The 288,358-nt window shown below is 39.6% G+C and overlaps 1 long non-coding RNA gene across 1 annotated transcript; it reads left to right on the top strand.

The window, feature by feature from the left end:
- Nucleotides 1-109,514: 109,514 nt before the first annotated feature.
- LOC148225598 (uncharacterized) lies at nt 109,515-217,730 on the top strand. Its single transcript, XR_015804964.1, has 3 exons — nt 109,515-109,760; nt 112,587-112,674; nt 217,662-217,730. It is a non-coding gene; the product is annotated as an uncharacterized LOC148225598 (long non-coding RNA).
- Nucleotides 217,731-288,358: the final 70,628 nt, after the last annotated feature.

The following is a 288,358-nucleotide window of genomic DNA, read 5'->3' as shown; positions in this document are numbered from 1 at the left end:
ACACAGATATTTTCCACTTTGGGCTTGGTTTGGGTGTTTTTCTGCAACTCTTAGGTTTTCTTTGGGCTGCAGACATAATTCTGCCACGTATCCAAATAGCTGAGCTAATCATGAGTCTTCATTAAAGGCAGGGAGCCTGAAGATTACAGCTCTAGAGAATTTAGGCAGGAAAAACTGGAAATACCTGTGTCTGGCCAGGGGACCAAATTCACTGATGCTATGTTTGCAAAGAGTGCAGAAAATCTTTCTTTGTGTGAGGAAAGAAAAGAATTTCTTTTAAAAAAATCCCATTGTCTTGTTTCTGTCTCAGCAGAACAACCTTAGGGGTGCAATGCCATGCTGGTCTCAGTGAGACACCTGGCTCCAGTGGACAGACTCTCTGGCCATGGCAGGGGGGTTGGAATGAGATGAACTTTAAGGTCCTTTCCAACCCAAACCATTCCATGATTCTATAATGAAATATCATTTGTAAAACTGCCATTTAGTTTGAATCTGCCTAAGAGGTTCCTCATCCAAACACAGCCCCTTGGGTCTGCCAAGGTCACAACACACAAAAAACACCTCCTGAATCCTAAGAAACACTTTATCTTGTTCCAATTCGTTCAGTCAGCTTGACTGCATTAAAAGTTCCCCTGCTCTCTGCTGCCTGCACAATGAGCCAGGGGGTTGGGAAGCAAAGCAGAATGAATATGTAGCTGTTTCACGGGGTTATAATGAAAATTTCAGAGTAATCTGATCAGATCTGTTCCAATATACCCTCAAACTACTCCTGCCATAAGTGTGATGGGTGAACACATTGAAATTTGAGCCCAAATCGTGGGACTAATTCTGAGTTTATTGAAATGAACAAGGACAAATGAGGTGCTACTTTCTCTCCCAGACACACAATCAATTTTAGAAGGGCTGCAGCACGTTTATCATGAGTTTGAAGCTGTAAATCACATCAGAGATTCGACTTTTCACTTGGCTATAGCTACAGTGACTTGACTCCTTGACTCCTAGTGTAGATAATAAAAAAGAAGAGATAATTTGCATTTAAACTTGGTCTGCTACTATTAAAAAAAAACAAAAACCAAAAACCAAAAACAAACAAAAAAAACCAAACCAAACCAGAACCAAACAAACAGAAAACAAACAAAAAACAAACAAACAACCCCCCACCAAAGCAGACTCCATCTGAAATCAGTCTGAAGTTCTGGCAGCAGGACACTCTTCAGCATTTTTCTAGGTATGTTTCCTTTTCCTTTTACTTTTTTAGTATTAATCATTATTTGCCTATTTCTGACCCCATACAACCAGCTCAGCCAAATAAACTGCTTGGAAGTGCTTTAAATGGCAAGAACATTCTTTAGCCTGGAGGGCAAACCATCCTCTTAGGATGTTAGTGAGAGTTTTAAATACCTGAAGCCAAGGACAAGCTGCAATTCCTGCCTCCCACTTCTTGAATGAGCATTCAGCACACGGTGAGTTTGCATTGCATTTCCCTCTCGAGAGATTCAGTCTTGAACAAGATAATTCTGATTTAATGAGGAGTTCAAGTTGGGCTCAACAGATTCAGATTTTATATCAGGGGGAAGAAAAGTGAAGACATTTCACTAGGAAGTTAGTGCAGTACTGGAACAGATCTTCCAGAAATTTTTGGGATCCTGGCCGTGTAGGATTTTAGGATTTGATGAGGCAAAATGATAACTGACCTGATCTACTGCTGGGTATATTGTTGTGATGTGCAGGAGGCTGAACTGCAAATCTCTAAAGGTCCAAACAATATTTCCATTGTCATAGGATTCATTTGGCTTGGGATTTGTGCAAGTGAATCAGAGAGCATCCAGTCATAAATGAATGGGACAGGAAACAGGCACATGGATTATAATAACATACTGAGAAGGACCTCATAATTATTGATGGGAATAGAAATGTCTTTTGATCAAAGATTGGATTTGTTTGATTTCCAGAATAATTAATTTAGAAGAGTGGTTCCCAGATCTCCCAACATGTTTGGGAGTTACCTTTTCCATTTTATTGCAATATTTTGTCTGCTGAACTGAAGGCCCTTTTAGACATATTTAGTTTAAGTGACTGCAGGAGACAACTAAGAAGTTTTCCTCTAAATGTTGTTAAATGTTCTAAAATATCTTAGACTATTGCCAGTAAAGAATTCTACAGCAAATATGTGAATGACTAAAATAACTACAGCAAATAGAGTTTTCATCTCCTTACATTAATGTCTTATTGCTCTTAGCATTACTGGACCATTAAGAAAATGCAGTTAGGGATAATTCCTGAATTTTGTTTTCTTCCTGAATGGTCGTCATGGCAGATTAAACAAAAATAAGATTTAAACGTAAATAAAGAAACTGCTTTAGACAGGCTCTTATGAATCCCTCCCTAAGATGTAGAACTCTGCCAAGCAGTCGAGTTATCTTCTGCCAGACTGCTAAGAGAGATTGAAACTGCATTCCAGGAGACAAAAAAAAAAAAAAAAAAAAAAAAAAGTTGGGAATAGTCCTTGAGAGCTTTTGAAAGCAGCAGATAAGATTCTACTGCCTTTAATTCTCACAGAATACAGAGGAAAGGGAGCCAGAATGGGATTGACAAATGACCATCACAGTGACAGATTGGGATAATTGCAGTAACAAGAAAGAGGCAAGATTTTATTTTTCAAGTTCTCCAACAGAAAACTTGTAAGGAAAAATTAAAAAGAATAGTTAAATTGGGGGGGAATAGGTCTGATCTTTTTTAATATGTCTTGCTATGGAGTAGGAGAACCTGCAAAAGCAAGGGATGAATTTAAAAATGGCCCAAAAGAAGTGCAAGGACTGGGTACAAAATACCTGCAGAGCTCAAAAATGTCATGTTACAACCCCAGACATCACCATATGGGTAGCATACAGACCTCAGATGCTGCTGCTTGCTCTGTATTGGGTTTCAGATAGAAAAATTCAATTTCCACACTTGTCAATCCAGTGCTGTTCACCAGCTTCTAACCACATACACATGAATGCTGTGTAATTGTTTTTGTTGAAAGATGTTACATGTAAACCTGTCAGAAGGAGCTTTGGCATCTCTGATTTTTAAGCACAGTTTGCATTTTTAAGGCCATAAATAAATAAATACAACAGAACCGACTGCAAAAAAAACCTGTAATCAAGAGAAAAGTTTCAACAAGACTTGATAAAAACCATGAATGTATAAGATACCTGGAAATGCCTGTCATGTCTACACAGTAGCTAAATTCTTCCAGAACTAAAGAGAAGATAACAGCTTCATTCTCAATGCCAGCACATACACAACATTTTTGATATGAGATGTCCTTCTTAGCTGGAATGTCTGAGTGCATAAGAGATTTTCAAAATGGGTGGGAATTTCCTTCAGTTATCTAAGCCTGTTCTCTGTGTATGAAAGAAGGTGATGATAAAAGTATACTCTAAAATCGACTCTCACCTTTAACTTGCAGCTAAAGAGACATCATCACATTTTAGAGAGTTACAATTCCAATGAAAATGGAATTTAGGAGGTTAATTCAAATCTGAATTACTGTTAAAAAGAACTGAATAGTCTTTGCTCTCAATAAATCCATATGCATGCCCAAAATCCCACTATGATATCCTCATTTAATTGTAAAAATATCAAACTTTATACAAAGAGCTGGTCTGAGCTCTTTTCATCTGGCCAAAATGGAAGACTTTTTGATGGATGTGCTCCCAACCTGTGACAGGGACAGTTTAGGAACATTTATTTTCTTCCCAACTAAGATCTACATAGACAGCCTGATAGGAATAACATCAATCTACATATAACCTGCACTGAAAGATGCTGATCACATTCACATGGATGTGGCACAGTCAGGTGTGGCTCAAAGTGACATCAAGTGCAATCAGGCAAGTCCTTATGTTCTTCTAGACCATAAAGACTGGAGGCTATTTCAGTTCAAATTACCTGCTTGCTCATTTCCTCCATGATATTTCAGGATACATGGAGAAATCCCTTATATAGTTTGGAAATTGGAGATAGGTTTTCCACAGTTCATGGTCTTCCTGAAAGTTGATACTGGGTTATATATAAAAGTTGTGCAGCACCTGCCTGGTGTCCCTGATGTGTTTACCTTGAAGGTAATAAGAGGTATTCATTTGAAGCAGTTTGTGGGAAGGTAATGAGAGTCCAGGGAGCAAAAAAATTCAATTATGGGAAGTGTGTAATGTATGTGTGTTTTCATGATTTGTATTGATCCATGTGCATGACAGATTGGTTATAAATTGGGTAATATATTACCTGGTAAATGAAATACACTGAACTGCAGGAGCATATTAGGTAGTGTATTGAATTCTCATGGCCACTGTGACATTTTATTTGTGGGTATAAGAACCTCTGTTATTGTGTGTGTGTGTGTATTTGTCTGGTGTAATTGTAATTTACAGGAGATACTTGGGTCATTTATGGAAATATTTTGGCACCACAATACATCAGGTTACTGGGTGCCCTTGCTGTGAGTGAGGGGAAAGGATGAGTCTGTCCCTTGGGGAGTCAAGAGTGTCCTGCCAGACCCATGGTCACACCTTCCACAGCCTTGCCAGCCTCAAAATGAAAATATCTGCTGGTGAATACCTGACACATCGAGTTTCCTTCAGGTCTGAATCTAGATCATGTTCTTTTTCAAGAGCATTACAGCCACCACCACAAAAAAAACCCAAGCAAACAAACCAAAGAACCCCCCCCCCCAAAAAAATCAGCCAAAAAACCCTAAAATCTTCCTTGCATAGTGAGAGTACTCTGTGGACATTCCCCTCAAAAGAAAATGCAAAAGAACAAATTCTATTAAGGAACAAACAGGAAATGGAGTCTTTTGAAAGCACAAAAAACCCTGTTGTTACATTCCTTTTGCAAAGGAATGAAATAAAGAGAACAAGACAACATTTTTTCTCTTTGCGCTGATGATTTTGCCCGGAAAAAATGCAGACTCAAACACCAAAAAGTTTGTTTCTTCTAGAGTAGGAAGTGAAAAGAAGATTTATTACTCCTTATTATTTATATGACTTCTTATAGTTGCAAATGTATTTCAATAATCTTTATGGAGCTCAATTATACCACAGCCAATTGATATGAGTGATTTCAGTACTTCTTAATATGCTGTTTAAAACCTCCAGTGAAAAATTTTCTTAATGCATGGTATAAAATATATGGCAAACTCTTTTAATGTAACTAAGTCCTGGTTTTATTTTGTAGCTAAAATGCAGAAAGTACAGAGATTGGGTTTGTATTAGTCTATAGAGATGTTTATCTCATTCCAGTTCTGCCAGTGTTTCCACTTCTAATTTGCCAAAGAGGTCTTGCACTGATCTTGTTTATTTGTTTATTCCAGGGAATAATTATGTTTGCTGTTCTTGATTTATGCCTTATGTTCTTGGCTATCTGAAATTCTGTGCTCTGTGCTAAGCTGGAGGTTTATGTTCATCAAAGTGCATCCTCTTAAATTCAGCTCCACTGCTACAGCGCTGTGTGTGGTAATCATAAATGTATTAATTATGAGATGCACTTGAGCTGGAGATTTACCACCTCCAAAGTACTCGACGGGACTCAAATCCTGGCATCAGTATTTACCTGCTTGATCCCTCCTTGGACATCTCATCTTTTAGACAAACTGTGTGCAAGAACATGAGAAAGGGAAACACTTGTGCAAATGTTTCTCGTAAAAAACACATATATTTGTGATTTTCAAATATATGATAAGGAACATTTTACATTGTTGTTTTCCTTTAACAGGGTAAAGTGATGAAATATAATTTCTTTTCTCTGTGAAGGAAAGACTCAATCTAGATCTTAAGAGGTGAAACTTCCCAAATTAAGGGCAAGTCTCAAAAAAACCGTCAAGGTAGTTGTGAGGTAAGTTGTAAAGGTGTTTAAGTAAAATAGTATGTCCATGTTGAACTGGATAGTGTTTTGTAGAGGTTCTAGTTTCTATAATTAGCCCAAGATTTATGATTAGCCATGGTGACGTGCATATCTCCCTTCTGGAGCTCTTGGACTCTCACTACCCAGGTTCCCTGCATACCACAGCCCAGAATGCTTATATTGCATTTTATTAATGTTTTTATTTCTGTTGTCTCCACCAGACCCTGTGGACACCAATTCTCTAAAGAAGAAGAAACTTCTGTGATAATTTACACCACCTGCCTTCAGTACTGTCCCTCCTCTTAACTTTGCTCCTCTTGTATTATGAACCTGCAGTTCATACACAAACCCTGAGAAACAAAACCTGTAAGCACAAGATTCTGATAGCAGGTTGTGTTTGTCTCTCCTCAATCATCTCTACAAAGGAAAGGAATATTCAGAATTAAATAGCAACCTGTAGCAGTGCTGTGTAACTTGACGAGCAGACATAAGTATGTTTAGCAGCCTAATGCTCTCTGAAATTCGATTTCTTCAGATTAACAGTGTTTTCCCAGACAAGCATGATGGGCAGCCTGATTCTTTGCAGCAAATTAAAAACCAAGTAGTCTTTAAGGCGGGAATATTCGTCTACATAAACATGGTGAAATGAAATTATCTTAGGTCAATTATTTTTACAGAATCACAGAGACAGTCAGGTTGGAAAAGACCTCTAAGATCACCGAGTCCAACCTTTGACCAAACACCATCTTTGTTAACTAGACCAGAGCACTGAGTGCCACATCCAGTTGTTTCCTGAACACCTCCAGGGATGGGGACTCCACCATCCCCCTGGGCACCCCCTTCCAATACCTGACCACCCTTTCTAGGAATAAATTCTTCCTGATCTCCTACTTGAACCTCCCCAGCACAGTTTGAGGCATTTCCTCCTGTCCTGTCACTAATTTCCTGGGAGAAAAGTGGCTCCCACCTGGCCCAAACACCTTTCAGAGATATGTAGAGAGTGATAAGGTTTTCCCTGAGACTCCTTTTCTCCAGGCTAAACACTCCCAGCTGCCTCACTCACTCCTCAAATGATTTATTCTCATGACCCTTCACCAGCTCCATTGTCCTTCCCTGGAATGAGACAACTACACATTTCATATGAGTAACAAGGTATTCACAATGATTTTCCTGCCAGGCCACCAGGTATAAAAATAACAGGAAAGCCACAAGGCAAGAGGATGAAGATAGCATTGATCAGAGAAATAATCTTTCCTCAATGGATGTGCAACTTCTGCACAACATCCCTGTTTAATTTTTGACCAGTGTATTTTTCTGAACCAGGAAAGAGTGTCACCATCTCTTCCCTTTGCACCTGCCTTGCCTCCCTTATCTGCCTGCTCTGCTTCTGGCCAAGATGCACGGTAGCATGGGATGTTCCAGCTGACAACTCTTCTTTTTACTCATATTTTTCCACTAAAGAGCTCTTTGATTTTTTTTTCTGCTACAAAAGTAGAGGTTCCCACAGTTACATGACTTTGCTGCCATCAGGACATCTCAGAGAAACTCAGAGGAACTCTGCTTTGTGGGAGGAATAAAAACACACCAATTTTCACTCAGTTGATTCACATGGGGTCAGGGTTTTGGATCTCTTTCCACAGCACTCCTTCCAGGTAACAAGCAACAGGACTAGAAGAAACGTTTCAAGTTTCCCCAGGGGATGTTTAGATTGTATATTAGGAAAAATTTAATCACTGCAAGGATTGTCAAACATGGGAACAGGCTGCCCAGAGAACTGTTGGAAGTGTTCAATAAATGTGTAAATGCAGCACTTGGGGCATGGTTTAGTGATGGACCTGACAGTGTTAAATTAATGACTGGACTTAGAGGTCTTGTCCAGCCTCAGTGATTCTGTAATTCCATGATTCCATGTCTGTGGCCCTCTGATTCTTTCTCTGCTCATGGTGAGATGCAGAGTTGGAAGTTCATATCAACTTGCATTGCATGCTGCTTCATGGAAAGCATATTCTTCCCAATTACTTTGGACTCTAATTGAGCTGAACTAAATAGTGATGTGTTAACTTGGTTTGCTTCCTATGACTCAAGGATTTACAAAAGATAACTCATTTAGGGCTCAAGGTGCCTGTGGTAATTGTTTTCCTGAACAATGCATCTTTCAATCACCTTTTCCATTATCCACGTAGATTAACTTCATTGTCTTTAGAAGTAATTGACACTGCTTTTTTATTCTTCTATCATCTCATAATAATGTCAGTGTAAACATAGCCAGAGGTAATTAAACCAGCAAAGGGGATAAATTCTGCATGCTGTGCAAACAAAAATGAAAAATCCAGGGAGATTTAGTCAATAGCACTGTGAGCTTAATCATCTCGTAAGAATTAAGGATAACATCCAGCTTTGTTTCTCATTTATTTTCCTCCAGTTTGCAAGTGTAACAATGGTTGCCCGTAAGTATCAAACTATGGTAACTGATAACCCAAGGCAATTGTTCATACCTAAATCCTGGCCTGGTATTGCAGTCAATGGCTCATAAATGTTAATATTGTGAGAATGAGTGATCCACCTGACCACATTCTCAAATAAAGAAGCCAAGCTATTTCTGTTCAAATCAATTTTTTTTTCCTGTATCATGAGCTATCAAAGTGCTGTTTGAATAAAAGAGCAGAAAAACCTTTCAAGGTTTTCTTCAGTAAGCTTTGTCTAAAATGGGTTTGTAGACAGTAATTAATGCTTAAACTACTTTGTGCATTATCTGCTTATCTACTTGCTTGGAAAGCACACAGAAAGAATATACTGTTTAATCAATCTGTCTCCTTTTTCAGTCATAATTTCTCTTTAGACTCTGAGTTATGAGTGCAGGAATTTTGTGTTACGTTGCACAGTGTTGGGTACAAAAGTCTCAAGCTGCAGATCAAGCTCTGACATGTATTACAATACAATAGCTGATTGTTAAGAACATTGATTAAGAATTACAGCTAAAATCATCTGCACCACGTTCAGCTGAGAGCAATTCTAAGTAGATGGGAATACTCCCAGGTTTTACTTGCTATAATCTGCTAATTACGTGCAAAGCTGTGTTTTCCCAGCCAGTTTCTAAATGTTCTGTCAACTTTTGGGGGGGAGATAAAGTCACTCAGAATTTCTGAGACACAGAATGCTTTAAATTAAAACTTAAAGGGCTGACTCTGGAACTCAAGTTCCAAAAAAATTTCAGGCTTTACATTTTTTGGCCTAAGTATCTTTTCCAGTGTAAGAACACAAGTCAAATTCAGCCAGATTTCTGGGACAAAGAATAGAGACACATATTTCCTAGTTCATAACACAGGTTCCCAAGGGAATCGGGTTTAATAATGTCCTTCCAAATATTTTCCAGAATAAAAATATATTAAATTAAACAATTAGGTTAATAATTAAATATATATAATTCAATAGAACTGAAATAAAATAGCTATATACAAATATTTTGAATTTCAAATCTCATTTACATGAGGCCATAGAGTAAGTTCATGTGTCACAGAGGAAGAAGCTCTTGGTTTTTAATTGGTGGAAAAGTAAAACATTAAGCAGTTATAGGCTATTAGACCACACATTAATTACTAAAACTCAACAATAGAACCAAAACGCCTATTTTTTTCTCAGCAGCCTCACATTTAATCTTATGGATTCTCTTTTTGAAAGTGAAGAGAAATTCCACAAGGATAAATATTCTTATTAAAATCAGCACACGTTTGTCTGCTAGATTCTCTTTTAACAGTTTATGGGTAGACAAAACTAGAGTTCAAGGGACTAAAACTACACAGAGCTGCATATTGCTCTTTTATTTCTACAAAGACAGCAGATAATTCCAGGTCTTTAAACACATCCAGCTCTCCCAAAATGTCCCAATCCAAGAATGTTTTCTTGATCCAACAGACACAGCAAAGTGCAGAGGACGAGCTGTTCTGGTACTGAATGCTCCTCTTTTTCTGCAGTGATTAATAGTTTTTGTATTGTCACATGTGTCCTGAGATCAAAACTAACCTTTAACAATGCTCGTTTCTTGCTCTTCTGTCTTTTCTGGCGTAAGAAGATTATTATTATTATTATGGGAAAACAGGTTCATCTAAACCATGTAAAATATTTTTTTTGCATTAATTTGGCTTTAAGCAGTACTCTTCTTATGCTTCATTCTCATTCTAGGTAATTTCAAACAATGACAATAATTACAAGTTGTTTTGCATGATATTTTGCTTTCAGTTAGTTTAGCAAAAATGAACATAGCTGAAAATGAACCTATTGATTTTTTCCATTTTCATTGAAACACCTTAATACAGATTTTTTTCTAGGAAAAAAGTCCTGCCAACAATATACAGTGCAACGTGTTCTGAATTTATTATAGCCCACAACATTGTAGATCAACAGTTTCTTGTATGGTTCTTTGACTGATGACAATTTAAACACCTTCCAAACCTGATCACATGTTACTATATCTATTTTATTGACTGTTTGTGCAGCCAGGTTGCACAGTGTATCAAAAACTAATCCAGAATAAAATAATTCACCAACATTATACTTACAGTATATATGAATATATATTTATTGAAAGGGGGATAAAAGAGAGTTGGAGAGGGACTTTTCACAAGGGCATGAAGTGATAGGAAAAGGAGAAATGTCATTAAGATGAAGGAGGGTAGAGTTAGATTAGATATTAGAAAAAAACTCTTTACTGTGAGGGGGGGGAGCCCTGGCACAGGTTGTCCAGAGAATTTTTGGTCCCTGGAAATGTTCAAGGTCGGGCTGGATGGGGCTTGGAGCAACCTGGTCTGGTGGAAGGTGGTGAACTTCAAGGTACTTTCCAATCCAAACCTGATTATGTGACTGAATGATTATTTGGCAGCTTAAATATTTCCTTAATCCAGTTCACCAAACTGCTGCTGATCTGAGTTATTCCAGCACAGTGCCTACAGTTGTTGGAACATCCAGCTGGAAATTTGTGGGAAGGGAAGAGGGACTAAATTTGTCTAAGCTAGCTACAGCAGCAGTACCACCGAATGTGCAAGCAAGGAAATAGTTTCATTTTGCTCTGAAAATGAACTTCTTTATATGGAAAATATATGCAAATCGACCAGATGTACTGAGAGGGGAAAACATAGAAGTCCTGATTTAGCAAAGTACTTAAGCACACTCTTAAAGTTAATCATGTGCTTAAGTCTATTCACTGAAGCACTTGACACATGTGTGTGCTTTTGCTGAGTTAATGTAATAAAGCAGAGACCATAATGATAGTCCTAGGATAAACAGACAGGCTGAGTTGTTAAAAGCAAAGCATGTGTGAGCTCCTGCTTCCTATATCCCATCCTAAAATAGGTCTCCAGAGCAGAGATGCATCTCACACTTCAGGCACTTCTCCCCTTCCCTTGAAGGAACTCAACAATTACTTTAGACAAGACAGCAAATGCTCACAAAGCCCAGATTCAGTGGCATGAGTTGGCATCATGGACTGAAAGCTGCCTTGCTTTCAGGCAGCAGCTTATTCTCCTGATCAGGGGGGTTGCAAGTTTTCTAGGAGAAAAATGCAGAATGAAAAATTATGATCTCTTCCCCTAAGAAGATGGCCAAGCCTACAGAGTGCTCTTACCAATACTGAGTCCACATTAAAAATGAATGAGCAATTGCTTCCTGCTTACTACCTGCTAAAAAACTCCAAAAAAAAAATGTGTATAAGTATGGAATCATTAAGACTTGGAAAAACCACTCAGATCTTCAAGTCCAACCATTAACCCAGCACTTCCATTTACACATTTACACATTCTGAAACTTCCAAGGGTGATGATTCCACCACTGCCCTGGCCAGGCTGTTCCAATGCCTGACCACCCTTTCAATGAACAAATTGTTCCTAATACTCAATCTAAATATCATGCAGGGAAGATTTGTTCAGACTAGAACTATTGTTCCTACAATGAGCCTACACCCCTGAAATCAAGCAAGCAGTGGTGATTCAGAGAGGCACAGTCCTCATGAAAATTAAACTTTCTTGATAGAAAAACATGAACCCTACTTCTCATTAATGAGAATATACATAGACAATGCTCATTAATTTCTAAATGTGTGAGTGAGCCCTAGGTGAAGACACCTGTGAGGCTGTGGAGCCCCCAGTCCTGGAGATGGTCAAGACAGGCTGGATGGGGCTTTGGGCAACCTGGTTTGGTCCATGGCAGGAGGAGTGGAATTAGAAAATCTCTAAGGTCCCTTCCAATCCTGTCTATTCTGTGGTTCTATAATTCTAAATTTAAAACTTTGCTTATAGTTGTCTGAAGGTGGAGGAGATGTCATAGCTCCTGTGACACTCAGGGGAGATCAGGTTCATGTATTTACAGGAGCCTAGAAAGTGAAACAGCTCATTCTAAACGAAGACTGGCTGTTCTAGATAAATTCTTTCTAGTTTTTGTGTATCACATAGAGTTCATCTTTCTTGATTTCCATGGAATGCTCACATGTGAGTACTTATATCTAAATTTTTCATTGAATCCTATTCTGAGTTAAATTGCTCAAGACACTCCTGTAGAGTGGTACACACAAAGTTCATTTAGTAAATATCTTGTTTCATCCTCTTTCTCTGGGAAGCTGCTTTTGTTGAAGACAGGACACTCATGGTCAACCTGGCAGGCAACTAAACTCCACAGAGTTCTTCACTCACATCCCCACAGTGGGATGGAGGAGAGAATCAGAAAAAAAGCTGAAACGTGTAGGTTGAGTTAAAGCAGTTTAATAAGACAGAAAAAGAAGGGGAAATTATAATAAGAATAAAAGAATGGACAAAGAAGTGATGCACAATTTCTCTCCACCTTCTGAGTGAGGCCCAGCCAGTTCCTGAGCAGAAGCTGCCACTCACTGGTCAACTCTGAGTTTTGTTGTTCAGCTTGATGACATAAGGTATGGAATTTCACTTTGGGTCAAATGTCCCAGCTGTGTCCCCTCCCAGGCTTTTCCTCATCCCCAGTCTCCTTGCTGGCAGGGCAGTATGAGTGAGAAGTCCTTGACTTAATGTAAGCACTGAACAACAACTAAATCATCAGTTATCAACATTATGTTCATCCTAAATCCAAAGCACTGCACTGAACCAGCTGCTACAAAGAAAATTGACTCTATTCCAGGTTAGAACAGGGCAATACTGAGCAAGGTGAATCCTGTTCTGACCAGCTCTGTCTTTTCTTACATCCTGCCCTTGTGTTGTGCTGATACAATCATTGTTTACTTTGTGTCCAGTGGTGGCACTTGACTCTTTTGTATTTCATTCTTTCACCTGAATTTCAGTTGTTTTCACAATATCTGCAGCTACCCATCACTTTCCGTCCCTCATTTTTTTGCTTTATGCAGGATTTCACTTATTTGGCATTTTCTCAATTTTTACCTGTTTCTCATAGCTCTTAGCAACCAAAGTCTATTGTGGACTTGAAAATTCATGCCAAGACATTCAGAGGCATTCTAGGATGTGAGCCAACTATAATTGCAAACTTAGATGCAACTTTAAATGTTTTCAATTTTTTTCCCCTTCTTTTCAACACTTTCTTTTCCAGGATTTAATATTCCACCTGCTGTTTAGTCATCACAGATTCATAGAATCATAGAATTGTTTGGGTTGGAAGGGACTTTAAAAATCATCTTGTTCCACCTCGTGCCATGGGCAGGGACACTTCCACTAGACCAGGTTTTTCCAAGTCCTTTCCAATCTGGACTTGAACACTTCCAGAGATGGGGCAGCCACAGCTTCTCTGGGCAACTTGTTCTATTGATTTCACACCTTCACAATAGAGAATTTCTTCATAAATGGGTTCTGCCTAACAAAAGTACTCATTCACACCTCATTGCACAAAGCAATTCATTTACCCATTAAATCCTCACAGCTGTTTTACTGGAGTGAGTAAAGTCATGTGCTTATCATCAATTTCTGTCAGAAAAAAAAGAGAAGATATCTTCTTCATCAAGTCAAAGAAAGGCCAAAAGGAAATTTCTATGTATTCATCAGAAAACCAAAACTATGTATCAAGTATACCTAAAAGCAATTTAATATTTCCTTTTTGTAAAGGAGCTAAGGGAGGCAGGACAGCTTTTGGAGAATGGTTCATGGATTGAACACTTTGCCTTTACTACTCCCATCTAGCATCTCACAATCTTCAGAGGCACATTTCAATAAAGTATATGCAAGATGCACATTCAAGATTGTAGGCATTCAGTTGAAAAAATAATACATTAAATTAATTTCAAATATAGGTGAAGATGACAAAAAAAATATTTTGTGCCTATAAATAATAACTACATCACTATAATGTGTTTACTGGTGTAAATTTGCAGTATGGAACAAATGTGTGTGGGTTTGACTCATCGTTTGTGCTCAAGTTATGCAATACCACCAAAATATTCTATATAAATACAATTTTGTTCATTTTTACCTGGATTTGATAGACTGCAGGGCAACATAAAATCAGATCCCTTTTATTTACTCCATAATCAGTCAGTTTATACACCCTTTTGGCAAGAAAAGAAAAGACTGTGAGTTTAGAAAACATGACAAAAGTTTATTCTTATTACTTCCATCTGCCTATAAATTTTACACTGTCGTGCCCCTATTGACTGAAGGGAAGTTAGTACTGACTTAATGTCTGGTCAGAAAAAGGTCTTTTTTTAACACAGCTGCTTTACAAGGTAATCTTGATATCTGCACTGGCTACAGGATGCATTTGCTGAATAATAATGTTGGACACGGGGTTATTTTACTTGGTGCAGGCATAAATGGATGCAACTGCACTGACTTTTCCAATATGTATTTTACACACCAAATTTCCTCTGTGTATGAAATAATAATTACTCATTCATATCCTGTGCATGGGGGAGCTGCAAGCTCCTAGCTGAAGCCTGGATGGGTTTTGTAACAGCTTAGACTGGAAGAAAGAGCTTTAATGAGAAATCAGTGTGACTTTAAAATATACTAAATTAGGATTTTCAGGAGTTGGTATCTACAGTGCACATCTGAGGAAATCACTCTGGGTTCCTGTCAAAGGTAATAGAGAGCTCATTTGTGTAGTCAATGACTTCAGGATGTGATTCATCTCCCTAAATAGGCACCTGCATTCAGTTCAATATAAATTCTGTTGACCAGCTTTTTACTGACTATTCTAAGAGCCTGAAGAACAGTCTGTGAAGCAGATGCCCTGCTGCAGATATCTGGAGTTAGGTGAGGGGAATTCATCAGTGTTATAAGTCTCTTGTCTGAGGATTCCAGCCTGATGCTACTGCTGTGGGCAGGTTTGGCTAAAATTTGGGGTAATTAAAGAACTCTTAGAAAAATTAATACTTTTTATTACAGAAAATAAAGGCTGTTCAACACTTGAACTGTGGCAGTTCAGCTTTTATTTCTTTTGTATTCAGAGACTTATAGAATCCTTGAGGTTGGAAAAGATGTGTAAGACTATGAAGTCCAACTATCAACACAGCAAACCCACACTCTTCAGCACTAAACCAAGTCCTCAGATGCCATTGCCACATGATTTTTGAATACTTCCAGGAAAGGTGATTGTCCAATCAGGGCTGCCTCTGTTTCAAGACTTCTATGTGTTTCTTCACCTCAAAATCTAGTGTAGCTATATAGAGCTAAAAGGACAAAAAAATTAATGAAGTTATTCTCGGTCAGTTGTGTTTTTCACATGACTTCTTGAGCCACTGTGCCTCCTTTTCTCACACAGCAAAAGACTGCAAGATCTGTTTGGCTGCTTTTGAATGGTCTGCATCCAGTCTATGAAAACCAGACCTTCAGCAAAAATGCATCTCTGAAAATGCATCAAAACTGTTTTATGACTTTATCACTGCTCAGCTTGTGATATAATGGACTAATGCAAAAGTGTTCCTGGTGAAAATCCAGCCCAGCACACAAATACCCCTTTTTAAAATGTCCAAGTCTCATTTGATAAATCAATGGAACAAAAAAATCAGTTTTACATACCTTTCATAGATCGGAGATCTCAGATCATGCTCATTCAATAAACTTTCTACAGTTCATTTTTTAGTTTAGATGAGAAACAGTATATCTTCATCAATGCTGGCTTGATACTGCAGAAGAACAGGGAAGGTGAGATTATAGATGATGAAAAGTTAAATGTAGGTGGTATTAAAGAAGAATATCCTACTGTGTCTGCTTGACATTTAACATCAGATTTTTCTCAAATAAAGAAAGATATTAAAGGGGAAAGGTGGGTTTTGATCAACAGCTGAATATTGTGCTTGAAATATCAAACCAATGGGCAACTGTAGGATCATGGAATAATTAGGGCTTGAAGGGACCTCTAGAGATCATCTGTTCCTACCCCCCTGCCAAGGGAAGTTCACACACTGCAGCTGATAGAAGAAAACATCCAGATCAGTTTTCACTTTCTCCAGGTGGGTTTATTGCCATGGGAAAAGTCACAAGTAAATTATATGGTAATTTAATGCATGGTAGTGTGGGAAAGTGAACTCTTTTACTCTAAGCTGCAGTTTACCTTGTGTTGAATTTCTGAGTAAGACACTAAACACTGATGAAGTCCCAAAACACAGCTTAGTCTGACATTGACAGGAAAAAAGCCATCAGGTAGGACTTAGATGAAATTTACTCTGTCAGATATCCCAGCCTGAAAACAAGCACGGATGGGTTTGGGACACTTCTATTTTCTGGCTTAAAACTTAATACTAATTTTTCCAAGTCCTATTAGTAAAGTAGACATAAATTACCTCTGTGATTCCAGATTATCATCAAACACTTTGACACCTCTGCTAAGTGTATGTTAGAGGAGCACAGTTTGCTTCCATCCCTTTCCTCTTCCAGCTTGTTTGCAGATTATTGCTTGCAGTCATTCATTCATGCAGCTCCAAGCACAGTTTGCTGGCTGGGGACTCTGAATTGTCAATATTGCAGAAGCACCAGTAACCTCAATTTACTTGAATGACCAGTGAATCAAGCTAAGTATTTGCAATTACACCTGCGTGTGTGTGCTTGGGCCATGAAAGGCAACTTTATTTCCTTGTAGATGAAAAGCCTCTCTGTATGTGAAGTATTATTATTATTCCTTCAAACCACAATCCTTAATTTAGAAATCTGAAGTTATTACAACAACTAGACACATTTGTCATCTGCTGTGGGTATTACTTAAAAAATTTATGCTTTGCTGGTTTAAATATGCATTCAAAACACTAAAGGCTTTTTGTTCAAACATTAAGATTGGAGTATTACACTGAAAATCCTTAGTAATAATTAATTTTATGATTTCAGCAGTAAAGCTTCTTGAGCTGAGAACTGAGGGAGGCGTAGGAGATGCAGAGTTTGACTGACAGTTGATTAATATTTTGTGGGTTTCTCTGCTTTTTTAGCCAGTTTCTTCCAGCATGTGTCAGACTTACAGCTTCAGTGCGACCTGATCCACTTCCAAATGATCTGGATTGCCACAGTAAAAGGACAGAGTAGGCCAGTACCAAGTGAATTGGATCTTTCAAGGTTCAGGTTTGATCTCCTCTCACTTTGTGTAATTATTACTCCTTGTGTGGTGTGAATCTTGGCTTGCCTGGTCATGGCTTCTCTGCTTAGTGTGGCAAAGGTGTTGGGCTGACAGACTGGGCAGAGTGGCAACCACTGTGGGGAAGGAGGGGTGACACTGATGCTGCTGCCACCTTGGTATTTCCTGGGAAAGCAACAAAAACTCCTTGATTTCAACATGCATGAATTTTTCATGATCAATGTATTTAATGCAAGGAAGCAGAGAGACCAGAGATGACTTTTGCTGTTCTCACTTAGTGGTGAAATATGATGGTACAACAAGGGAATTAAAAGTTTTGATGACTTGGTGGTCATTTCACTCATCTAATTGAAGCATTCGTACATTACCTGCAAAGTATTTATCTCATCTCTTTAGTTTGTTCAGATTTTTTCATCTGTTGGCATATCTTTCTAATGCACTATCACTGCCCTAAAAATCTCAGATAAGAATGTAAATGAGAAAGAGGATTTTAAAGGAATGTGGTTTTGGCATATGGTCAACCTGCTTTGTAATTAAACTGCTGGTGAAAAGCTGTTTTAACATCTTTTTGAACCGTGAAATCTCAAAAAATTCCTCAATCACTGCAAAGAAACCACCTCATTAGACATCTCTAAGTTGCAACTATTGTACAAACCAAAGGTTTCTTGTTTATTGGGGTAACTGCTGTGTTTACATATAACTGGAGTCAGTTGTAGATCATGTCAGGGGTTGTGAAAGATGAGGCTATAACCAAAGAGAAAAGAGAATTCATGTGCTTGTGTGCAAACCATGCACAGAATGGTTTGGGTTGGAAGACACTTCAAGGATCACCCAGTTGCAGCCCCCTGCCATGGGCAGGGACAGATTCCTCTAGACCAGGTTTTTCCAAGCCCCATCCAGCCCTGCCCTAAAAGCTTCCAGGGGTTGGGAATGCACAACCTCTCTGGGAAAACTGTGCCAGGGCCTCACCACCCTCACAGGGAAGAATTTGTTCCTAATACCCAGTTTAACTCTACCCTCCTTCAGCTTAATGCCGTCCCCCTTTGTCCTGTCATTCCATGCCCTTGTTCAAAGTCCCTCTCCATTCTTCCTGCAGGGCCCCTTTAGGCACTGGAAGGAGTTCCAAATTCTTCCTCGAGGCTTCTCTTCTCCAGGCTGAACTGCCCCAGCTGTCCCAGCCTGTCTCCATGGGAGAGGCTCTCCAGCCCTGTCATCAACCTGATGGCCTCTTCTGGACTCATTTCAGCAGGTCAGACTCTGCACGTGTGTCTTGCTTAGCCCAGGGCATTGAGAATTTGTTTTTGTGAAAGGGAGGGTGTCCTGATGGTGATGATTTTATAAGTTATTTTGATAAATATGAAAAACAAAGGATGATCACTGTAAGAGAAATGAAAAGCAGATTAAGCTAAGTAGAGCAAGAAAATGAGAGGGTTATATGCAGGCATGGAGAGAGACAGAATAGGAGCCACAGAGCTGCAAGCAACAGAAAGATATTCAGGGAAGAGTGCAGATGACAAAGCGCCCGTAACTATTCATTGCCTTTTTGTTAAGAGTTCACACATCCTCAGACAGCCCAAGCAGAGACTCGCACAATGAGACACTACTGAGGGGAAAACAAAAAAGAACAAGCATGAATGGCAGGGCACAGACTTTGCACTCAGTCAGCTTACACTACATTTCAGCTGGTAAGTGAACAATCTGACGTTCTCTAGCTCATTCCCAAAGCAAGAGAGGGAGCAACATAAATCTTTAGTGCTTCCCACAACACTGAGAGCAAGGCTGGAAGGAACCCTGTCAACGAGCCCTTCTTTCAGCCACAAGGCAGCCAAAACTCTCTTAGAAAAAGATCTGACCAAATATTTTCCTGAGCACATCTCTAGGAACACCCAGCCATGAAATCCGTGTGTCAGCTCTGTGAAATCTTCCATGCACCTTCACCTTCCAAAGCAGAATTTCTTTTTTTCCCCTTAGCAATTGTTAAAATTTTACTGTCAGGCTATGTCAACTCAGTTCCTGGAGTAGAGGCATTTAGCACTGTTTGAGAGATCCTGTGGTGTCTAAATATCCACATGGACTGACAGATATGACAGAGAAGCCACAGAAGACTCATACCCCTCTGGAAAGGAGGTAAGGCCGGACAAAACACCATAGGAAGTGTCAGATTGTGTGAGTGGTGATAAATGCGATACAATTCACTGAACTGCAACTCTAATGTCTAATCTAGATCTCCCTTATAGAATTTGATAATCCCCCTCATGCTTTATTGGAGAAATCTCCCCTATCATAGACTCTGAGCTGTGGAATTTGAACTGTGTTGTTCAGCTGTCTTTTGAATAGAATAGAAACAGAAACTAAGGGAATATAAAAACCTCTATGCATGGAGTATAAACAGCTTAATAGCAGAGCAGAAAGTGAGTTTTTCCCTACCAGTTGTGGCCAAAACTGAAATGTTGCTTCATGTGTGTAACAGAGCACTTCATGCTCCTTGAAATATTTCTTCATAGCTCTTGTCTTTTCATGGAATCACAGAATCACAGAGTGGTTTGGGTTGGAAAAGACCTTCAAGATCATCTTGTTCTAACCCTCTGCCATGGGCACTATCCCAGGTTGTTCCAAGCCCTGTCCAACCTGGCCTTGGACACTTCCAGGGCTGGGGCAGCCACAACTTCTCTGGGCAACCTGTGCCAGGGCCTTGCCACCCTCACAGGGAAGAATTTCTTCTTAATATCTAATGTAAATCTATTCTCTTTCAGTGTAAAGCCAATTCCTCTTCCTCTATCACTCCATACACTTGTGGAAAGTCCCTCTCCAGATTTCTTGTCAGCTCCCTTCAGGTACTGGAAGGCTGCAATTAGGTCACCCCAAAGCCTTTTCTCAGATGAAAAACCCCAATTTTCTTGGCCTTGTAGGAGAGATCTCCACCCCTCTAGTCATCCTTGTTCCAAAAAACTGATCTCCTTCCTGTGCTAGGGACAGTAGAAGTGGATGCAGAGCTCTGGATGGGGCCTTGTGGTTTAACTCTGTGACTCTAAACCTCTGTGAACCAGTAATAACCTCGATCCTCTGCTACACAGTGACTGTCTAGCCTACATTTCTCATCTGTAACTACAAAAAAATAGATCATTCAACCCTTTAGATTAAAATATGCTTTTGCCCTTAATGAATTGCAGTGCCATACTTTCTTCAGTCCACTTAGACAAGATAATTTTGTTGAATTTGTGCTAATCTCGTCTTCTGCCCTGTTCTCCTGGTAGCCCTACCCATCACAGAGCCACCTACAAATCAGATAAGAATATCTTTTGCTTTCAGTGCTGACTCGCTGTGCCCTGAAGAGCTGATAAGTTCCTGCCAGTTCAGCAGGGAATTCCTGTCACAGTGATCTCCTGATAATCACACTATGAACGTGGTATTTCTACCAGTTATGCATCTACATCACAGTGGTTCTGTTTAGATAATGTTCACAGTAAAAATACCAAAAACTTTCTAAATCTAATACAGAGGATGTCTATTGCTTATTTACGTCTGTGAGGCTTTTACATTCTCACAGTTGATTTTACAGGGCTTGGCACAATTTTGTATTGACAAATCTATTTTGGTTTTAACTCATCCTTTTGTTATCTTCTAAGTGTTTGCAGATAGTTTGATTATTTGTTACTGTGTTGTGCCAGGAACTGAAGTTAAGATGACTGGTTTAGAGTTTCTTGGGGTTTCTCTTCTCTCTGAGTTTTAAAGATATATATTAAGATCTCACTCTGCCAGTTATCAAGGAATTCATTTGCATTTCATAAGTTCTAGGAAATGTCCATGAAGAAATCTGCAGTTACCTCAGTTTTCAGCATAAGTACCCTATCATGAAATTCATGAGACCCAAAAGACTTGAAAACTATTTGTTCTGACTGTGAAAGATTCTGCCTTTTTTCATTGTTTGCTCTCAAATTTCATTTGCAAAGATACTTATGGCATGGGGCTAAGGTTTTTTCTTTCTTCAAGCAACATGCATGGTCTAGGTTCTTTTCAATTCTGTTCATTTTCAGACCCAATAAAATGCCCTCTTCCAATCTTGACTTGACCTTGTATTTCATAATAACAAGTTATAGCCTATTCATGATTTTCAGGGTATTGTTCTCATTTATTTGCTGATATTTATGTTCTTACCAAGAACTCAGTGAAGTTTCTGCTGAGTTCATTTAAGAAATGGTTGGCTGTGCAGAGTTTAGCAGCTGTGTAGTGCATAGAAGTCTTTAGCACTTTTTTAACACATCCCCATTCTCCAGAAATTACTTACAGAGTAATTCCCTCTTTTGAACCTCCTAATCCCTTACATATTAGATTTTTTTATCTAGGGAAATTATCAGAAGTATCTCAAATGTCTCAATGTTTATAGGCCTATTATTTCTCATTTAATCTCTTTTTTTTTTTTTTTTTTTTTAATTCAATAGAGATTTCTCTGAGCCACAGAACTCAGTTTGAGTTGCAGCCAGTTTCTAGTTGCTCATAGCAAATAGTCTTGAAAAGCAACATTTAATAAGCCATTAAAAAATCAGATTTTTAGTGCTTTTCTTCTCAAGGTAAATCACAGAACTTCTACCACCTTGTGTAGAAGCAACATTTACAGATTTTGGTGTGTTACATATGCACCCTTTCCTGATATCCACCTTACATTTTTAATAGGATTAATTTCATTATATGCCACCATTCTGCATTGCCTTGTTTCTCTCCCCCACATTTGCAGTCTACAGGTATTTGCCAGCAGCTCCTAAGTGCAGCTCAAAAAACACAGATTCAGCCTTGTCCAGTTTTCTAGATAACTGGAAAGGCCGTGTGGGTCTTGATCTTTTCCTGGCCTTGAACACTTCCAGGAATGGGACATCCACAACTTCCCTGGGAAACCTCTTGCAGAGCCTCACCACCTTCACGGGGAAGAATTCCTCCTAATATCTTAAATAAGCCTACCCTCATTCAGTTTAAAACAACAGCCCTTCATCCTACATTAATCTCTCTGATAAAGAATCACTCACAATCTTCCTTGGAGCCCTTTTAGGCACTGGAAGAGGCTCTGAGGTCTCCCTGGAACCTTCTCTAGGCTGGACAGCCCCAGCTCTCTCACTGTTTCCTCACAGTAGAAATTGTACCATCTGAATTATTTTCCATGTTAAAAAAAACCCACAAACATCCAAACAAGTGTTTGTACAAGGGAGACGTGAATCATTTTCTGTAAAGCTGAATCAAGGCACCAAATAGATCAAGGAATTGGCCAAAGTCACATCCAGGCAAAAAGTGGAAGTAGTGGCAAGTGTCCCTGCTCATGGCAGGAGGGTTGGCAGGAGATGATATTTAATGTCCCTTCCAACCCAAACCATTCCGTGATTCTGTCTCCAGGAATGCAGGCATGGATTTCATCTCAAGTATTCCAGAGAGAATGTGCCTGATATATTATTTCCCCAATTCTATCATTTTATAAGTTCATATCCCTGTGGTTAGGATAAAGCAAAAGGAGAAATAACAATATAATTTTTGTTCCTGCTCTATGTTTTGGGAGCTATCTGGATTTCAGGTAGAACTTTTGTGGCTAAAGCACAGACAGCAAACCTGTTCTAAATTGTGCTGATGACCAGGCTGAAATTTGCTTACAACAGATTGAATGATATTGTACAAAATAGATCTGTAATCTTCCACTGCCATGGATAGAGGGTATGTAATTAGCTGCTAAAATTAATTTCAATCTTGCAAATGGAAGCCAGGCATGTAAATTGTATAAATATTCAGCCTTATCTGCATCATTAATAAGATCCATAATCCCTTCATCTGAAAGGTGGAGCACATGTGAGTTGTAGTGTGAACAGTAGGTTATTAAATCAAGAAGGTTTGGCAGAGAGGATAAGTGTAGGAGTATAGATTTACCCGCACAGGGAAAAATTCTTATATTAACAAAACTTTAATTTATAATTGAAATCTTTTGAACCAATTCAATTTCCTTTTTCATTTTCTCTCATTTGATTCCTGTCTTTAGAAAAAAATCAAATTAAAAAATAAGAAAAGTATTTTCCTTTCCAGATTTACAACCTTTTGGAGGAAAGCTAGGAAAAGGATCTGTCAAATCAAAGTGCAAATGAGGAGCTGTTTGCATTTGCTAGGAGCACACACAGAGATTGACTATTCGTGGACTCCAGAAATGACTTTAAACAGAAGAGCTTGGGGTAGAATGAAGAGCAGAAAATAATTATAATGCCAAAGGATAAATCTTCAAAGATGCTTCTGGGAATTTGTTGCCAAATTTCCATTAGAGTTAAATATTGTCCTGGTGCAAACCCTGTCTGAAGATCACTGAGTTTAATAAGGTAAAACCAGTGGGCTAAATAGGAAATGAGAGAAGGGCAAAATCTTCCCATAAAACACAGGGAAAGGAGGCATTTGAAGGTAGAAGTGTGCACAAATTTCAGGGATGTGTGGGAATATCTTCTCAGGTGAGAATAATTGTGTATTACATTTGTGGCAGTTCTGTGCATGAAGTAAAACAGTAAAGGAAGCAATAAAAACATTTTAAGATTTATAAAAACACAGATGCATTACAAGAGTAATATCCCCAGCTGGTATAAATCAGCATACACTCATTTAAGTTAAATTGATAACTATTGGTAAGAATATCTGCTTTGCCTTAACAAAACAGTTAGTTTTCATATTTACTCTGATCATCCTTTCCAGGAGGCAAAGATTCTGCTTACCATGGGGTGCACTGTTCCAAGAAATCCACAGTATTTACAAATTTTGCACATGGTGACATGTTTTATATCCAGTTTGGGGCAAAGAAAAATCTCTATTAAATTTATCATCGATTTCTTGGTAAAATGCAGCAGAAAAACTCTGAGGGCACCCAGAAAAACAAGAGCAGCATAAAATTACAGTGATGGAGGCATATATCCAAGCCGGTACAAAGTGTTTGTTATTGTTTAGGGTGACAAACAAAAGCAGGAATTAGCAAATGTGTTTTGGGCATTTCCCTTAATGATTCTGCAGATACTGGAATAATTGACATTATTGTCGCATTTTCCCTGATTTCTAGACCCAGTGATTTCCCAGCCACATTGAAGCACCGAATGCAATTTTCAAAGGCCCTCTCCACCTTTGTGTAGCTATTGTAAGGCCATTAAATGGATCAGTGCTTTGGATGAAGCCTTAGCCCAGCTGAAAACAGTGGGAAGACTTCCATTGACTTCAGCAGGGTCAAAATTTCATTTTCAGCATTCATCTTCCTTTCTCTTAGAAGAATGTTATTTTTAAAGCCTCCCTGCCATGCTTTGTGCCTATTTATAAAGGGAAGATGTCAAAGTGTACCTCTCCACTCCTTTCAGACCTAGATCCAGGGGTTATTTTGCCTGGCAAAGGTCTTCCCAGTCAGGATACTCAAGGCATGGTTTCATTAGTGAGGGTGAACCAGCAATCAAGAGGTCAGCACCCAGTGGGTTTTGAAAACCCTCGATCCTCCAAAGCAGAACATATCCCAGTAGGATTAAGAGGGAATTCTGCCTTCAAGTCCTCTGTATGTTTTAGAGCTCCTTTGTATGGAACAACTATATTTTAAGAGGCTGGGGAATGAGAGTAGATACCAGCAGGTCTCCAGCTGGTTTATCCAAGGTCTCAGGCCCGTTCTGATGATCCCTGGATATAAAAAAGGATGTGGGTGGGCATGGTTAGAATTGCCCCACACGTATCAATAGCCAATTAGGGAACATAACTCAGTTTGATCTGCTACATGCAGGGAAAGAGTAAATGGCTTGATATGAATAAATCAGTTAAAAAGAATTATTTCTCCCTCTTAAGAAATTATAAATGGTTCTATCAAGTACCATTATCGGCTTTAGCGGAAATAAAATCTGACATTTGTCTCTAGAGCCTATTACATTAAAGCATGATTTTTACAATTACATTCTCCAAACTTTTAGTTCACTAATGGCAGGAAAAGAGGCATAAGGGCAACAGTTGGCAAAGAAAGGAGGCTCATTCTCATGCATGTAAAAATTAAAGAAATACTTGGAAAAATTCAGGAAATAAGAAAGGTCATATTCCAGTCTACAGGACTCTGGATCTAGACACCATTTTTAGAGTAAAATGTATAGTTAATGAGAGTATCTGATTACATTTTTTAACGAAAAGAAGAAAAGTTTTGGAAACAATTGGATTTACATGTCACAGGTACTGAAAATGTTTCATTGTAGGTTATCATAATTAGGGCATTCTTAGGGTTTTTTTACATCTTCAAGAGACCTTATGAAACTGGCCAAGGTTCCCAAAAGGGTCCTGTATCAAATGGGTGATCACTCTGATTCACTCTGATGAGTCTGATGGTTTTTATTAGTGTCTATTTGCCCCAAAATAAAGGTTACTGACTATTGTATTTCTATATATAAAACAAAACTGGTTTTAAAATTCATCCTTCTTATTCCATATGAATTAATCTAACTTGCCTTTGGAATGAGTAGAGGAGCCAATGAAAACAATGCAATCCTACACCTGGTTATAAAGACATCAGTAGCACAAGCATTGTAAAACTTCACCCTTCACTAACTCAGAGAATGAGAGAAATTATTTGGGTTAGAGGGGATATTTGGAAATCTTATGTCAGGAAAAAAAACCAAAACAATCTACCCACGAATGACCTGAAAAGAACTGTGAATTTCATTCTGTATCTTGACCCACAGTCTCTGCTGGCTGGGCTCTCTTGAGGAGTGTATGGGGAAAGAGTGGTCAGGGTCTCCATGGGCATGGACCAGCACCAGACTGGCTGTTGGCATCTGTGCCTCCAATGCCCCTGTCAGCTCCTCTGACAACAAAGACAGTTCAAGGCAGGCTATTTTTAAGTATGTTCAAATTATCTTCCTCCTTCCTGGCTCATGGATGCATTGCCGAAATATATTAAAACTTTGGTCAATGTCTTCTAGTTTTCCTTCTCAGGATTTAAAAAAAAATTATTTTTTTAAGACCTCGTTATCACAGAATCATACAATAGTTGGGATTGGAAAGGACTTCTGGAGATCCTCCAGTCCAGTCTTGCTGTTAAAGCAGAGTCTCCCAGGGCAGTTTAAACAGGAATGTGTCCAAGTGGGTTTGGAATTACTCCAGAGAGGGAGACTCCACACCCTCCCTGGGCAGCTATTCTAGGGCCACCTTCCATGGAAAGAAGTCATTACTCATGCTGAGGTGGAACTTGCTTTAATTTATGGCCATTTTTCCTTATCCTGTTTTTGGACACCACTGGAAAGAGTGTTGGTGCCTGCCTTGGAGATGTTCATATGGATTGATGAGATCTCCTCTTCTCTTCTCTTCTCTTCTCTTCTCTTCTCTTCTCTTCTCTTCTCTTCTCTTCTCTTCTCTTCTCTTCTCTTCTCTTCTCTTCTCTTCTCTTCTCTTCTCTTCTCTTCTCTTCTCTTCTCTTCTCTTCCCCAGACTAATCAGTCCCAGCTCTCAGATTCTGTCCTCACTACAGAGATGTTCCACACCCTCCATCCCCTTTGTGGCCTCCACTGGAGGTTATTTCAGAATTAAGTATTTCCTGTGCTGCAAATGAACCCTTACAGACACTTTTACTGGAACAAGAATCTTCTGTAGATCTCATCCTTGCAGGTCATTGCTGTTATTTAGGACAAAACATCGATGTCTTCAATGCATCTGCTCATGCCAGGGGCACCACCCTTGCACCCCAGGGAAAAGCACAAGGGGCCAGCAGACCTTGTAATGAATGCTCATTTTTGGATAGCACTTCATCTTCACTTCCCTCTAATTAACACTAAAATGAGTACTAAGAACAGACCACTTTTGCATAAAAAGGAATTCCTGATAGAGATTGGCATTTATAATTAATAGCTAGCCAGCTCAAGTGCTGGCTCTTTACTTTTAAGTGCTCCATTATTATAATTTCTCCTGAAATTCATTGCAATAACACTGATCACAAAGAGGCCATTTCTCTTTGGTTTAAAGAGCTGTTGCCAATGGTGGTGAGGCAAAGATTTGACCTACATAAAAACATAAGGTCATGGGCATGCTTTAGCACTTGGACATATGGAGCTACAAGAGACTTGTGCATCATGGTGACAGCACTCAGCTATGCAGCTGACATGAATGAAATTTTCAAATCCTACAGAAACCTCTCCTGACTTAATAGTGTTGCAGTGGAACCATCTGAAGTCCTGCCTATCTCCTTTGTATTTAAACATTTTAGCTAAAAAACACAGAGGCATTTTTTATTATGAAAATGCCAGAAGTGCTGGGTTTGTGTTTGACCTCCAATTGTTTGACAGCAAGGATGGAATTTTCTAGTCCCCTCCAGTGTCACTGTTTACAGGGTGATGAGATAAAGCCAATAAACCCTTCTGGGAGAACGTCTTGCTGATCTGTGTAAGAGCAGAAGGTATTTAGGGGTCTATCCTACAACCCTGACTCACCAGAGTTAGGAAAACATAACACACAAAATGTAAAAACTATTAAATGCACAAGCAGTCAAGCATTGGCTTGGACATTCTTTGATCCTATAATCTTTGATTAAGAGCTATGGACAATAAAGTTAAAGGTTAATTAAGCAGCAAAACAGCTGCACATTTGTAAAATATAAAATTACCTGCTTAAAAATCCTATAATTAAAAAAATAATCCAATAATGTTTCCTGGCCAGAGGCAGAAGCAGATTTCTGATCTAAGCTCAGTTTTACAAGCTAAGGGAAATATCTCACCTAACTCACAAACCTAAGTGATGAAAGGTTTCAAATAATAACATGCTCCCAAGGTGAAAAGGGACTCCAATCTCTTTTAGTGCTAATACAGACCTCTCAGAGATGACTGCTCCAAAAATAAAACCAATCTCGTAAAACTAATGTCCAATTTACTTAGACTTGCTGAGGGATCTCCCTCAGAGTTTCAGTATATGTATATTGCAAATTCCTTCATCACTCCAGTCTAGGTGGCAGAGAAACTATGGGCAGTCAAGGGTTAAAATGATCTCAAATTTTATTTTATTTTTTAAAGCTCTAATTGAAAATAAATACAAATGGAAAGGGAAATAAAATATCAGTCTGGAGTAAGTTTTTTGCTGTTGGTTTCCATAGAGCTTCAGAGAAAAAATCAACCCAAGCAATACCCAAGTAATGCTATCCATATAATCTGCTTATAAACCAAACCACGAACATTTATAGACTCTGATAGACTGTTCCACTACAAAAAATTGTAATTTTGTACCCAGTAAAACTGGACTAGTCTTGCCATGTAGAATGCACAAAACCTAAATTATTCCAACTTTGTCTCTAACTTTGTCTCTCTCAGAAATAATCCAAAATCCGTAATAGAAACTGCATTTTCCATTTTTGTAGCACCTGAAGATCTTGTAGTATATTCCTAAATAAGATTCCAAGTTCATGTGTATGAATAGTTCACCTTTAGTTTTGCAAGGGCAAACAGAGAAATGGAGTAATTTATTTAGCTGACATTGTGAGGGCATTGACTTTGCTGAAAATAGAGTCCAGATCTCCTGGTTCACAGCCCTGTGCTGGGAGACCACAGTTCTCTTCACAAGTAACCTCCCAAGAAGCCCATAAAATTCCTAAGTGGCAGCTCTGTATATAATGCTGATCCAACATTTGCCGTGGGTAATGTTTTACAGTAGATCTGTTGCAAATAATTTCTTTTACAGCGTTCCTCTGTCTCTACCTAGTGATTTATTCAGTCTTTGTTGCCTAGTGTGAATCTTCCTTCGAAAAAACAATATGCAAATCCATAAAAGTGCAACTTCAGGGTTTTCCTTTTCTTTCCTTTTTTTTTCCTTTTTAATTTTATTTCATTTTATTCAAATCATAAATCTTTACATTGTGGGAATGAACGTTAGGAAACCTGAAGCAAACACTTTCTAAGCTAATTTATTTTAGCCTACAAATGCCGCATTTTCTCTCCCCTTCAGAATTTTCTGTAAAAATGGAAATGACGAAAAGAAAAGATGCCAAGAAAGTTTTAAAGTTGTTGGAAATGGGAGGCTGGAGAGGAAAATGGCATCTCCCTGGTTAGAGTGTTTTAAAGACATTTGTTAATTTTTTAATTTGTTAATGTTAGTGCACCTGCCTATAGTCCACGATGAGACACAGGATTCCCAACAAAAAAAAAGTCTTTTTTGAAAGGTCTAAAGGGAAATAAACATTGCCCCAGTAAACAGACAACACAAAATATCCCTGTCCTAAAGCAGAGGGCTTGAGAGCAGTAGGGTTTTTGGGATATGATAGAATATGTGGCAAAGATTGGAACTGAACCCCAACCCACACAGGGGTATAATTGAGTTAATTAAAGCTAGTTATCCAAAAGACAAGAGTCAAGTTTGAAACTAAGCACCATAGCCTGTATGCCAAAGGGGAAATGGTGATTAGCAGTCCTAAATAGATTTCTGATATAAGGAAGGTTTTCAGATTGAAGGAGAGAAGATTAAGTTTAATTATAGGGAGAAATTCTGTACTGTGAGGGTGGTGAGACATTGGAACAGGTTAACAAACAGATTGTGAACTCTCTGTCCCTAGAAGTGCTCAAGACTAAAGGTAGATGGGGCTTGGAGAAACTGGTCTAGTGGAAAATTTCCCTGCCCAGGGTAGGGGGTTGGAACTGGATGATCTTTAAGGTCCCTTCCAACTCAAGCCATTCCATGACTCTGTAGTACATCCTTGAGTAACTTTCAGCAACTTTCAGGTTTGAACTCCTCTTTTAGTGGAAATAGAGGTCTTTCCACGTGTGCAATAGTTCAAGTTTTCCATTTGTAAATCGGTGATTTATCTATGCTTTAGCTCTGGGCAATTGCTCCTTTTCCATAAAATGTGAATTATATCATTCATATGATTTAGAAAGATAATCTTTGATTATGTGGGATCAGACACTTCACTGTGGCATTAAACTAAAAGGAGCTGCAGTAACAGCTATGCAAATAAACTCTATGAAACAGTTCACACTGGATTGTCCAAATGTGTCTGCAGGACAAAACTGGGAAAATCTCTTTCCCCTTTCTCAGTCAACCATGAAAATGCACTTTGTGACAAGGCTGGTACATACAGAAATGTAACTTGCCCTAAGCCTACACCTCTCAAGCAGACAATAACAGTGTTGAAAAAGGAGGGTTTGCTGGATTAACACTCATAATAAAGGTGATGTGCTCCACACTTCTCTTTTCTTTGATCTCACTCTATTTTGATGTCTCTATTTCTGCATGTTCATGCTCTGTTGGTTTCTTGCTCATTGATGGCTGTCCTTTAAAAAGAATTCCTCTCAGTTGCCTGCATCTTTCAGCAATAAAATCAAAAGGAAAGGAGGAAGAAAAGGCTGACTAGCAAGAAGCTGGCTGAGTTTCTCAGAGCACCTCAGGCATTAAATATAACTCAACAAAGGCAATGCACTGATCAACATCAGAACTGGGTTAGTAGTGCTCCTAAGCTCCTGTGTCTGTGTTTTGGATGTAGCCCAATTCTATGGGGTTTAGAAACAATGCCAACCAGTCCCATCTCACCAAAACCTTCCTTTAGGTGATCTAGAAATAAGGGTTGAGCTGACTTGGAGACCATGAGAAAAGGCTCTCCGGACATGCCAAAACACAAACCCACAGAATTTAGACTCAGTCATTGTGATAAACATCACTTTTAGAAAATTATTCTTATCCTGGACTCCAGCTCTCCCTAGACAGTGCTGCTCTTGAAGATGACACCAGTGAAGAAATAGCAATTTAATCACTACTGTAGATTATTATTATCTTAATTTTAAAAGGAAAGATTGCATGCTTCAGGCAATCCTTTATGCTCAGGGGAAAGTCAGAAATCCCTGGGATTTCTCCTGACTTCTCCCATTTTCTTCTCAAGTTACTGTGATTTCCCTTTTTCAGTTTTGATCACAGTTTCTTTAGACTGATATCATCCAGTGCCTGGGACATTGACTTCTCATAATTTCCTTCCAGGAATAAACAGCCAAAAAGCTTTTGTAAATAATTTGTTGAGTGGGCTTCCATCTTATCCCTCACAGGGTCTGAAGTGTTGAATTACAGATTTTTACCTGCAATCATTGATTTTACCTCTTTTTTTGAAGAGATGGTGTTCTAGCTGTTGTTTAATCTTGGCCTTGTTAAGCAGTTCACTCGATGTTGCTATGCCTTGGTTTACACATTTTAAATTTAGGGATGATAATTATAATAATCTATGACCTCTTTCTCTCCTGGGAAAACAAAAAAATTAATTAGTGAAGGTACTTGAAACTGCCTTCTGAGAGGGAAGAAGAAGAGTGCTGGTCATGACTATATAGTTAGAGAGGCCCCAGGAAATGAGAGCTTAATTTTTGAAGTGGTAACCAGTTATTAATATGAGGATTTCATAGAGCTTGGTTTTAAAATATGTATTTTGGACACTTGTCTTTTCAAAAGAGCCTGCCAAAGAATTTTTAGCAGAAAAACAATGAGAAATGGCTGTCAAATGAACCTGTATGTCATTAAAAAGAGAGGAAATTTAATGCTATGAGTCATACATGGAGCTGAAGTAGTCTGTCACAGCAGCCCAGGGCAAGTGTCTCTCATTCCTGGCAGCACAAAGCCCAGCTGACTGAACCCAAGGCCTTCTGAATTCAGCAGAAAGACTCCCAAGCTACCTCAGACTAATTAGTTCTTCTGTTGGTCTGAATTTTGTCAGTCACAAGAGGCTTTGAATAACAGGACTTAGAATTTCTGGCAGGGACAGCAAAATACTGAATTTTCCCAACCCACCTAAAACGTCCTGGGGTCCTACAGCAAAGCTGACTACAGCTACAGCAAGGTGTTGCATAAATTATAAATTTATCAAAGGTGAGAGCAGCACAGGATGTGACTCTTTGTGTTAATGTCACAGCAGGGAGCTGGCAGCATGTATGGGAATTATGCTAATGTATGAGAAAATTTCAGGATTTTCTTTACTCTAAAAGTTACTCAGCGCCTGAAGGGAGCCTGAAAACTGTTTGTGAGAAGCCTGCCAAAAACCCCACTCCCAGAGCATTGTTCTGGATCTCTGATGGCTCCAGTGCAATCTGTGGCTTTCTCTGGCCACAGCCAAAGCTCGGGCACGAGGCTGCAAAATCCCAGAGTGCAGAAAACACTCAACTGCACTTCAGCATCGTGGGCTGCCTGCTGGAAACCAGGGAACACCCTGTGCCTCAGCCCCATCGTGGCCTGGCCTGTCTCTTTAACCCTTTGCCTTCTCTGTCTTGGTCACTGGCATGTTGAGACAGTGACCATTCCTCATTCCTGTTTGGTAGCTGCTACATTTTCTCTTCTTTCCCACAAGATGTTTGCATGAAGCCAATGGATCCACAAACTGATTTTGCTTTATTTTTACTCATGCGAGAAAAAATATTTGAGGGAGTGTTTGAAGCAGGTTTGATGTATCACAGGGTCAAGGATCATCACCAGAGCTTTTGAAGGCAGCTGGGTTTTCTTTTGCAGAAGGTGCTCCCTGTCTTGCATCTCTGCTTTGTTATTGTCAGGTTATAATATTACCTTGCATTTTTACCACTTTTTACACAATCTATGGGCTGAATTCCCAGCAGTGAAAAACAGAGCACCTTAACTAAAAATAATAAGGGCAATGCACTTTAATAAACATCTGCCTTATTAGACATTATTTAGTTTCAATTTTTTGTTATCAGTTTGCAACTTACCATTATTACTATTATTTATTATCAGGCTCGTTTCCTCAGACATTATGAATCTTCCTTAAATAAATGAATTTGGACATACATTACACCCCTAAGGCACCAAGATGGAAATATGAAGAAGCTTAGATGATATTTTCAAGACACCTAATTAGTTCACATCCTAAAAGCTGTGATATAATGGATCTGTTGTGTATCTTTGACTGATAGAAAGGCAGTGCCAGACTGGGGATAATGACCAGGACCCATCTGGTGCACAGGGAGGTGGCAGCAGGCTGGGGACACCTCGTGATGGAGCAACTGTCAGAGGTTATAGTGATGCAAAAGCTCATCTTATATCAGTGCCTGATGTGGGGTTCAGGTGCACAGATCCCTCATGGAAAGCATGAAATTTGACCTGCCAAACCTCACTGGTCAAAAGCTTATTTTCAAGAGCTTTCTCTGGCTGTAACTCAAGGCAGGAGGATGAGTTGTGGCACTTGTTTTTGTGTCTGGCTTGGATATTATGGATTTGGGCAGGGGGATAGGAGGGAGATGCTTGCAAATAAAGACTTTCTGCACATTTCTCAGCAAGCACTAAGAAAGGGCTGGAAGGAGTCTGTGAGCAGGTGCTGCTCTCTCCACTCTATCACTCTGCCCTCTGGAGACAAGGAGATCATCACTCTTAAGCTGCTGGGCTCATTTTGCATGGATTGGAAGGGGGGAACTGTTTCTTTGTGCCTGCAGCCAAGAACCAATGATTGCCCACTGAGGTATGGGCTAATTTTCCACCCTGCTACCTGTCTCAATCACTCAGACATCATGGATACATGAAAATACTGCGTGGTGTTAGAACATGATGGATGTCATGGTTAGTGAGTCTTCATTTTCATGGGTAATGAGCAGAAGAGGCCTCTACATAATTCTGCCTCTCTAGAACAATGGTGAGGAGCTGAGACATGGCTAAATAATGTTCTTTCATAATGTTGTTATTTAGCAGGAATCAATGTTCACACCTGTTTATTCCTCTTTCAGACACAAATGAGCACAGTATGCACAATTAATAAAGTTAAACTGAAAAATAGCCCAGTATTGATTAGCCAGCTTTCCATTACCCTGCACAACATCAGTCAATCTCTCCCAGATACCAGGAGAAACCTAATGGGCTTTTATTCATCACGGCCTCAGAAATCCCCATGGAAAACTTTTTCAATCCACACCAGTAAATCTCAGGAATTTTGTTTCATTCCACTAATGAATATCTTCGCTGCCTGGACTATAAGTGAGAGTCACATCCCAAATGTTATTGGCATTATTCAGGAGTGTTTGGTCCTCAACAGCCCAGCAGCATTGCTGGATTTTTGGCCTCATTTGATGTGTTTTGAGGTGTCTTGTATATAAAACCCAGGTCTGATTCCAGTTTCATTTTCCCAGGTCTAATTCCAGTCTCATTTTCTGTTCAAGCTGTTAGAACCCAAGCTCTCTGCTTTTCATCACTCTGTGATCTAAATCCCCAGATGGAGATGCTCAGGTCAGAGACAGGACTGATTTGACTTCAGATGGAAAGTGAGACAAATTACAGCACAGATCTAAAAAGCTGCTCTCAGTTATCTCTCATCTCTGACCTGCTGCTGGCTTTGCTTTTTTGGACATCAGCATTGGGCATAATTACAGCTGCTATGCTACAGCAGTTTTCTGAGTGAAGAGAAGGCTTAGCGAAGGAATTATTGTGCAGACCTGCTGATTGCTCATTTGCAGGAGACCTCTGTCCAACTGACAAGTGACAGAATGCCAAAGGTTTCAGAAGACATAATAGAATTTTAGTTTCACAACAGAAACAGATGTAGTCACTTAGGGTAAAAATCTCATACCATTTTTTGTAGAATATCCTGAATTGGCAGGAAACTCAGAAGGATCAATGTGTCCAACTCCTGGCACCACACAACTGGAAAGCTCAATGCTGTATCTAAGACTGTTGCCCAAACACTTCTTGAACAGCCTGGAAGTCCTGGTCACATTCCTATGGAACTTGCTCCAGTGCTTGACCATGCTCTCAGTAAAGATCTTTATCCTAATATTCAGTCTGAACTTCCCCTGACTCATCTTTTAGCCATTCCCTCACATGCTGTCACTGAAGAGATCAGCACCTTTCCCTCACCTGCCTCTTATAAGAAAATTCTTCACAGCAATGAATTCACCCCTCAGGTTATTTCTTTTCTTTTTTTTTTTTTATTGCTGCTATAATAACTAACCTTTAGTAAACTTTCAAAAAATAGGGTTTTTTTTAAATCACTTATAAAAACAAGAGTAAAACCATGAATATCAAGTTGGTTTCAATGCAAAATCAGTCAATCAGCTGTGGTTTTCAAGCACTTTTTGCAGATTTTGGCTTATGGATTCTAAGAGTCCATGTCTGAAGATGAATTCTGGGGATAACATTAAAAATGCAGGGTATTTTGAGTTTCTATTTCTATTTTGCCATGTGATTATCTATATTTAAGTCATCTTTACAAGCACACAACCTCTAGTGGAAAATGTTCAGAGATCCTCAAAACAAAATGGTTTGAAAAACAGTGCAAACAGCATAGGAAGTATGCCTTGAAATGATACTGCAATTCCACTGCTACATAGAAGGCCTTTGTGGATTTAACAAATCCCATAAATGTATTTTAACACATTACAAAGGAACTAAAATGCAAAGAATCAGTGCAAACTCCCCATGCTCATGCTGGAATTTACTAGCTAAGTGAGTGGTTTAGTGATGATTTATGATCTCAGTATTGTCTGGAATTCATGTGTTTCCTATAGATTTTGTTACTCTGGGTTCCTCAGATGCTACACTTTCATTTCTAGAATGATGAGAGCCCTTTAATTTTGTTTGCTCAGAAATAGATGTAGGGAGGGAAAGCTGCCTGGATTTGTAAAATTATGCCAGGCAAAATTTGATTACTTTTCCTAAATACATAGATGGAAATGGTGAAGTGAGCACATGCCACAGTGGCTTGTGAAACTTTTCCTGAAGAATCAGCCCAGTTTGCTTGGTCAGTGTCCCACAGGGTATCAAATGTAAACATTGGGGTGGAGATAAAGCTGGAAAGAAGATCCAGGTAAATGTGATCCCTCAGCATCTGTCTCATATTCAGGCATCCAAGTGCCAGAAACCACCACAAATTTCTGAGACTGCCAAAGAGAGAACATAGCACTCATTTCCCATCTTTGATCAGCAGAAGGTATGCATTGTCAGCATGGTGCCATATTCCATCTCCTGCCCCACCAACGTGGGGATAAGGTGACAGTTCCTCAGATGTTTGAATTTCCCCATCCGTGGGATCTCTGCATGGGAGCTGCACGGCACAGAGTGGGAAGGAGCAAGAAACTCTGCTGCTTCTCTGGGGTCACTCTTTCTAACCAGATCTTGATGACCAAGACAGGAAATCTCTTCCATGACACAGAACCATGTGGAACACATATTGAGAAAGTAAGAAAATTACAGCCTGAAAAATATTCCAGGCTGGAGCTTTTCAGCTCTGTTCCCAGCAGATAAGCTGGTCCAGCTCAAGGCTAGGGAGAATTTCTCCTGGGGTGATATCTTGGTCAAAATAAAAAGGAATTAATAACAAAGATAGAACACCTGTTGTGGTGTGTGACCAGGCCCTGGGAATGGGATGTCTTCTCTCTGAACCAATCACCTTTTCTCTACTCTTGGAGTTGCGAGTCATGCTATAAAACCAAATGTGTTTCTGAATAAATTTGTCTCTTTCTTCCTGTCATGAAAGATGACCATGTAGCCGTGCATCTTATTTCTGCCACACTTAAAGGGTTAAAATCCCTTTCCAAGGCTACATTATCACAGAATGGTTTGAGTTGCCAAGGTCTTTAAATATCATCCAGTTTCAACCTTCCTGCCATAGGTGGGGACACCTTCCACTATCCCAGGTTGCTCCAAGCTTCAAGTCCAATCCAGGCTTGAACACTGCAAGGGCCATCCATTACTTCTCTGGAAAATTTGTGCTAGGGCTTTACCACCCTCACAGTAATGAATTTCTTCCTAATATAAAATCTAAACCTACTCCCTTTCAGTTTGAAACCATTTCCCCTTGTCCTGTAACTTCAAGTTCCTTAAATAATCTCTCTCCATTTTTCTTGTAGGCTCCCTTCAGGTATTTAGAGGCCACAATTAGGTCACCACAAAGCTTTCTCTTTTCCAGGCTGAGAAATCCCAATTCTCTCGGCCTTTCCTCATAGGTGAGATGCTCCATCCAACAGGTCCAAGTCCTCCCAGTGCACATCACAACCAAGGAAATTGCAGAGAATGATGAAGGTCAAGCACTTTCAAAAAACCCCAGACAAAGAGATGCAGCTTTACTTTACGAGATTTCACATGACAAAGAAGTCCAAGGCAATGAGGCAACAGTGCCTCAACAATATCTCACCAGCAGACACTGCAAACTCATCAGTCCTGCTTCTGCCACTCACCCAAAAGAATGGGAGCCATTATTCCTAATTACACAGAAGCTGAAACACAGTTAATCAATTTACTTTGAGATACAGGGCTTGTTCCTGGGTGCAGAGAATTAATTTTCCTACAGTAATGCCTGGGAAAGTAGAAGATTGGTTCTGGTTGATTTATGGTGTCAGCATTTTTTTATTATTATTTCACGAACAACATCCATTTAATCACAAGGCATCTAGGAATTGAATACAAAAGGAAACCTTTCATTATTCATAGATAGTATCTTCCCCAATCACAGATTTGTTTGGTTAATAATAACTATCATAAAAAAAAATTGCTCAGGATACCCTCATAGAGTATTTTATTTATTTCTATTCTATTTTAATACCTAAAGGGATGCTGAAGATGAGCTAAAATTCTCCTCTGCTGCTCTTAGTTGGAGGATAGAAATAAAAAATACTTCATTTTTTCCTTTTTTTTTTTCCAGATTATTTTTGTTTCAGCATGCAGCAGTTTGATTTTGTGTTTTAAAGTACAGTATTACAAGAGTGAAAAAGTTTCTGGTCTCTGCAGTGCCACCACTGTTTGCAGTCTTGCTGCTGTTGCTTGTGCACAACCTGTGCCAAGGCTGACCTAGGATCTCCACAAGAATAATAAAGTATTTTATGTCTGAACTTTGACAACAATTTCTCAATAAAATACTGGCACAAGTCAATCTGATTTTTTCTAAGTTTTCAGTGTCTTGCTATCAAAGCCTGAAAATGTGCAAGGGAAAAATTATTTAATTATTCTGCAATTTCTCGTAGGAGTGGCTGATGGCTCTGGATTTTGGTCTAAGCAAAATATTCCAGAAAATAGAAAAATTACAAAGAATTACCCTACATAAAAATTCTACCTCTAAGAAAGTAAAATAAGAGCTAAAAGATGTTTTTGATTCTCAGGACTTAGAGAATTATCTTCAAATACTAATAATGACTAGTTTCTCCATGCACATTGTGCACATAGTAAGCCCCAACTTTCTGCTTGGGATGCTGGAAAAGTTGGTTTGCTAATGCTTGTAAAAGGCTTTAAAATTTTTAGCCATAAGAAGAGTAAAATGTAGCAATTACTTTTAAATGAACTAGAAATAATGAGCTGTAGCTCTCAATGATTTTTTTTCTTTTCCTCCAAGAATGTTTCCTCTTAAATTATGTGTTTAATTCCCTCTATATATCTACCTAGATCTGTTTTTCCACATCCACATCACCATTTTATCTTGGCACTGATGCAGAGATCAGAGTTTGCTTGTTTCTTTCCCTGACAACTTCTTTAGCTCATTAGTATCGATTTAGGAAGTATTGAAGATAAATTAAGGAGTGGAGTCTGCAAGCAATAAGGTGCCTCCCGAGGGTTTCAGGCCATGAGATGAACTGCCTGCAAGGAACAGGTTGGAGCAGGGATGTTTCATGAGCTCCTTCTGCAGGAACTGCTGAATTTCCCCAGGTTATCTTCTGTAAAAGGCAGGATTTATCCACTGCCAGCAGAAGCAGCTCCATGAGCTGGTCTTTTTGGGGCACACCCCATCTGAACTCTGGCTTTACCAACCACCACTGCTCATACAGATTCAGCACAACCAAAGACTTGTGAGCTTTGCCCTTTGAGCATTACGATGGGCTTAAAGCAATACTCAGTGCACAGTTTCCACAACAGCAATAAGTGCAGAGCATTAAATTATTTCCTAGGGCAAATTTATAGAGTGCTATTGATTCCATGTGTATGTTAAAGTCTGTTCTTAATTCCTAAGGACTCCTTAATTCTCTTCCTTCATGGCAACGTTCCTAAGGAGAGAGGCAGTGCCAGGTTTTGCAGCAAAGTGAGGAAAAAACAGAATTTGCCTGACCAACATCTGAGAAGACAACATAGTGCTTTACATCACCAGCTTCCTAGAAAAGGCTTAAATCCAAATTTTTGTGTCTTATGTGTATACCTGTGGTGCTATAACAAGAAATAAAGGTTGTAATAACAGTAATTAAGAATTGCAAATAATTGATATAACTGCAAGGACTCACATTCAATTTTCTGGTAATAACAGTTCCTGTTCACTTCAGAAACTTATCCAAGGCAATTATGTTTATATAAGACCAGGATCTGATGGGCAGGAATGTTATTCTGATTAAAATACTGTTCTTATTCCCAAATATCTTATGTCTGTGCCATCAAGAAAACAAATGACCAGTGTACTGGGTGACATTGAAGAGATATGTACATGTTAGGCAAAAAATATATATTATTCTTGCACTGATGGGTACAAAAATATTGATCTACTGTTCTAAAAAGGTTGCTTTAGATGTTGCAATAATTTAAAAACTTCAGTCCAACTCTGCTGAGAGCTCTGCAGCTGTATTTGCCTCATGTTAGAGAAGTGTTCCACTTCATCTGTTGATACACAACACAAGGACACTTTACTTGACCACAACAAAAGTGGTTGTGCCTGAATTTTTCTGTAATTTAGTCAGTTTTGTGTAGTTTTCTTTGTATCCATTACTTTTAAAGTGCACCTGAAACCTCAGCATGATTTGCTTCCACACTGTGAGTAAAAATGCTTTCTTAAGATAACCTTTGGAGAATCTCAGACACACAGGATGGGTCAGGCTGGAAGGGACCACAGTGGGGTCACCTGGTGCCTCCTCCCTGCTCCAGCAGGGCCATCCCAGAGCACAGGCACAGGATTGTGTCCAGACACTGCTGGAATATCTCCACACCCTATCTGGACAATGAGTTCAATGCACAGTAAAGAAGTTGTTCCTCATGTCCAGGTGGAACTTCCTGGGATCAGTTCCTGCCCGTTCCTCTTGTCCCATTGCTGGCAGCAGGAGCAGAGCCTGGTCCCTGCTCTGAGCCCTCCCTGCACACAGGGACAGACAGGGATGAGCTCCCCTCTCAGTTTCCTCCCTTTAAGGCTGAACAGCCCCAGTCCCCTCAGCCTTTCCTTGTAGGAGAGGTGCTCCAGTCCCTTCATCAGGGTCACATTCCTCCCCTGGACCCACGCCAGGAGCTCCACACCTCCCTTCTCCTGAGGAGCCCAGAACTGGACAGGGCACTCCAGATGTGCCTCACCAGGACTCCAGATGTGCCTCACCAGGACTGAGCAGAGGGACAAGACCATCTCCCTCAAGACGCTGGCCATGCTTTTCCCAAGGCAGCCCAGGATCCCATGGGCCTTCCTGGCCCCCAGGTCACCCTGCTGGCCATGGGCAGCTGGTTGCCCGCCAGGACCACCAGGTCCTTCCCATGGAGGTGATCTCCAGAAGCCTGTGCTGGTGCAGGAGGTTACCAAGTGTAACAACCTTTAGGGAAGAATAAAAGAAAACTGGAGGCTCCTCCAGCCCTTAGGTGTTCAGGGATAGGCTGTGTTCTTTGGGGCACTCTGTCTCTGTAGGTGGCTTGGAGGCCATTCATGAAAGCAGGAAGTCTGTCTGAGGTAAATCAGTCTGTCTTTTAATACAAATAAAGGAAATTTGTGCTTGATTTGATAGAGCAAGGTCATCTGCAAGCACTCTTCAGGTGACAGCAGGTGCAGGGAGTGTGTGCAACCTGGGCCTAGACCTGCTTCCTCATCTGCCTCCTGAACAAGTCTAGACAACACAATCTTACCTAGATTTTGTCAAAGAGACAGAAAATAACATTTTTCTTTCCCTTTGGTTGGGATTTGGAAGAATGGCTACTGAAAGGAGGGAGAGGGAACACACACACTGCCAGAGGGATCTAGTGATAAATGTGTTCATGGGATGGAGTTCCTAAGATAGTATATGTTAGATGCATTTTAGTTTTGTACAGCAAAACCAGCAAAGTTTAAAAAACAATTTTCAGTGTTATTTCCTTTCCACAGCCTTTCTTCTTTGACTTTCTTTTTTCCCTTCCTCTTGCTGCCTTTTTTTTTTTTTTAATGCTTCCTAAACTACCTGATTTGAAACATCATCAAGAAATCCCAAATGCATCAAATGAGATATATTTACATAATGAATACGATCTTTCTCCTGGTCGTAGATGTAAGCATTGTGAGACTTTTCCTCTCTGGATTTAGCAGTGGGTTTTGGGAAAAAAAAATGGAAAGGAAAAACCAGCAAGTGTAGTCACAGCCTTAGATTTAACTGCAGGCAGAGCTCTGCTGCGTCTGGGCATATTAAATAGGATTATCTGTTTTTTCAAAGGACTTGAGAGGAATATTTTTAATGCTCCCTTAAGAAAGCTCCATAGGTGTTGGTACTGTAAGCATGAGGCTCCTACAATGGTGATTTCTGCATTAAATGCAATATACAGGAAAAGAATCTTCCCAGTGCCACAACAGAAGTCACCAAAGACTCAATTATCACACACAGACAATAAGCATCTTAAGCTTTCTCCTAAATGATGAGAACTGATGCAAATAATAATAAAGAGACCTGTTCCACAAGGGTCTTTAACACTCTTAGGGTATGAACCTGGGCTTCCATGGTAAGACAGCTTTTGTAGGAATAGCACAATCATTTGAGCCTCAGGAGAGCAGGAAAGAGGTGAAGCTGAGTGGATGCCGACTTGCTGCAAGGGAGAGTTCAGACTCTCCTTGCAAAGAAGCAATTATTTTATTGAATCCTTCCATGTGCTAATTCAACATCCTTCTGAAGGCTGTAGGATGGCTGGTGCAGTGGTTAAAACGACACATGGGTGCTCCAGGGAATGGGATTTTCCTGCACCCCAAAATTCCATGTCCCCGGGCAAGTCATTCAGGAGAGTTCAAACTTTCAAGTCCAGACATTGGAACAGGTTGCCCAGGGAAGGGGTGGAGTCACTATCCCTGGAAGTGCTCAAAAGCTCTGTGGATGTGGCACCTGGAGATGTGATTTAGTGGTGAACACGGTGGTGCTGGTTAATGGTTAAATCCAATGACCTCAGGAGTCTTTTCCAGCCTTAACAATTCCATGCCTGTCATCAAGTATCCTCACTAGTTTCTGTGTTGCCCTTATATGCATGAAAGTGATAGTTTAAGGATCAAATAGGGATATAAATGTTCTGCTTCTTATGGCTGCTGTGAGATTAAAGGCATTAAAAACGTTGTAGAGAGCAGATGCTGTGATGACAGAAGCCAGAGATGTCTCTTGGTCAAGCCAACCCAAGTTCCAGTAAAAATCCACTGTTCACTTTAAGTACAGTTTTAGCAGGCCTGCACCAGCTGGAAGAAGATGTTTCCCTTCAGGTCTTACTTTAAAAAAAACAAAACAACTTTATTTTAGGTATTGCTTCAGCAAGGATGAAATGGCCTTTGAATGTTGTGAGAAAACTGTTGCACCAAAAATATTCAAGTGGTCTAAAAAACCTGCATTGATTTTTAAGCTTATGGTAGCTCCAGACATCCTGTGGATTAATAGTGCAAATTTACAGGAATTGAGAGTATGGAAAAGAGTTTAGGGAGAAGAGAAAGGAGGGAAGGGAAAGGAAGGGAAGGGAAGGGAAGGGAAGGGAAGGGAAGGGAAGGGAAGGGAAGGGAAGGGAAGGGAAGGGAAGGGAATCAAACATCAGGGACAGCAAGTTCTCTCTGCTGTTCTGTATTTGGAAGGTTTTGCTATCCTCTTGTTTAGAGAGGATTTTTGCCAAGTGAAATGTGTGTGTGCCTAGGTGATAAATACACATTTTCCCAGAAGTGCATTCAATCATGCTTTACATTTCCAACATTACCTCCTGAACCCCGTCATGGACCACAACCTCCATCTCCTCCGGAGCTTTGGCCATTCAGTATTTTCTAACAATCTCCAGCTGTCCCAAGTCCTGCTGAAGAGTTGATGACTCAGTTTTTGTTGTAGCTGATTAACTCTTGCTCCACTATGAGTGCTATTTTTGTAATGCTGTGGAAATCAAGAAATCACAGCCCTCATTGTGCAGTCAAAAATGGAAGTGCATTACCTGTAATTTCCCAAGTATTTCATTTCCTTGGAAGATTTATTTGTAAACAAACAAGAGCTTTATTGTTGCTTGTTGCAGACACACCATAAATTAGTTTTTTTCCACACTGAAATGCAGCAGCATAAAATTCTCACTCGAGGAAAGTACTAACTGGCATTATGGCACTACTTTGTTAATTATGTTGGCACATACACTGCTGCTCTCTAAATTATTCCTGTACACCAGAAACACTTTGTACCTAATGATTTCCTGAACTTCTTGTACATTAGTTCACATTTAATCTAATCTAAATCATTGTCAAAATGACGAATGCAAAGAAGGCACAGACAGTGTTGAAAGCAACATGGCTTCTGAGCCAGTGAGTCGTGGTCACAGAACTACCACGGTAAAGATGAATTTTAATATGTTGAACTTGGCTTTGACATGTTTGGCAAGATTCTGATTCATTCTTATCAGTCAGACTTGCCGTTTTTAAGCAGAATAGATTTCCCACATGCTCCTCTTCTCTAGCCAGTTCTCAGCCATTACATTTTTGGTTGTTGACTGCCAGTGGTATGTAATAACATAGTGAACTTGGAAGACTATGATGACAAACTTTATTTAGGTGCTTGTTTATGACAAGAAAGTCCATCATTAATCCATGACATAAATTATATATTCCCCAATCCTTATCATTGTTTGACTGCAATATTCCTAATGGAAAATTGCTTGATTGACACAGTCATCTTCCCACATTTCTCCTGTGCTGTTTACAGCAACAGCCCTGTTACTGCATGTCAAATATCTTACAAAATCGATTTACGATGTTTTACCATCCCACTCTGAATGGAGCCTTTCAAAGTTGCAAGAAATGTCAAGACATCTATTATGGTCGTCAGCACATAAGTTTTCTCTGAGACCAAAAAGGTCTACGAAAATCTGTTTACAACATGCAGGAGAGATTCAGGCTCTCTTGAAATTTGAATTCAGCACTCGAGTTCCTGCCTTCCAGAGATACTCAGTGATGAGTCTTACACTTATAAGCACTAAGGACTTAGTATTTACTTCTTAAGTCTTCATAAGTACTAAGTGGACAGAAAAAGTTTCTAGATTTGTCTCTTGAGGAGCAGCCTCTTGCCAAAGTACTTTCCATCCAGCTGGAAGGAGCATTCCTCAGCTCTGCAAAGAGCAAATCCAGTGGGAGCCATCCAAGCTCTCCTGGATAAACATACAAACATGGGATGCAAAGAGGAACATCTGCTAGGAGGGAGATAGGCAAGAGGGAAAGCAAAGCACAGATGTGTGTTCTCAGTTCTTCCCCCCTCTGCCACTCACTCCTGTGTTGTTCAGTGCTACCTGGAGAGCTGCCATGGCACAAACAGTGTCACAACAGCATGGCTGGTTTGACTTTTACAGTTTGTCCAGTGGAAGAAATAATGACACTAATGCTGGAGGCAAAGTGCATGATAATTATGCCAGTGACCATTTCCATGCTCATGCACAGCTGGTTGTTTCAGGGCAGCTGCCAGGAATTCCTCATCCCACATGAGCTCTGCATCCACTTGTTTGCTCAGATTTGAACTTTCCTTTTATTTCCACCAAATCAACCATTATTAGCCACTGACAGTTCTGCTGGGCAATGGGATAGACAGTGTGCTCTAGAACACCTTCACAGAGGGTGGAAGGAGAAGTTTTAAATCATTCCTTGCACCTTCATTATCCCACCAACAATTACATGTAGAATGCAGTTTTTGGTCCATGACCTTGACAGAGATGGGGAAGATTCTCTCTGTTATCACTTGTGAAATTGGCCTTATTTCTCTGCAGTGTAAGCATATCATTACTTTTAATACATTAATTTTATGCACGCATTTCCTACATTGTGCTATCACTTCTCATTTTTTTCTAGCATCATTATGTTTTTCTCTCATAACTTTCTAGGAGCTTTAAACTATTTTTAAATTGCTGTCTATTTTATTTTAACTGTGATCTCCCATCCCTTTTATAGTTCCTTCTATATTTCCCTCTGGTTTTGCTTCATCTTCTAATTTCATTTTTCCTGGCTTCATTATTTTTATGCTGGCTCTTTGAATATTGTTTTCCCACATGTAGCTCTTTTGTTCCATGTAGCACTGAATTGTTATTTACTCGTTGAAACAGAGATTTGGATGCCTCCATCTAGCTTATGGTTGCATCTCATATGTAATGTGTTATTATGGAGTGTAAAAGAGTCACCCAGTGGTGATTATTTTTTTAACACTGAATCCCTCTGGGAGGATGCTGAGTGTGCACAAAGAACAGGAGCTGAGTTCCCCTCAAAGCTGATAAGAGTTTGCTGTGACAAAACCTTTGTACTTTAGCTGGAGCAGTGATAGAGATCATTTCCAGCAGAAGGATTTTCTCTGGGATTATGACTACATAGGTACTCAACCCATTCTTGAACTTTAAAAAGTGCTTAACACTCGGTTTCCAGATTGCTTAAACCTTAACCTGAGATCTCACCCGCCAGGAATTTGGGGGCAGCAGTTAAGACCAGACACGAACCACTTGAAGCAGTGCTAAAAACAGCCCAGATAAAATGTGTAAGCAGGAATTTCTCCTTTTCTGTGTGTACTGAGGTGAAAAACAATCAGGCAAGTAACTTTTGCTGTATTGTAAGAGGTTTTCAGGTTTTTTGTGTTTGTTTTTTTCCCTAATGACCAGCGAATGAATTGTGTCATGAAAGCTTAGTATGTGCTCTGCAGCAGGGCTGCAAATTAAAAATTCTGCTGTGTATTTTATTTTGGGGAAATTTAGGGAAACCATAGATTCAATGGGCAACTAAATTCCTGCCTTCTACCTCCCCTTCATGAACCAAAGCCTGGACAGTGAAAGTACAATTGTCTTTCTTCTTCCCTCCTTTTCCTTAACATGGCTGTCATTGTAGTACAGATAGACAAAAATATAATTTAAATAATAATTTCACAGAATTTAATCCATGATTAGCAGGAAACCTGGGAGTTCTCTTTGTTTCTTCCCCCAACCCCTCACTTCTCTTTTACTTCTTAAAACTTTATGGTTTATCAGTGTAAAGTTCAGCAGCAGCACCTTTAAAAGATTGAAATGGAGAATTAGCAGGAGAATTTCTCCTTGAAATGGAGGTGGGATGGGAAGCAAGGAGAACAGAGGAGAAATACACAGGTTCCCAATAGCAGAAGTTCTTGTGCCATAAAAATTGTTTCATTGTTGGAAATCTGGATATAAGGCTTGTGGATCTGATCTTGGATAGGGAGCATGAATTTTACAGAGGTATAGACACAATCATAGATCTGTTTTTGGGACAAAGCCAAATCCAGGAGAGTGAAATAAAGTGAATTCAGACAAAAAAAGAAAACCCTCTGGAATCACACTTTGTAATGTTTTACAAACTCATTCTCTTTCTATTCTTTTTTTTTTTTTTTTTTTTTTTTTTTTTTGTTGAACTCTACCAGCCTTAGTCTATATTTGTCTTGTCAGTTAAAGAACTTTTATCTGCAGTCAAAGTTGTCTTGGCAGCGATAGGATGTTTTGCATTTAAGACAATTTAGTTCCACAGAACTCAGGATATTTTCAGGGTTTTTACTTGACGAAATAAAGACAAGGATCAGCTAAGCTAGCAGACCTAAGTCCTTTTACTTTCTGATCTGAGAAAAAAAAAAAAAAAAAAAAAAAAAAAAAAAAAAAAAAAAAAAAAAAATGAGGAAAGAAACCTCCAAAAGTGGTCATTTTTTCTTTCTGGGCCTGGCTACACCCTCCTGTCAGGGAGTTGTAGAGAGTGATAAGATCCCCCCTGAGCCTCCTTTCCTCCAGGCTGAGCCTCCCCAGCTCCCTCAGCTTCTCCTCACCAGACTCGTGCTCCAGCCCCTTCCCCAGCTCCATTCCCTTCTCTGGACACACTCCAGCACCTCAGTGTCATTCCATGACAGTAACACAATCTCCTGGACGAGAAATCAGAAATACATGAGAAAATTGACCATTGCTACTAAAATACATCAGATTTATAGTGCATTTGTTGCTATCATGAACACAACAGCCTTACAATGTGTGTTCAGCTGGGTGGGGGCAGAGGTCCAATGTATTCTTGCATATCCAGACTAAGGTAATTGATAGCTTTGATAAATTGAAAAAAAAAAAAAAAAAAAGAATTGCCCTACAAGCATTTTTCAATCTCTCTTTTCTGGACTTTACCAGAAATCCCCTTGAGCAGGTGGGAGTCCACCATGGTCTCCCACAACCATTCAGAGAGAAAGGGTGGAATGAAACTATGAATATTTACATATCACTTCTCACAGCTAGTCATTCTGAGGAATATTTAAACATATTTGAGTGATTTAGAAACATATTTACCTTGATATGCGAACTGGGGTTTTCTAAAGTCCTCTGCATCAGAAATCAGAGAAATATTAAATGTTTTGGGTTGGAAGATCATTCTTGAAGATCATTCTGTTCCAATGCCCTGCCAGGAGCAAGGAAGCTTCCCCTATCCCAGGGTGTTCCAAGCCCCATCCAACCTGGCCTTGGACATTTCCAGGGATGGGGCAGCCACAGCTTCTCTGGGCAACCTGTGCCAGGGCCTCACCACTGTCACAGGGAAGAATTTCTTCCTGGTTATTTAAAATCTATTCTCAGTTTAAAGCTGACGTTTTCTCAGGTCACTGACACAGAACCACAGAATGGGTCAGGTTGGCAGGGACCACAGTGGCTCATCTGATCCAACCCCTCTGCTCAAGCAGGGTCACCCTAGAACATGGGATTGCATCCAGATGGCTCTGGAATGTCACACAGAAGAAAACATTCTGTTTAATCCTCCCAACATATTTGCCAGAACCAGTCATTAAAAAGTTGTCAGACAATCAACATGGCAGGTTGCCCTTTGTTACCTCTTTGATTTCTGCTTATGAAACAATCAAGCAAATTTTCTGTGATTTCTTCTTCTTCACCAGAAGGCAAAATAATGAAAGTAACTTCAACAACACTACTTTTTGCCTTCAAACTCAGGTTTAAAAAGTTTTGAAAATGCAGGCAGGAATCCCCCTGTTCCTAGACCAAGGCTTAATTATCTGGATTTTAAACACTTTTTTTTTTTTTTTTTTTAATTTACTAGTTCTGCCTGATAATTAGCTCTCTGCTTTTTTTCCCCTCACTGACTTTGTTTGATAAAGCTTTTATGGAGTCTTGGCGTGCCTAAATCAGCAAGTCCCATTTGCAAAGCAGCACATCCCTCTGCCTCGCTGCTCTGTCCCAGCTTGGAGAAGAACACGAGTCTAATTGGCACTGCTTACAAACCACTGCACTCGGGAAGAGCTCTGCCTCCATTTGATAAATAAAGATGCCAGAGATGAGAAAATTATAACTAATTCATGCCTTGAGCCATCTACGAGGTAAGAAAGAAAGAAGTAAAATGGGAAAAGAGGCTCAAAAAGAGAAAACAGGTGCATTTGGAAGGTAAAAAAAAAAAAAAAAGACTTTGCAGGACTTTGCCCTGTCCCACTTTTTAAGGAAAATTCATGGAATCTACAGCCCTGCTCTAAAAAGATTCTGTTATTGTAAACACAATATTTTTTTTTATTTAACTTAGGAATATGATTTATCAGAGAGTCCTCAAATCAGGTGGCTGGGCCCTGGGAAGGGGACACTGTGGGGACAACTCTTGGCATTACAAGGACAGAGCAGTAATTGAGCCATACCCCTCTAGAACAGAATTTCAGCCTGTGATGATTTGCTAGGAAGAAACTTCCAAATCCAGAGGTGCCTTCTTTGTCTCTAATACCCTTCAGCAACACAACAGAATAATGATTTTAAGTGCTCCTTAATAGTACCTCACTATATAATCAGAAGCATAACTAATCTAATAGTGATGTTGAAAGTCACTCAAACGTTTATCTTTATTTTTTTTAATGATCTGATAGAAATACCCTATATTTTATCTGCTGCTTTATAGCTTGGGGATTAGGCTGATAGTTCAGGCTGAAAGGTAATCATCCATATTCACTGGAATCTAATTGTGTACTTGAGAATTGTATAATATAGAATAATAATATAGAATTGTATAATTGTGTTTGGGAGCAATTTCTTCCTTTCTTAGCTCTAATTGATTGTAAATCAACTTTCATGTAGTACTAAATCCTCTGAACAACCTGCAGTACTAAATCACTTGAACAATAAAGCTTTTTAATTTAGGGAGTCTGTCTGTTCCCTGTGGGAAAACTGGGAAAATCTGCTTTTCTGGGATTAAATACCAGTCCTGGCTGTTTCTCAGCTATCCTGGGACAAGATGTGAGTTGAACTGGGGAAGAACCCCCAGGGGTACAGGGGTAGAAGGGAACTGGCAGCAACTCAAACAATTTTTCACAGAGCAAAAGAATTCTTGATTCCGACGTGCAAGAAAATGGACATGGAAGGAAGGAGACCAGCGTGGCTGAGTAAGGACCTGATCACAGCAAAACAGGGAAAAAATTGTCTGGGCAGGAGCATTGACATTGGGAAAAAATCTTGGGATATTGCAGTGTTCAAGATGAGGTTGAAAGGGCTCTGAGTGCCCTGATCTAATGGCAGATGTCCTGGGTATGGCAGGATGGCAGGGCTAGGTGATTTTTAAAGGTTCCTTCTAACCCAAACCATTCTCTGACTCTCTAAACCATTTGTCTGTGTCATTTCTCTGCTTAATGCATTTGGGAAGAGCTGTCATCCTGCTGTGTGGATGTAGTTTGTTGATTAATAAGAATTTCTAACATAGAGCGTTGTGCCAGTTTCAGAGTTCTTTTTTTATTAATTTATTCCCAGAATGGTCTGACATTTTAATAAAGAGTTATCATCACATGTATCCAGGGAAGATGTAGGCAGATCATGAGGGATGAAAAGAGGATTTTAGTTCAGTGGAACCATCAGCTATGCTGAGACCTGCACATGTTTACTAATCAGTAAATATTACTGTTTCTGCCTTTCTGGTGTGTTTTATTAGATCTTCTCTTTCCTCAAATAAATCAAGCTCTCAGCTTCCTGAAGCAGAACAAGAATTTTGGAAAAATGGAAACCCAATTCTGAGACATGGGAAAACTTTGTCACACAAAAATTTCAAGACAAAAAACATCAGAGTTTGGTATTATACCCAAAAATCTATTCCGTTTTGTTTTCGTGAGCTAAATAATGATTTTTGAAGTACAGATAAAGAATATTGGCATCTTTACCATATGTGGAAAAGGCTTTTTGTCACTGTAGGCGCAGCACAGAGGAAAGATTTGGAAATTACAGAGAGTGAATTTCTGGGAGATAAAAGGGCTGCATGGGGGAACATCTTGTAAACTATGCCTAAAAATCCTTGTAAAGTCACAGAAGAAACACAGCAGCTCACAGCACACTTACATTGGCTCTTCAGAACACTCCATTGCCAGCTGAAAGTTTATAGGGGGTCAACCATTTTGAAAAAATTAGGAAATCACTGGTCTACAGAGAAGACAGCAATCATTTTAAACTATTAGCCCCTGTATGAGAGAAAATGAAAAACGTTTATTGAAAGTAAAAGAGAGGAGAGAGTGTTCTGGAGTTTACTCTACAGGGACAAAAGCCACTTGTTGAATTTTTTTCTTCAACTTCTCTTCACTTCACATATCTTTGTAAGATATCACACAGGTCTGGTCTCTGTGGATTCTTAATTTGATTTCTGAAGACATCTTTAGCTTAAGAAAAAATACAACAAAAACTTGCATAAGGCATCCACCTCCTTCATAGCAGAAAGCTTGAGATTTTCTAATGAAGCTAAATATGAAATGAGCAATTTGAGAGTCCTACAGCCAATAGATCCTGACCCAGAGTACTGCTAGATGGAAAACATCTGGCAAATTCAGAAGTGCAGGACAGATTTAGAAAGGTAACAGCTTGCAAAGGCTGGAGGTGAAGGACAGAGTAAGGCTGGGAAGAGGAATGGGGTAAAGAGGTGGAGGAGATATGTAGAAAAATATGGTTTTAAAATGTGGGCTGATGAAGGGATCCTATAGGGAAGGAGGAACACTTCTCCTGGGTGGGGATGGCAGGACATGGAATATCAAGCTTAAACTGAAGCACGCAATGTTCTTCCAGAGCATTTATGAATAAAGGCAGCACAAATAAAAATCAGGCAAAATCTAATGGATCTGAGAGTGACCTGCTGTGCCAGTATGTGAAGACAAAACCAAACTGATTTCTCAAAGGCTTCCCTGAAAATATCTCTGCAGAGACAGGGCAACTTGAAATAGTTTTTAGCTGAAAGAGGCTACATTTAGACTGGATATTAGGAAGAAATTGTTTGCTGTGAGGGTGGTCAGGCACTGGCACAGATGGCTCAGAGAAACTGTGAATTCCCCATCCCTGGAAGTGTCCAAGGCCAGGCTGGATGGGGCTCTGAGCAACCTGGGATAGTGGAAGGTTCCCTTCACATGGCAGGGAACTGGAACTTAGATGATCCTTATGGCCCCTTCCAACCCAAACCATTCTGTGATGAAAAAGTCCACAATGAATTAAAACAACCAGAGAAAACAATGACAAGGATCTGCTACTTAGAAACTGTCAGGAAGAATTATCCACTGAATACAGACTGTTTTCTCAGAGTTATCCCTGTGAGTGATTGCCAAAGCTGCTGACTGACATCCCAACCATCACAGGTCTCATCACTAAAGTTCATGCTCTCATTTGACACTTGGTTGGAAATTGAAGTGAGCCAAGTTTACCCATGGCCACACAACCCAGCAGTGCCAGCAGCACAGCAGAGCAGATTTCTTGAACTTCCAGCTCTATTATCTGAATTGATTTAAAGAATAGGAGCTTTTTAGGTGAAAGCAACCAGTTAAAATGGAGATTGAAAATTATTATTATCACTAATGACTTAATTAAGGGACATAAGAGGCCAGATAAATAGACAGATGAATAAGTAGTTCAGAGGAAATCTGGTAGAAAGAGGATTCTCCCTGCTACAGCTTAACTTGCCACAATTATCTAATAATCACAGTAAATATGGAGATCAGCAGATTATTTTCTCAACATCGAATGACTTATTTGGCATGTCAGCAAAACACCCAGGAGAATAAAACACACCAGCAACTGCTCTCTAATTACTCTTTTCAGATGGAGTAATGATCTTTAATGTGCAGTGGATCTCATTAATTAACTCTCAGATTTTAATTAACTCTTTGCCTAATTTACCTGACATAATACATTATCGAAAATGTCATCTTAACAGGTTTTTTGCTCATTTGGGGAGGAGAAGGAGGAAACTGTATGTTCATAAGTGGTTTTTGTTTCCCCTTTTCTGGAGACTCTTCTGGTAATGAGTAACTTTCCTAATACAGATATATGGAGTAAGAACTATTGAAACCTCCAATGTGTTTGGTTGCCCAAATTTAATGAATTCAAGAGGAGATAAGGGAGGATAGTCTTCAAATGTGCCTCACACATATTTTAGGATGTTTTTAGGTGACTTATTAAATTGTCAGCTGGAGCAGAACTCCTCTCTTCAAAAGGAAACAGCAAAACTATGGGAGTCAGAATCAGTTTGTGATGTTCTAGGTCTGCTACAGCAGCCACTGAAAGAAATGTACTCTAAATCTTATTTATTGTTATCAACTGCCTCCTTAAACACTGGATATTCTTCCTGTCCCATAAAAACAAATATCTGAATGCTCCCTACACACTTTAAAATTTACTTTTAATCCAGGTCGTTTAAGTAGAAATAAAAACAAAGCACCAGCTTAGCTTATGGCAGGAATCCCATAGAATGATGTGCAAGGTTCCTCCTTGGGTTTGTTTAGTTAGTGCTGCCACTATCGAAGAGCACAAACCTCATGGCAGAAATTAATGCATTTTGTGTTCCACTGCCCTCAGTATGAGTTTGGCTCATGCTGGAGTAGATTTATCCTTGCTATTCCCTCCTAGGGAATAGTGATAGAGTCAAGTATCTTCTTACAGCAAAGGAATGATCTTTCCTTAAGGTCTTTCCTTAGGAGTCCAAAGTGAGAGTTCCCTCAGATTTATTCTCCCCTTACAGCTCTCCTCAAAGAATGGAGACCAAATTTTGTGTCTCTCTGTGGTTTGTAGGTGAACACCTGATTTTCAGTCCTGTCTTCCTCACCACGTTCCTATGAACTCCTTCTTCCTCTCATTCCCTCATCACTCATCTCCCACATTTAACCCCACTTTGTAGCCTTAGCAAATCATAGAAAATCAGGGAATATCCTGAGTTATAAGGGACCCCCTTAAAGGGATCCTTTAAATCCAGCTCCTGATCCCTCAGAAAGCATTTCTCGCTTGCCTTGGACAAAACCATGGAGTTTCTATTTCATGTAGGTACTTAAGTAATAGAGCAAAATAAATGTCTTCCTTACGCTGACATTTTGGCTTATAATTTTGCAGAAGATCTATTGCATTTTCTCCCTCCCTCCCTCCAGTATTTCCCAGCATTTCTAAGGCATGCTGATGGATATTTTTAGGCAAACCTCAGTGGAAAGATGTTCTGTTTATAGTCAGGCACTTATGAAGATGAATATGCTGTAAACAACGGCTACACTTGATAGTGATCTTGCCCTGATCTAACATTTATTGATGTAGGAAATTAGAGACTTGTGCTAAGCTGATCTAATTGCCATAACTACAGCTGCAGACAACTGAGATCCATTAATTACCAAAAAAAATAACAAAAAAGGAGTTCTAATTTGTTTCAGGGATATTAGATTTTGTCAGATTCCCCTTACTTTACAACCCCAATATGCATGGCTCCACACTATTTTTTCCTGATGTTTCCTAAGTAGGAAAACAAGTTTATCATGAAACAAGACAAATTTCTGGAACTCAGACTGTGGAAGAAATTCTGTAAGGATAAAGAGATGGCTGGAGTTGCTCATATTGGGTTTGGCTGTGGTATAAAAGTCAAAGACATAGAACCTTCTCTTGAAGCACTTGAAACCAACATTTTCTGGAATTTTAAAGGAGTTTATTCTTTCTGTTTTCAGGTAAGTTATTCCATTTGGGCAAGAACATTGGTGAGATTTGGAGCACTGTTGAGTTTAGATTAGGCTTCTTCTGGTTCTTCTGAAAATGCTTCATAAAATTATGATTTTGCAATAGCAAAAGCAAAAACCTTAATTAATAACAATAGTAATTTGATCTTCCTCCTCTGTTAAAATTTTATGTGGATGCAAGATTTGATAAGGAAGCAGCAAGAGATGAAGAACTACTGAATGTTTTCAGTCACTGGGATAAAAAAAGCAGAAATATTCAGGTAGCTTTTAAAACAATATTCATTTCTGTGGCTGCAGCCTTTGGAGTGAAATGTAGCTGAAGGGGATTGGCCAGATATAGCAGTAAGTTAATGGTGAATTAAATTCAAAGAGCAAAAAAAAAATTAGAGGTGTTTATCTGTCCATGATGCCCTCAGGTCTTCAAAAATTATACATGGTATTGTGAAGGACTTAATTATGTTAAATAAAATATTTCTCTCTAAGTTGCTGAATCCCTTGCCTGTAACAAGAAAATTAATTGCTCAATTTTGGTAACTAAGACATTCCCAGCCAGATAAATATTTGACCCTAAGTTGTCCAAATAGAAATTTATTCCACTTACAGGAAAATAGCCCCCATCCTAGCTGTGCCTTGTCTTGATCCAAGAATGTGACAGGAGACCTGTGGATGTTCATTATCTAACTCAGTGCTCAAACCTGCACTGTGGGAGACCATTGTGCTGTGATACCCTGCTGAAAGGGATATTTCCACAATAAATATAAATTTTGGGCTTTTTAAAGGATTCCTTTCAGGTTTTTTTGAATGGGCACATGAATTTCTCATTTTTTCAAGCCATTATCAACTAGATTAAAATCCCAAATATATTAATGTAACATGATGTTAAGACATCCTTATCCATGATGAAAGAACATCCAGCATTTGTATCTGACATCCTATAATTTCTTCCCTTACCTATACTTATTGCTTGCTTCCTGCATCTACTGGAAAATGACCATAGGTGGCTTCAGTTTTAAGAAACTTTAATCACATATTCAGGCAGCCATGTCCCATTTTAAGTCATTAGATAAATGGTTCTAGGTTTGTGTTTCTGCTGGTTTTTTTTAATTGGTTGTGATTTGTCCAGCATTCCCAGTATTGTAATCATAGATGGCGAGAGACTGAACAAAGTCCTGATTCAAAGGAAAGACAAATTACCCCTTAATCTTGTAACATCATCCTAAAGGTTAAACAAAGAGAGAAATGTTGTTAAACACTGAACACAGACCTGCAGAGTCTCTGGCAATCTGGAATTTCAACTTAATTCTCTCAGTTGTCAGTGCTCTCCTGGTCCCAATACTCACAGACAGCCCAGCACATTTCTGTTTCAGAAATTTCACTGTTGGGGGTATCCTGCACTGGATCTCACACCAGGTGGGCGAGTTACATGTTCAGCATGGAGAAAACCAAACTGATAAATCCTTGAGTTAGTGACCTGACTGATGAGACATCAGCCCTGAGAATCCCCTCCTCAGAGCAAGAAGTGCCTTTCCTCTCTTCCCAGCAAAGCAGGGTTTCCAACCAGCAATATCCCCTTTCCTATCATTCATCAGCATCTTGTTTTGCAGCACCAGGGATCTGGAATTCTCCTGCTGATCTCCAGTAGTTGATTGATTGATTGATTGATTGATTGATTGATTTACAGCTATCAGGGATGCAAACCCCAGGGGAAAGGCAGCTGCTGCTCTCTTTCTCTGGGTCGTGGCCAGGTATATTTTCTGATTCAACCCAATATGCCCAGTTCACAATGGGAAGATGGGCTTGCACTTTCTTCCAAGTCTAATTGTCCAACTATGGTGCTGATTTGCAGGGGTTTAATTAAAGACAAAAAAAAAAGTTCTTTCAGATCATTGGGAACACTGACTGTTAGTGTGGTTTAATGACACTCATTAGATGTTTCACCATCATCCCTCTATTTATATCCAAATGAAGGAAGCTTCCTCAGTGTGGCCCAATATATCTACTTACAGATTTCTGGCTTCAAACGGGACCGTGTAGGTTTCCCAATCATTCCCTGTAGTTTTCCAGCACAATGTTTTATCTCAAAAGCTCATAATAAGGCTGGAATAACTCCTCTGATGACAATTCCACAACTTTCATTGACAATTACTTCTAATCCCAGAATGATTGTTAAGTTATGATATTTTTTTCCTGTTACTTTCAAGTCCTCGTTAGTGAGGTCCCCCTAGTTTTGCACACCCTGCTTTGTTTATGAGCTGCACCTGACTCTAAGAGATGCTTGAGCCCTTCTGCATCAACTCTTTAAGCCATGGCTGCATCCTTTTCTCTGAACAGAGGCTGCTCAACTTATTTTTAATTACCAAAAGCCTATATCCAAAATTTTCATCTTTATTTCATATCTCCCCTCTCAGCTCTCTTCTAAAGAACCACTGCACTGGGATAACTTCAGCATTTGTAGTCTAACTCGTTAGTGTTGTATAGATTATTATATTTTCTTGTAAGTGCTCCCTTTTGAGCAGCCATGTAATTTTTTTAGATGTTTGAGGAAGATGGAGGAAGAATTTTTTTGTTGTTGTTTTCAGTTATTAGGTTTTTCATGTGCTCAAAGACTTATTTAATCACACATAAAGAACTTGGGCTGTTTGTCTTAAAAAAGGACAACCAAGAGGTGACTCTATTATGATTTAAATATCTCCACAGGGAGAAATACCAGGTAGTAAAGAGATCTTTAATTTAGTAGAGAAAGACATAACAAGAAACAGAGCCCAGAAGCAAGAAACATATAAATTCAAATTAGAAACAAGACATGAATTCCAAAACACGTGAAAAAAAATTAACATAGACTAAAACTCCCAATGGTCTTGGTGAATGCTCCATCTTCCTGGTCTTTACAGGCTATATGCAGGTGGTTTTTCTTCAGGAAGATATTTTTCACAAATATGGATTTTAGATTCATCACAGGAGAAATAAGAAAAAAATTGTATTTTTTCTTCATAAAAATATATAAGATGTTTTTATAATTCTTTTAGGCCTCAAAACTTGTGAAATATTTGATTGACAAGACAATCCTGTTGCTATGGATATTAGGAGAAAAATTGACAACAGCAGGATGAGAACTCAGTTGTGAGACAGATAGCTTGGTGTATAAAGGGTCAGAGCAAATTTAATTTCTGTGTGACACATACACACAGAACTTGTCTTCACTAAGAGAAATATATAGAAACAGTCACACTGAGGAGAAAAAAAAAAAAAACCTCACAGAAGCATATGGGCCATCCCTGCTCCCAGATCTCGCTCTGGATATAAGTGGGCGGGGAAAAAAAAAAGTGTAGGACAGATATTAATTCATATACTCACAGAACAGCCTAGGTTGTAAGGGACATCAAAGGACCACCTGGTCCAAATTTCCACGGGAAAGGGGGCCTGGATGAGGTCATGTAGCACCCTGCCCCATCCCACCCTGAGACCCCCTTGTGAGGTTTTGTTGGTTGATTGTTCTCACTATAAAAATTTTCTTCCTTATATCAAGATGAGACCTCTCCATTGGTGCCCACTTCTCCTCGTCTCCTGCAAGTGGCTCCTCATGAAGAGAGAGATTTTGTTATTTTTGAGCCACTCTCTAAGTACTGGAATATTATGTGAACTTTTTCTCCTCCATGGGGGACATCACTCCTTCACTATTTCTTTACAGGACAGGCTCTCCAGCCCTTTGATCATCCTTCCCTCCTCTTTAGCTGTTTTCTTGAATGACAAACTTCTGTGTTGGATTGCATTTTCTACAGAAGAATTATTTTAATTTTGCTTTATGCTCTATCAATCTGAGCCCCTCATGTTAATTTCTCAAGATAATTTTGAATGTTAATCCTATCCTTTTAAATCCTTTAATAAACTCTTCCTTTTTAATGCCTGAAGTGCTTTTCCTATAACATCTTCTGCATTTCTAGTGAAAATACTGAATATATAAAATCCAGAAGCAGTTGTTACTTGATTTTTCCCCTAAATTCTTCAAAATCATTACAGCCAGCTGCACACCCATTCTACAGTAGTTAAAAGGAAATGCATATTCCCCTTTTTAAAGACTTCACGAGGATTCTGGAAATGAAAGGGTGTGGGCCTGGCTCCCTGCCTTGTGAGTTAGACATATTTTGCTAAAAATAACAAAGACAAAAGGAAGATCAAAGTTTTGTTCTTTAGAAGCTTAAAGATCTCAATTACAGCAAGTTCTTGATTGAATTTGCAGTTTTGTCTGCTCTTCCTGTCAATATTTCGCTTTTATTCAAGTTTAAAGAAGAACCTGGATAAATCAAGAGCTGCCTCAGATTTAGGATGAAGTGCTTTGCCATGACATGCAAAGACGTGGTACAGACACCTACTGCAGCAGAAATGAGCCAATAACAATCTCACTTGGTCTTAATTTCCTTTTCTTTACTTTGGCAAATGTCACATAAAAAGAAATTTGAATTCACCCAGCTGAAGTTGCTTCCTAAAATTGGTCCCACTCAATTTTATACATTTCTGTTTCCCTTTGCTCTTCCTTGGTCACTCTGTAGCTCCTTTCACCCAAAGAAAAATAAAATTGAACCCCTTAATACACAAGCCTCAAACTCACACATGGGGACTAAACATTCCTTTTCCCACTTTTAAAAGTTTGATCCTTCTGGAAGCTGTGGTCACACAAATCATAGAATCATGGAATCCCTGAGGTTGGAAAAAAGCCAACAAAATCATCAAGTCCAAGCTTCAACCAAATACCACCATGCCCATTAATGTGCCACATCTGCTTGGTTTTTTAACCCTGCTGGGGATGCTGACTCCACCACTTCCCTGGGGAGCCTTTCCCAGTCCTTACTGATGCCTGGAACACTGATGATAAATGAAGAAACTCTTCTTAGGGGTTCACTTCCATTTCCCAGGACGTTTTGCTGCTGCTGCTGCTGTCAAGTGTTTGATAGAGCACATGATCCTTAGGGACAAAAGCCTCCAGAGCACAGGGACAAGTGGACTCAGCAGCAGTGCAGTAGTTCATGCTTAGCCTGACAGATGAAAATACAGGAAAATAAGATTTTATTCCGTGTATTGTGAGGACTGATGCAGTTGCTCATGCAATAGAGATGTAACGACACCTCTGGGTTACACACACAATTATTTCAGTGTAAACACAGGAAAACGTTGCTTACAGAAGTAGTTACCCGCAGTTCTAACTTGCTCTGCTCAGGTATTTACCTAATTTGAAACAAGAAAAGCAGTCATTATGCATTAAATTCTCCAAGGACACAGTGAGCAAGTTTTCCCTGAATAATTGTATAGATAGCTCTGAAAAATTGGTCTTGGAGTGCCTGTAGCAATAGATACATTCATCACGAGAGCACTACAAAAATGCTAAATTTAAACTTATCTAAGACTCTGAGAAAGTGGGAGTCTTATTAATGCAATTGTATTTGCAAACACAATCTAGTTAAAGAAGAATGGAAGGAATATAGATTACTCTTTCTCAGAGAGAGAGTAATTTTCTCCAGAGGCTAATAAAGAAATGATCTACACTCAGGAGACCATTTTTCTAAGTTAGTTGCACTCAAAAAAGCATAAATAAATAAAATAATATTTAGTACTGTATTAATTGGTAGGAAAAACATTTTTAACACATCAGACATCTGTAATATGTTTTTCTACACACCCATATTGTAATACAGACAAGGGATTTAATTAATGCCTATCTGTTTGCAGAAGTGTTCCCATCATTTATTTTAATGGCATCCATCATGGAAAACCATCTGCTGTTCACAGAGATGTTATTTATATTTTTATTGAGATTCCATTTAAGTGTAGAATTATCAAATAATTGGCTATCAGATGTCAAAAAACATGTATTTCCTCTCAGTTTATTTGAAATTAAACCTGCTCAAAGTCTGATAATCTCTGCCTGTTTCAGACTCTAGATTTAATCAATTTAAAGAGTAAAACAGAAAAAAGTTATTTATTTCAATTTTTTCTACATAATGTACAGATAATAAGGGCAAAATATACAGAGATAGGGCACACACCTTCCTCCCTAGAGAAAGTCATCATTTCAGACTGGCCACTGAGGCTCCCCCATGCCACAGAGGTGTATTTAGAGTTCTGAAATCCTACAAGAAGAAGGCAGCATGAAAAGCTGGCAGCTACCTAGGCTATACCTTTAAAAATGGATGCCAGAATTTCAGAAGTTTAATAACTCAGTCTCCTGTGGCCCTTGTTCATATTTTCAGGAATATGACTCTTCATTTTCTTATCCCAGGTAAATGTTATACTAATCAGACATTTCTATGGTGATGATAACGGATTATTCAGAGCAAAATGTGTCACAGCAGCGTTTCTAACCACAGGATGGATTGGGACTCAGCTCAGCACTGAAGTAAGAAATACTCATGATGAATATTAAAAACAGGGAGCAGGTGACACAAGAAACGAGTTTGTACCGTGAGGAGGAAAACACAATACCCAGGACCTCATTTCTACTTCTAATGCTGTCATTTTTTATTCATTTCTCACTGGAACAGATTTTTGTGCAATGCAGGGTGAAGAGCTGAGTGCAGATATTGGTGTGAGATGTTCAACAGATCCATCTTCCTATCAAGACATATCTGTGTGTGAACAAACATGAGTTTTTCTTGGAGGTCTGCAGCTGCTCTGCATCTTCCTCACCAGGAAGATCTCTGCTCTCACTGACAGGACCTGAAGGAATGGCTGGAGCTGTGCCAGAGGAGATTTATTGGAAATTAGGAAAAAATTCTTCATCCAGGGGATGGTTGGGCAGGGGAACAGGCTCTCCAGGGAAGTGGTCCCAGCACCAAGACTGCCAGAGCTCAAGAAGTGTCTGGACAACTCTCTCAGGCACAGGGTGGAATTCTTGAGGTGCCCTGTGCAGGTTCAGGAGCTGGATTGGCTCATCCTGGTGAATCCCCTCGATTCAGGATGTTCTAGGACTCTATGAATAAACTGGAGAGTCACAGGAATATGAGATTTTCTAACATGGAGAATTCCCTCGATTGTGGTACAGAAATAGTCTTGGAATCCTTGAATACAAACTTCAAAATTCTGTCATGTGCAATTGTCATGAATAGTAAGCCTAGAATAACTGACAGTTTTGTTTGTTTGTTTTTTAATTTCTTTTTTAAAACATGTAGAAAAAGAACAAGGGAGGAGAAGACCAGGCTGGTTGGGGCTTGGAGCACCCTGGTCCCATGGAAGGTGTCCCTGCCCATGGTTGCAATGAGATGATCTTTAAGGTCTCTTCTAACCCAGGCCATTCTAGGATTCTGTGAAAATATGAAAATATGAACTCCTCAGACAGAGCTCTGCAGGCATCACTGTGAAAACACCAGGCTGTGTGGAAAAATGACAAACAGGAAGTCCTTAGTGGCTCTGGATTTCTTAGAACCTCATTTGTCTGGAAAATCTGTTTGAAGCTTTTTGTCTTTTACAGCTTGGATTGTGCACATTTTGTCCAAAATGAAGACTAACCCAACAGATAAAGATTTTCTTAGAGACAGCAATAAAAATTGAGGCTGTTTGTTCTTCTGTAACTCTTCTAGATAGAGATAAACGTTTATTCCTCCTTGTTGTAATCTAATCATACACTGATAAGCAATAGCATTTTAGATTTCTATTTTGTTCATTGATTCTTTTCCAAGTGAGAGTTATGAAGGGAGGTTAAAAGACAATGAATAAAAAAATTTCTAATGCAACATAATTTTTTTCTGTATAATTTCTACTTAAATAAATGATTTTTTTTTTCTCCTCTGTGTTACTGGATGTTTACAAGTTTTCTTGTAAGAAAAGCCAGAACTTAAATTTTCTTCTGATCACAGGAGCATAGACTTCACTCAGATATTGAGCCTGTATTTGCATTAATGAAACAATGGACTGGAGGTTATAAAATCCTATTGGGAGTCTGGATTTACCAGTTTGAAAACTGCCCTATGATAATAATTTTTAGCAGCTTGGAGTTTGGTCATATCTTAGTGGCCTGAAGGATAGAAAAACTAGCTCAGAATTTATTTTTTTCTAATGATGTATGAATTTTTCTGCTTTTCTATTTGAATTGTCTTTTTTTTGTTTTGTCATTTTAGATAATAACTGGATGTTACCTTCTGCTTTGTTTTTTGCTTCATGTCCAAAATATTTTAAGTCCTTGAAACAAAAGCAGAAAGGACTGTGATATTAATATTTGTATTAATAGTAGATTTTCAATGTTGCCCAGCTCTCAGCCAGCTCCTTAGGGAGTGGGATGTTCCCTCTCAGGCACAGGGTGGAATTCTTGGGGTGCCCTGTGCAGGGCCAGGAGTTGGATGCAATGATCCTTCCAGCTCAGGACATTCTGTGATTCTTTGAACTGTAAGGAATGGGGAGAAATAAAAATAAAATAAATGGAAGCACAAGGAAAGTCAAAGGACAGTTTCTAGCTGACCTAGGAATAAATCATAAATTGATCTCTCTACCTACACTTTAAATAAATATTCTGTATATTACTTCTGTGGTTGTGAGAATGATTAATCAAGACTAAATGCTGTGATGGTGTGGCTGATGTATTTAATCACTAAAGCAGAATAACAAAGTGCAATCAATATTGTAATGGAGGTTTTTTTAGCCCACTACATTCAAGATGCCAGCCAGTTTAGGCAGGAAAGCAGGGGATGTTCTGTTTCATTTGCTGTGTTTCTGAGCAACGTTTTTTGGTGTTTTTTTGTTTTGTTTTGTTTTTCCCCCCTATATAATGAATAATTCAAAATCAAACTCAGAGATTCTCTTGAATTAATGCTGGGAAGAAAAATATTTTTATCAATAATTACTTTCTGGTTTACTGGTTGTTTGTGGGATACTGCTATTTCTTCAATATGTCTTTTCCTGTGCAGATACATTTCTCCATGTTCTCTGCAAGGACTGGGATGAGGAATTCAATGTTTAAAAGAAGATGCAGCAACGTTTCAATCACTGATTTTGTTAGCATAAAAATGAAATGAAATAACTTTTTTACTCTTCACAGAATTATGGTCCCACTATAAATTTCCTATGTATGAAACTACTCCAATAATAGTAGCAGTAGTAGTAGTAATAATAAGAATAAGAATAGTATTGAAGAGTCATAAATATTTTACAAAGAGAGGGTTGTTGTAGGATTAATGCTACTTTCTGTGCAGGAATGTTGAGGAAAGCAGGAAAGTAATTCCATGAGAACCTTAAGTACCCACCATCCCAAACTGGAATGTTAAGTGCAATTCCATTATGTCTGAGAAAAAAAGATCCCATCAGCATGGAGATGACTGAGAAGATGAAGAGACTTATCAGTGCAAATAATGTCCCAATCAATACCAGAATAAAAACTGTTGTTATGTCTGTTTGCTCAGTGAACAACCTCTTCAACACTTCAGGGAATAAAGATCTTTAACAGCACCCAAAAAAATGAAAGGGCAGCCTAAACATAGTCATGCTTAACTAGTCTTTTTTCTTAAAGGGATGCAGTCTAATGAAATTTAAGTGAAATTTTAAATATACTGTATGTGTTGAGAGGAACTATGAGATCTGATTGCTTTCAGCTCTGCCGTGTGGATTCTCCAGTGTCTGTTGAGATGATTGATCTCACAGGATGTTGAGAACCTTAATTCAAGTTTCTCACTGGGTTCAAAATCCATTTTCTTTAAAATTTTTGATATTTTTTACCTTCATGAGCTGCATCTTTCTGATGAATAAGCAGAGTGAAGCACCATCAGCAGGAACAGACAGACAATACATCTGAGCAAATGCACTTCCTTTAGACAAAAGGCAAAAAAAAATTTCTTTGCAGGTACACTTGGCTCAGGCTCCTTGCCCAGGGAGTGGAGCCATTAAATTTAAGGCAGATTTAAGGAAACCAGCTTCTTTTACTTGGAAAATTGCTGGCCATTTGCAGGTTTCTGCTAAGTGGGAACAAATAACAAAGTGAGTCCCCAAAGCAGCAGGGAAAGGAGACAGAAAGATTAAAGTTTTTCAGGAGAAAATGGGAAATTTCCTGGCAGGTAAAATAAAAATCAAGGTTTCACAGTCATTTCTGAGGAGTCTCTCATCTCTCAGAGGCCGAGCTGAGCTCCTGTTGTGCTAAGTCCAGACCTGGAGCAGGTGAGACCAAGTATATTTGCCTGAAATTCTTTATAATATCTGCCTACTTATGGAAAACACAACTGGGTATTTCTTTGAGTGCTGAACAATTTCAGATACAGGGAATGGTCTCAGGAAAGCTCCAGTGAGAGAGATCCAGGAGAGGAGGATGCCACTGGTGCAATGCTGGTGGCTGCTTCAAAAACAGTCAGGGAGCAGACAGCTCTGGGGTTTGGGGATAAATGGTCCAAAGCAAGGTGTACATCTCAAATCTCTGCCTGTAGCTCCCCACCCTTTCTGAGTTTATCCTAAATATTTACAGAGAATCAAGGGATGGTTTACACTGGAAAAGACCTCTGAGACCATCGAGTCCAAACGTTAACCCAGCACTTCCCAGTCCAGCATTAATCCATGTCCCCAGGTGCCACATCTTCTAAATAACTCCAGGAATGGTCACTCCACCACTTGGGCAGCCTGACAATCCTTTTGGTGAGGAAATTTTTCCTAATATCCACTTCCTTCCATGCTAACACTCCTTACCTGGGAGGAGAACCCAACTCCCACCTGGCTGTACTCTCCTTTCAGGGAGTTGTAGAGAGCAAGAAATTCCCTCACTGAGACTCTTTTTTTTTTTTTTTTTTTTCCAGGCTAAACCCAGTCCCCCCAGCTGCTCCTCCCAGGACTTGTATTCCAGACTGATCCCCAGCTTCACTGCCCTTCTCTGCACATGCATTTATTTTGGTCCCTTCAGGAAGCTAGAGGGTAATAATTCAATTTTAGGAGTGAGAGCAATGGCTGCAAACCAGATTTCATCCACACCACAGGCCAAAAAAACCACATCCCAATGAACAAGAAACAACAGCCTGAACAGTTGGGTTTTGTAGCATCCTGGGAGGCAAAGATTGAAATATCCAAGACACTGTGGTCCTGCTGATACAAATTCTGGAAAGCTGTGCTTTTACTCCTGGAAATTTGGAGAGATGTCGACTTCATACAGAATTATTTCTTTATAATTTTAGTGAGATATTACTTATATTCTTAGTGGTAAAGAGCATTTAATTCAGTAACAAAAGGCACAGATATAAACACAGTTTGAGCTGTAAGGAATGACTCTCTCCCTGTGCTCTCAATAGGGAATTTTCTACTTTCTGATGGGCTTTGTGTCCCATGCTCAACAAAATCATAAAGACCTCCCTAGAGTAAAACAAATTCCTGTAACAAAATTTGGGAGCAACAGGACTGAACCTTAAACAAATACCCCAAATTATTATCACTGGTTATCCCCATAAAATTGTAGTAATAGATACACAGAATACGTGATGGTTTTGAGATACATCCAAAGGATCTGAGAAGCTTTCCCTGCACTTCCTTTAATTCACATGTCAGCAGATGGAATTAGCCATCCTTGGGACGGACAATTATTATGACGCTGTGTTAAATGGCAAGTCCAGCAAAATTACTTTCATAGTTTTATTGCATCAATGGCAAAGTGAGCTCACTCACTGTGATGTATCTCCTACCAAAACAGCAAATTTTTTTTTTCTCTTTTTTTTTTTCATATTATTAGCTCAAAACAAGTTAAACCTGACAGATAGAAGATTATGTGTCTCCTGCACTTAGGAGCTCTTGCATCACAGGCACAACGAATGCTGTTGACAAAATTGAGCTGAAAATAAAACTTGAGCCACTGAACACCTGCAATAGCTAATATTAGGATCTATAAAAAGACCCTGCAAAGTCAGTAGGATATTTAGCTCACTATTTACTCTCTTGGTAGGCAGAGCAGAGTCCAATTCTGTGTCCAAGGAACAGCTGCATGTGTAGGTGTGGAGTATTCCAGAAATATCCAACCAAAGACAAAGAGAGGCAGCTGGTTGTCACAGAATTTTTTCAATACATAAAAGGAAAAAATAGAGGTCAGTGTGTCTGCATTTATTCTAGGCCTATGACCTGACAAGTTGGACAGAAGGAGGTGATAGCTGTCTCCTTTGCTTCAATCAGCTTTAGAAATATGAAAAACAAAACATAGATAAAATGAAAAATTAAAAGCTATAAGTGTCTTTTATTAGACACTCAGGAAATTGCAGTTCAAGAAAGGCCACACTGATTATTATCCAGCCTGGGCTGCCAGGAAAATGAAAGTAAGTTATAAAAGGATGACAATTTCTAGGAGGACAGAGAAATATAAACAAATGAAAGGAGGAAAGAATTACAAAAATTAATATAATTAAGAAGTGAGAAAATGGGTAAGTGGTAAGGGAAACAAAATACAGGGAAATATTTGATTAAAAGAATTATAGGTTATGTGTAGCCAATCGTGCATATGCCAAAACCAAAATAAAGGTAAGTGGTGTTACTGGCCCCTTCATGAAGTGGGAGAATTGATGGTAGAAATAAAGAATTATTTGTAATATAATTAAATAATGTCGACAGAGCTAGAGGATGACAAAGGACACCTCATTCTACTCCACCAGTGGATGAAGTGGATGCTCAGTGTGGACCATAAACACTGAGGGGTTCTAAAAATTGATTTAAAAGTTTGAAGAAAGGCATCTGAGAAGTCTGCTGAAAAATTCCTTTGTTTTCAGCAAACCCTGGGGAAATATCCTGGTCAGTGTTGTTGCTGAGAGTGGTCTGTGGGATCTAAGAGAATGCTCAGTCCTCGTGTCACCACATGAGGTGACACTGGCATTGTACAGCAGGATGTTTTCCTGTTGGGTAGAAAGGAAAAGAAGCAGGAGTAAAGCACTGGAAGATGTTTCCCAGAGATGCTGCACAACCTCCATTTTTGTGTGGAAAACCTGACCTGGCACAGAATTCAGCCCTACTTTGTGCAGTATTCCTGCAATCCTGTATGATATTCCTGGCCTGAGACCCATAGAATCATATTTTGGAAAGATATCCAAGATCATTGAGTCCAGTCTGTGACCAGACACCCCCTTATTGCCCAGACCAGAGCCCTGAGTGCCAGTCCCAGTCATTCCTTGAACACTTCCAGGGATGGGGACTCCACCACCTCTCTGCACAGCCCCTTCCAATGCCTGACCAGCTTTTCACCCATTTCCGTGGAGAAATTCTTCGTGATGCCAAAACTGAACCTCTCCTGGCACATCTTGAGGCCATTTCCACTTGTCCTGACACTGGCCATCATTTCCAAACCTAAACACAGATTACCCCAGGGGATGAGTGCTGGCCTGACCAGAGAAGGTCTCTTCAGATATAGAAAATTTGAATTGCCAAATATTGGCGCAAAAGTTGGGGTTTATTTTTTACTGTCAATTAACATGACAATTTTATTAGATCTAGGATGTTTTTGAATGCTTTGTTAGACTTTGGAGAGAAAAGTTTCCTCATTCTTTAAAGGAGTAATTTGATATATGAGAAGAGTTAGATTCAACCCCAGATGTGTTTTTCTTCTTGTCTCACTTCAGTTCCCCTCTAGGAAAAGTGTTCACCAGTTCTTATGTAAAATCTGTTCTCTTATGAGGAAGAATTTATAAAAGTTGTGAGTTAATGGTAAGAGAGTGCTTACACATACATTAAAGAAATTGCAGTAAGAAACTGTCAGACACATTTGGTATCATCCTCTGTCAGTCTTTCTCTTAAAACAGATATAATTACTTGTATCTCCCCCCTACTGTGCTTTGAAATCTCCATGCCTGGAAATACTCATATATTCCAGGGTTGGATCACATTTGTACTTGAAAAGGAGTCAGTTTAGGAATAACTTACAGGACTAGAGCTCGGCTGCTACAGTTTTAATGAAGAAATGCCAGAAAAACAATGAAGACAGCGTTTGATTAATGTAGGAACTTCAGTCCAGAACTGTCAGAACTTCATGTGTTGTTATCATAATAAAAATATCATGGATGTGGTCAGGAATGTCATCCATCTTCCATTTGTTGCACACTGAATTTGAACCAAAGGTTTCTGGGGAATTTTTAATTTTTGCTCTCACTTATTTTTGTGAAGTAATTTCCCTTGTTAGAATTCAAGTGGAAGGGAAGGGGCAGTAAAAGTCTTTGAGACTGGGAATTAGGACTCAGGCCTGAGAAAATTAAGAGCAGATTGAAAATGTTGGTTTTGATTAATCAAGAAAGCTCAGAAAAGAAGCCTAGGAGAGGTGAGGTGACCTTTGAAAGAAAGAAGCTTCTTTTAAAGCCTTGCTTGAACAAACTGATTAGGGGCACAAATTACTCTAAACACAGCAGCTCATGAAGCTCCTTCCCTACGGGTCTGGGCACTGAGCAAGCTGGTCTGGTTGAAGATGTCCCTGATCATTACAGAGGGGTTGGATTAGAAGTCCTTTGGAGGTCCATTCAAACCCAAACCATCCTATGATTATATGAATTATAACAATTTATATTCAAAATAGCAATATTTCCACCTATAGAAATGTTCATATGAGCTTTCTGATCTCTCGGAAGCTGTATGGTCACATTGTGATGTTTCCCTCTGTGAGGCACTTCAGTTCCCTTAGTTCCCTTATCTATCCATTTTTTATATAAATTTAATGACAAAAGTTAAGAAATTCCAGATATCTTCCTATTTAATTGTTTTTTGAAACTGGCTAATAGTTAAAACATTTTTAGGACAAACACACAAGTCATAATGATATCCCAAGTCTGATTTCTGAAAGATAAATGAAAGTAGGAAAAAAAAAGGTAAATACATTTGTAATATTCTATTAATATTAAAGAATATTAAAGAATCACAGAATCACAGAATTACAGAAGATTTAGTATTAAAAGGGACCTGTAGAGACCATCCAGTCCTATCCCTGTGCCAAGGCAGGGTCCCCTGGAGCAGGTGACAAGGAGCACATCCAGGTGGGTTTGGAATGTCTCCACAGAGGGAATTCCACGCCCTCCCTGAGCAGCTGTTCCAGTGCTCTGCCACCCTCAGTGGAAAGATCTTCCACTTGTTGAGGTGGAACTTGTTTTAGTTTATAGCCCTTGCTCCTTGTCCTGTTATTGGGCAGCACTGAAAAGAGTCTGACACCCTCCTCTTGACACCAACCGCTGAATTATAAGATATTTGTGATATTTTTATTGATGAGATCCCCTCTCAGCCATGTCTTCTCCAGACTAACCAGGCCCAGCTCCCACATCTCCCTTCACAACAGAGTTGTTCCTGGCTCCTCATCATCTTTGTGGCCTCTGCTGGACCCTTTCCAGTAGCTCCTTGTCTTTGTGGAGACCAAAATAATCCAGAGCAGAGGGGGATCACTTCTCTCGACCCCCAGACTTTTCTTTATGAACCCCAGGATCCCATTGGCCCTCCTGGTCCCCAGGGGACACTGCTGGCTTCATGGACAGCTTGTCACTGACCAGGACACCCAGGTCACCCTCAACAGAGCTGCTCCCAAATTGGTCAGCCCCCAGCCTTAGCTGGTATTTGGGATTATTCCTCCCCAGATACACGACCCTACACTTACCCTTGTTGAACCTCACTGGGTTTCTCTCTGCCCAACTCTGATTCTCCTGTGTAACTTTATAGTCCTGTGTTCATGGCCAGGGACACTGCCAGCATTTCTCTGTCTTGTTATCACCCATTCAGCCTCTTTAATTGTTGTTATGTGATTACAAGTTCCCACAGAGACTAATGACCATTGCCACTGGATTATTGATATTCAATTATATCTGCTCTCTGTTTATGCTGTAGTCCCTTCCACTTTCTTAATTTGAGAGATGAGTCTGTGCATTAGGTTGTTGTTTTTTCTTTAACCAACAGAACAGCAGATTAATTCAATTTCTTCCTCAGTAAAGGATATATTGCTCAAAATATACACCAGGTTAAACTTCTGGTAAGGAAAATAAAACATCCTGAACATTGCAGTTTGACCAATATGACAGAAAATGCATGAGGAATAAACCTATTTCCATTCCACCTATTATCCCAATTATTGGCTTTGCATCTCAGAGAAAGGAAGCAGAAGGACACCTAAATTTATAAGTCATTTGTGGAACTCATTGACAACCAGATCAAGCTTTATGTTCTTGTAATTATTGTCTCTGTAGGAAGCTAATTCCTTACAATGGAGATGAAAATACTCTTTAAGTGCTGGAATCAGTCAGTCCCTCCTTTGCCAGTTATTGACTCTCAGGTGCTTGTGATGGCTTGCTGCAGGTGAGATGCAAATGTCTCAGTGATGCAATAATTTCAGGTATGTTTCTCTAGTCCTCAAAAGTCTAAAATCAACCACTGGAGTGCTCAACGTTTAAAGGAACTTTTAAAGGGCATCTAGTCCAACAGAAATGATCAGGGACATCTTCAACCAGATCAGTTTGCTCAGAGTTCCTTCACACCTGAATGTTTCCAGGGATGGGGCACCAGCCACCTTTCAGGGCAACAAAATTTATTTGCTCTACTCTTCTTTGCCACGGAGACATCTATGTGAATTCGGTGATTTAACACCTATTTCCTGGACCTTTTCACTGTTTTTCCCAGATCAAGTGTTATCTCTTTAAATTCCTACCAAGTTACGTCCTCTCCCGTGTGTTTATTTTCAGTAATGCTGTTCGTCATTGTTTTTGATGGCATGACATTGATATTGCAAAGCCCAAAGGGAATAAAAGAATAAATACTCGATAAAAGTATAATTTAAGATTAATTGTTGCCTGGTGAAAACTCAGGATAAAATATCAAATAAAGGCATTACATAAAACATCACATAAAGGCATTACTTGCCCAGCAGCGCAGAATTGTTTTAGCAGCCATGACTGAGTGAAATGGAGCATCATTTCAAATCATGCTTATCCCCATTGCAGTCCTACCTCTGCTCCAGATATCCTGTAAAAAGTTGGAAGCTATAATGGGTGAGATGAAGACAGGATTTTTGTGAGTGGTAGCTGGTGTTCTCATGGGCTATGCGTTCAAGGAGAGGAGAAATATTCATGACAATCTCCATCACATCTATTAAATACTCATTTATATATATATATATTTATATATATGTATACTTACTTCCTGAGCTTCTGTTTGTAAACAGAAACACCAAAATATCACAAATATCTTCTGCTCTCAGTTCTGGTTTTCAGTGGCAGCTGCAACAGATATTTCTGCTGGGAAAAAAAAAAATTCAAACCTTAGTACTCTAGGCAAAGGAAAATTTCTTTAGCAATCAAGAAGTGATTGCACTCCGTGATTGTTTCTACTGGCAAATGACAGTGATTAAGCTATGCCAGTGCTTCTCAAAATTTTGGAAGTAGAAGCCTCTTTCGTTCATCTGTGTCTGTGGAGCATTATTCTCAGAAGCAGCTTGGTTTCTTCAAGATTCAGGATGAGGAGAAATTATAACCGACTTCAGCAAGTATTGACATTCATTCCCTCCCACAAGGAACTGAGCTGCTGCCAGAAAGTAAAAGTGGTAAAAATTGGTCAGGCAACAATCACAGCCTACACTTGCTCCTCTCTTACATCTGGTACCTGGAGAAACTGAGAAGGTGTTGGCTGCTGTATGTGATGCTTTAGCCTCCCTTTGAACTCTGTGGTCATGGCTTGGGATGTGGGATGGAGAAGGAAAGGCAGTGCCACTGCCTTATTTCCATCTTGTTTTGAAAAATACAAGTCTTGGAGTGCAGTTGTTTCTGTTTCTAAAAAAGGTTCTGGAAATTTTTAACAGAAGAACCAGAGCACCTTAAAAATTCTGAACCCCCTTGTCTCTTTCCTCTGATGACACTTTGCAAAACCTTTACAGATCAATTATGGACTAAGCAGGAAGTCTCACAAAGGGCTTCACTGCCTTTAAATTGCTCAGTTCTCTCTGAAAAGCAGGAACAGATGTTCTTTGAGCTGGCACACTAAGCTTTTTTCCAACTCATTTCTCTGAACTGAGTCTGTCTGGTCTCCCTGGACTGGGTTCTGGTTGCATTCAGACTCCAATGTTCAGAAGCAAGGAACTGATTTTTAGCCTGCACCAAAGCCACATCGATGCATTTGAGGGTATGGAAGAGTTGCTGTGGTAACAGTTCAGCAAACACTTAGATCCACTGACATCCATGAGGTTAAGGAAGTGCTTAATCAGAGCTTTAAACTGCACTAAGTGTGAGCAAAATACCCTTTTGGTCCTCAAAAAAAAAAAAATCTTCTCATGATTCCAATATACACTGAATGAGAAAATTTTGACCATGTTTTTTTTTTTTCTAATATGTCCTAAGACATCTTGTTTCTGATTTAACTTCAGCTCTGAGAAAGACAGAAACTGGATAAAATCATCATTTCCATAAATGTTAAAATGAAAAAAAAAAAAAAAGATGGTGCTATCACCTTCCCTAATTTGGCCATTATCACTGAGAATTTTGTGCAAATGATGCATTTAGATGCAGTTCATAAATGACTCTGCTAATTCCAGCCACTCAATGTGTCCTACATATGCTCCTTATGGTGTCTGTGGGCGAGGCAGATAAACAGTTGAGTTTCTGGGAGTGGAGCGTCAGGATCAGCATTTTGCTAAAAAATTGCTTTTTCAAGGGGTATGAATTTGCCTGTTTATTCCAGTGCAGCAGCAAAGGGACTGAAGATTTCACTCTACTTGGATGGGGTCATAAAAGCTGGTTTGCATCTCATTTAAATGCTATGCATACTTTTGAAAAAATTATTTTTGCAAGACATAAAAATGCTGCATGGTTAGTTGCTAGTCAGAGAAATTATACCTTTTTAGAAGTATTCTTATAAAGTGATGTTTAAAACACTTTAATGAATATGACTGAGATTTCAATTATGTTCTTAATAGCATTTAAAAATAAAATAATTTTGTTATCCTCAATGTTAAACAACCTTCAACAAAATGACTTTCTGAAGGTGATTTATTTATTTATTTATTTATCTTTAAACCAGTGATGCAATGAATGGGAATTCAAGACATGAATTAGTTCAAGCCCATCTTAAATTTTCAGTGTGATGTATAAATTACTCAGTCTCTCATATTGTCAGTTTTATCACCTGTAAAATGAGAGATAAGTAATTCATTTTTATCCAATCTCTGTTCTTGGCATGTTTTACTTGAAGTGCTGTAGTCATAGCCCAGGAAATGGAACTTTTGTTTGAATAGGAGAAGCCTTTTTATAACCAAAAAAACCCCAACCACCTCATTAGATTTTTGCAAGTGCCAAATAAACTTTGCAATTGCAACAAAATTAAGACAAATTTTACTTTCTTTATCAATTTTGAAAAGTAACAATACATTAATGCTTGTCTCCTTTCCATATTCCAGTTATTGGATGTAGAGTTCACTTTGGTCTCAGAGACCTGGAAGCATTTTCCCAGTTTTACTATAGAACTGGAATAACATATTGCATATGTAATTCAAGAATTCTATGAGTGTCGTACAGTCACTGTGTGTTTCCCTTTTTGACTTCTGTATTGAGAATGCAATCACTTTAGAAAAGTAGAATTTATATTTGCTGAATGTTATTTTTCACTTGGTGACACATGGTATCTCTCAAGTTTTCTGGTTATCTTCTCAAAAGTTGTACCAATTAAAAAATTTCCATAAGAAACTTGCCCAAACTGATTTTATTATTCTCCAGCTGTCTCATCACCATTCTTGTCTGATGGTGGAATTACCAAAACTTGACAAACCACTCACAGATTATGGACTAGAAAGATGGATACCGTTTATATATTTGTAAGAACAATAAATAAACACTAGAATCTTCATAACATATTTTGGAATACTATATCACAAAATCACAGAATGGTTTGGGTTGGAAAGGACCTTAAAGTTCACCTTGTTCCACCCCCCTGCCATGGACAGGGACACCTTCAACTATCCCAGGTTGCTCCAAGCCCCATCCAAGCTGGCCCTGAACAATTCCAGGGATGGGGCAGCCACAGCTTCTCTGGAAAACCTGTGCTAGAACCTCACCATCCTCACAGGAAATATTTTTTTTTCATGTTTCTATGATGCAGAGATTTCTTGCATCTGTTTTAATCCTTTAATATATATAGACCTAAATTTCCACAGACGCACATATTTAAATATTTATAATTGTTATGAACTCAAATATGATGGAATTATGCAGTGAAACTATGACAGCTTGTCTGTAAAAGAAGTGTTTTCACAGTGTTTTCTTTTCCAGACAACCTATAACAAGATTTCTAATTGTCACAATTCTGTAGCTAACAGTCTCTCTGCTGGACTTTCCAATGAGAGAATCATCAAAAACAATACAGCAATTTTGAAAAGAGTAATACTCAGTGCCACAAAGAAGACATCAAGCTGTAGATCTTTTATGTGGTTTCTCATTTGTGCTTTGGAAGTGTTCAGGTATTTTTAAGTCCTGGTTTGTTGAGATTTAAAATGCAAATTGGAGTTCTTCTTTCAGTAGCTTGTGACACAGAAGCTGTTCCCATAGTTTGTGTTCTGCATCTCATAAAACAGAGCGTGATGAGCAAGGTCTGCCAAGAAGAACTTCAGTAGGTAACCCAGCAATCATTTCCTTCCAACAAATAATGACAAATAACAATTTACAGACTAGCTTATAGAGTCGAGTGCTCCTAAGCTGTTCCCTGCTTGAAAATTTTCTGATTAAGGAACATCCACCCTTTTTATCTTGAGATAAGTCCTCCTCAGGCAGTACCAATGCCTTACCCAGGTGTTACTGTAAGGACATCTAGAACAGCTCAGCAGAAGCTCTCAGGACTGGCTTACAGGGACTTTGGCTGTCAGGGTTGGGGTGGGCTTTGAACTGGTTTTAAGATATTGTGGGATTGAGGGAGTCTGCACAGACATGGTCTCTGGTACTAGATGGAACTACTGCTCCAGTGTCCTTGTTGCCTGGAATAAAACACAAAACCTTTCCAAACAGTGTTAAAATGAAAATATAAAAGGAAATGTTTAATGACAGCTTCCAAGGTGCACAATATGGCAATATGCACACGTGATATAATATTTCTGATTTTTTATGAGGTTAATTGTTTAGTACATCCATCAAATATTGTCCAATTATAAGAGTAGTTGGTTGGGTAAATTCCCTCCAGGGTTCTGCCCCACTGGAGCTCTGCCCCACAACTTTTATTCCTACACTTTACTGTGTCTACAATGTATGTGCAAAACAAAATATCCTTGATAGACTAAAAGCAAGACTAAACAGAATTCAAGGTTGTATTAGTAAGGGTTTGATAAACTATGGTAGAGGGCAGGAAAAGTACAAGAAGTTCTAACTATGTATTAACAGTCTACAAAGATACAAATATATGAAAATTATATAAAATGGTAAAAAAATTTTAGGCATCATCCTCTTCCTGGAAATCTCCCTGGCTTCAGGCAAAGCCTCTGGATGGAAGATGCAGTGGCCCAAGTCTCACTGCTGGGAGATTTGGCATGGGAGGTGGTGGTGGTTTCACGTGTAGAGTGATGCACCTCAGTTTAAACACTGAGTTTCCAAGTGAAGGAGCTATAGGAGGAGGTGGGCAGACTGTAATTTAACTTTCAGTATGATTTGAGATCAGAAAATCTCAGATCAGAGGTCTTTTCCACTCTCTGTTATCCTTTATTATCCCACATGTTGTGCTTCTCTGTCTTCCTAGTGAACCTTGCCAGGTATTTGTTGTCTTTCCGTTTGCAGTTGGATTTAATTACAAGCAAAAGGTGGCAAGTCAGAAACAATATGCTGGGCTAATAAATTTCCTGTGCAGGAATCATGTTGCCTATTAGGAAAGCTCTAAGAACACCAAGGAGGGGCATAGGTTAAGAGAGAGGAAACATTTCACACTGTCATCTTCTGCAAAGTTATTACGCTCCTGAGCAGCTACAAATGACAGGCTGAAATATTTGCAAGATTCATGGTTATTGTCTGGATATTCATTTACACATATCCTAAGCTCCCAGTGGGGCACATGCTCTTAAATTGAGGTTAGGCAGATATATTTGAAATTTCTTTTATCTAATTTTTTTCTTATAATTTGTTTATTTGGTTTAGCTGCTTAGCAGCACACAGACAAATACGTACACACAAATTCATATACCACCAAAAGCCTCTTTTAATCTGAATTTTGAAGCTCTTGAGCTGATCCACATAGCTCGGTCCTTAAGGACCAGTTCCTCATCCAAATTCACCAGCTGTAATTCAAAGAAACTTGTAAGGTTAAAGAGGAAATTCTATCTATGCTGTCACAGAGAGAGGAAAATGCCTCTGACTCATTTCCCTGACTGAAAAGCATTTGTTCCCTGATGTCATTATCAAGTCTGTAAAACATATATTTATTAAAGTTTAAACCAATAGAAGGAGAAGAAATCAGCAGGAATCCTGTTTAACCTCATTTATCTTCGCTCTCAACAGAGGTATTAGATATATTGAGCAGTAATGAATTATTTAAGATAGAACTAGATATTAAATGCTTTGAATTGTGGGCAAACAGCCAAATGGATGTCTTTCAGATTTTTTCCTCTTCTAATAGGAGCCCCCCCTGGACATTTTAGCTAATAAATGACTATGTTCTCACATATCATCTGTTTATATAATATGGAATCCATCTCTGAAGCTGACAATGGGCATTCCAGGAAAGAAATGGGCACCCTGTACTGGAGAAACTGGGCTGGAAGATGTGTAGAAGCACAGATTGCTTCAGATGTGCCCAAATGTGCTACACATTTTAATCACTGGTTGAATCTCACTGCTCCTGGAGATGGTAGGGGTGGTGACAGAATGGAGTTTGCACAAGCAGAAAGATTTCAAGTTTTAATTGTCCAACAAGGACAAAAGCCCCACAAATTGCACACAAAATCCACAATTGCAGCCCTCTAATCCACAATTGCACTGGTTTGGAGCACCACCACTTACCTGAAGCTTTTGTTCTGGATTTTGCTTTACTGGAACCAAGCCATAGGACTGAAACTGCCCTCTAGGCACTGTCAAACAGGAAAGCTCTGCAGCTGGTCATAAAGCACTGCTGTCTAATCTCAGAAATAATATGGCTCAAACCCTATCTGGATGAACATATCTAATAAGTAGAGAGAATTAAATTACCTTAATCTCTACAGATTTGCAAAAATAAATTGTCTCTTCACTTCTAATTTCTGCCCTCAAAACCTGCACACAGCACTGGAGAAAACAAGTCAGAAATAGACTCAGGTGCCAGTAAGAAGAAAAGATCAGCTTAGACGAAAAAAAACCAAACAAATAAAACAGGGAAAGAAACCCCAAACCAATCACTCTGGCAGAAGTCAAACCCTCAAAGGGAAATCATGAAACAGTGGAAAACACTTGTGTACAACCACCACTGGCTATTTCAGTCTGTTGTTTAGGGGGAATCCTGATTCTGAAACATCTTTGTAATGAAAAGTGACTTAGCAGTTTGACTTTTTGATTTTTATTCCAGTGTCTGAATGCTTAGTACTGCATGACCTCACAAGGAAAAAGAATCTTCACATCAGAGGCAAATCAAAGGAAGAGTTATTTTGACTTAAAGCATTTGGGTAGCTCTTGGTTTACTGATGACTTCAAGGTCTGGGAATTATGATATGAGTACCTGACAGATGTAAATGCCAGTCTAGAACAGAAGTTAATGGAATAGAAAGTAAACCCATAAGCAATTAATGGTTCTGATTATTAGATGTATTACAAAGAAAGTAATGAGAAAATACGATTATGTCCCAATGCTGATTTCCATTTAGGAAGGGATTACTTTACTGTGGATTGGACAGGAAGGTCTAGAAGTCATTACTAGGTTTGCTAAATCCAAAATGGATTAAACCTCCAAGAATGCTCTGGAAAAGTGTTCTTAGCATAGTTTGGATCCTGGAGTTTGGATCCTGAAGGCATCACAACAAAAACTTCCACTGATTTGAGAAGACCACGACAGATCAGACATTTCCCCCCCATATACACACACACACTTTTGTTTGATGTCACATAGGCATTTCCATTGTTTTTCAGGCAATTAAAGGCAAACTACACGGATGTTTGTGCATGGAGTGCTTGTTCTCCCAGCCGAGCTTGCCCTGCAGCCTCAGAGCAGCAATAGCTGTCAGACAGGCACTTACATTAAGTACCATGTTGACATTAAAGGGACTGGGAAAAGTGCCCTAAAAAATATTCCCCTCTCAACCCTCCTCCCAGCAGAAGGTAACATTTACTCCTCAGCCTGGGATAAATTACCATATTAATTATTCAAAATACTTAATACCATCAAACAGAAATGAATTTACCAGATGGAATTTATCAATGGAGTTTAAAGGCCTTGGCTCTCAATGAATCATTAACTCGTGCTCTCCTGAAGTTCAGGGAGTGGAGAGGAAGAGAGGAGGTCAGGCCAAATTGCAGCTCCAACCAAGAATGAGTTCTCCCTTCTCCCAGACTACGTATCTATGATAATGTCAGCACTTAAGGGAATATTTAACAATGTGATGGAGTCACAAAGAGCTCTGTGAGCAGGATGCAGCTGTGCAAACCAACTGTGCTCTGAACCAGGGGAGTAAATCTACCTTGCTCTGGTAATCTCACTGTGACACCAGTACAGGCAAAGCTTGTTTAGTTTGGAAAATGCTGCCCCACAAAACTCGTTTGGTCAGGGAATGTACCTCCTAACACCTGGACAAACCTGCAAAATGTAAATCCAGACTAATTCTTCAGACTGATTTTACAGCCGTGATGACAGAGCTCAGCCTCTATTCTTCCTCTTTTCCCCCCATACTTGCTGTGGTACAGAATTCAGATCTTTCTTCACATCTTTTTTTTTTAACATTTCCTAGTTGTGACACAGCAGCACGGGGCAGTTTCTATTTGCTGGTTTAGTGGTGAGGTGTTTAGAGTCTGCTTGCATACAAAAGCTGTAGTGGCTGAACTCTCAGTCAAGGCTTATTCCCACAGAAGCAATGTGGTGAAAAACGTTTTAGAAATACAAAGTGAAATTTGCAATACAAATCCATAGAAAGCATATCTACTCTAGAATATCTTCTGCTTTCAGTGTTCTGGGGGTAGATGACTCTCTAGCTGAGTGTTTAACAGATTTTGCTTAATTAAGCCTTCCTTTTGACTTTAGCTTGCCTTGAAAGCTACAGCAGTTAATTCTGGGCAGACACTGGGAATGATTCAGTTGTAGGAGCTGTAGGGGAAATTCAAGTTCTGGCCTTTCCTGCCCCAGTGCTCTCCCAGTGAAATGTCTCTCAGAGGCTACTTTGGCTCCTTGCATTGCAAGACCTGTGAATTCCATATTTTGGTGACTCACACTGGCTGGCTGTGCCCAGGTGTTGACAGTGGGGGCTGCAGGGTACCCAGGGAGAAGAAACTGGATTTCCCCTGTGTCAGATAAAGGTTTCATCCTTTATCTTGACCTTTTCCCACCTGTTGAGTGGGAGTGAGAGAAAAGTGAGGTGCAGGGCTGGCAGCTGTCCATGGCAAAGGTGGATTAAACTAAACCTGCTCCTCCTCTGGCTTTGGTGTTCACAATTTTTCCTCACATTATTGCCTCACTCCCTATACTACCATGCAGTGGTTTTGCCTTCCCAGCCTAACAAATTCAGAATGAAGCAGAAGCACCACATGGGAGAGAGGATATTCCCAAGAAAATGAATGGTGCTAAGCTGGTGGGATGGTGGAAGTACACACACACAATCTTCTAGCTCTTCTCACACTGATTTTAGGGCTTAAAAGCATTTTGTGTAGTGGGTGTCTTCAACCTTTTCTGTGAAGGAGGAATGACAACCCCTTGTCTAAGGAGACAAGGTGCAAACTCCAAAATGAGTTCTCCCTCTTGGATGACTCCTGTCTGATGCTCGTTTACTGCCTGTCACCAAGCCTTATTTAATTGCTTCCCTTTCTGATCTTCCTCAGCTTTCTGCTCTCAGTCCTCTTTTACTCTTGCTTGTCTGCTCGTTGTTGGAAATAATAACTCATTTTAATATGAGCTAAGGAAAAGGGGAAAAATTAGGCAGAAGAAACAAAAATCTGTGAGACTTTTAAAGCCATGCTCTCACTGACTTACTGTGAAGTGCATCAGCTGTTCAAAAATGCATCAAGAATACATTCCTTTGGGACCAGCCACTGGAGTGCAGTGTCTATGAAACAGTTTAAAAGTAGAGAACATCCAGAGATCAGAACTGGAGCAAAACATCAGATTAAAACCCCAGTCCTTCTGTCCTTTAAAATATTGAGTATGAAATTTAAAAATTTAAAAGTAAATGTGACAGGATGAGCTGGAATTGTGTGGCAATACTGGAGATAAAGCAGCCATGGAATCTGCAAAGAACCATAAAATTATAGAAAGGTTTGTATTGGAAGGGACCTCAGAAATGATCTTGTTCCAACCCCCTGCCATGGTCAGGAACATCTCCCACTGATCCAGGTTGTTCAGAGCCCCATCCAGTCTGGCCTGGAACACTTCCAGGGATTTTCTACATTCATAATTGCCAGTGGGGCTCTGGAGAGCTTTCCTTGGGCTCTCAGAACTTGTTGATGGTAGGTAGTTCTGTTAAAACCGAATTAATCCTTTTGCTGTGTCCCTTGCACACACTATTTACACTGAACCTGTGTATTGTGTCTTGGGGGACAATTCTTCCCTTCCAGCCTTTCAAGGTGTCCTGGGGAAGGACATTAAGGTTTAGGTTCTTCAGACCCTGTGCAATAGCAAAAATTAAATGAAAAAAATGAAAAACCTTTTCATTCCCAGATAAGCTGAGGCATTTATGGAACTGCTGAAAATGGTCAACTCTTTTTGCACAAACAATGATTGAGTTTTCATTTTTTTTTAGGAAGAGAATCAATTTTATGTGAAAATGCATCAGATTCTGCTCAGACAAAATAGAGTTTCTAAGGACAATTTTGAATCAATATGAAATGTTCTCTTTTGTCAAATGATTACAGGGAGAGGAAAAAATAAAGATGGTTTTTGGATCTACTTTTGTGATTGGTCTCTGCAAGAGTCTCTGATGGAGGGATGTGGGCCATGATTTATTAGCACAAGAGTATCACAAAATCTGTATTGGATGTTACTTCTCTGACTGCTACAGGAAAAAGCCTAAAAGACTTATTGGAAATATATCCCCCTCTCTCCCTGAATGGCATTCTCTATGGAATAGGGACTTTGTCCAAATCCTGCTAGGAAACAAAATGTGTTGGAAATTATTACATGGACATTATTTTTCACAGTATATAGGCCTTTGTATAGTTTTACAGAATCTCTGTGATGAGTCAAGAAGAACAAACATTTATTATTAATAAATAATACTGCTGCTCTGCAGCAATGCAGAGCAATAATAATATCTCAAATTATTCATAGAATCATAACTTACCAAGGACTAATAAACACAGAAAAATGACCTCTGGCTCAGGGAGTTCACAAGCTGCAAATTGCTGGAGTCTGGGAGTGGCATTTGAGGAAATATTGTGGTATACTTGCCATCCTCTAAGCATCCACATTGGATCATTATTTACCATCAATCAATCTGGTTTCATGTTCTTCACACTTTTAAGTCCAATTGTGATTTGTATATTTTCAAGCCTAACATTTATAATAAGTTGAAATCCCTATTTTTGTTGTCTTGTTATAACACTTCGAATTTCTGGCCATGACCTAGGATTTTGCAGTTCTTTTTGTTGTAGAAATAATTATAAATACTACAAGGAAAAGCATCCCAAGTATTGTGCTTTCCTGGGAGATTCTTTCCAAGCTTCAAGCCCCCAAGCAGCAGATTTCCTTCCCTGTAACTGGAGTCAAAGACAGGCACCATTTAGAGGGTCGGATCATGTTGCAAGAGTGGAGTTTTAACCATCAAGTTTCTCAAATTATAAAATATCTCTATTCTGGTGATGATACTTGATAATGAATTCACTCCTCTGTGAACTTCATTCTTCAAGGACGTGATTGGTTGAATCATATCCCATCTTCCTGTCAGCTCAGCCCCAAAGAAACTTTCCTTTCTCTCAAGCCACTCCATAAATTTAATTAATTCCAGCACAAATACAGGAAAAAGAGATCTTTGCATGCTCGTCTCTGACCATGGAGCTCAGAGCTCTCACATGGTCCACGAGGACAACAGCACTGAGGAGCAAATTTATTACTCTGGTAATAAATTTGTCTCACCTTCAAAGAGCTCTCATGATTTTTCAGGCAAAGTATCTTCATATTCAATTTCTAGTATAGGAATAGAAAGTGCCAGTAAAAGGTTGCCACCAATAATTCTGCTGCTCCATTCCTGGATGAATAACTCAATAATTATAAGGGATGTGATGCCACTGAGGGAGACCCAAATGAGCTTATGGATACATTACTAAGCACAGCAGAAAGAACAGTAAAGACACAATGTAATTTTGTGAGAAAATTAATGAAACAAAACTATTACAGAAAAAGTATTGACACCACTCTGGAAATCTGACTCCTTGTGATGTGAGTATATAGAGAGTAAAATGTGAGAAGCCAGTGATAAACTGAGCTAATTTTCCAAAGAACCTTCTGGAGGAAAAAAGACACCCCATGCGAGTGCATCATTAGTAAGAAGGGAAGTACTCAGTGGGCTCAAATCACTCTGTGGCATGGAAAAATTGTTAGAAAAGTTAGAGTGATAATTCTCATGCATTATCAGGGTTCATAAAAAATTTCAATGAGAAATAACTGGTCCAATAAATACTAATATGACAAACCAAATTCACAGATTATAATAAGAAAAGAACATCAAATACTCATCAACTAAAATATACCTTCTACCAATTAACTTCTTCCTGGGTAATTTATTTAACTGGCTAATGCTATCTCAGATTTTCAAGACCTTATGGAAGAAAAGAAAACTAAGAGAAAAAACATCCACAAAAGCTGTCCTTATAATGGAAAAGAAAAAAAGAATAGCATAAGGATTCAGTCCCTAGAAAAAGTGAACAGCATTGAGCAGACAACATCTAAACAAACAGGGTGACAAGGGGTTGGATTTGTCAAGAATAACACGACGTGGTTTCCTTGTATGGCAAGATAATAAACATTGTGGAGCACAGTGAAGGGGGAAAAGCCTTCAATCCTTGTCTGTCACTGTAGGACATGACAATCCCATCAGTGAGATAAACATTAACTAAAAAAAAATTACTCTGAGGGAAGGCAAACCTGACAATAACTTCTGCCCAGAACACATAAGAAAGTTGTGCTGATGAGTGAGGGTGGTATCAAATAAGGTTTTTGAGACACCTGTGCTGGGTATAGCTCAGTTTATATCCTCAGTGGTGAAACTGGGATTAGGTTTACTCACGTCAAGTTTTTGAGGACTATTCTTATTTTGCAGGACATAGTGATAAGTCTTGGCAAATGTGAGAGATAGGCTGAAAATTGTAGTTACATATTTTTCTAGATTGGCACATACCCTCAATCTTCATAAATCTACTTTCCAAAATGCAAGAATGGAAAATGCACTGAATAATTTGAGCTCATTAGTGTGTCTATGTAATCTTTCACAGGGAAATTTGGGAGCCCCCTAATTACTTTTTAGGAGGTTGGCAAATCCACTAGCCCCAAAAATGCCCAATCAGTGGTGAAACTGAGCAGATATTCCCAGCAGGCACACACAGAGCTCATAAATCCATATATCCATGGTGGCCACACTGGTCCAGACAGACACATCCTCACTCATAGCCTTGTCCTGCTGCCCTTGTTTGGGAGCTCAGGATTAAGGTCTGTTAATAGGAGGGATATTTGTTTATTGGTTTAATTAGATAAATGTGTATGCAGCTATACACATATATGTGTGTATGTGTGTGTATATATGCATATAAATGTATATACAGTGTGGATCCCACTCCTCTGGGTCATGGCATTCCCAGTTTCTGGCACCTGGAGAGATGAGTCCTTGAGGCCACATTGTTCCTGTGATAAGCCTGGGAGCAGCAATGGTAGGGGTTTTCTTTGGGGGTCACTTACCCCAGTTGCTTCTCTGTAGATCTTTTGTTGGTGTGAAGATGAATTTTGCAAGGAGTTACCAATGGAATATTCATATGCACTTATGGGCTGTCCTGAATAGAGCCCAAAATTAACGTTTTTACAGGAAAAAAAAAAAAAAAACCAAAAAAAAAAAAGGGAAAACTAATTCTACCATTAAGTTTTGGAAATACTAATTTTAAAAAGAGGCTTTGAATTGCCAGCTGTTTAAGAATGTGCAGATGTTGGAAACAGCTGGCAAGCCACTGCCCTCATGGCTACAGAAATCTCAACCAGCTCAACCAGTTTTCATCCTGCACAACTTCTACTTTTGATATCTACTGATAGGATGCAGATGTAAAATAACTCTCTGTGACTGTCATGTCCCCCTCAATATCCCCTGTGCAGCCTATCCTGCCTATCCTCCTCTGTCCTGCCTGGTCTGTCTCCATCTGGTGCCACTTCTCTGCCAGCTGCAGCTCCAGTGTCTGTGGACACTTCAGGAGAACTTTTGTGTTTCATGAACCCCAGAAATAAACTTGGAAAATCCTGAAATTGTCTATCCAGCATCACTCTTGAGGAGTATCAAGCCAGAAATGAGGAACAGTGTGGAATAATCACAGAATCACAGAAAGGTTTGGGTTGGAAGGGACCATAAGGATCATCCAGTTCCACCCCCCTGCCATGGGCAGGGACGCCTTCCACTATCTCAGGTTGATCCAAGCCCCATCCAACCCAGCCTTGGACACTTCCAGAGATGGGGCAGCCACAGCTTCTCTGTGCCAGGCCTTCACCACCCTCACAGGAATGATTTTTTTCCTAATATTTAATCTAAACCTACTCTCTTTCAGTTTTAAGTAATTCCCTTTCGTGCTGTCACTCCATACCCTTGTCCCAAGTCCCTCTCCAGCTCTCTTGGAGTCCCTTTAGGCTCCAAGGTCTCCCTGGAGCCTTCCCTTCTCTGGACTGAACAACCCCAACTCTCTCAGCCAGTCTCAAGCAGGCTGTGTCCTGGCAGTCCACATATCAGCCTTGTAGGTTTAAGCAACCCTGGAGCAATGAATGCATCTCCAGGGCGACTCAGGCAGTGAAACACCTTGCCAGCATTACCCTCTGTAGCTCACTTCCACCTAGGATTGAGGGAAAGAGAAATGCTTAGCTCAGGAGTTCTTTTTCCAGAAGGGAGTGCATAGCTGGGTCGAATTGGATATATTTCTGATCACAGGGGAAGAAGCTTTGCAAGGTTAAGGCTTCATTATATTGCCTGGGACAGGGAATGTCAGCAGTTTGTGTCTGAGGCTGGAGTCTCCTCCATCCCTTCTGGGAAGGGCGATGCTGGCTCTGGTCACAGGCGACGTCAGCTCAGCGCGAGCGGCCTCGTGATTTCCTTCTCAAGGGCAGGAGGGCTCCTCTGACACAGCAGCCCTCCCAGAACTCATCCAGCAGATGTTTAATGCCCTTAAATATATATGAATTTAGCAGGAGCTGACAGTGCAGTCACACCAGGCTCAGCCCTCACAAAGGGACTCCGTGTCCTTTAGCAGCAGAGAAGCCAAGTCAGGAGAAATGCCTGGGCAAGATCGTCCCACTGAGCAGCCTCTCAAGCTGCTGTGACTTATCTCCAGCTAATTGCTCAGCATAGAAAAGTGGTTTGTCATTGTCATTGTACCTCTGTTAAAGTAATGTGTGTGAGCATGTGGAGAGAAATATTTTTTTTCTGAATCTTTAAAAAGTAACACCCAAAGCAGAGACAGAAGACAGAAGCCCAAAGCGCCTGGAAACAAACCTCAGTGATAGGAATTGTGCTGGAAAAAGCCATAAAATCCTTCTAAATTACATTTGGCATTTCCTTGGCTTGAGTTATTTGCAGAGAACCCGTTCTCTGACCCTTGGGTCTTCTGATTTTAATTTGCCACTGCTGCTGCTGTTGTCTTTCTAATCTTGTGCCTTTCTTCAATAGGAAAAAGGCTCAGCCTTCAGGAGTTCAAGTGCCATGAATTGGAAAAGAACCACATCAATTATTGTCACTGGAAGTGTCAATGCTTCACTCTTTTCTCCTGCTTTGTCTCTGCAATCTCTTGGCCTTCTTTGTGTGGCCAAGTTTATGACATTCACAAAACTATCTCAAAGTACTCAAACCCTTGCTTGTCACAGATTGCAGTCCCCAAATACCCTTTCTGCTCCAAGCAGATTAGTATTTGGCTGCACTAATTGCACACAATTCTTAAAAATATAATCTGGTTTTCCTGGGAAATCACCATCCTAGGAAGCTCATCTGCTTTTATCATCAATATTTTAAGCAAATAGGCTCCTCTGATGTGTTTATTAGGAAGTAGTTATTGGACAAATATGGGCATTAATTAGTAATGATGATGGAATAGATTGGATTTAGCTGGGATACAGTTAATTTTTTTTTCACAGTAGCTTGTATGGGGCTGCAGTTTGTGTTGGTGCTTTTACAACATCAAAATCTCTTTTGCCTCTCACTGGAGGGGCACAAATAAATCTGATGGGCACCACCAGGACAGCTGACTCCAACTGGCCAAAGGGACATTCCAGACAAACCATGGCATGCTCAGGATATAAAGCTGGGGGAAGAGGAAGGAAGGGAGGGACATTCTCAGTGCTGGATTTGTCTCACAGAGTCACTGTCACACATGATGGAGCTGCCTGCCCTTGGCAAGTGGGGAAGGAATTTCTTGTTTTTACTGGTGGTCACAGCTTTTCTTTTCCTTATTAAACGGTCTTTATCTCAACCCACAAGTTTTCTCACTTTTACTGTCCCATTTTCCTCACTACTCCCTCCCAGGAAGAGTGTGTGTGTGTGTGGCTCAGCTGCCCACAGGAAATAAACCTGACATGGGAGAAAAAAAATGTATAATTAAAAAGCAAATATGATGTACTTTGGTGCAAGGTTCAAGTATGTCTCAATTTCAAATAACATTATGCAGCACTGTCAGTTCCGTGTCCCAGGAAAAATTTCTCCTCCCTCCAAAGTACTGCAAATGGGAGCCTAGGGCAGGATATTTATGTGTGGGAGAAAAGATCACATATCTGAGTATCAGATGTAAATATAGATGTACATGTGGCAGAACAAAAGAAAAGCTATCCATCAATAAGCCTGACTGAAATGTTGAGCTCTTTGGATACGTGGAGGTCGACCTTGAAATTTGAAAGTTATGGAGCTTTTATGTGCACAGAGATTCTGCTGCAGATGAAAACAAAATGAAAGACTTGAGGATATAACTGAGTAGTCAGCTGGGGTTTAAAATTTTCTTCTGATGCCTCCTTGGCTGAGTGAGAGAAAGAAGAATCAGCTGAGAATATCAGGTAAATTGATAAATCAATCAGATATGTTTATGCCTAATTGCTAATGACAGGTTTTCCAACAAAAGTTGTAGCTTCTATCCAATGGTTGCAAAGGACACAGAGTTCAGCATAGGAATGATGCAGAGAATTCACAGAGGGTTTTTGAGCATCTCCTCTCCAAACTGTGGCATTTGAACTTCACTGAGAGTGGCTACATTGCTGGCAAAGGGCAGTGGTCTCACTTCCAATGTAATCTTGTCCTGTTTCTTTTCACTTAAAAAAAAGTGAAAAAGTGAAAAAAAGCTGCACCTGGTGGGGTGGGGGGGGGGGGGGGGGGAAATCCTGCTTAGTGCAATAAGTTCAAGTGCCCAGTCGTTTTCTTGGAGTAGAATCACTTCATCTTACAAAGTCAAGGGAGACCTTGAATTTGAGGGTTTGTAGTTCCTCTAGACCTCCAGTAACCTGACCTGAGACAGCCCTAACAAGACAGGATGCCCAAACATGTCATTCTGTCAAAGTTACATTTCACTTGGAATCAAGATCTTTGGAAAAAATGTACTTTCAGTCACAGACTAGAATGGCAAGACTCAGAAACAAATCTGATAAATTTGTCAGTCCATAAATAACCTGTGGGATGAAACCTTTGGCTGCTACAAAGCCCTTCCAGCACCATTTGCTCCAGTATCCAGTACATTCTGATTCCTAAGTTCATATTTTAACTGGCACTAAAATTGGAAAATCATTCTGTAATGCTAAATGGAGACTCAGTTTCAAGCAGCAAGAGGAAACCTTCAGCCTTCAGACAGCTCTGATTGACAAGAATAATGTGACAGCACAGGGCAAGATGATTTCTTGATTTGCTAAAGAGGAGAAGAAATTACTGAACTGTAAAAGCCATGAACTGCCAAGCAGACATTAAACCAGAGCAAATGTGTAAGAACAGGCACCAAGATCTAACACTGCAGCCTCATCAGATTCTCCCATCACAGATGGTGCTTCACGACCTTCCTACACAGACAAACCTCACCAGGAGAGATACCTGAGCCAAGAATTCCTGCTGATAAATCCCATATACTCCCTCTCCCCTTTTACTTTTGAGGTAACTGATAGGCTGAGCAGGGGGAAACACAATTCACCCTGCTGCCTGTAGGAATGCCTTAAAAGGCAGATAAAATGCCAAATAATGGAGGTTATCTGTTGGGAAATGCCATGAATAAAACATGTTTTTCTGTCTGTGTGCATTTGTCCTCCCTGCCCTACAGTGAAAGATCCCTGCTACACACCGTGATTTGGAGAGCAGAAAAAAGGACCTGGGTGACTTTGCTGTGCCAGGGCAGGAGCAGACAATTCTTCCCTAAAATAAGACAAGACTATTCCTGACCCATGGGCCAAAGTTCAAAGGAGGAGACATTCAAGCACATTTAAGCTGACAAATCCTATCTGAATGAATAAGCCATTAAAATTAATGGGACTTAATAGAAATCAGATTTCTAAATATATATCACCTACTGAACATTTGTGTGGTTCTGGGCTTTATTTTGAAGATCTTTCTGTGTTGCCCACCCCTGAAAATCTCTTCATTTAATTTCTGGTCACATTATTTTAATGGAAAAGCAAAAAGTAAATGAAAAATAAAAAGGTGTTGAATATTTGGAGATTTTTTTTTAAGCTGAAGGAGGGTAGGTTTAGACTGAACACTAGGAGGAAATTTTTCTGCCAAGAACAATGCAGTAACTTCTTTCTTCTTCCCTTTATTTTCTTTTTTTTTTCCCAGAAAAATCTGCAGATCTTTCAGAGGCGGTTTCATTTTTGTTTCTTTGATTTTTATTGTTTTTTTTTTGTTTGCTTGTGGTTTTGTTTGCTTGTTTTTTTTTGTTTTTTCTGAGGGGGAAGATAGGGGATAGTTTCAGTTTTGTTCATTTCCTTGTTTCTTTTTTCATGGAAAATTGAAATAAGCCCCCCCCCCCCATCATTTTATCAATAAGAATAACGATATCTTTATCTTTTAGTACACTAGTTTGAGGTTTCAGCCTCTCGTGTGTATAAATTATACACAAAAAGACATAAAACTGGTTCATTTATTCAGTAATTTATTGTATCTTTTGACTGCATGGACAAAATAGGTCATGTAATCTACAGCATGAGAAAAACAGGGAGGGAAAAAATATGTACCCTATATATGGCTTCAAACTGAAAGAGGGTAGATTTAGATTACATATCAGGAAGAAATTCTTCCCTGTGAGGGTTCTGAGGCCCTGGCACAAGGTGCCCAGAGAAACTGTGGATGCTCCATCCCTGGAAATGTCCAAGGCCAGGTTGGAGGGGGCTTGGAGCAACCTGGGATAGGGGAAGGTGTCCCTGCCCATGAGAAGGGGGTGGAACTGGATGATTTTTGATTTCAACCCAAGCCATTCTATAGATACTGAGCTATACACCAAAAGACAGAAAGAAAATCCATTTTAGCAGGCCTCTATATTCTGCCCATGCTGATAAATCACCTTAAAACCAGCCACACTGTAAGCACCCCTGAGAAAGCTTTCAATATGTAATATAACCCCGGAGTATCTGTTGATTTTGGGACAACAGACCAGTTCATTTGATAACTCAGAGTGTCTCCAAATGTGGAACAGTACCTTACAATATTTCTAATGCATTTAGAGACTGTAAGTCCGAGCAGTTCAACCCTCCTTTATCTATTTGTACATTTATGATCACATAAAGCTCAAACACAACACAGGATTTTGCTCTCCTGAGACACCAGCATTTTTTTCTTCATTTGCTGTTTTTGTTGTGAAAGTTTTGCAAAGGCAAGGCTCTGTTTGGGACTTCAGGTATGAAATTAATAAATCAAATCTTAAAAGTGTTTTCTATGACCATTTTCAACAGAGGTCATCAGAGTTCCGAAGATGTCATAGGGCATTAAAATTCTATTTGGAAGGGTATGAGACGTGTGGTTTGTAAAATGTGAAAATTATGGGGGGTCACACAGGGAAAAGTATTTGAAAAAAACACTGAAAACAAAAACGTAGTGTTTTGTTTGGTGCTTCTATTTTTTAAAATTTTTGTTTTCAGAAAAATGTTCAACACATTTCATTATGAAATGTTTCTTCTTCTTTGAGGTGAGCACAAACTACATTTTTTAGAAAAAAATAAATAATTAGCCTAACCAATACAATGGACTGCTTTGTTTTTTACAAACTTTTTTTTTCATTGTATTAGTTTGTTTCATCAAGAAATATGAGTTGAATATGAACAATTAGACCCAAAATTATTAATTTTGATTTGTGTGTCCTGGGAGAATGTGGTGGGTTGGTGGGTTTGGGTGAGTATTTCTCCATTTTCTCCACCAAACCAGATATCCAATGTGTTACACAATTCTTGGAATCATGCAGAGGTTTGGGAGATATCACTTTGCCTTCTCTGTTTCTGATTCTTAACCCCCTTAGATTGTAAATTCTTGGGATCAAAGCTGATTGTTCAAGAATTTGTACCAAGCCCTGAAGAAATGGGTCTCTGATCTCGAGTAGAATCTTTAACTACTTCTATAACAGAAATAGTAAAATAGTGAGAGGAACAATAATAACCACAGTGCCTGGGAACCAAACCTGATTAGGAGACATCATTCAGTGTCACCTGGCAGTTGACCTTTATCTCAAACAGACACAGATTTTTTAATATATTTTTTCTCCCACTCTCTGTTATTGCTGTGAGGCACAACTGATGTGAAAGCTGCTGCTAGAAAGCTACTCATTAAATTGTAATTTCAGTGTGCTGACATTTCAATGGGAGCTTTGCTCTCTGTGTGGCTCAACAATTCAGATTTGCAAAATATCATGCAGGGCTCTATCAGCTTGGCTGTGTCAACTACTGGTGGATTACAGCAGCAGAAAATATGGTGTAAAATGAATGGCTGAAGGTTCTGTAGGGCTCTGTATTTTATCAGTGTTCAAGTGAATAAAATTAAATTATCGTATATGCCTCTGATCAGAAAAAAAAAAAAAAAAAAGGGTTGTCCTTTCTTCCAAGACTGAAAATCTTTGTGGTGTTTCCTTCAAGCACCCTGTGGATTTTGTGAGGATGAGGATGAGGGTTCAGATCTACTTCCACTGAGAGAAAGGACTTCTCAAGTAACTGGTAAAGACACCCTAACTAATGGAATGCTTTTCATCAAACTTCTGCGTTTGAAAATTTTCATCTCAGTCCCTGTCCTGAAGATGAACAAGTAATAAGGACAAGGACAGAATCAAGATTTGGGCAGCCTTGGGTCAACTCCTGTGTGACTCTACAGAGGGAGGAATGTGTAGGATAGTTTGTAAGGGTGAAACGGAGGGGTTGCATTTCCAGAGACTGATCAAGCCTTCATCCTTGCCCGTGTGGGAGATATTAAACCAAGCTGTGCCCCCTCTGATTACAAACCAAGGGTCTTCCAGTAAAATTAAAATTCACAGTGATCCAATATGACAAATGCCCTAACATTCCTGAACATGGGAAAGGAACTTCTTGACATTTGCCCATATCTTGTTAGGTGTTTTATTGATCTTTTTCTGAGCAGCAGATTCCAGAGTATCTTGCATTTTTCTGCACAGCACTGAGAAGCAGATTGTTAAACAGAGACTATCTCTAACCTTGATGGCAGCAGCTCCAGGGCACAGAAGAAAAAATCTTTTGAATTAAAGTTGCAAGCAGCCATATTAACAAGCATATGATTACAGTACAAATTGCCCTGAATAATTCAGGAAGAGTCCTATCCAAAGTTTGATGGTAATCACAGCCTGGGAGAATATTATTAAAAATGAAACCTGCTGTCAGGGGAAAGAATTGGTTTTCTTCTATTTTTCTCTTCTCTTCTCTTCTCTTCTCTTCTCTTCTCTTCTCTTCTCTTCTCTTCTCTTCTCTTCTCTTCTCTTCTCTTCTTCTCTTCTCTTCTTCTCCCAGGAGAGAATTAGAAAATCGAGCAGTCTTCACTCACTTCACTGTGTCATTCTTGATGCTGCTGCTTGCTAATCCCAAAATAAATGAAACAAATTTTGTCAGTCACCAAATCTATTGTTTGCCTTAGAAGAGAAATGTTCATTTGAGCCTGTGGATATGGACCAAGGGCTCTTTTAGCAAACCTTGTCTGAATATCAGAGCTCATGCTGGAAATACAGCAAATCTCTCAAGTGTCCTACTTTACTCTTTTATTTTTCCTTTTTTCTTTAATTAAAAAAACAAAAACAAAAACAACAAAAAAAAACCAAACAAAAACTAAACATAACAAAACCAAAAAAAAAAAAAAAAAAAAAAAAAAAAAAAGAAAAAAAACAAACCAAACCAACCAAACAACAAAAAAAACCAACCAAACAAAAAAAACAACAACCAAAAAAACACCACTAAAACTGAAGAAACTCCATAGGGAGGAGCCTTTATTTAGCCATGGCACAAACATAACACATTGCACATCTGCCCCTTGATGCCATGGGACATCTGCTGACATGAGGCTGGGATACCCCCACAGGGTCAAAATGCCAATCAGTGCTCCCCAGTGCAGAGCTGGAGTGTCAGAGTTGGGCTGAGGTATCAGGGGATGGCTGGAGGTGAGGGAGGTGCCCAGCGTGGGACAGTGAAGTGGGGCTGTGAGCACAGGTCTGATTTCAGCTTTGCTGCTTCTCAGTTTCCTGAGCGGGGCTGAGTCGTGGTGTCAGCCTTGTCTCATCCACCATCTGTGCCTGTCTGTGTGCACTGAACAAGCTTTGGGGACAATCTCCTTTTTTCCCCTATTTTTTTTTTCTCCTTTGTGCTGCACTTATCAGCAAAAAGCCCAGAAGCTCACAAAGGACTCTGGGGGAACGTCTGTGCTGTAAGTATAAGAATATTCATTGTAAAAGGCAAGCAAGCCACAGAAATGCTATCTGACAACCTGCTCAGACCTGCCACAGCATCTTGTCAGACCTCTTGGGCAGCAAGTGTTATCTTAGGAGTCTTTTCTCAGTCAGAGAAACTTACAGGCATTTCCCAGGTCTCCAAATGCCTCCCTGACATGGAGACAGGGCTCAGCACAGCTTGGACACTCTCACAGAGCTCAGGCAGTTCCCAAAGAGTTTCTGGTGAAATGCTCTTGCTGCAGCGTGTGACAACTTTTTGTACTTTCTACCCAGCAACTCACTACAAGTATAGGCACAAGCTGGGGGTTTTTTTTTGTTTGTTTTTTTTTTCAGGATAATGACTGACAACTCCAGCAACAGATTTTTGAGTTCTTGACATAAATGTGGAAGGGGGTAAAGGAAGGGAAGCACAAAGCAGTGGAATGTGTGTGCTTGCACAGAAAGTGCCAAGCACCACAGCCTGAAACTGAGTTTTGACAACCTGAGCTGATGGAAGGAAGATGGAGACAAACGTGTCTGTATTGGTGAAGGGTGAGAGCTGCTGTAAGCAGAGAAGCAAAACTCAGCAGGCTTCACTCAATGGTTAGAACAGGTTTTTTCTCTCTGCTCTGCATCCACATACACAGCTGTGTGTTTTTGTGACCAACAAGGCAGTGCACTAAAATACTGAAGCTGTTAGAAAATAAATACTCTGAGAATTCTAATTATTTTTCATCTAATCAATTTCTCATTTCCATACTGAAGTTTCAAACAAGACACAATCTTGTTAGTTTTGGGCTTGTTTTGTATCCAGCTTCATTTTCTGGTACTCAGATCTCGACACTGCAGTATTGTGTTGTCAAGGCTAAGAGAACCATCTAAATTATCCTTATTCATTGGTCTGCCTTGAATAGAAACACTCATATTGATCTAATTTGCTGAATTTTCCAATTAAAATTTAATTTTACAGAAACCATTTTTCTAGCCATTAGTCTCCACCAGAGTTAATGTCAAAGGCTCAGTTTAGATTAGCTTAGATCCCTGCATTAAGAGCACCTTGTCAGAGCCACTTTGAGACTCATAATATTTATCAGGATTGCAGAATCTCTCCCACTCAGCCCATATTTACCAACTTTTAAGCAGAAAGCACAGCTCATACTTCCAGTCAAAGGGCAAAATCCAGAAGGGGGAGAACAAAAAAATGCATGACCAATTTTAAATGGAGCATATTGAATAAGTGTTTCATTAGAGTAGAGGCATCACTCACTGGGTTCTGAATTACATTAAAAAAAAATTAAAACATGACTATGCGAGACTGCCATCAGATTGTGCCTTGATTAAAAGTCAATAGATTTGTTTCAATAGTCATTACCATTTCTGGAATGTGAAATAACTCTTCTGGATATAAGGACAGAGTGGATCCAATGCTGGATTGAGCCCAACATCAACCTCAGCTGCTGCCCAGTGCCTTACTGGGAGAGACAGGAACTCTTGGACTGGCATTTATATGGGAAATGTCCTGCAGAGATATTTGTAGCCAATATTTCAGGCCAGTTTGACTCCTGACAAACACACAAAGTCCCTGTTCCTGTGATTCATGCACCCTCTATGACAAAGCAGCCCTACTTTTTAATTTTGTTTACAGGCCCGCTGTTTGGTCCACATGTATTTTATTTAACACGATGAGGTTTTTTAAAAAGGTCATCAGAAGTTAAAATACAATTCCAGAACAAGTCTCAGGGGGAAAAATCAACACAAACAGAACCAAAACACGAACAAAATCAAAACAAAGGCCAAAACAAACAAAACCACTCCAACCTGTTCAATTGAACTAAATAATGTAATCTCCTCTTCTAGATAATAATAAAATTGTACTGACCAACATTAATTATGCAGTGTGCTTGTGATTAAAAAAAAAAAAGTTAATTTGCAGTCATAAGTTTTTATTTCTTCTCTTTTGGCCCCTTTCAGATCACTCCAAATGGCAGTAATGCAGCAAACCAGAATCTTCCTCACTGACGAAAAACTGTGGGAAAGGCAAGAATTCATCCTTGGTAAATGAATGGTAGGAGTCCTGGTATCCACACACTGAGATGCACTGCTAAATACAGGAAATTTATGGGTCACTTTAAGGTTTATCAGATTATAGTTGAAATAATAAGGTGTCTTGAACCAGGGGATGATGAGAAAAACTTGTCAGATGTATCATAGGATCACAGAATTCATTCAAAAGCCTTCTAGTCCAAACCTCCCAGCATCTTCAACAGGATCAGGTCCCTCAGGGCCCTGTTCAACCTCACCTTGGATGTTTCCATGGATGGAGCATCCATCACATCTCTGGACAACCTAGTCCAGTGTCTCACAACTTCATTGTAAAAAAATCCTCCATTTATTTAGCCTAAATCTCCCCTGTTTTAGTTTAAAAGTGCTGTTGGCTGTCATACTGCAACAGGCTGTGTAAAAAAATCCATCCTCATCTGTTTTATAATCCCCTTTTAATCATTAGAAGCTTACAATTAGTCCTGGAACCTTCTCTTCTCCAGACTGAACAACCCCAACTCTCTCAGGCTGTGTTCACAAAAGAGATGCTCAACTCCCATCTTTGTGACCTCCTTTGGACCACCTGCAGCAGGTCCATGGCTTTCCTGTGCTGAGAATTCCAGAGCTGGATACAGCAGTGGAGGAGAGAAAAGAGAAGAAGAGAAGAGAAGAGAAGAGAAGAGAAGAGAAGAGAAGAGAAGAGAAGAGAAGAGAAGAGAAGAGAAGAGAAGAGAAGAGAAGAGAGGAGAGGAGAGGAGAGGAGAGGAGAGGAGAGGAGAGGAGAGGAGAGGAGAGGAGAGGAGAGGAGAGGAGAGGAGAGGAGAGGAGAGGAGAGGAGAGGAGAGGAGAGGAGAGGAGAGGAGAGGAGAGGAGAGGAGAGGAGAGGAGAGGAGAGGAGAGGAGAGGAGAGGAGAGGAGAGGAGAGGAGAGGAGAGGAGAGGAGAGGAGAGGAGAGGAGAGGAGAGGAGAGGAGAGGAGAGGAGAGGAGAGGAGAGGAGAGGAGAGGAGAGGAGAGGAGAGGAGAGGAGAGGAGAGGAGAGGAGAGGAGAGGAGAGGAGAAGAAAAAGTTTTGCACAAAGGTTAATATGAGCCTAGAAAGAGGGAGGGCCATGGCCAAGTAGATCACTTTTTAAATAAAAAATTATTTTTATTGACCAGGAAATAACTTCTGTCTTTAAGTCACAGAGGGAGATTGAATTGTGAACCTAGACCTGTTATAAATAGTGGTTCATAATTATTTGCAAAGTCCTTGCTGAAGAAGAATAGGGCAGGGCTTACTTTGAGAAAATGAGACATGATACTCAGACTTTCCAATTCTTTTAATAAACAATTTATGTAAATTTAAATACATTGCATATGCATGCTTAAACTTGTTGCTCATAATGATGACAATTGCAATTAAGCTCTCTGTTCTTTTGTCAGTAGCAATAATATAGAACAAAAATAAATAAATAATAATAATAAGTTCTGTTTCCTGTGACCTTTCTAAAAACTTGCGAGCAAACTGCAAAATCAATCTTTTGTAAAAATCTGATTTTGGGAATAGTTTAATAAACACATGAATTTATTTAGGTATTTATGCGTTGCCTTGGGAACAAAAAAAGAAAAAAAAAGCTAAATATACAAGAAGCCTATTTGCAAAGTGAAAGGTAACTCTGAACACAAAACATCTTACGTTGTTTAAATTATTTATATACTATAGCTATAAGTTGATCATAAAAGACTTAAGATCAATGAAAGAACTGCATTTAGAGCAGTGATGCAGGGAGATAAGACCTTCTCTTACTGTGAGCTAACCAAGTTCATACTTCAAAAGAAATTGCAAACACAAAAGGGAGTAAAACCTATTCAAATTTAGTTGTGCAGCTTTGTTTCCAGGCCTAACTTAATGACTGGAAACTACAGAGCGCTTGGATTAATATACATTAAACTTCTTATGTAAATATTTCTGTCAGGTAAGGAGAGGATTGGAAAGGGATGCAGAAGGAAGAGAGGAAGTGCCAAAACCAGTGACAAATGGTAGGAAATTCTCCTCCAGGCCCCAGCCAGGCTGACCAGGGAAGAGAAGTGCCCCAGTTCATCCTGCTTATGCCACACCCTCAATTTACCCCATCCCTGATTTTTAGGCACTGAATCCCTGTTCATCCCACTCGGAGATCTCCAGCTCCTTTACTGCTGCCTCTCCCTGTCACTGCTGCAGGTCACCAGCTGCCCACATCCTTTTGGGCTCATTGGGTCAATTAAGTCTTCAGATCTGCTGTTGATCATCTCCCACTGCAGCTCAGCCAAAACCTCTGTTTTGCCATCCTGTGGCCATTCCATGGAAGCTTTCCAGAGAAGAGGATTAATGAATATTCATGGTTTTTGAACACTTGGGGGGGGATTTTTCTTCTGGGTATCTAGTTGTGAGTTCATACTGAGTCGTTTGCAGCTCCAATCTGGATTGAGATTCTGCTGAATAAATAAAGACATTCCCCAGTTTATAGTCTGTTTTAAGGCAGCTGGATATGCATGAGATTAGTGAATCTTGGGTCAGACTCCTGGTCTGGGATAATTGGAAAAGTAGGCATTTATACCCAGGAAGCTGTCCTATTTGTTCCAAATATTTTATCCTGTGTGTTTTTGCCTAGGAGACAGACAGGAACATCCCAAACAAACAAACATGCTTTGCATTAAATGTGTTACATCCTCTAATGGAAACAAATTCACTGAAATGAGAGGAACAAGACTGTCTCATTGATTCCTTATCTACCTGCTGACACGGAAAATTAGCCATTTCCAGTGGATCTTTCATCTGCTAATTATCGTCATTGATTTTGGATGAGGAAATGTAGTATCTGAATTCAAGTCCATGTTCTGCCAGCCAGGACCTGTTTGCGTTCTGACATGCAGGACAAAACTGGAAAAAAGAGGCAGGAATTCGATTTTCCTGCCACTTCCTTGCCCAGACATGACGTGGGCTCCCCATCCCTGGAAGTAGTCAAAGCCAGGTTAGATGGAGCTCTGAGTAACCTGGTCCAGTTGAAGGTGTCCCTGTCCATGTCAGGGGTTGAAATGAGATGATCTTTAAGGTCCCTTCACACCCAAACCATTCCGTGATTCTGGGATTCTGTGATCACACCTTTCCCCTAGGATATCCATCAGACCTTTCAAATTGACTCAGCAAGTAGTGTCTCCTTTTAATTGTAATAAGAATTGTTTTTACTGCATTGCATGAATTTCCTATGGCAGCAACATACAGAGCTAGAAAATTCCAGTGGTCAACCTGCAGGAAAATCAGAGAAGAGACAGGTAAAGAGGGGAGAAACCAGCAGGATGAAGTGAGGATGAGGAAGAGATGCTTTAACCAATATTGAGAAGTTTCACCGGGTTGCTCCATTCAATAGAGAAAATAATAGACCATTAAAACTATCATGATGTTATTTAATTTTGTGCATGTTTTTGGCTAAATGTGGCTCAAACTTTCTGAGCTCAGAACAAGAGAGACACACATGGCAGTGCAGAAAGCTGCATTCAGAAAAGTCTAGTTATAAAAAGTTGGAATATTCCTTATTCTTGCTGTACTAAATTTATTGGTAAGGAAATTGCATTTGCATAAAAACAAGCCCTGTCTCTTCAGCAGCACAACAGTGCCAAACAGAGTGAATCCAGTGTATTAAAATACCAACCCAGATTGTCTCCCGAGCTTTATGGCTGCAGCAATTGAGAATTAGTACCATTAATTAGCTGAAGCTATTTGTTTTACAAATTACAATTGCATGTCTAATCCTGTAACTTTCTGTCCCTGAGGAGTTACTTAGCGAGAGCTCCACAGCAGAACCAGGGAATGAATGGACTTAACTTCTAGGAGCATCTGAGATAAGAAGAAAAGAATAAACTGGTTTTTTTGCTCTGCGGATTTTTTTTTCCACACTCTAAGATGAGAACAGAACACCACATCTGCCTTCTCTAAGCCTTTAATTATTTCCTGAATTTTTACTGCATTCAACCTTTTTTTCCTAATTTTTTAATATAGTGATTTTTTTTTTCCTTCACTTCCAGCATGCAAGTGCTTTTGTAGCCCTTTAATCATTCCCACTGGTTCAGTCCAGTTCTCTCTCTTTATAAAAATAGTTTCTGTCTTGATTTTACCAGTTGAAAGCTCTGACACATGAAAGGTCCACTACTAATTTGCATCATTGGATGGGATTGTATTTTTGAGGAATATTTTACATGATCCCAATATCTTTAGTCAGAAAGAAATCACCACCCTGGCTTCAAGTGTCTCCCATGAAACTCATTCCAATAAAAACTCTCACTTTGACAAAGGAGTGTGTAATATTTCTCTTGTAACTCTGAGAAAGGAAGTCAACAAGTTCCCTGGATACATCAAGAAAAGAAATTATTTCACTGAAGGATGGTAATATTTTTAAAGATGATTCATGAACTGGTTTTTTTGCTCGTGAATACCCAGCCTTGAAGTCCACTTGAAAGTGATTTTTTATTTTGATCGTTGTGATTAATGTTTTACCATCACAATAAAGTCCACAGCACATGAGGGAACATCTGAAATCTTGGACATCTATTGAGCAGAGACAAAACTGCACATCCATTTCTGTAATGATACATGGCTTAGCCACAGACTGATGGATGGAAACTGGCTGTTCCTAAGGAACAATTTCAATGTCTTATTGTTGTGGAAAACTGCAGTCAACTATAATCTATTAATTGAGAGTATGTGGTGTTCTCATGTCTGACCACATTACCCAGGTGTAGAAAAGAGAAAGAGAAAGAAAAAAAAAAAAAAAAAAGATGTAGACAATACATTGATTTTTGATTTTAAAGATTTGTCTCTTTTCCTTCACCTTATGTTGACAATGGCAGGTAGGTCACTGAGTAAAGGTGTGTGATAAATGGATGCAAAGACAGAGTTTTCTCTGGGATTTTGCACCTATGTTGAAAGTAGAGGATGTATCTGAAGGGGCTTTCAGAGATCTCAGCTGAATTGTGGAAACAGGAGTTTAAGCTTTGCATCAAGGGCCAGCCACAGAGTTCTCATTCCTGGGAATCTGCAGCAGATGGTCCCACTGCTCTTTGGTGTGGAAAATGACACATTTTATTGGTTTAGTCCATGTAGACCCAGATAAAATTTTGACCTTGATTCTGAAAGATCTATTTTTACAGACATATTCCATTCTCTTGTTTTGCATTTCTTTAAATACCTTTTAAAATTATCTGTATCTCTTAGTATTTCTCCTTATTCTTTTCATTACATGGACGAATTTAGGAGTTTTATTTGGTTTTGGACAGAATTACACATTAACTGGGATGTGAATTAAGAAAAAAACACTTCTTCACGGCTTGAATTTCGAAATTTTTCCTGAGTATTATAATGTCACAGCACAGTTAACACGTTTTCTTTGCAACTTACTGTTTTTGAAAACGCTGCTTTTGTAGAAAATTCCAATAGTTTAAATTGTTCTTTGTTAAAAATATATTGAAAACAGAAAGTATCAGGGTATTTTTTTCTTCCTTAGTTTAAACCCAAGGCTATTTCTGTAAACAAAGCATGTTTATTCTGGAAGGTTTGTGGAAAATACCATCTTATGACAAATGTATTTGACAAAAGGCATCCACGGTCAAATCGCTGAAATGCGCCTGCAGACGGAGTCTCAGCTGAGATTAATCTCGTGTTTGGGCCTGAAATGTATCAGAGAGGAACTCTGTGCTCTTCCACTCAGGAGATCTGCAGCAGAAAGATGCCACTTGGGTTTAAAGATGTTATTCCAGGGGGACGTTCCTTGGTGGCAGGAGCACGGCTGAGGGTTTGGTGCTTGCCTGGAAGGAAGGGATCCCAACTCTGAACAGGATTTCTGTTCCCTGTTACAGGTGACAATAAATGGTCTTGATAGGCAGTGGATATTTATGTTTATGAGTCAGACAGGATCATTTTGATCTAAGTTGTTTTCTTGTATAACACAAGCCAAGGCACTTACACTCTCATTCTGTTCCTGAGAGTGTGCATTACTGATCTCTTCATGTAAAGGTGAGCTGATTGCATCTCTGCATGTGGTAAATTGTTCTCCCTGTTGAATATTTGGGTTTTATTTATAATCTGAATTTATCTTGTTCCAAATAACAGCTCCTACATTTGACTATTTCATTGAGTTGTGCACAGTACCAAGCTGCCACTTTTCAATAATCTGTTCTTTTACCAGTAAAAAAATCTTAACACATACATATAGACCTTAATTAAGTTCTTTGCTAATCTCCTCTTCAACATATTCAATGCATTTCACACTCTGAGGAAGCTGAATTACTGTTTTCTAAGCCCTTTCTAGTAGTCTAATTTTTTCTTCAGTGTGGATTTCAGAAGTGCTTCCACATTATCTTTGTATTGCTAATAGCTGTTTGCTGTTTGACATCTCCAGTGATTATATTTATCACCATATTGCAGGCTGACTTGGTGAACTGTGCTGACTGGAGATCAGGGCAAAGCAGATGTGCTCTGCACTTCAGGTTAATTTCCCCAATCCTAAATTAGCACGAGCTCTGAACACATTTATGATACATTAAATGCGTTTTCATACACTTCAGCTTACTAATCTTCATGACAGTCCTGCAAAGCAAGGCAATACTGTCACCCATTTTTACTGAGACAGAACTGAGACATAAGCAAAGTAAAAAAAAAAAAAAAAAAATCAATCCTAATCCTTGAAAGGCATTTAAGTAGGTAAGGGAATCATATTGGAAAATTTAATAAAGAGACTCAGGCAAGACTATTGTGGGGAACTGGAACATGTGTCTCAGACTCAATTCACAGTGTTGTAGAATCAGGAAAGGGAGAGCATGGCTGATCAGAGTAGGAGCAGATTCTACTGTAGCCACATGAAAATATTCCTAAACTGTGGGATTCAGGATGTCCTCTGCTTTCTGTGGGCACATGTGTCAGCCAAGTTGAGAATTTGTGTTAGAGCTGGGCCTGGGCACACATCATCCCACTTTCCACCACTGAAATTTCCAACAGCCCCTTCACACCACAGAATAAGAGAGAATGATGTTATAACAGGGGCAAATGGGAACAGGCAATTCAGAATGTCTCCATACATCAGTTTACATTTAGCTACAGCAGCTAAAGCTCTGAAACCCCATGAGGATGACAAGCAGAGTCTGAAGGCACCAAAGCATTTCCCACCTCCCAGTTCTTATCAGGGAGCTGCTGCATTGCAAATTCACTTTTCTTGTGGGTTTTTCCAGGTCTCCAAGTCACTCATCAATCAGAATTTTTGTTCACTGAGCCCATAGGTAACACCTCCAGATCCCCTCTGACAGAATGGCCTGGGGACACCTCCCTGATATCAAACCTTTGAGGATCTCATTCCTCTCTTAATTTTGGATCCTTTCTTCCCTGAACTCCATTCCCTTCCCTGAAGTGGTCCTACGCAGCTGTCAGTCTTACAGTACCAGAATCAAATATTTGTGATTAAAACAGCCAAATCCTGCTCATGGGGATGTTTGAACTCACATTTGGTACATAAGTAAGGTTCTCAGATAGCTCAATTGAGTTTTCATCCTTTGAAGTGTTAATTCAATGAGTTATGTGATTCTAGGCAGGAGCAATCTACAGTAACATCACAGGTAATTTGGTCATATTGAATTTTACTGTTTAATTCAGGAATTCTGTAGGAGATTTTAGAAAAATAAAGTGTAATTTTTCCAGCCTGACACTGCGATTCAAGCATGGGAAAGTATTACTTATTTAATTCAGCTTTTTACTCAGCTTCTGTTTATACTTCTGTTGGAATAATCACAAATCACTGATGAGCTTGTCAGAGATTGTTTAGACTGGTTCAAGGTCATAAAACAAAGAGTCAGGTGGAGGAGTCATGGTGAGGGAATGCAGAATGAATATCATGGTGAGTTTCATGTAAGGCAAGTAAAGCTGGAGAATGCAATGATTCTGTAATAAATCTCACTTTTAGAAAGGAATGAGCACAGATCTGCCCAGTGCCCACAGGTGTCTTTATTTTCTAGTCAGTAGAAGCAATTGTGTAAAAATCTACACACATATATATGATCCAAAAATAGCTTTAACCCCTTCAGTAAATTTCCTTTCTCTTATTTCCAAGCCCTTCTCTGTCACAGAGAATATTAGAGCAACCTCTAGAATGTTTGTGTATGAAATGTCCCATGGCTCTGAGAAAACAGTGAGGAAAGAATGATTCAAAAATATTCATATCATTGAATACAAAGGCAATGAGGAGCAGATAAAGAAACCATTATGGGATCACAGAATGGTTTGGGTTGGAACATATTAAATAGCAAGACAATAAAATAGTTTGATTTTTGTAGAAAATATTTTAGATATTACATTACTGAGTGTATGAATCTGTGTATAATGAATTTCATTAGTAATTCAGGAAAAAAAGCAAAACATCTCAAAATATTTAAAATCTTATTCTGACATTTTAAATCGTAGTCAAAGCTTATTTTCATTTATAAAAATTCAAATATAGATACACTTTGTTGCTGTGGCATAATCATAAGATCTTCTGGGAAAGTATTTATAATCTTATGAACATATTTATTTGCAAATAATTAACTCTACTTTCTTAGGAGCTTGAAAGCTGTGGTTGCTTGTTTTTTTTTGTTGCCAAGATCTTGCAGAAATACTGGATTTTATATTGAATTTTTTTTAATTATATTTGATTATAATTGATTTCTATATGTTCTCATCTTTGTCTAATTTTCTTCTTCACCTAAACCTGTAGAGGATCACTGATCAAAAAGACTAAGCTTTTATTCTCATGTAGATAGTTGGGTTTAAAAAAAAAGAGCAAAATCTTTAAATTACCAAACAACTTATTTATTTTCCTTATGTTTCTAAAATTTCCAACCAAAGCATGGAATTTTTGTTACTACTGATGTGTGCATGGAGGTCTCACTCCTCCACTGGAAAATATCTTTACACCGATTTTGTTCTTATATTCTATGCACTTCACTTGGCTTCTGCTTCAGCCACCCCAGAGGCCGTGGGAGGTTTTTGAGCTCCGTACATGATCTGTACTTTAACACTAGAACAGATTGCCCAGGGAGGGTGTGGAGTCTCCCTCCCTGGAGATATTCCAGCAGTGTCTGGACACAATCCTGTGCCTGTGCTCTGGGATGGCCCTGCTGGAGCAGGGAGGTGGCACCAGGTGACCCCACTGTGGTCCCTTCCCAGCCTGACCCATCCTGTGATTCTGTGAACAAAATAAATAAATAGACAAATAAATAAATAAATAAACCCCCAAAAATTATATATCCCAAAGAATAGCACTAACCTTAACTCATTCTGATTCTAAACCTGTCTATATTTGGCTGGTAATAAGGTATTAGAGTGCTCTTGTCAGCAGTGCTGATCTCATCTCATCTTGGGCAGTGAGCAGCCTGTTAAATGATTTTCAAAAAGCAGAAAAGCCACGAGGCCTGGCTGGTAAAAGGAGAAGAAAGGGATGATGAAAGCTTTAGGGTTCAATTCTCCATGGTCTCTGAGATATGATGCTAATTCAATATAGTACAAATTACTATTCAAATTCATTAGCATCACACTAAGCAATATGCAATCACAGCCAAGTTCACAATTAGCATTAATGATATTCTCCAAGTGGGGAGAAAAAAACGAGGATTGAGTTTTACACTCCAGACAAGATAATACAAGGGAAATAATGCCAGGGATTAGTGTCTAAGACAGGAATTTATTTCCAATGTGTTTACAAGTCCCAGAGCTCCAGGAGCCTGAAGTTAACCCACAGATGGGACATTTCTCTCTGCACGTATTCCCACCCAGCTGCTCCCAGTTTCACCTGATGCCAAATGGAGCTGGGGGCAAAGCTGGAGTTCCTCTAAATTACCTTTGCCTTGACTCATAGGCCAATTCCTCACCTCATCTTTGTTAGCAGCTTTTTGGAAAATGAAATATTCAGTGCTGGACGTTCCTTTATATCTGCTGTGACTGCAGGGAGAGTCTGATACAATTTCTCAAAGACCAACCAATGAAATGTAGACAGATGTAGCTGGTGAAAAATTTGTTTTTGAGTTCAGATTCATTTTAAAAATTATTCATAGATTTTTGAAATGAAACAGATTGTTACTTATACTTCCAGCGATTATTATTTTCTTGTTTGCTGCACCACAAAATTCACATGTAAGGCACCTGGATTGGCAGCAGCTGGATTTGCAAGGTGAAATTCTTACAAGATTTTTGCAACTTGTTCAAAATAGAATTATTCTTACAAAATCAGTGGCAGAGGTTGCAATTCAGATTAGTGCTGTGCAACCTGAAACCACAGACTAGCTTATTAGAAAATTGCTTTTGCATGAATTAATGTAAGATTTTAGTCTGGAAGGAGAATCTTCTGAGAATATAATGCTTTTTAAAGCAATGCAAATCTTCCATTGCTGAAGAGAGTAGAAATCATCATAGAAATTTTAATAACTTTTTATATGAGTCCTGCATTTGATAAGGACACTGATGATGCATTTCCTACTCTGGCATATAACCTCTCTCTTATGGTGTTAAAATGTGACTTTCATTTTTGTTGTTAAAGAAAATCTAACCAATAAACACTATGGCACTCAACTCTGTGTGTGTGTGTGTCACCTCTTTTCCTTTTAATCATAATTAAATGAATTAGGTTTTTAAGACGTTTTTAAAAGTTAAAAAAGAAGAACTTCTAGGTGAATAGCTGACTCAAGAGTAAAATTACTGTGGACATCTATAATGAATTACAAGGAAAATTGTTAAAACTTGAGGTATAAAACATTTGTTTCTGACAAATCCAAATATCACATATAATTTTAATATCATAAACCCACTATTTCATTATTTTGAATATGCCAAACACTGATTCATTTTTTCTTTGTGGAGCTCCCACCCTTCCTGCTGCCTGAGCATTCATTGTTTTGGGAAAAGTTTCTTAGTCACAACGCCCCTTTTTTATCTTCAATACATCAAAAGTCTTGTGATGTTAAAAAAAAAAAAAACCAAAAACAACTTATCCCAATGATTCAATCCATCTTCAAGGCTTCCTGCTAAGAAGATGAACTGAGAAATCAATTTTCTGAGGAATCTTTCAGATCTATTCTCTCTCACCCATTTCCTCTAGAAAAATGCTCACCTCTGTTTAGGATGGACTGAATCACCCTCCAGAAATGTCATTTTTTATCTCAAGAAGCCTTGGACCTCGACAACAGCTTAATATTCATAGAAAATCATAGGAATGCAATAGCAAAAACTGAGATTTGTAGATGCTGCTCTCTGGAGGAGAACTCAAAAGATCATCTCTTCCACATTTCTGACCTAAGGTGGGGTCAAACTTTATCTAAATCATTCCTGACATGTGTTTGACTCTCCCATTCTCAGAACTCACCGTGAGGGCAGAAGGAGATTTCATGCTCACAAAAGCAGAGTGCAGGGGTGACTCCTCCAGGTTTTTTCCCTGATGTTCTACCTAAGGAGCATTCCTTGAACCAAATAATTGCCTGCTGAAAGGCAACCAGAATTCCAGGTACAGTGACACTCTCTGTTACGCAGATGGAGAGGAGCTTGACCAAGCACTCTCTGTCCTGGGCTGTGCCCTGGATTTTCAGGATTACACCATGGTTCCACTACAGGACAATTCACTGAGGATTAAGTAAAAGACAAAAAAGGATGGGTACACAGTTTTACCTATACAGAATGTCTAAAGATCTACTTTTCTTATACTTTAAGCAACAGAGTTATCAATCTAGTGTTCCTATAGAAGCATGGAAATGTAAATGATATTTTCTGCATGTCTTCCTGCATTTCCAGTGTTGTCATTAACACCAACATTAGAGAAATAAAAATAATCTTGTATTTGTACTTGGCACTGCTGAGGCTGCATCATTATTTCTGGGTTTAATTTTCAGCCCCATCACTAATTCTGGATTCAGTTTTGGGCCCCTCACTATAAGAAAAATTTTGAGGTGCTGGAAAATGAGAAGGGAACAGAGCTGGGGAAGGGTCTGGAGCACAAGGCTGGTGAGGAGCTGGGGGAGCTGGGGGGATTCAGCCTGGAGAAAAGGAGGCTCAAGGGAAATGGGTCAGACTCTTCTCCCAGGTAACAAGTGATAGTACAAGGGGAAAAGGCCTCCAGTTACACCAGGCGAGGGAAGATTGGATGTCAGGAAAATTTTATTCATTGAAAAGGCTGTCAAGCATCAGAGCAGGCTGCCCAGGGAAGTGGTGGAGTCACCATCCCTGGAAATTTTTAAGAGAAATGCAGATGTGACACTAAGGGACATGGTTTAGTGGTGGACTTGACATTTGGACTTGATGATCTTAAAGGTCTTTTCAAACCTAAAAGGTTCTGTGATTCTGTTTCCTTAGAAAATTCCTTAGAAATTTCTAGCTGTGGACCTGTGGAGATTTCTTGTCCAGCAGCTCACTGGAATTTGGAATACTCTCAGCACTAGGTAGGGACAGAATTATATTTTCTGGCCAACCCTTGAAAACCTTAAAGGATGGATTTTGGTCATTGGAAAGTGTCTGGCTTAGCCACAAGGCTCTTCTGCTGAAATTCCCAAACTTCCTACATAATGGGGCACTTGTTCCTCAGCTTTCTTTGCAAATCTTCTGACTCTTGCCTTTCTCCTATTCAAGTTTCTTAGGGAATTCTGCCAGGAGTCATAATCTGCTCTCCTAAACCCACTCTTGCCTCTTTTGCTTGCCTTCTCAGCCTTCCACTCCATCAGCTCAATCATCTCATCTTCACTGCTGTGGCCACATTTGTCAGCAGCTCTTCCCAGCTCAAGAACATCACCTCTGGCATTTGTATAAATAAACTCTGACCAACACCATCCAGAAACTCCCTTGCACGGTTCTCCCTTTCTGTCAGATGCTGGCTGTGTGAAAAGCCCCTGGTGGAATGCAGGGAGCAGTGTCTGAGACAAGGCTCTTCCAGTCCAGACAGCTGTCTGTGTTTCACAGCTGTTTTCTACAGAAATGAAAGTCTTTGTGCTTCAAGTACTCCAGACTCTGCTTACTGAGAGTCTCTCATCAAATTTGAGATAGCCAAAATAGCTAAAATAACAAGAGAATCATTCTTTCCTTCTGATTTTGCCTCATTTTCCTTCTTGTGCTCTTTTTTTTGAGGGGAAAATGGAGCATTTCAGCATCACTCTTTACCCATAGGTAGGAGACTGTCAATCAAGACACTGAATCAAGGGGTGTGAAGTCTATTCACAAATATACAATTTAGTTTTTCCTCCTGTTCCTTTTTGATTTTGAAGTCTATATATTCACTTTCCTTAAAGTTAATGTTCTTGTTCCACTGTATTTCATTTATCTGTGGAAGAATCCATATTCATCTGGCATTTCAAATGGGAAAGACAACAAAATTAAGATAGTAACTGAAAACTTCACATATATATATATACAAACCTATATATGATATATATGCAAGTCTGCTGTACATGTACCATAATGTAACACTGGTGTGTCTCTGATCTGATTTTATCCTAGAAAAGATGGAAAAGGCTCCAAAACTTTTCCAAATCCACAGGAAATCTTGTCTCACTGCTGGAGCTCTGTTCTTCAACAATTGAAAGAACAGTTGACTGTAAAATTATTTCATTAACATCACAAGGAGAAATGCACCAAGGAGAAGGATCTGCAGTCTTCATACACCTGAGGTCAGAAGTAATGGAATCATTCCTCACTAATTTCCATAATGAAAGATAAGTGGCAACGAAAACACAGTCGTTATCACATAAATGATTTTTTTAAAAAATTAATCACGATATGCTCTAATTACTACCCTTTTATCTGTCCTTACTTGCACTTTTGCTTGAGGCTTTTGGCAGATGAAATCAAGTGAATGGAGAAGTATATTTTAGCTAACAAGCTTCCTTGTCTAAAAATTCCTCTCGAGTGCGTGATTCAAGCAAATTAGGAAACAGAGACAGGGGGGGAAAGAGAGAAGGAGAAAAAGCAAATGGCAGACGATTGCCTTGCTAATTTAATCCTTTTGGTGCACAATTAGCCCACATCAGGCTGGTCGATGGGAGCCTGCCCTGCAGGTCAGGATTTTGCTCTCAACAGCTCCTCCAGCGTGCTGGGCTCTGCTCCTGCTCCGGGGATGCTCCACAGAGCCTGCACCTGACAGCTTGCCAGGGATGAGCTGTCAGCAAAGTGCCACTCAGAATTTCCTCTCTCCGTGATGGCTTCTATTATCTGGTAAACAACAGCCAAAATGTGTTATTTTATAACTCTCTCTCTCATCCTCAGAACGCTGGGACAGGTTGGTGTTCTGGCAGGACGGATGCTGAACAAAGCTCATTCATTCTCTCCATTTTGGGTTGCTATGGAATGAAAAAATAAAAATGACACACCTCCAGCCTGTTGTGCATCCCTGCAGCAGAGTAGAAAAATTGATGAATGACTGCTGGAAGCACATCCTCCCATCTTCCAGGCTGGAGGCAGTGGCTGGACAGTGAAATCCTGTGTGGAATAGAAAACAGCTGGTTGATGGGACTTGCTGCTGTGCTCAAAGTTCAACTGCTTCTCAGATTTGGGGTCAGAGGAGAATGTGAGTGTTCCCTCCAGGCTAAATTGGCAGGCAGGATTGTTTGTTTGCTTTTATGTCTTCCTCTGCAGGCAACTCATTGTCAGCTTTCAGTAATCACCTTTTTTTTTCTCTTGAGTTGTCTAATTGATTAACAGAATTATGTTGTCACAGCAATTTATTCTTTAGCCCTGAGTTTGCTGCTTCTGCTGCAAGCCTAAAAATGGGAACATGCAGAAAGTCTTGTCTTTTCCCAATATGGTGTTCTTATATAAGATTCTCCCTTACCCTACACACCCAACTTCACTGTGATATGATACCACAGACCCCTAATTCGCTGCATCTCAAAATGGATTACACTGCTAAAATTAGTTGAAATAAATTCTGCAGTGCAGGAGCCTGAGCAGTCAGCTCTGTTCCTTTTGTGGAGCCAGTGGATAGGAACAGACGTGGCACATCTGATCTATTTTAGATGTCAGATATATCACATCCCAGAAATGTCTGTTTCTTTCTGTTGATTCCTTTGATTCTGGGAAAAGAATATAAATCTGGGTTTGTAGCTCAGAAATATGTAGTTCTAGTGAAGCAGGAAAAAAACCCATTCTTAATTTGCAAGTCATTTTGCCTTTTAAACAATTTATTCTGTTGATTTATTTTGCATATGTGGCAATAATGGATTGAGACATCCAGCAGATGCTGAGTTGAAATAATCTACAGAGCAGAGAATTCTGGAAAAATATAAAAGATTCATGTTTTCCTTATCAGGCATATGAACCACCTTGAATCCCTTCTTTCTGTCCAAGATATTGGTGTTTCTTCAAATACAGTACCAGGGCACTGTAGGAAAAGTACATGGGAGCTCTTCATATAGTTTATTTCCAACATCATGGAAAAACCAATGGGTTGGAAAAACCCAAACTTTGGGTTTTAATAGCAAGATCATCAGTAGCCAGACACCTTGAAAATTATATTTCTGGTGCCTGAACATGGATTTGGGGGACCAAAGGATTTATTCATGATAATAAAGTGAAAACAATGAGACCTTACATCACAATAGCAGCAACAATAATAATAATAAAAGAAGAAGAAGAAGAAGAAGAAGAAGAAGAAGAAGAAGAAGAAGAAGAAGAAAAAGAAGAAGAAGAAGATTTTTTTTTTTTACTGCAACAGTAAAAATGCAGAGTATAAAAATATCACTTCTCTTTTAGAAGAAAAGGTTGAACACAATATGAAATTAATTGTTTAGGCAATTCTGTTATCAGAAAATATTGATAGATTCATTTTCCTTAAACCACTTGAGTAATCAGAAGGCATCATTGAAGCATTAACCAGGGTGAATCTCATGGTAAAAAAATCACCTAATTAGAGCACAAGTGTAGTGAAGAGCAGAATAACCATGACAGAAATATGCCTGATTTTTACCTTTAGAATTAAAAATAGATAAATTTCTACTCTAGGAGTTGATCACAATGTATTGCATTTCTCACAAATTTAGAGGGGAAAAAACCCACCACTGATTGCAACAACAGCAAAAAAATGTAACATAACTTTATGTAATCCAAAAAATCTCTGTGATTTCTGAGCATGAAAGTCTAGAAGTTACTTGTCTGTGTGATTGATACAGCTGCAGAAAACTCATCTTTGTTTTTTCAGTACATTGTCCTCTATATTAGTTCCTGATCTGAAACTGTAATCCTAAGGACTTTTTCTGGGATAAAAAAATTATCTTCAGTTGGAGATATTATCTGGAATTCTAGGCAAAAGATCTTAATTCAGAACAGAAACACTCCTCAGAATAAGTGAATGCCAATATTCCCTGAGCTGATGGGAAGCATGGGAAACTCTTTCAGTACTTTTTTGATATGCTGGGCCCATCAAAGATCCCAGCAAGATAATAATGCTGGTATCAAAATTGAAGACATGGATGGATTTCACACACTTTCTGAAAATCAGATCTCTCTAAACTGCTTTACATTATATTAAAAAAAAAAAAAAAAAAAAAAAAAGACAAAACGAAACATCAAAACCAAATCATCAGTCCTTTGAATATCCTCAAAATGACCTTCACACATCCGGTGAATAGATTGCTAATAACACCTGGAAAACACCTGAAAAATTAATATACCTTTGGGTGTCATAATTACCCAAAGATATACCAGATGGTGCAACTGAAATAGTTGGTTTAAACTTCCCCATCTCCAAAACCATATTTTAGATACAGACTTAAACAAGGACATTATTGACATGGGGGGGGGGGGAAAGAAGCCCAGAGAACGAAAAAAATAGTCAATAAGGACTGAAGAAATCTATATTTATCATTACATAAAAACCTAGAGGTTTACAGCTGAATTATTCTTTATGTTATATTGGCTATACTGACCAGATCCTACACAGGTGGAGATAACTTCACCTATACACCCACATTTGGAAATATTAAAGTGGGGTTGCTCTCACCACAGTTGAAAATTGCCATTGCCAGTTCTCTCTGTGTATTCCAGGCTGTCCAGGATGTCTCCATTAGGCTGAAAACACGACAGTGGATCCTCGAGGGAGCCTCTCCTTCCTGGAGCAGCTCCTGGAGCTCAGGTGAGACTCCTCTGAATGCCCCAAACAGCACCAGGTTATCGGGGAGCCTTCCACACTCCCTGGCTCTTGGAAATGCTCATAATGTCCTTTTCTGACCTCTGTTCTGTTCTTAGATGATTTGCCTTTGTGAGAAAGGATTTTCTGCTGTTATGACACCTCATTCCTTGGGTGGCTCTGTGTGTCCAAACGTAACCAAAATGTTAAATAACATTGAGTGACAGAGACAATGAGAGGCATGTGAAACAGAAAGTTACAACAGTTCTCAGGAAATGTGCAAGAAGAACGTGTTTTATAATGTTTTATTATTATAATTATTAAATTGGCGTAAAGAATTATTTTAGATGACTATTTGGCATAGAAGAAGGTGAGCTCTCCAAATTCTCATCAGTAGGAACAGACTTAGAAAGAGGGCGAAAAAGGACATTTTCAATATTACTGATTTCTTTATTTTCACCACTGCCTAAGGAAATGTGCATGACTCAAAATGGGGCCCTTCAAGGTATGAGTATTTCCAAGCCTGCAGTGTCTCTGAAATGAGGATGCTTTCAGGACATCTTCTTGCTGTAACAAAAATTTAACCTCAAAGGATCTTTCTGATCCTTATTTTGGGAGGAGAGTCTTCCAACTAATTTATGGTGACATTAGAGGATAGCAACATGCACAGTAATGAATTCTCTTTAGCCTTTGGGCTGTAGCTTTGTTTTACTGTCTCCAGGAAAATAAAAGTGGATCCATGGAAATATTCAGCATTTGTGTTTTAATTGCCCCTGAGAGTCTGACTGTTTTGTAAAGAATGCAACTTGTAATGGTATGAGAAAAGAAGAGGGATGTTTTCAAGCTCAGTTCTTACAAGAACAAGAAGTAAAGTCCAGCAGCAGTGGTGAAGCTCCCAAACACTGAAGATAATTAGAGTCATTAGTGTTTAAGGTGAACATTAAGGAGAAACACATGGAAAGGGTCAGTTAGTAGTGGACAGGACGAGAAGGAATGAAGGATGGGATGCACAGGATGAGACAGACCCTCTTTTCATGTGAAAGGATCTAATGGCTTGCAGAAATTTTACAGGATTTCTTAGCTAAATTAAATAACTCTACACAAATGAAAGGGTTTGAAAGGCAATCTGACATGATAAGACTCTTTCAGATTGCAGAGCTGACCTGCATCCTTCATGTCCCCTATAAAGCAAGTCAAAGGGAATAAGAAAGGAATAGGGTTGTACTGTCGTTAAATCTTTTTCTGTTTTGGTTTAAAAGGTTTGTCTTTGACCTTTCATCAGGCATCACATGCGTTCTGAAGAGTGGAAGATGATAATTTTTTAAGCAGAGCTCTCATGATTTAAAGCACTAGTGGTACCAATATTCTTTCCTGCCATTAAATACATGATGGTATAGGATTTCCCTACAGTTATGGAAGAAAAAAGGAGTGTGAAACATAACAGAATCCACCTTTCAGTGTTCTACCTCAGTCCTAAAAAACAAGCTTGTCTAAGAACTCGATTTCAGACAGAGATAAAAATCCTTCTATTTAACCAGTTTCTATTTCTTTTAAAAGGGATGGAATGTATTAGTGGAAATGGAATGGATTTTCCCTTTACTTTAATAGAGTGGAACAGATTACCCCAGTCTGGAGGCCAGACCAGGCTCCAAATCACAACAAAGTAGAGACTGACATTTTCCTTACCCTTCCTGTTCTTTAGGAAAAGATGGGAGTGCAATTGGGGTCTTGCCCAGTCAAGCTGTCTTGCTGATATGCTGGCAGTTCATAAGGCCAGAGTTTAGGGACCAAGGTAATCTCATTGATCCACACAAACCACCCTGTGGCATTTCACAAACTTCTCTCCAACTTTCCAATTTCACTCAGAGGTGTCCTCAGCTAAATGAGTTACTGTTGTGGGGGATGCTTCCAATAGCCAAAATATATTTCCCTTGGTTCCCAAGCCACAACAAAATATGGCATTATGAGTTAATGGCACCACTTCACGGGCTGAAGAGACAAAACTGGATGTCACAATGATCCATGGCACAGGGGGAAAGTTCTCTCTCTGGACTAACCAGAGTGGAAACTTTCTCCCTGCTGCAGAAACTGCTGACATTTGGTCATTATCTGGCAGACAAGGCAGGGAATGGAGGACAAAACAAAGGGCAAGTGAAAAGAAGAAATAAAGCAAGGGAAGAGGTCTGAAAGAAATGTCATATGCTCTTCAGTGGGTTATGTGATTAAAGGCCATTCTTTCCAAACTCAGAGACCCAGGGATGAGTTTGAGTCCCTGTAACCTAATCAGTGAATCCAGTCCAGGTGGGTGAGTCAGCCAAAAACTGCTTTCTCAAGAATACCTTGAAAATTAGAAGGGTTCCTGCCTGAAAAGGATCAGGGCTTACTATGGGACACAGGAGCAGAAAGAATGTGGGAATATGCAAAGATGGAATGTTTAGCAGGAACAAAGGCAGCATAAGGGAGGGATCAAGATGGACCAGGAAGAAAAAAAGAGTGGGAAAATAGATGGAAAAGGGTTATGGGCAAACTATCTGCTGGGCAGGGTGTTTGTCTGGCTGAGCTCTGCACCTCAATCTACTCTGTCTCACTCCTAAATCCTGATTCTCTCTCCTGTGCTACTGAACTCACCATTGTGAGCCAGCACACAAAGGTGATGGGCTGCAAGCCAGGCTGGCTGTCAGCAGGCTGGGAGGTCTGGTGCCAGACTGAGGCCACCAGGGGTCTGAGAGTCCTGCTAAAAGCCTCAAGCAAGGACTGGGACCTCAAGACCAGCTGTTCCAAAACCCGTCTTAGTCCAGCTGCTGGAGAAATCCCTACTGTGTCTATTCCTGTAGCAACTCCAACCCCAATTATCTGGAAGGCAATGTGGTGACTGTGCTGTTCATGTTTGTGTGAGTGCTGTGTGAGTTTATGTGGTGCTCTCTGTGTTCTTCTTTCTGGCTGTTTGTTTGTGTATTTGTGTGTGCACTTTTTGGGGACACAAGTTCAACTTTGTTGCTGCTGGACCTGGGGTCACAGAGTCACAGCAGCCTCACAGGTGGATGGCAGGAACCTGAACCCCACCTATCTTGGCTGCCTTTATCAGTGCACAAAATGCAGAAGACAAGATGGGTACCCAGAGGATTAACCCAAAATACACCATTGTTGTACTTGCATCATGTCTTTAATTTGAAAAAGAATTGGTATAGATTAGATACTGGGAAGAAATTATTTCTGTGAGGGTGATGATGCCCTTGAATATGTAGATGAGAGAAGTTGTTGGCAGCTCATCCCTGGAATGTTCAAGGCCAGTTTGGATGGGGTTTTGAGCAGCCTGATCCAGTGGAAGGTGTCCCTGCTATGGCAGGGGGTAGAAACTGGATGAATTTTCAGTTCCTTCTAACCCAAAACATTCTGTGATTCAAGATTCAGTCACAACCCTGTGATGGCCTGATTGCTGTGACTTGGACTTGTATGATCACAAGCTGAAGATGCTCATTGCTTTTCTGTTGTAAACTCAAATGCCAAGTTTTCCATGGGGGGACTGTGCTGAAGGAATCACACCCCTCACCCCATGGACTCAGAGTTTTGCCACAATAATTTTGTTCTGCACTCATGGCTGCAATGGAGCAGTACCTGTTTAACCCATTTTCCCATGTAGAAAGGCACCCTGGTTTTTTGTGGGTTACTGGGGGCTTTTTGCAGACCAGCATTTACAGGTCATTTACTTCATCCTTTCTCTACTATCCACCTTTTCCTTGTTTTATTGCTGGATCTTTGATGCTGTATGAAATCAATTTTGCAAGGCTTTAAAAGGCAGTTAAAAGGTGAAATATAATTGATTTTCCCCCTGCCACCACCACTAAAGGCAAGTAACTGGACAAAACCCATCCTTAGCAATGATCATTACAATCTGGGAGTGTTAATGCCATTTCTTTGCCTACTTTTAGTTTGATTATTTAATCGGTTTCCATTTACATTTGGCAATAAAAGCTAGTCCAAATATTTTTAATAAAATTTCCACCCTGCTGGTTGACCTTTCTGTTGACTTCCAAAAGCTTTTGCACACAATAAACCGGGGAAGCTGACAGAAATATAAAAGGTTTGTTTTACCTTTGACACTGGATTTTATCTGCCCATGGAAAAGAGCTCTCACACATTGCTTTGCCCCCTCTCTCTTCCCCCACCAAGGACTGTGTCTTGTACTTATTTCTGCAGTAACCCTTCCAAAATAAGATCTTCTTTGTTTAAGTTGCATGTCTTGAGTTTGACATGCCTAATCTTGGTTGTCAGCAACTTTTCAGGCTCTTAGTGTAGCTGAATTTGTTTTCACCTAACTTAACTATCTAAAAGCTGAATGCTTAATCTGAGCCAGATGCCTCAACTTGCTTTATATTTATTAGACACATCACAGCTCTGCCTCAGAATGGGATGAAGCAACTTCTGGTGCTGAATCTGTCAGTCTGCAGCTACAAAGGGAGCCTAAATCATCAGCTTAGACTGAGCACATTACTTTGGGGCAGATACAGTAAATGAAAAACAATCTGTTTCCTGAAACACAGCCCTAACAGGAGCAGCTGCATCTTACCCAAGTTCATCCAGAGCAATTTCAGTGCCCTGTCAGGGAGTGGGGATGCACATATTTTACATTTGGGAACTCCTAATGTGGTCAGAAGCATCAGCACAGATGATGTGGTGCCTACAGGGATAGAAGGACTGGGATGGGCTTGTGCCTTCCAGTTCTAAAGCCCTTATTGACAGTTCACTTGTGTAAACATTTGTTGGGGCATAAAAGTGGGGTTTGTGACCTCATTTTGGGTCTGAGTGTCTGACCAAAGCCAACACCCTGAGCTGGGAAGCAGCAGAAACAGTGAAAGATAACTTGCTATCTCCTTCCTGCTGAAAATGCATTTTCAGAGGAATAATTATGGAAATCCATCTTTGCTCTTTCTCTTATGCAGATAAAGGGAAGGTTTAATGACTGAGAGTCTAACACGAACCCACATCCCAGTCCCCCATTAAAATGTCTTTACAAGCTCTCTATATTTTAAAGTCATAACTCTGTATTTTAAAGTTCACCTGATTAATATTGTGCTTGGTAGCTCTTCAGTTTCTTTTTAGAGCTGATTTTGACAGCAAGACCTGCACCAGACTATAAAAAAATAGTTTTCCAATACTCCAAATTGCTGTCAATTTATCCAGGACATCAGATTCTGAATGGTTTTAGCAGAAAAGCAGAAATAAGTTAAGTGGTATCTATCTGGCTTTTTCAAGTGCCATCTGGGCATATTCATTAGCTTCACTTGGGCTGTAGCATTAAAAATCTTTTTCTTTTTTTTTTTCTTTTTTTTTTTTCTTTTTCTATTAGAAAGTTACTTTTTCTTTCTTTGAGAGCAGTACTTGAAAGCAACAGGGGTGCAATATGATGACTTTTTACTCCTGGGCAGAGTATCCAAATGTTGCAGTCACTCTCTAATGGAAGGAACATATTTTCTTCAGCAAGTTGAAGAGGCAAAACGTGCAGCTGCATTGCAATGCCCCTCTTTGGAGGGGATATGTAGGTCATTCTGTTGGCTGAAGCTTTTGAAGCCTCATAAACTTCAGCAGTGACAGGGCACTGCACTTAGTAGACTAAATATAACCTTGTGCCTCAACATCCTTTGAACACAATGGAGAAGAATGGGCAAGAGGAGAATATGATTCCTTCAACCCACTTCAACATCTGCATGAATATATCTGTCCTCAATACCTCTAAGTCTTTCCTCCAGCTGTTTCAGAAAACTAAATAAAAGTTAAACTTTGTATCACCAGGTGGATTACAAATAATCATGAGAGAAAATCATCTTCCCACTGAGCCTTCACACCCTCCTGGCATTACAGTGAGTCACAGAATCATCAAGGTTGGAAGAGACCTTCAAAAGTATCCAATACAACCATCAAACCAGCACCACCATAACCACTCCTAACCCATATCCCCAGGTGCCACATCCAGATGCCTCTTGCAAGCTCCCAGGGATGGTGACTCCAGCACCTCCCTGGGTGACTTAATCCAATGCCTAGCCACATTTTCAGTGGATTTTTTTTTATTAATACATAATCTGAACCTTCCTTGGTGCAATTTAAGGTCACTTCCTCTCATCCTTTCACTTGAGATATGGCAGAAAAAATGAACCCCTACCCTCCTGTCAAAGGCAGAGAGCAGTAAGGTCCTCACTGAGCTTCATCTACTCCAGGCTGAGCCCCCCCAGCTCCCTCAGCTGCTCCTCATCAGCCTTGGGCTCCAGCCCCTTCCCCACCTCTGTTCCCTTCTCTGGACACACTCCAGCACCTCAATGTCCTTCTTGCCATGAGGGGCCCAAAACTGACCCCAGAATTTGAGGTGTGGCCTCCCCAGTGCCCTGCACAGAGGGACAATCACTGCCCTGCTCCTGCTGGCCACACTAGTTCTGACACACAAGCCCAGGAGGCCACTGGACTCCTTGCCCACCTGGGCACACACTGGGTCATGTTCAGGCACTGTCAGCCAACACCTTCAGGTCCCTGAATACAGAATTAAAGATGGGCTGATCCACTTGCCTTGCCCATAAAACACAATATATTTAGGATGCACTAGGGCTTAGGATGGTAGATGAATCCCTACTCACTTCCTATTATCCTGGAAGAAAACACTGGAGTTCCAGGCTCTAAACAGCCACAGACATATCAATAGGGCAGGGGATACAGAAGATGAAGGCCTGAATGACTGCTCATTCTCTCAGCTTATTGGTCTTAACTAAATGCCAAGCAGATTTGTTTTAAGCTTTTGAGATCCTGCATCTTTGTCTTGCGTGTGATGCTTTCTAGTAACGCGAGCTCCGGGGCCAGGAGTCACGGCGTTATTGCTGTTTGCTGAAAACATGCATTTTCACTCAGATCCCATAATTGAAATTCAAGCTGCACATGATGCAATTTGACATTAATTTCAGTTATTTGTGTCTGAGGTTTGCCCCATCCAACGAGAGCCGACAGTAAAGAAGAGCACTGGAAATGGAAATACACAGCGCCATTAGATGCAAGGCTTGATTTGTAAATCACTTAGAAAGCAATAAAACTGGGGATGGAAATAAAAGTGGCAAAGCTCAGCTTTCTAAATGTTAAATAATTCAAGAGGGAAAGGGTGAGGGAAAAAAGTACAGAGCAAGAGCTTTGTGTGTGAAAACAATGGCATCCGAGCAAATCAGAAATTTCAAGCTCTGACTAAATGTAATTTCAGTTCAATTAAAGCATAACATCAAGATTGTGGGCTGCTAAAATCAGGGATGAAGCATGTCATTGCTGTGTGCAGTTCTAAAAGATTTACAGCAAAACACGGATCTAGGAGAGATATTCTCTGCAATGGTGCTGCAGGGCTCTTTAATGAGCAGACAGCTCCTGTGCAAAACTGGGCTGTGGGGAGTCAGAGCAAGCAAAATTCGAGATGAAAATCATTCTTCCCCCTTTTTTGTATTATTTATTTATTTATTTATTTATTTAATCTTTGGGAAGGTAACACTGACAGTAAGTTAGCCAGAGGAACAGATGCCTGAAGAGAAGTCTTTTGTCACCTGAACTTTACAAATTTGGAGTTAAGGGGTTTGTTGTTGTTACTTTCTTTCTGTTCTAAAGATAGTCTGTGCTCCAATTACAGGTTTCTGATTTCAGCACAAGGACTGCAGAATGAAATTTTATGGTTTTTGTCTAGCAGGATGTCACTGCAATACACTGTGGGGAGGAGAAGAGAGGGCTGGCAACAAGAAAATGTAGGCCAGATTCAATGAAGCAGATGTTAACATCTGTTCCCCTCTTCTTTCCCTGGGAGAGACTGAAAGTGTTTAAGTATCAGATGCTGCCTTAATAGCAAAGCATTTCCTCCAGTGCTCACAAACTGTCTGATAAAAAGCTGAGAAGTAACATTATCTCAAGATCTTAAGGAAATAAAGGCTTGGGAATGGAGGTAAAAGATGTACAAGTTACCCAGCAGGGATCTTGTTCCTGCTATCCTGGCCCATCCTGGAAGACTCTAAACTTTGGCCTGATTTTTAACAACAGTTGGAATCATAATAGTTTCTTCTGAATTGCAAGTTTAATCATTTGTAGTGCCTGGGAGCCTCTGGATGTTCAGAACTTTGCTGTGGGATTCGAGGGACAAGGGAGGCAATAGTTATGGAGAAACAGCTGTGATGGGAAAGAGGAAAAACTTTTGGAAGGCATCTTGAGAATTCTTTCAGCTATATCATTATCTGTGTTACCAAGAAGGGCTTGGATGATCCACAAATTGGTGAAATTACTTGGGAAACATCTCCAGAGATTTCTTGGCTCACAGATAGAGCTGAGCACATCCTGGCGTGTTTTGTATGGGATCTGCCTTGCACCTGCCATTAGCAAATCTCCTGGTTACTGGAAGGATGGGAGGTTTGGATTAGATATTCAGATAAAATTCTTCCCTGTGACAATGGGGAGGCTCTGGTTCACGTTTCCCAGAAAAATTCTGGCTGTCCCATCCCTGAAAGTGTCCAAGGCCAGGTTGGAGGGGGCTTGGAGCAACCTGGGATAGTGGAAGGTGTCCCCATGGCAGGGGGTTGGAACAAGATGATCTTGAAGGTCCCTTCCAACCCAAACTATTCTATGGCACTATGAGTGGTTTATTTTAAGCAGATAGTGAATAATATTTATCTTTTTTTCTATAGTAACAAATAAAATCTGCAAAATTAAAAAAAAAAGTATTTTCTCCCAACTCCTGAAAGTGAAGCTTGAGCATTATGGCTTCTTGAGTCCTCTAGTGTGATCACTGAACAAATTTAGTACCCCAAAACTGAAGGGAGGGATAAGTAGCCTAGCATGGTAGTCAAAATTGTTTCCATCTCAACACCTATATCTGATATATTCCTCTGAACTCCCTCTAATAAATGGAGAAAAATAAGACCCATCAAGTGTGACTCATCTCACTCCAAAGCAAACATCCAAGTAAGAAGGCTTGCACCCAAAATTCCCATTCTTTCTGCTTTGTCTGGGAGATGACTCAGCTCTGATGGAAACATCAATGCACTAGAAACAGAAAGTGAAAGATATGTTTTCAGATGTCAAGTTAACAGAGAAAACTAAAGGTAGGAGAAACATCCAAGCACTGAAACATCAAGACATTTGCCCTGGGTGTCAAAAGAAAAATAGATCTTCACCCCAAAATTTTTACAATAAAAAAACTGTTGAGTACCATGTCCCCTCTCTAGGTTTGTTGTACAATTACACAGGAAAGCCTTGGAGACACTGAGAAATGAAAGATCAAAGGAAATTCAGAGCAACTGTTTTCAGTTTTTAACTGGATTTTATTTTGAAAGCTGCTGCTTCTATCAGAGATTTGAAGAAAAGAGTTTAAAAGCATCTGTGATGGGTTTTTTGTTGTTTTTTTTTTCCCAAGGATATCATAAGAGATATTTCCCATTTCTCTTGACCTTGCCTCACCTCTGTTCACAGCTACAAAAAGACCTGTATTGCACCTGAGGTAGGAAGTGTCAGAATAGTCATTTTTCCTCGCAAAATCTCCACCATCTTTCCTCTTCAGAAATAATGATCTCCAAAAGTGAGTATTCTGATAAAAATTTAGGGAAGGTGACAATTCTGCTGTGATCAATGCTACCTGTCAAAAAAGGTCAAAATGTTTGCTTCAGACAATTTGTAATGAACTCATTATAATCAAAACAAAATTATGCTTACGCTGGAAGAAAATAATGCTTAAATGCTTGTGTCTATTTGGTCTTTTATTGGCTCATACCTGAACACACCAAACATTTGTCTGTGAAAAATCATGAAGAAACAAAAGGAAATTTTTTATCCATTTCCTTATTGTTTTCATTGTACATTTCATCGTCTGCAAACAGCTTGGGCCGTGATAATTTGCCAACAGCTCTAGGGAAATCAGCCACAAACCCCTTCCTCATTCAGAAATAATAATTCAGCCACATTCCTGTTCTGACCAGAAATGCCTTTCCCAAAGCCATTGCAGATCTGCTGTGTTCAGTACTCGGTAAATCTCTGATCTAACACCTAAGAATACAAAAGATTTTATAGAAAGACATCCAAGATCTACAGATAGCTATCTCATGTTTTTCTCTGCTAGGATATTTCTTGCCAGAGATGATAATCAAATACTGCAGCTATTTTTCATTTATTTACTTAGATAACTACTTATTTTTATATATATATATTCATCTCTGTTTATGTTCAGATTCTCTAAGTCTTAAAGTCTTAAAGTGTTATTATAAATTGATGTCACAAAGTGTTTTCTGGCTGAATCTTACAAGAATTTTCTTGGAGGTGTCTGAACCATTCACCTCTAGCATTCTGTAGTTAGTTATTTTAGGGATGTTTTCCATACAAGCACTTCTTTTCCTGCATTTATTTTTTTAAGCTTTACCCAATCCTTGAAAAATAAAGTATTATAGGTTAAGCATTTAATATTACAAGCCTCTACTGCTAAAATAAATGTCAGTATATTAACTTCAAGAATTAAATTTGTTCACTGAGTCAATGTAGTCTCACCTGGGTAAAAAGCAGGTTTTCCAAAATACCAACAAAACAATGAAATTGTTTTCATTAAATTAAAAAGTTGAAATAACATGCATTTTCGATAGCACACGCAGCATATAACATCTTCAGCTGTTTCAGTATAAAATGTGGTAGCCTTCAGAGCAGAGGAGGATAGATCTCACTGACTGATAGAATCAGAGTGCCTGGAGTCATTTATTGTCTGAAACACACACACACATCTCCCGAGCCAGTTAAAATATGTAAACTTCAGTGAAGGAAACAGCAACACTAAATAAAACTCCTCAGCTCTGCCAAGGTCAATAGCACCACGAAAAGGCTCCTGGAGCAGGGGAAACAGAGCAGACAGAGCTGCTTTATATCATCTTCTCCCACACTGACAACTACCTTACACTGTGAATGATGGACATAAATTGGAGCTATTTGTTGAGCAACTCAGCTTCTCAGTCTGGATAAAGGAAGGGACAAGTTGATTGCTGGACGTAGTAGTTCTTGGTCTGGTTATTTTTGAGGGAATAAATAACACAAAGTGAATTAATTTATTGCATCAGCTGGGAAAACCTTCAGGTGACCTTGGAAAGATGGGGGAAAAAAACAAAGAAATGACTCAAGGGAAGAAGTTGACAACTGGAGAACAGTGCAAGGAGAAAAATGAAAACTCCAACCGTCTCTGAAATAAAAAATATTACCTTGAGACACAATGAATAATGAATTCTGGAGCATCCAGCAGATTGTTTCAGATGTTGTTTTTAAATGTCCTTTTTAAAGGACAGTTTTACACTTTTGTTTTCATCTTCAAAGGCTGGGTTTGGTGATCTCAGAGGTCTTTTCTGTGATTTTGTGATTCTGTGATTCCCAAACCTCATTAAGATACAGGAGCAATGTCTTAGACAGCTGTGAACAGCTAAATTTCCTAAATTGCTTTGAGCATATTGTGCCACACAACTGTAAGCTTCCATCAACACGATTTATATATTGATATAAAGGTAACTTTATATTAATGTATATTACAGCAGTGACTTACCAGTTTGTTCTGTTCAGGTTGGATGGGGCTTGGAGCAACCTGGTCTAGGGGAATGAGTCCCTGCCCAAGGCTGGGGAGGTGGAATAAGATGGACTTTATGGCCCCATCCAACCCAAATCATCCTGTTATTCCATGAATTTGCAGTGGTTTGAATTCTATGTTGAGCACTCTGTCTGGAATAAGTTCTAAAAATCACAGGTGATTCATTCAAGCAGATTTTAGTTGGGTTTTTTTTCAGAGATAGGAGTGTAGTTTGAAGGTTTCAGTGTTCCTGGAAGAGGTGAAAAAACAGAGCAAATTAACTTGTTTATTAACAGAAAGATAATAAATGATTGACAACATAAAATGGAACTGTTAGAATAGGAATTAATGAAATCACTCACACCAGGCCTGATTAGATGCAATTTCTCTCTTTGTCTGTCTAAATATTGCATGGGCATTAACTTTCTCCTTTACAATGTTAATCTGATGTCTTGTCAAGGGAGAAAAATTACTTAAAATGTGTAAAAGCTACCAGCAGGCTGATGGTTATTACTTTGTGCAATACGATTTGAAAACATTAATCTAATGGGAGATAGGCACAGGTCTTTCATGGCTAAATGGGAAACGTGTCCATCAGGCACTGCTGCAGTCTGAGGAGCTGAGGGAGCACCAAATAGCAAACACAAAGTTAAAAGAGAGAAAAGAAGTAAGTGCAGTGTTAATGACAAACAGGAACTCGTAAAACAGCACATGACCTTCTCCCACATTCTCTCCTTTACGAGTAAAAAGTCCTTTTAATTCCTTCTCATTTGCATTATTGCAAAATCAACCAGATGCAATATGAATGCTTTTCTTTTTCACTCTTTTTTCCCTAATTCTGCCCCCAGTTTTCTCTCTTTACTTCCTTACAAAGCACATTCAAAGCAGAAGACACATCTAGGTGGCCTGATTCAATAAAGTATTTCCACTGGGCAACCCCAGTTTGCATAAAATAATTAAGGGACTCGAGATGAGAACTGAACTGGCATGATGATGGAACTGGCAGGCTGGAATAAATTAGTTCAGTGATCAGCAGTGAACAAGCAGAGCTCGTGTGTTCTTTAAAAGAGACTGAGAGCCAGAGGGAAAAGAGCAAAGTCACGTTTTGGATGTCCACAAGGATTTTCCAGGACATCATATAAATGTTTTTGAAGAACAAACTGTTTACTGATGATCTAAAGCATTCAAGGCATGATTCCATTTCTGTAGTGTAGTTATCACCTTCAATTTTGACTGTAATTATCCTCACAGCATCTTTCTGGTCCTGGATACTATTGGATTATTTTTATAATTCTAACAAAGGCTTAAGCTTTGAAAGACCAGGAGTTGGGTACATGAAAGGAGAGACTCTGCTGCCAAACTACGATTTCAACATAACTGAAAGTGGAGTTAAGAGTCTCCTTGGTTATGATTTGCCACTGAGTAACCCTGGAAGCTTTTGAAGCTTTCAATACCACAAAGAATCAGGAGCATCTTCCCTCAGATAAGAGATGCACTAAACAGGAATTCTGCACCTGAGCTGGTTGCCCAAATTGGGTTTGTGATGAACGGAGAAGCACATTTAGACTGTGAATAATTTGAATTACCACAAGCTTCTTATGATGAAGAGCCTTGCCTAGAACTGCTTAATGACAAAGGAACAGACTTCACACAAGTTTCAGGTTCCTCCTCTGGGTCTGTAGTGGACAGAATTGCCTGAATGCTGGGAGCATTTAATTTCCAGTATTTACCTCAACATCAGTCTTTCCTTTCTGTCTGTAGTTTTTAGATCCCAACATCTGAGTTTTCTTTTAAGTAAAATGCTTCAGGACCTCGGAATCATGGAATGGTTTGGGCTGCAAGGACCTTAGAGATCATCTAGTTCCAATCCCCTGCCATGGGCAGGGACATTATGCAAAATAGCACTATATTATAGTTTTATAAATTGTGAGTTTTATAGTATTTTAAGCGAATAAATTAAAAATAGAGTTTTATTTTTATCGTGTTTTTAAGGGTAAATTGTTTAATTGTGAAATGCTATTTAAATTATTTTCACTTTTAATTTAATAATTAATTATTTGTGATTTGTAATGTGGATTTTTTTATTTAATTATATAATATTACTTAGACTTATGGAGAAGAAGGTGAAGAAGAACTAGCTTTTTTTAAAGAACTTTTATTTTGTTTTTTATATATTATTATATTTTAAAACTTTAATTTTTAAATTTTTTACTATGTGATATTACATATTTTTATTTAAACTACACACTTATAATTTTAGTTTTATTATTTAATTTTGGAAGTTTTTTTTCCATGGCTTCAGGTCAAACGCAGTGTTCTCCTGGGAGTCAGTGCCTGTTAGCACAGAAAGTCTAAAATTCTCAGTGATCAAGGTTCTAACAGCAACGTGGGGCCAGGAGTTTGGGATGAAAGGAGGCTGCACCCTCCAAAACCCCGAGAGAGAAAACCCCATGGGTGTGTGCCCCAGTGGAATCTCTCCCTTTATTTGGATGAAGTGCAGGACTCCTTTATAGACACTGGCTTTTCACAGCGTGATTTTCCCTATATTTTCAAATAAAATTTATCATACTTGCAGTATTTATATTTTCTGACCCAGAAACAGTGTAAGAGAAGCAGGTGCCAGTTACAGAAATAATTAGTAAACTGCATAATATATAGGTATAATGTTCCCAAAAAAACACTCAGAAACCCAGACTGCATGGGAACAAATTGGAACAACATAAGCTGCTTAAACTCACAATATAGGTAAGAGAATTACTAGGGAGCACTTATATTCTTATTTAACAACCAAGGAAGGTTGTTTCCTTTGGAAGCTCCTTTTGCTTCTGGTGAATGCTCACTGGAAAGCACAAATGAGCAGCAGGAATTGCAATGGAGATATTACAACACTGTGATATCCCAGATCTCACACCTCAGATCAGGACTTCTGCCCACAACATCCATGAAATAAAGACAGGCTCTGTCACAAGAGAAAACCCTGGTTTGGCACTAAGCTCAGGTCCTTCTTGAATAGAATTCCCAATATGGGAAATACTGATTGCAATATAATTACCTGGGGAATGTGAAGCTCCAGTAAATCACAGTATGTGTGTGTCCTTGGACAATTTATGTACAGCTTGAAGAGATGTAAAGGTCTGAGCTGCTGTAAGACTCATGCTTTGAACCACACTGAGAAATTGGCTGCTGCAGAGGAGTGGGTGGATTTTTTTGTGTTCCCACCCTTCCAAATACATCCAAAGCTATAGAACACCATGGGACTGTAGTCCCAAACCCCTTCTCCTGCATCATCTCTGTGTTGGTCCATGACTTCCCCAACTGCATTTAAATTTCCATACTACCAAAAACACTTCAGCTAAAACTCAGTTGGTGGGTGGTTTGGGAGGAAATGTCACTCTTCTGAAACACATTTCATTTTCTAAGTCTTCATTTCCCTATTTTCAATAGTTCTCCTAATTACCTTGCACTACATTTCAATAAATAAATAAATAGATAAATGAATAAATAAATTTTGTCACACTATGCCAAATATTTACATGAAAATAATGGAACAAATGGTTTGGCACCCTAAGTGAGACAGGTAATATCCCAGATTTAAAGGACATCACCTAGAATATTAAGAACAAAAAATGCCCAATTTCAGAGCACCTTTAGGACCAAAAAACCCCTTTTTTTTAAGACTTGAGAGCTCAATCTATATCTGGTATCCTTAAAGTGTTGTTTCTGTGTTCCCTAGTAGGGTGCATGGGAGCTCCAGATCCTTCTGAAAATGAGTTTTCCTAAACCTGGCAAGATCTGCTCCGTGGTTGAAATGAATCCATTACAAAAACAAACAAACAAACAAGCAAAAACCCAAACAAACAAAAACAAAAACACAAACAAACAAACAAAAACAAAACAAAAAACCAAAAAACCTCCTTTGCTTGTTTTTGAAGGAAGGGGCTTTTGGAGAATAAAATCCCATAACATTCTCTAGTCATGTGGGACTGTTCACAGGAAAACAAATCTTGCTTCTCTCTAAAACATTTAAAAGGTACACCAATACATAAACTGTGTTCAACTGTATCAGCAGACTCTAAAACATGAGTTCAGCCTTGGTTCTGCCTCTGATTCATCTTGGAAAGGAATTCTACTCTCTTTGCCCTGATTGCATCCTTTCTTAGGAAAGGGATAATCATCCAGGTGAGCTTGTTCTCTCACAAGTGCATTTTGTTTCACAGTCAAACTGTCTATTTGCTGCAGAAATTCTGGCTTGTCTTTTTTTAATTGTCAGAGTGTAATTGACTGTAAAGAAAGATTGGAACATGTTGTCACTCCCAACAACAAAATCCAGATGTTATGGTGCTATTTTCTCTTCTGGAGCTTTAGGAGATGGGAAGTCTTTCATTAAGAGGAGAAGGGATGAGGAGAGGCAGTTATGTGCTCCCATTTTATAGGAAAATAATCCTGTGTGCAACAATGACAAGTACACAAATGAGAATAATTAATCCTAGATGGATGGAGACAAGGCTGAGCTGATAGCTTGATGCATACAGCTTTTCCTGAAGAAATTTATTTGATCCTTGCCTTATTATGTGCTTTGCAGCAGCATTTTGTAGTTTTTGGCATTCTGCTGTTCAGGCTGGAGCCAGCAGGGAAAACAGAGATGCAGAGCTTAGTTCATTTCCCTAACGATGCACCCAGTGTGCTTGGAGTTACCCCAAGGTACTTGAGACATTCACAGGGGTTTGGCAGGTCTGACAAAGGTCAGATATGTGCACATATTTTTGGAACTGGGAGCCACTGCCCTAAAGAACTTCAGATTTCTCCAGATACTTTGTCAGGAATTAATATGAAACTATGTTACAAGAGGTCATTAATTTAAAAATTAAATGAAACATAAATTTGCATTAATAATATAAAATAATTTTTATTGTGTTCTGGCCTGGAGAAGAAGGACCTTATCCCCCTCTACAACTCCCTGATATCAGCTTGTAGCAAGGAGGGATTGTGTCTCTTCTCCCAGGTAACAGGTGAGAGGACAAGAGGACGTGGCCAAGGGAGGCTCAGGTTGGACATCAGGATGGATTTCTTCATCCTGAAAAGGTGGAAGGTTGGTTAAGTGTTGGAACAGGAGGGTGGTGGAGTCACCATCCCCAGAAAAGCTCAGGAAATGACTGGACATGGCACTTAGTGCCGTGGTCTAATTGACAAAGTGGTGCTCCAAAGATTGAGCTTGATGATCTTGGAGGTCTTTTTCAACACTAATGACTTTTTCTTCGAATAGTTTTGGTCCCAATTACCCCAGAAACCAGTGGCAGAGCCAGGAGCAATGCCCTTCTGACTGTATTATGGAAAATATTGCATTCCCACCTCACCCTGTGCTGATATTAAGGGACAGGAGCACCAGTGTAAAGTGAGGCTTCCTCTGTTAAAAACAAAGTCAGGCACAGGTGGCTGCTGAATTCACTGTGATATCTCCAAGTGTTACCATGGAAATTTCTAGGGAGTTTATTATCAAGCAAGTGCAGAGGAACTCAGCCTGGGAGCTGCTGGGTGAGGCATATAAAATATAAATTTTTTTTTTCAGTGAACTCAGTATGGCCAAAGTGACAGCTTTGGAAGGCTCCTCTGCTCTCCTGCTGAGCTCAGCAGGACTGGCACAGAATTCCATCCCAGCACAGCCCTGTGTTTCCAAATGCCTCTGTCTAGACTTGTGTCTGGACAAAAGCTAATTGATGCTTTAAGCAGCAAAAAGCTTTAGAGCAACTTCCAGTTAAACTTCTGGGTCTTTAAATTGCAGAGTTGGGGAGGAGGGAGTATGAAGGGAAGCATGAGCTGGTGTCAAGTGTGTGTAGGGGGAAGGAGGGAGAGGAATCCAGGTGTAGAATTGCAGAGCTGTGACCTCTAAGTAAGAGCTGTGTATCCTGAAGTCCTCTTGTCCAGCTGGAAAATCCTGGGAGGGAATTCACAGTTCTTTAATTTTGGTATCACATTCATTAGTGTATGTGGGGGAAAGAAATAAAAAATGAAACCTTCCCCATCTGCAAAGTTCTTATTTTAAGTGTCACTTTACATCAGTTGATCAGTAGCAGAAGCACTTCAACAATTAAATCCAGGAGTACTACTGGCAGAGGGAATAGCAAGCTGAACACTTCTGTTGAGCTGGAAATGTCGTGGATTTATCTAAACCTCAGTATTTATGACCTTCTTGCACGTAGCTAACCTAGCAGGTAGAAGAATATTTTGGAGATTGTCAATGCACATTCCAAATCATTCAACAATCAAAATATGCAGGTGGCTTTAGGGTGTCACATATCCCCTTTTTTATATTTTTTCCAGAATGTAGAAAAATATCCTGTCCCACTAGTGAGAGAAAATTGATGCTTGCTTTTTCCAGCTGAAATAGCAATAGGACTTTTTGAACAGCAATATAATATGGGAGATAAAGCTTGTTGTTTCACAGAACAGAATTGCATATTTATTATTTACGGTTCACAACAGACAGGCAACTCCATGAAAAACCTTAATCTTCTTTTTAGACATTGTGGAGCAGAATCATAAAAAATCTTCCTGTTCTGTGGAGGGAAAAAAGAAAAAAAAGCAAGGAAATGAAGTTTCAGTACTTCCATTTTGAGCTTCAGAGTACAGAGAGCTTTGCCCAAGGTCTATGAATTGTCTGTGGCAGGGTCAGGAGCTGCAGCCACAGCTCAGAATCTCAAATAACTTTTCTCAGATAATTTCAAGTATTGGTTCAATACTTGCTCATAGGCTTTTCTATGCTCCTGCACACAGCATGAAAAACAAGGTGTATCCATCTAAATTCTCTGAAGAAACTTGATTTGAGGTTATTTACCCGCTGCGCTCCAAATGCCAGGCTCTTCCTCACACTGATGTTGGTGTACTGATGTAAGACCACAGCTCCCAGCACAGGCTTCACCTGGGGAATATCAGGCTTTACCTGCTGGCTGTGGCCACTTCTGGGTGTCTGAATCACAGAATCACAGACTAGTTTCAGTTGGAAGAGACATTAAAGATCATTTAATTTCAACCTCCTGCCATGGGCAGGGACACCTCCCACTAGAGCAGGCTGCTCATGCAATCTGGCCTTGAAAAATCCTAGGGATGGGGCATCCACATCTTCTCTGAGCACCTTGGTGAAATAGAGGCTGAGATATTGTCCATGAAACAAAACTACTGTATATCTCCTCACTGGTACTCGATTAATGGCTGAGAATGAGAAAAATCAAACTATTATCTATTTCACTGCTTAATCAAATCATTAAGGGAATACTAAAAAGGTCACACAATAAAGTAAAACCTTCCTCAGGTCACTGCTGTCCAGGAATGGGATCCCAAACATGATATTATCAGCTCAGCAGTGGAGGTAGGACTCAGTTTTAACTAGTTTTCAAAACTTTCTGAAATTTTATTTTAATCCACTTTCTATATGTCTTGCCATTGTATCAACATATTGTGAAGTTTTGTGCAGAAAGATTTGTTCCAGTTCTATCCTCCAGGATAAAAAATGTAGACAAGAAATGAAAGAAAAGCAAGAAATGTCAAGTTCATTTACTGCCTTACTTGAGATGAACCAATACAAATTACTGGGGTCCTTTTCCCCCTTTTTAGGTCACAGCTGAGGAAGAAAATGTTTCTTTGTCTCTTCCTGGCAAAGCAGAGTTTATTTTGGATGACATTATGCTCAGGTCTCTTCTAAGGAAATATGCACATGCATTCACCTTATTGGTCAGCAAAATGGAATGCATAGTGAAATATCACAGAAATTTTACATAACCTATTTACTCAGGGAAGAAAAGGCACAGACCTACTTTGCATAATCCTCTACGCAAGAAATCTTTGAACAAAAAAAACATTTGAATATAAATAATTCTGAGGTCTATCCAGTGCTGTTGTTTAGAGCAGCACTTTCACCTGTTTGTGATGAGAAAGGGCGTTAATACCCACAAATCCATGGCTGATAATTTTTCTCTATCTTTTGGACATTTTCATGTTCCCTTTCAGGCCCTGGTTTCTCAGGAAAGGAGGATAATTATGATAATAGGTGTTTTTATTCTGGCATGAAAATTACAATTTTTTTTCAGCTCGGTTTGTGTCATTTAGAAAAGAGTTTAGAGAGAAGTGAAAATTAAAGAACACTGATTTCAGAATAAGAGTATTTACACAAGTCTGTGGTTTAGAATTACTGCTTTGAATGTTTTCATAATGCCTGTTTAGTTTTGTGTGCCCATTTCAGGTGTTTTGGGTAGGAGTCTTTTGTCCCTAAATATCTAATGATGAAAGTTTAGTTCCCAATATGCCAGTTATTTAATGACATTAATCCTGAATACCTATAGCACTTCCAGAAACAGTAGGGAAGAATTTTTCCAATATCTTCGTTGGAACACAACCCAGGAGATGTCCACCCAAGTGCAATAACTCAACATTTCTTGGAATAATTAAATGAAAATACTGCCTTTTTTCTTGGTGGCATTAAAGACTACCAGGAGTAACACGACTCTTCTTCATGATGATTAATTTTATTACTCCTTACCAGAGATCCAGATTGATGGGCACTCAACAATCATGGCACATTTCTTCAGGGTTACATGTTGGTGACAGAAAACACACACAAAACATCATTTTCTATTTCAAACAAAACATAATCCTACTTGCCCTTTCTCTTACTCATAAAAGAACAAAAATCAGTGCAAAGAAAGCCTTCACAAAAGAAAAAAATTCTCCTTTCACTCCTTGCTGTAGGAAGAGAAGATACAGAAACTGAGCCATGGTAAGGATGTGACTTCATCACCTTTGAAGAGAGGTGCAGATGTCAGATTTGTGAAACTTCAGAGCTGTAACTGCATAATACAAAGATTGGATCAAATATTAATCCAGCCCATAGTTCCTGCCTCTGGCAGTGACCAATAATGTATATTTATGGAAAATGATAGTACTAGGAGAATGAAAACTGTCTGAACATGCACATATTCATTGAATAATAAATACCAGTAAGAGAAAAAAAGATCAAACCTTGAAGGATTGATAAGTCCCAACTTAGGTGCTTGCACAACCATGGAAATTGGCATCCTGCTGCTCAAAGAATGCCAAAAAAACTCCTCCAGGGTGCAAATCACCTACTGGATTCCCACACCATACCCCAGTAAGAAACTTAAAATAGTGCAGAAATTGCAGTCTGGGTGGTTCAGTCACCATCCAGAGGAGAATGAGAATACAAGGCTGCTGAATTACAGTTCCCAGGAGATCATGTATCACTGCTTTGATGCCAAAATGGTAAAACATCAGCCCTGGGGAATTTTTGTGCATTTTCCACACAAAGATCAAAATGTGTTCCATCTGGGGCTGTGCAGCAGATCAGACATTAATCTATTATTTTGCATCTCACCTCAATGGGGAGTTGCTGCCAGAGGGCTTGAACAATGTTGTGTTACCCAAAGTATTTCAGACTGGAACAGGCTCAGGTTGTGGGGAGTCTCAGGAGGATGGAATTCATGTTGAGCTCCTAACTGAGCTCACGTGGAAACGTGGGGTCTAATCTTCCAAAATGTCCATCAGTACATCTGATGTGAGCAGGGGAAGCTGAAAGGCAAATGTCAATTCATTGTTTTTAAGAAATCTCTTTGGTATTCATCATCTTCTTACATGCAGGGCTTTCCTCCAGACATGAGGAGGAAGCTGGACACTTCTAGCCCAAGATCTCTCCAGCAGCTCTTTCTGAGAGCTATGCAGATAATCAGAAGTTTGCAACAGATTTTTCAGAAATAATTACGTGTGGGATTCCATATGGGGTGGGCCAGCTTGTTTGTTCAATGAAAGAAATGTTACCAAAGTCCTTCTGCCAATGCATTAAATATTTAGTGTCTTCTGCTTAGCTCCTCTGTATCAACAATTTAGCTTCCCATTCTCTATTCATATAACAGCTTAGCTGGATTAAGAGAATTTAACTGACATATAAGGCAAACACAACTGTATCAAATAGATTTCTTGGCCACTTTGACACATATGCTCAAAACCTACAGGAATACAAAGCCTGAAAATATTTGTAAGAAACTCTTTTTGTCTATATATGAAAAATACCCCAAGCATTAATATTTCACACTACAAAATGAATATAACAAATATTAAATTTATTACTTAACCATTTCCTCTGAATGGAGGATTATGAAAAGTTTATAACCATTCATTGATGAAGGAAGTTTCAAAGTATTTTGCAAACAAATATTATCCAAAATGACAATATATCCTAATGCTGTTTGGTTTTCAACATACATGAAAATGTTTTGCCCAAATGCATATTCAGGGCAGATATATGTGCACTGCTTTCTGGGGGCAGATCTGTGGGGTCTGATTATTACCACTGAGTTTGATGGAATTTACATAATTATGCCTCTTCATCGTTTCTTTTTTTACCTTTACATGTTGAAAATTAAATTAAGCTTTGTGACATTTTCATTTCTCTTTCTTTCTATTCCAAAGGTTTTTTTTTCCTTTTTTTCAAGCATTTTCTGAAAATGACTGAGTATTACTGGCAAAGCAACAATATTTGCATCCTACTTCCATTGTCTCTTTGGAAATAGTTCCTCTTTTCTTTATCCCCATGGCAAAACAGTAATTTAGATCATGGAAGTCATAGCAGTGATATTTTCCCCTTCCAAAGTACTCCAGCTTAAAAATGCTTTCAGATAAGATTGAGATCAAATAGAGTGTTTGGTAGAATGTTTTCATGAGAAACTTTACGTGGGGAATATTCTCCTCATCTGCAAAGTGCCACAGTGCTGACAATGCTTTGGAAACACTTAAAGCCATCTCAAAACCCGGGTGTTTTGTTTTTCGAGCTTATCTTTCATGACCAGCATGCTGCATTACTTTGAAAGTATCCAGATTTCTGGGAACATGGAGAGGCTTTTAGGACTCCTTGGCATGGCTGAAGGTTTGAAAGATTGTTCACTTCCTCCAGTGTCAGCACAGCCTCCGAGTGTTGGTGAGAGATGCCCCACTGTCACTTTGCAGCTTGACTCCTTGGGAAATCTTCCTTGTCCCAACTCAGACCATTAAATTCTGATTCTCAGCTCACTGGCTTTCCTCAGAAAAGAAATAATTTCTTACTTTAAGAAATAATTCAGACCAGCAGCAGTGGGTCTGCACTAAAGAAGGGCAGTTTTTAAACACTGTGTATCCATACTATAGACAACTTAAGTTTTTGGATTAATACTGGACCTAACCCAGTGGTGTGGTCTTATTGCACACTTACAGCTTGATTGGCCTGGGTGAACCCCAATCTTCTTCTAATTATTTCTAAATGGAACTGTGTTTGGTGTCTGCCAAGCTCTGTGACAGAAAACAAATTTCAACACATGAGAATTACTGTGAGATGCTTCTCAGCACCTCTGATTCAAACTAAGTGATCTTTCTCCTCCTGATCCAAACTAAAACTCTCATGTGAGAGTGATGACATCAAACCTTCCCTCTACTCTCTACACAAATATTTTGCTAAATACCAAGCTGTGCAAGAGATTTATGGCATTGTCTCTGAGGTGCTTTATAGCCCAAATCCAGGCTGGCTACCTATCTATATGTGTCACCTGGAAGTTATGACATGATATTCAAGTCTGAACAACCAGTCATGGTTGTTAAATCCAAAGATTTGTTTATGGGCAGAGAGGAAGCATATCTTACCTAAAGATTAGGTAAAACCAAGAATTTGCTGGTGTAATTCACATCTAACTTACAGTCTAATAATTCACAGTCTAATTCAGAATCATCACAAGTCCAGTTATAAAGAAGATAATAATGCAGGTGAAGTGCTTATGTACAGAGAAAGTAACAAGAATAAAGTGATAGAAAATCTCCAGCTGGAAGGGACCCACAAGAATCACAGAGTTCATTCCCTGCACCTCACAAAACTTCCTAAAACTAAACCCTGTGACTGAGAGCATCATCCAGGAGCTCCTTAGTGCCATAAGCACTTTCCTGGGGAGTCTGTTCCAGTAACTGACCATCCTTTCAGTGAAGAACCTTTCCTTAATGTCCAATTTGAACTTCCCCAATGCTGCTTCTTAACAATTCCATGAGTCCTCTTGGTCACCAGTGAGAGGAGAGCAGCACCTTCCCCTCCACTGCCCCACTTGGGAAAGGTGTAGACTGAGATTCTCCAAGCTGAACAACTTAGTTAAACCATATAATTAAGATTGTTAATCCTTACACTTCATAACATCCACTCTTTTTCCTGGCACTATGCTGACCCTTCCACAGCTCCAGTGGAGCAATGTCAATAACTCTGCAGGCAGTAACTCTCAACCTGGAACAGCAGACATCTCTATTTCAAGAGTTAATCTCAAAACAGAAGAGACAACCCTTGCTAGAGAAATTGGCAAGACAAAGTAATTGCATTTTCAGGGAAGCAGAGTCCAGCACAACTCTCTCCTGTGATGTGGAGGACAGGTTTACAAAAGTAGAGCAATTGTAAAAAAATTAGATCAGTCACCCAGTAGGTCAAAGGAAGTTTTATCTATCAAAAGATAGTTTTATCTATCTCTTTTTGAAACAGAGTACTGCAAACAGGTAAAGCAAAAATAAACTCATAATAAAGTGAAACACTGTCATGGCTGTGGTTTTCTTGAGACCTTCAGGATGAGACCAACCATCACATGACAAATGTGAACTGTAGCAAGTAATGCACGGCTGGGTGACTAAATGTCTCTTTGAGAGAGGTATAAATTATTCAGGCACAGGATTCTCTGGGTGTATGTTCATGCATGAGAGAAGCATGATAAACAGTCCTATTTCATGCTTAATAAAGTGTCTCACTATCACCTTATAGCCAAAAAGTACATTCACACTGGTGAGTACCCCGTGTGTCAGATTATGAGGAGGCATTTATTGAGCAGTGTAAAAAATTCTGTTATTTCTGTTTTATTTATTTTCTACTTCACTTCGTGAGGAAGAGACAGAAGAGCAAACAGGTCAATTTTGTTGAGCAATGGGTATAGAGGAGGCAAAAACAGAGTTTTCATCAGGACAGATACACCACTTTGGATTTCAAAAGGTTAAGAAGGAAAAGCAAAGAGCAGATGCAGGAGTTTACAGTCCCCAGGGCAGCAACAAAAATAAGAGTCATACAGAAGTCAGATGGTGTTTGAAGGTTTTTCTTTCATCATTAGGATGAGCTCAAATTATATTTTTCATGTTATGTTTTAGATTTTAATTTTGGTCTGACACAGGGAAGGAGCACTTTACAAAATTTTGAGCAGATTGCAGAAAAGGAAACAGGCTGAGATCTCTGCCTGAAAAAAAAAAAAATTCAAAATAAAGGGACTTTAGAGAAAAGTAAAAGAAAAGCAATTAGAAAAAAACCAGAGTTTATCTCTGAGAAAAAATGAAATTAGTACTTCTCACCTCAGGATATAGATTTACATGCACTTGTAAGAAACTATTCACATTCCAAGATCTGGCAACTATTCATGTTCTCATATGCTAGCAGTAGCTTAACTGCTTAGCAAGATCAAAACCAGAGCATGTGTAACAGATTAATCATTCAAAATACTCAGTTGAGAGAGGAATATACCAGAGACAGACACAAATTATTTTGGCTATATTAAAAAAAAGTCATGCATTAGAAATAGAAATAGAAAGGGAAACAGAGATAGGAATCTGGAATGGAGAAAATGCCACCTAAATTTTGAGAATTGTTCCTGATAGGGATCTGAAGACTATAAAGCATCTTCACTGGAGAATCAGTGGCAGTGTAACCACCTGGGAACCTGAAACAGGAGGGGACCAGCTCCAAGGAGCACAGGGAGGGGACAGCCTGGCCTAAAGGGTATTTTCTACCTAGTGCAACCAGAACCCTACATAATAGACTTGCCAGCTTCTCAAAAACAAAGCATGAGCTGAATCAACCTCAAAATGTACCAATAATAGGGATGAAAAATGCTGAAACCCCATTTCAAGGTGATATGAGTAGGATTGTCAAAACAGGATGAATGCTGGCAGCAGGGTCCATGGACTGAAATACAGCCCATGAAATGAGAGGCTGGACTGCACAGCAGTGCCATTCTTCTCTCATCTTGATTTGGACATCAGGAATAGACATATTTATCATGTTCAGTACAAAAAGAAATGCACTGTTCAGTGTTTTCCAAAACCTACAATTTAAATTCATTCAGATGTGGGGATGACCTAAAGAGGAGGAAAAAAAGAACAAAACAGTTATACTTCAATTTCTGTCACAAAACTTTTGTTGCCTTTGCTGACAGAGGGAGAAATATGGTTTCTGTTCATCCTGTATTTCCAGGTTTTATCTGAATAGAAACTAAAGACTGAGAGAACAATTCTGGTCATCCTAAATGTACCTGTCTGCTTTATCAATTGAACTTGTCTCTCTAAATATTTTACAAGGCATAACTTTTTTCTTTAATTTCTCTTCATCTTTCTCTTTACTTCATTATTTTTCTACTGGGAAAAAATGCCAGATTTGTTAGAAGTCATTACTTTCCTCGTGGGTCACCTCTAAGCTTTTTTTATCATGTACTTTTCCCTTATTCTGACAGAATATGAGACATTATCAGATATGCCCTCTGCTTATTGAGTTCTGCCTGGAACTGTAATTGTAATATACATGAGCTAGTACTTCATGCTTACATTGTGCCTCATATTCAAAGATCTCATAGTAATTCAGAACGAGGTATAAAGTATTAATGACCTGTATAAAAGGAGGGGAAATATAAAATGAAGAGAAGAGTGGAAAAGGAAGTAAATTTACAACCATATTTTATTTTGGTTTTTCAGAAAGGAGACAGTATTTCAGTTCAGTGGAAATGAAAATAAAAAGTATGGCTTTGTTTTGAATGAAAAAAAAAAGTAATTTTAAACTTGAAGGACTTAAAAACAAAAAATTTGAGATGCTACCCGTTTGAAAACATACAGCCATTTGTATTTGTACATATCATTCAAATCATTCACAAAAGAATATTGTCAGACAGTGTTATTCTTCAATTTACAGAGATTTTGAAAACTGGATGTGTCTGAGAATGCATTAAGGCACACATAAAATTTTAGGAAAAGGTCAAAGAAAGAAAGTAGGAGTCCTGAATACAAAAATCAGTCTTCATCCACACTACATGCAGGCTGAGACAGACATTCTCTGGTGCAGCCCCAAGAGGTAATTCTAGTCTAGAGCAAAACTTGGAAACTGGCTCTTGGAATTTCTTACTTACAGACCATTACCTGGTATCTCCTTTGAAAAAAAAAAGCACTTAAATATCTACTTTGAATGAAAAATAAAGCAAAATTTTTGACTTATTAATGTCAACTCTTAAAATGTCTCTAGAAGTCCTTAAGTAGAAAGAATACTACATTTACAAAGCATTGTAATGGTTTCATTACAGTCTTCACGTAATATTCTGGATATTGATAACAGTCCATCAAAATTTTTGTCACCATGTAGGAGTTTCCCTTGATTTGGACTTGAAATTTAAGGTGAACATTGCAAATATTTTTCAGTGTAAAGGCATGTTGACTTCAAGAGCCATCAATTGTTAAACTGTGGCTTTTTTTACAAACTGTTACCACAGAGATGAAAATGTTTAGCACCACACAGGTATTATTGAAGCGATTTTGACAGCATTTCACACCTCATTTGCTGCCAAAGTTATTAGATTTTAGTCAATGATCAAAGAGTCAGTTGGCTCTAAAGGGCTCCTTTAAAGCACTGAGGCATGAAATGAGAACAATTTAGAAATTATCTTGATCTTTACTTCATCTTGTGTTCAAAGTAGAGATGTCCATCTCTTCTAGCTACCTCCCTACTTATTTAAAAGGAAACACTTAAGGTTAATATAAGCCTTGAGATGGTGCCATTTTTATGTGACTTGTGGCAGTGGAATTATTTGGACAGGTAACTTTCACAAAGCAACTGTTTGGGTGCAGATTGGCTGCTATAATTTCCAGTGACAAAAGCCACAGCCAATCTGGAATGAAGGCTGATGAGCAGAAAGTGCCTTTCCCAAGGATGAAATCATCAAAACTCACAGAACTTGCAAAAACAGTGAAAGCAGAGTTCAAGGAGACACATCCTGTTGATTATCCTGTTAACTCCATGACCTGATGTACACATGACAAATCCTCTCACCTCTTTTACTCCTGTTTGAAGTTACTATTGTGTTTTCATAGCTCATAATGCTACAAGTATTTAAAATTCTGCTTCCAGACAAAACACTTTCAAGAGATTTACATCAGATAGGCAACCACTAAACTCTGTCCTTAAGCATCATATTTACATGTTATTTGAAGGCTTCCAGAGATGGCAATTCCACCAGCTCCCTGGGCAGCCTTTCCCAGTCCTTGACCACCTTTTCAATGAAAACTTTTCCATTTTCATTTCCTCTCATCCTGTAATTTGATACCAGGGAAAAGAGAAGGACACACCTGGCTGCACCCTTTTTTCAGGGAGTTGTGGAGAGTCAGAAGGTTCTCCCTGAGCCTTTTTTTCCTCCAGACTGAGCCCCTCCCAACTCCCTCAGCTGCTCCTCATCAGACATATGCTCCAAACCTTTCCCCAGCTCTGTTGCTATTCTCTGGACACCTCAAAGGCTTTTTGGTGGTGAGGGACCCAAAACTGAGCCCAGGATTTGGGATGTGGCCTCCCCAGTGCCCAGTCAGGGGGACAATCACTGCCCTGGCCCTGCTGACCACTATTGTTGGCACAGGACGGAGGTGAAAGTGTCACAATTCTTTGCTACCTGATCCTTCTCTGGAAGATTCACTGTTTTTATTCGTGGTGAGGACCTACAGCTGCATCAGTCTGGCTCCAACAAATCAAGCAAGACAAGTTTGTTTGAGATATACACAATTAGGCCTCCAGTTTTCTTGCCTGTCTCCCTGTAGGTATTTTATATTTCCTGGAGGAATTCCTACAACTCAGGGCACTTTTTGTCAGCAGTGACAAACTCCCCACTCGAGTCACTTAGCCTATGAGAAGTTGTCTCAACACCCGACTTGGTTCCATGAATTTGTTACCTAAAAAATAGAGATTTAAAGTTGCTAAAAGCAATCAGGGTACCCCATTTATCTTCTTTGTAACACTGATTTGGCATTTAAGGATACTCTTGTTCACATACAATCCCAAGCCACTTTCTAGGAAATGGATTTCCATGCCTGATAGTTTACTGATGGAAAAGCATCTTTGATTTAGTCCATAAAAAATTCCCAGTTGAACTAATAGTTCTCTTCCTTGGAACCAAGAAACCATTGAAAAAGCATGGGTTTCATTGTAAAAAAACCCCAAAATAAATCCCTTTTTTCACTCTTACAGAGTTGCAGGAAGCTCTTTAGTTAAATCAATTGCCGGTAATTAGAGCACTATTTCTAACTGTGCCTAAATCATATTTGATTGGGGCTATTGTGTTAGCTCTTCTCTTACCATGAACTGTATTTCATTGCATCTGAATTATTCTGAGTGATCCTCTAATCCCCTCACTTTCCTTGGATTCAAAGATGAATCTTTGCTTTCCACTACTGTGTTATCAAAACCTCCTCTCCAGACTAATGCGCTAGCAAGAGTAATTTTTCATTGAATGTTAGACCTGACAAAGAATTATTATTCTAATGTATTGGGGAGATTAGCTCATTTTCACTCTCTTTCTGCCTTCCCATTCATCACTCTCCTGCTGTTGGGACTTCCAAAATGATTTATTTAGGCAGAAAACTTAAGTATTGTGGAGGAGAGCTGAAAATACACAAATGGCACAGGAAATGCTGATCCTTTCCATTCCACTCCACTAAACGTGACACATGAATGTGTCTCTTCCTTTTCTAATTTCTGTAAACTAGGAACCTTAGAGAAGTCTCTCTTCTTATTTCTTCTTATCTTTACTGGGAGCATTTACATAATACGTATAAAATAGGTCCTCTGTTCTCTAACAGGTCAATTAAACCCATCTTTTTACTGCCATTTGTTATTTGCATCAGCCTGAATTGTTGATAACTCACTCTCCTCTAATCACATTTCAGTTTCTTTAATGCTGTCACTGGGCTCAAAATATGACCTTGTTTATCTCATGAATCATCTGGACAACAATGCCATGAAGACATGAAAACCATAAATCTAATTAATGGATTTATGATAACTTAGAATGGCTCACAGAGATCCCTGTGTTGTATTTAGTTGTTCTGGTCAGTGATACTATGGAATTCTCAGTTGATGAGGAGCTCATGATCAGAACCTTTCTCTTGATGTCAGATGGAAAAAAAGTCATTCAGGATGATCCAGAAGGATCAGGACACCATCCATGGAGACCCAAACAAGCTGGAGAAATGGGCTCATGGAACTCTCATGAGGTTTAACAAGACCAGGTGCTGGTTCTGTACCTGGGTCAGGGAAACCCCCGGTGTCAATCCAGGATAAGGGGATTGTTGCCTGATATCAAGGGAACAAGTCTTGCTACACTGGTAAAAGAGTAAAATAAAAAGCAGACCTTTATTTTAAAGCTTGTCCAGTGGTCACGAGCACATCCAGTATTGGATTTCTACAATTTTATAAGTTAAAAAAAAAACAAAAAATAGCATATTTAACACCTTGTCTAATTAGAGGAGCAGTTGGTTAGGCAATTTTTCCCTGGGTACTGCCCCACTGGAGTTAGTCCAGGGCTTATTGGCCCCATTTTCTTGTTACGTCTTCTCAGATTCTGATTGGAAAACAAAATGTACTCCTTCTACATTCTCTTCTTGAAAAATAAGACTAAACAGTATTTCAGGAATATATTAGAAGGTTTACTTATTGTTCTAAAATTTAAGAGAAAGATAGGAAAAATATTAGGAGTTACATAACTGTGTAATAGTATTCTACAAGCTATGAATATATGCAAAATATATAAAAAGCAAAACTCTTTAGGCATCAGGATAAGCAGATCAAGAGCAGCCTTGGGGAGAAGGACTTGGTGGTGCTGGAGGAGGAGAGGCTGGACAGGAGCTGTCAGTGTCCAGAAAGGCCCTGTGTCCTGGGCTGCATCCAAAACAGGATGGGCAGCAGGACAAGGAAGGGGATCCTGCCCCTCTGCTCTGCTCAGGTGAGATCTCACCTGCAGAGCTGCCTCCAGCCCCGGGGTCCCAGCACAGAAAGGATGTGGAGCTGTTGGAGTGAATCCAGAGGAGGCATCAGGATGATCAAAGAGATGGAGCAGCTCTCTTATGAGGAAACACTGAGAGAATTGGAATTTTTCAGCCTGGAGAAGATTTGTGGTGTCATAATTGCGTCCTTCCCATGCCCGAAGGAAACCTACAGGAAGGAGGGAGAAAGATTATTTACAAGAGCCTGGAGTGGCAGGACAAGGTAGAATAGCTTCAAACTGGGAGGGAGTAGGTTTAGATTAAATATTAGGAAGAAATTCTTTTCTGTGAGGGTTGTGAGACCCTGGCACAGCTTATCCAGATAAGCTGTGGCTACTGCATCCTGGAGGTGTTCAAGGCCAGTCCAGAAGTTCTGAACAGCCTAGTCTAGTGGAAGGTGTCCTTGACCATGGCAGGAGGCTGGAACTGAAGGATCTTTAAGGTCCCTTCCAACACAAACTATTCTATGGGTCTATGATGGAGGAGTGTAAGGAAAAGAAAGGGGAAAGATTGATGTAAGATGATCTAAATGAACAAAACAGACAATAGGAAGAGAACATGAGACAAACACAAGAAGAATGAGGCAGGCTGAACAGCAAAGATTTTGGGAGGTTGCAAGTAAATCAGTAAAGGAGCCCAGAAATATCTTAAGATTCAGTGCAATTTGATCAATGAACGAGATTGAAATTGCCAGCAATTGTTCCAAAAGGGCTTATTTAAGGAAAGAAGACTGGCAAAAATCTAGCAAATCTTTCATACAATATGTGGATCTTAGAATTTTGTCATGTGCAGAAAGGGAGCACAGTTTATGTACAGATAAAGTAATTTCTTGTTATGTATCCATTGATAGTCTAAATTAAATACTATTCCTCTAATGAATATATTTTATTAGTTTACAACATAAGTGTCTGTCTCGGGATGTCAGCTTGTCCAGTCCTGCTCTCGTGGGCAGGATCTGTGCTACTTAGGATTCAACTGACCCAGTGTGGATGTCTCTGTAAGGTGACCCAAATCATATCCTAAACTGCATTTACTCTGTTAATTAGACTCTTACTGACTGCAAAGGGAGTCCATGATGACCTGTTCAGGTCTGTGCTATCAATGCCTTCACTGAACCAGGCAAATCCCCAACCCTGAAGTAACAGCTGAATCCCACTCAGTCTTGTACTATAGTTTCATCATCATCATCTTGAGAATTTCTGATATTTTTTACCTCACACTGTAGCTGTGCCACCTTTACCTGCACAAACTTTCTCACATCCTCCAGTTTTGGAATAGGCTGTAAGTGTCATCTTTCTGCTACTCAAGTGATTCTTATTTTCTTCCAAAAGTGCTATCTGCCCTGCCTCCTGCTCCAGTGGTTTAGGTGCAGTGTTGTCATCTTTCATTACAGTGTTTGTGTAGGAGAGGAAAAGGTATTCATAAATTAATTGTGAGGAAGGCTCCTCTAGAACAACTCTCTACTGCTATTTTTCAATTTTACTCTCCATGACTAACTCTGGTCATCATAACCTGCACTAGGTGGAAGATCTTGACAAAAGAATCCATAATCAGGATGTTATTAACTCCATATTTCTCTTCTTGAGGTACAGACTGGCTTGGAGGTATCTCTAAAAGACTGACTAGATAAACCCAGATCAGTGTAGTGTAAATCCAAAGTTGCTCATATTTTGAGAAGGATAGCCTAGTTCACCTCCACAGGTTCTTTTCAACCTAACTAGAATAAAGGATGAAATTCCATATCTCCAAGATATGGAGAAGAAGAGGAGAAAACCCTATAGATTAAGGTTAGACCTTACAGAATCTGGTAATTTAAGAGTTACAGAGAAATTTTTCATGAGCAGAAAGGTTCCTTATACCTCAGCAAGAACCATTTTGGGATTCATACATTGGCTTCTGCATTCAGTATTAGTCTGCCATTAGTTTTCTTCCACAGGTCTCTCCATCATCATCAGAGTGCAGAAAACTTTCCCAAATATTTTCCATAGAGCAAGAAGAGAGGATTTCTTTAAGACATTCCAGTATCCAGAAGAATCATTAAGAGGAAAATCTCTTTCATTGAATATTTACAGCTTGTAAGAAGTTAGCATAAAGCTGGGCAGTCAGCACAAAAGGAGGGTGTAGGGGCTGTTGTTTACACACTTTTCTCTTCTGCTGAGACACCAACACAGAATAAAGGTGAGCTCCTGTGTTCACTAGATGGTGCTCCAACATTCAGATCCAGGGTTTCTGGGTCTTCCTAGGACATTGAATTCTCTTCTTCACCAGGCTGTCTCTGTGCCTGTCATTGTTTGTGATCACAAAGTTCCCATGGGCTGGACATGCTCATTCTTTACCAGCAGCACCCATGGCACACCAGAGGAGTCCTCTGCAAAGATGCATTATCAATTTCTCTCAGTTTATCCAGTTTAGTTGAGCTTATTCATGGTAAAATGTGGTCTTTTAATGCAAGGTTTTGGTTTGTCTTCTAAAACAGTTACACATAAACATGCAGACAATGTCTCATCTGAGCATTAATACTCTGGTACTCAAGTAAAGTGATATTTTGTGCGTGTGTGTGTGTGTGTGGTTTTCCTGTTTGAAGTGCCTATGACAGTGTAAAAATATGTCACAACCCACCAGAGAGACATTATTATAGCATGACATAAAAAGTACATGGTGCTTGCCTTAGAGCTGGCATGAAGGGATCTGATGGGTATTTGGGAGGCCTGCAAATTTTTGGACTAATTTTGGAGGATTGCACAGGTGTGTAGGAGTTACAACTGGTGAAATCTTTACTACAGTGCCTAGAAGAAAGGGTCCCCAAAGCTGCCTATTCCCACATCTAGCGTAGGCTCTTCTTTTGGGGGAAAATGATTTGTCTACAGCAAAAATAACTAGGGAGTGAACTCACATACAGGCTGTGTATCTGGTGAGGGGACCAAGACCTGAGTGGGAAGAAAGCATGAATTTATACTCAGACTTTTGAAACATGTCGATCAAAAAATCGGGGTGCAAAAAAAGATGTTAATGATGTGGTACCAAAGGTGCCCCCCCGCAGGTGGAGGCTGAGGTATTAGAGGATGTTAAAGGCCATGAGCTGACAGAATCAATGCTTGCCTGAAGGAAGAGGATTATGGCTGAGCCATCATCTCCTATTTACCCTTGGACCTTATAAAAATAAACTGCTAAATGCTGTAAATAACATGTTCAATCCAGAATAGCTTTATTTTAGTTGTGAATAACCTAGGTCAGGTCAGGAATTCATCAGACAGAGACAGTCTCCTCAGACAGAGAGTGCAACCTCAGTTCTGCTGGATATAGAATCCTGGAAGTGTTTAGGTTGGAAAAGACCTCACAAATCATCAAGTCAAACAGTTCACCCCACACTGATTCATTCAACACATCCACATGTTCTTTAAACACTTTCAAAGATGGTGAGCCCATGACTTTCCTTGTCAGTTTGCTCTGATGCCTGAGTAATTTTTTTCTAGCATCTAATCTAAACCTTCCTTGTTGGAGAGGCTCCATATGGAAAATTTGGTCCAAAATTTCCATGAACTGAGCCATGAAACAATACGAATCTAAGCTGCTTCTAATGGTGAGACACGAATCTCTCTGAGAACTCTGCTTTACAAGGTGAAAACAGGAACAAGATGTGTTTTACCATGACCTGAACAGAAATCTCAATATCTTCTGACTTCCCAAAAGCAAGGTTGCAGTCAAGCACTCAGGGCTCCTTATCTGCATCATATTTCCATTCATTATGCTCCATTCTTTTCTTCCCCCCATAAAACGGGACAAAAGAAAACTAAAACCTGGCAATGACAAAATGCTTCCTGGCATCTGGAAAAGTCCCCATCAGTTCAGAGAGCATCCCTGCTGGCTGAGGGAAAACGGAGGCGTTTGCAGGCTGAGTGTTTGTGGCAGGGATGTTTTCCTTCCCCTTGCCTAGATTCAGCTGATTAGATCAGAGCACAAACAGAAGAAAGGCAGCACATATAAACTGACCTTGTCATCCTAAGTGGTTGTGGCATTTCCAGGAATGCTCACCCCACTCCAGCTCTTCATTTCTAGCTGCTTTCGCTTTGTCTCACAAAAGGTTTCTGCAACAGTAAACAAACAAAGAAACAAATAAATCCCGTGGGAAAACCTCCTTCAATAACCACGCCACTCTCCAACTCTTCTGTTCTCATCACTGCCTTCTTTTAACCAACAAATAAATATTTTACTGCCTGGTGGAACTGTTCCTAGTTGATGTAAAAAAGGCCATGATCATGAAGTTGTTACAGCTTATGACCCTGAACCCAAACCCACAGCAAGTCAGAAGGCAGAGCTGAGGTCACAGATCACACGAAGGTGGATGCCAGGCTCTGCAGGAAGAATCTGCATCAGGTTATCTTTAATGAAATTAAATATTGGATATTTTGTCCCAAGATGGGAAAACTTGTTTATATGGACAAAATAAAGTCAGAGCAGCTAGTTCTGGTCACCTTTGCAGTTGTTGCCTGTTTTCAGGGAATTAAGCCATTCCCTAGCATCCCACTTTGTCTACTTTTCAAATGACAATCTGAAATAACAAAGCTGTAGGATTTATTAAATGTATCTCCTCTGTGACTCCTACAGAGCACACTGACACAGATATAATTCCCAAGTTTTACTGGAAACACTAATTTCATTTCTATTTTTCCTCAAGCAGCCAAAAATTTATATTTTGTGTCTCTGTTCTTCCAGGAAAGCAATCTGAGTGCCACAACTTTAATTTTTGGTGCCATTTGAAATGTATCCTGCCTGACTTCCATTTGCAGACTCAAACTCAACACAGCACTGTTGTTTCCATGCTCTTGTCTACTCAGAGATACCAAGGGCTTTTAAATAAACTGAATTCTGCCCCAGATATGGATGAAGTTTCTTGGAACTCTCAGCTAGCTCTGAGGAATTCTCTTCAGGTTAACATAAAACAAAACCAAACAAATCCAAACAAAACACCCTAAAGCAAAGAAACAAGCAACAGTAAGACATGGATAGACTGGAGAGAGAGAGACTATCTTTGCAGCCATTCAGAAAATGCAATGTTTGGTTAATTAGAATGTGAAGAGTGTGTGAAACAGTCTGCAAGCCCATCCACAACCCCATTCACAAGTTTGGGTTAACCTCTGTGCCCTCATCTGCACTTAAGAAACCAAAATGAAGGTTTGATGCAAACTGCCCAGAGAAAGAGTGCAAATACATTCAGCACCTCAGTTCAGACACAAATTCTTGTTCAAACGATTTTGCTAGAAATTAAACAGAAAAGTTACTTATGGAGATCACAGAATATGCTGAGTTGGAAGGGATCCACAAGAATCATCAAATCCAGCTCTTGGCCCTGAGATGACCTGGAAAGGAAAAGGTCAGACCAAAACAGGACTTGTGCACCTCAGAATTCCTCAGAACACAGCCAAGACACAGCAAGGTCCTCACTGAATTCAGTGATGAACTTACTTTTAAAACATATTCTTATGCAAAATCCGTGCTGCTAGATCAGCTTTGTGCTATAGCTCTCCCCCAGGCTCCTGCCTGTATTCTGGTTAGTTCATGGACTTTAAACTCCAGGACAGCTTACAGCCAAGATGGGAAATGCTTTGCTTTGAATCCCTGCCTCTAGGAGGAGTTCACAGATCACTCAGTAGTTCTTGTACTGTAGACTCAGTGTCCAGATCACTCCCCAAGTGGAGTCTCCACAAAGTAATCTCCTCTCTCATAGTATCATCCATTTGTTCTTGAAGGCCAGTCTTGATTGTATAAATGCTCCCCCACTGAGCAGACAAGACAGAGTCATAATTCAGATCTTAATCAAGCTTAAGGATGTCAGTGGAAATAATTGGACTGACTAAAGTACCCTGTTCCTGTGATTGATGTACTGAGTGAAAGGCTGGGAGACCTGGGCTACACACTTGTAATGAACTCCCTGCTCTCCACTGATGCCAAAACCAGAATTTTCTGTTTCTCAGGGAGTCTCCAGCAAATCTCCCTTCAGGATTGTCACCCAAGCACAGCCCTGGAAGTGTTGCTGCCCTCTCTGATGTACCTGAGCTCTCCCATCTGTGCAACAAGTTGCCTACACAAAAGCAAGCAAGAAATCCCAGTTCAAATGTTTTATTTGAAGCTTGGATTTTCTCTTTTCTTCTCGTCACAAATGGTGATTTAACTGTCTCCGAGGTATTCTACATTTGGAACAATGTTTTTTGGTAAGATTTGAAATGTGTGCACTTGGCTCACTGGGGAGTAATACTGCCAGGGCTTCATGTTTAACATGGAGATGTCTGAATTCCTGATGAGACAAGGGTCACTTGTGCCATTCCTGTGCTCTAATTATGTGTGCAAATTGCAGATGCACACCCAGCCAGAGTAATGCAAGTCCCACTTAAAATTCCTTGTTCTTGTTTTTTTTTTTCACCAGTTATGCTGTAGTAGGAGCTGAAAATGGCATCAGCTCATAGCAAATGGGTCCAACGCTTGGAGATAATACTTCTACAACATTTACCACGTTATTTTCCCTGAGGCACTCTCAAATGATCCATGACTTGATAATGTATGTAAAGTGGCTGGAACACATACACAGAGCAAACTACAATTGCTGCCTTCTTATTAAATTTGGGATATTATTACCCTAAGTGCTTATATTAGTATTATTAGTGGTAGATGATAGGGCTTATTATGAAGAATGGTTACAAGTTTCAGTAATTGGTAGAACTGCTCCCATAAGGTAGTTTGTTCATCTGTCCATTCAACCTAGGTCACATAATATTTCAAATCACCAGCATGTATGAGTTTTGTTTTCTGCCAAGAAAAAAAAAAAATAAGGAAGATACCACTTATTCACACTCTGATGAATGATTAAGACGCTGAGGTGTTATAGAACACTTTGGTTAAACACAGATGTAATTTTTTCTCCTGCACACACCTACCTTTGCATTTTTATGCTCCCATAGAAGTGGAAAATAGCACTCTCAAAAATTTTCAGAGGGAGGGGGATGTCAAATAAGATGAAAGAAGTGGTTTATGTCCCAACACCTCTTGCAGTGAATAAACCTGTACTTAAAGTTTCATTTAAATTGTGTCAGTTCGCATTTCTCACCACCATTTAACTCCTAATGCCGTTCAATTTGCCACCACTGTGCTCCCAATATTTATCATTTTTTTCATCATAGTGTTTTTATACCAAGCATGGAAATATAAGTTTTGTTCAGAGATTGCTTGTCACTTGTCTTATAGAGAACAATCTCTCCATTGCTCTGCTTGATTACTTCTGATGAGACTTGGGCTGGAGCGAAACAATACCACTAACATCCAGTGCAGGAAATTAGATTTACGTTTGTCCAGGATTAAATTAAGAGTGATTTTGCAAGAAGTATCAAACTGCCAAAGCTTGGCCTAGACAGAGTAACCTTGGCCTTTCAAAGAGGTCAGGTGGGAGTTAGGTCAGTTTACACACTAGAGTCATATCTATGCCTTAGTAAGCAGACTTAAAATACAGTATTAATTAAGAACTCCATTTTAAGGAAAATAAAACTATCCTGTTATTTCTTATGGCATTCACTCAATTGCCAATTAAACATTTGTTTGATTTTCTGCCTTTAAATAATGTGCTTAAACACAGACTGGGAAAAGGATGACCTCTTGAGTCATTTATATTGCCACTGTTCAAAGAAATAAGAATTGGTTCTACTTCTCCAGGGCCAAGAATGCAAGGAACAGAAACATGCTCAGACCCACTCATTTCATGGAAGCTGCATATCTGTTGCTAATCCTAGCAAAGCCACAGCACCTGGGAAAAGAGAAACTACCTTCTCCTTTATCCCACTGCATGACATCTGAATTTTCAAACTTGCACTAGGTAAGGTCTCTTTGCAACTCTGCATTTAACAGCACAGGTATTCATGAGCACTTCTTCACAGCAGACCTGTGCTCACTACACTGTCCCAGTGGAAATTCTCTGGGAACCCTGTGGAGAGGCACTCTGGGGATTTCTTTGGCACAAGTAACTCCTGAAGAGTGTTGTAGCAAAGAATTATGTAGAATCATCGACTCATAGAATCTCCTGAGCAGGAAGGGACCCACAAGGATTATCAAAGTCTCACTGCTGCACAGGACAGCCCCCAGCAACCCCATCCTGTGCTTGAGAGTGTTGTCCAAATGCTCTCTGAACTCTGTCAGGCTGGTGCTGTGACCACTGCCCTGGGAGCCTGTTTAGTGTCCAGCCACCCTCTGGGTGAAGAACCTTTTCCTAATATCCAACCAAACCTGCTGGACACAGCTCCAGGCCATTCCCCTGGGTCCTGTCACTGTCACCACAGAGAAGAGATCAGTGCCTGCCCCTCCTCTTCCTCTCATGAGGAAGCTGCAGACCCCAGTGATCCTCCCCTCAGCCTCTTCTCCAGGCTGTGCAAACCAAGAACTCTCAGTCATTCTGCCTATGGCTTCCCCTCCGTGCCCTCACCATCTTCATACAGAAGCACATTCCATCTGTAAATGTCATTTATCTCTTCTTGTACAGTTTTAGGCAGTTTAGCTCTCAAACACACAAATTCAGATTTCCAGAATTAAACCCCACTTCAGTGGTCTCTGTTCAGCTATTGTGTTGTGCAGAAATGGTGAAAAGAGGTGCAGGAAAATACAGACCTGGAACTGAGAAGAACTGAGCCTCTCTCCTTTTCCCTCTGTGAATGTTGCCAGTTTTTTTTATGGACTGTGTGTGAGTTTGTAAATTATTTTCCACATAATATCACAGAGCATCTTGCTGTTGCATATTAGTTTGGTTGTAAAATTCTGTGTTTATCTTACAAATTCTTAGTAATTAAGAGAAAGAGCAAAGGAAAGAGATAAAGTGAAAGAGAAATTAAGAGGAAGAATAAAAGGAAGGGGAGGAGGAGAATGAAGAGAAGGAGACAGGAAGGCAGGAAGGGAAGAACTTTCATAATGAAGTTCTTCAGTAATTTACTTCTCAAATTATTTTTCCTTCCGAAATTAACTTAAAAACTTACCAACTCCAAAACAACACTAAACCCAGATGCTTCTATTGGAGTCAAACAAAAATGTTTTGTGAAACCAGGAAACTCATTTTGTGGGACTATTTAACAGCAAAGCCTTTTCATTTCAAGGGTCTATTTCAATATATTTCCCCATTTTCCAATATTTTCAGCTTGACTGGAGGATAAAAAAACATTTGTACTCACTGAACTATCTGAAATTTTTAAGGTGCCCAGATAAAATAACCAGGGTCTATAAGTCAGCCTCCTTCTTATGTCTTACCTTTCAATATAGAAAAAAATGTCAACAATATCTGATAATATTCATGGCTAGAGCCTGGGAAAATGTTCATTTTTACTCCAGGTACAAAATGGCTCCATTCTGCCTTAATTCAACTGGACTGTGTATTACTGTCCAGGTGCTTCACTTATTTCAGAAAATCTCAACTATCCAGAAGAAACTTTCATGGTGAAAACTCCAGGGCAAATCACCACATGATAAAATGTAGGATGAATTCAAGTTTCCATAGGATTATTTTTGCAGAGAGTGAAACAATTCTCTCTGGCCTGTTTTAATTTCCCATCCCCACTCGTATGTCTGATCTGTGCCCACCATGTCACTTTGGAAAGCTCTGTATTTCCTGCCCCAGTGCCATTTTAACATCCTTAATCCCAGCAAAATCAATGACTGCCCAACCAGCACTGCATCAGGGAGAACTTGAAACCTCTATTTGTTTGCTATAAACCAATAGTCTGGAAATCATGGGAGCTACAAATAAGGATTGATGTGCTGTACAGTCTGGCACTGAAAGAAAAATGGCCTTTTATCAGGAAGGGGAAAACGTGGAATGATGCAGAGCAGTACAGGAGACACTTTTCAGAGGCCTGGGACTGAAAACACAATGCTGTATTCCTCCCAGTTTCTTTTACCAGCCTGGAGCTCAGACCACTCAAAATTTTACCAATAGGGTTTTTAAAAAAAAGAACAAATTATTCTTTATAGTTATCATCAAATATGAAAGAGAAGGAGTGGTAGAGGGAAGGGAATTTTTAAGGAAAATATATTTACTAAAAAAAAATGTGTTTACTTATAAAAAAAAATCTTGAAGGAACAGAGGGGTTCCAAAGTTTTAGCCATTTCTCCTTTTCTTATCTGATTGATCATAAGAAAACAGGTTTTCTTGTGAGAGATTTCATAGAATCATAGGAAATTTGATTTGGAAGAGACCTTAAATGTCATCTTTTCCAACCCCCTGCCATGGGCAGGGACACCTTCCCCTATCCCAGGTTGCTCCAAGCCCCATCCAACCTGGCCTTGGACACTGACAGGGATGGGGCAGCCACAGCTTCTCTGAGCAATCTGGTTGAGTGTTTCCATTTGCAGGAAAGTGAAAATAGTGGTAATAATACTGAACAAAATACTGCCTGCTATCCTGATTCACCTGAGGATGAAGAAAAAATTCTTAATATTGGAAAAACAGGAATTTATCCCAATGACCTCTCTCAGACTGAATCATGGAATCATAGCACGGTTAAGGTTAGAAAAGACCTTTACATTCATTAAGTCCAACCATTCACCCAGATCCACTGTCATGTTCATCATCAAACCAAATCCTCAAGTGTTGCATTCACAAGTTTTTTGAGCAGTCCCAGAGATGGTGATTCCACAACTTCACTGAGCAGTCTGTTCCAATGCTTAGAAATGTTTTCAATTCTTTTTTTCCCTAATATTCAATCTAAACCTCCCCAGTCAGAACCTGAGCAATCAGGGTTCAGGAAGTGTGGTAAATCTCAAGCATGGAGGTGTGAATGGCCCTGGCAGGACTCTGGGGTGCTCAAGCTCTCAGCTGTGAAGGCTGCAGAGGTGAACAGAGGCTGAGCTGCTCATGGGGGTCACATTTCTGTGCTGGAGGAGAAGGGAAGGATATTTAGTCATTCATGGTGTAATATTAAGGGGAAACACACATAAAAAGCCAAGGCTTTGTGGGAGGAGTTCAAATCTCTGCATCTTCTATCATGACAGCTCAGAGAAAGAAAAAATTTACCTCTATTGCATAAAAACCTAACAGTAGAATTATGCATACAACAGTTATTTCCACAGATTTATTCTCCCTTACCAGTAGAGCTCAGTGACTTCAGGACCTCACAGAGAATCGCAGAATCATTTATGTTGGTAAAGATCTCTAAAATCATTGAGAAATCTCTAAAATCAACCCAACATCACCAAGTCAATCCCTAAGCCATATCCAAAAGTGTCACACCCACACACCTGAAAACTTCTAGGGACAGTGATTGTAGCACTTCCCTGGGCAGCCTTGTCCAGTGCTTGGCAATGCTGTCAGTGAACAAAATTTTTTCTAATATTCAATCTAAACCTCCACTGGTGCAACTTGATGCCTTTCCCACTCATTCTGCCATTTGTTTTCTGGGAGGAGGGAGCAATTTCCCCCTCACTACAACCTCCTGTCACGAAGTTGTATAGAGAGAGAAGATGCCCCTGAGCCTCCTTTTCTCCAGCTCCTCCTTATCAGTCTTGTGCTCCATCCTCTTCCCCAGCTCTGTTCCCTTCTCTGGATGCTCTCCAGCACCTCAGTGTCTTTTTTGTAGTGTCGGCCCCAAAACTGACCCCAGTGTTCCAGGTGTGGCCTCACCAGTGCCCAGCACAGGGGGAAAATCACAATCCCTCCATGCAGCAAACACAAAACACAGTGAGGTGTTTCCAACCAAGTGGAAAACGTTCTGCAACAACAATGCTTAACCTCCACAGCCTTGTTTTGTAAGATTATAGCAAGCAAGTGGAAATAAAGCCATGCCAGTTCTGACTTTTAAACACATTCTTACGTTTACAACACAGACTCGTACACACATAGCATCGAGCACGAGGCCATGAATCTTGTTTAGTGGGTGGTTATAGTTGTATGTAAAGAGTGGAGATTAAATTAAGCATTGCAGGAAGGTAGTGCATCTTTTCTGGGCAATTACACATACCTTGTATAATCTAATGAGCTGTTACTGGACCCTAATGGAACATTTAAAGAGAGTTATTGTATTTTTTCACAGTTTGCTGGATTGGAGAAGTTAATTGATTTACCAGGGAAAATGCCTCTCCCTTTCCCTAGACCCCCACCTTCTTTTTGAACACATCCAGAAATAGAAACACGGGAAGAAGAAAGAGAAGTGTAGGTAGTAATTGAGTACAGCATCATTAAAAAGAGATCAGTTCTATGATATCTTCCCTGATAACAATCCACAGTGATAACAGCAATACTCAGCTCTTCGATAGCTCTGTAAATCCATAGATTCCAAAGTGTGCTGCACTGAGGAAAATAGAGAACTTCCTTCTTTCAGCTTGTCATTAAAGAATGTTTGAAAAAAGGGAAAAGGGCCACTGCAATATTCAAATGCAGTGCTCCCATATTTTTTTTTTTTATATCCCACCTCTACTGGAAAACTTATTAAACCCCAGAGTGCTTTCAAGCACTATTTAAAGCAAGGTGTTACAGATGTACATTCTCACAGTTATTTTGTGCATTGTGTACAATATATGGAGCCTCGGGGGCTCTGGGGGAGCAAGATTTGGGTTCAGATTACTAAATACTGGTAATAACTACAGGTTAATCACTTCCTTTTTGTCTAACTATTAGCAATAATATCCCCTGAGTTTAGTGGAGGAAACCAAAGTTGACCCTCACATGAAATCAGGCAAATGTTATTTCCCCAGATTGTGTTCCATCTCTGCTGCAGTCAGAAGTGCTTTTTCTATGAAAATGTTTTCTGTGGTGGCTTCTGAACACGTTATCCAGCTGGGTTTCAGGGTCTCCCAGGGGTCTGCTGAGCCTGAAGGAATTTGGACAGTACAGACAGTGCAAACCTGTGTGGTGTCACTTTGGTTCTGCTCCTGCTTTGTCAGCAAAGAAGGGAATTCACATTCAAAGCTATCACAAAGGACTTCAGCCTTGTCTCTCCTCCCCTTCTCCTGATGTGATTTCCTTAACTCAGTCAGACAAAGGCTGGCAGCAGAGGTGTGACAGCTTTCACAGAGGCTCCTGCAAGGGTGAGCTGTAGTTTCTGGGATGCCAGGAACAGTTGGGATCACTCCAGACTGTGATAGTGGCTCTCCAGAGAAACACCTCCCCAAGGGGCTGCCAGCACCTCAAAACAAGTCCAGCAAATAGAAAGGGGATGCCAAAGATAAATATATTCCGTGGAAAAATTTTGTCCCCGAGAAACCCGTGAATGTCAGGACTGGAAACCAGCAGGTCAAGTGACTCATTTCTTTCCAGTTCCTTTTCACTGTACAAGTTAAAGCAAAGGGGAATTTCCAGTGAGACACTTTAGAGGTTGAAATGTTGAATTTGAAGTAATTTTGCTCCTTACAGGAGTCAGAATGACACCTGGTGTGGGGAAGGGCAGGAGAACATCCTTCTATCTGTCCTTGTGGCATCCCTGGTTTTGCTGCTTCCATTGCATAAAAATTCTTATGAGAAATTTGGAGCATTTTCAAAGTTCAGGAAATTACTATTTCCCATAGAAAATTATAATTCTACCCATAATAAGGCAGCCTGTATTGTTCCATTCAAAGTTACACTTTTTGGTTATTGGTTACTTTGTCTAAGTTTCTCATTTGCCAAACATTTTTCTTACAACTTATCTACCTTTAATACTCCTAGAAAATTTGTAAGAAATTGTTCCTGTATTTCTGAGACACTTTTTCATGTCAAGAAAAAAGGACATATCAACAGATACCAATGCCCATGCTTCTCACGTTCTCCTGACATCCACCCTTGTACATTTCCAAGAAATAGCAGAGAATGGACACAGAAAGGACAAAACTGTGATGTAAGAGTGAAAAAAAACCAAACCAAACAAAAAGCCAAGGATGAGAAATATTAGGAAGAATAAAACTGGGCACACACAAGACTTGGTTAAAACAGAATTTGATGATATACAGAGGACTGAAGAATACTGACTGGGGTTGATGGGGGTGGTTAACTGGGTGGATACATTAAGCCAGGACAGACTGGAAGTGAAACCAGATTTGGGAAGGATAAGTTCTAAATAACAGGCTCAACAGTGTGAGGTGAAATAACATCTGGTAGGATAGAGGGGTGTATGACAGGTAGACAGCAGGATGGGGGATGCTGGTGAAAGAGGAAAGTGAAAAATTGAGAAAATTCAGTGGGAAGCTAAAAACAGGTCATAGAAAAAGGGGGTTGAATTTAGCAGGACAATGTGGCAGAGACAAGGAACTGAGCCAGGAAGCAGGGATCAGGACTAATTAAGAAAAAAAAGACAAAATGACAACTGACAAATTTGACAAAAATAGCAGCATCACCAAGATCAGGGAGATGCATGGCAGATGTTCAATACGTGTTTGTTCTGTATTTCTGGATTGACTCGAAAACAAACAAGGAAATCATATTTTAAAAACACATGAATTGACTATAAATAAGGTACCCTAAAGCCATTCCACAGATATCTTAATGAGATTGATCTTGTCAAGTGATGCTGTTAAGGATGTCCATGAGATCAAAACATGTTCTTTCAATATATTTTCACTTTTGTCCTGTGCAGAACCTTTGCCCTGTGGGAACTTTAAGAATTTGGTTATTTGTTTATTTCCAGATATTTTCAGTGTAGCTGGATAATGAATGGTCACTGCCTGAACACATCCAGAACACCTTGGGTGCAACAAGTTCATTATTATCAGAGAATCATGGTACCACAGAATCATGGAATTATAGAATGGTTTGGGTTGGAAAACACCTTAAAGCCATGGTCAGGGACACCTTCCACTATTCCAGATTTCTCCAAGCCACATCCAACCTGGCCTTGGACATTTCCAAGGATAGGGAGACCACAACTTCTCTGGACAACCTGTGCCAATGCCTTGCTTCTCTTACAGTAATTTATTCCTAATATCAAATTTAAATCTACCCTCCTTCAGTTTGAAGCCATTCCCCCTTGTCCTATTACTACATGCCCTTGTCAAAAGTCTCTCTCCATCCTTTTTTAACTGCCTTTTATGTACTGGCAGGTTCTTCATGTGTAACTCAGTGACCATCCACACACCTCCTTTCTCAGACACAAATGCTCTGCCTCCATCCTCCCCCAATTCACAGGACCATTGAAGCCTGGAATTTCATCAAGGATATTTGTCTTTATCCTATACAGTTGTCTTATCCTCAAATCAACTCTATTCTTTGCATTAACTAAGGCAGCAGTCCTCTGGAAATGGAAAATATGAGCATATGAGTGAAGACAATATCACACTGCATAAAGCCTGCAAGGGTAAGATAAAATATAATGAGCAACATTAATTCAGGCATTTTTGAACTTCAGGGTAATAATCTTACACTTTAAAAATGTTATTTTGCTTTTTTGGCCTTTTTTTTTTCCTTTTCCTGGGGGGGTGTGGGGTTTTTTTTGGGAGGTGTTGTTTTTTTGGGGTTTTTTTTTTGTTAGTTTGTTTGGTTTTGTTTAGATTTCTCCCTGTGTAGAATATACGAAGGAGATGCATCTGCATTTCTGGGGGTGAGAGTCGGTAGTTCATAGAAACAGTGCCATCTACTGACGTCAGAACAAGTAATTTTTCCCCTCAATTATTTAGGATTACTGCTGATGGGTCCCTCAGAGGAATTTTTGACAGTCTGGTTCCCAGGAACAGAGTACATACTGCAGGGAGTGGGAGACAACTTCGACTTGAATCTTCTCACAGCTGTGGAGAGCCCTGACTCAGCTTCCCAAACATGTCCTGTTTCACGATAAACTTTCATTCTCTCTCCCTTCTGGCTCCATGTCCAAGCTTTTGAGACATTTCAAAAAGCTTTGGAGACATAAATCAGTCTCCACTGGCTACTGACTTTAAAAAAGGGGGTTAGATGTGGCACTTTGCAATGGGATTTAGTGGCCATGGAGGTGCTCAGTACAGGATTAGACTTGTTCATCTTATGGGATTTTTCCAACTTTAATGATTCTGTGATTCTGTGAAACTGGTTCTCTGTATAGTTTGTTGTTCGGGTTATGTCCTCTCCAGTGATATTTCTATTTTCAAGAAAGCAGGGGAAGAGAGAAATAAGCTGCAAAATAATAGAGCCAGTTCCTCTAGCTCTGAGGCCAGAATGTACAGTTTCCATGGAGTTTCTGCCTCTGTCCAGCCAATAATTTTCACAGAATCACAGAAAGGTGTGAGATTGAAGGCACCTTAAAGGCCTTCCTCTTGCACCCTCCCTCCAGCACCTTTCCACTATCCCAGGTTGTTCCAAGCCCTCCAACCTGGCCTTGGACAGTCCCAGGGATGGGGAGTCAACATCTGCCAGCAAGAGTGAGGAAAGTTCATTAATACAAGCTGGTAACTCCAGGTGATCCCAGATTTCCTTTAGGGCTTCTGCCTGCAAAGAGAACAATTTTTTGAGTGATAATTAAAAAAATGCTTGGATCACCATCCACCAGTCAGGATCTCTGCAATCCTGACATGAACTCTCCTGCAAGGAGCTGGAGAAGGGGCCAATTCTCCCATATTTAGGAAAAACCTAACAGGAAGAAGCTGCAATGTTGTTGAGTGCAGGCCCTGAATAGAAAAACGTGACAAAACTGTCCTGATTACTGACCTCTGGCTTGCCATACAAATGAGCATGCATTTGCATAAGCAATAAAAATGTAATTAAAAATCAGCAACATATTAAACTCACATTGAAATCCTCAAGAATATTGCTGCCATTGGGCAAAGAAGAAAATACTATTAAAAGACACAGGTAGTTAAAAGCCAATTAAAAATCCCTATCAGTTTTCCATTATCAGCACTGAGTTCTGTAAATAAAAAATATTAATTGCCATAGGCCATGTTGTTAACTGCCAAATGAATCCATACGTATTTTTTTACAACATTCAGTGATAGTTAAGCATGTAGTTCATGTGTTTGCTTTGTTAAAAAATTAAAAGAAATAAAAAGAAAGAGAAAGAGAAGCTGTTGATTACCTAAAGTTTGAAAATCATCACAGAAAAACAACTTCCATTGTGTCATTATTATTCATTTTGGGTCTGATTTCAAATAATTATATTTCCTGGACCTGAATTAGTGTTTGTCTGTTGCTGAAATTTAGTTTCATTTCCCCCACTTCTCCCACCCTGCATCTCTTTTTCTTTTTTTGACTCACTCCCTAGGGAATGATTCATTCTTTGCTAATTAAAGCTCTAGAATTCTGAATGCAATAATTGCCTGTGGGTATCTTCGGTAATTTTTAAATGTGACCTTTCATTTTGCATGTCTAGCTTGGAACACCTTAAAAAGATCTGATTTTCTTAGGGCTGCCATGTGTTACCTTTCACTATTCAATATCCTTGCCCATGTCTGTGTCTGAATACCCCACCTGACAAATCCAGGCACACAAAATCACTCACGTCTTCCAGAAAGCCTGGGTTCATTGGAACTTCAAAGCCAAAGTAATTCCTGACAAACAAGTGATCTCATTTCCCATGGCAGTGTGGATTCAGCATTTAAGTTCATTTAAGCAGCAGTGGTGAATGCCCAGTCCTTTCAGAACCAGGACACGTATTTTAGGTGATTGCTTAGAGATTTCAAAACTATTGAAGGAAATTTGGGCAAAATACTGTCCTCATTGAAAAAAGCAGCCTTCAGGACCATAGCACAGTGCTACTGAACTAGATTTGAAAAAGCTTTAATTATCTCTACCGAATTTAGGGCTTAAAAAACCTAAACCATTTTAAAAAGCAGCAATGGCAGACACAGCAAAGCCCCCTTTTACAACCCTTTCAACCCAGACACTTGCAAAGTCTGCCAGATAATCTCCCTTTCCATTAAGCAGGGAAAATGTATGACATAAAGTCTAAGGGATTTGTGCAAGATGACCCAAAGAATTCTACAAGTGGTATTATTTGCCTCCTTTATCCTTCGCCTTCAGGATACCTGGAAAGTCTGAGCAAACCACCTGTGATCATCTGACAGTGCCAAGCACTCCTCAAAGTGGGAAACTTTGATCCATCCCTGGAAATGTTCAAGGCCAGGTTGGACAGGGCTTGGAGCAACCTGATCTGGTTGTCCCTGCCCAAGGCACGGGGGTTGGAATTGGGTGATGTTTTAGATCCCATTCAACCCAGATCATTCTGTGATTCTGTGATCCAAGGCAAGTGTCCAACATAGATAGAACAAAATGTTTGTCATTGCCTCAGTTACACCTCAGCTAAGGACTTGACACAGCCTGGCCTCCAGCTGATATTCACTCAAATAATCTTACCATATGCACCCCATTAAACTCTCAAAGCCTTCACCATGGTGGCCACTTCCAAGCTTCCAAATAGTCCTGGACTGGGCTAATTCTGGAGCTCTGTCTTTCTGTTATTTAGAACACTGTGAGGGACATGAGACCCAAAGGTTGCCAAGGACTATTGAGATCAACAGTGTCAATGGTACACTTCACCTCTTGGGTCTGTGCCCAAACACTGTTAAATTTACACAGCCTTTGTGTCCTGACCAGTGCTGTCCTTAAGACTTTATAGATCCTAAATCTTTTCAGATTACAGTGACAACAGAAAGCTAACAAATGTGTTACTGGTTATAAGTGTCTATGTCCTGGATGTTCCAAATATTAGGTTTTTGAGCACTGTGTAGGCAACAGGGCTGCCTTTAGTTAAAATGTAGACTCAAGAGCAGTTCTCAGATTCCACTACATTTTAGAAAGATTGGAGCAATATCCAGAGCCCCAACAGCTACAGAACACTGGCTGCTTTACACAGCAGAGACCCTTGGATTGCTCAAAGCTATGGCAGGTTCATAACTATGTCTGAGGTATTTGCTTTGAGGTCTTTCAGCCTCTCCCCACAATGGAGAACAAATCCCGTGAGGAGCAGCTGAGGGACCTGGGGAGGTTCAGAGGAGAGAAAAGGAATTTCAGGGGAATCTTATCACTTTCTACAACCACCTGAAGGGAGGTTGTAGCCAGGTGGGCATTGGTCTCTTCTCCCACATAACAAGTAATCAGACAAAAGGAAGCAACCTCAAGTTGCACCAGGTTTTGGTTGGATATAAAGAAAAAATCGTCGCTGGAAGGGTTCTCAAACACTGGGACAGGCTGTCCAGGGCAGTGGTGGAGTCACCATCCCTGGAGGGATTTAAATGATGTGTAGATGTGGCTCTTGGAACGTGGTTTGGTCATGCCCTTGGGTTAATGCTTGGACTTGATGGTCTTCAAGGACTTTCCCAACATCAGTGATTCCATGGCTCTGTGGTGCTGTGGTTTAGCACACATAATTTTGAAGCAGACTGTCAGTCCAAGGCTGCAATGTGATGAAATCACAGGGACCAATGGGACATGCTCAGTGTTGATGATTTAAGATTGCTTCATTTTGGAGAGATGTCTCCATTAAAGTTGGTTTTACTTTCTTTGCATAATTTATGAGGAAGAAAACGTATTTAATGTCCTGGGTATATCTACAATTTCCTAAAACCAGGTTAAGCTAATCCAAAGCATACACAAATAGTTCCCTTTATGCTGTAGTTTATTTATCCCTAAATGTTTCTGACAACTTTGGTTCAGACATCCATTTGTACATTATTCAGAGCAGAGAACAAATGACAGGTTTGAAGGGTTTTGCAGAGCACTAGGATAAGAGGACAAGAAGGACAAGGCAGAGGCATTGTCATTCCTGAGAAATGACTCAGAGCAGTCACTGTTTGACTGGCCACCACTGCCTGGCTGCAGCTCTTCAGGGCCCAGGGGTGAGTTAGGAGACTCTGCAGCTGGTACCTGGTGATTTAGGAGCTGTCTTTTTCAAAGGTGTGTGAATGCCCACCCAAGTTATTCGTTTCTTTAGTACTGAGCATGAGCAGTGAGTTATGGATTTGCCTGTGGTCTTTCCAGGTGTATTTATGCTCTGTTCACTGCCATTTATCATCCCATCGACTTTTCCTTCCCTTTAGGAAGATCATTTAACAGCAATTCATATGCATATTTTGCTCATAAAATTAGGAATGTGGACTACCAGTTTGAACTCCCTGAAATCAGAATTTTCTTCGCTGGAGGGGTTGTACACCAAGTGCCACATTGCTCCAGTAAAATCCTCCAGGGAAATTAAGTTATGCCTAACTGGAAATGGTCCTGCTAAAAGAAGTCTGAGGTGCTGCGTTCACTGGTTTTGTTGGAGATTTAGACCTTTATTTCTTCCTCCTATAATTGAATTTCTTTCCATTTACAACGTACCCTAGAGATTCCCAAGAAGTGTAAACAAGCCTGCTGATAGCATCTCGTGACATATATGTTTTCTATCAGGATAATAATAAAAAAATTAATGTGTTAGCTAATTTCTCTTCAAACATCCTATCTCACCTTTAATTGAAAATGAAGATGTGTTCACACATATCTTAAGTAATTAAAACCCTATCACTTTTTCCTTATCTAATTAATGAAGAAAGGGAAAATCAGAAATTGCAAATTGAGCATGAAAACAAACAAAATTTAATTAGGGTTTTGTGTGAGTATGAAGATCATATAAGAGAATATGGTTAAAGGGAAATTTTAATAACTGCTTGCAGGTGTTTGAGCTATAATTAAATTTGTGAATTAAAATGTTGCAAAGAAATTTTTAACATTTGTGTTACGGAAAGGAACGTCAATTGAAGAAACAGCAATAGAAAAAAACCCAAATACCAATTCTTGGCAGCATTTGACCTTTGAGAGGACTCCAATCAATTACAGCCATCCTTTCACATTTCCCAATTTAGAGAGATGCATTATTTTACCATGATGACATTTACTTAACTTTAGCATGTTTCTCAGTCCTCCTGAAGGCAGCAAGACTCAAATATATGCATTAAAAAAATCCCTCCACTCAATACTTCCCTGAAAAAAGATTTAAGCTTATATGAAGATTTTTTTCCCCTCATTTAAAAAAAAAAAAAAACATTTCTCAGGTAAGCAGCAGAAAGAGGCACACATTTATGTGTTAAGCAATTCATGTTTCTCTTTTGTTTCTGGTGCTTAAGATGCAGTTTTGTTGTGCTCCCTTCAGCACCACAATGCCAGACCAGATTTTGTGTTGTAGTATCACCTTGTTTTTATAATTAGTGACTAAAACAGGTATCTATAAATATTTATATATAAGAACATATAGGTATAAAATTCTGCCTTCATGACACACTAAATTTGTAGGTATTTTGGGCTTCATATAAAGAGAAAATGCAGTGCTGAAGGGGAAATCTATGCCCTAATGCATGACAGCCAAACTTCACAACTATAGGGAAATACTTATGCTCATCCAGAACCAGTTGGAACATGTTGTTCAGGTTATTTAGGCACATGGTGAGATTCCTAGAATTGTCCTGTGCAGGGCCAGGAGCTGGACTTTGAAGATCCCTGTGGATCCCTTCCAGCTGGGGCTGTTCTCTGACTCTGTGATTCCAAGGGAACTCCACCCCTGGTCTGTTGTCCCACCCATCAGACACCCTTGGTGGTATAAATTATTCTCCTTGGCGCTTCCAGTTTCTCCCTATCGACTGCAGAAGAGCCAGGATGACTATGTCAGACTACAGGTTTGCATTTTAGATGCTAAATTTGGGAAAAGAATCCCCAAATGATGAGCCTTTCCCTTGAGCATCCAGCCAGAGAAGACACATGGGGTAAAAAGAAACCTCGTTATCTTTTCTTCTTGAGGAGCCCTGAGGTGCAAGGAGGAAACCAACTGCTCAAATGCAAACACTGAGCTTCTCATTTAAGGTTTAATACTTTCCCCAATCAAAGAACTTTCCTGTCTATTAATTACCCCACTGTCTCCCATTGAAGAAAATAGATCCTTTCGAAAGTAAAAGAGTATTCATTATAGTCTCTATGTGTGAAATATAGCAGCAAAGGTATAATTATGTAATTACACTGCCTTTTTTAGATCAATTACATTATTATATCATCCCTGAGGTGTTCAGATACTGTGGTGTGATGAGTGTGGGACTGACTATTCCAGTGTATTCTGAGATAGATAATAATATATTTGTATTGCAATTTTCATACGGAAATAGTCCCTCACGTAAGCTTCACGTAATCAAATATCCCAGCTCCTGCCTGGATACTGGTATTTTTGGTGCAGATGGAAGAATGGAAATGAATCAATCCTTTAGCACTGCTTTTTTTGTGAACTGCTGGGCTTTCTCAAGCAACCACTCATCAGAAAAAGGCTTTTTTGCTATTCAAGATCTTAGGATGAGAGAGTGTTCAAGAAACTTCATATCATCTAAAGATGTGAAACAGTTTGGAAAGTGAGACTGTATTAATTAAGAGTGAGCCCAGCTAATGCATAGCATCATCCACAAGATATTGAAACAGGAGAAAGAGCAGAGTCTGTCTAAGAAGTGCACAGGGGAGCAAATATCACGTTCAGTTCATAACACTTGGTCTTGGAAAAAGGAAAACTAAAGAGGATTCAGGGAGAGGAACAACTCTGGGCATCATGCTTGGCACTGCCTGGAGAAAGACAGTTTAGAGAAATATTGCTACTAAAAAAAAAAAAAATCAAAAAACTTTCAGTTGTGGATCAAAGAAACAGCAAAGCTGTGGAGATCACCAATGTACCATGTTTTAATAGTCTTAAGGGAAAAAAAAATAAATTTCTCAGAGAAAATCCACAGCAATGACCATTCTGGACTGACCTAAGCTGTTCCCAGTATGTAGATTGAATACACATATTTTATTTTATTTTATTTTATTTTATTTTATTTTATTTTATTTTATTTTATTTTATTTTATTTTATTTTATTTTATTTTATTTTATTTTATATGACTCAGGGTACCTAATGCCAGTCAATTGCAGTAAGATTGTCCCATAGAATCATAGAACTTAACCTGAAAGGGACAGGAGTGCAACAATTAAGAGGGAGAGAAAGAGAAAATACTCTTGGAGAGGCTTGCAAGGAAGCTGAGCTTTGGTCGGGCTTAGTCAGGACTGTCTAAGTGCATCTGTCAAGAATTTTGGGCAGCATTTAATTGTTAAGTCAACCTTGGGAGAGAGAGAGCAGAAGAGTGGAAGACACATTTCAGGTTTTGAGAACGGGGCACTGGGTTTTAAATTCCGGATTTGAAATCAAGGCAGTTTTTAAGGAAAGAATTGAATAAGAATTCCACTTATAGAAGTGGAGATGAGGGCTGGATTCAAACCCACAGAGCAATCTCTGATGGATATTAGGGGAAAGCAGAACGTGGTAAAATACAGGAAATTCAGTAATTCAGCAATTGTCCCATTTGTACAGCAAGGTGCTCTCCAGTGCTGCACCATCATTAATGTTGTCATTAATGCCAACCTCTGGCCACTGCTGTTCTAAACAATCAAGAATTTTTTTTTTCTTTACTTAAACAAAATTGCAACAAAGGCCACATCCATCAGGCAAGAAATTTTCAAAGTAGATGCAGCCACCTCTTCTCAGCAGCAGCTTTAGCTGATGGCAGTATTTGACCAAATAAATATCTTCTGCACAACAATTTTCTTTTCAAGAAAGAGAGTTAGAAACTTCTATTTTTTAATTTATTTTTCTAAATTGAGTCAATTAAAAATAGAGAAGAAAGACAGTAACTTTAAATACCAATAAGCTTTTGAAAGACTAATATTGACAGAAGCAGAATATTGGATTTTAATGAAAACACACCAGGAAAATGTTGTATTTTCAGAAAATAATTAAAAATATAACAGACATGCACAAAACTTGATAAGTGCATACAGAAATTAAATTAAGGGGAAAGAGTTTCAATTCATGCAAACTGATTCCTCTCTACTGATTTTAGTAGATTCATACCATTCCTGTTTGAACTTTTTTCAGTGCATTGCAAGATAAACCCAACAAAAACATCATTGAAAAAGTCCTCTATAAATAAACAGGTCCTACTCAAACCCTGTAAGTGATGAGACCAGACCTGGGTGCTCAGGGCTTTAAGCAGAGAAATCTGCAGCAGAGACTTCAAAACCAGTTTGGGCATCTTGTTCCTCTGCTTCATTTTCCTCATTGGGGAAAAAAAAAAAAGGGGTTTCTACATCCACACAGCTATCTTTCTTTCTTTCTTTCTTTCTTTCTTTCTTTCTTTCTTTCTTTCTTTCTTTCTTTCTTTCTTTCTTTCTTTCTTTCTTTCTTTCTTTCTTTCTTTCTTTCTTTCTTTCTTTCTTTCTTTCTTTCTTTCTTTCTTTCTTTCTTTCTTTCTTTCTTTCTTTCTTTCTTTCTTTCTTTCTTTCTTTCTTTCTTTCTTTCTTTCTTTCTTTCTTTCTTTCTTTCTTTCTTTCTTTCTTTCTTTCTTTCTTTCTTTCTTTCTTTCTTTCTTTCTTTCTTTCTTTCTTTCTTTCTTTCTTTCTTTCTTTCAAATTCTGGAACACTTGGATTTAAATTATAATAATATTTCAAATAAGCAACCACAGCTCAACAAGTTTCTGAATGTTAGCTGAGCCTGGATGACTGATTAAGGACACTCCTTGTAAAAAGTGTCATGACTCACTGTATTTGATTCTCTCTCCCTGAGATTCAAACTAATGTGCTTTATTTCTTACTGCCTGGGTGCTAAGAATGTGCCTGAGGTCAGTGGCTGCAGCTGAGCTGACGAGTGCTGACTGTCCCAACCCCCCTAACTCATCTGTGACTGGGTCACACAAAATTATACAAGAATGGTTTGTACATTGAGGGTTTATGTAGGCAAGGAAGTTTCCTGGATCATATTTGCAGAGAAACATCTTCCTTTTTCACAGTTTCTCCTGCCAGTGCTTGTTCTCCTTGGGAATGGTTAGCACAGGCAAAAATATGTGTTTTGTTTTGGTTTTTTTCTTGATTTGTTGCTAAAAACTTTTGAAAGAGAGAGGAGGATTATGACAAAATAAACACTATAACATCTTAATCTCGTATAAGTTCATTAATTTTCTTTTTAAGCCTTCTTACATTTATACCATCAAATCAGTATCCCAACTTACTTGACAAAGCATTTAAATGCTTTCTTGCTGTTCAAGCCCCACAGCCTGTAAGTAAATATTTACATCCTTCAGAGGCAGTGACTAGAAGAGCAAAATCTCTGTGTTATTTCTTTGAAAAGAAATGTATTTTATGCAGGATGCTCCATACTGGCTTTAAAACTGGGAAACACAGCTTTAGATTTTGTCGTGACATCATGGACACCTATACATATACACATATCCATATTTTGCTATGCATTTTTATATATTTATTGCAATTTAAAATGTTTATAGCCCAGCGTCCAACATAGAAACTACTCAAAGAAATAGGAGGCTACTGAAACATCAATGTGAGAGTTACCTAACATACATACATACATACATATATATGAGTATAAAAAACTTTCAATTTTGCACTCAAGTATAAAATTTTTACTGAAGAAGATTGGTAATAATGAAAATTCAACAGCAATCATGAGCAAAATATAGCTGGATATTTTCCACTTTAAGAGCATCAAAAGAGAGTTAAAAACTTTTATTTTTTAATTTGTTTTTCTGAATTATTGATAATGAAATTGAAGAAGATATGTAATGATGAAATTCAAAAGCAGTGGCAAGCAAAATATCAGTGGATATTTTCCACTTCCAGAGCCCAGAGGCAAGTCCATGCTGTTTTCAGGCAAGAAGGAAATTCAGCATTGAGATTTTCTGCCTGGTTACTTCCTCCTCTGAACTACGAGATAATGGCAATGCCATCAGGCAGGCGATGGACTGGTGTGACTTCATGGCCTGATCCAGTATGGAAAATCCTGTGTTCCAGACATTTAAACATTCCATTTGATGCTACAATACATATTCCTGTAAGCTCAGGAATTAGGGAGTGCTTCAGAAGAAGAAAGGTATTAAGTTAAGCCAGTGGGAAGTTTTAAATTATTTAATCAGTACCCTTAAAAGTGAATTTTTGTCAGCACAATTCTGACAGGGCAGAAGAACTGGCAGAGACCCTCCATCCCCTCTGTTCTCATCTACAGATAATTTTTTTTCTGGAGGGGAAGAAGGCAGCACTTCCTCCCTCCTCTCCCCCTGTAAAGGTCTGTTTGTAAGTGAGGGACACAGATTTAGAATTAAACTGACCTTTCCCTTTTTCTGAAATCCCAGCCCCTCCCCAAACTGCCTGTAAGACACGGGGCTGTGCCTCTGCTCCCCCACTTAATTCTGATTTGTCTCCCCTGCAGGATATTCTGTCTCCAAATATCAAAGCAGGTCCAGTGGGTACCCAATTACATGTTGATGCAGCCAAACATTTGCAATTTTTTGCAGAAAGAGAAGCTTATTTCAGCTTTGCACCACTGGATTAAGGGTTGGATTTGATGATCTTAGAGGTCATTTTCAACCTTAAAGATTCTGTTTTTTCTTAGGGAAGGTTAAAGCTGTGTTCTCATTCCTCAGCATCTTAGTATATTGAATTCACTGGAATTATGCAGATCTCAATCAGCTTAAAAACTACTCCCTAGGAAATGGCTTTTCCACACCTACCCTGCTCCTGGGACTGGAACCTTGGTCTTGGAGCTTTACATTCACTGAAACACCACCCTTGAGGTTCAGTAAACAGGGTTATCCTCCTCTGCCCAGACTTGTGTCTCACCACACCATCACAAAAGACTTTTCAGATTAATTTTTTATTCCTGCTGTGTCTTTGTTTTGTGTATGTTTGGGGCTTCTAAGATTGACAAGAAGTAGTTCCCACTGGCTACCTCCACATATCAAAAAACCCTTCAATTTCCTTGCCAAGATCTAAGAAAACTTCTTTTTGTGATCATGTCCTGACTCTCATTCTTCCACATGTTCATGATCTTATGTTCCCCAGATTGGCTTTAGTCACTGCAACAATCCAGGAAATGTTCTGTGAGGTGATAAGTTTTAAAGGTTAAAAGGAAAAGGACTAAAGGACAGTTAAAAGGACTGAAACAAGAAATCCTGCCTCAATGCCAGCCTGAGATTTAGGCCAGCAAACAAATGGGAGAATGGGAGATCTCATGTAGATTTTGTTCTAATTTTCTAGAAAATAATCATTAGGGAGACATTATAGAATTGTAGAATCATTGAATGGTTTAGGCTGGAAGAGACTGCAATTTATTGAATCATAGAATTACTCCACCACTGCCCTGGGCAGCCTGTTTTAGTGCTTAATTAAAACTAACTAAAGTGCCTTTCAATGAAAAAAATATTCCTAAATTAAATCTAAACCTCCCTATTTACAATTTAGGGCCATTTCCTCTTTCCATTGTTACTTGGGAGAGGAGCCCAAGCTCTACCTGGCTACAATCTCCTTTCAGGTATTTTAGAGAGCAAGAAGGTCTCCCCTGAGCCTCCTTTTTTTTTTTTTTTCCAGGATAAACATCCCCAGCTCCTTCAGCCTCTCCTCATAATCCTTTTTCTCTCAATGCTTTCCCAGCTCTTCTTTGGACATGAAGATCATCCAGTCTAACAATTTCTACAGCATCAGGTTGCTCCAATCCCTGTCCAATCTGATCCTGAACATTTCCAGGGATGCTATCCACAACATCTCTGGGCAACCTGTGCCAGTGTCTTACCAACACTAAAAAAATATACAAAATTCTTCCTTATGTCAAATTGAAACCTACCTCCTTTCATCCTAAAACCATTTCCTCTTGGCTTTCCCTACAGAATTTGGGTCTCCAAGCGGAGACCAAATTTACTGTGCCTTTAGTACTTAACTAAAATAACTCATTATTACTTGGTTTTGTTGTGGCAACACAGAAGAATCTCACTGCTCCTTCTGAGAGAAATTGCAGCCCAGCTGTGCTGCATGCCAATGAATGTTTAGTGATTAAAGACAAACAAACAAGGCCAGGTGAAATGAAAAAATTTACTGTTATTATCCCAACTTCACCTTCAGGAAATTAAGTCCCACCGGAGACAAGGACACTTCTCTGAAGTCATTTGTACAATCCTTGCATGAGCTGGAGACTTTCCCTCCCTTGAGGACATGTTTGATACCTTAGACCCACTTTCCCATCAGCTGAGAGCTCCATTTTGAACATTTCCTACTTTTCTAATTTTTGTAGCATCCTCATTTTCCCTGCCCAGCAGGCCTGCACAGATCCATCTGACACTCCTGTCTTTTGTTCAGCTTGACACACTGATTATCTGTGAACACCTGGAAGGAAAATGTATCTGGGGGTTTTGTGTTCTTGACAGGAATCAGCCTGAGGGATTGGACAGAGAGAAAACAGCCAAGGAAAAAACACAAAAGTAGCCATCACAAACAGGAAAAAGTCGCTGCTTAAATCAGAACTTTGGATTGAGAGATGTAATCTGTTTAAACCCTTATTTTCTGATGGCTAAAAGAATGAAAAATAAAGCCCTTTGATCAAAGTTTTGTGTCCTTGTCATTTTCAATCAAACTTCACATTGCTTCGTAAAAAGATCATAAATGACAAAAAGGTTTGGAATGGGCCTTGGATTTGAAATTGTCTGTAATGTTATGTCTATAAAGCACATAATGTAATTCTGTGCACACTAAGACCATAGAAAAATGCCATCATATTCTACACAACAACTTTTGGATAAATATCCTAAATTAGCTTACATTTTTACATTATGTTACATTAATTATCTTAATGAATGCAATCTCAGAGTTCAAAAAGAAATAAAAGAAAGAATGAGATTAAAAAGAAAAAAGAACAGATGATGAAGGAAAACACTGGAAAGGAATTATGGAAAAGCAAATCCAGCATCCCCTAATTCCATAGCTACACTGTTTGTTTTAAGGTTGTTTAGAGATGCAGAGAGGAAAATGAGGCAGCTTTTAGTGTTTTCTAAAAGTTGTTGGCTGACATTCTTCTTTCCTGGAGCTGTGTACAGTTTTCAAGACTGTGAGGAGAGCTGATATTACAGACAGAGAGAGATAAGAAAAATATTAATAAAAACACCCTATAAACTCCATGTAAAATGTTTCCAAAAGCAAGAGAGGTATCTAAAGAGCAACTATAGACAGAAATTTAGCAATGATTTTATACCACCTCTCCACCCTCCACTGAGGAGTGAGGAGAGCATTCACCCTAAGGGTGGATGGCAAAATCCCAGGAAGTTTTCAATTTCCCTCCTCCCACACACGATATTCTGAGTAGAATATTTTGCATATTAGAACAGAAATTCAAGGTGCAGGTTAAAATGAAGCTACAGCAGTGATTTCCAGCCCCACCACTCTTAAATAAATGGGGAACTCTCTAAATTTTGCCTCAGACTTGCTCTCAACACTTTTCATGTGCACATCTGACAAGACTGAAGAGTAATTCCATTTTCATTTGGGTATTGCAGTTTGGAGAGTGTGTTCTTCTCTGCTCAAACTTCTATCCCTGACATGTTTCTAAGATAGTCAAGGGTCACAAACTGTCCTGAAGTGAGAGTAATACCAGGAATTCTGGGGAAGACTGAGGATGCACTCAATCTCATTTACAGGTAGAGTCAGCTGCTGATTTTTAGAAAGTGAGTGTAAGGAGAGTGCATATGTGGAGAGAACTTTCTCTAGCAAAATTCCTCAGTTCTTCATAACCTTTTTAATAAATTTCAGAGTCTACTTTTTAATACAAGCTGTTATCTTAGTAAATAATTACTTATTCTGTTGCCTTTTTCTGACATAGATCTACAAGTGTCACTTTGAAGGGCCAGAGAATCTGGTTTTATGAAAATATTTACAGCAAAGGAGAAGTTTGATGTGTGGAGTCTGGTCCCACACAGAGTGGTCATCCTTTCACTTGCCATCATAATGAGCCATTAAGGATGTCCTTGCTCCTAGAAAATTCAGAAATCACATAGAGGCAACATAATCCAATATTTTCTTGCTGTATTAGAGAAGGTTAAATATCTCTCTTTAGTTTTTTTTTTTTAAATATTATTCCATAGAGATTTATCCATGCATTCACATTTCAATTAGTTATGTTAACACAGTCAAAGGTTAATGCTTGTAAAAGTTATCAGGTTTTACTTAAATTAAGCTGAATTAGGTAGTATCAAGGGCTCCCAGATTAGTCTCTCTTCAATATCAGAATTTAAGCTAGAACAATCCTCAGGTGTTAAGTGCTTCTGGATGAGAGGTAAATTAACTGTGTTTTTTGCAGGCTGGGTGGGTGTTAGAATTTATATCACCATTTATGCTCCCTGACCTATTTAATGAGTTCAAGTTATAATGAAATATATTTCTGTCCTACAATAAAAAACTGGAATTAGAGCTAGAGGTAAGCTTTGGAAGAAAGAAAAGAGAGCAATGGATCGATGGTGGGAAGAAAAAAAAGGACAAAAATGGAAGAGAAAAGATGGGATTTAACTTGCTTTTGCACAATCTGATCTTTCTCTTTTCCTTGTTGATCATGGCTAATTCCTCTATCAATTTGCACGGTGTGTGCATTCCACTGCCCACTGCTTGCCTGCATTTAAGTCTGATCTTCCCTCAGCAGGATTATTTTGAACCATTAATCAAATTAACCCCCTCTACGTGCTCAGAACATGGAATCCTGTGCTGGTTTGGCACTGGAATGAAAGAAATTGCTGAAAATTCAAACAGTTTTGATTTTCATAACATTTTTGTCTGTTTCTGTGATATTTTTAACTATGTTTGGGATAGACTCATGGAAGTTTGTAATCCTCTTTTGAACCATATATGGGCCACCAAGGTGATCAAAAAGATGGAGCATCTCTCCTACAAGGAAAGGCTGGGAGAACTTGTTGGAGTTTGTTCAGCCTGGGAAAGAGAAGATTTTGGAATGAGCAGATATTTAATCCATCATGGTTCTTCATGGGCTGCAGGGGGACAACGTGGATCAGGGTGGTCTTCACTGGGGGTACAGAGGAATCTCCAGCTTTGTGCCTTGTGCCTCCCTCCCTCCTCTGAGCCTCTGATTCTTGTCTGAGCATCTCAGTGAAGCTTAGGAAAGCACAGAGAGCAGGAGATGAAATTACAGAAGAATGAAGACTTACAGGGACACATGCCTTAAAAAGAGAATATAAAGCCCAGGATCCTTCTCTTTATAACAGACAAGGCAGATAAGGGAAAAAAAAATCAACTTTACAAAACCATAAAAATGGTGGGTAAGCTGAATGTAACAGATCCCATAGTGTTAGAGTGGGGAGCGCTCAATGAAACAAGGGAAACTGGGTAAAACAAAATACTTTTTTTATACAAAGGGTAGTGAAATTCTGTAATTTGTTGCCACAGAACAGAGGCAGACAGGACCAGAAGTTCAAACTGAAATTAAATAAATTGATGGACAGCAGGTCCATAAATAGATACTAAAAAGATTAGGCAGAGACAGACCCTCTAGCATCACTAACAGATCACGCTCAGAGAATTCAAGGGGAATGAATGACAAAAAGTACCCAGACATGTGCTTTTCCTAGATATCATTTCCTATTTCCCCTTTCACAGAGAATATAGGGTTAGACAGAATATTGATGGGAGCCACAAAAAGCTCTTGGGTGCCTCTGTATTGGCTTTGCCTCACTCAGCCACCTGTAGCTGTGTCTCAGCCCAAAGATAGGGGCTGAACTTCACCCTTCTTGCAACCCCTGAGTGCTAAAAGGCCAGAAAATAATTTTTAAAAAGGGAATTTATCCTGCCTCAGGAAGGTGTAATCACAGGGGGAGACCATGAAAATTTTAAATTGCAATAGGAAAATGGAGAGACTCAAACCCTGATGTGCATCTCTTTGAGTATGAATAAGTAAATCTAGCCAGAAAAATAGGCAAAGGAAAACTGATCTAGCCAGACAAAGTTTATTTCTAGATAAGGAATTAATGGTTTTTTTTCCATGGGACAATGGAGGGAGCTTTGATCCCCAAGACAGTTCCAGTTTCCAATGCCCACACAGCAGGGAATTATAAACAGGCATCTATATAGATACATGAGCATAAAGAAAGATTTCTTTTTCTCCAAATTAGGCAATATATGCCTGCCAGAACTCTTTTTGTCATGGACTTTGAAAGTCCAATTCCAGAATGATTTTTAACTTTTTTTAAATAGGTTTAGGTCACGTTGTGGTCAGTTTCGGAGACAATTTTTGGGTCTCTTTTGGATCAGTTTTGGGTCACTTTGGGGTCACTTTTGGGTGACTTTGGGGTCAGTTTTTACTGTTTTAAGCAATATTGTTCCCTTAAACTTTACTCGAAAGAAAGATTTTGGAATATTATATTGATGAATTCTGAAATATAATTAAAGCAATTGTTTACAAAGAGAGTCTATGTACAACTGGGACTACAAACCAGCCTGTGAGGACATCAAATGTCGATGGAAATTCAAGGAACAGCCAGGAAATCCAGAAGAATCCAGTGTGTTATGTGATATAATGCTGGTTTATTTATGCTTGTGTGAAGTGCAAGGGAGAAACATTTCCTTGAACATTTCTTCTCCAAGTCTTCATGAGATTTATTACATCTGGCTGATTGAGAAGTCCATTTTGCCCTACAGCCAGTGCTTTGAAGTAAAGGTATTAATTTCCCCTAATATGCAGAATTCTGAAATAATTGCAGTAATCTTGACTTTTGGACCAACACTCTATTGAAAGCCTGGTTAAATTCATACATCAGATTACTCAGGGCCTCATGAACTCAGTTTTGAAAATCTCCAAGGAAAATGACACCCCAGACTTCCAGGCTCCTGCTCCAATATTTGACTATATATTTTGTGGAGAATTTTTCCCTTATACCAAAGAGAAATTTCCCCTCTGACCACTCTCATCCATTGCCTGCAGTGCTTCATAATATGCCCCTGAGAAGTCTGGGTCTATCCTCTCTGTCATAGAATCATAGAATGGGTTGAGTTGGAAGAGATTTTAAAGATCATTTCATTCCAATCCCTGCTTTGGACAGGGACACCTTCCACTAAACCTGGTTTTTCCAAGCCCTGTCCAACCTGGTCCTGAACATTTCCAGGGATGGGACAACCACAATTTATCTGGGAAAGCTGTTTGCCAGTATTTCCTACAAGTAAATTATAAATTCCTAATTTCCTGGTAGTATAGTCCAAATATGTCCCAGGAGATGGACAGAAAACTGAAACACAGGAAGCCTCATCTTCAGTCTGGTGTTGTAACTGCTCAGTCCAGGGCCCTTTCATTTACCAGTTCACTGAAATAACTTCACTTGAGAGCAAATCCACCTCTGTTCTCCTTCCCAGAGCACAGCTCAGCTCATCCTCCAAGCAGAACATATTTCCACTAAGTGTGATTGAATAGAAACTGCTCCATGTCCATAGCATGAATTCCCTGAACTTCAGCCTCAAAGGGAGGTGAGGAAAAGTGTGTGTCAAAGTGAGAATTAGCCTGGACATACACTGCACACTCTAGCACCCTTTCTTTCTCCCTTCTTCTTTTTTTTTTTTCTTTCTTAGCAGTTGCAGGAACATGAAAGTGAATTGCTGTGTTCGTTCAAATGGCACAGAATCTAAAAGCAATTTGTGGTGACAAGGTCACATGGGGCAAGTGGAGGCTTTTTATAACTCTACAGAAGGCTGGGGAGTATATCTACATCATATATACACACAGTGAGAAATTCAAAATATTTTACTGTTAATGACACAACTGCAGAAAAAGAAATAGATTCAGCTCTACAGAGGATAATGTGTGAAATTACATTGAATTTTCCAGGCAACTTATCTATTTCCAGGATTTTTAAATGGGCAAAAAAGTAGCAGAGGAAGAATGTAAAATGCTCCCTTACAAGGGAGGTTTGGATTGCATATTAGGGAAAATTTCCTCACTGAAAAAATGGTTGAACAGGCTGTCCAGGGTGAAGCCACAAATCCCTCAAGAGTTTAAAAGGAGTGTAAATGTGGCATTTGGGGACATGGTTTAGTGGTGGAGCTGGCAGGGTCAGTGCAATGGCTGGTTAATTTTGGAGGTCTTTTCCAAACCTTAACAATTCCATAGTTCTTTAAGAGCAGAACAGGAACAAGACACACAAAAAGGGATTTACGCCTGGTTGAATCATAAGAGTCTAAATCAAAGAAAAGAAACAGAACAGAAGGACTTGCCACAAACACTTGAGTGCTTCTTAATACTTAATTAAAAGATGCCAGATTTGGTTTTAATGTTAATAATAACAATTTGCATACACATTTATTTGCTGTAAAAATAATGGCCCAAGGCCTATTAAGATCTACTGGGTGATTCCTAATTTTTTTTTTTTATTTTTTTTTTAAGACACCTGTTTAGTTAAAAATGCATTGCACAATTGGGATAAAGTGTCACAGCTGAGCTAGGACAGAGGTGGAACCTGGAGGAATGACCCTAAAATAGTGTCTTAACTATGAAATGTTCCCCTAATGCTGCTCACACAATAGAAACCAGCCTTCTGTTAGTGTTTTCTTTAATAAAGCACTCCACAGATTCCAGGCCAAAAATTGCTCTGCTTCAGGAGGATGAAATTCTTAGTGAATGCAACAGCTTTGGACACACAGTTCCAATACATATGGGTATCACAAGCTTGAATGTTCCAATATTCCCCTTTCCTTAGGAAAACAGCTCCTCATCTAGTGACCATTAGGCCAGTTACAGTTAATAATTAACAATTAAAAGCCTGATTTTCCTAGGGGGTGCTAATTAGTATTTGCAGCTTTTTTTTTTTGTCTGGGGCCATACCTCAGTTTTTATTTTCAGCCTGCACCCCATGCAGCACAGTTGTATGGGCTGTGCTTAACTCTTCTGGTTTGTAGCAACATATGGTCCTAAACTATTCTCATCAGCTGTTATCATCTTCCTCTCAGAAGAGTCTGAACCCAGCTGAAAAGATATGAAAATATATGAAAATATATGCTGAAATCCAACACACAATCCAGATCACATCTTGGGATAAGAAATTAAAGCCTTTTCTCTGGATGGGGGAAGCCCCCACAGTGGAGGAAGGTGGCAGAGAGGAAAAAAGATGAAAAGCATGAGAAAAAAGTAAAAAAAGAAAAAGGCAACCCCCCCCAATTCTATGATTATGACATCCTGAGACTGAAGATCCCACAAAGCTGTTTCTCATAGATTCTCTGGAGATTGTCAGGAGCAAACAAATACCACAATCATTCAATTCCATCTATTAGAGCCAATAAAGCAGGGAGTTCCACTCTGGGCTTCAGACACCCACTCCAGACTGTGGGAAGGTGTTAATAGTAATGCAGGGAGACCGGACATGTTCAAAAAAGTTTGGAACCCATTCGTGGCATGGAGTAGAGAACTTCAGTAGGTGTAAATCAAGTGAAGCATGGCTGAAACCTCCACCAGGCACAAATCTGCCCCAGTGATTCCATTTGTCACCCATTAACACAAATTACCTGGTTTGAAAGACTTTGTTTTGAGGCTGTGTCAGAAAGAGCAGGTAGTGATTTTGTCTGATGCTTTCCAATTATTGACTAATTTGAGGTGAGAAAAGGCTTTTAGAGTAGGTATGAAAGCCACTATATTGCACACAGCTTTACTCATTTCAAAGTTTGGAAAGGCACTGAGGCTTCAGCATATTGGAAGTTTATTTTTAAAAGTGTCTCAGAGTACATGATTCCTCCTCCTCAGAACAGGATGAATTAAATGAAAAAACTGTTGGGGATCCATCACTGCAGGCTTTTACAGGGAACAGTCAGTGCAATACATCATTGATTCCTAAGGCTGCAACATTTCCATCCTCAAAATATTCAATACAGGGTGGAGGAGCTTTTAGATATGGTGGAACCTGAGTCCTGCATTCACTGAAACATAATGATGTCCACTAAATGAATTGAAAGTTAGATACTTGCTGTCTATTCTTTTTCTCTGGTTATGGCATCACAGATAAGAAGGATGGTTTTACGCTGGAAATGGATAGATTTAAACAAGATATTAGGATGGAATTCTTTACTGTGAGAGTGATGAGGCCCTGGCACAGGTTGCCCAGAGAAGCTGTGGCTGCCCCATCCCTGAAAGTGTCCAGGGCCAGGTTGGATGGGGCTTGGAGCAACCTGGGATAGGGGAAGGTGTCCCTGCCCATGGCAGGGGGTTGGAACTGGATGCACTTGCAACCCAAACCGTTTTAAGATTTTATGATTTCATGGAAAGATAAGAAATTATTAACAAGTAAATTGTCTAAAAATAGATCATCCTTTCTCTGGAAAAGTTGGGATTTTTTTAGTTCCTATTCATTATGGTCCTGAACTGTTTGGGAACTAAGTCAACTCAATACTATTTGGAAAACCCTGAAAACAGAAAAAACTATGTGTCAGAACTGGGTTCTGCTATAAATCTAAACTCTCTGATATTATACACTGCTGCCACTTCACAGCTGTTATTGAGTGTCTTACATATCCACTCGTCTTTTTGGGAGAGCCACGGACACAGAATTAGCCAAAGCCAAGGTGTCAAAGCACAGTGTTATAGGACCACAGGATGGTTTGGGTTGGAAGAGACCTTCAGGAATCTTGTTCCAACCTCCTGCCATGGGCAGGGACATCCTCCACTATCCCACGTTCTCCAAGCCCCATCCAACCTGGCCTTGGACACTGCCAGAGATAGGGCAGCCACAGCTTCTCTGGAAAACCTGTGCCAGAGCCTCGCCATACTCATCATAAAAAAATTCATTTCTAATTTAAATCTACTCTCAGTTTGAAATTATTGTCCCTTTTTCTGCCACTAGAGGCCTGGTAAAAAGTCTCTCTGTCTTTCTTACAAGCCCTTACAACACAATTTCTTGCAACACATTTCTTACCTACCAGGAGTCTGTACTCAAGAGCATTTGGTTTCTGTGTTTTTTAAGTTGTCCAGAACACATACAAAGAAGGAAAAGCAGTTTCTATGATATTTTTCAAGACAGATTTCTCACTAAAGACAGCAGATGGTCACTTCCCTCTGGTGCTGATACTGCTTTTGACTAGTTTTTTTCAGCTGTGCTCACACATACATTAAAAAGACACAAAATACAGACAAGTTACTCAAAGATCAGAGATGCTGCCATGCTGCAGCTGAAGCTGGGTAAGTTGTTGTCAGCTTCACTCCAGCCAAGTGTGCCTCAGTGCACAGTTAAATTGGATATTAGGAAGGATTTCTGCTCTGAAAAGGGGCTTCAAGATTTGGAATCACTGTCAAGCAGCCGATGAAAGCCACAGAAATCAGTCTCCAGGGCTGCCACACAAAATGGAAATGTTGATCAAAATGGAAAGGTTGATCTCGCTGATTTTAATCACAGTGTAAATTTCTATACTGAACCTTGGTCTCTGTCCTGCAGCCCATGGAATGGCACAGGCCTGTGGAGGGTACAATCAATCAGATGTATTTAATATCTCTAATTTAAGGTGAGAGGAAGTCCTAGACTTCACTAAGGTGATTGACTCACTCTCCATCACTGTGAAGGAAGCTTTGGAGGGACACAGTTCAGACGTAGCCATTTGCACTGGAAATATCTACATTTCAGTAAACATGTCTTCTCTCTGGTTGAGAAATCAATAAGTGGTCAGTACCTACTGAAACCTCTTTCACAGATATTAGGATTTTTAATTTTGCCCATATCACAAACCTGGATCAGGCAAACTAATGGTAATAAGTGCTCCAGAGGACTCACTTGGTCTCTGGACAAAAGAAACAGAGCAATCCTCAGACTTCATTCTCATCCCTTCCACGACTTTTGTGTGGCACTCATGTGTCTGCAGTCTTGTATCATTTTTCCTTTCAGTCACTTATTTTCCAGGTTGAAGATGCCTAATCTCCTCATTTATTCCATGCTGTTTCTGAGGTTTTATCATCTTGTTGCTCTACTCTGAACGTTTCTTAGTTTTAATACAAATGGAATTACACACTTTTCTTTCTAAAAGCATCGGTCTGTTCTCCCTATTTTCTTTTAACCTGTCTCTTTTTGGAGACTCTTTTGAAATATCTACTTGCCCATTGTCCATGAGGTAATTTTACAAGGAGAAAGTGGCAAAAAGCCAATTTACATCATGGATTTTGTCACACACACAAAAAAAGTGTCTAGAAAAACATAATACATGAATTCAGATAACTGTACTTGTATAATTTCAGTCGCATTGTTACCGTGTGAGATTATACACAGTCAGACACATGGATGATAAATTGGAGAGCCATTTCAGAAACAGCTTGTTTGTGGCTGTTTGTCCCTGAATATTCCCTTCCTGATCGCCAGGTTAATGGCTTTGGATATCAAGGGTTTGCTACAAAAGCAGGAGGATTTAAAGGAGGTATTTCTTAAAAATAAATCCAGAATATCAAGATTGAACCACTGATTCTTCACTGGGAACAAATTCTGGGATGCCAAGCTCCAAAGCTGCTGAACTTCCTATAGGAGAAAAACAAAAGAAAAAGCTAAAGGAAAAATATCAGGGGAGCAGCTCATCTGTACATCCCTGGCACTTGCATATGGAGAACCAAGGAAACTGGAGGGGAAGGCTTGTTGTGATTGAAAGGAGGATCCTGTAACCAGAGAACAGCTCCTCGTGGGAATGGTGCAGAGGGAGCTGGCTGTTTACTGCCCCCTTTGGATCCAGGGTTCAGTGGGATTCAGAGCCAAGATCCAGCTGAGAGCTGAATTTATAAATTCATTTCATTACTCAGTGCGAGATAAGAGCACCCAAGACAGCCTTCTCCTTACAGGCATCATGAAATGAAAACCAAAAAAAGCTGCAGCTTGCCTGGAATTAGTGAGTTGATTACATTTTCAAAGTTTTCATGCCTTCCTGCAAACTTGATGAACACATCAGCGAGGAAAAAAAAAAAAAAAAAAGGAAAAATAAAGAATTAGAGAGTGGTGTTTAATATGAAAACACAGGATGTGGCTTCCCCCTGCATCCTCCCTTCCCTTTCAGTATTGTGCTCCCCATTCCCAGCATTGCCATTGTGGCACCAAACCTGTCCCACAGAACTTGATAAACACAGAAAGCCACCCTGAGAGGGAGTTGATTCTGCTGGAAGATCTACAGACTCCCAGGAAATATTGTTCATTCTGCTGACAGACATATAACACTCCAGAGCACGCAGTTACTGAGAAAAGATTGCAACACTCATGAATCTGTGGCCAGGAGTGTTTCCTGGCTGACTGAAATGGGGAGAAAGTTCATCCTGAGCCAGAGCTGATGGTGTGGATCTTGTTTCCAGGTCAAAAAAAGCAGATCAGTGAATGGGACTTTGGAGTGGGAGTTTTAGGACAAGTTTTAACACAAGCCAAACAGTGTGGAGCCAAAGAAAGAGAAGAACAGGGTGGCATATGGGATGTGGATTTGGGGGCTATTTGGGAGCTATTGGTGTGCTGGCAGACCCAAATATTTCCATAACTAAATGTTTGATCTCACATGCTGAAGGGTTGCTCTGGCAACCAAGGGTGAGGCAAAGGCTCAGCCTACCTGGCTCCTCCTCACTCAATGGATCCCGTGCTCATTTTAACTCCTTGCACTTCCACTCAGCAGCTCCCCAGAGCTGCTCCTGACTTAACCTTCCCAGATCACTTCTGGGAAAAAGGAGGAGATCTTTGGGGAAAGAAATTATTAATAGCATACTTATAAAAATACACAACACTGTCATAATAGACCTGACACTGCTTTTCCAGGGTATTTGATGGTCTGGTATGATCAAAGGCAGATTCCAATGGGCTTCTGTTTAGCTGGGAGAGCTCAATCCAAAACATTCTTTCCTTGGATGTCTTATGCTCTGCATTCAGAAAATGAAAATGCAGTCAGCAGTGACTTCAAGTGAGGAGCTCAGTGTCAGAGACAGGAAAAATATTCTGTCCTTCAGGATATCTTCCAGTCTCCTGTATGTGAAAGTCAGCCTCTCTCTTACCCTGTACACTTCCTACTTTGCACCACCTTGCTTAAATTTTACATTATCTAAATAATACTACAAAGATGCTACAGACAACAAATGTGTTAATACCTGTCCCTGATACATCCCCAGGCTTAACCCAATCCCTCTGCAGTTCTTCTTTTCCCACTCACTCCTCTTTCTGCGTCTTCTAAGAGCTGGGCACCACCAAAGTATTGGACAAGCCACTGTAAAAATAGTGTTTTCTGGTTTATTGGTAAGAATTATATGAAAAGGGCACCTTCAACCTCATTGATGTTCATGTGGAGAATGTGGACAATCACTGACTCGGTGGAAATGGAGCACCTGGGAGTTTTCTTCTGCTCCAGATCAGCTAAGAAATTGTCTGAACACAATTAATTTTCGGTGGACTTTCAGGTGAAATTCACAAATGTGAAACCAGCAAAACTCCTGGCAACTTCCAAGCCCCTACACAGATTGCAAAAATCTGTTAGCAGTGAAATAAAACTTTATTTTTCTCTCAATATTGAAATAAAAATGCATTCTGCCCAACACACTTGATTAAAATTATTATTGTGTTCCTAAGTGAAAATCTGAAAAAAACAACCAAGCAAAATCAGCAAAACAAAATATCTCACCTTGAGGTAGAGATCTGGAGAAGAAAAACAGCAACGAGAAAAACCAAACCAGTGAGCCAAATCCAAACCTCTCAAACCTCCACAGTAAATATAGAAATCTTAAAAAGACACTAAAAAAACTCAAATGCAGTACATGCTGTAGTGTGTTTAATGACCTTAATCACATTTTTATAAATTGATCCATTAGACTTCTCATCAAATGAACATAGCACACAACATTGTTTTCTCTAATTACCCTCACAATAAATACTTAAAATGCGTGACATTTTCAGTTACCCAAATTTATAAAGCAAAAATAAAGTCTTTGTTTTACAAAACTTAGAAAAATACAACCCAGTGGAATTTATTTCAGCTCTGACTGAATTATAGAGCAACCTGGACCCAGCACTGAGCTATTTGAAGCAATCTGGCATTTGTTCAAGATGTATGTTAAATTCCTGGAGGAAAATGTATTTACGGGAAAGGAAATCAGAAAATTTCCACTAGGAATTAAGACCATGGAAGCAGAGATCAGTAGTATATCTTTGGTTTCATTTACTTAGCAAGGAGTAACAGCTTCTATTTTATTTCCATCACAGCAGGGTCATTAATAGCATCTTTTTAATTCTACTTAGATTCCTTTTTGCCTGTTGAGGCATCCTAGGGATTCCCAGCCATTTTCAAAATGATTTTGACTAATTGCATTAGACCCCGTGTTGGAATCTTAAATATATTGTAAATAACTGGAGTTTTCATGTCAGGGTATATCTGCTGCTTTCAGACCTTATCTAATGATGCTTGGTTGTTGATGTTTTATTAATAACAGCAAGTGCAGCAGTAATTCACTGATTCATCATGATTTCAAGGGAGGTGCTGGATGCCTGATGCCTGAAAATCCTGCTGCAGGGTTTGGACACTGGAACAGGTTCCCCAGGAAAGTGGTGACAGCCCCAGGTCTGCCAGAATTCAAATATTTGGACAAAACTCTCAGGTCCATGGTGGGATTCTTGTTGTGTCCTGTGCAGGGCCAGGAGTTGGACTCAGTGATCCTTGTGGGTTCCTTCCAGCTCAGGATATTCTTTGATTCTGCAGTTCTGGGAATCACTTTCTCTCTCTATTCCCCCCCTTCGTTTTTGACATAGATGCCTTAACAGACTCGATATTCTGAAATAGGCCATCCTTGCACAACACCATGTATGAGCTGAGTTTTCATCTCAGCTGAGTCACCCATGTTCTTCTGAAATGCATGGAGGAACAGGAATGGTCACCTTCTTGAGCAATATGTTGGAGAAGAGCTGGTTACTCTGTGGCTGGATCATTGGGATTCTTTCTGTGTTAATAAAAGTGCACACACCCCAAAAATAAAGTTCTTTACAATAGTCTGTTAAACACCAGTGCACAGCTGCTTTGCATATGCACAGCACACTTGCACATGACCCTGTCCTGAATCTTTCTTTCCCCTGAACTTTTATGAATGGGGAAACTGCCAATGCAATTAAAACTTTGGCTCCTGCATCGACCTTTTTCTTTTTCCAAGAGGCAAACCACTCACCTGATCAGAATTCTGCCTGCTACTGCTATTGAAAATATAATTTCATAAACAATTCTCCTTCCTGGGAGAAAGGAGAAAAGGCTGATGGGCTGTGGATTTGTAAGGTCATCTCAATCAGCCTTCCAGGGCATACAGGGAGCAGAGAGCTTTTCAACAAGTCAAGGACTCTGAAAACTGCTGTGCCATGCACCAGGAAGGGAATAGCATTTGAAGCACGGGTGCCTTGGTTATTCAGAATAAAATGAAAAATTCTATGTAGATTCATTCCAGCTAAGCTTAAAAGCTCATTTCAGAGCGTCCTGCTGGTTAAAGTAAAGTGGATGGTTCTGACTTTCTGATCCTCTGAGTCGGTGCCATTAAAAGCAATTGGAGAACACGGCCTTTATTTCAGAGAATGATCAATCTCAGTGGTGCTCACGTTGGGAGGAAGATTCATATTTATAATGGGAGGCTTTCTGAGCTTTTACTAGTTGCAAATTCTCCTTACTCATCACAGATCGTGTTCTAAATATCTTCTGAATGGCTCTTTCATCACTCACAAATTCTGTATATGCTAAATTCTTCAGCATTGTCTCCAACCACTCAGAGGTTGAGACCTGAAAGGCAGAGCTGAAATGCTTTAAGTGGCACTGGAATGCCTAACTGTGCAAAACCCAGGTGATTTAGCAAGGGATTTCAGCGTGTCCTGCACCTAATTCAGGCATTTTGTTCATGAAAAGTGGAGTTTCTCAGTTCAAATAATAATCACTCTGGTTTCACTAAGATTGCTTTCATTACAATAAATTTATGTCTGTATTCTAGTACCAAAAAGCTGGAGTTTCATTGCAGTTAGAGGAAGATCCAACTTTATATAAAAAGCCCCCAAACTTGTATCTCATTAAGGACTAGAATCTCATCTTGTTGCCACCATCACAGAGATTCCAGAGGTCAGTCCTTGGGCTGGGAGTCACAAAAGGACCTGAAGTGGTCACAGAGATGGCCCAAATCTTGGAGGGGAAGAGTTGTCATTCCACAGCCTTCAATTGGTTTTGGATCAAATTCCCTTTTCCTTACTCACATCTCCCCAGATGTGCCTGGTTTCTTCTCAGGGTATGTGCACTGTCTAGGAAAATGTTGTATTGCTTGAGGCCCCACAACATAAATAATGTTACAAACTTCATGAAGCCTTAGGGAAGTGAAGAATTATGCCAAAACACATCAAAGGTTGTAGGCAAAGCAAGACTCTCCATTTTCATATCAGTAAAACCCATCACCTTAAATTTATGTTAAGTCGTATTACAAGTAACAAATGTATTTCATTGCATAATTAATGCTGGCCTTGAGCAAGAAAGTTTGGGCAAGTTCTATTTTTTCCTGCTGTGTAAAAGGCACTGAAATTGCAGCTAGTGGAGCTTTTCCCACTCTGACTTTCCAAGGCTCGAGAGGAATCTCAGTCCTGAACCTGTTGGCACGTTGGGAGCAGTTGTAATTGATGACTCTGACTCCCTGCTCTACTCTGCTCCTTCAAAGCAATCTGCTGGAATGGACGTGCTGCTGGAAGCACAGACCTCTGGTGATGTATTACCTGCCTGCTAAAGGTTGTCACGAGGGGGCACTCAAAAAATAAATACCTCTGCGGTTCTCTAAAATAGCCATTTTCGGTTTGGGTTCAGAAAGTCATTTGATTTCTTCCCCCTTCTTTATATAACATTTTTTGTTGTTTTTTTTTTTTTTTAAAGAGAAAGAACCAGCAGCTGCCTTTTTATAAAAACAGGGGGAAAACCAACAAAACTTTCCTATTAAATAGATTTTATTTTGCCATTTAACTGTATGCTCAGTGTGCTGGTTTTGCCTCTTTGCAGAACTTGGAGACTACACAGTAACATTTCACTCCCAATGAGTGGGCTTGATTAAATGTTCAAAGAAAGATTTTTGCTAGCAGACTTCAAACCCACAAGTTTGTCAAAGCAGTTCCTGGTTACATATCACTGTGAAGATACAAAAATTAAAATTTTTAAAAAATAGACACAGAAATTAAAGACAAAAAGAATAAACAAAAAAAAAAAAAAAAAAAAAAAAAAAAAAAAAAAAACCAGCACACCCACACCACACAGAGAGCAAACACCACCTTTCAGCAAAATGCACAGATTTATACATGTAGGAGTTCACAGCATTTTAGGATTTTATAGTCACAAGGGAAGGAAATTCCTCTTTTTAAGCCTATTTTTCTTCTTCCTCTCCCACACTCTAAATCTACATCCAACAATTACTTCACTTCCAGAACTGGTTGTAGGAGGTGAACCTGATCTTTTAACTCAGGTCCCACGTCCATGCTTGGGGTTAAGAAGAGCAGTGTGAGGGTTCACCACCACCACAAAGCTACACCATGAGACAGACCAAGCTCATCCTTTCCCAGTCACAGGTGGGTATTTTTGTCCTGTGGCACAGGATAAAAAGGAGCAGCCCTAAGGACACCAAGGCACAATGCTGCCCCCTCACCAAGGACCTGGTTGTCCCAGGATGGTTTGGTGTTTGGAGATAAAGCTTAAATTTGGTACTGATGTGGCCATGTGTGTGTGAGACCCTTCACAAGGTGGGCAAGGGGTCACAGATTTCATGCCTTGAATAGCAAATTTCTTGGCAAACTGGTCCATCCTCTCAGGAAAGTGCCAGGAAGGTGTGACCTTCTCTTCTCTGGGAAGAGCAGCTCCCACTAATTTCACCAGGTATGCCTGTGGTGAGGAGATACAAAGATGATTTTCTCCATTACTGAAGAAGAAACTGAATATTCCCAAAGGATTTCCCGGTCACACAGTCTGACACACCCTAAGCAATGGAAATTCCCTTGGATTTAAAAGAATAATATTCTAACAGCTTTCTCTTCTGAGAACTAACCTGTTCATACCTCAGTAATTTCCTCTCAGATGTCTTTCAATTTGCAGTAAGGACTATAGACTTCAATAAATGTTTAGATAAAGTTTCAAAATTATTAGGATGGTTTATTTTTATTTTTGTTTTTTTGGGGGGTTTTTTGGGTTTTTTTTTGGTTTTTTTTTGTTTTTTTATAACTGAGAAATCTCTAATAAGTTCATCTGTCATTAGAATTTTACCAGCCAGACTGATTTTATTTTGGAAAATAATAGCAGCTTTGTAACTTCAACAAATTAGAACTTATAATTAGATTTCAAGATAATTGCTAGAAAAATAATTAAGAAGTTATTCTGGGACAACTGTTGGAAATCAATGAAGTATAGAGATATCACTATATTTTCCATACATAACTGGTTAACACTTTAAAGGTAAAATTCTAATGTGTGTAAAACCACTTTAATCTTAAGTGAGGAAAAATAATAAAAAATATAGTACACTGGGGATCAACATTACATCAATTTATTGCATTGTTGTAATAATCAAGGTAATAAAATTTTATTGAACTTTTAACTAAGTAGTCTTTCAGCAGCTCACACTGAATAGAGGATATAATGATTTTCTTGTGGGGGATGAGTGGCAGATGAGAAGAAAGATATTTGACTTTGTAGATATTTAGGATAATCTAAAAACCAGCCCCAGTGATTTATATCAACTGATGAGGTAAAAAACAGGATTCTCACAGCGTGGCAATTATTAAACTCAATTTCAGTACCCCTGTTGATCTTGATTCATGGAAACAGTAGCCTGTGGCACAGAAGAAACCTCTGGCTCTGATAAATTGAATTAAGAATGGAAAATTGTGTTAAATGAAAGATATCAAGTGGCTACTGCTGGAAAATGTAGTCCAAAGTCTGTGTTTAGAAGGACAATAATTTGGGAAGGTGAATTGCTATATATGCAATCAAAGTAGCCATGGGTTTTGTGGGCATTCTTGGAAGAACTTCATGCTCTGCTGTACTCAGACTTTTCTTTTTTTACTTTTGGGCATTCCTTGATCTAGATATTGGCTGATGGAGTGGTAAGATCATGGGATGAATCACAGAATGATTCATAGAACGGTTTGTGTTGGAAGGGACCTGAAAACTCTTCTTGTTCCAACCCCCTGCCATGGGCAGGGACACTTTCCACTATTCCAGGTTGCTCCAATCCCCATCCAACCTGACCTTAAAACCAACCTGACCTGGAAAACCTGCCCTACTACAGTGGAGAATATCAATCCCAGCCATTTCAAAAGCAATGAAGATTTCTTCGCTGTGCAATTGTGGAAGTTTTTCAAATCTGAATTAGTTCACACCTCCCTGAAATGTAGCTGTGTCCCATGTGCACCTTGGCTGTCCCTCAAATAATTTACTTTAGATGAGAGTGAAATAGTGAAATAGTGAAGCTGCAGACAAGAACTTCTGCAATACATGGGGACATCTGGCTTTCCTGAGAACATGCTGTGGAACAAGATGCAAGCAGGTTCCATACCTCTTACAGATCTTTCTTTATCAGACTAATTGTTTCCTTTTTTTCCCCCCTGTACAATGGGAATAGACACAAAACACAGACATAAAAAGAGTAAATTAATGCTTATAAATCTTCTCTTTATCGATGAGGAAATTAGGGAGCTATAAGCTAATGTTTGTTTTCTGTGTCTGATGAGCTGAGAATATTGTTTCCTAGCCAAGGAAGGAGCTCTGCTGGACAAAGGAAAAACAGAAACTTCACAATTTTTCACAATCCCTCAATTCACAAACATCTGTGCCCACAAATCAAGCAGTAGCTCACTACAACAATAAGAGCTCCTCTCTTTAGGTTTCAGGGGCTATAAAATATGAAGTTTGCAAGAAAATAGATAATTTATCTTCCTTTGTTTGCTTAGATTGGAGATAACACAAGGCCCTTCATCTTGAAAGAGCTGAGTTGGACTAGACTTTTTTTCTTCCTTTTTCTACCGAACCAAAACCAGAAGTGAGAAGTTTGTGTGTTATAGGAGCCATCCAGTGCCTGCAAAGGAGGTTGCAGAAAATAGAAATTCTGGATTAAATCTACATGTTACTGAAAGGATATGTGCTCAGATCTCTGTGAAACTACAAGGAAATTAATTCATGATCTCTATCATGTTCTCCACAGAAAAATGTTTCCCACATTTTGACAAATAATTCAACCTTTCCTTCCTGTCTGTGCATAGTAAAGGGCAATACCCCACCAGCATCTGGTCACATCTCCATCTTTCACATCACATCTCCAGCTTTCAGATTACAAGTTTATCTGGTCTGAATTGTGTTGTCTAAACTGTATTATGATTATGTATTATTCTCTTTGCCCTTTGTCCTTTGATATCAGAGTTGAACTGGATGAATGCAGATCACTACACTCCCTCCAAAAAATCACTCCTTGACTAATAATGCACACTCTAAGTTTCTAGCATTGGTGTCAAATGATGGGAAAATGGGAATTCCCTTTGTATTTCCCTCCCTTCCATTCGAGTGAGGGGAAGAAACATAAATTCCATTCAAGCACAAGAGAGCAGTGCAGTCAGCAGCTCCACTCTGGAGCAGGCATATTTATCATACAGACATCACTGGACAGAGAACAGACCAGAATTCACATGGAAGACTGAGAAACATGTCCTAATCCTGATTTTACTCTAAAAGATAATAAGTACGAGAAGGGAAAAGTGATGGAATATTATTGTGAACATTATATAGAAGGCAGACAGTGATAATTTATATTTCTTACTTCACCATATGTGACAGGAAAATTTTCAGAAGACTGAAAGCTATAAAATTTAGAACTGATCAAGTACATTTTTTACTCCATGCATATCTGAGCTGTGAATTTCATTGTATGAGGTACTGTCAGTGTGATCTGCTTATCAAGGCTTAAGAAAAATATGGGATGATATTGCCCCATATATAAAGATAATTTTATAGCAATATATGTAAACAGAGTACAAATGTTTTACTGTCAGAGATATAAAGAATGAAGCTGAATTCATGTAATCATCATAAAATCACAGAATGGTTTACTTAAAGATCATCCTATTCCAACCCCCCTGCTGTGGACAAGGACACCTTCCACTATCCCAGGTTGCTCCAAGCCCCATCCAGCCTGGCCTTGGACACTTTACATAAGATGATAATGATTCTCAAACTTCCAGAGAAATTAAACTTAAATCCTTTTTATGTTTTCTCAAATCTATATTCTATGTGAATAGAAATGAAAAATAGCTGAAAATATCGCAGTTTTGGGGAATATTAGAACAAAATCAAATTTAGACTAGACAACACCATCAACCCAATAAAAATAATATTACTTTACCTTTATCAGGGAAGGCAGACATGATGGAGGCAGCATGAAATAGAAGGACAGAAGTAAAATTCTCCAAGACAGATGTTGTCACTTATTTTGGTTGGTTTTTCATTACTCCTTCACGTTCCTGTGCTTAAGGATAAATATTTGTCAGCATAACAGATACAAGGAGTCAATTTTAAATCATTCAGCATTCTCCTAAATTAACATTTATAGGCTTTCCTGATCTTTGGACAAGATAGTTCAGCTGTTTACACAAACCCCTAAAGTCACCCCAACACCTAACAGCTATGGCAATAAATATTCATAATTTGCCACAAAAATGTTCAGGACTTTCTAAATTGTTCAGAAAATCCCCTATCTCGAGTGATATCCCTTTGATCAGAACTGGGTTTTGACACTTTTAACACACATCTCTAGGTGCTTAACAATATTCTCAATCTAAATGATGCAAGGAAATACAACTAAGTGTTAAGGACATTTATATAAGGAAGAAAAAACTTAAACATCTTAAATTACATGTACATTTAGCACGCTAAAATTCAGCTGTCTGATGAAGTGCATTACTCATGTTACTAGGATTTGATCTACCCTAAGGACATGGACCCTTCTAATAGATTCAGAATGGGAGAGCTGATTCTAAAAAAGTGTATTTTTGCTGGTGAAGTCTAACTTGTCTAATTTAGAACTATGGATAAAGTCTAAGAAAGTTTCTAGGCTCTATCTGCAGGCAATGCAGATAAAGATGAACATTTCCAGATGGCAGCATGTTCCAGTCTCAGGCAAGGTGTCCATCTCTCCTCATTGACTGAAAAAAGAGCTCAAAGGTAGAGTTTAATGTGGATGTTTTCTCTGTTGGGCATCACCCTTTAAACAAGTTTCTATGTGCTCCTTTTTAGAGTTGAGGAGAGAGTCATGAAATTATTAAATTGTAGGTGCAATTTATCTTATCTCGCATGGGATGCCTGCATTTGGCCAGAGGAATGTTTTTATTCCTGTAGACTACATTGATGTCCTGGCCTGTCCTGTCTTGCCCTCAAAGATGTGGATTCATGGAATCATAGAATGTTTTGGGCTGGAAGGGACTTAAAAGGTCATCTCATTTCACCTCCTTGCTGTGAGCAGGGACACCTTACACTAGACCAGGTTAAAGTCCTGTCCAACCTGGCCTTGAATACTTTTCTTCTCTGGGATGAAAAATCCCAATTCTCCCAGCCTTTCCTCATATAAGAAGTGTTCCATCCCTCTAACCACCTTCATGGTTCTTCTGTAATAATTTATGAGAGGTCCAATAGAGCCCAGGAGACACTTCAGCTCTGCTCTGAGCATACAGTCACTGCCGGGTCACCTGGGCTGAATTCTGGCCTTGACTGGGGCAGTGACAGAGCTTCTGAGGGACAGGAGATGTATTTGCATTTCCCTATCATTGAGAAAGGCTCACCAGTCCCTAAATTATCCAAGACATTCCAGCCTTTCTGAACCCATTTCCACCAAGCGATCCTGGGGAAAACCATTTGCAAAATCAGAAGGTTGAAAGCATCATCAGAATCCTGGGTGATTTTGATTGCAGGGGCTGCCTGAGAATTTATATAAATAAACAACCAACCTGATACTTTGAGGATGGTACTCAGGATTAAAGTCAGAGTTCTTCCTAAGTGTAGACACAATCTGTGCAGAGCACACATAAATAAAAAGTATCAGACAAGCACAGAGAGCTATGAGCTTTGGACAAGTTCAATTTGGTGCTTTAGGCTGAACCTCAGGTAACCCATAGGACAAGCTGCCACTCAGGTCAGCCCAAAGGCCACCAAGGAACTTCATGAGATCAATTGGAACATCTTTTAATGCTCACTGGAGGGAAAGGGAGTCAGTAAATTGTGGATTCGTGTGCTGCCTGGGACATTGCACATTGCTGCCAATAAACAAGTTGTGGTGTGAAATACGGGATGGTGTGAGAATAATAATAACTCGGAGCAGAAGAAAGGCTATAAAAAGAGGGAAGTTGTTGTGGGAGAAATGGCTCAGAAAAAACCCCAAAGTGTTCTTCTTTTTGCATGAACTTTTTTTCAGGTAGATGAATGGTAGCTATGTATTTGAGCAAGTAGGTATTGATGTCTCAAGGAAAGAGCACTTTGTGGAGGTAACAGAGATCATAATCATAAGTAGCCACACTCTGGTACATCATACAGCAAAATATATTATACATAAAAAAATAAAGTATTACAGTTCTTGAGTATAACCCACCAGTATGACTTTTAGGTGGAAGATATATTTTTAAGCAGAAAGACATATGACTTGTGTTTAAGGGCAAAGAATGGTGCTGAAATCCACAGCTTGTGGAAGTTATACCTGTGAATATTGTTAAATACCAGTATCATACATTTTGGTTCCACTTTCCTGGTACAGTTTCAATTTTCTTGTTGATGTTCATTCAGTGCACTGACTTTTAGTGCTTTCTGTTAGGTTAAAATGTAATCTAACATTATGTGTTTTCTCCTTGTGAATGTTCTCAAAGGTCATGATAAACCATATCCTAAATCCTTTAATCCTAAATGACATCTGTCTGTTTATGCCAGAAATAATACTCAGAAAGAATAAAAGAATACCAGCTTTGTCTATGAAACCTATTCAATATGGATTTTGAGTACCATAGGATTAGGGTGTTCTCAAATTTAGTTTCAAGCAAGTAATCTATTGAAAAATCAAAATCCTATGACTCCAGAGAAAAGTGTTCCAATATTTTAACTGCTTTTTTTTATTGCAGTAGCATAAAACTTGGATATATCTATATTAACTCAGGTTACAGAAATCTCATGAGATCATCTGCTCCAATCCACAAGGAAAAACAGGGTTGGCTGGTTAATATTAGGTCAGGACCCAAGGCACCTCTATTATAGTCAAAGCAACAATCCTGTTACAAGGCATGTAGGTAATAACCTCTAAAAAATAACTGTAGTGGTTACAGTTCCATATAAATTCTGTTGTGTTGTCACTTTGAAATGGAAAATTGTTCTATCAGAAAATTTTAAACCCCTGTTATTCCCTTTCTCTTTTTATGAATGGATGGTGAAAGCAAAAGAAAAGAAGATAGAAAATGAAGAAAATGAAATAATTGAGAAAAGGACTGATTTGAATGCCTAAATCTTCTTGGGTGTCAATGAAAGTATCAATAAGGAAAAATTGTCTTTTGTGGGACAATTATTTGAGGTAGCTGAGGTGTTCAGAGGAAGGCAAACAGACAAACTCCTGCTACTGCAGCTCAGACTTGCTGAAAAGAAACCCTGTGCCCCATGGATATGAAATTAGAAGGAACAAGTACCAATCCCCTCTCACATCAGAATTCTTCCATGCTATTAGTGAAGGTAGATCAGTGATTATATTTCATGCCTGCAATTTTAGGAATGCTGCAATCCTAATGACTGGTACACAGTTACAACAGAAACAGAATCTGTATTTGTTGCTCAAATGTGGCACAGATTTCTGTAACACAAAAAACAGTAACTTCCACTTCTGTGCCCAAGAGAACACACAAAATGACAGAAAGAGTTGGATGGAAAAGCCAATTGTAAGAATGATGATTTTTCCTGTAAGCATCACATGTTCCAGGCACTCCATTAAGCCATTAGCTGGGAAATGTGGAATAACTGTAATTACTCTTACTAAAGGCTTCGATTCTCTTTGCAGGCTTTGGTGCTATAGGCTCCCCTGCACTGATGATTTGGTTTACCCTGTTTAGAGGAAAAATGCAGGCAGGAATTTCACATCAGGATTAGTAATATTTATTTTCATATCTACCTAAATAAACAAAAATGTAAAATGCTCCAAGGAAAGTTTCAGTTTCTAATAGACAATAAACTAATAAAAATAGGCAATGATTCTTTAAAATGTATATCTATAATATAAACACTCTTAAATAAAACATATTTTTATAGTATATTATATATAAATATATTACATATCCACGTAGATTATAACAATGTTTTTAACGTGTCTGTATACTTATATATAATACATAGACTTTTTATATGTAATATATACATAATTATAAAACATCTAAAATATATACACAAATCTATAACTCACAGAGAAAAATCCTATGTTTTTAACCCCCTTCTATAATATTTCAGAAACTGAACTGAGGATGTATCATATGAGACAGACACTTGATCTAGTTCTGACTAATTGTGGCAAAGTTTCTCAATAAAACTACTTCATGTACTGGAAGTAGGAACGTCTTGTTTATTTATTCACCTTAAAGAGTGAAGTGACTGCAATGCCTCAGAAACCAGGATTTTCTGGAGCCTCTCTGGGCACCCTCTATCCTGCCAGTTTATTCTCCAGGATGTTCCAAACTACCAGAGGGAAATTGTTATCCAGCCATTGATTTCCTTGTGCAGTGGCCAATGAGGGATCACAGTCCCTGCTGCAAAACAGTGCATTGAGAATAATTTGTTTAGAAATTCACCAAAACTGGGAAAAAAATAATGGGAAACTTTTCAAACTGTTCAAGTTACCTATTTGAACTGATACTGCCTGATAATGAGGTAGACTTATGCATCAGGATATGCTTGAACTCCTTATTTTTCCAATTGGGTTCTCCTCCACTTTTCCAGCACCATGGAGGGACCATAAAAACACTAAATTAAGAGAATGATTCTTTTACATGGGAAATTTTCAATTCAAGAAATTGTCTATTGTGATTTATGAATCAGGAGAGGGGAAGAAGAGAGGTAAGGGAAAGGAATTACAGACTGACTGTAATTATTGCATTTTCAGTCAATGCACAAGCCTTAATACTGAGAGCACCCCCTATTAGAAGTATTCACTAAAAAAAAGTAATTGTGATAGCTTTGGAAAGTGTCTTTAAATTAATATTTCCCACAGATAAAAATCTGTGCATATCTGAGCACTGAAGACATTTTAAGGTGAACTGGGAAGTGACAAAAAAATTTAATTCGGTGGTCAAATGAGTACTGAGTATAAAATATATCCAAGCAGAAATCTCTGAACATTTTGATAGAAGACAGACCAGGTAGCAGTTTGCTAAAATTTATCCTAGGTGTGCAAGTTTCAAGCAGTAAATAAAGGCTTGTTCTTCTACCACCCAAGGATTTTCTCAGCCAGGTATTGTTGTCATCTGGAGCAAGACTGATTGCCCCATGATTTCTACAAGATTTTTATCACCCTGTGCATGTGTGTGTTTGGAATTTGGAATAAATTTTGCACTTCTCTCCACAACTGAAAGTTCTGCTGGAAGAGAATAGCTGGAATTATGACACTTGCAAGCATGTTTGAGGAATTCTGAGGAAAACAAGCAGACCTCTTATGTGCCATTGAAAGCAAGAGAATTAGTTACTCCCTCAGAGCAGAAATAACTTCAAAGTCAAATAAAATTAAGTCCTAAAGTCACATGTCCAGTAGGTGTTTGACCAGTGTCCTCATGAGAATTCCCATCGTTTCAAGGCTGTTGGATGGAGTACCCTTCGAAGAAGAAACATGCAAGGAAACTTGGATATTTAAGATTGATCTATTACCTTAGGAAGAAGAAATGGGGTATGGATACCTCTCCTATGTCATCTTTCCCTACTCAAACAGAAACTTGATAATTTGCTTTGGCACAATGTGGAGCTTCTGGAGTGGGTTGCATCAATCACAATTTTGAATTATTTGGCAATATCCATAAAATATTATAAATAATAGCTGAACAACTGGGCTTTGATTTATTGCCTGAAATCCAGACAAAGTGGCTCGTTCTCTGCTAAAATCCAGGCTGTTATTGCCTTATAAAATGGGGCTCCTATCTCTCCTCTGTAATTTATTGACTGCCTGAAAATGAATAATAGAACAGCCCCAACCTGTGACTGCCATGTCTGGGCCCAGCTCTGCAGCCCCTGTTCTGGCAGAGCTGCCATATGGGCCATGATTAAGTGCCACAGGAGAAGACTCCAGGACTGATAAAATGAGATTTATTTCTATATGACTGGTTTAAAATACATATGTTTGACAGTGCCAAGGCTATTATTTTCACTTCTAAAGGAGTATCATTGTTTGTGGAGGTTTAAATCCTGGGCGTTGTGTTTATGATATGCACCCTTCCCTTTGCCACAGGAGTCAGCTGCAAGGAGATGGAGAGAGGAGAGAGCAAAGGCATTTCTAAGGTGTATCTCGGGGAGTCAACTTTTATCTGTTTTCAGATCAGCTCAGAGAAATGTTCTCCTCCCTTCAGAACCCCTGAAGAATGGAAAGGGGTAGCAGTGATTCCTTATCAAAATGAAAGGGTGGATGCTGCAGTCATCTGCTGGATCTGTCAGTCAGCTGTGACCATTTCTTCTGTTGGCTGGTCAAAAATGGAGCATGTTTCCTAAGATCACTGTGGAAATACCAATATTAGACTTTCAAATCACCTTGGTGTGAACCAGTACAAGAAAGAAAGGATGTGATTCAATAAGAACAAAACAACATATTGATTTTGGACTTTGCTCTGACCTTGCCTAAATCACCAAAGGGTGAAGTCTTTGGTCTCATTTGAGCATCAGGATCGTTTGAAGCAGATGAACACTGACTCCTCCAGGAATTGAATCAACCTTCCCACTTAAGTTACCTGTTGTAGGAAGGAATAGCACTGGCCTGTAAGATGGGCAGGTATTTCCAGGATGACCACCGAGACAAGAAGCTTGTGAAGCAGATTTTGGGTTCTGTCTACTCTTGAGCTGAGGGTGACAGACTGAATTTCCATTGTTTTGGAATTTAGGAGATATAAGTAGAGAAGCGAAACTCTGGGCAGCAGTTTGTCAGCAAAGGATCAGGGGATTAGAGTGTATCAAGGGTTTAAGAGGAATCAGTGTCAGGCTGTCACAAGGAAGGGAGGACATCAGAGCTGGTCCTTCCATTCTCCTTAGCACTGGAAAGCTGTCAGGTGAGCATCTGCACTCATTTCTGGCCACTGAAATCCAATAAAAATGTAAATCAACTGGAGAAGGGCCAGAAGGCAGCACTAGGAGTAGTCAGAGGTCTGCAACACACAGCCTTTAAGAGAACGTTGAAAGAGATGGAATTGGTTTTCCTAAAAATCAGGAGACTCAAAATAAAAGATGTGATAGCAAAACTTTAGTTAGACCTAAATGATATATCACAATTTTTGAGGATAGTTAAGTACAGGGAATGCTGTCTATAAGGTGGTTATATCTTGATCACTGGTGATTTTGATAAATTGGACATCTACATAAAAATTAGTTATGAGATCATTTTGAGAGGTGGAACAGTTCAGTGATGCCTTTGGAGAATTATCTTCTCTGGGGAGCAAAGTTTTCTTTATGCTATGTTACCAGTTTTTTATTAATCCACTCAATTAAGGATGTGTTTATTACTAAAAGTTCATTTAAACCTTTAAACCCTTTTCCTTCAGCCTCTTCTCCTGTTTCTTTGCACACAGGAGAGTCTGCACTAGTGTTTAAATTACTTGTGTTTGTTGTTCAGATCACCTTCTAATAAAAATATTCTCAGAAGCCACAGTCCACAGGCTGAACAACATGGCTAGACTACAGGACATCCTGAACAGCCTTTTAGACCTGTCTAACTGCAAGGTCAGATTCACTAAAAAGACACAAGAGCCTCTTTCCATCAGTGGTGTCACACACATTCTTAATTTCACCACCTGCTAAAGGATTGCACTCAACAGGAGACTAAAGCCTCAGTAATTGGGTGGTGAATCAGGTTTCACATTTAATCTGTACATATAAAAAAGGTGAATGCAAAATTCCCTTCTCATGCCCGAAAAATGGCTATTTCTGGACTTTTATTGCATTTTTAATCCCTCTAAATATTTCATCTTTATAGATTGTATTATTTATATATTACGATCCTTGTCATCCCCTCAAGCTGTGCCAGGACACCACTTCTCCCTGTACAAAATAAATTGCTTATAAAATTTTTCTTCAGGGGAGCTCAGACACAAATAGCAACGTTCACTCCTTCTAAGTCACAGATAACAGGCTGATAAATTGTTGTTCTTAGCACCTCTATTGAATTTCTTGCCCTGAAGGATCCACATTCCTGTGCATGCTAAGGTGGCTTGTTATAAAACTGCTTTAGGAGAGAGCTGTCTCACTTAACTTTGGGCAACTAATTTTGATGTGCCTAAATTAGTTACCAAGGTTTCCCAAATACTCAGAGGAGAAAGACAAGCTCTTCCAGCAGATGTTTTAGGCACAGCTGATCTAACTCATCCTCTGGAGATGCCTGACAGAAAGGCAACTAACTTTGACATCTTACTTTATTTCATGAAGTGTGCTGGGAATGCACCCAAAGCTTAAAGATTGTTCCTTAGTTTTGTCAGATGGTTAGGCATGTGGGAGTTAGTAGTTATATTAAGGTTTCACAGCTAGAAGCTCCCAGACTATTGATTTTAATGGAACAATGTGAATTTATCACCTAAGGAATCCAGCTCCATCAGCTTTCCTCTTCCACGTCTGACTCTTGCTAGATCTTGTGTATCAGCTCCTGTATCTACTCCAAGGAGAATTTTTTTTTTCCAAAGTCAGACCTCCACAAATCAGGAAGTACCAAAAATAAAGCTAGAAAAGAATCCTTAATTCTGCTCTTTCATTCTTCCTGACCAATTTACTTCCACAATTAACAAATTTGGCCAGACATATTTGAGGCCAAAATGACAGAGATTCAAAAATCACAGGGAAAGGCAACAGGAGAGCAGAGAGACCCTATCAATGCCCCCGTTCAGAGAAAGATGCAATGTTTTCATTCTTAATTAGAGAATCCATCCAGGAAAGGGGCTTTGTAAAAATCCCAAACATCGTAAAAAAAAAAAAAAAAAAATGACAACCAAGAATTTAGGACCCAAATGAAGTAGAAATGAAGTAGAAGATAAGCAGATAAGCTTCAACAGCTTTCCTGCTCTAGGCATAGCCTGTTTGTGCATGTTCTCCATGTTTGTCCATGTCCAGGAATAACATTGATTCATCTTGGAGTGAGTCTGGCATTCTGCAGATCCAGATTTCAGCAGGCTTTGAGACATGAAAATTGCCTCTCTTTGAAAAATATTTTCCAGGAATTTGGATGTTGAAGCGTCCTAAATCATGGACAGATTAAGCTGAATATCAGTGTAGAAAGAGTGAGGACCAGATAGCGAGACCATGTGATGAGAGACTTAAAAATATTTTCTGCTGTTGTCATTGCAGCATTATCTTGATTGTGAGTGTGCAAAACATACAAAAATGTAGGATAAAAATTACCAAGCTGGGTGGTTGGATGCTCCTATCTGGTGTGGCCTCTGAGATGCCACAGTTATGCTTCTTCATAAAGTCATTATAGTCCCTCAGTGTTATCTATTAATTTCACCCATCTTCTGTAAAACTCCACCTCAGCAGGAGTCCAGCACAGCCTTTGCTTCTTGTGCTTCTTTGCTCTTTACAGCATTAAGTGCAAAGTCCTGAGCAAATTCTTAAACCATGAGATTCACTAAGTATTGAAATGGATGCCTTTGGCATCTGAGCTTGAATAATTTCTAGGATGGCTTTTTTAGGCTGCTGACTTTTGAAAAGTTTTAAAGCATTTAGAAACTGTTAAAAGATTATTCTCCTTTTGTTGTTTTCTTCCAGCCACCTAGAAAATAAAAATTGCTGACTCTCAATCAAGGCCACTGGTGTTTACAGTTAAAACATCTTCTCTGTTCCCTGCACCCCAAATAACATATTTTCCTTTATATTGGAGAACTCTATAATAATACTTATATAGAAAAATATTATGAGTAGCTGAGGTGGTCAGTGGCTCTTTTGCAGAGTGAGTGGGTGCTGTTTGGAAGGCAAATGAGAGCTCTGAGATATCCCAAAAGCCAGTGAAAATGGCCATGGTAGATGGAAAGTTGAATGTGAACCAGCAGTGTCCTGGCACTCAGGAGGACCAAGCCTGTCCTGGGGCCATCAGGCACAGCATCACCAGCTGGGCAAGAGTGGGGATTGTCCCGCTCTGCTCTGCACTGGGGTGGCCTCACTTTGAATATTGTGTGCTATTTTGGGTGCCTCAATGTAAGAAAGATATGAAACTCATAGAGAGCATCCAAAGGAGGTCACAAGGATGGTGAAAGGTCTGGAGGTGAAGCCACTTGAGGAATGGCTGAGGACACTCGGTCTGTTCTGCCTGGAGGAGACTGAGGGGAGACCTCATTGCAGTTACAGCTTCTTTGTGAGGGGAAGAGAAGGGGCAGGCACTGATGTCTTTGTGGTGACCAGTGACAGAACCCGAGGGAATTGACTGAAGTTGTGTCCAGGAGGTTTAGGTTGGATATTTGGAAAAGGTTCTTCCCCCAGAAGGTGGCTGAGCACTGGAGGAGGGTCCCCAGGGAAGTGGTCACTGACACAGCTCTAGAAGTGTTTGAAAATGCATTCAGGAACATGGCAGGATTCTCGGAATTGTCCTGTGCAAGGCCAGGAGATGGGACTTGCTGATCCTTCTGGAATCTCTCCAAACCTTTCTTCATAGGACACCCATTCCAGCTGGTGCAGTAATCCAGGCAAATTCCAACCCTCAAACAGCCCATCCACCAAACTCACATCTCTCCAGTTTAATGACAAGGAAGCTCTGTTTGACTGTGGCAAAGACCTTACAGTAGCTGAGGTAGATTAAATCAGCTTCTCTTCCCTTATCCTCCAGTCATTCCATTAAAGAAGGCAACCAGATTAGTCAGGCACAATTTCTCCTTTGTGAAGTCATTTTGACTGTCTCTCATCACCTCCCTGTTGCCTTGAAAAAGTGATTATATAATTTTTGCATATTTTCTCAACATTCATTTAGAGATGGGTGTGAAGTGTATATTTGTCATTACTTCATTATGGTATTTACATGAAAAAAAGTGTGTGGTAGTTCTTTCAGTTTGATTTGGTTTGGGCTTTCCTATTTTATGCAAGAAAAAGCTATTTATTTTGGGACAATGTGAGGTTTTTTTGGAAAACAACTGTTTCACCAGCAAAATTTTATTGATTTTTTTGTCTTTAATTAGCTTCCAACTGAAATGTGAACATTTAGTTGCTAGAAAGCAAACAACAGAGCTCTTAATTTTCAGCTTTTTAGTGGAAAACATTTCACAATTGCTCCTAGTGCTGTCATGATGCCTCTGCTCATAAAATTGCTTCTTTCTCTTAATTCCAAGGATTGCATTTGCAAATAAAACTGTGTGAGAACTGCTCAGCTGGATCAGGCAGCAGTCCCTCTTGCCCAGCATTCAGTTCTGAGAGCAGAATGTTGTAGATGTTGATGGAAACAGCATCAGAAACAAGGCAAGTGTAGATTAATGTCACCCTCTGTATAAATCAGAGATTTACACCTGCTCAAGAAGTTGATTGAATCTGAGTCACCAGACTTCACAACTCCTGGATCACCTTTTCTCTGTGAGTTGGTCCCAACCCCTTCTGAGTCTCGGTGTACATTTGCCTTACATAACAGCCTCTGATAATGAATTCCAGAACTGAATCATGCATCTAATGTAAAACTATGTAAATTATTCATTTTAAGTAAAACTGTGTGAAATTCTTTCAGTTTTTTCAGGTCTGCTGCCTGATCACTTAGGAATTTATGCCAAAGTGAGGGAGAAACTTGCACAGAAAAGCAGGGGAGCTATGTCCAAGTACATGCAGAAATGCCTGATGATTTTTGCAGATTGCAAGATCTGCACTGGGATTTCCTACGAGTGTGTGTACTGTGCTGTGCGCAAAATGTGTTTAAAATTGGACTTTCTATCATGCTTTCTCACCCACTCTTTTGTCGTGGTGCCATCCCTCTGCAATCTCAGAATATTCCAGGAAATCTAGAAATGGTCTGTTGAGCTCCATAACCTCCTTTTTGTGAACAAATGCATCTGCTCCAATAGACAACGATTTCTAACCTTCAGCTGCTCTTTGCCCATCAACCTTCATTTTCCCATGGCTCATATCAGAAGCCTTTGGACAACTGTCTCAGGTTCAGGAGGGGATTTTTTGGACTGCCCTGTGCAGGGCAGGATTTGGACTCAATGATCTATGAGGGTCCCTTACAAAACAGGATATTCTATGATTCTGTGATTCTATGATTCTATGATTTTATGATTTCATACGTCCCCAATGCACAGAGTTGGACTAGACAATCTTTAAATGTCGCTTCCTACTCAAACCATTCTGTAATTTGATGTTCTTCTTGCAATGCCATAATCTTATTCTGGCATATCAATGGGATTTTTCATCAGCATAATTCACACAGTTGGCCTGGGCAAACAAAGTTATGTGGATCTGCTAAATCATGCACCTTTGACTCATCAGAATGAGGGTGCTGCAGGTTTACCATGCACAGAGAGGTGTTGGTCATGGCAAGATTTCACTGGATGAACTGACACCCTGGTGAATCTGGAAGGATTGTAAATACTGGAAAGATCCTGAAGATTATTTGACACCCCTGAGGCTTCCCTGACTTTCCATAATTGACTTGTGAATGTTGTTTGCAATGCCTTAATTTTCCAGGTAATTTTAGGCATGCATTATTGCTTAACTTTATAGTTCAATATTAATTATATTCTTATGTAACTGTGGAAATGCAAATATGAGATTCCTGACACTCTGTGGATTAGCCAGCCTGTCTGCTGTATAAATAGAAGCATCTGGGGAACTCTTTTGTTTTATGATTTTTGGTAAATGGTTCGTAAAAAATCAAAGTGCCAAAGGTTTCTCCTGGACTTCTGGATCCTGAAGGGATCCCTTGGTGTCTGCAAAGCATTCAGTTAATGAAGCAATTTCTCTCTGAGCAGAGACATTAACAATTCTATCTCTTTCATTAGGCTATTTTCACAAAGTGTTTAAGAATATAATGTTTGTGACTTCTGCTTCTTGTTAAATTTGTCTGAAATTGGCCCATATTGCAAATATGGCTGAAGTGGGTATAAACAACGTTATTTACAGATTACACTGGTCTGCACATGAAGGAGGGCGGATTCTAATTGGATATTAGGAAGAAATTCTTCCCTGTGGGGGTGGTGAGGCTCTGGCACAGGTTTCCCAGAGAAACTGTGGATGCCCCATCCCTGGAAGTGTCCAAAGCCAGGTTGGATGGGGCTTGGAGCAACCTGGGATAGTGGAAGGTGTCCCTGCCCATGGCAGGGGGTTGGAACTAAATGATCTTTAAGGTTCTTTCCAACCCCAAACATTCTGTGATTCTTATTTTGAGACTCAGCTCCTGATCCATGTCAGAGCATTATAAATTAAGAGTCTGAGTGGTCTATCTGCTCTAAATTCAATAAAATTTAGTGGGGATAAGCACAGTGCATACCTTTGCTCACATCATGCACTGTGCTGCTATATCAGTAACAGCACTAAAAACTATTCCTCTTCCCCCCTGAAATCCATACCCCAAAACTGGATAGTTTTAAGTGGAAAGGATGACTTGGCAACCTTACACACACAGGACAAAAAGATGAAAAGGAGGAGAAAAACCAGCCACGAGTAAAATTGGAAAGACAGTTTTTCAGCAGAAAGTGCAATTTAATCTAAACACTTCAAAGAAATGTGCCCTATTTCTGTGGCATTTTTAACATGAAAATGATAAAATGAACCATCATCACTTCATCTTATAGTTCTGACAAAGTCAAAATGTTTTCCTTTCAGTAAAGAAAACACTCCTTTAAATTTCCCTCTAAATGAATATCTTAACATTACCATTGTATGGAGTCCTTACTACTGTGAAGAAATTGTTGAATAAAATATACTTCACACTAATGAAATATAACTAATAATACTAGACAGCATTTTTGTCTCATGTGGAAAAATCTACAGGGCCTTTTTAATTTTTTAGAAATTAATCTTTCCCATGTTGAAGTTATGGCAAAAAATGCTTGATCTGCTGGTTGTGCTAAGCAGGTAAGAACCAACATGCTGCTGGAGGATGCCTCTCCTACCACGTGAACAGGATGAGGGGAAATGGCCTCAATTTGCACCAGGGCAGGTTTGGACTGGATTTCAGAACACACTTCAAGGATTGGAACAGGCTGTCCAGAGAAGTGGTGGAGTCACCATCACTGAAGGCGCTCAAAAAATGTGTGGATACATCATTTGGTGCTGTGCTGCCTTGCACTTGGTCTTAAAGGTCTTTTCCAACATTAGTGATTCTATGATTCCATGCCAAAGGTGCTTTTCCTCCCATGGGAGGAGCAGAAGGCTCAGTCAGCAGCACTGCAAGGTTAATGCCGCATGTGCTGCTCTCCTCTGCTTCTCACAGAAAGTGAGAGAGCAAAGACATTTCCACTCAGACTTTTAAAAGTGCTCCCAGACTCTTCCCCAGCCTTCTCCTGCCCAGATAGAAAATGCAATCAAAATATGAGCCCTACTAAAACATTCTTGGCAGTTAAAGAAGGAAAATTAAGCAGCAAGGACAAGTTTTGTTGGTTGGGTTTGAACAGCAAAACCATGTCTTTAAAAATAATGCAGTCTCAAGCTGTTATTCTGAACAGGATTGGAGCCAGGGGATTTATATGGATACCCCCAATTATAAATAAAGGCACTGGGTTTTCAACACACATCAGATTTTGTAGTCATACAACCGATTGCTCTCAGATAAGAGGGATGTTCTGATAACCATGGCTCTCATTGTAGTTTCAATTTGGCCCTTATTATTTTTAGAGAAAATCCGAAGGAAACAATTGCAATAAATGTGATGAAAAGACCGTTGAGTTATAGCAGTGAAACCAGTCTCTGAGCAGGCTGGGCATTTAACTCCTGCTGCAAGTCATAACTGCCAAGGGTAAGCTGGGTGACAATTTGGGAATAATTGCTGGGAATTATGATTTTTTTAAGAGGATTGACAGCACTGGCATGCAGAGTTCTGCTTTCACAGTGTGCAGACCCTGCCTTGCAGTCTCAGAGCTGCCTGGCCAGATGCCAAAAGTAAGTGCTATCATAGAAGATATTTTACATATTTCAACTTATGAAGGAGAAAAATGAAGAGTTGACTGCCATGGTTTAATCCCAGCCACAGTTACCAGGCAGCCACTCAGTCACTTTCTCTCTCAGAGTTGGATAGGGAGAATCAGAAAAAGGTAAAGGGTTGAGATTAGAACAATTTAATGATTGGAATTATTATTATTATTAATACTACTAATTATAATAATAACAACAATAATAGCACTTCTTCATATCCTGACTCTTCCAAAGAACAGTCTGTGTGCTTGATGTGCACCCACAGGAACGTACAGTGCCTTCAAGTTCTAAAATTCCTAAGTTTGCATCCCCTTCCAAACTTGCTCTTCAGCATTATTTACTATTTTGGGTCTTGCTCTGTGTTTTATAAGTGTATGGAAATACCAGAAAAAGTCTTGAAAAAAAAGCATTCAAATGATGTAAGGGAGTATGGATTTTTTAACCTGCTCTCAGGGGAATAGATGAGAGACTCTGACACTCTCCATCATTTCTCTCTTCTTCCACAAAATAATCAGAAGCTTTTTCCCTTTAGCACTGCATTCATCTTAGATTAGGTATCCATCTTCCAGTTCATTGCAGAACTGTGCTATTGTGTGGAGGAAAAAGGGTTTTTTCAGTAATCAGTGGGAAGAAGGAAGACTCAAACACACAAAGACACAAACATGCAAAGCTCCAGGAGGGAGAATCAGTTCTTGCTGAAGACCATTTGCTCATCCATCTATGTTTGCCAGGTAATTTTGGCCTGGGAAGCAGTTCTGTTAGCAAACTGAAACTGCATTACTTGCTACTGTTCAAGGTGAATAATGTGGCCTTCTAAGGCCAGGGTCATTATCTCCCTGAGCCTGCTTGTGGCAAGGCAGAGGGAAGAAATATAGTGTCTATCTAAGAAGACCAATATTTTCAATTCAGATGTGGTTTATATGAAACAGAAGCCCAGTGTTTTATGGGGTATGCCATTATTTCCAGCATGCCTTTAATATTTGCTTGGGGCTGGCAGAAAAACTGATACTGTTGAGCCAAACCTTAGAATTGGAAAAGTTAATCACAGCAGCAGTTACATTTCTCCATATTAATCACAGGATATCCACCAAGGATAACAGGCAATAACAAAAACAAAGGAGCCCAATCTCAGCAGGCCAGAGCCAGGATGGTGGTGTGAGAGCTGAGCTCCCCATGTCACCATCACTCAGCAGAGATTTTCCAAGTGCCTGAATTCAATCCTAGCAGGATTCATCCACACTAAATTGAGATGCCTGCAGTGTAGGTGTCTATGCAGAACCAAGTTATCTGATATTCTGCTGTAGCTGGAGGACATTGTGTCCACAGAATGGCAGGAGCACAATTCCTCTTCACTTCCTCCATTAGGAGGACTTGAATTACACATTAAGTCTATCGATTCTGTTGCATATAAACTCAACTAAGGCAGCTGAGCAAAAACATCAATGCAGGTGGAGATGCCCTGGAATATCCCTTTGGGGGTCTGCTTGGTGGTCCAAAAGAGCTTGGGTCTTTTAAATGTCTGGTGTTTTATCAATCTGAGGTCTCAGGTACCTTAAAGGCATCATTACCAGATGCCCGTGCTTCCACAACTAATTTAAACTCCAGCTCTTTGGTGGCAATAAATGTAGATATGGGTGATTTGTTCAGATGTAGAAAGGTTTCAATAAATGGATTCTACCTTCTCCTTCATTGGAGGTATTGTCACATCTTTTTTGCAGGACATGACTGAAGTTTTTGTATCTCCCAATTCCCATAGTGATGTTACTTTCTCTCCAATCTATCAAAGAAGAAAAATATGGAACTTAAATGTGCCACTTGATAAGAATGATGGATATTTTCCTATTATTTACTGTGGTGTGAAGTTGAAAAAACTACAATTCTTCCATGATTCTTTAATAAAATGCCTACTGCTTTCTCCCATTCCCTTTCCTCTGCAGGGAGCTAAAGCTTGTCTGTCTTGAGGATCAAAACAGCCTGATTTACTCACCATCATCTTCTTCTTGTATCATTGCTGGAACAATCATTCAGTTGAATAGTAATTCAAATGTGGCCCAAAGTAGCTTTGGACAATGAGATTTTGACTTTTCCAGTGGTTGTTTATAAAGAGGAACTGTTTCCCTCTTTGGTGGACTATAAAATAGTCGGAACTTCTGGAAGGGAAAAGATCCCAATAGCAGAATTATCATTCTCTCATGTGAGTCAGGACAAAAGATATGGAAACAGTCAGAGGTTCCTCTGTTTTCAACTTTCCTTTTTCAGAAAGCACTGGAGAGAGTGAACAACATAGTGACAGTGTTGTTGAGGAAATCATGAAACAGATTCAGAAGAGAAAAATACTATAGCAGCACTACTAATTGGGGTACTGACAGCTACTAAATCCCTGACTATTGACCTTGACATCCCTTTATAATGGGGCTACGATACAATTTATTTTTATGGGGAAAAAAAAAAAAGGAGAAAAAATTCTCAGATATTTCAAACGCTGCAGTTGTCATCTTCAGTTTTTAGGTACATCCAGGGATGGGGCAGCCACAGCTTCTCTGGGCAACCTGTGCCAGGATCTCACCACCCTCACAGAGAAGAATTTCTCTCTAATATCTGATCTAAACCTATTCTTTTTCAATTGGAAGCCATTCCCTGTGTCCTGTGACTGCAGTTCCTCATGAAACTTTTTGTAATCTGCCCATCTCTCCCAGCCCTCTTCTGCTTTTAAGCCTGTCCTACTTCAAGGTTATCTTCTCTTATTTTGTCCTAATAACTAAAGACTTATAATTTAATTCATTCTTTGAGAAATGCAGGTAAATCTCTGACAGAAGTGACCTGCTAGGTTTTGAGTCTTCTCTCAAAATATTGGAGGAAGCAAAATATCTAAATCAAATCAGATCTATGCAAATCAGATCATCTTGATATAATTTATTTCTTATCAGAGTTTCATTAGGATCCATAATCCTATTCTTAGGAAAAGACTATTTAATTGAATACGTCAAAATTTCTATAGAAAGTGAAATAGAGGGTCTCATTTTGAGAAATCATAATTCTACGTGACATGACTTGTTTCCTGGCTGAAATGAGATAAATTAGCACTTGAGCTGTTCGAGTTCAGCCCCTGAGACTGTCTCAAGTGCTGGAAAGGTGCTGATCGTCAATCCCAGTTCCCAGCTGTCAGAAAAACTAAACCAACAAGGATCTGATATTGTGGACATGGTTTATTTTTCCTGAGATTTTGCTGCATGCTCAAATCTTGCATAATCCCTCTGAGGATTGCTGTGTTTGCAGTAAATCAGAGCCCATCTTAAAGCCATTCCTGCAGCTGTTTCAGTCCTGAATCCTCCTTCATATGTGATACCTGACACGTGAGTTTCATTCATATGATAATTTTGGTGTGTGGTTGGTAATGTCAGGAATGTTAACTACTTTACCCCACAATTATGTCTCCATAGAAAAGCCATTATTATTGCAGCAGAGTTGGCTTCAGCAATAAAACTGGTTAATTTTGGATTTTTGGGGTGAGCCAACTATCTTCCTTGCCTCTCAACTGCCATTTCAATGCTCTGTTGAGGTGGAAAAGGGCTGAAAAAAGCCTGTGTGATTTTATCCCCCTTCCCCAGAGCGTGCACTGCACACCAAAACTCACTTTGCATTCAGCTCCACCGTGTCACTCTGAAAGGACTGTGTCAGCAGCCTTAATTGCTTGGCTGGTGCCACGAGACTGATGGATTGTAGGCTCCTGCTTTTCTAGGGGAAGGATGAGAACAGATGGGATTTTGCTAATTTAAACTTCTGTACATGTTTAATGTCCTATTTATCTCTTCCAGTGAGCCTGAAATGGTAATAAATGAAGTAGATTTTTACTGAAATCTGTTAATGTCGTGAGAAGTGTTTGTGAAGAACAAAAAGCTCTATTAGCCTACATTGACCTGCAAATAAACAACAGGCTGTGAGGAGTGGTTACCCACTTCCTAATTTGCTTAATGGCCTTTTAATGAGTGGGCTTATGACTGTACAGTAAATACACTGGTCTAGCACCCTAGAGGCCTCTATTCAGGCTATTTCCTGGAACTCTGAGACACCTCCTGTTGTTTTTGTCCCTCTATTTTTCACTCAGATAAGCCTATAACAATGCACCCAACTAACCCTTAAACTGTTTTCGGGGCTGGAATACAAATAAGAACACCAAGACATTCCTATTACAAGTCTCAGACCCTCAGTGACCCATTCAGTGCTACCAGATTGGTTTTCCCTATCTAAACCTTAAATCTAAATCTCTGTCTAATGACTTTCTGTACCTAAGGTGGATTTCACTCTTCATACAGAAATGCAGCCCATTTTTGCCATGTAGAGATTATGATTTACTAAATATCTTTGAAGGATTCAGAGCTGTGAAAACCCTAATATAATGGAATCACTGTTGTCTGGAAGCAGAAGAAAAGGATGGAAGCAATTTGGATGTATTTAATTTTGTTAGCTGAATCTGTAACACAATTTTAGCACAGATACCTTCTAAGATGTTTGTTTATTCTGGATGAAATCCCTTGGGCATGGAAATCAAAGCAGAGTTATAATTCTGGCACTACTGAGTAAGGTATTCATGGGAAACCATCCTCCTCTTTGGTCTGTAAGAACATCTCCAAGAATCTTAAACTTAATTGCATCTAACAGGGGAAAATAACAGAATAAAACAGCTTTACATCAGTTTTGCAAATCTGAAAATGTTTGGATGGATTCCAGATTGAATTTTAAGTGATAAAAATATTTTTAAACTTGGGCATGTTTATTAGCAAAGTGTAGCTTATCCTGTAGGTTTTAGGGTTTTAGGAAAGAATTACAGCTCATAGGCCCCTAAACACAGAGACATAAAAATCACACCATTGGCCTCCTCTCCTGCAAGTCACACTTTTTTTATGGATTAATTACTTTTTAACTGAAGTGAGAGCAGCAGTATTTGAGCTCCTGAAACAACAAAGCCCTTTTTACTTACTTTGATTTAGTCATGCAAATTAGAAAATGTTGGCTCAAATAAATTATCTGAGACTGAACAGTCAAACAGTGACACATTCAGGAGTAGGTAAATCTTCTAAAAGCCCCAGCTTAGTCCATCCTCCTACACACAAATAAAAAGCATTAAAAAATAGCATTCAAATTACCTCAACAGGTAATTTGTTCCTCCAGGCCTTACTGAGCACATTTGTTAATGATTTAGTTCCAGAACACTAAACCAAAAACACTTAGCAAGAGCAAAAAGTCTGCAAGTAAATTAAAGAATAGCAAGTTCCAGTTAGTCTCCTAATAGAGTCGATGATTAAATGGTTCCTATTTAAGCAGCAACAATACCAAACTCTTTTATGTAAAGTTGTATAGGCTGCTAGATTCAACAGAGGGAAAAAAAAGGAAAAGCAAGAAAGGAAGTATTTTCTCAGCTTATATAAAGTGCATTTCAAGCTTCTATGTACAAAAGTTTTTATTTAAAGGATGGTGATGCCCTGGTACAGATTGTCCAGAAAAGTTTGGATGCCCATAGATGTGCACAGAAATAAGGGTTTCAACATTTCCTTCAGTGATTTGTTGTCTCACCCAAAGCTCATTATTCATTCTTATTTCTATTTGCCTTCAAATCACAAATTTTGGACTTTGTGAGATCAAGCACAGTGCATTGAGTGAAAAGTGGCCAAGAGGATTGATTCGAAGGCCACATTATTACAGTCAGAAAAGATTTCCTAGGATGAAGCCATTCAGCAGCAATGCTAACCAGTGCAATTAGAGCCAAAGAAGTGCAGAAAAGTCCATTTATGTTTGTATCAGTTCAATGATTCTGACTGCTGAAAGTGGAGAGACTTTGGAGATAAATGAGATAATCCTGTCATCTGAGAAATGTCTTCACAGGCACAGGAACAGGGTGACTAATCTTAATAGAACAAGAGTTGACATAGTAAAAAAATATGTGTAATATTGCCATTAACTGTAAATGTCCACCAGAATATATTTTTCATAGTTAAATGGAAATATATTGCTATTAACTTTAAAAGAAAAGATAAAATTTGGAGTTGGAATTCAGTCCATATAACTTTAATCCATATAACTTTATTTGCACTAATTATTTTCACATTCAGACAGAACACCTGAAGAGTTGGATTGTTTGGATGATTGATAGCATGTCATGAGACAGACAAATCACTCTATTTTAGATAGTAACTGTAAAATATTGGAATAATACTTTACTCTGTAGTGAATAATGAAGAACAAAAACAAATTAAAAGGAATTTTATGACCTAACTTTACCATAGCTTGTTTCATTAGCTGGCAGGAAAGGCTTTGCAGCAAATAGGTTCATTTTTTAATATGAAATTAGAGAACACAAAGAAATATGTAAGTAACTGGAAGTGACAGAAGAATAGATTAGATCTCAATCCCCAGATTTCAAATAGTCCTTAGAGTGGTGAACAAGTTTTCCTGATGTCCAAACTTCAGACATCAGATTGAATAATGAAGTTATTTTGTTGAGGGGGGAGTTTTTGCCACATTAATGGTGTACTCTAAGAACCTCTGTGTACATATATGGATATTTGTAGTTTTGTTCATCAACTGGGGTAACCTATTTTCTGAAATTGCATCTGTCTGTGCAAGTTTTGCAGGCCCTTTTTGGAGTAATTAAGCATTGGCTGCTGAATAAAAGTGAGGTTTGATGTTGTAAAGTGTCTCTGCTTCCCTGTACTCCCGATTTCCTGATTACACATTGGGATGCAGATTTGTTTTAACCACCAGCCTGAGTTCACTCTCTCTACTTGTTGGAAATTATAGAAAGTTTATTTTTTTTATGTAACCAAAGTCAGTTTTGTGCTCCTTTGCTCAGGGGGAAGGGAATTGAAGTTCCTTTTCAGGGGACAGTTCCACCAGGCGAGGTCTGATGAGCTGAATATCTCAGAAGACTGGGAGTAGCACAGAAAATACACAAAAGAAAACGACCATTAATGATCATTAATGACCATTAATGAACATCAACTTCAACCATCTGCCCTGGCATGGTCAGAGATACTTGGTCTGGGTACAGAGAGATAGGAGAATGGAGAATGAGAACCTAATTAACATGGGAGGCAAAGAAATCCACATCCAATAGGAACCCAAATACTAAGAACTGAGCTACTTGGGACCAATGAACCAATCAAACCAATCAATTTCTCAGTGTTTTGACTGTACAAAATATGTGAAAAATCTACTAAAATTCATGTGTGATGGAAGGATTTTCTCTGCACAATCCAGGCAATGTGTGGATTAAATTATTTCTGTTGCACATCCTGGCCAGAACAACATCCTGGCCAGAATAAAGTAATGCCTTGATTCTCTAACACTAAAAATGTTGTTGTAACGTTTTTGGTTTTTCCTCCACAGTTTCAGAGACATTTCAGTCTCTTTGTGCCTCTGAAGAGACATAATGTGTCTGCTGAGTAATTCATCCCACTTATGTTAGACATCCATCTCAGACTGGGATGAATCACCCTGTGGAATTACCAATCCCTCCCGTGTGATGGCTGAGGAGCTTTAAACAACTTGTTGGGATTGGTGTCTACCTAAAGGGGAACTTTTATGGGCTGTAGCCATATGTGTGTTATCCTACTATTGCCTGCAATCCTTCCAGGCTCAAAGGGACTACAGCAGATGGAAAGATCTGTATTTACCTCCCTCCTCTCTCATCCTCTCGTTAGAAATAAACTCACCATGGACATGTCTGATAGCACCTGACAGCTCACCAGGAAGGGAACCAGCAGATCCTGTTTGAATGTTTTCCCAAAGAGGTTAAAAACTAACAGATATCCTCAGTAAATAAGGATTTACCAGGTCTTATAGTTGATCTCAAATAACTTTCTCCTTCTGTGTTCTTAGAAAAAAAATTGGAAATTCTGGGGGAAAATGTAAAAAAATAGCCTCACAATAATTTCCTTTTTGCAATAGTAATCAAATCTCCCATTTATGCCCCACCAAAGCATCTGAGTCTGTTGTGGTCAAAGTGGACAAAAATTCAGTATCACTTCAACAGTTAGGATTTCACCTGTGTGCTGAGACTATCAACAGGAGGATAATTATGTGCCAATTTACAGTTGCAGCTTTCATGATGTGAATATTTCTCCTGCAGTTCCTAGTTTTGTTTCAGTGAAGAAGTTGATGTGTGATAAATATTTTGAGTCTGTTTAGGTCTAGGCTAGGCTTGAATCAGATGACTCTGATGAAATTTTCTACTTCTCAACTAAAGTTCAGTAAATGTTGCCCACAGCATCAATATGATTGCAATAAATGACTCAAGTAAATGTCCTTGAGCACTACCAAGAAAAAAAGCAGCTGTTCCTAAAATAATCTAAAAATATTTCAGTGACTCTTAATCAAGCTCCAAAGGAACAAGCTCTTAATTTAAATTGTAACTCGTTGCAGAAAATGACTAACTGGTCACCCATCAGCCAGAGTTAGGAGATATTCCACTTCACACTAAGTTTATTAGTCTGTCCTCCACCTCCTCTGGTTTTAGGTGTTTAAGCCTAAAATAATTTGTCAGACTTTTGTTTAATCAAGATAATTTGAGATTGACTAAATACTTTTACAGACTGGCACCATTTTGTCCTTTAGAGATAATGACAATGACACTCTTATCTCCATCCTAAATATGCTTCTATTTCACCTTAATATGAACCTCAATTAAGAAATAAGTATGATTAAAACAGTTATAATGAAATATTCTGAGTCTACATCTATCCCCAAGATTTAAGTATGAAAGAGCATTAATTTAAGACTATAAATTATTTATACATTTGACATGGTTTCCTATTAATCAGAATGAGAACTGGAGCAATTTGCAAAATTCCTGTGGCAACTATTAAATATTTTCTTCTAAGTAAGTAAATGAAAGAGATTTACTAGTTCTAGTAGAAACTTCACTGGTATTGAGAGATGCTAAACACAGGGGGATATATAAAGTTGGCACAAAATGCTAAATACTCCTCAGATCTCTGCTAAATTCATTTAATCCCGTTTTGCGTGTTTTAAAGCCCATCAGATTTTATAAATATTGATATAAAGTAGTGAAAGGCAACTATTTATAAATAAAGGACAAAAAAATCACAGAGAACTATTGTTTAACATGACATCGGTGTCTCACTGGAGTTAAAAATTTGTGATGTTCTACTTTTCACTTTGACCCTAAATCTGTCTCTAGTGGCTGGTTTCACTGAATATTCTGGGGTGGGAGACTGCCTATTTTAGAAATATCTGGGATTTGAATAGCTTTTTTCTGTCATAACAATCTCTATGAATTTATGGACACCTGAACGAAATCCATTTAGACAAGAAGATTAAGACAATGTCTCTGAGCTGAGAACCATTGATACAATGGTTTAAAAGAAAATTTCCCAGCTTTTTGGACCATCATCATCAATGATCAAATTTCCTGCTGGATCAAGATGAACTTTTGACATAAAATGTTCGATTAATGAACTTGCTAATATTTCTACTCTGTCATATCATAGTATCATAAAAACATAGAATCTCAGAATCATTGTACAGTTTGTGTTGGAAGGCACCTTAAAGATGATCTAATTCCAGCCCCCTTCCATGAGCAGAGATATCTTCCACTAGACCAGTTTGTTCAAAGCCTTATCCAGCCTGGCCTTGAACCCTTCCAGGGATGGGGAATCCAGAATTTCTCTGGGGAATATCACCCTCACAGCAAAGATTTTCTCCTTATAAATCAATAATTATTTACTATTCAGTAAAGCCTGTGCAGAACACACATCAGGGCCTCCCTCAGCTACAATGAGTGTGAATCCTGGAGCTTCATCCATTCTCTGTCTTGTCTGTGCCTTTGATGTGCCCTGGGGAAGCCAACTTTGTCTCTGTGGTTTAGAAATGCACCCTCTGTTGCTGGTCTTACTTTGCTGGCTGCCCTTTGCTCTCTCCTTGAGTTCTTGTTTTGGCAGGAAGAAAAGTTCATCCTCTCCCATTATTAGATGTTCAGGTGTTCTTCAAAGAGACAGATAAAATCTTTATGAAAGCCACATTTTGGGACATGTTCACTCCAGCAACTTTGCAAAATAGCCTTAAAATGCATGGAAAAAAACCAAATCTGGGTTCTACACAACATTATAGTTCTACTCAATTCAGTTCCAAATTCTTAAGGAAACATGGTGGAGTTTTCAGTCCTCCTGAAAACTGTTCAGAATTAAACTCTGTGTCAATTTGGGCCAATTGGTGACTTCAACACAGATCACAGAATCACAGAAGTTTTAGGATTGGAAGGGACATCTGGAGATCCTTAAGTCTAACCCCCCTGCCAAGGCAGGAGATGGAGATGAAAAGTTAATTCCTGCAAAGAGAGTGAATTTATTCCTGCACAAAACAAATGGAATAAAAGAAACGTTAACTTGCATCTTGGCTAGAGGAAAGTGGGGATGTCACTTCCAGCTGTCTCATTACCTTTCCCTCTATCCCAGTGGGTAAATAGCTGAGTTAATAAAGAGTCTGAACTTTCTCCAGCTATAGCAGGAATAACAGGAATATAATAGGAGTTCCACATAATGCAAAAGCAGAGGAGGTTTTCCTGGAATTCTTGCTGGTATCTGAAGTCACTTAGAAATGACTGAGCTGCACTGCAGGAAGGGAGGAAGGATGGCTGAGCCAAGGGCTGTTTTCCATTGGCCACACCATGGTCTGATTCCCTCCTTACCAGACACACCACGACCTTCACATTGCTTGGTGGGAATGACAATTCACTGCTTCAGGGAAATGCTAACCGTAGGGAAACCAGAAAACAAACAAAAAATCCCAAACAAAAGTCTGTTTCCCCTTTGCTTATAGTCTCCCAGACTTATTTATCTCTATCTAGCAAGAAATGGACCAAGTGTAAAATTCAGTATTACTTCATGGTTCCCTTATTTTTTTTAATCAGCTACACATCCCTGTGGTGCCAAAGCATCATCCCAACTTATGCATTATTTACTAGTTAATATCTCAAAACAGATGTCTCTAAATAAAATAATTTTCTTCCTCTTGCTTGTCATGCCTGAGGGCCAAATCAAAGGAACAGAACACCTTCCTGACAATGTGCAGTGCACTCAAATAATGACATCAGGGTCATCGAACCTCTCTCAGAGATGTGTCTTGGGACATTGTGAAGTTTGTAGCAACTTGTGTCTCTCTAAGTCAGGGTCAGTGTTTCTCTGTTCAGGGCTCTCTCATGTCTCTGCCTTTCAAACAGCCATTTCAGCCCTGCACACCACTGACTTCAAGGATCATCTGTTTCTTGCAGATCTCTGTGCAGATCAAGCGTCAAGGAATGGTCTGGCTGGGTCAGAAATCAATATTCCCTGGAAGCAGGCAAGTATCCATAAGAGCAGGCACAACTCTGCAATTATCCAAGTGGAACACACATTTAACCAAAGTATTTAACCATTTATTTGGCATACTTTGCCTTATCTCAGTATTTTTCAAGCTGGTACTCAAGAGTTCAAACAATATTACGATAGGGTCTTTATGTTTTTTATTTTCCTCTGTGGTACCAAGGTTTAACTTGAGACCACAGCCAAGCACCAGCATCCCATTAGGGTGGGATGGGGAAGGAGAATCTGAAAAAGGTAAAACTTGTGGGCTGAGAAAAGAACAATTTAATAATTGGAGTAAAATCAAATAATGCTGCTGGTGCTGGTGATGATAATGATGATGAAAGGAGATATTTAAGAAAGAGATAAAAAATAAAACAATGAAAAAAATAATTTAAAAAAACCCCAGATGATGGACAGTACAATTACTCACCATCCCTATGAGCAATTAACCCTTTTATGCCAGCTCCCACACAGTTTATATTCTGGGAATGGTGTTGTGTGGTGTGGAACATCCCTTTGGCCAGCTCAGGTCAGCTGTCCTGGACCTTCTTCCCAGCTGCCCATGCAGAACACAGGAAACTGGACAGTCCTTGATTGAGGGTAAACATAACTTAACAACAATTAAATTATCAGTGTGTTACCAACATTTTTCTCATCCAACACAAATGATGTGTCTCTAAGTCTCTGTCAAACACAGGGGCTGCAGGGAAACAAGTCCTCAGCTGACAGGGGCTGATCCTCTGGAGGATTTGATGTTCAGGATCAATGTCATGAATGGGGTTGGCATTTCACTGGACTCAAAACACTTTTGAGCAGTGCCTTCATTGTGATGATTGAAGGATAAAGGACAGATCAGTGAATCCTGGTAATCAGACTTTGCCCACAGGTGGAGGTTTTTCTCTCAACTTTCATGTACTCTAAGAAGCACATCTGTAGGGCAGGACTCAGTAGCTGCCCATGAGATCTGGACTTTCTGTCGAGATATTAATTGAAATGCATAATTTTAGGGAATATCTGAAAGGAGCCAGAGAGAATTTAAAACTGGTCTTTGTTAACTTGATTGTAGGTATTGATTTTTCATGCATTTATTCAAAACTGAAAGTTAATCTGGAGGATACAAAACCCAGAAGGCTTGATTTTCTTAATTTTTTTTGCATTTATCTATTTTTATTTTTTTTGTCATCACTTGCCTTATATTCCCATAGTCTTCAGAGTCCCACAGAGAAAGTGGGAGTTTTGATAGTGTTAAGTGAGTAAATAGAAATAGGGTAAATTAGTGTAGTAGGAGAAAGGTTAAGTTTCTTCAGCAAAGGATCAACCTCCCAAACTCTAATTTTATTTAAATGAAGCTTGAGATCAGATATCTTATAAGACATTTTCACTTACATAAAAGAATTTAATCTATGAAAGACTTGGTAACTATACACAGTAAAGAGGACTCCCAGCCTGAAAAGGTTGATATTTGTGGAAAAGAAGGTCATGAGTGGAACAAATCGATTAATCCTGTCCCTGTTTTAGGCTGAGGCCTAAGGGAGCAGGCACAAGTAGGCCATGGTCAATCACATGGCCTTTGCAGGAGAAAGAGAATGAATTGAGTGCCTGTGGGGAGCACAGAAAAAAAATTGCGCTGATTTGGGTGGTGGTAGGAGGGCAGTGTTTATAATCTGGGTGCTAAAATGGGGAAAAGACAAGAAACTACTGAATAAAGGAGGATTTGGTCACAATAACCCCCTGCAACATTACAGGCTGGGGACAGTGTGGCTGGACAGTGCCCAGGCAGAAGGGACCTGGGGACACTGATGGATGGCAGCTGGACATGAGCCAGCAGTGTGTCCTGCTGGCCAAGAAGGCCAATGTCCCCTGGCCTGGATCAGGACTGGTGTGGCCAGCAGGAGCAGGGAGGTCATTGTTCCCCTGGACTCAGCCCTGGTGAGGCCACACCTCGAGTGCTGTGTCCAGGTCTGGCCCCTCAGTTTAGGGAGGACCTGGAGACGCTCGAGAGCGTCCAGAGGAGGCAACGAGGCCGGGGAGGGGAACACAAACCCTGTGAGGAACGGCTGAGGGAGCTGGGGCTGTTCAGCCTGGAGAAAAGGAGACTCGGGGTGACCTTGTCACTCTCTACAGCTCCCTGAAAGGTGGCTGCAGTCAGGTGGGGTTGGTCTCTTCTCCAGGCAGCCACTGACAGAACCAGAGGACACAGCCTCAAGCTGCATCAAGGGAAATATAGACTGGATATGAGGAAAAAGCTTTTTTACAGAAAGGGTGATAAAGTTCTGGAATGGTCTGCCTGAGGAGGTGGTGGAATCACCATCCCTGTGTGTTTTTAAAAAAAGACTGCATGTGGCACTTGGTACCATGGTTTAGTTGAGGTGTTTGGGCATGGGTTGGACTCTTGAATGTCTCTTCCAACCCAGTGATTCTGTGATGCTTTGATTCTGTGAAAATAAGATGGAGGGAATGGAGATAGCTTAGACAAATATATACTTTACAATCTACTGCTTTGGGTACAGTGGACAGCCTGGAGTGATGTGCCAATAATCACAGAGTGGAGAGAAAGCAAGGTTAGGACTAATCCCCTGCTGAGTCCACGGCCAGAGCTGTATCCACAGTCGTGTGCTCCCAGCCACGCTCTGCATCCCACCATTTGCATAACTTCCCTGGAGATTTGCTTGCCTCTGCAACACCTGGCAAAGCACTCAGTCTAAACTTTATGGAAATTCACACAAGAAGCAAAACTCAGCCATTTCAGAGCTAAATAGCTTGCTGGAAAGGGTGGGAAAACATTAAAAAAATAAAAAAAACCCCAATAATTAGGGTACCTAGTCACTAATATCAATTATACAATTATAAAGGAGACAAGACAAAAACTAATTAAATATTCACAAATTTCTCATCCTTACCCTTGCCAGCCTCTAATATATGTGTACCTCTAGCAATCACCTGGCAGTTATCCACAGCATTCACAGAATTAAGCAAATTACAAATGGATCCAGGGTGGGCAGAGCATGCCAGTCTTGGCTCTCCAGTGAGCCACAAAATGCTCTGCAGCATTTGGCTTCTCTCAGCAGGTCCATTAGTCAGGGTGGATGAAGCTCATCAGCTGGAGGGAATGCACACCAGGAAGCATGCTTGGAAGAGTGGAGATATTTGACTTTCATGAGAGATGAGGAGAAACAGAACTCTGGCTGCTCTGCTTTGGCCTCTCTTCCCTCCAGTGGCATCTATGCAAATGCAATCTGGTCTTCAGTCTCATCCAGACTGAAGTCATCTCCCCAGGCTTCTGTCTTTGTCTCTGTTGTGCATGTCCAGAGCAGGCAAAGACACCTGGAAGGGACCTGAAGCAGAATAAGGCAATTCCATACCTAGCATCTTGTAAAAGAACTGCTGGAACTTCAGAGCATTTTGCTGTTGTCAGTGTTCACTCACCAACCAGGGGCAGAAATGGTCATAAGTGTTGGTGAAATAAGTCCCATAACTTAATAGAGCTAATATGCAAATGTCTAGGTTTCAAGTCCTGTATTTCCATATCCAGTCTCTCCTGAGTCAGTTCAGCCTGATCTGCCCCTGGAAGCCACATCTGGTTTGTTCCCGAGTTGCTGGTTAAAGATGCCTGTGGGAAATGTGCCTGTCAGATGTTCCTGGTCTCTTTTGAGAGTTGTGTTGCTCTTTCTCAGCCTTGCTATAGGACTCTTCCTCTTGACCTTCCTCTTTTCATAAAGCCCAACTCCACCAGAGAGAGAGAAAATTGGTCAATTGCTTTCTCTAGCCCAGCTAAATGAACTGATACTATTTCTGACAATACATCCCACCTTAGCACTCAGTCTCGGATGTCCATACTTCACACAAAGGAGATGTCTCCAGTTACTTAAGCATTGCACACTGATGTATTTATTTACCCTTTATGAACACATGTCCTTTACCAGAATGATTTAGAAATGGTCTGTGGCATGTACTGATCTTTACTGGCATTGGTTATTATTAAAATTTACTGTTAGTCACAGTGGGAGACAAAAAAAGGAAAGGTGTTTGTGGGCTTATGCCATGTGGAAAATATGGGATAATGTATTGAGATGTTCAGAGAGACAGAGAGAACATATTCAGCAGCTGCTGGATGTTTTTTCTACAACATTCAATAACTACATTGCCATTTCATCATCAACTAAAATCAACCAGATATTAATATGAGATATTGTAATCCCTGAAGTTTCCTAGATCTGTTTGCCAGGATGCTCTGAATTGTTTAGAGAGCAAAAGTGTCTCACTGGGGATAGATAATTTAGTCATTCTGAACAGCAAAATGTTTCTGACTGGTCTTCACAGGACAATGTACGGGTTGTCAGTATCTAAAAATAAGAATTTTAATTATAATCAAAACTTACAGCTAAATGAATGCAAAAAATGGAAGGAAGAATAAAGTTCATATGAGAAACCCTTATGACTGCAAGGTGGAGTCTATAACATCTATTCTATTTTTCTTTCTGTCTCATATTTAGGTGTTTACTGTTACTTGTCAGCCAGAATCCTTCTCTGGTCAATAGAGATGAATAGGCACCTACAGAAGGTGAGTCACCCAATCTATCTTAAGAAGGGATGAATCACCCACTAGAAGTGCATTTTTTTCCTCCATCTTCAGTTTCAGATCTGAAGTGTGAGCAATTGAACGATATGTTTAGGTTTTTCCAACTGTGTAAAACAACATAATAAAAATATTATCTCCCCTTACAAACTCTGTCCTGCTTATGTCTCCAAACCAGCATGATGACAGTGATAATGTTCTGCTCTGGAGGGAGAATTCAGTTTAGCTTAGAGACTTATTGTTGTCATTGATGAAGTTAAGTGACATGAATCCCATGCCAACTGTTCACAAAATTTTGTCTAAAAGTTGCACATACTTTTTCAAAGGCTATGAAGGTTGCTTTGAACACTTTTAAGTATTTTTCTGATACAGAAAACATATATCTGATTAGTTCTCTTTCTGGGAAAGTTGTCTAGGCTACATTAACATTTCTTATCAAGCTTTGCATACAATTGCCATGAGATTCAATCTGATTAAAATGCTTTGAAATGCCTTTGCTTTGTTGCTTTTCTCACCCTACCCCCACAGAATGGAAATTGTTTGCTGTTCAGTTTTGAGTAAACACTATAAGAAAATCAGGGAAAAAATTGTTGAAGAACAATCCTTTAATTCATTAGCAACTCAAACAAACTCAGAAGGAAGCTGGGATTACAGTTTCTAATATGAAAGTAGTCCTCAGAATGTTTAGCATACATGGTCTAACTGAGTCCAATATCCTTCAAGATCATTCAGTTCCACCCCCTGCCATGGGCAGGGACAACTTCCACTAAACCAGATTGCCCAGAGTTCCATCCAACCTGGCCTTGGACACCTCCAGGGATGGAGCCACCACAACTTCTCTGCACAGCCTGTTCCATGGCCTCACCAGCCTCTGAGTAAACAATTTCATCTCAATATCTAATCTACACCTACTCTCTGTCAATTTGGAGACATTCCCCCTTGTCCTGTCACTACATGTGCTTGCAAATAGTCCCTCTCCATCTTTCTCACAGGCCTTTTTCACATCCTGGAAGACAACAATTAGGTCAGCCCAAAACCTTCTCTTCTCCAGGCTGAACAATACCAATTCTCTCAGCCTTTCCTCTCAGCAGAGCTGCTCCATCCCTCTGAGCATCTTGGTGGTCTCCTCTGGGCTCATTCCAACATCTCCAGGTCATTCCTGTGCTGGGACCCCAGAGCTGGAGGCAGCTCTGCAGGTGGAGCCCCAAGGGATCTAAGTTTCAGATCTGTTAAGCACAAGAAGAAGTGCACAAGTGCAAAGCAATTCACTGTAAAGTTATGAACCAACTTCTTTAGTTGATTTTCTTCCCTATCCTTAGGCAAAAGTGAAGACTGAACTGGAAGTACAGCTGAGTTCTTTGAGACTTGTTATTAAAAAGCACGACAAGGTTGAGCTGGTGAAAAGTGACATATTTCAACTGGCTCCGTGGGTGTCACGTCAACATGTACCATCTGAGATCCTGGCACAAAGAACAGAGATATTAAGATATGGCCTGTTCTTTCATGCTGAAAGCCAGGATGCCAAACCAATGAAAAACCATGGAAAAGCCATTAAAAAGCATTTTAGTACTTTGGAAACCAAGAGACCACATTAGAAAGTTTAAGTGGACTAATTACTTGAACAACATTTCGTTACAAACCTAAGCTGGGCTTTTACAGCCCTGTATTTCAGTCCTTGCTGTTTCTTGCTAATGAAGTTAGCTATAAAATAAACAGGATGATACTCTGTTTTTTACTGACCTGCCAAACATAAAGGCTTTTTACAGCTCAGAGAGGGGCAGAATGCAGGGGATGAGGACTGGAGTTAACAAGCTCTGTGAAAACTTGTGTTCTCCAAGCTGTGGGGAGAAGCAATATTTGTGCATATCACAAAAATTTGGCTCAGCTCACAGTCAAACACGTCTGTCCCCCAATCCAGCAAATATGCAAGTCATGTTTTGGCACTTGTCCTGATGCCAGATGGTTACATGTGTGACAGCACTAAAAGCAGGATTGATGTGATCTCTTAGCAGTCAGCATAAGGAAGGTTTAGTAGGACGAAGAGCTGGGGCATTTGAGTTCACTGTGTCTGATAGAACAGACTGGGGAAGGGAGCTCTCTTTATCTGCAGTAGCAATCCTGTGATATTACATTCTCACACAGCACTGTGAATCCCTGTGCCTGGTCACAGGGCTGTGTAAATAGAGCCACAGTACTAAAATCTGATCCTCAAAGCACAGCTCTGCTTATGGCCAGTGATGTCCTTCCAAATTCCAGGCAGAAAAATTATTCAAGTATCATAAAGAGCAAAACGGCTGCAGGAAGTGCTGAGTCCTTTTGCTTGGAGCAAAGGGTGTCATTTGACAGGTTTGGATGATTTTTAAAAACACAGCTGCAGTGATCTTAGCCTTCAGCTATCAGATGCAAGCAGTGTGAAAATTCATTCTATCCATTAATGGGTTGATCACCACTATTTGCTACCCATAGTAATACACATTTCAAGAATAGCAGGATCTTCTTGCTCCAGTCTTCCCACAGAAAGCATAAACCTGTTAATTGCTGGGTGGTATTTTTGTTCTACTCTGGCCAACAGGGTTCAACTGGATGATTAGGGTGATTAAAATTAAAAAAGCATCACCTGATAGAAATAGCTACAATTATTAGAAGTGCAGGTGTGGCACAAAAGAAATCTGTAGAGGAATACCTGACTAAACTGGCTTTTAAGGAATCCTTAAAAGTAATTCAAAGGTGATTATCTGATTGTGATTCATCTGATTTGATCACAATTGCATTTATTTAGCTATTGCTTGTTAGAAAGTTCAGGAAATTGCTGAGTCCATACTCTGTTCACCATACTTAGAGATTTTCTGTGCATTGGGGTGTTTCTTCTTTACAGAAAAATTTTGCTGGGACCTGTTCAAGGAGATTTGTTTCCAATGACACAGAGGTAGAACTGAGGCTCAGAGCATTTGCTTTTGTTTTCTTTTATTGATCTTAACCCTAAACCCTCCTACTATTTCATAGAGCCAATATAAGATCGATGATTTAGGGCAGAGAGAATGTCACAAGAGAAACAGCCACCAAAAGAACTTGCCCTGAAGAAAGAAATGAACTTATAAAGCAATGATAATTGCTCATCTTCCAGTAAGTTTGGGGAATCGAGATGGTGAAATTAAATCTTGAATTTATAGGCAGCCCAGATGAAAGTTCTAAATCGTTTATTAAAAAATAAATAAAGAGAAATTTTATTTCACAGTGTCTCTGGATAGATGATTTCAGTTTAGGAAGCTATCCAAGACTTAATGCATCTTGCATTCTTTGTGAAAGGAAATTTGCTCAGGACAAGCTTCTTGTAAGAAGAAAAGCAAAGCAAGAGAGTGGCCCTTGTCGAATATTACAAGAATGTTGTGCAGAAATTATCAGAGAAATTAATACCTGGGTGGCTGTAAAAATGCATTCAAATGCTATGTTTCCTCCTCAGACTGCAATGCCTAGCATATACCAGACCAGCTGTGTTCAGGTGTTCATTATCAGCAGGCAGTTAATTTAGTTCAAATGTAGGCAGGAAAAGTAACTCCAAACTCTCCAGGGACAGGAAAAAAAACCAAAAAGAAAGAACAAAGGAAAAAAAAAACAAAAAAGAATTATTGCATACTGTATATTCACCAAAGAAATAGATATCACCTGGAGTAATGTGACTAAAAGCCTCTTTGCCTCTTGGTGGGGTTGGATTAGAAGGAGGTGTCTTTGGAAAGGTTTGCCAGTTACAGAGAGGGAATTTGCCTCAAGACATCTGATTGATGATATTGATCACTGTAAATGTCCTAACAGGGAAAAACAAGAGAGTAAAATGTCTTGGGTTAAATGCCACCATATATCCTGCAGTGAATTCCCTCTCCACCAGCTCAGCTGGGATGGGAGGGCACTGTTCACATTGTGAGGCCTCTTTTGAATCCCTGTAAGTACAAAGTTCCCTGAGTGAGAGTTTTGGCTTCAGGGCTGAATGAGCCTTTCCAGACACACCAAAGCTGTGTCTTGCCCTTGCTTTCAACTGAGAGAAATTGATGCTCTTGTCTCAAATTCAGAATTTCTGAGTTCTCAACAGCAATGACCTCCAAGAACATCTTTCTTGCATGAAATTACCAGAAGGGATGGTCCTTGGGATGACGTTCCTGGAAGTACCATTTTAATGAGTAGGTAATTTGAGGACTGACAAGATGCAGCCTGCTTGAAAAGAGAGTTGATCTAGACATTGAGAAGTTCAGAGGTTTAAGTTTCATTTCTAATTTTTGCAATATTTTTATTCTAGGAAAGCAGTTGCCACTTAAACTCAGATAAGCAGCCCAAAAACCTGATTATGTGTCTGAACAGACACTTCAGAGGAATGTGAAAAAGAAATAAACACCTCAAAGTGAAAACATTTAGCCTGCAGGTAAAACAAATAAGAGTAGGATGAAACATAAGCTTTAAAGTTTTAGAGCTGATTAGTTTTTTCTCAATACTTTTCAGTTAAGCACTAATTATTCTTTCCAGCCCTTTCAATGTTAATCCATTATTAAATGGGTTAAAGAGGCACCGAAAAATTCATGTCAGACTTTGTAACTGCCAAAATAAGACTCTCAGAAAGTGTTTTGAGGAGCAAGAAATCTAATTAGTTCATTGGTTAATGAAGTAAATCAAAGGAGATTGGCTACAGAACCAATTTCATTCACTGCTTTCACTAATTTCTAAAGCAGGGTGGGATGTTTCTCTTCATGGCCTGGTTATAGACCCTGTGCAAAGCAAGAGGAAAAATGTAATTAGTGCCTGGGCTAATTGGTGGCACATTTTGTGACAGGCTGCCCTGGCAGACACATTGTGGTGTAGCATAGTGCTGGATTACCACAATCATAGTATGACAGAGCCCTTTATGTTTTTAGGGGAAAAGGAAGAAATGCTCCAGTTTCCATTGTATTCTGGTTATAAAAGGCTGCTGGAAGCACTGTCCTATGATCATGTTTGGAACTGTTTTCCTGTATCTGTGCTAAATTGATTTCTTTGTGTGGATATGGCACGTCTGCTGCCATTCTACATTTCTGATAATTAAGACTTTGATCCAACCTGCAGGGTAAATAATTTTTTCATCTGGGCAAGCTTAAAGGTGCAATAATGCAACTGAGTTCAAATGAGGATGGGGTTCAATTTCATCTGCTCAAACTGTCCTTGTTCAGGCAGTGATCTCCCACCTCCCCAGCACCATGGACAGAGAATTATGGAACAAATGAGACAGCACAAGGGGGAATGGCTTTAAACTGAAAGAGGTCAAGTTTAGATTCGATGTTATGAGTAAATTCTTCCCTGGGAGGGTGGTGAGACCCTGGCAGAGATTCCCAGAGAAGCTGTGGCTGCCTCATCCCTGAAAGTGTCCAAGATTGGATGGGGCTTGGAACAACCTGGGATAGTGGAAGGTGTCCCTGCCCATGGCAGGGGGTTGGAATGAGATGATCTCTAAGATCCTTTCTAACCCAAATAATTCAATGATTCTGTCGTGATTCCATGGTTATGAATCTCTTGTACCTTTCTAGTGGAAAAGCTTACAGAGCTGGTATCACTGATTTTATCTTCCAGCAGAACTGGGCTCTGGAAAAAGGGAATCAGGACTTAGTCAGAACCAGCTGGTACCTGGCACTGCATCCAGTGGGTGGAAGAGGAAGCCAAAGATGATGGATATGGCAGCAACCACATCACTGCTTGTAGAATAAAATAGGCAGCTGGAACATGGAGCGGTATAAACACAACACTTTAAAAGGACCTTTACACCTTTTTAGCAAATGTTTCCCAATCACTTGGAACAAGCCTGACTAAATTTTGTGGCTTGGGACCAAACCTTTATATTATGAGGTTGGAGTTTGGGTCTGAATATATCTGTGGGTAGGAGATTAGTGGGCAATTTTTATATAGAAATGACAAGCACACTGGAAATTTAGCAGCCTAGTCTCCAGAGAATTCATCAGATATAAGTATTACGTCAGCATTGCATTTGAGAGAAAGGGCAAACAGAGGGAGCATTTATCTTATCAGAATATTGACTTTCTTTATTGTTGTTCTGCTTTCTAGGGATGTAATAAGACCAAGTCATGTTTGCATAGCAACAAGGTAAAGGTTTCTTTTTTGAATGTGTGGTTCCACTCTGAAAAAGAAAACCTAACGCCATGGCAACACACAGTGATTCCTCCATCAAACATACTCTCAAAAAGTGCTTTGCTAGATTTAGGAATCATTATTAAAAAGAAGAGAGACATTAACAAGCTTGCTTCCAGGTTTTGCAGTGTTTTTATTTATATATATATTCACAGGCATTATTACCTCCACCTTATTTATTAGCTAAGTATTTATATCTGCACAGACTCCCACAATATTCTTCCTGCTAACCCTCCTGCTCTTTTACCATCTGTCAGTTCACTTCCAAGAGTAAAACTGAATTAATTTTTTAGTAAAACTGAATTAATTTTTTTTTTAGCCTGCTAAAACACTGTTAAAAGCAGACAAGTTCCACCCATGTGAGCTTTTAGTTAAAAAGCATGTGCAAGCCTTTATGAACATACCCAGGAATAAAGCAGACAATATGTGCACATCTGCACCAGGAACAGCAATTTCTCCACTGGATCAGTAGGTGCTTCACCTTCCCTTGCAATCTGTGTGACTGCAGAGCCTGTGCCTCAGGTTGGGAATTGGAGATAAGAACTGCTGAGGAAAACCAGACCTTTCAAAAGTCTGGATCTCCCTCTGAGTGACTGGCTTCAGAAGGTGGCCAGATGAGTGGTTTTCAGACACTTCAGATGAAAAAATATTCCAGAGAATCTCCAAATTAACAAAAAAAAAAAAAAAAAAAAAAAAAAAAAAAAAAAAAAGAACAAAGAAAGCCCCAAACACCCACATATTAAAAAAAAAAATACATTATCTTTATAGCTTTTTCTTCGTTGAATAAATTTAAAGAAAAATCCTAAAAAAACACCTCACTTAGTTAAACTTCAATAGCAAACTACTGTCACATTCAACTAAAGAGGAGAGGTTTTTCTCTTATTTAGCATGTGTTTCTCCCCTCTATTTGCATGCGTGGGGAGGTGATTGAACCTCCTTATTTAAAGAGGTTCTGTTATTTAAAGAGCTTCTTGCTAATTTAAAACACCTCACGAACCCTGAGCAACCTGGTCTAGTGGAAGGTGTCCCTTCTCATGGCAGTGGGGTTGGAATGAGATGATCCCTAAGGTCCCTTCCAACCCAAACCATTCCATGATTCTGTGATTTATAGCCTGGCTGATTTTGGCTGCTCTGGTCTCCCTTTGAATGTCACTGGCTGGAAGTCACTAATTTTACATTTTGATCAGCTCTGATGGGGAATCAGACAGACAAGTGCAAAGCAGGACTGATGAAGAGGGGCTTCAGCAGTGACCTCTCTGACTCAATCACTCAAAAATCTGATCTCTCTCCAAATGTTTGCCACAGTCTGGAGGTCAGAGCCTCCCTGATGGTGACAGATCAGACCCCAGCCAGGTTTTCATGATGATTTTGCAATCAGTTCCAACTTCACAGCTGATGCTGCAATCACATCCATCGTGCCTGCTGAATTTTGATCATTTTTACTGATAAGCAATAGAGGGGAGAAAAACCCAAAGAGCAAATAAGAAAAATGGCCCTGCTTAGAGCAGAATTTCCAGGCCTTTCAAAAGACAGAACCATGATACTGAGCTTTCCTTTGCCTCCTTCTCCCTTCCCTGCCAGTCCTAGCTTTGAATAACTGACAAGGGAAGGAAGGGAAAGCAGAGAAAAGAAAAAGAAAATAAGGCAAGAAAACAGAATTTTTCTGAAGCTAAGCAAGCCATGTGGGCAACAGAAGAAGTCATAAGGAGTGATCATAGATAACTCTGCTTTTTAATGTAATCCACTTAGGAAGACCTTTTATGGAGCATTCAGGTTGTTGCTTGAGGCAATTGTTCTTCTGGTAGGTATAGCTATAAAATGCATATGTGGTGGAAGCAAAAGGACAGAAATATCTCTAATAATGAACAAATTAATTGGCAGTTTCACCCCCATGTATGTGTGTGATCAATACTTCCAGCCAAGACTGAGCTGACATCACCTCCAATGAAATATCATTGGGCAAGGCCAACCAGTGCTGAAGTTTCAGGTTTTGAACTCAGTTATTGTCAGGAATTCTGAAAAGTTGGAAGAAACCTCTTCTCTATGTAAACTTGTCAAGCAGGAGGCAATTCCACAGCTTTATCCAAAGCTGTATTTGCATTTGAATGCACTTTTTTGCAACTGTGTAATGCCCCAGAATTCACAGATTCCTTTAAAATGAAAGATTTGCCACATTTCCAGAGGGAATGTTTCCATAGGGATCAGATTAAAACACTGTTTAATATAACACCTGGCCTTTTACTGCAAAGATGTTTGCATCAAAGTGCTGCATATTCAGTACATTTGTAATTTTTAATCATTGAGTTTTTCCTGTACTGAAAGTTTTATTCATCTAAAAGAAAAAACGAGCGTGGGAGTAATAAGGAGGATTTAGCCAGTCTTTTGAGTCTCAGTTGGAAAATATCATTCGAGATTTTTAGGAGAAACTGCTCTTCCAGAAAGATTTAATTCTGTGATGTATTGCTTCATTTCCCTCCCTCTATCCTCAGGTATGAGCCATCTTCCTCTCCTCCACTTAAACCAAACGGGATAGTTTTGCTTTTCTATATACATATATATGTGAATATATACAGATATTTACACTCAACCTAGTCATCTCTGATTAATTTTATAAAGCAAAAGAGAGAAAGCTGCCCTTTCAGGGTGAAATTCAGCTGAACTCTTGCACAATGACTTTAAGCCAGGATGCATTGTAAGTCATTGCACCTCTCTGATAAAAAGTGTTCTAAAAACATGTGGAAGTAGCACTTGAGGACATGATTCAATGGTCAACATGACTGAGAGTTGGATATGATGATCCTAAAGGTCTTTTCCAGCCTCATTTATTCTATGATTCCATGAAAAAGGGAACCAGATTCCAGATCACTTATTGAATTCCACATTTAGTAGGATGAATGTGCCTGGGGAGAGTAAAGGACAGATGGACAGAAAGCCATTTACAGTGGTCTTGGGAGGAATTTTGGCTTGCATAAGTCTTCTGCATAAAGGGCAGCTGTTGCTGTATGGTAAATAAAATGTGAAATTTGAAAAAGGAGGAGAAAAGGTAGAATTATATATGTTGCTTTTCCTGTTCCACTTCAATCAAATTGATCTCCTGTAGGGATTGGTGAATTTTAGGCAAGTTTTTAGCCAGGTTTGGGGGTAGGTTTAAGATTAGGGTCCTGGTTCAGGGATGGGCCAGGAAGGGCTCTGAGCAGTACTCCTGAAAAGTAGTGCTGGCCTGCACCAATACAAGTGTCCCACCCAAAGGGAAATGGCACAAGACAAGGTGAGTGAGGGGTTTTATTTTCTTTCTGTTTCAAACTAATGCCTGGTCCACCCTAGGATATGTATTTCCTTTCAGGAGACACTGTGGATTCTTTACTGTAAATCAATGCAACTTCTTCTTTCTTTCCCACAAAATAAAGAAGATAATTGTTTATTTCTGGGAAATTTATGGATGCTCTTAACTATCCTTCTTTTCCATTATAAATACCCTCCTTAAATCTTCTTTCTACATCAGCTGCCCATTCTTAAGATAGTGTTGTGACTTTTTGGGTGCCATTGTTTCGAAGAGCTGTGTGCATTTCTCTCCTGAGAGTGGAAGTGTGGCAGTGCTTTAGCTGTTACCATCTAAATGCAAAATGTGTATTTATATATCTATAAATACACTACTGAGTGCTAATAAAGCCCAGCAGAAACCTACTTTCACAAGTTCTTTGGAAAAACAGGAAAACAAAACAAAACAAGTTGTTCTTTCAAAGCACACAAAAAATACAAGATTTCTGCATTTGGGAGAAGCCAGTTTTAAACATTGCTCCCATCCAAAACCGGTGCCTAAGTGTGGTGTAATCTGCCTGACACCCTGAAAATAAGCAGAGCACCTCTCTTCTGTCTCTCTGTGCAATTCAGCTCTGCCATGGCCTGCCTTTTAATTTACAAACAAACAAGGTCAACAAATCTGGCAGTAGGTAGTTAAGTCAGTATAAAAGGATTTTGATTGCTTTCCTACACCAGGGGAGTATACAGGGAGACATGTACATTATACTTCTGAGTGAAAGCACAAGACCCACTTCAAGGTTTTCATTAATTGCATTTATCTTTAAAGATAGGAATACCAAGTGATGCTTAAGTAAGTAATGAGACCAACTTCACACACTGAGCTGCAATAAACAAGCAGCCAGCACTAGGGCCTGCTAAGAAGAGATTTTTTTTTTTTAATGGGGAGGATGACACGTGTATTTCTTCTGGACCCAAATATGGCAGAACAATGCCTTGCTTTGGCACTGCAATTAAAAGTAAAGGTACCTTATTCTGCAGGAAGGACAGGGAAGGCTCCCTCCCTGCCTGAATCTGACTCCACACTTGGTATTGGCTACAATCCTATTTTAAACACAACTAGGAATACCCAGAGGCTCCTTCTAAAGAAAGTATTAGTTCTTCAATCTAAATTCTTGAGTCACAGTGATTCCCTGCAATGTTATCATCTACAGAAGAATCACATCCATGCTGACATGAGGTGGATTTGTTTGCATTTATTCCACTTCATTCAATGCAAAACATCTGCTATGATGGCTGTCCCAGGCCTGGAAGTGTTCCTGGACAGGGTTGGAGCAACCTGGGATAGTGGAAGATGTCTCTGCCCATGGCAGGTGGGCGGAACTGGATGGTTTTTAAAGTTCATCCAACCCATTCTGTGATTCTCAAATAAATATAATATAAATGAAATAAATAACAGTGATGGAGGATTTTACTGTGAGTGTTCAAATAAAAAAAAAAACAAAAAACACCCCCCCCCAAAAAAAAAAAAAAAACAAAAAAAAAAAAACAAAAACAAAAACCAAGCAGACACTTTGCAGTATGGTTATATGGTTTAGTGGACATGCAGTATTTGATCCAGGGTTAGGCCTGATGATATTAGAAGTCTTTCCCAACCTTAACAATTCTATGATGTCTTAAATTCTTTTGTTTCAAAAATTATTTTTTCCTCCTCTTAAGCTTGCCTTAGGCTTTATTTCTGTATTTTTCTAGACTATAAAAGCTATTTAAAAATCTTACTGAGTTGGTATCTGTAGGCCTGAAGTTGCAGCTGCCTTGACAGTTGCAAGATCACAAAGAAATATTTAGGATCAGGCTCAGTTTTATTTTACACCATTCCAATTCCAAACTCTCCCACTGTTCATCTTTGAGCTGGATTCCTGTCTGATACAGAGTGGGGGACAAGTTAGAGGGCTGGAAAAGCCAGATGAAACAATTTCTGCTTTAGCTCTTGCTCCTTCCTTGCTTCATGACCTCAAGCAAAAGGTTTCAGCTCCCTGTGACTCAATTTCTGCTCGTTGTAGCACAAGTTCTGCAAGGTATGAACTATTTTCTGCAATTCTACAGCAGGCAGAGCAGTAATATCCCATTCCCACATCAAGCCTCCAGATATGACACCGTGGTGAATAACAGTGTGAGAGAAATCAGCACCAAACCATTTTTTTTAAAAAGAAAATACCTCTTCCTCATTTGTTTCTGCAGTTTAAGAAACATAAGTTCCACAGTGCACTGAGCTATTTCTAATATGCCCAGCTGTGCAGGTTGATAGGCAAGAGATAAAACCATGCTGCTAATGAAAAACAGCTGCTCATTAGTCAGGAGAAAACTGGTTAGGGTGTTTAGAGATACAATTATTTTTACTGTTCTTGTCCCTTTTACGCTTATACAGAAATTATATTATTATCAAATCATGCTAGACGGCGTCTCAGGTTGAGCATTTTAAAAATGAATGTGGTTCATTAACAACATGATGAATATTTAAGCAGGATTACAGAGCATAATGAACTTCCTTTAAATTTTTTTTTCAAGTAGAAAAAGCCCAATAAATTTGCTAATATTTTACTGGTTAATGTTGCAATTAGGTGTGCAGCATCTTTTCCCAGCTTTCCAAAGAGCTCTCTTTTAATGCTGACTTTGAGTTTAAGTCTGAGGCACAGGGCTGAAAAGCTGCAATTTTTACATTTTGAACATTAATCAGGTTAATATAAGCAATCACCTCATCAGCAAGAAACCCCTGACAAAGCAAAGAAAATCAAGCCCAATACTCAGTACCTCAAAAGTAAAACAAAACTGAAACCTCATCCTCTGAATTACCATTTTTGTGATTTTATCCTCACAAAATTAATGACAATTTCTCAACTGCAAAGCACTTTAAGATTCTTCCAATTTGTTATGGAATAAAACCTGAGAAAATCAAGTAGAAAGAAACAATTGAATATTGTATTTCTAAATATTCCTTTAAAAATTCCTTTATAAATTAATTATTTCATTGCCACATTTCTGAAATAATTTCTAATTATTTCAGGTCCACATTTACTTAACGTCTGGACTTTTATCCCAAGAGATTTGTTGTGGAATTCGGATTTTTTTTTGCCATGAGCAGAGTGGGCTTAACACTTCTGAGCCTGCTCTGATCAGACAATCTCCAGCTCAATTTACTCAGCAAGGAAAAGCAGCAAGATGAAAGAGAAAAATAAAGGAGATTGATTGAAGATCTGCCTGAGAGCAGTGGTGGAGTCACAGCCTCTGGAGTTTTAAAAGATGTGTTTAGGTTGCACTTAGGGACGTGGTTTAGTGGCAGCTTGGCAGTGCTTGATGATCAAGTGGACTTGATGATCTTAGAGGGATTTTCCAACCTCAACGATTCTATGTCTCTAAAAGTCTCTGTGGCCAAATATTTCTCTTGTGCTCTCTCCCTCTCCAGACTTACAGAAGGCAGGCAGGGATATCCCAAGACAGAATTTTACAGACTCAGATATCCACACTGGATGGCTCAGCAGAAATCTCCTAAACGAGATATGCCTGACAGAAAATACCCATAATATAAAAACACTTTGTACCAACTTTTATTATTTGATGCCAAAAAAGCCACTTTTTTCCCCCGTAAAATGATGAATTTGGGTAATTATTTCACTGACACACTTTGAAGAGGAAAAAAAATGTTTTTTCCAAGTTATCACCAATAGCAAATCAACACATCAGTAAATATGCAGATCTTCCCTCTTTGCTGGCAAGATCAGAACTGGAAATAATTCCATTGTAATGTTAATTCATTTATCTGGAACATTTGGAATTTACCAATTAATATCTGCTGTGGAGAAGGAGTGAGGAACTGTATCACTAGCAAAGTTCACTGCTAATAAATGTCTTGAGGCAAATCCTTTTTTATCCCTTATGTTGCAGGTAAAATAAACAAGAGAAATTATCTGCACTTACTCAGAATCCCAACCCTGGGACAAAGTCTTTGTGCAAGTTGCTCTACAATCATCAGCTGAAAAGATGGCTACAGTCCTGGGAATTTAATAGACTGAGGAGTTAATAAAAGACAAATGAGTAGAGATGGAGACCAGGGAAGGATGAGAAGTTAATGTTTATCTGGAGACAATAGATTTACAGTGTGCTTACAAGCTCCTTGTGTCAAATTTTTTGAGTTTTATAAGAGTGAAGAATTTTGAAGCATAAAGAAACTACTTTTCAAGTGTGGAGGGAGAATTATTTCCCCCAAATAAAGGCCTAAACAGTAGAAGGCACAAATCTGGGATGGAAAGTGGCATCTGCATGACATTATTGGGTGTTACCTTGGCTGTGACTCACATGAGCTCTGTGTCCCCAAGTGAATCGCTGGCATCTCAGTATGTGGCTGAACTTCTGGTCTTTGGGACCACCTCAGTAAAGTCTTGGGGCTCTTTCACAAATGTCACCAGTTTGCTGTTGCAGGGTGGCCCATGGGACAATCCAGCTGCCCTGGGAGTGAAAAATGGACGTTCAGGGTGGATCCTCTCCATTATTAGGTAATGTTTGCATGTACATGTGCAGCACACCAATCATCCACATCTATATCTGCTTATGTTAAATATTTCTATCACAGCAAAGCATGCCAAAAAAACTCTCATTGGACTCACTCAACATTGCAAACCTCACCTGCACACATCAGTTGAGAACCTGGGACATTGTCCAGAGGAAACCATGTTGTGGTTGCTATTAGTTTTCCCTCTGATTGTTGCCTCTGATCTGCTTCCAGATCAGTTCTCAGGTGAATTATTCAGCCTTTCACTACATGTGCACAGCAGGTTCCCAGGGCTGGCACCCCCCTTCATGGAAAAGAAACCCCACAGGTCAACAGTCCATGGTGAATCAGACACCAGAGGATGCTTTGGACTGGGGTCACACATTAGTCAGAACAATAAAAAATAAATAGATGAGCATAATTTTGCATTATATGAGCACAAGCTACAATAGTTCAGAGTGGGGAGCTGATTATTGCTCTGCTACTTACTGAAAAATGTCATGCTATTTATAGTGCTGAGTAAATAGCAAATTATAATCATCTACCTCAGATCCATTCAGTGTGGTGCTCTCTGGGTGGTCTCCTCTTGTCTCCCTGTGCTGTAGCCCAGAGGAGTGGTCAGTCACCACGCTGCAAGTTTGGCACAGCCACGGCCAATTGGAAAAACAAAACAATTAATTTTGCTAACTCCTGGTCTCCATGGGGGAGGAGGCTCAAGCCTGGCTTTGCAGAATTATGCTGCTGAGCTGGGACAGGTTCTTTGCCCCTTTTAAATGAGAGTGATAAACTTTATAGCATTCAAGATAATTAATAGCATCATGCTCTGATTAAACATCTCCAGCAACTTAAATCACCTGATTAAAAACCAGAAGGGGGCTACAAGAATTCTGCAGAGAGACTTTGTAAAAAGTCATATACTAATAGGACAAGGGGGATAGCTTTAAGGTGAAGAGAGCAGGTTTAGATTGGATATTAAAGAGAAATTCTTCCCTGTGAGTGTGAGTCCCTGGCACAGGTTGCCCAGAGAAGCTGTGGCTGCCCCATCCCTGGCAGTGTCCCAGGCCAGGTTGGATGGGGCTTGGAGCAACCTGGGATAGGGGAGGTGGAACTGGATTTCTTTAAGGTCCCTTCCAACCCAAACCATTCTGTGAATCCCTAGCATAAACATATTGTGGGTATATTTCAATCTTCATTCTTGCAAATTTGTGACTTGATAAAGTAGGGGGCTGCAATTCTCTGTACAGTTTCACTGCTGATTTAGTTCTGGGACCTTCAGGAGTTTTGCAACTCATCTGCTTTCCTCACTGTCTGTTCTGCTGTTGCTCTGTCCCAGGTTTTACATCAGGGCTCTGTCTCGGTACCTTGAGTTTATCTTGGAATAATATATTGACTCATCTAGACCTTAGCCAACTTTAAATTACTCAAGCTGTGTTTTGTCAGTGCTCTGAGGGTGGTAGTCAGTCCATCTCAAACTGCAGCAAGCCCTTGGGGATGCAGGGGATGCAGACTGAGAATGAAAAGAGAAGTCACTGGGCTCTCTAATATGTCAGGGAAATCAGCAGTGAAAGATGGAACAAAAAAATCCTAGAGAGGAAATAAATGTACCTAAAGTAGAAGGTGATAGCAGGAAAAAATGATCAGGCTCTGGAGAAAAGCTGGCAAAGCTCTGTTATTTGCTCTCTTCTGTTTTGCCATGCCAGAGATGAATTTTCATAGGTCATGAACACTATCAGAAAGGGGGGAAAAAATCTTGACTTAGGCTAAAATAACCTCAGAGAGCAGGTAATCTGGGTTTTCACTCCATCAAGCAGCTAAAATTCAGCCTGATGTTTCCCACAGGCAATATCTGGAACTGCTAAATTGAATTCAGATTTACTAGATTGGTACCAGGATTACAGGCCTGTTTTTTTCTTTCCAGAAAGACTTATGTCATATTACTTTTCCCTATTCATCTCTCTTCACAAATCACTGTCCAAAGGGGGAGGAGGTACTGTAACTTCTTTGCTCTGAACATGACATTATGTGGAAATTTCTTCTTTAAAAATCACCTATTACAAGGGAATAGTGTACTTAAATAAGGCTTTTTCAATAATCACTTTTATAGGGAAGAAAAGGTCAGAGGTGGAAAGGAAAGCTATGAAGAGCATGAGGAAATAAAAATGTCTGGTTTGCTTGTTTATTTATACACGTAGAATTTTGAATATATCAGCTGGAGACTTCATGAAAGAACATAACCTGATTTGTAAAAGAAGTAGTTTTTTACAAAAAGGACTTCTAAATGAAGCTATCAATAGAAATGTTCTTTTCCCAGGTGGATTACATTCTATATTTGTGCTCCCAGAAAGGGAACAGAGTAAACCAATCTCCACAAGCACACTTCTAACAAATGGTTTTCAATATGGTTTTAAATACTTGCTCCTGGGGCAAAGTAAAACTGTCTTGAATTGCAAAATGGGGGCATTGAAACAGAAATATAGGTTTTTACTCTTTTCTGCAGTAGTGGCTTTGACATAGGGATGTAAATGAAAGAGGAGTTTGAACACAGATCCCTGGTTTGTGTTGAGTGTGAGGGACTGGAGTGCCAACTCTGTAAACAGCTCCTCACAGCAATGCAGGCTCACATGGCTGAAATGGCTGAATTTTACTTTCAAAAGCAACGTAGGGCTAAACCCCCAAGGGGAAGAATAGGTAAGGGCACGAATCTAGGCAGTTTTGATGAAAATATTATTTCTTTAGCCAGTGAGTCATGGAATTCTCATTGGAATATTTTTGACTATTGATGTGCACTTAATAAGGATTCAGTGACAAGATCCACAGGACCAGAGGAAACGGCTGCTGATCTGAATTAATGTTTATATTTTATTGTTCTCCCCAGGGAAGCCCAGGTTGCCTCTCCAGTACTCAGAGGAAAAGTGTTACTTCTGCCAAGTCCTTCAGTAAAGTGGGAACTTTTCATCCTAAAGCTCTCCCTGGGGTTAAATCTTCATGGAGCAGCTGCTTTCGTCTCTCTCTCCTGTTTTCCACAATTCTTCCCTTTGCAATTAGTCCACAATAATCTCCAAAATAATTTAATTTCGGTTATGATCCCTGTCCCACCCCAGCTGCAAGTTGGAAAGAGGAGCTTGATACATCTCACGTTTGCCTCCAAATCTCCCAAGTGCTGCAGAAAGATGTCACCCTTCCTTCCTTCCTTCCTTCCTTCCTTCCTTCCTTCCTTCCTTCCTTCCTTCCTTCCTTCCTTCCTTCCTTCCTTCCTTCCTTCCTTCCTTCCTTCCTTCCTTCCTTCCTTCCTTCCTTCCTTCCTTCCTTCCTTCCTTCCTTCCTTCCTTCCTTCCTTCCTTCCTTCCTTCCTTCCTTCCTTCCTTCCTTCCTTCCTTCCTTCCTCCCTTCCTCCCTCCCTTCCTTCCTCCCTTCCTTCCTCCCTTCCTTCCTTCCCTCCTCCATTATGCAGTAAAAATCTGCCTCCAGGAAAGATGCTTTGCCCCTTATAGGACCAGAAGAGGAATTCTTGTTAAACCTTTCTGGTTTGCACTTTAGTTGCCCTTAAAAAAAAAGGGCTTTTTGGTTGCCTTGGGGCTCATTCATTCTGAATGAATCAGCTGAAGGTGCTGCTGTGAGGATTTTTGCAACCACGAGACCCAACCCCATTTGCAGAGAAATTGCTTTTCCTCTTTGGGAGAAGAGATTTTCATGGAATCACAGAATGGTTTGGGTTGGAAGAGACCTTAAAAATCATTGAGGTCCAAACTTCCTGCCATGGGCAGGGACATCTTTCACTGTCCCAGGTTGCTCCAAGCCCCATCCAACCTGGCCTTGGACACTTCCAGAGATGGGGCAGCCACAGCTTCTCTGGGCAACCCGTGCCAGGGCCTCACCACTCTCATAATTATGAATTTCTTCCTAATACCTAATCTACATCTACTCTCATTCTGCTCATTTTCAACATGAGCATTATGTTTTGCCAAAATGATGTTAATAATAGGAGCATTTTAAACAAACACTTTGTAAGTGTCTGCCCAACATTGTCAGTTTCTGGAGAGCAATGCTCCCTGTACCAGCACCAGCAAAACCTTGACCAAAGGGATAATGACAGACAACAAAAATTAAGAAAGAGGTGAGAAAGAAACCCACACCAATACCAGTGACATTTCCCTGTTGGATAGTTTAGGAAGAAGCCTTCACTTTGAAACTAAATCTAATTGGAGTTTGTCTGGGATTCAGCTCTCCTACTGACTTAACAAGCTGCTGGAAAGTCTAATAAATATTGACATGATCCTTTTCTCTTTGGCAGGGCCTTCTGAGAACTCCACTTTGTGGCTCAACGATGCCTCCCTGTGTTGCCTGTGTCACAATGTAGAGGGAAAAATCCCATGGTGAGCACTCACTTCTAGATGGAAATTTAAAAAGTATATTCCTAAATTTCCTCCAGCCAGTTCAGCTGAAGGAGTCATGAACTTGATTTCAAGAAAAAAGGATTTCTAACTCCATTTCACATTGAGTATCTGGTACCTGTCTTGGGTTTTACCCTCCCAAAAGTGTATGTTGTAAATTGCAGTTAATAATTGCAATGGTTGCCCTTTTGTTAGTGCCTATCTACTCAATATGATTCCTCTTCCATCATTCCATGAGAATTGAAACTTAAATTAACCCTGGTAACAGAACAAGAGAATTCTTGTTGCTTCTCTGTGTGTCTCGAGGACTGGAAAGAGAGTTGACCAAAGCAGGGAGAAGCAGACTTTGTTTTGAACTTGAATTTTATTTACTGATGCTTTGGAAGGTATAAAATACAGCCACAAATAAATCCATAGGTAAGAACAAATTTAGACTCTCAGCTAAAGACTATTCAGAGTGAGTTTAACAGGCTGATAAAAGTTCACAGTACAACAAGAGAGAATAAGTAAAATGAAATTGGGGTGAGGGACAGCTCAGAAGAAAACACAATCTGTATCATCTTAGGTGAAGATTTAGGGGGAACAAAAAGAATAATCGCTGACAATTTTGCAAGATCTTGGTAATTCCCCTCCTCTTGTTTTTCATCTGTATCCTGAACTCTGCCCCCATGTTTATTTCTTCACTTCTGTACCTGCCAAGGCCTCGCTCAGCTCCACACCACCAGGTCATGCCACACTTGTCTTTGGGGTTGCAGCTCTGGAGCAAATAAAGGATTCTTTGGAGGCCACTGGAAGGGGATGTGATCTGCATTTGAAAATCACAGATTTGTGACCATGTATTCCCTTCTGGCTGATTGCAAATGGTTTTTGCAGGAGTTGGTGCCTTTGCAGATGGAGCAAGATGCATCAGTGGGATGGAGGAAATCTGGCCAAACACATTTGGGCAGAGAGAAGTTGTCCAGAGTGTTTGTGGACTTTCCATCCCTGGAAATGTTCAATGCCAGGTTGGATAAGGCTCTGAGCATCTTAATCCAGAGGAAGATGTCCCTTCCCATAGCAGGAGGTTGGAACTAAATGATCTTTAAGGTACCTTCCAACCCAAACCATTCTGCCATTCTCTCAGAAAAGGAGTTAAACTTCAAGACTTTAGGTCTGTAGTTGTGATATGACTTCTCTGCTCTTTCATGTGCCAAAGAGCTTTGGAGCACAAAGCTAGTACTGTGTGTCTGTTTCCATCTGCCAGAGTAGGACCAGGCAACACTGAATGAAATGATGCTGCTGAATTTCCACAGTTTCATGTGACACAATTAAGTGTTGCTTCTTCTCCATGGGATGTGTGAGGATGATACAAACTCTGATGACAGAGAATGGACAATCACACAGGTGGACAAATCTCTTAGGGATCTTCTTCTGGGGGTAAAATAAGGAGGAAAAATTCAATCCAGAGATATTTTTATTGTATAATGGTAGAAGTTTGTGTCTTCACAGAATTCAGAGGCTGGAGGGACAATAAAGGGAAGCAATTTAATACTGAGACATGCCTGCAAGCAGTACATCTTACAAAGGTGCCTTATACTGCCTGGCACTGATCTGCAAGTGTTTGGCCCTTTTATAACAAACTGCTGAGATTCTGTGTTTTGATCTCATAGGTACTGACCTTTGGTCATGAGTTTTCAGCTGATAAGATGCCTGTGATAATCCAGCCCAACACTACCTGCAGTATAAACTCTCCTACATGTGGGTGGGGTGAGATACAATGGAATTTCCCATCCTCTCTTAAAATACTTGGATTTGATCATTTAAGCATTTAAGCATTTCCAGAATATAGAGGAGGTGGCCCAGCAGAAGCAGCTCTAAGATCAGCTGGCTGCTAAATAGAGTTACCTCTGAGAAGCTCATCACTTTACCCTCTTGTCTCTACTTAGAGAGGGCACATGTTGGAGTCCCCCCTGCTGCCCCTGCTCCCTGCTGATGCCCTTCCTACATCCCTCCCTAGCTACAGCCAGCAGGATTCACCCCTCTGCTCCTCACTGTAATTCCCAGCCCAGCAACTCTCTCTGTCTCTGTTCCCTGGTGATGAGTGTTCACAAAATTACAGTGAAAGCTGCAGTCAGAGGTTATTTTCTGCTGTGCCTTCTACGCCAGAAAAAGCTGAGATCCCTGTGATGGACCACTTGGTTTAATGTGAGCATGAGGCATTTTGTTTTTCAAGTCCATGAAGTTAAGAGCTATTAAAAGGCAGCTGCTTATTGACAAGCTATCAAATAAATTTGGAATGCGTCCTGCTGTGTAGCCATCTGATGAAGCCAAATGGGAAAGCTAATGACCCTCACGCTATACTTGCCATAAAATATGGCCTTTATTTCAGCACTTGAGGTTTATTCTGTAATGGGGCAAGGAAGGAAAATGGAATGTATCCCATTTTGCTCCAGCATGGAATCACACATGCACATTTTGGTTACAAACCACTCAAAAAACTTGTTCTGTACATCCTGCCATGTGCTGCTCCTGCAAGCTCGAGAGCAAAACAGTCTGTGGCAGGCAAAGCAGCTCCTGACTTCTGCAAATTATTTGGAGTTATTCTACAAATACGAGCTGGAAGATCAGTTGGGGGATATCAGTTAATTAGCTCTTCCAGTTTTCTCCTGCTGAGAAGCTGACACAGTTGTTATAAATAATTCAGAGCCTTTTCATGCTCCGTGTGCTGCAGTGGTGTAACTGTCTGTGGAGTTTTGCTGATAGTGACATCTCTGGCTTATGTGACTGGCTGGGAGAGAATCAGATATTTGTTTTTATCAGCAGCACACTTAACATGCATTACCTGTGTCCTCTGATTGGATGGAAATAACTGAGAATGTGATTTCTCATTGTAAAAATGTATTTGGAAATAATCTTCCTGGCACAGGCTACCTTTTTTCTCCTTCTTTGTCTGTATTGCACCCAACACAACAGCAGCCTGACTATGCCTGTAATGATAGCAAGATTCAGATAATAATGTTGAACTGAAATATTACCTATCCCAAGTGCAGAGGGTAATCTGCTGTTTAAACTCTCAGGGTGAAGGAGGGAACCCATTTGTTCTTGCAGTGGGACACATGGCATGTACTGCAAACCTTCCCCACTATTTGCTGAAGTATTGACTGCTTTCTTTAACACTGCTGCACAAAGTAAGAAGCAAATATCGTGAAGGCATTGGGCACATTTTACCCAGAGACACTGAACTTAAGCTGACAGCAAGAGCAAACACTCAGGTGTAACCCTGCACCTGCCTCCAACCCCATGTACTCAGTCAATAATCCTGGCATTTGAGGCCACACATTTCTGATTTCAGAAGTCAGCTCAATGAAAGACCAACAAATCAAAGTGTCTGTGTAAAATGACTCAACAAACAGACATTATTTTTATATTTTAAAAATAGCTGATCTGTTGATGAAAAAGGTCCCTGTGGCACTGGGAGCGATGTCAAACATGGAAGTGATATTTTGAACAACATTTCTAGGAGCAGAAAGAAAGATGGGGAAGGATAAAATCCAAAATATTTGTCTGTCTTTGTTAGCCACCAACCCTCCTCTTGCCTCAAATCCATTCCATCTTCACTCATTCACATGAACTTCTCCTTATTATGGAATTATAGAATAGTTTGGGTTGGAAGGGACTTTGAAGATCATCTCATTCCAACCCCCTGCCATGGACAGGGACACCTTCTACACCTTCTGGGGGAAAAAAAAAAACCCAAAAAAAGTATGGTGAAGGGAAAGCTAATTAGACTCCCTTAAACCCTAATTTCTGAAGAAAATAATTCTCTTTACAATTTTCCAAGCCATTTGCAGGTAGTAGCTGGGAGGTTTGCACCAGGGAAGGAATGTTATACTCAAAACATATCTTGATTTCCACACATTTTCCCCCGGTATGGATCACCAGCCACAGACAGGGTTAGGCTTGTGAACACTGCACCCAGAGGGCCACCCTGATATCTGCTACTCTCACATTATGCAAAGCTGAGTTGATGCTGAATTAAGTGGTCTTTCAGTCTCTGTAAAATCCATCTCAGCCAGCTGTGGCCATCTGGGCAGACTTTTAGGACCTTGGCTCTTCCTCACATGACTAAATGTGGTGTCTACAATAAAATCATCAACATGCACACACTGCCTCAGGATCCTCCAACAGCCAAATCCACCCCCTTGGTCAGCAGAGACTAGAGAGAGATTCCTGGTTTCCCTAAGTAGTTCTGCATGTTTTATCAAGATATAAAATCACTCTGTTGGTGATTAAATCCATCATAACTAAAATGGGAGCTTAGATTTAGACACCTCAAATCAGATGACGTGTGCTACCCATCAGCTTATATAAAAAACAAGGAAGTATTTTCAGACATCAAGATATCCCGGCTTTGAGGCTTTGCAAAGGATGCATTATACATGTTATATTTATTTGGTGTTCTATAAATCTAGACTGATTTTAGTGCTGATTTATTCTATTATTGTTAATTATTGTTTGTATTGGAAGGATGGAGAGGGACTTTTTACAAGAGCATGCAGTGACAGCACAAGGGGAAATGGCTTCAAGCCAAAGGAAGGTTTATTTAGATTGGATATTAGGAAGAAATTTCTTATGATGAGGGTGGTGAGGCCCTGGCCCAGGCTGCCCAGAGAAGCTGTGGCTGCCCCATCCCTGGCAGTGTCCCAGGCCAGGTTGGATGGGGCTTGGAGCAACCTGGGGTAGTGGAAGGTGACCATGCCCATGGCAGGGGCTTGGAACTGAATAATCTTTGAGCTCCTTTCAATGCAAAATCGTTCTGCAATTCTCTTTGTAAAAATAAAGAACATTATGAGTCTTATGACCAGATATGACTACAGAAGTGGAAAACAAAGGAGGTTAAGAATAACATCCTTTAAAATCTGGTCTTTTGGTTAACAGGATGAACTGCTGAGATCTCTCCCTACCCACTGAACCTTCTGTGTCACATCTAAAATGAAATGCTTAAACTTTTCTGTAAAATCCCTGCTTTGGGCTAATTTAAGACTCCAGTTCTTGAGAACAGAATATTTATTTTTACTTCACTGCAGGCTGGTCAAACACAAGTCAGCTCTTTTTTTGGGTTCCCGCCACGTTACCATCATTAAGCCCAAGTCAAACCTGGCTGAGAAGCTCCTCGGGCTGTGAGGGTGAGCACAGGCTCCTGTTGGTCACCCTGCATTGAGTCACTGCTCATCTCAGCCCTGGAGGCAGCTGGAGAAAAGCCCTGACACCTTCCTGAGCTCCAGGCTGCCCTGCTCAGTGTCCCAGCAGTAAATCTCTGTCCCCCCCCCACTTGGCTGCTCTCTCCCACCAGAGATGCAGAGCAGCAGCCCCTGAAGGAAGACTTTCCAACATCCATGGCTGAACCCTGGTTTTTGCCAGGGAATAGCCACTTTGCAGCCTCTCCTGGTCACTGGGGGAGTGTTTTGTGCCTCTGCTTTGTGCCAGCTCCAGCTGTAATGACTTTTCACACTCCGGTGCCAAAGGCTGGAGATAAAGCTGTGTCCTGCATGCATCTAAACCAGTAACTACATATTTTTTATGATAAGGCAACATCTCCACAAATAAATTAAGGAGATCTGAGAGCATTTTCCAGCACTGAGGCCAGAAACGAGCTATGTTGATACAACTAAACCTTTTTTATACTGGGATTTGAAGTTACTGCATCCAGACTGACCACTGGGAAGGGTTTTGAGCCTGTGCCAGCTATCCATCAGCATGCAGGAATTGTAAAGACTGTGCCCGGGCGAAAACTCCACCAGGGATCATTGTAAAAATGTTTATCAGCAAATTCCAGTGCCCAGCATTGTTTCCTAACACAGTTTTATTTCCTAGTGTAGGAGTAGTCCCCTTATGGCCTCACTGTGTGGGGACCTGGGCTCTGGACACCCTGGTGGCCGATGGCTTCTAACACTCCATGTTTGTTTAAAAATAAATATTTGACAGTGGTTGCAACAACAAGCTGAGTTTTCATGCATAAGGGTGATGCTGGCCTGTGGGTCTTACAAAACTCTGGGCTCCAGGAGCTCTTGGTGACTGTAAATTCTGCCAGGCAAATGGAGAATTTCTGAGCAATGAGAGAGGTTATTTTCTTTTATAGATGCTTCACACACTGGGTGTTGCCTTCAGAAAACACTGCTTTTTGCCTGTAGAACATTAAGTGATCAAAGCATCTCTGAGCAAATGGATCTGCAAGTGCACCCAGTATGTTGCTATGCTATTAACATGCTGAAAGCCCCTTCTGTCATCAGTTTTGTTATAGCTGATTGGAATTAAAGCTCTGCAGAGTCAAACTTTGGAAGAAGGTGGCTGCTTATTTTATTTCATTTTTTCTCCCCACAAAATTATGTTCTAGAAACTCTCATGGTGATAATTGTTAAATAACAAAAATATACAATAACAATTCAGTTCCCCTGCGTTGTGAGCTTTATATAGCACAATATTATGAATATTCTATGTGAATTTTTTATTTTGAAAGTGATGGAAATGTGAGGTAATCTTAACAAAGCACAAAGTGAGCCATGCATTGTTATTTTTAACCTCTATGGGGAGACGGAGCAAATCACCCACCCACCCAGAAGGAAACAGCAATGCATCATAATAAACATAACTGTTTCCATGGGATTTTAAGGCTCAGGGTATAGAGACAATAAAGTTCCAAAATTTCACTTCATCTTCCTGCTTTATAATAACTCATTGTTCAGCTGTACAGTGTGGGTGGCAGATGTCTGCAACAGGGCTTTAGAATCTCTGCACTTGCTAATGAAAAGTGTTTAATCCCTGCTCACCACAGCAAATCCTTAATTGGTGAGGCTGCTGGTGCTGCAGGCAGCGTGTCAGGAGCTCTGGATGCACACATTTGTACTCCATGGTTACCAGGAATGCAGTGCATGGGCATGGGGAGCCCAAATCCCAGGATTTGATCATCACCAGTGCTGGAGGGATAATCGGTGAGTCGTATCCTTGCTCCAGGAGTGTGTTTCCATCTCCTCAATGAGGCAACTGCTGAAATACCCACACAGCCCTTAGCGTGGAGCTGATTGACTCCTGGTTTGGGGAATCATCACTGCACACTCCATCCCCAGACTCCTCTGCTGCTGCCTTAGTCACAGCACTGAAATCCAGCACGATGCTGAGATCACGAGGAAAGCTGAAAATCCTGCCAGTGAAATGGCAATTACGAGGTGTTAGCTTGGAAGGATCATGAATTTCCAGCAGCAGCAGGATGGATTGGAAGGTGCAGGTTTTCCACTGAGCATTTCATGGAGGGAAATTGAGGGGATAGGCTCTTCAGGATTGAACCTGGTGTGGCTTCTTCCTGTGCATCCTAAACCATCCTCCAGGAGTTCCTTTGCTCTCAACACATCCAGAGGAAGGGGATGAAATCTTTAACTTGTACCTCAAGGAGTTGATTCTCTCTGACCACAAACGCATCTCCAGCCTTAATTTTTTCCTTCAGTTCCATCACCACATGCAACATATAAATCCATCTTTGCATTGAATTAAAAGCACCAGTGAGGAGAAGCAGCTCCAAATGTTGGGATTCTTGGAGCTGTCCTGTGCAGAGCCAGGAGCTGGACTCGATGATCCTTGTGGATCCCTTCCAACTCAGAATATTCTATAATTTTATCATTCCCACATAATCCAGATGGAGGCATTTACTCCAAAGGCACCTAAAAACGGGAGGTGAATCCCACCCTCCCTGTCTTCACTGCCAAAGAATCTTATTCGTTCTTTACAAGTGACTCCCTCTCACTCTTTTTCTTTTAGATTCGTACATATTTAAATATTTTAAGCAATATGAAGCAGCTCTGCCAAGGACCATGAGAGCTGGAGTAGCATGGGATATTCTAGAGCTTTGTGAGAACAGGTCTCTTATCAGACCTAGATGGGAATTTAAATCCCTATAGGCAGAAAATAGTTTGAATTTCATGAACACCCTCCATGAACATCCAAACTGGTGTATTAATATGCACTGGAATATCCAGATTTCACTGGTGTCAAATAAAGTCTGCCACAGCTACAATAATTCTTTCATTTAACATTTATTTCTTTCTATATTTTGCTTGACATTTACAGGTACTTCCCCAAATTTAGATGACCAGCCAGTTAAACCCAGCTTTACATAATCTTAATTAAATGTGATAAAAATGCCATGGAATCAGAAAAGTTATGCTGGACTGCTTAGCCAGGAATAATCATGTGCTGGGGATATAGATGCATAGATACACATGCAGCTACATTCATTCTCTTACCAAAAATGATCAAGAGTAAAATAAGACAAGCTTACAATTCTATCACAGATAATATTGTATTTTTTTTTCCTTCAGAGCTCAAGAGAGTATTTCTGGGAATAAACTGAGAATGATAAAAAATCCCTTTCACTCTCTGATTATTCTTTACTGATATGGCATCTAATATAAAAATAGCCCATAGCTTTTATAAAATTCAACAAAGCAAAGATTTTTGACAGCAATCGTTTCTGAATATAGTAATGTATTCTTTTATTTACAGTCAGGATTGATACAAGGCAGAAAAAACACCTCACCAAAACCTTTTATAAAACCCACAAGTTTCACTGCAACAAAATTAAATGATACAGATTTGACACAGGAGCAAAAGACGTGATAGCAATATATGTGCATTTTTTGGGGATGACGGAAATGAAAGAATGAACTAATTGCATTTTTATCTTAAAAAGAAGTTAATAAATTACCATTTCAAAGTGGGATTTACATATTCCAACACTTTGCAAAGATTAGCTCTTTCTTTGATAGTTTTTTCTTTCTCATTTTATTATCCTGCTTTTTGGATGAGATACTAAAAAAAAATTTAAAAAATCCAAAGCCCATTCCTTTGCAGTCATTAAAAGGTCCTGTGGTACTTTCCACAAGAGCTGGATGTGTTTTAAACATCACTGTCCTGGCAAAAGTCCAACTTGGGTAATTACATTCTGTCCTGCCTCAAAGAAATCTTCCTCAAGCTATAATTTTATTTGGAGACACTGTTCCACACTTCTCTGCCTGGAAACAATCACTCTGTGATCTCAGCTGCCACACTGCAGGCAGGAAATAGCTGCATTTTAGTGCAAGTGTTTTCTGTAGACTCCCTGACATTCAACCTCCCCACTGCACACCTGAGTCCAATCCACACTCCAAAACCTGCTCCCAGTGTGCACCTGGGTGAAGCCCTCAATGTGCCAAGTAAAGGTGATTCCTATAGGAAGAATGAGGAATAATGTGCTGCATTTCACAGAACAACAATTGCAGTGATTTGTCATTTGTTTTATATGGGCACCTCATTGTTGCCACAATTTGCAGCAAGGAATTTAGAGGTAAATAGAGTTGACAGCTTATATCACAAATTTCCTCTAGGATAAAACATTATAATGAATGATTCACAAATGCAAAATGGCCATGAGACTTCAGAGAAAAATGTTTTCCTATAAACATAAGGTACATCATGATGTTATCTTTGATTCCTGTCACAGGACCCGAATCCTCTTCATGGTGAACAGGAGGAGAGAAGATCTCCCTGTGTCTTTCAGATTGCCTCCATGGGATTCAAGCTGGAGATTCTGCTCCTCATCTGAATAATTTTTTCTCTCATATAGTGGCAGCAACACGTCTAATGGTAAACAATTAAAAGATCTACATCTCAAGTAGGATTGAAGATCTACTCTGCCATCAGTGAAGAGCAAAACTCCATAAGCAAAACATTATTTCCAAAAAGAGGTCTCTAAGAACATGAATATATGAATATCCTTGAAGTTATTGTAGATAAATTATGCCAGATACTAGACTCAGCTGACATGAGTTATAGTCAGAATGGAGAAAATTTGAATGTGAATCAAAGCATGGGGTGTTAAAACGAAAAAAAGGTTGTGCTGTAGGACTGCATGAGTAAATGGTGAGGAAAGCTGTCTCACCCTGAAGACAGGAAACCACAGAGGATTATGGTCTTGCCCTGGGTGGCTGAATAAGAGCATTTCATCAGTCTACTTAAGGGAAATTATCTCCCGAGTCAGAAATGCACCCTCTGATCCCAAGGTCCTGCAGACAGCTCAACAAAACCTCTGGCTGTGGCAATCCTCAGCCTCCAGAGATTTCTGCCACAGACAAAGGGATTCAGCACCTAAAGCAAAACACAGAAACAGCAAGAAAGATTTTCAGTCTGCAACAGGTGCTACATCAATACCTGACTCAGCTTCACATTTTAGGAGGGAATTTTCCTTTTCCTGGATGGGACAATTCCAGGAGGATTAAACTGACTTTGCCTGTTTGGAGATTATGTCCTTGACTTGATGTCACTATTTCATTTCCCCTTAATTAAGCAGAAAACTCAGCACAGGGGTAAGAATGAGAGAGAGAGCAAGAGGGAGAGAGAAAAGAATTAAGGAGAAGTTGACCAAAAAAGCCAAGCAGTTAAAGTCTTTTAATTTCGTATTTAAAAGCTTTCTTGTGAGTCTGCTTCTCAGAGATATGACTGTTAAAGAAAATTATTTTTTCTACTTCCAGCGAACCAGAATATATGTACATATTTATACACACCCACAGCACAGACACACGAATGTACAGAGAGGAGGAGGAGAAAAATTCATACTGAAAAAGATGTTGAAGTTGTATCAAAAGAATAAGATGCAGAAATATTTTTTTTCTGAGAAAATCCATTTTGTGAATCCATGCCTAATCCCTGCAGAACACACAAACACACAGAGAGAAAGGTAAAGAATGAAGCAATATAGCTACACTTAAAAACATATTCAGTTCTTGGCATGTACACTCAGGATTGCAGCAAACCTCTCCAGTTGTAAATTACCCATTGTTTTTTAAAACGTGTTTTAAAATAATCTATTTTACCACTCTGTTAGAGAAATAAATAAATTGTTGTCCAAATCCCACCAAAACCCAACACAGGTGTCTTGTGGTGGAGCTGTGAGCTGAAAGATTAGACCAGACTGGAGTGGGGAAAGAGCTCACTGAAGAGTTTTGTCAGAAGGGTTTTATCAGACATTCGTGGTGCCATGTGCAGCTTGAGTCTAAATTAAGCTTTTGGACTTTCTTTCTCTGTGGAAACACCATGGAAGGAAGGAAGGAAGGAAGGATGTGCTCCAGGGGCAAAGAGGGAGGGGTCAGAAGAAAAGAAACTGGGGGTTGATTGCTTGTCTGATATTCCATGCTCAGGCCATGAGCACATCTTTGTCCAAGGAAGCCCTGAGTTATTCTGCAGTCCCTCCAGCCCATGCACTCTCATGAGGGTCCCTCTTGTGATTATTACAGATTTCATTGATCAAAAAACAGCCAGAGAGTCAAATAGCCTGAGTTGTGAGGAATTTCTGGGTGTTTCTGGTTAAACCTCTCATATGGAGTAGGGACAGCATAAAAGTTTTATGCAGCTCAAATCTCTGTTACATTTTGATTCCATGAGAAAATCTAAATGCAGGCAGAGGGAATAATCTCTCCCTTTGCCCTAAGGCATTTGGTAATTTATTGCAGATGATTGACTTCCAGCAGTGATTTTAAGTTAATAAATAGTTTCACACATCAATGTGCACAGACATAATTTCATATATCTGAGGATGGATGGACACACATGCATAAATGAATGAATAAATAAATGTGATGCCTGTTCACTTACCCTTACACACATCAACACAATAATTTGCAACAGTTTGGATTTCTTTACAAATGAAACCCAGAGAGACTGGGATGGCCCAGGGTCACCAACAGACCAAAACTCTGTGGATTTTTGGGGGTGATATGGATGGGCTGAGGAAGGCAGTGCTGAGCTGCCACTGCCATCCCTCACACTTGAGGATAAAGGTCTCTGATCAGTTTTCCACCATTTGCAAATCTCACAAGTGTGATCGTGTTGCTCCTCCTCTGGGAGGGTTCAGTCCATAAATCCATATTTCTATCAGCTTATCTGGAAAATCAAGATTTCAAGAAGAACTGAAAAGCACTGAGTAAGTACACACAGCACCTGAAGGAAAGAGGGACACCAAGATCTGGCTTTTTCAAAGAGATTTGTAAATGTAGGTCACCTATTGCTGGACTTAGAATAGTTTTTTTCCCAACCCTTTTTCTGCTAATTTTTCGTTAGCTCCTGTTTTTCTCCTTTTAGATCTTGCTTTTCCCAGCTCCAGCCTGCCTCTTCCCAGCCAGCTGTGTATATGGAATGATTTTGGGACATGCTGGCAGGGAGCAGTTTTAAAAATAAACATGGTGATATTCACCAGGAAGGCACCGCAGGCTGCAGGCTCCTTTCTGGGTGATAAAGATTTAATTACTGCATGCTGGCCCTCTTTGCCTTCTTCCCAGCTGTAACAGGTGCCTGAGTTTCATCTTTCTTCCAGCTTTTTCTCAAGGTAATTAAAACATTATCCTGGAGATAGGTATATTCAAGTATGTGAGTCTCTCACTGCATTAAAGGGAGACATTTTTATTTTTTATTAACTCTACTAATCAGTAGAGGAATTATATATAAACTAAGCTAGGGAGGCTACAGGGAATTCTAGGTTTTATCTGGTGCTGTATTTGCCTGTAAAATAATTCCATTCTGGGGAAACCTGCTATGGTTTTGATTTTAAGCAAAGGTTGTGTTCATTTTGTGATCCTGATAGCTTTATTCCACACAACCCTGGGATTTAGCTCTAATCCTGAACAAAATGATTTTTCATGGGAGAGAAAGAGGCTGCAGCAATGAGGACAAAGCCCTGGCCTGCAGGAGGATTTTTCCTCAGGCTTATTAAGAGACTTGGGGCAGGACCCTCCATGGTAGATTTTATAATGGGTCTCAAGTCACTTTGATCGTGATGTGATCAGATGCACCTAAAATCTCTCCATACTCCCTTTTACCAGACATTTGACTACATGGGTTTTGAAAAAGTAGAGAACGTAAAACAGCACCATTAAGACATCTGGACTCCAGGAATGTTACACATAAAACTTTGAAAGTAAGACTTGATGGTCTTGCAGGTCTTTTTCAACCTTAATGGTTCTATGACTCTCTGAAGGATAACAAGAATGAATCTTTACAAACTCGCTAATGGTGAATGACTGGGAAAAATTTTGTTGGGAGATTCACATTGAGAACTGAGGTCAAAGATTGAGTTTGAGACTGGGGTACTGTGTTAATTTAACCAGACACTGCCCTCTTTACACACAAACCTCTTTCTTCAAAGAAATTACTTGGCATAGCAAGTCATTGAAAAAGATTTATGAAATAAATTTTAAAGCAGTACATACAGAATAGAAATCGTACTCCATACAGCAAGTCATAGAATCATGGAATGGTTTAGGTACAAGGGACCTTAAAGAAATCCAGTTCCACATTCCTGCCATGGGCAGGGACACCTTCCACTATCCCAAGTCTCTCCAAGCCCCATCCAGCCTGGCCTTGGACACTGCCAGGGATGGGGCAGCCACAGCTTCTCTGGGCAACCTGTGCCAGGGCCTCCCCACCCTCACAGGGAAGAATTTCTTCCCTAATATCCAGTCTAAACCTACTGTCTGTCAGTTTGAAGCCATTCCCCCTTGTCCTCTCATTCCAGACCCTTTTGAAAAATCCCCTCTCCAACTCCCTTGGAGCCTCTCTAGGTACTGGAAGATGCTCTCCAGGCTGAACACCCCCAAATCTCCCATCCTGTCTCCATAGCAGAGGTGCTCCAGCCCTCTGAGCATTCTCATGGCCTCTTCTGAACTTGTTCCAACATTCCATGAAACCTGAATATTATTCCCTGAGACAAAAGAGCTTGGAGCTTGTGTTCCTCTGATGCTGTTGGAGACAGAGAAACAAGCTGAACAGACTTTGCTCAATCTGCCCATTCTTTTGTAGCTTTGTAAACTCTACTGTTAATGGAAATCATGCAGCCATCCTTATATTTTTTCCCCTGCATGAGGAAAGAGAAGTGGGCTGATTTTTTGACAGGTCATCAGGCAAACCTCCAACCCCAGTGTTTTATCTTTATGCTTTGAAAATCCTTGTTCAGTTCTTAAAGGCATATGAAAAATGAAGCCAAATGAGACTTTTCTCTCCCTTACTGTCCCATACCTGGGGAAAGAAGTCATTGACCAAAAAAAAATCATTGACATCAGAGACAGCCAGCCTGGGAGGCAAATTATGGGACTCAAAGGTTTCTCATATAGAGCTAAGGTAGTGAAGTTGAGCAAGAAACCACCTTTGGTTTCTTTTGTGTTTGTCAATAAGGATCTATTTCTACTGGCCACTGAATTTAGAAACGTTGCAGCTCAATAAAGATTCAAAATTTCTTCCATATATTTCTTCTTCAAAGCACTTGTTACTGGATCTGTAAACTCTTGAGTTGCAGAATCAGACCCTCAGCTGTTGTAAACTTGTGTGACTTGTCACCACTTAGAGCTCCACTGAAATTTGGTTTACCTAATGCACATTCAATACTGAGGTACCACATTCCACCACCTCGATTTGCTTCAAGAGTTGTTTCAGTGTGAAGTTTCTGGCAGCTTCCTGAGACCCTCAGGGAAACAGAATCTAATTCTCTTAGTGCTACTCCTTGTAGATATTTATCAAGCCTCATGAAGCCCCATTTTGGCTCCTTTTTACCTCATTGTTCCCACCAAAAATCAGTTTCCGGAACACGAGCTTGTTCATGATTAGGAACGTTCTTCTAATTGCCAGCCTAAATTTATTCATGGGCAGTTTAGTCATCATTTGTTCCTCTACAAACTTTGTCTCTGCATTTATTTTCTTATTATTATCCCTTCTTGACTTTGTATTTAGTTCAGAGCTTGTAATGAACACTCCCTCTGTTTTGAGCAGTATTTAGAGAAACCTCCTGTGAGCAGGAGCTCCACTCTGAGCACACAGCTGGGACTTCAGTAGGTGCTTAGGCACCTTCTGAAGTGAAGTTTTAAATAGTGGGGTTGTACCAATAAAAGTAAGAAAATGTCCTCCACTAAGTGTTTCACTCCAAAAGGGCATTAAAAATGTGAAATAAAGCAATTGGAGCTTGGGGAAAGGAAGAAGATACAGAGTTTCTTGCTGTTCTTTCTAACTTCTCTTAGTTTAACTTTGGTGCAAGTCACTGCTTGTTGCTAGAAGGTTAAAAAGATTTTTTCACCCATCTCTGGGGTGCCCAGCACATGAAGGACATGGACATGTTGGAGCAAGTACAGAGGAGGCCACTGAGCTGATCAGAGGGATGGATCAGCTCTGCTATGAGGAAAGGGTGAGAAAATTGGAATTGTTCAGCCTCAAGAAGAGAAACTCTGGGGAGACATAAGTGCCATTTTCCAGTACTTGAAGTGACAAGGGGGAATGGCTTCAAACTGACAGAGAAAAGGTTTGGATTGGATATTAAGATGAAATTCTTCCCTGTGAGGGTGGTGAGGACCTGGCACAGGTTTCCAGAGAAGCTGTGGCTGCTCCATCCCTGGCAGTGTCCCAGGCCAGGCTGGATGGGGCTTGGAGAGACCTGGGATAGTGGAGGATGTCCCTGCCCATGGCAGGGGGTGGAACTGGATGAGCTTTAAGGTCCTTTCCAGCCCAAACCATTCTGTGATTCTAAGATCTCCAGTTCTGAGGTTTACTGGAGCTGATATGACTTGCCCATGTCAGAGAAAAGCTGCAAGGCTTGACAAACCTTAGGCCCATGATCTGACCTAAATAAGATCATTTTTGTGAAATTAATTTGTATCAGCAACCTAGTCTAGTGAAAGGTGTCCCTACCCATTCCAGGGAAATTGGAACTAGATGATCTTCAAGGTCCCTTCCAACCCAAGCCATTCTATGATTCAATTATCAGCTCACACAGTTAAACCAAATACAGGGGAATGATAATCCAATTTACATCAGAGAAGGAATTTTCTTTAAAAAAGAATTACTAACAAAAACATAAAACACTTGGAGGTAAGTCATCCATTTTTAAGAAAATAAGAGATGTTTTTTGTTTGATGGTATTTATGCTTTTCAAAAAATCATACCTTGTAGGCTTGGTAATAAATAGCACTCAATTGAGACCATTTTTTTATTATAGTGCAGGGAAAGGTCATTTTCACATGAGTTTTCCTCCAGAGGTGTCTGGGAAATAGAATTTTTGTCCTCTGACAAATTTCATCTTCTCAGAAAGCAGTTTTCATTTGTCAAAGAAAATTTCAAAATTTACCACAAAGTCTAAATTGCTCATTCAAACTGTTTCAACTTCCGAACATCTTAATTTGCAAAGTTGAATATTACAACTAATCCAGAAAAATAAATTATATTAAACATAATTTTTAGACAAAATCAGAATGATTAAAATCATTTAGCAAAATGAAATAACCCTTGCAAAAATAAATAGTGTCGGGGTTTGATCTGCTTTTACAGATTCAAAATTGCAGTGTTTCAACAAAAGTGCATTTTTAACGTTAGAAAAAATGCTTGAAAAAAACTTTTCATCAAGCTCTGTCTGTCTGCATGAGGACCAAGAGACAAAAAACTTGTGCCAAAATGGGACAGACATGTTCAGAGAGCTGCAGAATCCCAGAATACCCTGAATTGGAAGGGACCCACAGGGACCATCGAGTCCAGCTCCTGGCCCTGCACGGGTGTGTCAGGGTGCTTCTCCCTGGATGCTCTGGAATGGGATCAGGCAGCTCAGACAATTTCCTGTTTGCAGATCTGCCTGTGTGGATTGAGAAGGGGCACCATGAGCTGGGCTTGGTGTTGATTGTGCTAAAATTCTGGCAACTAACCCGGAATGAACATCCTAAATAAAAAATATCCTTTGGTAAAAAGGCAAAGATTTGGCAGATGAGCTGCTAAAGTGACCTGGAGGCACATGACTGGCAGTCAACCCCTCGAGATTTCTGAAGTCTGGTCCTCTTTCATCCTGTTAGGTTCTTACATATTCCTCCTTGGACTGTGTGGAGGTACTTTTCTTGGATTTTGGGGACAACTACCAAGGATACTTCTCAAGGTGAAAAGAGATCTGCCCACAAGTGTTGATATGGTGACTTAAATCAATCTCTGTAGAATTTTTTCTTTTGCTAGCTTTAATATCGTTGCTTTAATATAATTGTTTTAATATAGTGCATTATACTACACTCTACTAGTAGTTTTAGCTTTCATATTGTGTGGCAAATAACTATGATTGAGATCGGTCTGTTTAATAATTTATCATGATAATTCATTTTTATACAAATTTATCTGATCTCCTATGATTAAATCAAAGTTTCAAAACTTAAACCACTGACAGTCTGAGGGCAAGATAAGATCCAGCTGCCCAGGCTCCTCTCTCTGGGAAGGAGTCTAGAAAGGCAGGGAGTCCTCTCTACACCTCATTACTCAGCATCAGGGCTTCTCTAATAAACTTTTCTGAAGTTCCCACTCCACCCACAACACATGGAAAAGGGCGTTTTCTTTTGTCCTTCTTTTTCATCCTGAACTTCTAAATATCAGTGTTGGTGCCCTGGCTCTCTCTGGGCCACCAGTGGAAACCCTCAGTTGGGTCTGGGTTATTATTCATCCACACACCATTCTCCTACCTGCATTCTCCTACCAAACTAGCACAGAAAATAATCCACAGTGCTAAATTTGTCCAGTATTTTATTTGAAACTCTCAAAACCTACTGAAAACCTGCTTCAAACACCACCCATTAGGGAACAAGCCCATTGTCAGGTGCTTATCAGGAGCTGACCTAAATATTTTGCTCAGAGCTTTATGTTATAATTAATATTCCTTCTGTCTGGAAATGTGATAAAGAGCTAATAGGAAGTCTTTAAATCTCAGAATGGGGGGAAAAAATATCCCCAACAGTCCTTTTTAGTCTCAACTGACTCCAGAATGGGGTAGAGTGACAGTGATGCTGTAAGGTAATAATCTGTGCCTCTAAAATCAGAGCAGGTATCAGTGGCATTTCCTCGGGTGACATCAGGCATGGAGGTTTCATTAGACCCCTTCAAGGAGAAGGTCTTTAGCTGTTATTTTTGATGCTTCTGTCACAACATTTTTTTATTTTATGAGTCATTTTATTCTCTTTGTCAGAAATGTCCTGTTCCCACAGGTGATCCAGGCTCCCTCAGGAGAAAGTAGAGAGGATGCAGCTCATTTCCTCCCCGTGCAAATAATGGAAGCAGTTGGAAGCTGTTGGGTGAGAGGCAACCTAGGGCTGCTGCACACCACCTCTGAATGTACCCTGGGGTGGCATCTCCATGTGATGAAGACTTCTCACACTCTCCTAATTCATGGGAATTTTGCCCATTTTCCCACCTATCATACTGCACTATTTCAGTTTGGCAGAACTATTCCCAGCTGCAGAATCACAGAATCACAAAATGGTCCGATTTGAAAGGGACCACAGTGGGGTTATCTGGTCCCACCTCCCTGCTCCAGCAGGGTCACCCAGAGCACAGGCACAGGATTGTGTCCAGACACTGGTGGAATATCTCCAGGGAGTGTGTAAACCATCCCCAAAAGTGAAGGTGGTGTTGCATCAGGGTTGTTGTAGTGTCTGAGAGGGAGGTACTCTGTTCTGCTCTGTGAAAACACCCATGGTGAAACTATCTAGTACAAAATCCTATTTGGGACACAACAATCTAAGACCTTTTAAAACAGACAAGAAGAAAATGAGCTTGTTGCTGTATCCTTGTTGGGATATAAATCCTGGTACTGAGTGACTTGGGCAAGCACCAAGTCTGTGAAATGTTCAGATCATTTCATGGAAATGGATCCATCCTCCATGCATGACCAACTAAGGAAAGGCTGAGCAACCTTCTGTCTGTCCAACCAACAGCTGTCTGTCCCCAGAGAGGTGCTCCATCCCTCTGAGGATCTTTGTGGCCCTTCTCTGGACCTGCTCAAACAATTCCTCATCCTTCCTATGTTGGGGGGTCCAGAGCTGGATGGGGTTTTACAAGACCTAGATGAGTTTTACCAGAGCTGGATGGGTTTTACCAGAGCTGGATGGAGTTTTACCAGAGCTGGATGGGTTTTACCAGAGCAGAGCAGAGGGGCAGAATCCCCCCTCACCTGCTGCCCACCCTGCTTTGGGTGCAGCCCAGGACACTTTTGGCTTTCTGAGCTTCAAGTGCACATGGCCAGGGCATGCTGAGTTCCTCATCCACCTACTTGCAGTATCAGCATGAAGCTCACAACCCAACTGGTTAGAGCTGCAGGTAGAGTTTAAAAAATGCAATTCAGCAGCTGGAAGAGGCAGATGAAATATCCTGAGCCTTAGCCATGCTGCTCTCTGAAGACTGATTCTGCAGAGTCCTGCTTTCCCGGGGGACTCGAGATGCTACATGCAATTTCATGCACATTTTACTATTGAAAGGGAAGCTTTCCTTCAAAAATATGTGTATCAGAAACTTCAGCACTTCTGCCTGTGTGGAGAGTGTTGAAAGTACTCTTTAGACTGACTTCTCAGTCAAAACCACTTCTGGCTGAACTTTCTGGAGAAAAAGGGGTTTTTTTTCTCCCTCTAATTAAGTCTCTGTCAACCACTAGCAAGGCAAAAGGATAAGTACGTTTGTGTTTTTTTTCTTTTTTTTTCTTTTTTTTCTCAGCAGAGATAAGGCTGAGAAACTGAGAGCTAGGCATATGCTGACAGGCTTTAGGCACTATTAGACTGATTTATCAGCCTGAATGATGATGGTCCCCTGGAAACAGTGAACACATCACCACTTAAACCATTTAAAGCTGATCTGGACACAGCACCAGGGGATATTCTGGCAGAAACAATCCCAGACTAGACTGAGGATTAAAGTACATGGCCTAGTGATGTTAATGGGGGGGTGCTTTGCTTTAGGGTGGTTTCTGTTTCATTTTAGGGGTGGTTTTTGTACATCTCTAAATGCCAGGAGCCACATGAAAAGAAAAACCAAGCTCCTGCACCTACCACAGAAAAACTCTCAGCATCATGAATTTGTAACAGGTCCATGAGCTGAAGAAACCCTCCAATGTGGGGTTAACTTCAAGCATGTCAGACATCCCAGTGGAAGACTTTTATCACCAGATTTAATTGACTGTAGCATAGAACATTTACTAAAGAAACTGAGAAGAGCAGACAGATTAACTCTGAGAATATCTGGGGCCAGTTTTCTGAACATGCACATCAAAGCCCTGCATGCACTTTCTGAGCATTAACACCTCCACATCATGGCTTTTCCAGGCACAAAAAGCACTCCTTGCAATGAAACCGGGATGCAAATTTTGGATTTAGCCCAGATAAAAAATTACACGGATACACAGGAATAAATGACAGTGATACCTTAAAGCATTCGAGGTCAGAACAGCTACCAGGGCACTGTATTTTTGAAGAATATTATGATTACTATAATGAGAGTCCTGGAAAAAACAGTTGTCTCAGTCTAGCTGCAACAGGATCAAGTTCCCAATCTCATTTTGTTGATCCCTGCTCCATTGCCTGAAAGAAAGGGAAAATGAAGCAGGCAAAAGGGTTTATCTGGTGAGGAGCTGCTTGTGAAGGAAATCTGACTGAGCCCGGGGGCACCTCAAGACAGCACCATAACCTGATAGCTACTGCTAAGGCAAAAGCATTTTCCCCTCTAATATTCACAGGTTTCTTTTGCTCGTCAAGGCAGTGATGAGGCTGCATAAATAGTTCATGCAGTTTATATCCTCTGACTTCATGGTGGTAGTGTTTGAAGAGGCCTCAAACAGAAAACAATCTCTTAATCAAAGCCTTGACTCTTTCTGTTGGATGGGAAGAAATATCAAATCATATACTGACATTTGATTCATGTGCTCTCCAGGGCCAGAGGAAATACAAGATCTCTTTGTATTATTTATCCAGAAATACCTGAGGAACCTAAGGGGAGTTTGTCTCTTCCACCATCGGGTGGAAATGTGCCATTGTTCTACTGGAAAACATGGCAAAGTTTAATTAAACCTCTCAGTCAGGAAAAGAATCAGAGGAATCTGCTGGCTGCAGGAGAAATCCAAGTCAAATAAAGCATTTGAGAGAAGATAGTTTACCTAACTAATGCTGATCATGCTTTTACAGTTTTTAGATTAAATTAGTAGGTCCTATTTCAGCTCTTTCTTCAGTAGCTGCACACCTTTAGGCATTTCAGCGTGGTTGCTGTCCCACAAGTGTATAAATGCTCTCCTAACTCAGGATTATAATTTAATTTAGTATTGATATATTGTACCTCTGTGGGCTTTTTTCTGCTTTTTCTGCTTTTAAAGCCTGTGGTCACTGCTAGTCAGAGCAGTTTCAGTGGCAGCTGTGTACAATCTAAAACCTGAGTTAGGTTTCTGCTGCTGTAAATGAAGAGGGAGCCATGAATCACAGCAACAACCTTAAGTACTTGCTCTCATCACTTTATCATTCCTGAGGTTGCAAAGGTTTATGTTATTTCCAGTAAAGGCATCACTTTGGGTCCATCAGCCACACGATGGTGCTGAGTTTTGGGTACTGAGAGTAAGCTCTGGGTCAAATTCACAAGATCTTTTAGTTATTTTAAAGAAGCAGCTGGTGGAAATATTAAACTTCTAACACCTTCATTTTGAAATTAATCCCATCACAGGTGTACAAAGTGGTACAATATTACTCCTGTTCTGATTTTCATTCCCTTCTGGGTTATTACTACAATTTCCTGAAAGGAGGTTATGGACAGGTGGGGAGTCAGTCTTTTCTCCCAGGTAACATGAGGGAGGATTAGAAGAAACAGACTCCATTTGGACCAGGAAAGTTTTTGAATGGATATTAGGAAAAAATTTCTTCACTGGAAGGGTGGTCAGGAATTGGAACAGGCTGTCCAAGCAAGAGATGGAATCACCAACCTGGAAATATTAAAAAAAAACCTCAACATGTAAGTAGGGTGCCTTAAGAAATGATTTAGTGGTTGACCTGACACTGTTGGGTTAATGATTGGACTCCATGATCTTGGAGATATTTTCCATTCTCAATAATTCTGTTTTATATACTATCTACTTATCTACTCTCCATCTTTCCTGATTCTCTTCCTACTGGTCCTCCAGAACGATTTCTCTCTCTTGCATCCCCTGTTCCACCTGCTGGCCTTGCAAAGACATCTCAAATATCCAAATGTGACCCAACAAATTCTGATTTTTCAGACAGATCAGTAAAGCTCCCCACACAAGGACTGGTAAGTCTGGACCTTTTGAGGATCTTCTGAGCAAGAGGCACAGAGAATCCTGTATGAGAACCATAAAAAAATCCACCAGATCCAAGTCGCCACCTTTTTCTCAGTGTTAGGTGCCAATTGCAACATGAGTGAAGATCACAGCTCAGGTGTTTTGGACAGTGACAAGGTGAATTTGTCCACAGATCACTGAGAGACACTAAGCTTTCTGCATGCTCAACAATTGGAGAAAATCCATCTTTACACCTCCTTTATTGAAATTAAATGCAAAGGGAAAAACCCTCAGGCAACACCAGAGGAAACTCCATTAACTCCAGCAGTGCCTGTCCTGAGCTCACAGACTGAGGCTGTTCCCTCTGTCAGAGAGGAGAGGCCATAGATTCATAAATTCCATTTATCCACGTCCTGCCCATGATTTTATCAGCACTACAACAATGAATTGGGTCAAATGAGGCCCTCAGCAAGCTGGTCATCCCTGCTCATGGTGTGGGGTTTGAACTAGGTGGACTTTTAGGTCCCTTCCAATCTAAACCATTCCATGATTTGAAGATCCTTTGATGATATGGGAAGCATTAATAAGCATAGTGTCAGCAAAGGATAGATTTGTTGTAAAAGAAGAGACTTTTGGAACTGCCACAGAGAAATAAAAAAAACTAAAAACCACAAACCAGCCAACCAAACAAAAAAACCCCAAAAACTACCAAAAAAACTAACAAAAAACCCCAAACAAACCCCCAAAACAATAAACCTCCTGGTAGAACTTTTTGATGAATTTGGAGGGTGCAGAGCACAATTACAGGGTAATTTAACCTTGTAACAGCTGTGGTCTCTCCTCCAAACAGGAAGGCAGCAGTTTTCCTCTCCACACAGGAGGTAATCTTGGCCAATATCCCCTTCTGACTGTGCTTCTCTCTATACACTTGGAAACAGAAATATCATTTAGAAAACAACATTCCTAGCTACTCACAAGGCCCTTAAAGTACCTACATGGCTCCTCATTATAAAAATTGCTTCATTACTTCATGCCCTCAAAAGGGATGTAAATTTTTATCCTGTCCTTTGTCCTGAGATCAACACTTCATATCAGCTTGAAGGAAATTAAGGGGTGATGGAAAGGAACAGCTGAAATACTCTTTCCTTTGCTTGTTCTGAGGTTGTGAGAATGTCCAGTTGTGCTCAGTTAGGATATAATTTACCTTTATTGCTGGAAGGAGCTGTGGGTGTGTATCCACACCTCACTAACTCTGGCATTAAAAGATGCATGTCAGCTCCAGTCAAAGTCATGCAGCATCTGTAGTTAAAGAGGAGCAATAACAAGGTTATAAATCCATGGAAAAGAAATACCATCAATTTAATGTGAGGTTATAATGCAAGAAAAATAATAGAGCTTAATCTCCAGTACGTGTTGAAATAACATCTGCCTCTGTTAAAGACTCACTCCTGGGCTGGATGGACACAGAATTTTTTCACATCTATATCTAACTTTTATAAGATATTTGACATTTTAATAAGAAATCAACGTGGCACAGATCAGATGGAGCAATTGTTGGTCAGCAGATAGTTCTGATCCAGCAATTAGAATGCAGGACTATTTTTAGCATGGTCTGATTCTAGTAGAGCCTTAAAGATTGTCTTTTGTGCTTATTGTGCAGTGACCTGGAAGAAATTCTTACTGATAAGGCTGTCAGAGCACCTATGAAGAGGAAAGGATGAATAATGTGGACTCTCCCCAGGGATGTTATGACTGAAAAAGATTTGTCCCCACCTCATCCAGACTGAAAAACAGTTATGGGGTCTAACCCTTGCCTAGCTTTTCCCTTAAAGAGCAACTTGGTCTTTTTATTTCATCAAGAAAAGGAAAGAAATGGGATAACAGGGCCATGCAAAAATTCAAATGGAGGCAAAAGTTATGATACTAATGCTGAATTGTGCAGAAAGGATAATGCAAAAAAACCATTCCCTAAAATGTAGACAAAGGAAATATGATATTACAATAATTAATCACTTGGATAATGTGGCAAGTTCTCTCTTGTCAGACATTTTCATCTACAAATCTGTTTATTGGTGTGTTGTGGTTTTGGTTTTTGTTTCCTTTTCCCTAAAGAATGTATCCTAAAAAAAAATACACTGCACCCAGGTCTGGGATCCCAACACAAGAAAGACCTGGATCTGTTGGAGTGAGTCCAGAGAAGGCACAAGAGGTTGATCCAAGGACTGGTGCTCCTCTGCTATGGAAACACAATGGGAAAGTTGGGGATGTTCAGTCTGGAGAAGGCTCCAGGGAGACCTTAGAGACCTAAAACTCTACAAAAGAGCTGGAGAGGGACTTTAAACAAGGGCATAGCCTGAATGGCTTTAAACTGAAAAAAGGTAAATTTAAATTAGATAGGAATAAATTCTTCCCTTTGAGGGTGTGAGGCCCTGGCACAGGTTACTTAGAGAAGCTGTGGCTGCCCCATCCCTGGAAGTGTCCAGGGCCAGGTTGGATGGGATTTGGAGCAACCTGGGACAATGGAAGGTGTCCCTGCCCATGGCAGGGGGTTGGAACAAACTGATCTGGAAATTCTCTTCCAACACAAACCATTCTATGTTTCTATGATTCTACAACTCTACAATTCAATTATTCTGTGATTCTATGATCCAGAGTTCTGGCCATGGAAGTCATGCACTTTAGAAGTGGCCAGAAAAGAGAGGAACAGACATTCTCAGCGATTTCTAAATAAAATTGTTTTTTCCAAACTCTCTTCTCAGCACCTGCACCTCAAAGCACCTTGTGAAGGAGGCTGGTTCCATCAGAAATGGGGACATGCAGAGGAAAGGGGATCCACAACACTCAGGAACCCAGCAGCAAAACTGGGCATGTGCCCACATCTTGTGCATCCTGTTGGAGCCTTCATCCATTCCATCTGCAGACTCCAAACTGCCCACAGGGAACCCCAGTCATGATATCTCATGTGTGCCCTAGTCTGGTACACCATTAACAAAGGAAAAGGTCTCTGCTCCAGATGCTGGCACCTGAACTGTGAGGGTGAGGGAGAGGAGAAATTATGCCAGAAATATCAACTCTGCTTTGATAGATCCTTGTACCACAAGGGAAAGCACTTCTTTATGTGCATTTCTGGTTTGCAACAGCCTTGTGTTTATTTTCTTTAAAGCTAAAATAACCATCAAACAGGTTCAGAAGTTCAGTTTGCATGCTTAGAAAGCTGAATCTCATTCCAGAGGAAAAATGAGAGGTTGGTCATGCAGCCTCACAGGAGATTAATTTGCAAAGAACTAGTAAAACTTCATAACACTAAAAGTTAAAATTTTGCAGTACAGAGTAAAACACAGAAATAAAAAACTTAAGTCCTTAAGAAGTGGTCAAATTAGGAGATGCAGATTATTTTTTTTTTCCTCTTCTGGGACTGGAAATAGCCATTATGGTTATGCAGTGCTCAGACCAAAAATAAGATGTGACATTTCGAAGTGCATGCAATCTGGTAAAATATAAAATATTTAATAAATATGTAAATTGGTCAAGCTACTTCCCCAAGGAGGAAAGCTTCAGTCGTGTTTTACAGCCCTCATTCACTTACGCAAATACTTTAAGAGGATCAAGGATGGATTTTAAATGAAGTTAAAGTTTAACGAGAAATATATAATCCTTTGAGGAAGAGATATTGTCATCTTCATTTATAATTTCTTGCAAGTTTTAAAATTAAGAAGCTGAGGGAGTAGCCTTCTGAAGTTTTGTGTGTGCAAACTAAAGAGAATTGCAGCAGCTCACCTGAATCCTGCAGTCAGGGCTGTAACAAAATGTACACATTGACAATCATTTCTATTCCTTGGAGAGTTCTAGATTTCCCTAAGGATCTATGCAAGTTCACTGTTCAACTCATAAGTTTCAGATAGTCTTTTTAAAACCTCACTTCTTTAGCAGTTAGGAGCCCTATTTTAATTTCCAGACCAAACTGATGCATATCTAAACCACACCCCTACATACATACAACTATATATATACATCTATATAGATATATAGATATATATAGACATATTTTAGATAAAAATTATGTGATAGACAAAATATAGAAGAGACTAGAGAAAGTTTTCCACACTCTTAAGCCAGACCTGACATCAGCCCTGCTTTTATGATATGTTCATATCAAAAGTTGATGAACTGGAATCATAGAATGGTTTGTGTTGGAAAGAACTTTACAGATCATCTCATTCTAACCCCCAGACATGAGCAGGGACAGCTTCCACCAGACCAGAGTGCTCACAGCCTCATCCAACCTGGCCTGGGACATTTCCAGGGATGGGGCAGCCACAGCTTCTCTTGGCAGTCTGTGCCAGGGCCTCAGCACTCTCACAGGGAAGAGATTCTTCCTAAAATCTGATCTAAATCTACCCTCTTTCAGCTTCAATCCATGAGTCAAAAATAGTTGTGTATGTCATGTCCAGTAGCACCTTCTCATTATGCAGGTTTTTTAAAAACCTGTTATAACCCTGAAAAAAGTTGTGAATACTGAGGAGGCTGTTAAAGGAAAAGCAAGTGTCTAGATAAAGAAAATAAAAAAGAAAATAATGCAGAAATCACCTTTCCACTGGGAAAACCCCAGCAAAAGGACATGTTACATTTATATCTTCCTAGTTCTGGGCACAAGGAAGAATGAAAACAAATAAATATAGATTGAGAGTTGTTGGACCTGGAGAGTGTTTACAGCTAATGAATGGGTTGTTTGGAGCTGGTATCAGAAGGCAGAAATTCCCCTTGACACACACTTTGCCCACACATTTGTGCATTGCTCTGTTCATTCTCCACTTGTTTCTGAGTAATTTTACACTAGAAATTATTGTTCTTCTTGCTTCATGTGCTCACATTTTGCATGCTGGAGAGTTTGAAACAAGTTGATAAAGGACTTAAGAAACTGTGGGGTTCAATATTTATTTTTCTCCCAACCAGGGAGAAAAATAAATAACAGCATTATATCATGTTTCAGAGATCTGCTCAGAGACCAGCGCTCTGCCACTGTTGGTAAAGGCCCAAAGAGGTGTTCTGTTGCTGAGGAAAGTAGTGAGAATAGTTTATTTTATTCAAAAACAACTAAACTTAACTAAATCTGTATTAACATCACCTCATTCACACAGCACAGCAGCTAGATTTTCTTACCTCCTCTGACTTCACCTTTGCTGTCCTTGAAAGAAAATGAAGAGTTGAAGAGGACTGTGAGAGCAGATGACAAACCCGTGAGCAACCTTATTTTCCTCCTCAAAAGCTATAGTTTCACAGAATCCATTTCACTGCTGTCTGTCACCAGGTTGCTGTAATATTGTGTGAGGTTTTCAGGAGTGTGGCCTATGTCCATATCTAAGCCACATCCATACAGCCATACATACTTTTTAAAATAAAAAAAACTCTGTGGTAGGTAGAACATAGAAGAGTTTAAAGAGAGTTTTACACACTCTTAAACCAGCTCCCTTCACATTAGCAGAACAAAACCAGTTCTTACAGTGTTTGGGCAGCTGAAACTCCCACAAATATCAGTGGGGAGAGATGGTCACTTCTGGAGCAGAGAGACAGCATTAAACCTGCTCAGCCTTCAATGAGCTGCTGCTGAGGATTAAATCAAAGTTTAAGTCAGACCATGTAACTTTTACCTGGCCGAAGTTCAGTGTAATGAACCTAAATTCAAGAGATTTACATTAAACTTGTTCTTTATAGCTGACTTTTTTTCTTTACCACCTCCTTCACTCAGTGTGGAAGTGCGAGCAATAATTAAGACAATGTGTTTTGGTTTGGTGTTTTATTAGCACTATTTTGTTTGAATTCCTATCTTTTCACACTTTTTCCCCTTGAGGAATGTCAAAACCTTCTGGTCTGCAGTCACCTACCCTCTGCCAGTGTCTCATCTGTGCCTGTGCAGGGCAATAACCAAGACATTACCTTTGATGTCATTGTAGCCCAATAACAAGGGGAAACTAGAGAGAGTTGTACAAGTACTTCTCCAGAAAATTAATTCCACAGGCTGGCAGTCAAGCAGTTAAACCAGACATGGAAATGGTTTGCAATCTGTTCCACCAGTCTCTTAAGCTTCCATTGTCAAAGTAGGATTATTTTTCACTAGAACAGCAGCCCTCGGGAATCAGTGTAATTAAAGACAACAACAACAACAAAAATTTATTGTTTTTAAATATATCTCTAAGCTACAGGGTAAAGGGAAGGAGAAATCTACTGCAAATTACAATATTTCTCCTTCTCATTCACGCTATATCACTCTATATCCAGTCGTGAGCTGAAGAAGCTGGGTTTGATCTCCTGTATTTGAGACAGCCTTTGCTGTTTAACAGGAATCCATCCTTGGTGTTTATTCATGGGGACAACAAAATGTTCCTCACCACTGGGAACTGCTGGGAAGAGCAGAGAGGGTGCAGCTTTCCTGGGCTGCTGGAGCACAAAACATCACAGCTCTAAAGGAGTGTCTGCCACGACCTTCCTCAAGGACACGTCGTGCAGGAGGGAGCAGGGATGCTGATTTCCTGGTTTGCTGTGTGTAGGGTGCCTCTTAATGGGATTTCATGTCAGACCCAGGCGTCTGGGGGCATTTTATGAACATAAAAGGCTAACCTTCCCTCTTGCTTTCCCCTGAAATCCACTGCCTCTGCTCTAGAACACTCAGAAGTCAGGATGATGTTTTTGTGACAGTTAAACCCTGTGTTTGAAAGGGAATTGGCTGTTCCCTAAGCAAGGAAATAACTAGTGAAAATAGAGAACACCTCAAGAAAAAAAATTTAAACTTCAATTTTATTTCAATCACCTTCCATCATATGAAATCTTCTGCTATGTACACAGTTGAATGTCCTTTTTCCATCTTTAATCACCACCCTAAGAAAGAAGAAGAAATTAATAAAAATGTTGGACTTGATGATCTTAGAGGTATTTTCCAACTTCAGGGATTCATTGATTGCTTTCTGTGATTCCATTCTATGAAAAATAAATCCACCAAGATCCATGAGAGGCCTTTCCTCAGGCAGTCTAAGAGCTACAAGCCACTGGAGACGAGGCTCTATGGACAAACTGCATTTCCTAAGAACTAATTTTTCCTTAAATTCCTGCCCAACCCACTGCCTCTGGCCAGATTCAGGAGCAGGATGCTGAAGACCAAGATCTGACAGAGTTACCTTGTATTTTTTATGTTATTTTCCATGGAGAGATTGGGTGCAATGTTGATTTTTCTCCATTAGTTCTTCAGAACTGTAGCTGCTACCAGGAGGATGTTTTTGGGCAGTAAGTAATGTCATGGCACAGCTTCAATAGGAGATGAGGAATATTTTTATGCTGTTGTAACAAGAGATGAGAAATCAGATAGAGATAACAGAATCAAGCAAAGCAAATTTAGTGAAGACAAGAAGCCTGCAGCACTTGATACCAACAGGAGCAGATCATCACTGCTGAATTTGAAAGGCCAAGGTTATTAGGGTAGAACTTCCTGCTGAGGGGGCTGAATTGTGAGCAACAGAAAGGAGCAGAAAGGAGATGTGAACAATGTCTTAGAAAATCCCACCCATGTCTCTACAGAGAATCCCAGGATCACAGAATGGTTTGTGTTGGGAGGAGCCTTAAAAATCATCTTGTCCCAACACCCTGCCATGGGCAGGGACACCTTCCACTATCCCAGGTTGCTCCAAGCCCCATCCAACCCCACCTTGGACACTTCCAGGGATGGGGAAGCCACAGCTTCTCCTCATCACCCTCCCGGGGCAGAATTTCTTGTCTCTTCAGACAGCAGGCAGCAGATTAATTCCCATTTCTTCATGGAGCCATGTTGCAAACTGAATTAACTAAACATCTGCAAGGGAGGAAAAACAAGCAAAACACCCACCCACATATTCCCTAAAAATGCAGTAATCTCCGATTTTCAGAGCCAGCTTATTTCATTGACTTGCTTTATAGCTGCATTGACATAAGTAATAAGTTTGAAAAACACAGTCCTGGACAGGAAGAAATGACTGGGAGTGGGGAAAGCTGGAAATCACTTATATCCACTTTGCCACACACAACTTTCAGGCATGGAAGAAAACCTAGCATATTCATGAGCTGAGAATTTAGTCCTTAACGTTTACATGATATTATAGCAAAGTGCTATTCTGTCTTTTCTGATGGCAAAATAAACTTTCAAGACAGGCATTTTCATGGAATCACGAAATCATAGAATATCCTGAGTTGGAAGGGATCCATAAGAACCATAAAAATCCAACTCCTGTCCCCTTCTGAAGGAAACTGAGGGGACAATAGTCACCACCCCCCACCAATCTCTTAATAAAGTCATATTTTGGTTATGTGTGTATAGCCCTGCTCCCATGTAATTTAAAGGTTTATGAGTTGTGATATTGTCTTCCAACCCCCCAGCCTGCTTCATCCTGCCATGGTTGTGGTATAAACAGCACTGTGTAGATCCTTATGGACAATCCAGCCCTCCCAGATTCCAGTGCTCATTTGGATATTGGCTCCAGCTCCACCAAGAGCTGTGGGTCTGTTCTTTGTAATGCAAGGGCAGGAAAGCAGTGAGACATTGGGACAGGCTGTCCAGAGAAGTCGTGGATGTTCCATCCCTGTGGATGCAACTCCACCTTGGAGGTGTTCAGCTCCAGGTTGGATGGGTCCCTGAGCAGCCTGATCAAGCTGGTGACATTCCCACCTATAGAGGAAGGTGGAAAAAAGTGATTTTTTGGGTCACTTCCAATTCAAACCATTCTGTTATTCTGTGATTCTGTTATTCTGTGATTCTGTGATATAGATACACCATAAGACATAAAGCATACTAAATGATTTATAATACTACGTTCTATAATATATTATTACTGTGTCTCTGTGTACATTTGTAGATATATGTATCATGTATAGCACACCAATAAATAAAACTTCAGCAAAACAGGAATTCTCTGGGAGAATAAACCAACATTTTCTCATCATAGTGGCTTTGATCTGTCATATTTCATAATCCCTTCTTTTCACCTGTTTTAATATTTCTTTCATGAAGAAATTGAAGAGCTCTCCAAGTCTGACAGCTGAGTAGTGCACTAGTTACAACCCACATATCAGGAATTTACATATGGTTGCCCTAAGGTTTAATTCTGGAAAAAAAAAAAAAAAAAAAGGGAATTCACTAACTATCACTTGCAATTCTTACAGTATTTCTCAGCATTCCTGGTTTCTGTCACTGACCTGGGTCTCTGGTTCAGCACAAAGCCAGGAGGAGGCATGTTGCCAGCCTGGCTTATGTCAAAGGACCATAGCCCAAACCCTGTGGTCAAGAAAGAGATGAAAAGAACCTTTCAATAAGGCAATGCCCAAGGCCACTCATCCAGCAAGTGTAAATCACCAGCTGGGAATTTTGCCCTGAATGTACAAGTTAATACATAATGCCAATATTTAAAATTATTTTATGTCTGTCTCAACTAATTGCTAAATGAAATTCAATTGAAAAATTGAAAGTAAAGGCAACAGCAATACAAAACTTTTTTTTTTTTTTCCTGAGTGGCTGTACATGTGTTCCACTCTCCAGAGGATGAAAATGTTTGACAGCAAAGGATATTTGTGTTGGCAGGATCACTTGATCCATGTTTCAGGAGCCAAATTGAAAATATATTTTCACAAGGTGCAACTGTAGATCATTAAAAGGAGCCAACTTCTGCAGTTTCACAAGTACTTCTGAGAGATAACAGATGTATAAATTAAAATATACCCCAAACCTGACGGAAATATATTTTGGATGGGAAAATTCAGTAAAGGCAGCAGATTTTTTTGTTGCCATTTTTGCTGACGGTCCAGGACTTTTGGGCTTTGCTGTTCCATTTCTGCAATGAAATCTCTACAACAACTTTATTTACCTTCTCTTTAGTAAAGGCTAATCTCATCTCTTAGTGACTGGTCTCATTGCAGGGGATTCACATCACCCAAAATGAACAAGCCTTGGGGAAAAGAGACATTTGAGGTACCCACAAGTTTCCCCAGGAAACCGACAAAACAGAACTGCAAATTCCTGTTGGTTGGGAGTAAATCCAAAATATTCCAGCCCTGCAAACACCAACTGGAGCAGGGGATTTGCTTGAGGGAAGTGATGGCATTCAGAGGGACCTTAACAGGCCTGTCAGAACAGCATCAAGTTCAAAACTGTGCTGGCACCATGCAAAGACAAACACTTGAAGAACAGACCAGCCATAGACACCTGGCCAGTTAAAAATTGGTGTTAGAGCTAAAGGATGAAAACCAAGGCTGCCCAAAGTCTGTGACCCATGACCAGCACTGTCAATCCTATTCCTCTGTGCCACATGGCCCATGGCCAGCACCACAGTGACCACTGGTAGCCCACAAGACTTTCCATCATTTTCCTCCCATGGTGATGGCATCAATCACACCTGGCAGCAGGAGTCGATTTTGTGGCATGAAAAGAACATTCTCATTAAGGGAAATTGGACTCACTCATTTCCTAGCACTGTGTAGAGACACACCTTATTTCACTTTTTAACCCTACTATCCATAACAATAATTCTCAAGGACTCCATTACCCATGTCAGGAACAAATCTCTGAAGAGAAAGATATTAAAGTATGGCAAATGGAGGGTTCTTATCATATCAAGAAAATAGAAAAGGAACTCAAGCATTACTAAATTTTGTAGAGTTCAAGCCATTCTTGACATAAGAAAATGAACCACCTGGAATTACTTCCATTTGGTTTGGAAGTTGGAAATTTATTTTTTGATGTGAAAAGATGTTGTTTAGTGTTTTTTTCCTATAAAGAAACCAGCAGCCTGTACTTCTTTAACAAGCTGCTCAATATCTCTTTTCCTTACAGTAGCATTTACTTGATTATATTTCTTAATATATTTATTTATTGACCTATCACATGCCTAATATAATATTCAGGATCCAATCCATCTTGCCACAACTTTAAAGGTGCTTATTATAAGCCTTTAATACTACCAAGTGTTTTTAAAATGTCTGATCAGGACAAAAATCCCAAATACTCTGATTAAACATGTGCTTTTGAGTTTCAGATGACCTTTGTCTGCTTTCAAAAGCTAGATTGATTTTTTTCACAGTATTTCCAAATGCAGAAAAAATCTATTAGATAGATGAGAAAATTGCCTGTTAATTATCATTGTTAGCATTAATGATAGTAATTAGGTTCTAGAAAAGAAACATCAGTCCATCTGAATCATAACTTCTGAATCAGAGAACTGCATTGATGAAAACTGCTATTTATTTTTAATCCTCTGTGACAGCATTTCACTGTGTCTTAATGCAATTTCTAACTTTGAAATTCAATTGCCAAGAGAGTTTTAAAAGTACTTTTCCAGCTGAGTTTTTTCTTCATAGTCATTTACTTCTCTGGTACTTCCTAAATTTGTCAGTTATAACAGTGATCTCATAAATGATGGAGATCTCCAGAAGTGGAGGTGAGCTGATAAATCTGCACTGTGTCACTTTGAGCCTTTTCAACTCATGGTCCTGCCTTAGAGAAAGTCCTTTCTCAACAAACCAACAAGGCCCAGATTTAAAGGAAATCTGGACATCTGAATTTCACCAAAATAAGCAGTGTTGTCGTTGCAGGTGTCAAGAAACTGACAGAGTATGGAAGGAAATGTAACTTCATTTATGTTTCTTTAGGTATTTGTTAGATACAAGTAGAAACTAAATAGTGAACTCCAGTTTGGTGTCATTGTTGAACTTGCTGACTGGACACTCTTCCTCATCATCCAGGTAATTAAAGAAGCTGTTAAATAGGACTGGACCCAGGATTGACTCTGGGATCCAGGATCCAATGAAACTTTGCCCCACTGACCACCACCCTCCATGTCCATTCAGCCAGTTTTCAATGCACCTCTGCCCATGCACCAACACCTTTATTGGGAGGATCTGATGTGAGACAGAGTCAGTCAGTGCCTTCCTGAAGCCCAGGTAGGCAATATCATCTCCTCTCCAGATGTTCACTGTTCTCCCTTGTTGGAGCCCAGAATCCTGGGGTTTTTGAGCTTTCTGTGCTTTCTGACACTGACCCCCAGGAGAACACTGCTTTTGACCTGAGGCCTTGGAGAAGGCTTCCAAATTTGAGTGATGGAGTTGGAATCACTGGTGTGTAGTTAAAATAGAAGTGTGTGATTTCACATGGTGAAGGGTTTTAAATTTGAAGTTTTTATAATATAGTAATAGGTATGGGATAAGACGGAGGATTTTGGGTGTTGTCTCCTTTCTGTCATCTTCCTCCTTTTTCTTCATGGTTCCAGGCAGTAGTTTCTGGTTGGACACTTAGTGCTGCACTGTGGGTCACAGGAGTTTGGTTATTGGGTTAAAAGTATAAATAATATAGGTGTTAGTTCTTTATTGGACTGTTTAGCTTTAAAAGACCTTGTAACTCACTAAATTCACCTCCATTTTGCTCACTTTTAGCTGGTAGCTGCAAGTGTTGCTGAACTTTCTGTGCTTTAGATAAGATTTAATAAACAACCAAGTCCGAACATGAGAAAATTCATCTCCATACTTTTTAATCTTGGCTCTGAGTGAGGACAGAAGAAACTTCAGACAAACCATGAATTAAGTGGTGCAAAAGCACTACCCCAGTACACTCCTGTCTCCTCCTAGGTCACTTCATTACAGAGCTTTATCAAGTTGGTCAAGCACAACTTCTCCTTGGTGAAGCCATGCTCTCGTCCTGATCATTTCCCCCTCAATCTGCCTGAAATGCTTTTCAGGATCAACTTTTCCACCACATTCCAAGGAGCTGGAGTGAGTCTGACCAGCATGTTGTCCCCTGGGCTCTCCTTTTTGCCCTCTTTGAAGGGGAGCATGATATTTTCTTTCCTGGTTTTTCAGCACAGATCCCAGTCACCACAATCAATCAAAGCTTTCCCCCTTCTCTGTGTCCTTTGGCACAAACTTCTGCATCTCTTGGCTGCCTCTTTTGGAAGGTCCAGTGAACCAAATCCATAAATTCTCTATCTCACTTTATGTTTTGATTGTTTTTTCTTTGATGTAGAGATGATCATTATTTGGGCAACTCAGTGCCTTGCTGTATCTGCTTTACATATATTGTGACCACAGTTTGGTTTAGGTAATGTGAACATCAAATAACCTGCACCTAATCAAACACAAACCAGGAATCACCATGCAAAAAAAAAAAAAAAAATAAAATAAAGTAGCTCACGGGAAGTGGAAACTTTGGCAGAGAAGAAGTTTAGAAGGAATCTCGATTTTAAGACAAATGTCCATGGTTTCCAACCATGTCTAGCAGTCGTGTTTGTATCAGAGGTCTGTTTTTTTTGTTTTGTTTTGTTTTTCTTTTTACAAATATTGTACTATTAATCAGTATTGTAAAAGTGGTGAAAAGGTTACTAAGTGATGATTGCTCAGAAACTCATCTCTGGGTCAGGAAGTTTTCTAAGACAGAACAAGGGGCTCTGCCAACAAATTACTTTCACACTAGAGATGTTGATTGGCAGAAAAGCAAAAGAAAAAGCCATGGCACAAGAAAGGGATTCACAGTGCATAGCCTGGAGTCCTGAGCTGCTATTGTAATTTAAAGGACTAATTAATTTAAACTGTTGTCCTCCCTTTCTGTTTGCAGAAATGTCAAAGTCCAAAGCAGCCTGAAGTAAAATCTGTCCATCATTTTGTAGTTCTGTTCTTTGCTGAGCAGCACTGGTTTACAAACCTCTGTTCTCTGCCTTGTGTTCCTTTCTCTGTTGGAACTCCAGTGTGAATGTGAATTTATTTCCATTTTTGGAACCTAATCTCTCTGCCTGGCTGTGAATTATCACCACAGCTGCTTCGATGATAATTGTCCTGTTTCTTTTAAGCATACTTTTATCTCCAGTAGCATTCACTTAATGAAAGCAGAGACTTTGGGTTTAAAATATGTGTTGGGGATGGATGCATAATGAATATTTATAGATATTTAAAATATTTACAATGTTCAGAAATAAATTTAATTTTTTTTCTCTTCAGCATAATTTCGTTTTTATCATGTTTTCAACACTAAAGCATTTACAGTTTACTTTGGCATTCATCTAACTCTATTGTCCTTTTCCCATGGATCTGTTCGACTGGACCTTTAAATAGTTAAAGTCTAAGATTCCTAAACATAGCAGAAATATTCCTCAGCTCACAGGAAGTCCAGAAGGCAATAAGATCAGATATATTTTAGAGTTCCTTTTTCCTTTTTAATTATTTATTCTTGAGAAAATATATTCTTAAGAAAAATCCCCACATATTTGAATAAATGGCCATTGAAAATGGTAGTTCTGTAAACTGTGGCAGACTCATAGTACATAGAGAGTGAATCCTCAGAAAACCAAACACAGATATATAAATTCAACTACTTTATTAAGAGCAAATGTTTATGGCTTCAAATAAATTCTTTAGATAGAACTTAAAACTTGAGGGGTTGGGTGTTTTGGTGTTTGTTCTTTATTTTCCTGATTTGTGGGCAGGATTTTTCTGACTTCTACTTAACAGTCTGAAAATGAGATAACACAACTAATGTAGCTTTGAAAATTAATTTTTATGTTATCACCACGGAAAGGACACAGCAGAATTTGCTCTGGAGATCTCTGTGTCTCTTTGCCAAAGGTGTGTGGACAAGTAACTGCAAGAGACACCCTCCTTTTCAATCATCAAAATTAGTTAAGGGAGTCCTGGTGAGAGCTCTGACCCAGAATTAACATTCTCAGGGATTTTAAACATTCTGCTGACTTCTAATGAATAATCTCATTTCTAAATATTATCCTGTCTTGATGTTAACTATTTTTTTATGAGCCACAATACCACAAATGTAATCAACAGTTATAGCTATCCTGACTACTTTGCGATAAATAGTCCCTGATTTAATATTAATAAAAGTGCATTTTAGATTGAAAAATGCAGCACATTCTAACTAAACTCCAGTGAAATGCATTATGGATGCAGGATTTCAGGAATAAGGGAAATTTTTATATATTGATATTTATTGACATTAATTTTGACAACTGCATTAGGTGTGTATAGCTCGTATCCTCTACGTTATATAGTGTATTTCACATAATATTATTACTTATAAAAATCTAATGCAGTTATGAATATAAACATGGACATGTATATGCTGATGTGAGCAGAGATACCTTTCCACCTGCAGCTGGGCTGAAAAGCTGGAGGCCTCTTATACATTCTTTGGTTTAGAGAATTTTTTCTCTTTTTCAAGCTACTGCATCATAAATTAAAAAAAAACAAAACAAAACACCAAAGGAAAAAAAAAACAATTAAAAAACCAATAAAAATATAAAACAAGACAAAATCACATTGCAACAGAAAGGTATTTGTAGTATGGTTTCACTGGAAGGTCCCATGTGATTTTTCCCATTTATGACTTTATTCATCCTCTTCCACCACTCCTTTGGAAGTGATGATGGTTGTGGTGGAGGAAGGAATACGATCACAGAATCATAAATGTTAAGGTTGGGAAAAATCCTTTAAGATCATCAAGCCCAACTGTCAACCCAACACCTTGCTCACCACTAAACCATGTCCTCAAGTGCCACATCCACGGGTTTTTTTAGCATTTCCAGGTGTGGTGATTCCACCACATCCTTGGGCAGCCTGTTCCAATGCTTGATCACCCTTCAGTGAAGAAATTTTTCCTGATAGTCAATCTAAATCTCACTTGGTCCGACTTAGGCTCATGCTCTTTCGTTCTGTCTCGTGTTACATGGGAGAGAAGACTGAGCCCACCTGTCTGCACCCTCCTGTCACCTGTGGAGAGGGACAAGGTCCCCCATGAGACTCTTTGGGAACTCCCCCAGCTCCCTCAGCTGCTTTTCATCAGGCTTGTGCTTCAGACCCTTCCCCAGCTCCGTTGTCTTTCTCTGGACACACCCCAGCCCCTCAAAGTCCTTCTGGAGTGATGTGGCCAGCTGGAGCTGGTGCTGAATGAGTGCTGCCACCTCCTCTCTGCCCACAGCTGCTCATCCCTCCAGCTGAAAAAGGAGGCAACAAAGAGCCACCAGGCAGAAGCAGTGACATCCCTGTTCAGTGCAGCACAGAGCAGTGAAATGCACAGAGGAGAGGATTTAGCCTGTAAGCTGTTTGTCTCTGTTGTCATTGCCATTAATCAATCCGTGCTTAATGCCATTTCTTCCAATTCACTAACTCTCTGCTGCCAAATCAGTGTAATCCTGTCCTCCTCACTGTCTGTGTGTGTGTCTCCTGACTTCACCTCTTTCCTGCTCTCTCTTCCTCCACTGCCACCCACCTGTCTCCAAAAAGCCATGGGGAGTAATTGAATGGAAAGATAAATATTTTATGCAAGAATCTAAGCCAGAGGCTCCTTCAGGCATGAAGCATGTGGCAAAATGACTGGGGATAAAAAGGTAAGAATATATAGTGGAAAACACAGTTTGTATTCCATGGATGGAGCAGGGTCAGCACACCCAACCTCCCACAAACACAGTCTAAGAGGGACTCAACAGAGGATGGAGCAGAGTGAAGACCCAACAGCCAGACTCTGTTCCCGTGCAGGGGAGGGAACTCAGTGGTACTTTCCAGCTGATAAACCACTCACAGCAGCTGAAAACCAATGCAGATAAAGGAGGATGTTCTGTTGTTGAATCAGCAACCCATGAATCATGGCAAAATCCCTCTGCTTGGACTGACACATGTCTCCATCCCAAAGTTATCTTGGGTACCATCCCCAAGGTGCAGACTGCAATGAGGTTTCCTCTCAGAGTGAACAGACCAAGTGTCCTCAGTCACTCCTCATGCAGCTTCCCCTCTAGGCCCTTCACCATCTTCATTACCTTCCTTTTGCTCTCTAATAGCTTTCTATCTTACATTGAGGCACCCAAAATAGCACACAATATTCAAAGTGAGGCCACCCCAGTGCAGAGCAGAGCGGGACAATCCCCACTCTTGCCCAGCTGGTGATGCTGTGCCTGATGGCCCCAGGACAGGCTTGGTCCTCCTGAGTGCCAGGACACTGCTGGTTCACATTCAACTTTCCATCATCCAGGATCCCCTGAGTCCTTTTCTGCAGCACCAGCCCCAATGCAAAAGAGAACGACTGACCATGATAAACAGGTCAAGTGTCATTTTCTGGAGGAAGGTGTGCCCATGGAAGGTGGGGGGAAAATCGATGATCTTTAAAATCCCTTCCAATGCCAATCATTGTGTGATTGTGTGATTCCATGACATGTGCACTCCTTGAAAGTCTCTTGTTGCTGTTGTAAGCAAGCTATAAAATTGCTCAGGCTATACCCAAATACATCCAAAATGTTTCTGAGTGAGCAGGAACTGAAGAAACTTTTATACTGAAGAGTTAAGCATGTCTGATCTTGGGACGTATTTATATTTATCTCATATCTTGTTCTTTTTCTCTAAACATCTTTAATGTTTAAAAAAAATCAAAGTTTTTCTTCTGGATTTCACTTTTGACAATGAATTCAAAAGAAATTTGTGATAATTTGCTACCAGCTTATATAATATTACCTTTGTTTTCAAACCTAATCTACCAGTTCTGATCCTTTTCCTTCCCTAGAGAAGAGTCCAAAATTCAACATATGAGAATTAAATTTATACCTGATTTTAAGAGACATGAAAATATTTTGAAAAAATCAGTCAGGAATTGTAGAATTTTCTTCTTTCAAGTAAAGATGGCTGTTGTTTTAAATTACATATAAGCCTTCTTTCAAAAACTTAATGGAATTAAATTTCCCTGGAATAATTACAGGAAGTCATGGGAGCACAAAATACTAACAATGCAAAAGTATTTTTTTTTAAAAAGCACAAAGAAAAACAACTCCTCTGTATATAGACTTTTACTAGAAAAAGAAAATGTTACAGTGATGAGATACAGGGAATAAAGATTTTAGATTAAACAGACTTCTTCTGTTCACTTACCTTCTAAGGCACAAACAGAAAAAAAAAGAATTTAAATTACAATAGAAATAGATTTTTAAAAACACAGAAGTTCATAAAAATTTTAACTTCCTTGAAGATACAATGTCTTTCTTATATAAAACTATACTACTTATATAAAGCTTACATAAAAACTATCCTGTGAAGATAAGAAAATATAGAAACCTCCTAAGCAAAAGATTTATCTTGAAAAAGAGAAAAACTAATCTTTAAAAATAACTAATAGCAGTCCCTGGAAGAAAATTCCTTTAGAATTTTATAATAAGTGAGATGTCAGATGATTTTTACACAGGTGATGTATTTTGGTCTGAAACTATTGCATCAGCAAATTTTACAAGAATATAAAGAGAAAAAAGCAGCAGAGCTTCAGATACCTTCCAATTTTCCTGTTAGGTATCCTTGACAATATGAATTTTTTTACAAAATCTGCTTTTATGACATTCGTGATGATTGTATTGGGAACACGCTGGTTTTTTGGTCCCCTGATATTAACTCTTCCAAAATCTCACAATTAGGAGATTATTTCACACCACCTGGTCCCTGTACAGTTCACTGATGTCCCATGGCCACACTGTCCCTGTACAGTTCACTCCTTAGATGAAGGAAAAGGAGTTCTTGTCTCCAAAACAATGTCATCCCATCAAGATGGAAATGAGAAGAAAACCCAGCAGGAAGGAGAGGAACAGAAGCAATAATTCCCTGGTTTAATATTGTTTATTTGTTTTCTTTCCATTTCTATGTCTCTTTGTACAAGGGGCTCTTGTTGTATTTTGGATCCCAGCGTCTGATTTCTGACTCCCTGACGTGCATCAGTCACAGGTTTGCAACACCCAGGGTTGGACAGGGACTTTTCACAAGGACAAGGTAGGGCAAGGACGAATGGCCTTAAACTGGAGAAGAATTTAGATTAGATATTAGGAGGAAATTCTTTATAAGGGTGGTGAGACACTGGCACAGGTTGTTCAGAGAGGTTGTGGACTCCCCATCCCTGGAAGTGTCCAAGGCCAGGTTGGATGGGGCTTGGAGCAACCTGGGATAGTGGAAGGTGTCCCTGCCCATGGCAGGAGTTTGAAACAATATGATCTTTAAACCATTGTGTGATTCTAGAATTCTGTAAATCTGGAGGTTGCTCAGAGGAAAAGAAGAAAATCTCTACAGCACATGGGTCTGCAGAGGAGGGGGTTGAGGGCAAACACCTCAATCCCCCAGTGGGGATGTGGTGACACTGATTAGTGCTGAGCTTCCTGCACCTGTAAATTGGAAATGGGAATTGGGTGTGAGAATTTAATAATATCTGTTTAATCAATCCTGTTCATAAATGGCCTGTCAAAGGGTGTTATGTCCAATTAGTGTCTTTCCTTTTTCCTTCCTTTTTTTTTTTTGCTTTTCTTGTTTGTATGTGTTTACTGAATGTTGACAACATCCAACTCTCCTGATTTTAAGAACGCATCACTTCGAGTCAGCATCTGCTCAGTGTTTCATTTTTAGCTCAAGAACATATTGGCTTTCAGACACAAACAAGTGAAGCCCCAACATCTGAATCTATTTCTGGGAAAATGCGCTGAGGGATTGGAGCTCCAAGAACATCTTTCACAGGGTTTATTAAAAATCAATATGGATTTTTTTTTTTTTACCCTTTCCCTAAAATCACACCAAGTTAAAGAGTGCTGTTGCTCCAGGCCAGTTGGATATTTGGCATCTCCACCCTGATTAAACTATATCCACTTACACACACACCTGTTAATATTCCTTCATGCCTTGCTGGCTGTTTGTTATATCTTCGTCATTTTTCTGAAGATTTATTTCTCTAAATGTCAGATATCATCCTTTGACCAACACCTAAGTGAATTACAACCTGGTAATCCGTGTGGAGTTCAGCTGAGCACGCTGTATATCAGCAGGAGAGACTGGAGCTCCTTCTGATGGTCTCATCAGAGTTCACCACATCAGCTTTGAGAGGCTCCTCTGCTGACCTGAGTGCTCACGCTGCTGGCACACGTGGCTGCTCAAAATAGACTGAGCCAAAGTTCATCTGCAGATTTTTAAAAAAGAAATTAAGACAGAAGAATAAGAGGCATCGGGATAAAGCCAATAAGAATGTTACTGCAATTCTAATTTCTCTTTTTCAGTCACTCTTTAGGGTTTTTTTTTTTGGCCTGGCGTTTTTAGGCTAAAATCAGTGTCTTGCCATAACAGGTTAAAAGGGTTGAAAAGCTCCAGTTCCAGCTATAAAGGTTGTGGTCCAGCTTCTTAAGTAATTTAAGCAAGACATGTAATGCTGAGTCTAGGAACTTCCACATGCAAAATGAGGAAGAGGCTGCCCAGGGAAGTGGTGAAATCATCATCTCTAATTTAAAAAGCTAAAAACATGTGGTTGTTGTGCTTGGTTTAGTGGTGGGCTGGGCAGTGCTGGGTTAATGGCTGGAATTTATGATCTAAGAGCTCTTCTCCAACCAAGAGATGTTCTTTCTGAATGTAAGAGGGAGAGCATGCAAAATGCATCCATTAGCAGCACATGTCAGCCATGGAGAAAGATGGGAAAGAAAATCCCTGCTCAAAATGCACAGCCCAGTAAAATATGGAGAACAAATCAGGCTATTTTGCTATCCAGGGTTGACATTAATTAAGTGTTGACACAGAACATATGTTTTTTATTTCTTTCCTGGATATTTGTCTTTATGCAGGTGAATAGAAAGATATACCTCAGGATGCTGCATGGAAGCAATCAATCTAATTCTTGCACAATTTATCCATGCTTCTCTCTACATCCTATTAAAACAAGTGTAAAAAAAAAAAAAAAAAAGGTTCTCCTGGCTCTTAATTGTCTTAGGTCACTTCATGTATCTATTGATGTGTGTTTTGATCTTGGGTGAAGTCTGTGAGTGCATGAATCCATCATATCCCTTAAAAATTTCTCTCAGCTTTTGCTAACCTCACTCTAATGCTGATTAATTTCAATTAACTTAATCTAAGATGGCAAAATATTTAACAGATACGGGTGGCACATCATTGTTATTAATGTTGTCAGGGCTAATTGGAGTGTTGTTGCATTCTAATATTGCCTCGAGTTTGTCAGCTTCTTTCAAATCAGATAAATAAGTACATGGATTAGGTAGTAAGTAAGCAGTGCAGGTAATGAAAAAGCATTTCAAACCATGTCTCCAAGCACTTTTTTATCCTACCAACATTAAAAATCTAAAAGGAGATATTTATCTTCCTTTTTCTATTTCTTTCTGCTTCTGTTGTTTTTCAAGTAGGCTTTTTCCCTTTTAGATTCTTAGAAAATGAGAAGCTGGAGTTGCCTTAGAGGCAAATGTTTTAAAGGAATGTATTATTTCTTCTATACTGATAATTTACAACAGATTCCCTCGTCTACCCTTACCATCTTCCCAATTGTTAATCATTTGGCACTCTGTAAAAAATGACATTTTTACTTTTCATTTCTGTATAGGTAGTCAAAGATCCTATTCAAGACAGCATGAACACAAGTTTATTTCACTTCCTTTGAGCACAATTCTGTGTAAGACACACTTAGCTTTAAAAACATATTTAAGTCTCTCAAAGCATTTTGCTGCATGTGGAACAGAGAACAAAAAAACCTTAAAAAACAGACTTAGCCAGAGAATTATTTTTGAAAATGTATATCTGGGTGTATATGCTCTTCAGTTTCCTTTTAATAAAAGAATGGTGAAAGAGAAGGGCTGAATTTTTCTTGATAGAAATAATGAAACTGAGGCCTGGGATATTTGAAGGCTTTTATTATTTTCAAAGGCCATGGTGCACAGTTTCATTTTCTTTGTTTTCTTATTAGTATCATGACACTTATTTATTTTGCTTCTGTGAAGTTTTCTCAAGAGCACAAAAGCATGAGGGGTTTTTGAGCACATAGTCCATGTTGGAAGGAAAGGATTGGAATAAAATTTCAATCCCTGAGCTGTAACAATCATCCATTCCAAACAGCAAAGTCTGTCTTTAAATCACCAGTGCTGTGGTCCATAATTTTAAGCAGAATGCATCTCTTACAATTTCAGTAAAGAGAGAGAGAACAAAAAGCTAAATCAGGGAATACTAGCTTTGCCAAAAGAGAAATAAAATTTATTTGAGATGTGGATCTCAGCAAAGACCCCAACTTTTCTGGACTCCAAAAACCCCTCAACCCAAACGTTCTTTTGGTGCAATCCTCTGCATATTAATTTCCCATCCACTTATCCACTTTGGTGGGATAAAAAATATACTGAGATCATATTCATTTATTTTTGAACCATAAGAATTAATCCCTTCCCCTTCAATGTGTGTATTTCAGTTGAGGTAGGAAATGGAGAGTATGTGGACTGCCAGGTCCTGAAGATTTTATCAAAATTGTTCCCAAGTATATCCTGTCTGCCTCAATGACTGATATTTTACAGTTTGTCATGGGAATGTAAATCATTTCCTTCCTTCCTTCCTTCCTTCCTTCCTTCCTTCCTTCCTTCCTTCCTTCCTTCCTTCCTTCCTTCCTTCCTTCCTTCCTTCCTTCCTTCCTTCCTTCCTTCCTTCCTTCCTTCCTTCCTTCCTTCCTTCCTTCCTTCCTTCCTTCCTTCCTTCCTTCCTTCCTCTTGAGGAACCTGAGAAATCAAGCCACCAAAACGTCCTTTATCACGTGGATGCACTCTTTGCATCATTAGTTCAATTTAAGATTTTCAAATAAATCATCCTGGTTCTCAGGGTAGCAGGAGAAACACATTACCAGGGAATACCTCACAATATGGAGAAAGAGTTTAGTTCCTGTTATTTACATCCATTACAGCAATACTTGGGACAAGAAAAAATTCCCCAGTGCCACTGATTAATCCCACTAGCACTGCCCACGTGCAAAGTTAATTAGATTTATTTCATGCTGCTTCTTTCCATTAGCTTGCATCCTGCATCCACTCCCTGATTCCTAGTTATGAAAGCCAGGGCCAGTGTCCTGCTGTAAATGGGTGGATTTAAAATACATAAAATATCCTCTCAAGGCATTCAAGAAAGGCAGCATCTCTTAACTCCTGCCTTTGACTGAGTTTTTGATTCAAGAGAAGATTTTGCCCACATATGGAAAAGATATCATTGATTAGCTGTTTGGAAAAGTCTTGAGTTTTAGAACTTCTGTCTTCTTTTTCCCACCAAGTACCAAATAAATGTTTCTCTAAACGCACTGTGATGAGGAAACCTTGAAAGTTTTCTAGGATGTGATTAAAAGTCCTACATAAAGTTGGGCTGTAACAAAGCTGTAAATTCTTGATTGATAAAATTATGGAAGTGTATACTGTGACAGTTCATATAACAAATTTTTCATTTGGTGCTTTTCAAGTGGGAAGCACAAACTCTAATCCAGCAGAGCCCACAAAGATGGATTGCTGCCTTGGACAGACGAGGCCACACGATGCAGAAGCAGGGAACAAGTCTGGTTTCATCAACCAAGCACAAGGACATGCAGTGATGGGACAAAGGGGAAGGGGCTTGAGCTGAAAGAGGGTGGATTTGAATTGGGTGTTACAAAGAAATTCTTCCCTGTGAGGCTGGTGAGGCCCTGGCACAGGATGCCCAGGGAAGCTGTGTTTGCCCCATTCCTGGAAGTGTCCAAGGCCAGGTTGGAGAAGGCTCTGAACAACCTGGTCTAGTGGAAGGTGTCCCAGCCCATAGCAGGGGTTTGGAATAATATTATCTTTAAATCTCTTCCAACCCAATCCATTCTATAATTCTGTGGCCATCCAAAGGTATCTTATCACACTAACAGAAATCAGAGATGAATCCATCCATCAATGATGTTTCCATCAGCACCTCTGAAAGCATCTCTGCTTTCTTTCCACCTCAGTACTGTGCTATCTGCACATCGAAGTCCTTCTATAGAGCTGTAATTTGCAGCATCTGCAGAAGGTAATTACATTTGAACCTGTGTTACTGCCTCAATTTCCACTACCATTAATTTTTTAATTTCCCATTGCTTTTGCAAGTGAGTGTGTTATGTTCTTTGACCAGTTCCTCTAACAAAACTAATTTTCCCTTCTTCAGTTCTATGAATTTTTCCCATGCTAGTGGTTCTGAAAGGAAAACACTCATTACAGACATTAGTTGATCTCAAGATTTATTAAGTCCCAGAGGACTTTCACCCAATACATTTATTCTAAAGGCATAATGGAGAAAATGAGTCTGAGATAACTTAAACATAAAAGGAATTTATTATCTCTTTATACTTAAGATCATATCCCAGACATTTTGCTTGTGCCTTCAGTGATAGTCTAGGAAATGCTGATTCTACTGCATGTGTTGTAGTTCTTTGCAAAATACTTGTAAAAATTATTTAGGAGGTTGACTTTGTTTATTTTTGTGGGAATAGATCCTTCTCTTTAACTACCTTCCTTAATTTTAAACATTTTTAAAAAAGCATTTAATATATCCAGAAAGAAACATTTATCCTTCTCTAGCAACCATAAAACTAAAAAATGTTTCATAACTGCAGGCACCTCCTCTTTTTTTCTTTATGGCAGAGTTAACACAGAAAAAACTTCTTTCTTCGTTCTGAAATTGCTGTGATTTGTATTTGAACACTAACTTGTCTTAAGGTCCTTTTATATCAGCTGCTCTTCAGCAAAATACACTGAATTATCATGTTCCCTGGCCATGAGTTTTGGTAGCTGGGCTAGTGACGATTCACCTTTGCTTGTAGGAGTCATAAGAACTTGAAGCAACCAGACAAAATCTGCTCTGGCAATAAAATTTCAGCTCCCATTCCTGTTCTGTGTCACTCTGGCTCATCACTGACACTCTTACTCACTGCTGCCCTCAAACAAGAGTCAGAAATCTTCCTCCTCCTCAAACAGTTCTTCTTGTGTTTCTTCGGTTTTGCTTCAGTAGTAATGATAGCTTGAACACACCTTTGTGTGATGCTGGAATATTGAGTAACTGTGTCTCTGGAAGGATATTTACCTATTCTGAAGAAATATGTCCCACAAGTAACTCACTACAAACCTAACTCTACTCTCAGTGACACATCAGCTCACAACAATAAGTTGAAGCCCAGCCTTTCAAACCCAGGGATGCCCTCATGGGACACCAGTCCAGCTAAAAAGAAGAGGTTTTGGTTTTTTCTGATTGGCAAATCTCTGCTTCTTTTCAAATTTTCCAGCACTCATAACCCAGGTAAGAGTGGAAAATCAGTGTCTGTTGGGGGAAATAAAAAGCAATGATTATATGATAGTGAGGATACCAGATCTGCTCTCCTGTGCAGCACCTTTTGTACGAGATAAGATGGAAGTACATAGGGCATTAGTGGATTTGGCCATAAAAAATGTTATTTTGAAGCTTTGTCTGAGTTAACTGACTACTGCAGCCTGTCAGGCTGGAAAGTTCCTTGTCCCAGGCACTCTGCTCCTTCTGGTAAGAACTGCAATCTTGCAAACCTGGCCCTCCTCAGATGGAGACAGGCAGCCAGCAGGATATTCCCCAGCTGTGCCTGTCCTCGCTGCTGCAGCAATTCCTAAAGGAGATCTGCCCTTCAGAACAATGATAGCAGAAGATTGGAGTCACTGGAAACTTGTCCATCATCTCTATTTTATCAAATGGAATGTTTCAGGAAGCCTGTTTCTTGTAAAACATTCATGCTCAATAAAGCATTCATGTGTTTCCACTTTCTACAAGTGGGGATG

This window comes from Sturnus vulgaris, chromosome 1, assembly GCF_052056855.1.
Source record: "Sturnus vulgaris isolate bStuVul1 chromosome 1, bStuVul1.hap1, whole genome shotgun sequence".
NCBI classification, from domain to species: Eukaryota; Metazoa; Chordata; class Aves; order Passeriformes; family Sturnidae; genus Sturnus; species Sturnus vulgaris.
Note: the sequence above shows the minus strand (reverse complement) of the source record. Positions and strands in the feature narration are given on the sequence as shown.